Raw genomic sequence first — 253401 nt, forward strand, 5'->3', positions numbered from 1 at the left:
AAATCGGATGTCAACCAGATGTCTTCAAACGGGCACCAACTCACATCAACAAAACTCTCCAATCCATTCACATGGAACAATACCACCACAAACTCTCTCTCTTTCTCTTTCTCTCTCTCTCACACACACACACACACAATGTCTGATTTATGTGACAACGATTTACTATCTAATAATTCTGACTCAGTATCTCATTATTAGGACTTACTATCTCATAATTATGACTTACTGTCTCGTAACTCGTAGTCAGATTTGATTTTCTTGGTGGCAGGATACGGGCTTACATACGGTTAGACAAAGACAGACATGAAGAAATAGAAAGTGTGTTTAAGGGGACAGGGTAACGATATACCATTTGGAATTATTTTCAGAATATTAGGTATGAACTTACTGCTTGTATACATCGTGGGTACAATAGCACAGTAACAGGTGGCATGTAGGCCTAACAGGTGTGTATGTGAGGTTAACAATAACAGGGTGTGTTTCAAGCTGTGGTTAGGTATTGCTGGTAATAATTAGTCTACTGCTCAGGGGAGAAGCCAGTATAAGTAAAGCTAATTTAACAACGCCAAGGCCAGGACTCAATTCTAGGTAGAGGTCGGGAAATGATTAGAGCTCAGCAGGTTCAAAGCCCTGACAAGGCTTACGAGGAATGCATCAGCGGAGCTACAAAGAGGTCTGTTGCATTTAGGCCACAATATGTAGCCATTTTGCGACGATACCACTAATGCATTCCTTATAGACCTATGGTTTGTTATCTTGCACTGTCACATGCAATTAAAACTGCCTACTTAAATCATTTACTCGCTGTAAATATTTGAATATAGATATCTAAGTGAATAGGATTGTGAATCTACAGTATATTTTCTGTGTCATGATTTGGATATAGGTTACTACTGTATAGAAGGACACTGGCTCTGACCAAACGACTGTACTTGCTTCCTCTCATCGCTGTAGTATTTGGGCTGTTGCTGCCAAATCTCCCTCTCCTTTTCCCATGGTCCATGTTTCCTGGGCCCTGGTCACGGACCGCGATCTTAGCTCAGGGACCATTTGAAGAATACAGTTTGTTTGTTTACTGAAGTCCTCATTTTGGGAATTTTACATTACGGCGGAGACAATAAATCATGATCCCACAGCTTCTGTATTGGTGGAGTGCCAAGCATCAAAACCCAAAGTCACATCATGAATAGGTCATTGGGATAGTTCCTAAAATGCACGATCACTTTGGACTACTCGACTTCTTTGTTTTTCGAGCGTTTTATTGTGTACATGTCCAGCATGGATCGTTAACACACTCAACAGGAGGTGAACACACACCGCAAATGTATAAAATCTTCACGTTCTACAGCAAAACAAAATAAAAACACACACGGAATGTTATTCAAAGTACAAAAAAAAGAAATCCTACGAAGTTGAAAGAAGAATTCGGAGAAAAAACAGCACATAATTAAACAAACTGAATGAATATTCAAAATAATCATGATAATCACACAGACAAATTAACTTTTTTATTTTCATCCCATCAATGTTAATAGGCGTGGTGAGGTTTAAAATGATTTTTTTTTTTAACTACTCACTGAAGCATTACCCGGGTAGTAACTTTCACACAACATTGCTGTAACGTTTTTAAAACATTTGTGAGATGTAACGCTGCGCCTAGTAGGCTTTTAGTTGCCTGGTTTTCCAAGGACCTGGGAGGAGCAGTCTACCGTAAGTCAGTTGAGAGTTAATAGCGTGTAGTGGTTTCAGTTGTTCAAGCTCAGCTGAGTGAGTAAGGTGAGATGCACTCTGGGATAGGGATGCACACCCACTGAGTGTGTGTCTGGAGTCGAGACGTTGACGACTCAACTGAAGTGCAGCGATCATTTTCCCCGCCAACCTCTGGATCTTGACAGACATCAAACAGAGGATTGAGACATCGAACGCAGGGATCAAAATGAACCCCTTTCTCTTGACATCGTGTCATCTTTCTAACAGATCTCTCTTTTCCTCCACAAAGAGCAGTCTGGCATCCTGTGTGGTTGTTGATTGCAATGAATAACAAAACCATTTTGGTCAAGCTAGTGGTTAACCGCGAGACACGATATGAAGCAACTGTACAGGATGCCTGTGAAATGCACTGGCCACAAACAACAACTAACGGAATATATAGAACCAACATAGTCTGCTGGGTTCCTCTCTATCTTGGATATAAAACATCAGACCGCCTTGGCTGCTCTGCTCCCTCCCTGGCCATGACAGAGCTGCGGGGAGGGACAGAGTGGGATTGTGGGAGGAAGGAAGCATCCGGATCCTGGCCTAGGGCTCAGCCTGCCTTCCTGCTGGGCCGGAGCAATGACAGCATGGAGGACAATGCTGCACTTTGTGAGAGAGACCATTGTTACAGTCCCCCTGGGGCCAAGGCAGGGCCTAGACGGGCTGCAGAGTAGACCAGACGAGTGCAGAAGAGTAGAGTGGTGTTGAACAGAGAGAGAGAGCAAGTAGTGATACTGTAAGGCTAGAGTAAAGTTACTAGAGGCGACTACAGAGTAATAGCACTCGAAAAAACTCACACCAAACACATACACAGAGGGTGTTGATACCTCAATCAATCCCTAACATAATATTTCATAACTGTATTTTTCATTGCTGTATTTTTCATAACTGTATTTTTCTTAACTGTATTTTTCATTGCTGTATTTTTCGTTGCTGTATTTTTCATTGCTGTATTTTTCGTTGCTGTAGTGTTCTAAACAATTCTCATGAAAAACAAAAGAAAAAAGGAAAAAAAACAAAGCAGTCTTGGACTCAATCCCAGAGTGCTCTTATAAAGGCTCTAGTTGCCTTCAAGCAGGCAGTTCCTTTGTGAAATTTCCCACATTTCCGTTGCATCTGCTTGAGCTAGTTCTAAGGCAGGCATCGTTGGGGACTACAGTGTCTTATTGGGGAGACGTCTCAGACACACCGAGAAACAGTTGGAAACTAAATCCACACTAAGAGACAGACATACTAGGAACACAAACAGCCACAAAGGTCTGGGACTCGCAGTGATAGTCTACTCCATACAGGCACAAAGATACTAGCTATCCCAGATAAAGAGAGAGCAAGTAAGGCATGGACTGGGTCTCAGACAATGAATGAGCATTTTTTGAGTTTGTCCAGATACCTTCTAGGCCTGCTGATGGTGATTTTACCATTGATTTGGACAGGATGGGTGGGTGGATGGGGACGGGTGGGGTAGTCAGGGGGAGAAGAGAGAGGGAAGGCTTTTACCTCTGATTAACTCCCCTCTCAACCTCGCAGCACAATGAGAGGGCAATGGGCAGAGGCGGTCTCCTAGCAACCCCATCGAGCGGGATCCATCACTGACACAGGCAGGACCTCTCATGACAGTGATTCCTCTCCGCTGTCAATAATATTTCTAATAGCCCTTTTAACTGGCCTTCCCCCATCTCAGTGGTATTATTGAAGCATCTCACGCATCCTCAGTGCACCTACCCCGCCCCCGTCGATGTCTCAGACAGACATGTTCATCGCAACTACTGTTTGACGGATGGTAAACAGTGAAAGCTGTCAGGTATCTGAGTGTAAAATGACTTATCTCTTACCTTACAGCAAATACTTTCCCAGTATCTTTTGGGCTGCTAGTAAATCTACCAGGCGTATGCATACTGTACATGCGCCTTTTGGTCGAAGACAAGAGCATAGGGAACACATAACAATGTGAGAAATAAAGAAGTTACATACACTGCGTGCTACTATTTCCCTTTGGTATCAGAGAATAGACTCCACAGTTCCTTCTCTGGAGCTAGTGAATGTGGGTCATGGGATACAGTGCCAATAATAATCCTTACAGGAAGAGCCCTGCAGTGAGCTCCTCTCCCTCACTCCCCCTACTGCCTTACTCAGCTGTAGGAATGGACCTCTGGTCTCTCACTCAGCCTGCCTTGCAGCCTCCCCAACCCCCTCCAACAATCACCAACATCTGGGCAAAACAATCCAGGAACAGACTGTAAGCCTTCCCAAACACTTAACAGATAAGGTTTCTGTCTTTGAACTCCCTATGTAGATCTCTAGACTCTCATGCCCTCTCTCGTTCCCCTTCTCCCTCTCTGGTAAAGTCTGTCTCTCCGTTTGGACCTCTCAGAAAATGAAAAGAAGCCTGCTTTGGTACAGAGAAGGCCTAAGATTCTAGGCTGGAGGTTAACAGTATTTTAAAACACCTGCTATTTTAAATGAGAGGATGTGCTGACTTTTCTGAGTATGTTCAAAGGAATACTTCTCTAGACCAAGCTCAGAGCGAGCGAGCGAGAGAGAGAGAGAGAAAGCCCTCCAATCTATTTAAATCTAGGGGAGTAGGGTATTACAGAGAGAGGGCTCATTGTGTGGTGCATTACTTGAATTATATTTATTAAAACATTTCAGGAGGCTGAAGTATCGCTGGTTCCAAGTATTTCTCAGATGAAAAGTGTCAGTCAATCTCTTACCTACTGGGCACAGATGTTATTTCAAACTCTAGTTTGATTTAATTTTGGTTGAGTTGTCAACTAACTTCAATTCAACATGAAATCAACAAAACATTTCAGCATGTCATTCCCAGCTAGCACATAATGTTCTGAGAATCAGATTTCTTTGAGCTTGGTGAGAGCGTGGTTGTCCTCTGGTTATTTTGCATAAAACCTTCCCACAATGTTCTGGGAATGGTGCAGGGTACCCAGCTAGCTCATAAAGTTCTGAGAACCTTATATTTCTTAGGTTGGAATGTCAGTACTGTTTCCTATAGGTTTCATCATGGTTCTATTGAAAGTAATGTTCTCCAATTGTTCAGAGAACGTTAAGAAACAAAGTTCTTCTGTGGGAATTTCGGAGAACGTTAAGAAACAAAGTTCTTCTGTGGGAATTTCGGTACTTCAGAATAACTTTTTCTACAGGTTTTCTCATGGTTCTATTTAAAGCTATGTTCTCAGAACGTCCAGAGAACGTTAAGAAACAACGTTCTTCCGTGGGAATTTCAGTACTTCAGCATAAAGTTTTCTGCAGGTTTCCTCATGGTTCTATTTAAAGTCATCTTCTCACAAACATTAATAAAAGGTTCCATAAAACCCCACAATAAAACATTAGTAACGTTCAAAGAATGTTATTTGAAAACATACATTCCATTCTCAGCATCAATGGACTAATAAGTCCAAGGAGCGAGAGCAGAATATCTTAAGAAGGTGAATTTCCATGTGTCCTATCTGTGCTTGGAGTTCAAAACAGTTAACCTAAGATAGCAGTAGTATTAAAAGTCTTATTCCCAGAACTTTATTTAATTACCTTCAAATAACCTACAACCTCCACCTCAGGACATTAATAAAACCTCACAGGACAACTTTCAGGGAACCATAGTAAAACGTTCTCACAACATCCCTGCAACCTACAAATGAATGTTCCCAGAATAGGCAAAATGTTCACTTCCATTCTCAGAACGTTTAAAAGACATTCCGTTTTACTATTCAGGAAATGTTTGGCTTCTTTCCCAGAACCAATGGATAACCAAAAACGTCAGTTCCCACAACCTCAAAGGAACCAAATGTGCTAGCTGGGTTGAATTTAGGTTAAAAGTTTGGTGGAAAAATTTGATTCCCTTACGTGATGACTTTTTGCAAATCCAATCAGTTTTCCACCTTAATTCAACATCCTCACATTGAAATGATGTGAAAACAACATTGATTCAATTAGTTTTTGCCCAGTGGATATTCGTTCAATACCCCCTGTCTCTCTCCTACCTCAGCAACCCAACTGCTCCTCCAAGTCCCACACAGAGTCATTTCACAGTGAATTGCCTTTGTCTTAAAAAAATCAAATAAAACAGGAAAGAAGCACCTTTCTTTTCCAACCCTTCCCTAATCATAACAACTCAAACTCTCATTGCCGCCGTTAATAGGACCGAAACAAGGTTAGAAATGAAAAAATGCACCACGGGACCATGTTTGGTTGAATAAGCCAAACGTTTGTGAAAGTTGTCTATAAAGTATGGACAAGATTTCCAATATCATCCATGGTGCCCTTGAATTAAAAACAGATGAGAAAACCAAAAGTTCAGTTAGTGGCTGTACAACATGGAAGGTATCGTGACAAAAGGCATTGGGTGAGTTGCAGTTCAAAAAGTGACACTATTTACACTGATCTCTCTCCTGTTGGTACCTGACGTGCAGTAGGCCTGCTTCAGCTGTAGGAGTCCTGAGGGAGGGAGGAGGTGGGAGAGAGGAGTGGGATGGGGGGGCTCTCTGCTTTTCACAGAATCAAACTTCCTTCACTCCCTTCATTCTGTGCTGCAGTCTCTCTCTCTATCGCTCTGTTAAGTCTCTGTTTTCCTTTCGAAGGCTAATCCAAGAACCAGATGGAAGTTATCTCAGAGAAACCCACTGTAACGGGCAGAGAGAGAGAGAGAATAATGCAGACACTTCCTGGTTTAGAAAAAAAGACTCACACACACAATATGAACCAAACAAAAACAAAAAAACAATGTGCAAACGTTCTGATATAAATAGACTACAGTCAACTCATTGGGGAGAGCACCATGGGAGGGGAACGAGTTAGGTGTATGTGTTTATGTTTGCTGTGTGTGTGTGTGTGTGTGTGTGTGTGTGTGTGTGTGTGTGTGTGTGTGTGTGTGCGTCATGTGTGTGTATGTATTTGCACGTATGTCTCTACTACCATGTTTTGGATGAGAAGATAGAGGAATGAGGGTAGGGTTCAGGTTGTGGGGGGGGTTATTAAGTGGGTCAGAGGTCACACCCAGTCCTGCATGGAGCGTTTGCAGTGGACCAGAAGTTTGGGAGTTCCTTTCCTCTTCAGTGTGTTGATGATGGCGTAGATCAGTCCCAGGATGCACAGCACCAGGACCAGGGGTACTGTCACCATGATGATGTTCATAGTGCGCGTCTCGCTCTCGTCGATCTTCAGCACCACGTCCACCTCGTTGGTCTCCTCTTCTCTCTCGTCCTTATAGTCTACATCATTGGTACGGTCCTGATCTTTGTCCCGCTCCTTGTCCTTCTCCTTGTCCCGGCCTGCGTCAGGGTTGAAGGGCGGGCGATCCACTTCGGGGACCTTGCGGCCTGCGTCGGTGTCCCTGTCTCTGTCTGGGTCCAGGTCCACACTGCAGCCCATGAAGTCCCTCAGGATGGATTTAGGGTAGCCCGGCTCACTCTTCATCCTGTGGTTGTCAAACTTCCAGTATTTGGATCCCTTGTAGAAATATGTATAAGCTGGGAGGGGAAGACAGGGGCAGAATGTTGAGTACTAAATACACTATTATGATAATCAAATACTTATCCACGGCATTGATTGAGGCAGTAAACACAGTACGGTTCTGGGGAAAAGAAAGACAGCAAAAAAAACACCTTATTTTTCTTCATCCTTTCAAATTAATGTCACTTTTTCCCCCTACTCAGCACATCAACCCTACACTAAGCTCTCTTTCTCTCCATCCCTCTCTCCCCCTCTCGCTCTCTCTCTGATTGACCAGACCCACCCTTCTCCTTTGTTTAGAGTGTCCATTACTGGCATTCTCTTGGCCCCCCTCTCGCCTCTCTCACCTCCATCATCGCTGAGGAAAGCCCCCTTGGGAGAGGACGGGACCGCAGAGCCCCACACACTGATTGGCTTGGGGTAGTCCTTGTCTACCGCACGGGACTGTTCGTTAAAGCGCCAGTACCTAGAGACGAGAGGGAGAGAATAACAGTATGTTAAACCCCTATACAGCATGCATGTTAAATCAGAAAGCAGTCAGCACACGCCAAGAGATGATGTGATCGTAATCGTGCAAAAACATATTCCGTAGCCCAAAAAAATAGAAGACAATTTACAGTAGTGAATGCGTGATGGAAACTCCTTCGGTCAACATGGAAAAGGGCAACAATTCACAGATAACTGGGAGAGTCCCTTCCTTACCAGTCTCCTTTGAAGAAGTATGTGAAACCTGATGGTTCCCACCAGATGGCTGTCTCTATCTTGTCATAGGGGATGTCCCTGCCGTAGTCTGTCAGCTCCTGGGGGTAACCAGGCTCCAGGTTTGCCTCCCTGAACAACCAGTACTTATTCTCTACAGGTGGAGGAGAGGAAGGGGGAGGAGAGGAGAAGTACAGTGGTGTAGGACGGGTGGGGGGACAGATACGTCAGGAAAGGTAAGACAGATATTTTGTGGGACATAATAATTCAGGAGGGAGGGATGGATGGAGAGAAAGAGGGAGGGAGAAAGGCATTCATGGTTAACGGTCCTTTGTGGAGCATAGGGACTTTCCCTTTCCAACAACTACCACTCACAAACCTGGAGATCGCTATGGAAACTGTTAGCCCGCCATTACATTACAGTCTTGTTTATTTGCTGGCTAGCATGCACCAATAGTGGACATAATAGAGAGTGAAATTGTGTTTATGCACAGCTTTGGTTCGAGTGGAAATGTCGAGGACATGGCGAGTCATATTCTTTTATTGTTTTACAGTATGTTAGACACAGAGGCACCATCCGTATGCCCTGCTTTCTATTCTCCTGGCCCAGTTCAATATTGAAAACAAAACCTTTGCAGTCAGCATCTGGAGACAAACGGCTGATGCAACTCTCTCCCTCACATTTGCCAGATGTTGCAGGCCAACTTCTGGTCCCTTCGTTTCTTTGCTATGGCTGTCATCCAAATTTCAGAAGGCCTTGCCAATGACATCATTTGCCCTGAAGACTTTCTCAGGGAGAGCCAGCTGTCTTAAACAGCTACAGCTCAAATGTCTCCCCAAAAAGCATTTTCGCTATCTTCATCTGTCTTTCACTGTTTCTGGTTACAAAATTCATGGAACAAAGTGATGCCAGCGGGATCTATAATAACCTCTACAGACATATCATATTGAGTAGGTTCTCCTAAGGATATTATTACATTTGTGGTTTAACAATTGAGGAGGAGGTGGGGGGGAAATCAATAGAAAACCGCAATGAAGTCTGGGCGAAAAATCGTATAGCAGCAAAAGCACTTTTTATGTCAACCTAATGAGGGAAAATGATCTAAATGAAAGTTAAAACCTAAAGTGTTTGGGGGCATGGGACGGTTTCTATGGCAACTGCGCAGGGAGGAACAAGGTAGTTGTGACCGAATGAGGAGTCTGGGGAGGATTACAGCTTGAGCCAATGGGCATTCACTGCCACTAAGGAGATCTCATGTCTGGCCAAATCCGAATTGCATTGCAGCGCAAAACTCTAGGGATCTCCAGTCCTCGCATTTCAACTTGACGATGTCATTATCTTTTCCATTTAGACAAAAACATAATCTCTTCGATCAATCCAAAGACTGTTTGTCCGTAATATACTATTTGAGGTTACAATACATTTGGGGATCCATGCTAAAGTGAATGTGGAGATCAAGGAACACTTACTATCTGCAGAAATAGGTGTTAATGTGGAATTAGCAATGTTTACTCACTGCTCAACTGTAATTAAATTGTAATGTGGAAAACACTAACAGCTTTAGGTTTAATCTCCAATGCACACTAGCATAAAAAGAAAATGCACACACTTGCACACACAGAGGATTGAAACAATGTTTGTGAATCTATTTTAGTACCAGCAACAATGCTTCATTACAGTGTAACCAAAGCATTCAGTTGTTTTGTGATTGCTGCTACTTCAACACATTAACAACCACTATTCCAGGCCTCTGAGTTGGACTATTTCTCCTCTGTTTAACCCTAATTAAAAAAAAACAAAAACAATGACTGACTGTGTGTGTGCGCGCGTGTGTGTGTGTGTGTGTGTGTGCGCGCGTGCGTGTGTGTGTGTGTGTGTGTGTGTGTGTGTGTGTGTGCGCGCGCGCGTGCGTGTGTGTGTGTGTGTGCGCGCGCGTGTTCGTATGTATGCCTCCGCGCCTGCTTGTAGTCTTACGTGTGCGTGCACGTGGGATTAGGAGATTAGGAGAGTACAAATACCTTTAAAGAAGACAAATTTCCCATCGTGTCTCTCGTAGGCTGCATCGATGTCCCCAGGCAGTCCCCTCCAGAAGTGACCAATGGGCATTGGGTAGTTGTCCAGGACCCTGTTCCTCCGCACCCTCCAGAACCAGCGACCCTGTCAGAAAAGAGCGGGGAGAGCCGTTAGAGGGCACATCCACTGGAGCTCTACTGCTCAGCCTGACCTCTAACCTCTGCCCCTGCCTGCCTGTGACATGGCTCTCTGGAGCTGCAGACCTAGCTGGGAGCTGCTGCCTGCACACCAGAAATGGACGCAACACTGCGTATCAGCAGTTTAGTACCATCACGCAGTCAGTAAACTGCAGAAACATATGGGAGAGAGGAACAGAGAGTGCCAAACATGATGGGCCATGTGCCTGATCCTGTTCCTGAACCTCTCCTCTCTATCAGAGCCTGTTCAGCACATTGCCTGGAGGAGGAAGTCTTCACAGCCACGTTCAACAGTTTGGATCAATCAATAGGAGAAATACTTCAATAACGCATTCACTACATACACATCTGCGCACACATGCTCTCTCTCTCTCTCTCTCTCTCTCTCTCTCTCTCTCTCTCTCTCCCTCTGTCAGTGCGTCCTCAGTAAGTCCCTAGTCACATGGTGCGGTGGGCGTCCGAGCTTGACCTTCACATTCCCTCCATCTCGTTGGCTCAGGCCCAGAGCTTGAGATTACTTCAGATCTGTCTAATATAGAAACCAGACCCAGGAACGCAGCCAAGGGCCTCTAAATTAAAACCGTCTGTTCTAACACCCAGCCCCCACCCCTCCCTCCTCCTCTACATCCACTAACCCCACCCCTCTCCACGCCACACACTCCCCCCTTCCCTTTCACCACCATGGCATACTCTGCAGTGTCTAAAAGAGAGGGCAGGGTCCCGTCTATAGAAAGAGAAAGAGAGGGCACATTGAGTCCCATTTAAAAAGGTGGGGGAAACAGCTTCTAGCCCGCACTCTCTCTGTCACCTGACTTTAACACAGGCTCTGTTCCAGCAGCGTTTGGGGTTCGGGAGAAGCCTGCTGCCGGGTGGTCGGGCTCCCAAGCGCATCCGAAAGCCTGCACTACATGACAAGCCTGCCAGAACGGACAATGAAATAACTAAAGGCAATGCTAGAAGGCTATTAATACCCACGACCACAGCACTGAGCATATCGCGTGTGCCAATTACTGTTGGAACTGGCTTGGGCTTGCTGCATGTTGCACGAGGAGCATTTTACGAGTTGGACTTAAATAAAGTAGTTCAACTGGTTGAACTGCTCTGTTTGTTTAAAGTCAGCACAAAACACGTCTGAAACGGTACAAGAGGGGAAATCGCCCTCTCAGTGTAGGCCTAGGAGTGCTTTCCAAAAACGACCTCACAGATCTGCAAACTCATTCATTAGCGGTAAGTTAATAGCATTGGCTGTCAGCATTAATGGTAAAAGCTAAGAGTTGCATCCTCCTGGCAGCAGCTCTTGTCTTTGTCCTTCAAGCGGGGAAGCGCAGCCTGTTAGTGAACAGAGCATCATTTAAAGCAGACCTGCCCCGCATCTAATCTACTCCGACACGGAGAGAGGCGGGAAGAGAAGAGAGATGACAGAAGTGTAATTACGATTCTGAAGAAGAAAAAAACCACCCGCACTAGTCAGTGTGGAGCCTCACAGGCGCACAAGAGAAAAGAGAACAGACCAGATGCGACTTTCTGTGAACACTACTCAATGTCAGAGACATTCTGGGCTCGATGGTACCTTCCCTAAAAAAATAGGCCGGGGGCATCCGCAGAGAGACGGCTTTGTGAAGCTGCAGTCTGTCGTAAAGCTGATGTATACTACTTCAGATGAAGCGTGATGACGAAAGAGCGCAGCACAGTCAAAGATGACTCTTTTCCCCCCTGCTCTCATATCTACATAACCCTCCAACTCTTTGGTGTCTGTCATGTACACCTTCCTCTGCCCTCTCCCACAGAGACAGTTGGCCAGAAAGACAGATAACTGAAGTCAAGGCAAATGGCAGTTCTTCGGAAAAAAAAGAGACAACCAACTTATGTAGATACAGTCGAAAGAAAGAGGAGTGCAGTAGAGGGAACATGGCTCTTTTCAGTGCTAGACTTGGACTGAAACAGGTGCCTGCCCTGTTTATATTTATATGTAGGTGCTAGATACCTTTGAGCTAATATTCTAAATGAAGAGCAGGAGCTTAGGCAGTAAAACATTTTAGGTGCCGGTACTCGGCTCCGGTGAGCTCCCGTCCAAGTCAAGCACGGGCTCTTTTCATACAAAAGAGAAGAGTCGACCACATCAACTGAAGCATAAACAGTGAAATCCTCTCCAGCTGTCGGCAAATGGCCCAACAAATGGTTCAAACGAGAGCCATCTCCACAGCCCTGGACTGGTTGGTCCTGCAGTTGTTAAGGCACACCTGAGACCTAGAGAGAGCTGCTCCTCTCCTCTTTACGGGGCTCCAGGTCATAAAATAGAACGGCTCTGAGGTTTTACAGCCTGCTTAGGGCCCAATTGAACCCAGGCCCTGAACCAACTGCCCATAAGGCTCTCCAGATGATCCTAACCTGGGGAGAGCAGCTTTTACTGCACTACTGAGAGACACAGACAGACAGCATCATGGTTATCACGCCCACTGGCTGCAATAAGACCAGCCTTTGATCAAATGACCTGCGAGATCAAATCAAACCACATTTTATCGGTCACACAGTTAGCAGATGCTATTGCGTCTGCAGCGAAATTCTTGTGTTCCTCGCTCCAAAAGTGCAGTAATATCCAACAGTACACAACAATACACACAAATCTAAAAAGTTAAATTATGGAATTAAGAAATACAGAAATATTAGGACGAGCAATGTCGGGAGTCTGGAGTGTAAATATAAATACATATGTATATATGTGATGGGATGTATAGATCATAGACAGTATATGGACAGAATATGTAGTATATCTGAAGAATAGTATATGTTTATCAATAGTTAAATAGGATAGGCCTTGACTAGAATATAGTATATACATATGAAGTGGGTAAAACAGCATGTAATCATTATTAAAGTGACCTGTATTCCATGACTATGTACATAGGGCAGCAGCCTCTAAGGTGCACGGTAGAGTAACCGGGTGGTAGCCAGCTAGTGACAGTACTGTAAGTAGGTCATGCAGCCACCCAAGAGCAATCTGTTCTTTGCAGCCACGCTGAGACTGAACTCATCTCATATGTGTAGGAAGGCAGTCTGAGGTCCTCACCTTGAACACAAACATCTCTCCCCTGAGCATGGTGACCGTGTCGAAGTTTCCTTCACAGATGTTTGGGCCGTAGTGGTCTGGGCGGTCAGTCGTGCGGGGCTTGTCTGGCCTCCGGGGTGGGGCGTTGGGGGAGAGTTAGGGGAGATCTAGGGGGAGTGTTGGGAGGAGAGTTGGGGGTGACTTGGGGGAGAGTTGGGGGGTTTGGGGTCTGGCTGGGCTGGCCGGCGAGGAGTGACAGTGGGAAGAGCCTGGGTGGGTGTACCGTCTGGCTGACCTAAAGAAGATAAAGTGATAAACACATGAAATAAAAGCAGTTAGAAGCTACTCTCCACTCCAAAGTCCTAAAAGGAAATCAAGGGCTCAGAGATTTGTCCTCCAACTGATCTCATAATTGGTAGCTGTGTCCTGGTTTTGCCCAAGCTAGATAAGTGGATATGTGAGTCAGCAGGCTGATTTTCCACTTAGAGCTGTGGGGAGGAGGCATGTAGAGTGGAAACACAGACCTCAGACTATTCCAATTTCAATCAGGGTTCTAAACACAGGGGTGCCCAGGGCTGGAACTCCCCACTCATATGCAGTTATACTGCAGTGCCAAAAATCAGACTAAAACACTGAAAACCAAAGCTCTTACAGCCAACATTATCAGGTCCATATACCAGTAGTTTTGTCGCAGAGGGCCAACTCACCATAGATCTGTTGTATTCCCCTGAGGTCATCCTCGGGCAGTTGAAAGTCGTCCGTTTCCATCCACTGGTAGAAAGGAGCCATGATGGCCATTGGGTTGTTGGAGTGTTCCAGGCCCAGGGCATGGCCCAGCTCATGTACCGCAACAAGGAACAAATCATTACCTGGAGAGAAGAGAAGAGAGAGAGAGATATATAGAGAGAGACAGAGAGAGCGAGAGAGAGAGAAAGGAGGATAGTCATTATCATACTCAAGGCACTTAAGAAGTATACACCTCGTCACGACTAAACCTGAAATCGACAGCGAGTGAGTAAAGTGAGAAGTGCAACAACCTGAGCTGTGGCCACAAGCAGGAAGTGTTAACAGAGTTACTTGGATCACCCAGGAGGGAATGGCAGACAACAAGCGATACGGGCCATTCAGGTAGCATCTCACGCAACGTGTCTTTTTTCATCCTCTCTCTCCACACGCTAACTAACCGTGTGTTGATTCAGGAGCCAGAACACTTCATTAATTCATGCTACAGACATGTAAAGCAAAAAGGCACTGAAACCACGACAATCTAGTAGTGTAGCTTTAGGAACCGGAATGAAAGACAGAAATGTACTGTACATCGCTTCCAAAAGAATGGTTCTAAAATGGTTGGAGTGAAATGAAGGACAGCTATATTTGGCAAGTTTAGCAAATAGAGTTGACTTGGAGAGCTCGGGGCTTGGGTTGGGGCTGGAGCTGGGGCTAGGGTTGGACCTGGGACTAGGGTTGGACCTGGGACTAGGGTTGGACCTGGGGCTAGGGTTGAACATGGGGCTAGGGTTGGACCTGGGCTAGGGTTGGACCTGGGGCTGAACATGGGGTTGAACCTGGGACTGGGGGTTGGACCTGGGGCTAGGGTTGAACCTGGGACTAGGGTTGGACCTGGGGCTAGGGTTGAACATGGGGCTAGGGTTGAACATGGGGCTAGGGTTGAACATGGGGCTAGGTTTGGACCTGGGGCTAGGGTTGAACCTGGGACTAGGGTTGGACCTGGGGCTAGGGTTGAACATGGGAATAGGGTTGGACCTGGGGCTAGGGTTGAACCTGGGGCTAGGGTTGAAACTGGGACTAGGGTTGGACCTGGGGCTAGGGTTGGACCTGGGGCTAGGGTTGGACCTGGGGCTAGGGTTGAGGCTGGAGCTGTGGTTGGAGCTGGACCTGGGGCTAGGGTTGAATCTGGGGCTAGGTTTGGACCTGGGGCTAGGGTTGGACCTAGGGCTAGGGTTGGGGCTGGAGCTGTGGTTGGACCTGGGGCTAGGGTTGGACCTGGGGCTAGAGCTGTGGTTGGAGCTGGGGCTAGGGTTGGACCTGGGCCTGGGGTTGGAGCTTGGGTTGGAACTGGGGCTAGGGTTGGAGCTGGGGGTAGGATTGGACCTGGGGCTAGGGTTGGAACTGGGGCTAGGGTTGGGGCTGGAGCTGTGGTTGGAGCTGGGACTAGGGTTGGACCTGGGGCTGGGGTTGGAGCTTGGGTTGGAACTTGGGCTAGGGTTGGAGCTGTGGGTAGGGTTGGACCTGGAGCTTGGGTTGGAACTGGGGATAGGGTTGGAGCTGGGGGTAGACCTGGGTTTGGACCTGGGGCTAGGGTTGGGGTTGGAGCTTGGGGTAGACCTGGGGTTGGAACTGGGGCTAGGATTGGGGTTGGAGCTGGGGGTAGACCTGGGGTTGGACCTGGGGCTAGGGTTGGAGCTGGGGATTTGGGTTTTAGTTGGGGGTAGAGGGGGAGGTGGGGGTTGGGGGAAGTCAAGGGGTCTTCCCATTTTGACCATGGTTATTGTTTCCCAGAGCTGGCCAAGTGAGGAACACAGTAACGTCATTCTAACTGAGACTACATGGCGGTGGGGCAGTAGTCTGCACATTCAGACAGTAAGCACCTCCCATTGGGGTTATGAAGTCAAAGCAGAAAAATGTGCTTGTTCCGGGTTTTTAATGGTGTTAATGGTGCTCTCAGTAGATGAAGCGGTCAGTCTAATGTCTTCTGGTAAGCAACAAGACATGCAGTCCTCCTCGTACCCTGATCAAAGCCTGCCATTGTCCCAGACAGACTGACAGTGACGCATTGTCACAGCAACAGAGAACACATCTGTGACACAGTGACCGCAACTTCAACCGCCCTCCACAAAGAACATCCTGTGGACACCCTCAAAAAAAGTAGATGGAAATTGCCTTGAATTGACCTATCCTATAGGTTTGCCTTTTAAGTTTGTTCCAAGTAATGGCATGGTACTTTCCCAGCAAATGACACATTATTCCGTTCCAGTATTAATTGACATTTAACCTGATCTGTGGGCCATCCTGTCTGAAATGAAGGCTGAGGGTGGTTTGTGAGATGTCTGTAGGGAGCACTCTATTATACTGACAGACAGCATTATGTCATATGGCTTCTGTCATTTGAGGAAGTTGAGATGTTCAGGATTCCTCCTTTTGCCAGCTCCATGCTCTTATCCCCTCCCCTTCAAACTTCTCCTCCAACCACAACCTGTGGCTAGCTATCAGCACATCCAAGTTACTCTAAAAATATCCCACAGGAAACACACACAGAGACAGAGAGAGAGAGAGAGAGAGAGAGAGAGAGAGAGAGAGAGAGAGGGGGTCTCTGTAAGGTAACCCTGACAACCATGTGGCTTACAGACTTCAAACGTCTCAGGAGAAGAGCCAACTTATCTCTCTTCCTCCTCACTAAAATGAACACAGCAGCACATATCCCCATCTAAGAGCCTAATGAATAGACTTGCAGCTTTGTTGGATATCAGTGTGTAATAACCACAACACTTGTCAAGCGCGTTTAAGCTTTGCCAACAATGTCGTTAATGTGCCACGAAAACTTAGTTGACCTTTACTTTTAGAATTTCCGTGGTTTAAAAGACCGTTAAAAGTCATGTGTCAAGAGAGTTTTAAAGACCCAGGCTGCACGAGGATACAACAGTGTTAAAGACAGGGTCAACTCAAAAACCGGTCTCCCACTGTGGAATTACCTCAACACCCTCGCTGTGGCAGTTAGACTTCTCTCTGATCTGTCCAGTAACACCTCCTACTCTCTTGACCTCACCAAGCAGAGCCAGCCACCTGCCTCTGCTCTGACCTGGCTCAGGAAATGACAACGTTCACCTCCACAAGGCAGGGGAAAACCCTCAGTCCCTCACCAAGACCACTCTGGGCAACAGCAGTTTGGTTAATGATTGAAAGGATGAAAAGAGGGGGAGGGGGATTTAGAACAAAATAATTCTACCATTCCTTAAAACACGGCTTTGAGAGCCGGTGGAAGTTGCAAGAGCAGTATGATGTCATCCATCTAACTTTGAAGTTTAATGGAGGAGTGAAACTCGACAGATTCTCAACAAAACGAGTGACGATCTGGTTTGTTGTGGCAACTATGGTTGAACAAGTGGAAGGCGGGGACAAACCAGCTGAAGTAGGTGAGGAGAGAGGAAAGCAGGGACATTGCATTTTTCTCATAGGTATGTACAAGAAGTAGCGGTTCTGGTGTCGCACTAAAGAGACCGGTGTCCATCCACATCCATCACCTACCTTGTAAGTTCCCATTGCCGATGGTCCACGGCTCATCAGAGTCAAAGTGAGTATCACCACCCATACCAGGACCAGGGAAGTAGGCGTGGGCCAGGAACCCGCCCTCGCCGTCGAAGGGTGAGCTGTCTCCATGGAAACCCGAGGCAAAGAAGATCATGATGTCAGGCTCCTTCCTGCGGCCATATTTGATCTCCTGGTAGGGGATCTCATCGAAGGTCAACGGGGTCACCTTCTGCCACACCTTGAAGGCCCTACGGATGGCCTCATACGAGTTGTACTCCCCGATCTTTGGTGTGTAGTTCTGTATACTGCAAGGGAAGAGGAGGAATCCAAATGAAAACTCATTTGGAATTTGGTTATGGATGAAGATTGACCAAGGTGAAGTAAATCCTGTTATTTACCTGTAGGTGAGGTGGCTCTTGTTCCATTTGTGGCCAGTGAGTGCATAACGTTTGCGCCGAACGTTGGTCTTGATCTGACCCCCAAACTTGTCAGGGACTCCACAGCGCGGCCTCCGCATGGCTCTAGGAGAGGACGTCAGGGTTACACTCTCCACTCCTCTACACAGTGTCACACTGGGGTTTTATGAGATACACTGCCCGTGACACCAGCCCAGGTGCCATAGCATAGAAAGTGTTCATGCGTTTTATGTGCAGTAACAGATCTGTGGGTTCAAGACGGGGTGGCGGGTAGCCTAGCGATTAGAGCGTTGGGCCAGCAACCGAAAGTGTTGCTAGATCGAATCCCCGAGCTGACAACGTAAAAATCTGTCCTTCTGCCCCTGAACAAGGCAGTTAACACACTGTTCCTAGGCTGTCAATGTTAAAAAATAATTTGTTCTTAACTGACTTGCCTAGTTAAATAAAGGTTCAAAATAAAAAAATAAAGATTGCTCCCTGTTGGGGATTTGATATCTACACCCCAGACCGCCTCACACTCCAATTAAACTTATCAGTTATCGCACAAATCCTTCCGTCTCCCTCACACTGTACAAATCCACTACAAACTAGGGAATGAATCCATTGACATGATTGGACCCATAGGCATGAGAGAGAGAGAGAGAGAGGTCTGGTTCAGGAGAATGGCATTAGGATGGCAGAGATGACAAGAGCACAACAGGGAAGGAAGTGTGACATACGTCACCGTGCCGTGGTCCATGGCCCCGGTGACCGCCAGGCCGTAGAAACGCTGCATGTCGCTGACGGCGTTGGAAAGGATGTGAGCTGACCGCATGGTGGACATCTGTCTGCTGGCCTGAGGTAGGTAGCCATACATCCGCAGCCATGACTGAGAGGGACAGAGAGAAACTTAACACCATACAGAGTGTACACTTCGAAGGCTGCAATTCTGAACTTTTGGCCAATCACATCAGATCTTTTTCAGAGCTGATCTGTTTAAGTCAAAAGGCCAATTGGTGAAAAACTAGATCAGAATTGGGCTGCCTGTGTAAACGCAGCTTAATAGGCATACAGAAGAGCGTAACTAATTGGCTCCTTATAGGACACGTCACTGCACTCTATACTCTTCTGTGAACTGGTCATCTCTGTATACCCGTAGCAAGACGGTTGATGCATATTTATAAAACCCTCTTAGGCCTCACTCCCCTCTATCTGAGATATCTAGTGCTGCCCTCATTCTTCACATACAACACCCGTTCTTCCAGTCACGTTCTGTTAAAGGTCTTCAAAGCACACATCCCTGGGTCGCTACTCTTTTTCAGCTCGCTGCAGCTAGCGACTGGAACGAGCTGCAACAAACACTCAAACGGGACAGTTTTATCTCAGTCTCTTCATTCAAACACTCAATCATGGACACTCTTACTGAGAGTTGTGGCCGCTTTGTGTGATGTATTGTTGTCTCTACCTTCTTGACCTTTGTGCTGTTGACTTTGCACAATAATGTTTGTACCATGTTTTTGTGCTGCTACCTTGTTGTGTTGCTACTATGTCGTTGTCATGTTGTGTTGCTACCATGCTGTGTTGTCATGTGTTGCTGCCTTGTTATGTTGTTGTCTTAGGTCTCTCTTTATGTAGTGTTGTGTCTCTTTTGTTGTGATGTGTGTTTTGTCCTATATTTATATTCTATTTTTAAAAATATATGTTTTTTTGCCTTTTGCCTTTTGGTAGGCCGTCATTGTAAATAAGAATTTGTTCTTAACTGACTTGCCTAGTTAAATAAAGGTTAAATTTCAAAAAAGTTCAAAATACATTTTTAAAAACTGCCGTGTGGGGGAGGAAGACATGATGGGAGAAACCTGATACAATCACAGACTTCAGATTGATCGTTCCACCTGCTAAAGGGATATTTAATACCACCACAGGCTGTGCCAGAGTGTCACGGCAGATAGATCTACAGATGGAGACACTCAACAGGGTGGCCAAGGAACTCTATCAGCTAAACCATCGTGAAAGAGAGAGATCAGGAACTAACCAGCCTCACCAAAATGGCCACCCCTCATCCCTCAGCTGATGGGTAATGCCTGGGAGGCCGAGGATAAGGAGAGGTAGGGGTTGGCTTTTCTCTGAAGCCCATGCTACTGTATAGGAGGCTACTGATCTTTAATAATGTCATTAGCGCTAATTACGTAAGACGTCCCCCACACATATAGTGTAAAAAACACAACTAACCCTATACTGTGGTTGCTGAATCATCGCCCTGCCTGCTGTAACCAAGGTGGAGGCGATAACAGGGCTAGTGACTGAGAGCAGGGTTAACACAGCGGGTTAACTTTATGTATCTCCGAGTTCGATTACACACAGCTGCGCTGAGACACCATTTTGTTGACAGCCGTTTGTGTCCGAGAGATGATAAATCACAGCGTATGAACCAGAGGGAAAAAGCGATATTTTCACTGAAGAATAAAAAAGACACGGAAAACACGTGGCTTACATTTCCTCATCTCCCGAAGAGCCATTTAACATCCAGTGAGATGTTTTACCTCTCTGCCTTGAATCATTCTCAACCACTTCCAACTGTCAGAACATCTTTAGAAGCCTCGTGGAGGGAGACGTGAATGGGCACACTTTTGTTGATGCCACTCCCCTGATATTTGTACGTCTGACCCGTGTGACTGAGTGTGCGAAGCGGCCACATGATTAACACGAGAATAGTAACAACCTCTGGCCCTGTAACACAAGCAACCATGGACATCTTGAGAAACTCTTAAAGACACACCTCCTCCCAGAGCAGTAAATTTGTGAATTACCAGGGGGGGTTGGGTGATTAAAAGTGGACCTATCCTTACCATACTGAGCAGAGAGAGGGGGAGGAGTGCTATAATGGCCACTTCACTTCTAGCTAAGGACCAGGCCTGGGTAGCTGTTCCTAGTTGCATGGGGCTCCCTCTGGTTTCTGGCTGGCATGATCTCCCCCTTCCAACCCCCCTGCTCACAGAAGACACAGGCCTTTGTGGTCCCCTCCCTCTGCTGTTATGCAGGACTGAATAGCCGGCCCTGTTTCTGGGCACAGGCTGAATGTAAACCCCTCTTTCTCCGGGGCTCCAACTGGGGGCCCCCAGATCCCATGCTGCTGCTTCTGGAAACATGGTTGACGAGAGAGCCTTACAGAGAGCTGAAACACTGCTCTGTCTCTGCTCTTTCTCCGCCGGCACTCTCTCCAGCCGCTCTTACTCTCTTCCCCTTCTCTCTCTCTCTCTGATATCAACTTCCTCTCTCTTTCCTGTCACATTCTCAACCCCCTGCTGGCTGGCTACCTGTTTTCGCTTCCCTCATTCTACATTTTTCTCTCTCTCTTTCATACAAATTCAGGCAGATACTTGTCCTATATTTTCATTGGCTATGGGCGGAAGCGGAGAATGGCTGGTTTACAGCTGGTTTAGGTGGGACCCACCTTATCTTCCAGATAAGGGACGGATCACACAATCTGAGTCCGGGGTTCTGGAGGGTGTAGGAGATGAAGGGGAGTGTTCATACAATACGGAAAATATATGATCCCAGCATGTAAAATACACAACAACCAGGTTTCTTTTCTCTCTGGCATCGTTCGGGATGGTATATATTGAAGGGCGTTGGAACAAGAGAAATAGGCTGCACCACGTTCTAGATATATGAAAGCACCCTTTTAAAAAGTAAAGTGCTTCAGTCTGTACCCTAGCCTCTAAGAATCCTCTGTACTGAATACAAAGCAAGGCTATGGTTCCAGGGGGGAGTGAAGCATAGGACGTATTTTAGTCCAATCAGCCACCCTGTCAGCAGCTCCTTCAATAAGACCTTGAGCCTACCTGCCAAAACGAAGGCCTCCTGGATCCAGCAATTCACGAAGAATTGCAAAATGAGCCTCACTCGGTGTGTGTGTATGTATGTGTGTGTGCGTGCGTGTGTCTGTGTCCCGCACAATGTCAGCCAAGACACTAACAAATGGAGAATGCTTTCATTCCCTGGACTTGGTAGCCTGCCATCTTTTGGTCCTAACCTCCAGCAGAGAGAGAATAAAAACGAAGGCGAGAGACACAGGGGGAGGAAATAAAATACACACAGGCACTGTCCTACTCTGTAAAGGGAGTGTCTTGTGAGAGAGAGAGAGATGGACGCAGACAGAGAGAGCGCTAGAGACAGAGCGAAAGAGAGAGAGAAGAAAGAGCGAGAGAGCGAGAAACAGGGATCCAGAGAGATAAAAAAACAAAATAGAAAAAGAGAGAGAGATCCGGAGGGAAGACAGTCACCATTTGAGGTTAATGGCATTTCCCGTTCTCATCACTACCCATTACCTCTCGCCATGGAGATGAAACCTCGCTGTGCCCATGGCGACAGGCAACCTCAGGGGAACACAAAGGAACTGGTTGGAATACATGCAGTAGGCATGCTGCAGATTGCAAGGATAAGCAGAAATAGAGGGAGGCTGGCTCTGCCAATGTTAAGGGTTAAACTGGGGATAAAGATAAGGCTTCAGGAAGCAAACAGTCGGCCTCCTGTGTCCTGCAGACTTAATAAACCCTGGCACCTCCCCCTTCTCCACCTCTTCTCTATGCTGGTCTCTCTTTCTCCCCCGTTTCACTCTGAAACAGTCCACTCCAGACAAGAGCTCTCATTGTTGCTCCTCAGCTGCCTGGGAGTCCTGCAGGCCTAAATGTCTCTCCACTGTTTGTGTCCCAGTTGGAGAAAAAAGCTGTCACACTTACCCATCACATGCGGCACAGCTGAGCAAGCCGCCTAGTTCACTCGTTCTTTCTCTCCCTCTCTCTCTATCATTTCTCACTCCCTATCACTCCCACTCCATCTCTGTTCATCAGACCGTGTAGGTGTCCAGTCTCTTGTGATAGGTCAAGTGTAGGCTCAGGGAGGGAGCTGATGACCATATCGTCAGTGAGAAAGTTCAGTAAAAAATGCAAAAGGGAGAATCCATTCAAGACAGATCTCAGGTGAGCTTATATGCACATTGTTCATGCATGCTGATTAATCCCGTTACATTGAACTGAATGGAGAGAGAATATCAGATATAGGCTAAGTGTAACAGTTTAGTGAAGACACACACAAAGCGTGAAATTCTCAAGTGAACACCAACCCACACCTTGAGGACAGACGTTGGCAGATAGGCGTTAACTAACAGGCCGTCTGCTCTCGTCAGTCTCCACCCCGCCCTGTCTTTCTTTTAAACAATCCCTCAGTCAACAGGTCTCCCTGACTACACTTAAAGACCCCATTACCACCTAAACACTACAATGCTAATACTCTGCCAGGATGTGGCATGTCAGGACAAGAAAGTCCCCCCCCGGTCTTTTTGTCTGTTAAACAATGGCTGCAGGGTCAGCAGTAACTACCTGTGTTGTGAGCCTCATTCTTCATCGTAATCCTTCAGTCGAGCCAGTCACAAATCTGCCTCACTCAAGAGTGCACTCAACCAAAACGCAAACATAAACACAACTCCGGTAAGAATGCATGGGCACGCATTGGCCGACCCATCACTGATGTGATCCGTATTGACTAATTGAATGATGACAATATTGATTTTCCTCAGCACAGTGTTTCAATCTAAGAGTCTATTTTATATTCATTAGGGGGATGATTTCTTATGACACAATAATGTTTAATACTCCATTATGGGTTTGTCTTACATTTACATTGTCTCTCCTAAATATGCCATATTATAGTATTCTAATTGTATTATTAAGTTATAATATTGGTAATATACCTTGGGAGTCCCATAGGCCAAACACCATCATCATGGTCACTAGGGCTTTGAGAGTCTAGTGCCACATAAAATTACATGAATATATATATATATATTTGGCAGTGGAAAATCCAGGGTGAAAGTTGGGACAATAAAAAGTAGACCTCATCTGGCTGTCTGAAAAAAAGAAAAAAATGGTGTTTCCCATCCATGACGATGCAGGAGAACAACTCCTGATCTCTCACGGCACCGGAACCTTCCAGCAAGCACAAAGGTGCTACGGTATAGATGTTACATCTGCCACAGGCCCCACAGGTGGGAGAAATGTGTATACACATGTGTTGGCAAAGGAACCAGGCAGATTGTGGTGGTTCAGACTGCCTCACATGGCTACGTGTTAATACTATGATTTCAAAGTGGCTTAACAATTTCGATAGTCACAACACAACAACCGACCTCAACTGCAGTGGCCCGTGAGAGAGAAAGAAACAACGTGTGCATAACTGACCCCTTCATTAAGCCTCGACCTGACGGGAGAGGCTAAGCACTAAAGTCTACACCGCGTGGTTAAGTGGGTGCAGCTGGGACAAAGTCCACAAAAACACAGACCGATACAATAACAAAGGAGAAAGGGCATTACAAACATTCAATACTGCTCTGCTGGATTGAAACTGGCCCTCCACATTCAGTTGGTGTGTTGTAAAGAAAAACTAGAGGGGTATATTCTTCTCTACACATTTGTTGGGACATTTGATTCCCTCGAGCACACATGTTTACTGCTAAGCTCGCCGCCCCAAACATTAGCCTACATCTCAGCTCCCTCTCACCTATCTCCCCCCAAACATTAGCCTACATCTCAGCTCCCTCTCACCTATCTCGCCCCAAACATTAGCCTACATCTCAGCTCCCTCTCACCTATCTCGCCCCAAACATTAGCCTACATCTCAGCTCCCTCTCACCTATCTCGCCCCAAACATTAGCCTACATCTCAGCTCCCTCTCACCTATCTCGCCCCCAAACATTAGCCTACATCTCAGCTCCCTCTCACCTATCTCCCCCAAACATTAGCCTACATCTCAGCTCCCTCTCACCTATCTCGCCCCAAACATTAGCCTACATCTCAGCTCCCTCTCACCTAATCTCGCCCCAAACATTAGCCTACATCTCTGCTCCCTCTCACCTAATCTCGCCCCCAAACATTAGCCTACATCTCAGCTCCCTCTCACCTATCTCGCCCCAAACATTAGCCTACATCTCAGCTCCCTCTCACCTAATCTCGCCCCAAACATTATCCTACATCTCAGCTCCCTCTCACCTATCTCCCCCCAAACAGTAGCCTACATCTCAGCTCCCTCTCACCTATCTCACCCCAAACATTAGCCTACATCTCAGCTCCCTCTCACCTATCTGGAGCAGATCGGGAATCAATACTGCCTGCTGCTGAAGACAGAAAGTGTGATGGTCTGGAAATGAACTGCGAAAGCATTTTGCCTATTCCCCCCACATTTAATCATTCAGTGGATTCATACTGCACGTCCAAAGCAGGGGGCAACTAGTGAGATGAGCATGACTCGGTCAGTGACGCAGATACCTTTTCAGGTACTGTTGTAGTATTTCAAGAAAGCAAAACAACTCTACCTGTAGGAAGGGTAAAGTGGAGGACCAATACTATGGATATGCGCTTACAGAATGTGGTTATAACAGTGGGATGACTTAACCTGACCCAGATCTCCTCTAGGAACAGCAGCTTTCCACATATGGTGCTGCCTGCAAGAGTGTGTCAGTGTGTCAGTGAATTGAGTAAGATTTGTGTAGTTTGGCTAGCAGCATGGCCTTTTTGGGGAGAGGTTCCAGCGGAACACAGGGGATGGTCCTGTTAATATTGGAAGAGCTAGTCAAGAGCAGGATATGCAGCTTGGTGTGCTGGATCGGGTTCCTCAGACCGAATGGGCTGGGTCATTAAGTTCAAAGTGTGTGTGTGTAAAAGTGACCCATTTGCACTCATGAATGCCTCATGAATAAGCAACATGTATAATAATGAGCTGACTTTTTGTTTCAAGACTGGAACAGACTTGACCTAACAAATATTTTGGTTTTCTTAAAGGGTATCCAAAATTATTAGACCTGTCCCCAGCACACATACTTGTTATTTTGGCCAATTATTATTTTGAGTGCAAGGTTGTCAATGTTATATGTTGTCAATGGTATATGTTGTCAAGGTTATATCTCTATTGAAATACGGGCCGTCAAAATAGCAATGTCAGCAAAAGTTAACTGGAGTTTTGGTGAGAGTTTAAAAAAAAAAAATGTGTGTGTGTTTTGCAGCATATTATGATACATTAAAACTAGTGTTTGTATTAACACTACAGCATTGTTGTCACACAGGGATCTTTCTGAACATTGACAGTTTCAGTGAAGGTGATCCAATTACCTCTGCATTAAAAGCGTCATCCTCTCCTCCGTGTGTCCCGAGACAGGTGACCCAAAGCACGAGGAGAGAGGGAACTAAAGTCCGTCTCCAGAGTAAGCAAATCCAGTTTACCCATGAGGATGCCATAGCCTACTCTTGGCTTGCCAAAACCCCGGACAAGGAAATGGATACCTTGTCCAAGTGTCCACTGTGCCACTGGGTACAAAGACGTGCTTCAAGTTGTTAAGAATAGTTTATGTTGGTCACCTTCCAAGGAGTTCCTCAGAAATGCGATAAATGTTAAGAGGAACTATTTTTACATGTGCTACGGCGAGGACATCAACACAGACAATGGCATTCATCAACTCCGTCGGTATCGCTTCCAGAAAACAAGGTTCACTCGAGTAGCCAGAGGTGTTGCAGCTGTTCGAAAGGTTGTCCTTTTGACTGCCAAACTACAAGTCTGCTCCACAGTTGTGTTTGAATAGACCACAGTCCCAGGAGGGGGATCGGAGAAGTCTTGCACTTTTGCCAGGATTTCTAAAACGCGTAGGTTGCCTATTATTGCTTGCGGGCGTGTCCCAATTTTACTCACAATTCCGTATCAGGATTAGCCGCTAAAAAGTAATTTCCTAACAACCAGCTTTATGGTAAGTGGCATGTTGGTGTCACTGCACCAGAAGCCAGCTCACAAAGCACACATAGTGACTTTAATCGTAATATGTCAGTTATTTACTGGACTGCTTTGTGTAACAGGCTTAAAATTGACAGAATAAACGTGCAATAAACGCGCAAATGAGCCCAGAGAAACGGAAAACGGTTGAAGGTTAAATAACGGGTCCAAGTTTGTTGACAATTATTTACAGAACCCGACAAAGAAGTTGAAATCGGCTGCAGCTGTCCAACACTCGCGCAAATCTAGCGCGGGTGTCCCCGGAGCCTGTTTTGAATCGCGGAGCCTCTTGTGATTATTTAATATGATGGTTCTCTTCCCGTTAAAATCCAGAATTTTCTTCCAGTTTTCCTGGACTCTGTCCACTCTGTTCTGTTCCTCTCCCGGGTCGATTTAAGTGCGTTTTATGGAGCGGGGCAACTCGAAGCTGGACTGGCTGCTTCATCAGTGACTCTGTACCTTGTGCGTCGCGGTCAAAGTCGTTCCTCCAGCTATCAAATCAGTAAGGAGAGCGGATGTAGCCCCCCCCACCCCATTAGCGGATGTAGCCCCCCACCCCCTTGGATGCTATCGAGCTCGTATAGGCTACGAATTAGTATTTTGATGGCATTTACGTTTTCAGAGGTTTCACAAAACAGTCTATTTATATTGTTATTGGCTGAATTCATTCTGCTTCATAGTTGGAAGAAATAACAAATAGTCTAGCCCTGAAAATGATTATATTGTAGGTCTACTATCTTATGTATTGATAGTCTATCCCTCAGTAGAATGCCTCAGGAAAGGACTAGCAGCAGCCAGGCAGAGCACCCATGGTTGTCAACAACAAGCCAGTCGCAGAGGAAACATGTGCCAACAGCTGGAAAGAGACAGGTGAGTGTATAGCAGCCCTCTCATTAGTTCTGTCACATTCAGCCAACTCCTTTGTCTAACCTATGTCCTGTCCTGACACCTGCCTAATGGCAGCTGGGGACAGACATATCTGTAGGGTCAATGGAGCAGTCCCCTCCAAAGGAAGGGGATACACACCTCAGCAAGCAGCCTAATACCTCCTCTTGATGAGTAAGGGTGCTTTCCAACAAAAGAGGCACAATCTGATCAGGTAAATGGCTTTTGCATTTCGTTATCAAGTGAGATCAAAGGGGGGTGATTTTGAATCCCTGTACTATCAATCACTTGTCACCTTATGTGTCTATCATCTGTTCTACAGCCTCTGGCTGACTATATCCTCACCTGCCTAATAACAGGAAGTTCACCATTAGTGGATATTGCCTCAGCCTCACCGCAGAGTGTCATCGCATTTGAAGCACGGGATAGCTATAAAACAGCATACTTTTCTCTCTGCCCCATGGCAATGTGTGTAGGATCGTAGGAAGTTAGCAGTTTTCTCCCGAAAAACACTCCTACCGTGCGGGAGCTACGTATGTTACTGCTTTTTTTGGGGGGGATGAATGAACTAGTCTTGCAAATATTATTTGGGGAGAGATCTCAAGTAGGCTAGTCATTTTAAACCTGAGCAGATCGAGGACCTCTATGTCTTTGGTTTGCATATGCACCACCACCACCTGAGAATGTGGTCTCCTGTCCCATTGTTTTAATGTTGTATTTATTTATTTATTTTATTTCACCTTTCCTTTATTTTTAACCAGGTAGGCCAGTTGAGAACAAGTTCTCATTTACAACTGCGGCCATGTATCCAGCCAGCCGCTAAACAGGCTGATTGATAAAGCAGTGTCCAGAGTGGACTAAGTGACAGAAACAAATATGTGGCTGAAATGTATGTTAGATTGAATGGGCACAGCTTTGCCCTGGGTAATGTCTGGCTATTGGGTAGCACTAGGACCTGTGTTTCTGTAGGAGTGCTGATAGCGGTTCAGCTTAGCCCTTTAGATCGTTGTTTGTTTGATTATTATGGACAGAGACCACCTGATGCTAGATCAGCACTCCTACTCTGAGGCACTTGGTACATGGCGAGCCATGTAACTCTACCTTGAAACGGCTTCAGTGGAGTTGAGAGATATTTGATTATCTCTGGGTGCCCTCTACTGGCATTGATTTTAGTCAGATGTTATGTGTATGTATATATATATATATATATATATATATATATATATATATATTTTTTTTTTTAAACATGTTTTCTGTCAGATGTAACCTGCGCCATTGGAAGGTAGTATCCATGAGTGATGGCTCGGCGTCATCGGCGTTGGCTGTCTTGGTGTCATAGGTAGACGTGTTATGCATTGGAGAGGTTTTTGCTGGTTGGTTAGCAGTGTAAAATGAAGACTCTGTGGCTGTGACGGTGATGATGGCGATGCTCAAATTCATCGTCATAGAAGGATTTCTTTTCGTCCGCTCGTAAGTGAACGTTCACACTTACAAGTCAGCCAAAGCCTTTTGCAATGACCAATGAGAGCCAAAACGCATTACAGGATTTTGTAGTGAGCCTCAATAAAGGGAAATGGTATTTTTCTTGGAAAACATAATATCTCTCCAGTAGTTTAGTCCTCTAATCACTCTAACTAATTTCCATTAAAAAAAAAGAAGTTTGTTTGGTGTTTCCCGTGCCTCGTAGACCACATGACAGTGATGACACAATGTCAATGCACAGGCAAGTGTACAGCAAGGGTATAAGTTGAAACAACAGAGTCAAACTGTGTAATCCAGTATCATCCATATACTGCATGTACTTCCTCTGTAATTCTATTTGCACACACATTACTTCCTTAGAATGCATGTAACCGCTCTGACCTCCCCTGCACCTCTTTGAGTGCTGTCGTTAGGACCCAAGATCTGTTCTAGTAACATTTCAAATATTTTACCCTGAACCTTGACTTCCCAGGTTGATAGGTGAGTTCAACTTTGTACTTTGAGACATATTGTTATTACTACATCCATATACCTTATTTCTACAATAATCATAATTGTATTCATCTTTATCAATTTCAGCATATCCAACCAGTATTCAGTGGTGACAGGCACGTGAGTGGATGGGTTCTTTGCAAAATTATAGCAGCATTTCCTCTTTACTAGGTCACACAAAATATGCGTAGGCAACGAGATTGAATTTGGTTTTATTAAAATGAGTGTTTCTGATGTTAAAGGTAAAGAAACATTTTGTGACTGAGCATTTACGCTGCAGTATAGGTCCTTAAAACATTGGCTACTCTATTGGTGCAATACAGAGACAGTGTGAAGTTGTGTTAGAATATTTTGGGGATTGCAGCACCTGGATGATTGATTCAACAATTATGTGAAATCAGATAAATAGTCAGAATAAGGGAGTAAGGGATGTCTTTCCACCTCGTCTTTGACTTTTACCCCATTAGGATGAAGTCCAGGTTGTTTTACATCATGGTTCTGCTCACAGGACGTCTCGCTATGAACGAAGGAAACAAATATCCGTGCTCCAACTACACTCAAGGTAGATTAAAAAATATATATATAAAAAAAAATATGAGTTAACCTTCTGACTTAAAAAGATAAATTGTTATGAACTTGATTATTATCTTGCTGATATTCTGTTGCCTAGTTTTTTCACTTTGATTTCCTGAAATTGCATCAAATGTCCATTTTATTTTAAACAAATACAAGGACTCAGGTGTTTCATGAATCGTATTGTTCGTTTGTACAGTTCTGTCTTACGTTCCGTCTGTAGGCGATGTGGATAGTGCAAGATGCTGGATGGAATTTGTCAATGAGCAGTTTAAGACGGAGAACCTCAGCACTATTATTAAGTATGCATCAAATCATTTTGCAAGATGATATAGATGATATATCATACATTTCACACACTCCAAATGTGGTATTGACATTTGTACGTTTGCCAAACCTCAAGGAATATGTACTATGTTTGTCTGTGCTTTCCTTACAGATCTGTGGAGAAACTAGAAATGTTTCTTGAAAACATAGCTTTGAATGAGACAACTTCAATCATTGTTGAGAGGCTTGTGGCTCACATATTCAGGGCCGACGGCCACTTTACAGGGCTTAATATATCTGCCAGCCAAGAACGGGTAAGATGACAGTGACCTACGATGAAATGCTTGAGGAAGTTGATACACAGTCTTCTGTAAACCAAGTACAGTTTGGCATTTATTGGGAATGGGAATGAATCTTGTCGTGGAGGCAGATCTGCATAGTGGTCACTAGCTGCCCTAGCCACAAAGTCAAAACATTCTGATTTGAAACTTAACCCTAATCTTCACCCTAACCTTAACCACACTGCTAACCTTATGCCTAACCTTCATTTAAGCCAAACATTTTTTTGTTTGTTATCATGAAACATTTTACGATACAGACAATTTTGATTTTGAAACTGCTCAGCTCCACCTCCAGGACAAGATTCATCCCAGTAAACATCAAACCTGCGTCACATGCAAATAGATCATTTGAATGGAAATGCAAATGGAATATTTGAGGTATGACATTTGGGGTGGGTGATTTGAGATGGGGATGACATCATGACATCATTTTACAGCAATAGTGAGCTCTGCCCGATCATTATCCTTGTGTCATTGTCCCTGATGGTACTGTTACCTAGGTAACATCAGACAGTGACCATGTGGCCAACACTACCATCAAGGTCCACCTGCCCAAAGAGCTCTTGAAAACCAATGAGAACAATACCATTATCTTCTGCATGATTACCTCACCAGAAAAATATGGGGTAGGTGTGTGTGCGAGTGCATGTGTGCGTGTGTGTGTGTGGTGCGTGCGTGTGTGTTCATGTATGGGTCTTTAATACCTTGCTTAATTATTTCAGTTTAGCCGTATTTTGAAATGTTCCTCTAGCAATTGGGGATTCTTGATGGCCGAATAGTAGGTCTGGCTGTAAGCAAGAAGACAGTGTTAGGTCTGCAGGACAAGGTCAACTTCTCCATGCCTCTACAGCGCCCCACGCTGGAAAGTCAGGTGAGTGCAATATCAACTCTCTGCGACCTGCACCAGTTCCATGACTACGACAGTGGCAAGAATATAAACTCAAGACGCCTCGTTTGTGTTGTTGTTCACAGGCTGACAAACAACCATCTTGTCAATTCTTTAATTTTTCAACCAATCGTAAGTGCCAATATGAAATGTTATAATACCTGATTATAATACTGTCATGAAACTTTTAATACCCTTGAGGTATCAATTCATGGCTGTGTTTCCTCTGTACAAATGAACGTTTAGAGTTCTACCAGGATGGCTGCACCACCGAGTGGAAGAGAGACGAGGGCCGTGTGGTCTGCTCATGTGACCACCTCACATACTTTGCTGTGCTGATGGTAGACGACTTTACAACTAGCACAGTGCTTCCGTCGTTTCCTTATCACAGCATAGGCACACACTTTAGAAACGATTGAATGTCAAATGGAAGAGAATAAAAAACAAAGTTAAGTCAAATATACCCATCTACAAAAATACACTTGAGCATTAGTTGTATTTTCCTGTGTTTAGGTGTCTCCTTCCATCTCTGAAAGCGATCGGGAGATCCTAAGCTACATCACTCTGATTGGCTGCAGTCTGTCTCTGTTCTTCCTGGTGGTCACAATCGTTCTGTACGCCACTCAAAGGTTTGTCACTCTCTGGGCATCATGGTCAGCTCCTCACAGGAACCGCTGGTTTGTCATAAGTTTGACATCATCAGAAAGTGGCATCAAGATGTACATGAACTGGAGGGAGCAGATTCAATTAACATTTTATAGCAACTGACCTTGTTTTCACCATGCGCTTTCTCTCTATTCCATTGTTCAGAGGTACAGGCACAGACATCTCCCTGAAGGTGCATATCAACCTGTCTGTGGCCCTGATCCTCCTCAACCTGCACTTCCTTCCCAGCCAGCATGTAGCAGCATTATCCTCCTCTGGGCCATGTATCTATGTTGCTGTCCTTCTGCATTACTCTCTACTGGCCACCTTCACATGGACAGCAATCGAAGGCTTCCACCTTTACCTGTTGCTGGTCCGTGTCTTCAACATCTATGTCAGGAGATACCTGCTCAAACTGAGCCTGGTAGGATGGGGTGAGATTGCACTTCACAACCTGAAACTGGTCGTAAACAGTAAGCAAAACAAAACAAAATGGATCTTTTAAAAGAGGCATGGGTGGTGGGCCAACCTTCTGTCTGTCCTCTGTGAGCTTTGTTGATCCGAGCGGGCATACAGTATAATGGATAGCCTGATGTCTCATTTTGTTTCAGGATTCCCTGCGGTCATTGTCATCGTGATTGCTATCATTGACAAAGACACATACAGCCGTGTGACTCTTCAACCCTCTAAGACCAATGGCACAGCTGTGGAGATGTAAGACTGTTGTACCTCTTAAATGACTGTGGATGCTATGTTTAAACCCCAAAAACCTCGTCACATTTTATTATTAGAGTCTGTATTGAAATATGAGGACCCCCCATATAGAGGGTAAGAGATTTCTCTCTCTCTCTCTCTCTCTCTCTCTCGCTCTCTGTCTATCTGACTCTCTCTCTCTCTCTCTCTATATATATATATATATATATATATATATATATATCTTTGTATCTCTCTCTCTCTCTCTCTCTGTCTATCTGTCTATCTGACTCTCGCTCTCTGTCTATCTGACTCTCTCTCTCTCTCTCTCTCTCTCTCTCTATATATATATATATATATATATATATATATATATATATATATCTTTGTATCTCTCTCTCTCTCTGTCTATCTGTCTATCTGACTCTCGCTCTCTGGCTATCTGTCTATCTGACTCTCTCTCTCTATATCTCTTTTTATCTCTCTCGCTCTCTGTCTATCTGTCTATCTGACTCTCTCTATATCTCTTTGTATCTCTATCTCTCTCTCTCTCTCACTCCCTACCCCTTCTCTAACTCGCCTAACTAGGTGTTACCTCTCTAATGATGTGATGAAGCTGGTGACCACGGTGGGTCTGTTTGCCCTGGTGTTTGTGTTTAACCTCGGTATGCTGGCTGTGACTATGAGGCGCCTCAAGTCTCTGCGCACTGAACAGACGTCAAGGGAGAAGGGTAGGGCCAGGAGGGACACCTGCACTGTGCTGGGCATCACCTGTCTGCTGGGCATCACCTGGGGCATCATCTTCTTCTCCTTCGGCCAGCTTACCACGCCTGGCCTCTACCTTTTCTGTGTCCTCAACTCTCTACAAGGTAAGAGTCATTATCATGACTCTCATTTATAGAGGCAGGTCAAACTGACTGTGTTTATTATTTAGTAGTAACCTAATGGGACTTCCAAAAATGAACTTTACTGCCATTGTGTGTATGCAATCAGTGTGCTATGGAAGTGAAGGGTTAAACATAATGTTGTTTCCTTGTCTTAGGAACATAACAACTGTGCAGTAATGCAAGAATGACCAATAGGTCAACATACAGGATAAACTCCTCTATTTTTATTTAATTGAACCTTTATCTAACTAGGCAAGTCAGTTAAGAACAAATTCTTATTTACAATGACGGCCTACACCGGCCAAACCCGGACTACGCTGGGCCAATTGTGCGCCGCCCTATGGTACTACCAATCACAGCCGGTTGTGATACAGCCTGGATTCAAACCAGGGTGTCTGTAGTGACACCTCTAGCACTGAGATGCAGTGCCTAGGCTCCTGAGTGGCGCAGCGGTCTATCTTCACATCGACTTTCTCGATGCACTTTTTGCTCTCAGTGGAGACTTTCTCTTTATTTATTTATTTGACTGAAACAGTACACATCGATTAACGTTTCTATAAATGTGCCAAATTTAGCTGGCTAGTTTTTATCTGTAGTCCCTGGGCAGATAGAAAAAATCATTTAGCATCACAACATTCCACATATTTCTTATTTATTTCAGATCCAGTCCCTAGATGTGTCTTAAAGAGCGACTGCCTTTAAAAAGCAATGAATCCCTTTGAAAACAGTGGCATCGATATGAGTCAAAAACATTTATTCTAGTCTCAAAATTGACTACGAAGTTGTAAATAGGATCATTTTGGTCATAAAGTCAGTCTAATCTAAAACTGAGTTTGGAACATCTGTAAATGGGTAAATGATGATTGGGTTTGGATTTGATAATGTCCATTTGCCCACTAACATGGGGTGAACAGCTGCAGTGATTGCTCGATCCAGTAGCATAGACAGTGAGACAGACCTGCCCAGCAGCTCTGACATGCTTTTACTTGAGAAATACTGCACCAAACACCTTAGTTATATATAAAATTGCGCAACTAAAACATCCTCGGCAAAAGTGTCAAAATTAATTACGGATTTCTTGAGTTATCTTAGATTCATTCTGGGGATTTTGAGGAAGTGAAATAGGCTTCTGCATCTACAGTGTCTCATGGGGGACAAACATCATTAACCAAATGTGGAATCAGTTAGGAAACACCTCCAAGACTGAAATCTTGTTTTTTTAAATGAGCAACAGGACCAATCGGCGTGCTCAGTGGCTCTTTAAAATAATAGAAGTGAGAAGTAAAAAAAATAATAGCAATAAAAAAGTAGAATAGGCCTAATTGTGAAAAATAAAAATCACATCGTATAAAATACTAGCATAAAATACAAACAACCAAATTGAACAAACAGCAACAAAAAAGGTTCATACCCTGCTGTTCCAGGGTATGAACTTTTTTTGTGAACTCACCAACACTAACAACACATTTGAAACCTTCTGGAAGTTGTTTCCAGTGCTGAACAGCTTTTTACAGAAAATGCCAACTTTGAATAAGTATTGACATTTGGAATATATTGTGTGGGTTGTGAGAGGTTGAATGAATACTGTAATGAAATTCTGTCTCGAAGGGTAATATGTCTCATCTTCTTTTGTAGGTTTTTTCATCTTCCTCTGGTTTTGTGTGTTCAAATGGAAGACTGAGGACAGCCAACCTGGCAGTGACACTCACTATACCAATTCCAGATCTGCCTGAGGACAAAGTCTGTTGTCAACCAATCCAGCACTGTTGTTATCAATGTTCATTTCAAACTTTATTGCGATTTTTTTCTTTTGAGAATACGAGCCCTAAACTGTAGACATTCGAAAATGTCTACAAACCACCCACATGTTTTGTACCGATACAATATTGTTATTTTTTTCTTTTTGCGTTAGTTATGGAATGAAGAAAGGTGTTTTCAGAATTCCTTTCGTATGTGGTTTGTTCAATTCTAAATCATGTGAGCCAACAGGATGTGATGTAATGTGCTGAGATCCTATCCCTCACTAGTTGATTAACCTGCAACAGAAGATAAATAAGTTTGATCTAAGCAAAACTGTAGCCTATTCATTGATACTCCGCTCGAGCAAGCTGAAGTCCAGACTAGATTTGCATAAAACAAATGCAATGCCGCCATTTTCCTCCAAAGGTTACATATAGATATTCAAATGTTGCAGTTATAAAATTTGACTATGAACAGTCATGAAATAAAACAGCTCCAAACATTAGAATAGACGTTTGTTCAAGGCACAGTTGGAAATACAAATGGGATGGGAGTTTACTCTGTCCAATGATGTGATTATCTCTACAAAGCACACCGTGGTTTCACAGACCATTTGCTCACCCCACAAGGACATCAAATGTGAGTGAAATCGACTCCTAGCGTGTAAGTAAGTGTACGTGTTTGTGTGTGAAGGAATATGAATCCATCCTATTTTGTCATTGTCAAGTTCAGCTATTGTGTTGATAATGTTGTGTCATTGTCTTACCTGAGTGATGGCAGAATGATATGTCTGGGAATAAGCAGAGATCACCGTGTTGATTATCAGAACGCGTGGCTAGGTTTTGTTAGTGCTGAAGTTTTGTTGAAAACAAGCAGAATGTGTTAGGTATACCTTGTGGTATTAAGTAGTGTTAGCCTCGGTGTCCAGCTGAAATGTCATTCTCGGGTTGTATTGTGTACTTTACTGAGTGTGATGTTGAATAAGTGGCGAGGGCTATGGCAGTATGTTGAAAACAAGGATTACTTTGTAATGTTTGTTTTTGGTCATTCATGTTTTCTACTGTTCTACCCTTAAAACAGCCACAATGTTTCCTATGTGTCTACTTCTACTGATATCTGGAACACTGGCTATGAATTGCTCAAATTCAGGTACGAGCACATCTCAACTAACCGGTGCCCCACGCACACTGACTCTGTACCGGTACCCCCTGTATATAGCCTCGCCATTGTTATTTTACTGCTGCCCTTTACTTATTTGTTACTTTTATTTGTTATTCTTATTTTTTTTGTAGCTATTTTTTATTTATTTTTACTGCATTTTTGGTTAAGGGCTTGTAAGTAAGCATTTCACTGTAAGGTCTTACACCTGTTGTGTTCGGGCGGATGTGACAAATACAATTTGATTTGATTTGACTAATGAGCTCAAACTGTGTTTTGTTTGAATGCACTGTGGGACCAAATCAGTGGAGGCTGCTGTGGGGAGGACGGCTCATAATAATGGGTGGAACAGAGCAAATGGAATGGCATCAAACACATGGGAACCATGTGGTTGATGTATTTGCTACCATTCCACTCATTCCACTCCAGCCACTACCACGATGCCGTCCTCCCCAATTGATATGGAGGGCTTAAGTACACTTGATTTGGGTTGATATTGGTACAATTATTTTATGCTGTTGTAATAATTAGGCAAAAAGGTGTATATCACCCCATTCATGGTTGTTGTAACTCATAAATTGAATTGTGGGGTATCAACCAAATAATAATAACTTTATGCACGGTCGAGATGTTTATCTATTGTTATTTCATTTCCATAGATGATACCTTTTATTTAAACACCACAACTGGGGAGATTTCAATGACAATAAACCTGCCAAACAAGACTATCACCATCAACGATAAAGCCGAGGAGGATCTGAAATGCTTTTGGTTCATTGAAAGCTATGTTGAGTGCACCTCAATGAACTTGACCTCTATTAACCTCACTGAGTGTCAGACGGTGCAGATTTCTGTCGTCGAGAACTCAACCAGAAAGTTGATCTTCAACATATGTGAACCTACTTTTTTTTTTGTCTATTCGTAATCTCGAAAATTCTGAATGAAACGTGAAACTGTAGCTGTGATTCCTCTGTGATGTCAGAGGTGTTATATATTCATAACAAAATGACAGTAATAACCCTTACTGAACCGTAATGCTCTTTTTTTTGTCCCTCAGCTTCCTCCATGTGTGAGGTCACCAAGTGTACTGGGACAGCAATCACTGCCCTGATGAGAGAGATACAAGACCATCCCAGTGAGGGTCCAAAGGATCTTAAAAGGGTCCTGAACATGCGAAATATGTGTGCAGACCTGTTCAAAAATGATTGGACCATGAGGATGATGTTTATTGGGTAAGTGACCAGCCAACCTGTTTCCATTGACTTCTGAAAGAGACGTAACTTTGATGAGCTGCCCTGTCTCTGTGCTGTATTTGCAGCGTTGAACGGGGCCTGATACACAACATGATGAACATCTCAATCACCGGAGAGCCTGTGTACTACGACCTCAGGGATCTGGCTCTGACTGTGTTTAACCTGACCAACCTAACCAGTGTGGATGACAAGATGGTGAAAATAAAAGCCCCAGAGGTAGGGCTGCTGTTATCTGGGTTTGTGTTTAGGCATCTTGTCTCAGATTGAGGTCAGAGAGGCACCCATCCTATAGAACATGTGTAAGTTCCATATGTATACCATACCTTTCAAAAATTTGGGGTCACTTTGAAATGTCCTTGTTTTTGAAAGAAAAGCACATTTTGTTGTCCATTAAAATAACATCAAATTGATCAGAAATAAAGTGTAGAGATTGTTAATGTTGTAAATGATTATTGTAGCTGGAAACGACTGCTTTTTTATGGAATATCTACATAGGCGTACAGAGGCTCATTATCAGCAATCATCACTCCCGTGTTCCAATGGCACGTTGTGTTAGCTAAACCAAGTTTATCATTTTAAAAGGCTAATTGATCATTAGCAAACCCTTTTGGAATTATGTGAGCACAGCTGAAAACTGTTGTTCTGATTTATTTATTTTTACATTTTTTAAATGTACTTTTCTTTCAAAAACATGGACATTTCTAAGTGACCCCAAACTTTTGAACGGTAGTGTATGTCCTGAGTAAATATGTGGTCTGTGTATATTTTATTTACATATTGTAATACTCTGACTGCAGAAGGGGACCCTCTAATGATAATGAGTGTAGCGTGTCAGCTAGGTATTTTCCTTTCTCGCTGAAATGATTCAGCTCCTCCCTGAGAACAACTCTTACATTCCGGAAACATGGATCCCTATTGATGCACTCCAGAACATCCCGGAGGAAAATAGGAGAGTGGGCGTGGTCACCTATAAATCACCCAATCAGTTCTTGGTAGGACTTCTCATATTGAGCATCTATTCCATAATTTAATTCAATCATTCTTCCAATTCAGTAATTTCAAATAAATCAAACATTTTGTGGTTTGATGGACTGGGCTTTCATGAAATCGCAGCACTCATAATCCTCCATGTCATTATCACCCTCTTCTATCCAGTTTAAAGAGGAACTCGTGAGAACCATGGCCATACGGATCGAGTTGGATGGCGGCAGACGACTTGAGAACTTGATCACTCCACTCAAGATGAAGTTCAAATTGCTTGACCCTATAATACCAGTAAATTGTCGTCATAAGATTTAGGATGTTCCTGTAATTGCGACATACAAATGTTTTGAGATAGTGACAGATTCTTGGTTGTTTTGGCTCTGTACTCCAGGACTATGAGGTTAAAGTGCAGACTGTCAAGCCCACATTTTCGGGTATTTTCATCCATATCGGGTGAACTGTTTCGAAATTACAGCCCTTTTTGTACATAGTCTCTCCATTTTAGGGGACCAAATGTATTGGGACTCATTCATTTATATGTGTATTGAAGTAATCAAAAGTTTAGTATTTGGTCCCATATTCCCAGCACACAATTATTACATCAAGCTTGTGAATCTACAAACCTGTTGGATGCATTTGCTGTTTGTTTTGGTTGTGTTTCAGATTACTTTGTGCCCAATAGAAATGAATGGTAAATAATGTGTTGTTTCATTCTGGAGTCACTTTTATTGTAAATAACAATATAATATGTTTCTTAACACTTGAACACATTAATGTAGATGCTACCATGATTACGGATAGTCCTGAATGAATCGTGAATAATGTTGAGTGAGAAAGTTGCAGACGAACAAGTATCATTCCCCCCAACAAAAATGCAAACCTCCCCTGTTATTGTAATCGTGAGAGTTTAGCATGTCTTGGGGGTATGATATTTGTGCATCTGTAACTTTCTCACTCGTCATTAATTATTGTTATAAACGGTTCACCCGATATGGATGAAAAAACCCTCAAATGAAAGCGGACAGTCTGCATTTGAACCTCATAGTCATCACATCCAAAATACTGGAGTACAGAGCCAAAACAACAAAAAATGTGTTACTGTCCCAATAATTTTGTAGCTCACTGTAGTTCACAGTTGATTCTATTAGTGCATTACCGAATCAGTGATTTATTTTTCTCTACAGGTGAATTACAGCCTGTCGTGTCAATATTTCAATGAATATGGTGGGTTGATTTCTGTTACAGTATGTAGGCCTACAGTAACTGTGTTTACATAAAACTACAGTCCATTGCATACCACAGTCCTTTGCATAACATTCTGTTGTTGCCTCATATGGCAATAGAAGCTGTACACGTACTGACTGCATTTGAATGACTAAAAAAGGGTACTCTCTTCCACACAGGGAGCATAAGCCTCCCAGACACTGTCTTTTGGAAGACGGATGGATGCGTTACTAAGATCAACGACAGCGTGGTGGAGTGCCTCTGTAACCACGCTACGCCGTTCGCCGTGCTGCTGGTGAGCCATTTATATCTACCAATTCATCTACATCATCCTATCATAAATGTCACCTGGTGATAGTCGTCATGCCGTATCCGTTCTTATCCCTTCCAGATCGCCGACCTATCTATTGACGGTGTGCACTGGCAGGTCTTGTCTTACATCAGCTACATTGGCTGTGGCTTGTCGGCCTTCTTCACCGCCATATCCTTCCTCACCTACGTCATCACCACGTATGTGACCCCCACCTCACCAAAATGCCGCCTGCCCACTTTTCCCTTCGTTCTCCATTTTGAATTGGATCTCTTCCGCTGTATGTTTCATCCCGTGTCTATTTCCGCATGGCCCGTGTAGTCCCTGCGCCTGTATAGATGACTGCACCCGTACTAGTCATCTATCCACGCTGTTTTATCAGTTGTCTGATACGGTTGTGCCCTTGCTTTAGGAACTCCAGGGTGGACAACGCCAACAGCATCCACGTGTCACTGAGCGGGGCTTTGTTCCTGCTCAACACCTCTTTCCTGCTCAACGAGTGGGGGGCCAGTCTGGGCATCAGGGGCGTGTGTGTCTTCATTGCGGCGGCCATTCACTACAGCCTCCTCAGCTGTTTCACCTGGATGGCCATTGAAGCTGTCCACCTGTATCTCCTCCTGGTCAAGGTGTTCAACACCTACTACCGACACTATATGGCCAAGCTGTCTGCCATTGGCTGGGGTAAGTGAATCAGTTCTAAACATGCTCATTCAGGTGAGAGACACAGTGGAACAAGAGTTTGCGGACATGGAACCGTGGTCGGACATGTGAATACACTCATCCCGTGTGTGCACTGTTCAGGACTCCCTGGTATCGTTGTGGGAGTTTCATTGGCGGTCAAGGATATCAAACCGTTATATGGACCTACAGAAATGACTATGGCAGACACTAACCAGACAAATACAATGTGAGTAAATGTTATCTTTCTCTTTTTGAACGTTCACTTTTTATCAGTACAATTTCAGGGGTGGCCCAATGTACAGCATATAGATGTTCCTAATGAACGTTCTATGTGGAGAATGTTGAGGACAAGGTGAATATGATTATGTGTATTGGTAAAGGCCAGATGCAGTTTGTCCAGTAGAATCACAGTTTAATCACTGCGTCACTGCGTTTTAACCAGGGCTCTCTCCCCACCCCAGCTGCTGGATCACGGACATCCCCTTCTTCTACAGTATGAACCTGGCCTACTTCACCATCATCTTTGTCCTTAACTCTGGCATTCTGTTAACGGTGACCACCCGGATCTGCCAGCTGCAGCGCTATGGCAGTAAGGGCAAGCCTGGGAAGGCAAGCCTGGCCTGGAAGGACATCGGCACCGTCCTGGGTCTGACCTGCCTGCTGGGCATCACCTGGGGCCTGGCCTTCCTCAGCTACGGCTATGTCAACCTTCCCATCCTCTACCTGTTCAGCATTTTCAACTCCCTCCAAGGTGACCCAGGGAACATCACGAAAGACAGGGACAGAAAGAGATAGTAAAGCTGATGTTGAGGGGTGGAAGAGAAGAGAGTGGAGATCAAATAAGATTATGTACAAATTGAGAGGAGTGTCAGGTAGAGAAAATGTGGCCCTATGATCTTGAAAGCACCTATTATTGAGCGCCTATGTGGGTGGAGTCTGAGTGATGATCTGTCTGTGTTTCTCTCTCGAAGGATTCTTTATATTCCTATGGATCTGTGGCACTGCCAGGAAAGACAGGGAGCGGGCGGCGAATACCAAGAGCACATCAGCAGCTCTGAACACCTCTACAGCCAAACCCAAGGAGGAGATGTTCCCTGGCAACAACCCCTACCAGTAAACAATGTCTGTCTACAATGGAGATCACCCATATCTTCTTAGATGGCAAGGGGAGTTTTGGCTTTTGTGTCTAATGGCATATGCATTGTCTCTTTCTTTCTCTTTCAAATTGAGTTATGGTTTCTACACCGGTTGTGTGCGTGTGAGTACCTGTGCTGTGTGTTTTGGGCTTTTGTGGCCTTGTGGATGGAGCAGATGACTACGGGTCTCGTCCCGTGTGTTAACCATCGTGCGCGTTTGTTATTTATTCGAGGTACTCCTCACTCTTTTGTTTGGGTTTCAACCCTGTGTCTTTGTTACGTGTTTGTTTGGTCTTCGTCCCCGTGCCTTTACACGGCACGCCGTAATTTGGGGCTGAATATAAAAAACTATTACGCATTCCTGCGCCTGTCTCCCGAATCCATTTATACCAACGTGACATGCATTTTCTTCTGTATCATTCCAATGTATTTATTGGGAAAGTGCTTTGAGGGAATAATTTTACTTGAAGTGTACGTTGTTTATGATTATCAACCTTCATTAAATATCCGATCTCAAGTTGCGGAACTGACTGGTGCATAATTAGTCAGTGGCAAACCAAAGGATTTAGTTTCCTGCATACCATTTAGTTTCCTGCATACCATTTAGTTTCCTGCATACCATTTAGTTTCCTGCATAAACCTTTTCACACCGCCTCATCATTATTAGTTTCACAATCAATCACTTGATTTTCTAACTCAACTATGGAAAGTGTGTTGCAATCTGGTAATGTTTTCTACATTTGAACTAATATCACTTCTGCAGAAAGTGTCTCACTGGAAGCACTAGGTTCTCAAATGCACACACGATTGCCCATTTGCATATGATTGTGAAACAGAGACATCCTCTTTTCTAGCAATTTTCTGGTGAGTGTCAGAATGAGTCTTAGAGATGCTGAGAAATGCCACCATATAGGATTTTTTTTGTTGATGATTCTCACTGAAATGTTTTGATTATATTGATTTACCTAACATTAACCCCCCCACCCCCACCCAAAGGACTACAAAGGACATAAGCTTTCAAGCTTTATTGTGTTATTCTTGATTTTTTCTTAAATTGTATGTGGAGACGTCTTATGAACAGTATGTTTTTTAAATTTATATTGTCTAATAAATATAAGTGTTGTATTCATTACATGCTGTGTCTACAATAGCCTACTTTTATTCACCCAGTTTTGTAATGCCATAGCCTACAGTATACTCAATTAACTTCCTGCGCATACAAATATGTCCAACCCCCTCTCTAATTATAGTAATGATATAAAACCAGGAAACAACAACACACGAGCAAAGATCAACTAACAAGACAGACCATTAGCCCATCAGCAGTCACAGACTGAAAGAGGGAGAGAGGGATGAAGACCAGTTATTTCATTCTAATATTTATATGCATCCCTGCAACCCTGAGAACCAATGGTAAGCTCCTGTTTGTTTCTATGTGTCGAGCAAGTGTTAAAATGGATGACACGTGTGGATGAGTATAGGTCGAGGTTATGTAAACATTTTTGAACAAACATGGACATTAGTGAAAAGGGGTGGACCAGTTAATTGTATATCTGGGGTGGCCAATCCTGGCCTGGGGAACTATCATTTTCAAATAAGATACCTAATCAAGGTCTGTTAAAAAAATATACACGATTAGTTCAACCAGGTGTGTCTCAACAGGGCTGAAAAAAAGCATGCACTCACTGTGGCTCTCGAGGACCAGGGTATGCCACCCCGGATTGACGTGGTCCCCACTGAGTTTTTGTCATCATCATTGGCTTTAGTGCCGACAGTAGTTTTTCATCTGTTTGTTTTGATGTGTTTGTCTTGAGATGAAGCATTGGTACCTTGTATGGATTTTTGTCGTTTCCAGAGTGACATAAGGATTAACCTTGTCAATAACGTTTCCAGACAATCTTCCAAACTGTAAAGATGCTCTTCGAGATTGTCTTCGCCCCGAAGTGGTGTGGACCAGGTACTCCAATAAAAGTCCTTATCCCCTATTGTAATGGGATTTTAATGTGCCACGGATATTACAACAAAAAAAAGCCAGTACCTGTTTATTCTTTTAACTACACAGTTAAACATCTAGCTAGTCCATATGGGAATGTCCATTAAGTTGACATTTTAGTCATTTAGCGCTTTCATCCAGAGCACCTTATAGTAGTGAGTGGACACATATTTGTACTTTTACATACTTGTCCCCCGAGGGAAACAAACCCACAATCCTGACGTTGGAAGCACCATGCGCTACTAACTGAGCTATATGGGATTTGATAACCATTTGATATCCATTCATTACATTGATTCAGTTGAATATAAGAAAAAGGGCTCAAATCATGTAAGATGATGTGTGTTTTCGGTAGGTGTTACGAGGATAGAATTACAATATGCATTCTAATGACCAGAATGCCCATCCCAAACTTCTACAGATGGTCTGTCAACTCATCCAATAAGGTGAGATCATGAATTCATTGCTGTTGATCTCACAACCTTCTGGTTCAGCCATATATACCGGGGTGCAGCAACAAAGACTTTCAGACAGAGTCGAGTCTCTTGTTGATTTGTTTTTTATTGCTGCGTATTGCAATTTTCGGTATTTCCGATGGATATGTTGCACTTAAAACTGTAATGTCCATTAATTCCACCATAGGCAGAAAAGAGCACGAATTCTGGACACATAGTGCACATTCCTGCACATGTTCTCCAGAGAAGCAAGAGGAACGACTCTAATAGCACTGACTATGTGCAAATTACAATGGCTGTACTCAACAGCTCTCTATTCAAGGTTGGTAACTGACTCAAACAGTAGGCTATTCTTAGTTTTAGCTGAAACCAACCAATGGTAATGGACAAAATAGTACCACTATCCGTAATACAATTCAGCACTACAGTAAAACAATGAATATATTATTTAGTATCATGAAGTAATTTATTGAGGAAGGGTTTTATGAAAGGCACATAAGACCTCTCTGAATGACGTTTGCTCGTCTGCTGTTGCTTTCTGTTGCACTTCCCTCCAATGTTACCAACAGCTTGGTCCGGTTCGAGGCTCTAGATCAGGGGAAGTCCTGGGGCAGTCTGTGCTGGCTGTGAGGGTGGGGGACCACAGTGTGAGTGACCTTGACCAGCCTGTCCGAATCACCTTCAGAAACACAAATGTGGTGGGTGAATGGAGTCCACTTGAACGTTCGACACTTACTGGCGGAATGTGACTGTGCACCTACTGTATCTCTGAGGCAAATATTAGTCTAGTCTATACTTCAATGAACAGTGTGTGTTTTACATTGCCTTTGTTTCAGACTGAGAGAGGGACTTGTGTTTTCTGGAAGGACTCAGAAAATAAGAATGGCGAAGGTAGGGGCTATGGCTTGACTCATCTTTTAGTGGTGGAACCAATGCGGTGGACTAGCATGTTCTTTTCCTGTGTGGGCATTTGTGGGTGTGTGGGTGGGTGTTGAACTCTTGTACCTTCGTTATATGTGTGTGTGTGACTTTTGTGGCTTTTCTGTCTGCAGGGGACTGGAGCTCAGAGGGTTGTATTACCACCCTCATTCACGGAGAGTTTGTGTGCAGCTGTAACCATCTCAGCTTCTTTGCAGTGCTCGTGGTAAATACGTGCTACAGTTGTTGTATAGGTCATTACTTTAGTTATTTGAATAACTCTATACAAATCATAACTGTGTGCAAAGACTGATATAGAAGTCTTCAAAACACTCACTTTAAAGGGATAGTTCACTCAAATGACAAAATATCATATTGGTTTCCTTACTCTATAAGCAGTCCATCGACAAGGTATGACAGAAATTCATGCTTTGGTTTGTTTACCTGGCCATCGTTACCAAATGCTAATGTTTTGGCACAAATCCAATGCAAGGCAACGATACAGATATTAGCATATTTTGCGCTTCATGTCCAAATCATCTACAAGTAACTTAATTGCGCTACGCAATCAATTGTAGATACTTTAAGATAATTTGGACATGAAGTCCAAACAATGCTAATAGGTACCATTAACTTGCATTGGAAATGTTAACTTCTTAGGGCTGAGATCCCGCTAACGGAATCGATATGACAACAGCCAGTGAAAGTGCAGGGCGCCAAATTCAAAACAACAGAAATCCCATGATTAAAATTCCTCAAACATAGAAGTACTTCACACCATTTTAAAGTTACACTTCTTGTTAATCCCACCACAGTGTCCGATTTCAAATAGGCTTTACAGTGAAAGCATCACAAACGATTATGTTAGGTCAGAGCCAAGTCACAGAAAAACATAGCCATTTTTCCAGCCAAAGAGAGGAGTCACAAAAATCAGAAATAGAGATAGAATTCATCACTAACCTTTGATGATCTTCATCAGATGACACTCATAGGACTTCATGTTACACAATACATGTATGTTTTTTTCGATAAAGTTCATTTTTATATCAAAAAATCTCAGTATACATTGGCGCGTTATGTTCAGTAGTTCCAAAAACATCTGGTGATTTTGCAGAGAGCCACATCAAGTTACAGAAATTCTCATAATAAATGTTGATGACAATACAAGTGTCATGCATGGAACTTTAGGTACACTTCTCCTTAATGCAACCGCTGTGTCAGATTTCAAAAAAGCTTTACGGAAAAAGAAAACCATGTAATAATCTGAGTATGGCGCTCAGAGACCAAACAGGCCAAAAAGATATCCGCCATATTGTGCAGTCGTCAGAAGTCAGAAATAACATTATAAATATTCACTTACCTTTGATGATCTTCATCATAATGCACTCCCAGGAATCCCAATTCCACAATAAATATTTGTTTTGTTCGATAATGTCCATCATTTATGTCCATATAGCTACTTCTGTTAGCGCGTTTTGTAAACAAATCCAAACTCATGAAGCGCATTCACTTGGAGCTGTTCCGTTACAGTCCGTATAAACATGTGAAACGATGTATAGAATAAATCTTTAGGAAGTTTTTAACATAAGTCTTCAATAATGTTCCAACCGGAGAATTCCTTTGTCTTCAGAAATTCAATGGAACGTGAGAGAACTCTCACGTGAACAAGCGTCACGAGCTTGTGGCACTCTGCCAGACCACTGACTCAAAGAGCCCTTATGAGCCCCTCCTTTACAGTAGAAGCCTCAAACAAGTTTCCAAAGACTGTCGACCTCTAGTGGAAGCCTTAGGAAGTGCAACATGACCAATGTCCCACTGTATCTTCAATAGGGAATGAGTTGAAAAATGACCAACCTCAGATTTCCCACTTCCTGGTTGGATTTTGTCTCAGGTTTTTGCCTGCCATATGAGTTCTGTTATACTCACAGACATCATTCAAACAGTTTTAGAAACTTCAGAGGGTTTTCTATCCAAATATACTAATAATATGCATATATTAGCAAATTGGTCTGAGTATCAGGCAGTTTACTCTGGGCACCTTATTCATCCAAGCTACTCAATACTGCCCCCAGACATAATAAGTTTTAACTATCACTTTAATAATTACATCATTTTTTTGTATGGTAAGTCCTAGCTGGTAACATACTCTTGATTCCTTATCCTTTTTTCTCACTGACAGAACTCAAAGTTGTCGGTAGACCCTGTGAATGTGGCCAACCTCGGCTACATCTCCTACATTGGTTCATTATTCTCTGTGGTTTTCACCACAGTAACCCTTGTCATGTACACTTGTCTTAGGTAAGTATTCTCTCTTCATTGAAAATAAACAGAGTAGGTAAACCATTCACAATGCAGCTACACAATAGTACACATTCACAAATGTATGTGTCAAATATATTGAGCAATAAAATAGAGGTAAGCAAGAGACCTCACTTCAGCCCTTTAATCTGTACACAGACAAAGGCAGAAATATAGCATAAATGGTATACATCATGTAAACATCTCTGTGGGCCTGAGCCTCTTGTTTTCTGTCCCCATAGGAAGGGGCATTCTGAACAGTCAATATCTATTCATGTGCAGCTGACAGGAGCGCTCCTGTTTCTACACCTCTCCTACCTCTTGAGCGAGTGGTGGGTGTGGCGTGAGGCTGATGGGGCTGAGGGACATGTCTGTCTGGCCTTTGGGTTGCTACTGCACTGGGCTCTCCTGTCCACCTTCACCTGGCTGGCCATTGAAGGCTTCCATCTCTACATGCTGTTAGTCCGCGTCTTCAACATCTATGTCAGGAAATACCTGCTCAAACTGAGCCTGGTTGGATGGGGTGAGATCACAAGTTCCACTCATAAGTCTGTTTTTCTTTCTTTGACAGTTGAGCGATATTCTGCACCATACAATGTATAGTCTAAATGCAGTCCTTGATTCCAGGCATACCCACTGCAACTGTGACGGCCTGTCGTTTCTTAGGAGTCTACGGCATACACAGCTTCTACATGACAGGGGCCAATAACGGCTCATCAACAGACATGTGAGGTTCAATTCACAGTATTTTGTCATAGGAAGCTAATATTTAAATATACTGTATATGTAGCCATGAAAACAAGCAAAGGTTCAAATGGACTCTTGTCTAACTGCAGATGTTGGATAAGCAGTGCAACAGACAGCCCTGGAGTGGTGGTCAGCTACATCACAGTGAGTGGATACCTGGGCCTGGTCTTCCTCTTCAACACAGCCATGCTAGGTGTGGTGGTGGTGAAGCTGTGGGGGCAGAGAGGGGAGGGTAGAATGTGGAAGGATTGGGCCACGGTCCTGGGGCTCAGCTGTGTGCTAGGAGTACCATGGGGGCTGGCGTTCTGCACCTACGGCCCCCTTTCTCTCCCTGGGCTGTACCTCTTCAGTATATTCAACTGCTTCCAGGGTCAGTATCCTATCACACACAACCTCTCTAAGGAATGATATATGATTGACTGCTTTAAACCTGAGTGATCGCTGAGTGATTTGTTGCTTTTCAATCCCTCCAAAATGATTACTACTACAGGTGTCTTCTTGTTCCTGTGGTTTCTTGCCCTTTCACGTAAGGGCCGCCCAGAGCACTCCTCTGTGAAAGACTCTTCCAGTCAAAAGATGATGGAGACAAACTTCAACTGATACTGTGGGACTTGCAACACATTCCAGCATACCTTTTAATAGTGTTTGCAGACCAAGTCCTGAGTATAAAACAGCGGGGAAAGTATAATTCATTTCTTCCTGGTATGGACCTCTTTACCGAAAATAAATGTATGGGCCTAAATATAGAATTGCATATAGAATCCCTATCAATTCAATAGCATTTCTCTGGGCCTAGTGGTAAAGATTTGACATGAAACGTTTCAAATGTATGACCTTTTATTTTGGCATCAACAAAACCAGTCATGATGTTTTAATCAGCTTGTCAAACATCGGCCCTTTTACTAGGCTACCTGAGCACGTTTATCCACTCACAACATATTTCCAGCCCCCAAACAATGGTGAATTGAAAGAGACAGCTGTTACACAAAACACCAAAAAGTGTCATGACATTTGGCGTTTGTATTTAGGCCAGAATATATGTGTCCACTGCTGTCTGCATGCGTCTTGGTGTCGGCCACTGATCTCTGCCGTGGCATAATTTCAGTGTTTTTACATGACATTTTGGAGCATAGGCCTACCACCTGTTTTCATGTCCATTTGCAAAATGTTCATGCCTCTGCCAAGCGGTAATAATTTAAAAAAGTGGTGTAAAAGCCTACAGTTTTTAAAACATTTTGATTTCAATTATTGTGATATATTGTATTTTACCGGTACAGCAAACCCTCGCTATTTATTTTGTGGGGACACCGTACCAGACCGTACCAACTTACTTTCACCCCTGGTGTAAACATGACATTTATGATATGGGACATAAAGTGTGACACATGGAGCAAATAACCATAAGCACACAGACTATCTACTGAATAAAATGGTGCTTGGTGTTGTGGTGTTAATCAGATAATTGAATTATTTAATGCTTTCTTATTGTTTCATAAAAATAATCTACCAATGCTATTAGACCCATGATTCAGCCTTTTCCACAACGCGTTAATGATACATAATAGAATGTCACTTTGAACTTTATTAATATAATGTAATTTATTGGAAACAGGAGACAAAGGGCTGTGAGACAAAGGCTTAAGGGGCGGCAGGTAAACAAAGGGGCGGCAGGTAGCTGCAGGTAAACAAAGGGGCGGCAGGTAGCTGCATGTAAACAAAGGGGCCGCAGGTAGCGGCAGGTAAACAAAGGGGCGACAGGTAGCTGCAGGTAAACAAAGGGGCGGCAGGTAGCTGCAGGTAAACAAAGGGGCGTCAGGTAGCGGCAGGTAAACAAAGGGGCGTCAGGTAGCGGCAGGTAAACAAAGGGGCGGCAGGTAGCTGCAGGTAAACAAAGGGGCGGAAGGTAGCGGCAGGTAAACAAAGGGGCGGCAGGTAGCTGCAGGTAAACAAAGGGGCGGAAGGTAGCTGCAGGTAAACAAAGGGGCGGAAGGTAGCGGCAGGTAAACAAAGTGGCGGCAGGTAGCTGCAGGTAAACAAAGGGGCGGCAGGTAGCTGCAGCTAAACAAAGGGGCGGCAGGTAGCGGCAGGTAAACAAAGGGGCGGCAGGTAGCTGCAGGTAAACAAAGGGGCGGCAGGTAGCTGCAGGTAAACAAAGGGGCGGCAGGTAGCTGCAGGTAAACAAAGGGGCGGCAGGTAGCAAAGTGGTTAGATCGTTGGGCCAGGAACTTAAAGGTTGCTAGATTGAGTCCCTGAGCTGACAAGGTAGAAATCTGTCGTTCTGCCCCTGAACAAGGCAAGATGGCTTGTTCCTAGGCCGTCATTGTAAATAAGAATTAGTTCTTAACTGACTTGCCTAGTTAAATAAAAATATCCTAGACGCATGAAAAGGGGAATGTATGTGGACGGTATGGGTCAACAGAAGATGAACAGCAGAATATAGATGTTGTGGTGGCAGTTAGAGGACGTCCTCCGGAAGTTGTCACAATTACTGTGTAAGTCTATGGAAGGGGGTGAGAACCATGAGCCTCCCAGATTTTGTATTGAAGTCAGTGTACCCAGAGGACGACGGAAGCTAGCTTTCCTCCGGCTACACCATGGTGCTACCGTATAGAGTGCTGTTGAGGCTACTGTAGACCTTCATTGCAAAACAATGCGTTTTAATCAATTATTTGGTGACGTATATTTAGTATAGTTTTATTGAAATAAGACAACTTTTTAAATGGGGGGAGGGGGGTGTTGCGACTGAGCACTGCAGCAGGCAGCGGAGTCACTTGAGTGAGGGAAGACAGAACAGCATGCTTGCACGTTGTGACAACTTTTTACCAGTTGTTGGTAGGCTATGTAAATTGTCATTATGGAGACACATATTTCCAACTCTTTTTCCATAAAACATAGGCTAACATACTAGAACTGACATGCATCAAGAAATAACCGGAAGACAACAGGAAAACGACATTAGGCGCTCTAGATTGCATGAGATAAATTAGCTCTGAGGTAGTTTAAACTGCATTCTAATGTGGACTACTTATAGAAAAAAGGGTCTTACGCATGCTCATGTCTTGGGTCTCGAGCGCAGCACGAGTGAAAACTTGAAATGGAAGTTATAGAACTCCCTAGCATGCATCCATTCTAGGAAAAAGTCCACAATGAAACTGACATTAAATGTAGAGAATGATACATTTGCATCTTCAGGCTACTGAAGCCTACCATGTTATACAATAAATATGTTGAAATGACGATATCACTGGAGTCATTGCAAATCAATTTGTGCCACTTGTGTAGCCTACCTGGAGCTGACAAATGGATTTAATCAGTGGTGGAATAAGTAGGTTCCCCAAATGCCATACTTGAGTAAAAGTAAAGATACCTTAATAGAAAATGACTCAAGTAAAAGTGAAAGTTATCCAGTAAAATACTACTACAGTCAAAGTCTGAAAGTATTTGATTTTAAATTATAATATTTTTATTTATTTAACTAGGCAAGTCAGTTAAGAACATATTCTTATTTACAATGACGGCCTACCCCGGCAAAGCCCGGACGAAGCTGGGCCAAATGAACGCTGCCCTATGGGACTCCCAATCACAGCCGGATGTGATACAGCCTGGATCTGAACCAGGGACTGTAGTGACACCTCTTGAACTGAGATGCAGTGCCTTAAACCGCTGCGCTACTCGGGAGCCCTAAATCATAAATATACTTAAGTGTAAAAAATAAATGTAATTGCTAAAATATACTTAAGTGTCACGCCCTGATCTGTTTCACCTGTCCTTGTGCTTGTCTCCACCCTCTCCAAGTGTCGCTTATTTTCCCTGGTGTATTTATTCCTGTGTTTCCTGTCTCTCTGTGCCAGTTCGTCTTGTTTGTCAAGTCAACCAGCGTTTTCTTTCTCAGCTCCTGCTTTCCCAGTCTCTCTTTTCTCGCCCTCCTGGTTTTGACCCTTGCCTGTTCTGACTTTGAGCCTGCCTGCCTGACCACTCTGCCTGCCCCTGACCTCAAGTCTGCCTATCGTCTTGTACCATTTGGACTCTGACCTGGTTTTCTGAACCCCTTCCTGTCCTGACCTCGAGCCTGCCGAACAAATCATGCATTTATTGTCGAACTAGGATTCCTGGGAGTGCATTCTGATGAAGATCGTCAAAGTAATGTGATTTCTGATTTCTGTTGACTCCAACATGGCGGATAATTTTATTTATTTTCTGAGCGCCGTACTCAGATTATTGCATGGTTTGCATTTTTAAAAAAAATCTGACACAGCGGTTGCATTAAGAAGAGGTATATCTATATTTACATGTCTAACAATTGTATTTATCAACATTTATAATGAGTATTTCTGTAAAAGGATGTGGCTCTCTGCAATATCACCGGATGTTTTGGAACTAGTGAACGTAACGCTCCAATGTATACTGAGATTTTTTAAATATAAATATGAACTTTATCAAACAAAACATACATGTATTGTGTAACATGAAGTCCTATGAGTGTCATCTGATGAAGGTCATCAAAGTTTAGTGATTAATTCTATCTCTATTTGTGCTTTTTGTGACTCCTTACTTTGGCTAGAAAAATGGCTGGGTTTTTCTGTGAGTTGGTGGTCACCTAACATAATAGTTTGTGGTGCTTTCGCTGTAAAGCCTATTTGAAATCGGACACTGTGGTGGGATTAACAACAAGATTACCTTTAAAACGGTATAAAATACATGTATGTTTGACGAATTTTATATTATGAGATTTCTGTCGTTTTGAATTTGGCGCCCTGCACTTTCACTGGCTGTTGTCATATCATCCCATTAACGGGATTGCAGCCCTAAGAACTTTTTAAGTATCAAAAGTAAAAGTATAAATAATTTCAAATTCCTTGTATTAAGGAAATCAGACCGCACTACTTACTTTAAATTGTTTTTATTTATGGATAGCCAGGGGCACACTCCAACACTGAGACATCACTTACAAACAAAGCATTTATGTTTAGTGAGTCCGCCAGATTTTTTAATTTTTATTTTTAATATATTTTTTTACCTTTATTTTACTAGGCAAGTCAGTTAAGAACAAATTTTATTTTCAATGATGGCCTAGGAACAGTGGGTTAACTGCCTGTTCAGATCAGAGGCAATAGGGATGACCAGGGTTGTTCTCTTGATTATTGCGTGAATTGGACCATTTTCCTGTCCTGCTAAGCTTTTAAAATGTGTAATGAGTACTTTAGGGTGTCAGGGAAAATTTATGGAGTAAAAAGTACATTATTTTCTTTAGGAATGTAGTAAAAGTTGTCAAAAATAAAAATAGTAAAGTACAGGGGCTATAGGCTACCTGTATCTCGCTAACCATACCATGGCAAAGTATGATTACAATCATAAACTCAGATTTTAGTCAGTAAAACTAGCCTATGCCCATTGAAATGATAAGGCAATCTCGCAAATAGGCCATTTGTAATGGTTTGTAGTCTTAACGTCTGGCACATAACGGCACAATTGCCAGAAAATAGTCTAACATTCGTTTAATAAGGGCAAATTATATTTTCTCTTGCGACATTTTCAAATTCCTTTATTATTCACATTAGGTCATAATTATTATTTTGATGGAAAACCTCATTTTGCTTCTTATGTCGTTAGAAGTTAAGTCGGTATTCCTTTTAAATTCGATTGATAATGTTATTGAAAAAGTTTATTTGGCAACTTATTGTGGCAACTCCTCTCTTGCTGTGAAAAACTATTTGGGGCTAGTTTTCAGGCCTTGTGTGTGGGTTTTGAGTAGTCATTGAGGCTAGAAATGTAGCTAGACCAGGCAACCCTGCCTCCTGGAAGATCTTCTGACGTCCTTTCCCGAGAAGGAAGGAAAGATGGCAGAAGTGTTCAAATCAAAGAGCGCGTCGCACAATGTTGAATGTTCTGAATGGACAGCAGTAGTATCGAAAACTGGAACAAAAAGGAAATTGTCTAAAATTGTAGTGGAGGATATGTGTATGAATGATAATGAATCGCTCCTTGTTGGGATGCTTTTGTTGAGTAAGGATGCATATGTGGGAGACCTGTTTAAAACGGTGAAGTATGAGCTGGGAAAAGTGGAGTCTGTCAGCGTGACCAGGAGTGGTCTTATTTTGATGAATTGTATTTCTGAAAAACAGAGGAAGGTTGCAGTGAGCCACAAAAGAATCCGGACAACAGGAGTTTTGAACTTTGGAGGAGAGCGCCCGTCAAAGGAGTTCTCTCAGGGGTGACGACGAATGTTCAGGTTGAATACCTGAAGAGAATTCCTGGTGTGGTTGGTGCCCGACGTCTGACCCTTTATTTTTTTCAAAAAATAGAAAATACCTACGCATGTGAAGCTTGGTTATGTAAGATACGTCGTAAGAGCTCTCATCCCCAAACCATTGCAGTGTAAGAATTGTAAAGTATTTGGCCATGTTTCAAGTGTGTGCAGACAGACAGAGTATACTGAAGAACGGTGTGTAGAAGAACGACGGTGTTGCACTTGTGGTAGGGATCATGATCCCGAGTTCCTGGAGTGCCCTGTAAGGTTGAATGAGATTGAGGTGGCAAAGGTTAGAGCGGTCAATCGAATCTCCTATGCGAAGGTGATTAAAATAATTGAGAAAACAAGTGATGCTAGTAAAGATATGGTAGTGGACGCACGACTGCCTGTAGTTCTATACTATATGGCACAAGTCTCAAAGAAGTCTAAGAAACTGGACATTATTGTGGCTGTGGCAGAAAAGTTTTTGGGACTTAAAGGATTTTACATCTGAAGACCTGCAAGGGGTACTGGTGCCGAAAGACCTGCCCTCCCAGGTTCCCCTTGAGTCTGTGTAGGGATCAGATTATATATTTTGTGGTAGTTTGTTCAGTTTTCGGGGGAACCCTGTTTCCATCCCACACAGTAGGTGGCGGGATGCACATTCAATTGTGCTTTCGCCAATTTACCATAGAAGCAAGGATATTTGAGGAAAGATCCGTGAGAGGCTGTAGGGGGAGGAAGCGTCTGTGGTTGATGAATGGAACAGTGCACTTGTTTGAAATGGAAAAGCTTCTCGGTTGCTACTGACAAAGAAGAACATCAAGACGAAGCAGCTGCTTTACAAGTGGGATGCACTGTTGAGCTCTACATCCCGAGGGGTTCATGTTGATTGTACAGAGATTGTGACAAGCCGGTAAAATGGCGTCCCTTGAAAGGGCAAGAACAAGAAGTATGTCAGGAGAAGTGCAGTATTATCATAAGGAGATGTATACTTGGAATACGGAGAAGGAATTGAGGGAAAAAGAACGAGGAAGAGGGTGAGCTTGAGTCTGTTGAAAATGGCCGAAAAAAGAGAGATTGTTTGTTAAAGAAGAATGGAAGAGGTGTAAGCAGAGTGAGCTTTACGTTGGATCGAAGACGAGGAGAAATGGAAGTGAATGAGGGTGAAATATCGGAGGGAGTAGGTGTGGTGAAGTTCTCGGAGCCTGAGACTTGCACCAAGGGTCAGGATAAAGATGAGTCTGTGACAGTAGGAGTGACATTTTTTTTTTAAAGTGCACCCTTGCCCTTTGGCTGATCAATTTGTGGTTTCAGGGTGGGTGAAAACAGACTTGAGTGGTGTGGAATTGGTGAAGGTAACCAGAAGTGATCTTGTGTTAATTGTTTGTGATTCTGCTGGTCAGAGGGAGCAGGGGCTCCGCGTCAAATGAATGGGGACAAGATAAGTGAATTATTTTGCTCTCAAGGAAAGGGCATCACTGAGAGGAGTGATTACTGGGGTAGGGGTAAATGTGAAAGTTGACCAACTGAAGGGGAAGATTCCCAGTGTTTGTGATACTCATCATTTGTTGCGACACAGACAGGGTGGCGTGAGTGGTGAAACAAAAGAGTCTGTCCTTGAGTTTTGATGTTGAGTCTTTGCCCAACAAAGTGATGTTAGGATATATAAGTTATCCTGTACGAGGATTTGTGCTGAATACATTACATTGTTACAGGTGTCAAGCTTATGGGCATGTGGCAGCAGTGTGTAGGAGGGAGGTTCCGAGGTGTGAGAAGTGTGCAGGAGGGCATGAGACAAAGGAATGTGTAACATTGGGGAAATTAGTTGTATGTGTTAATTGTAGGGGTGCCCATGGGGCTGGGGTTCCGAAATATCCTGTGTGAGAGAGGCAGTTTGAGGTTTCCAGGGTTAGAGTAGTGCAGAAGTTGTGGTACGCTGAGGCGGTGAAGAAAGTAGAGGAAAATGGGTCAAGGGGGAGGCATCCTGAGAGGAGTGGTGTGAGTACTAGATCTGTACCAGTACAGAGGGATAGGCCAACAAGTGATATATGTTTCAGTGAGATTGGATTTTTATCATTTATAGCAATGGTTATCAACTGTACTACAGGGATGGAACATAAGTCACAGAATATTGGTGGCAGCTGCAAAGAGTTATTTGGGTCAGAAGAGTTACAAGGTGTTAATTGGTGGTGTCCCAACCTTTCAGGCTGTTGGCTTGAGGTAGGATTAAACATATGTATATAGTGGAGTAGGGTGGTGAGTGTAGGGTTAGATGGTAGGGTATGTGTTGATTTATGTATTTTATGATGATTTATTTTAAGTATAAGGAGTATACTCCAGTCTAGTAGGTGGCGGCAATGCAACATTTGTTGGACGCCAACCGCCGTAAAACCTAATCGAAGAAGATACCATAGTATTGGGAGAATCCTGTCTCCTCTTTCACAAGTGCGACTATAGCTAGCTAGTTACGGTAGCGCCAGCTGGAGCAGCCATGGATCCAAGCACCACTATTCTCCGGGTGAAAAGAAAGAGAGGAACTGACCCTGCCGATGCGTTGCTGCTTGCCTGTAAACGTATTCGGCCAGAGACCACATCCCAGACCGCTGGGGAAACTGTGCCTGAGCCCGATGATGCAGAGGTTGAGAATTCAGTCTTCAAACTCGTGGCAACCGTAGCGTCACAGGTATGGGCCGCTGTCAAACCACGGTTTCTCGTGGGCGCTGTACACAATCGGCTGGTGCTGTGCAAGACACTCAAGTCTGCTGTTTTAGTTTGACTAGCTAGCTACCTAATGTATTTGATGTTAAACTAACTGTAGTTAGCTTATCAGCTGGTTAACGTTAGCTATATACATTGTATTTTCTCTTCAGCTCAAGTCATCCTTACTTCGGTAACTGGCTAGTTCGCTTTGTGTTGATTAGCAAGCGAGCTAGCTGGCTAACAACACGGATAGCTTGTTAACTATCGTTCGCGAGCTAGCCTGCCAGCCTACGTTCTCGTTAACGTCACAGCACCAGTATCTGGTGTACCTGTCTCTTGCACATCTGCCATTTCAAGATCATGGGACAATTATGAATTTGTATATTTAGCTAGCTAGGAGGAGATAATCCTTCGCAACACCTGTTTGGCTCCCGAGAGGCGTAGCGGTCTAAGGCACTGCAGCTCAGTGCTGGAGGCGTCACTACAGACGCTGGTTCGATTCCAGGCTGTATCACAACCGGCCGTGATTGGGAGTACCATAGGGCGGCGCACAATTGACCCAGCGTCGACAGGGTTTTCCCGGGGTAGGCGTCATTGTAAATAAGAATTGGTACTTAACTGACTTGCCTAGTTAGTTAAATAAAAATATGAGTTGGCTGGTCATGGTCCAGAGTCAGTCATAGCTAGTTTCATAACCTATCGTTTTATTTTTAATGTAAAAGAGATCTTAATGTTTTCTTAGCACTCAGAAACAGTTCTTGGTAGCTAAGTTTAATTTAGTGAACCTTTCATGTAATGCACTGCCAGTCTTATTAGTCTCAACCGTCTTTGTTAGGATAACTGTTCCCTACATTGTCACTATTCTTAGGATGCCCCAGTCCAGACACAGGTTCGTGAAGCACTGGCCCGCCCCCGCATGGCCCATGCCCTGCGCCCCTCAGGCAGCTCCCAGAGGATTGTGGGAGATCTGCGGAGCGTAAAGTGGAGCACCAGGCGGGAGGAGCGATACAGGATCCTCTCCAGCCATCGAGCAGGGATGCCTGTAGAACAGTCCCCCTCAACGCAGCCAGAGCCCACAGAGGAGCCAGGCAAAAATGCCTGGAGCCTAGGTGAAGTTCAGGTGTTTGACATCATCCAGGAAGATGGGGACCAGGACAAAGCTCCTAGCAAGGTAGGTGTGAGCTGAGCTCCCCTAGCTAGAGCTGGGGAAACGTTCTATGTAAACATATCAGTGCCCAGTTCACATATGATGAATTCAGTGGATCCAGATTACAATCTGCCACTGACACATAGGCCTAGTATTTGGATGGCTTGAATTTGATGCTTATTGTGACTGTTTCCCAGTTGCTGACCCCTGACCCAGAGACTATCCTGTGTAACTCGATGAAGATGCTCCGTGAGAAGCTGAGTGTGTCTGGAGAGGGTGTGGGTGTTGAGCATCGTGAACGGGAGGACGACTACGTGTATGACCTTTACTACCAGGAAACAGTCGCTGCAGGCTGGATCCAGGACATCCTGTCCGTCAGGCCCTACTCAGACGAGGGAGAGTTGGTAAGGGTCAAAAGTGTATCTTAGAACTAGTTTTTACGAACTTTATGCCCAAACTCAATCAATTGGGCTTCTCAAAAATATGGTTGCTGTGTTTGAACTTAAAAATAAATAATCAAATACAGCTGTAAAAGGCTCTCTCATTTAGATTTTTCACCCACACCACTTTCAATTCAAGTCCCACCTTATTGCAGTGTTTCCAGACTCTATACACAGTAGCAATTGAGCATGGGACAAGGTTAGTATCTGAATAACATAAAATGATGCAGGATGAATAACCTTTTCTTGGATTTCCAGGTGCCTGACTTGGTGGTGAATGAGGAAGTGTATGAGGATGAGAATGAAGAGGGGAACTGGAGGAATGACTACCCAGATGAGGATGGCAGTGACAGAGAGGAGCGCTATGGAGGTAGGCTAGTACATTTATTTTTATTGTATGAAGTTCACAAAAGCTTCACGCAATGATTATCAAAGCTCCCATAGTAAGGATAGTTGCATTACTAGTTTCTCTCCGAAACCTAATTTTGCCGTTCTCATCCTGAAGGGTCCTGGGAAGAGCACTCGTACAGTCGGAGATCCTGGGACCAGTACCAGGGCGAGGTGATGCAGGAGTTAGATGATGATGATGATGGAGACAAGGATGACTCCGACTGATCTCCAACTTTGAGCATTGGTGGTTTTTGTCTTTTTTTTTTTTTTTTTTTTTTTTACTGTGCAAGTGTTGGTGTGAATGTGTGGTAGATGTGTTGCACATAACTATGGTGTGCTTCTGGTTTAACTTGTATGTTGGTGAGATGGTTTGGACTGCGTGTTTGCATGTTGTGCATGGTAGTACGTACGTGTAAGCGTATGGTAGTGATTGTGCATCTGAAAGTGTGATACTATGTGTGGGTCTACATTCCCTGTCACACGGGAGCCTGTACTCTTGATGTGTGATGAAAGTGACTCCAAATCCCTTCTGTAAATATGTAGATGTGTATAAAAATAAATGTAAGACTTCCCAAAGAAATTGTGCATTATTGCTGTAATGAATGAAATTATACTGCAATGAATGAAATTATACTGCAAACTGGTTAGGTTTTATGAATAAAACTTATCAACCAATCTTCCATGGAATTAGTATTCAGCAGGCAAACTGACAGAGCCAACTCATTCCTCATTTAACTTGTTCATGGGTAACCACGTCTTTCATATTCACTGAATAACTTATTATAGTGGCTTCGTTAAATATTGGCCCAGGAGATCCTTTGCATGGTTAACTTACAGGTACAATAAAGTTAATGTTCTGTTTAATTAACTACTGCTGCCCTAATAGGCCCATCAAGTGATCGACTGTTGGTAAAGCTGACATGGCCTCAGTCACCATGGTCTTTGGAGGGTTACATTTGCCGTTGCTGAGATGACAGTTGGCTATTGCACATTTTCAAAAGTAGTACAGAAGGTCTTTGTGGGTGGGATTCAGGTTTATGGATAAATAGTTTGCATACTACATTAACCTTACTAAGGTCAGTCAGCAGTTCACAGAAAAATGAGCATCTCATAACTGAAGTAACACCAGAAAGGAGGGCTGGGGGAAAAAACCCACTGAACAACCATGTAGCAGCAGACGTCGAGTCATTTGTTCCCTTTTTCCAATAAACCATCATCCATAACTCAAAAGCTCCAAGAGAACAAGACCGTAGCATCACCTTTAAGAAATACATTTTAATATTTATGAAAACCGGTCTGTTTGCATGTCCCTTCCGGATATACAGACATACACTGAGTGTACAAAACATTAGGAACGACTTCCTAATATTGAGTTTTTGCCCTCAGAACAGCCTCGATTTGTCTGGCTTGAACTCTACGTGTCGAAAGCATTCCACAGGGATGTTGACTCCAATGCTTCCCACAGTTGTCTCAAGCTGGATGGATGGCCTTTTGGTGTTGGACCATTCTTGATATGGGAAAACTTGAGTGTGAAAAACCCAGTAGAGTTGCAGTTGACACTCAAACCAGTGCGCCTGACAGCTACTACCATACCCCATTCAAGGACATTTATATATTTTGTCTTACCAGTTCACCCTCTGAATGGCACACATGCACAACCCATGTCTCAAGAATAAATAAAAAAATCCTTATTTAACCTTTCTCATAACCATCATCTACACTGATTGAAGTAGATTTAACAGGTGACATCAATAAGAGATCCTAGATTTCACCTGGACAGTCTCATGGAAAGAGCAGGTATTCCTAATGTTTTGTACACTCAGTGTATATGTATTTGACAGGCACAGCATTTAAAAAGTGCATACCTATACCCTCTGACATCAAAACAACCTCTATAGGTCATTCCATCACGAGATAAGAGATGTACTGCCATCTTACATAGATCTCCAGCCTCTGAGAAGGGAGAGAACAACTCCATATGCTCTGATGTGGATCTCACCCCATACACCAGGCAAGGGACAATGATATGTCAGGAGATGGGGAGAAGTGAAACTATGAGTAGTATAATGACATAAGGAGGAGGGGATGTCCTAGAGTACTGGCCAGACGACCATGGCTTTTCTTGGGATCTGTCCTGGTCCAATGCTTAACTTCACATGAACCATCAGGCACCAGGTTGGTGACAGTGGAAAGCAACTGGAGTCCCACACTGTCACCTCTCTATACCTGTCTGTGCTTGTAAACGTGTGCATAGTGTCCCAACTTGTAAACTTACAGACTAACATAGTAGTGAGACATTCTGGTAAAATTATTAAATATTCCCATGTCTTTGCAACAACAAAAAAAAAAAATAGGTGAAATTCCATAAGTTGGTCCCATGTGTCTGTTTGTGAATTGCAGAGGGTGGTGGGTAACATGGTGAGAGCTTTGTGTCATGGTTGGGAGTGAGGTTTACCCACTGATGTCCATCTCTGTGAGCACACAGAAACAGGTGAGCTGGGTAAAGCGTGTGAAAGAACCTAGCAAAAGTGAAAGAAAGAGGGTTAGCGCAATCATTAAATTACTAAAAATGAAAATACTGTTTCCACATCTTTCAATGGAAACATTTAACTATCATACAAGACACATATATATACACATATACATACATATACATATACATATATATAAATAAAAATCAGTCCTCATTTGGAAACAGGCTGAGGAAAGGGTCTTATTGAAAGAGGGTAACTCACGTAGTAACTTGGTAATGTAGGGTGGGCGTTTGGACTCGGGCAGGTGGATGCCCAGGAAGTAGACCGGCACTCCGGAGAGGGCAATGGCGATGCCAATGAGAGAGTTGACGGTGTCACTGTACAGTGGCACTGCCACGAGGAACACAGTGCAACAACAGAAGATGATGGGGTACAACAGGGTCAACTGCACACAGGAACACATAGGGGAGACAAGCACAGGCATAGAAGGAAGGAGAAAATAACATTCATTGTTGCCTTACATGTAACTATGAGTCTTCCAAGAGATTTGATCTTTAGTCTATTAATTGATAAAGTATGAACATATTAGTTCACAAGTGAGACAGTCAAGTTCTCACCTTGAGTGGTCTGGGTCTGTCTGGTTCCTTCCAGCGCAGGTAGATCTGCCCGGCGATAGACAGACCCATAAAGAACCAGTAGCTGAAGCTGTAGTAGTTGATCAGCTGGAAGACATCCTCTACAGTCAGGTAAACCAAGGCCATTGCACACTGTGGATACACAACAACAACAAAGAAGACACTGGTCAACAGAGGCAGGACGTATGACTCACCAGCAGGGAGAGACATGGCTCATCAGCATCATCCACACCAGATAGTTAGGAAGCTGCACTGGGCATGTCCATCCACCAGGTGTCAGCACAGACAGCAGCTTTGAGTCGATGTGGACAGTGGAGATGTTTCTACTTTGTTTGTTTAGCATAACAGTTGATGAAATGGTTCTAAAGTGTGCGATGTAAGTGATGTAAGGAAAGGGGGTGCTTACGTTGAAGAGCAGAGCAGGGACAGGAGTATACCTCTCCGCATGAATCATTGATAAGGCGTCCGGGAGGTGACCTTCACGAGCACCCACGAAGAACAGCCTGCCAACGGCAGAGGTATCACTTAGTGCTGAGCGATTAGTGGTTTTTTTTGTTGGTCGGTTCAGTTTCGTGTAGATTTTTAAAAAGATATTGATTTTTAAAAAACATTAAATGCACTATGCATTATGTGGGTTGAACAACACAGAATAAAACAATTAATACAAGTCCCATGATGGTAGTGACTGCCCATTACTGCTTATCAATTATTAAAATCAGTTATCCACATGATTTTACTTAATAAAATATTTCATTTGTTTTATTTGATTCCAAGTCATCTCAATCGAGCTGCTGCCTATGCAGTCTGACAAATAAAACCCCCACAATTTTAATAGTTCTTCTAAGTAAATAAGGGTTTACTTTTATGACTGCTAAATACCAACTATCAATCACTTTTGATAATGTATTTTCAGGTAGAGATACCGCGAAGCAACTGCTCTCTACCCCTTTCGATTGCGCCTCTTCTGTCTCTTCTCTCCCTCTCCGTGGTCATTGTAGTTAATTATCACGTTTTCTGCGCCAAACTATGTAGAACATTGGCCTACTGGTAACTACAACTCACTGCTACGTCACACAGTCCAGGCATGATCAGAAATGATGACTAGTGAAACTGCAGCCAATGTGTGCATTGAGCTCACAGGAAGAAGAAGAGAAAAAAAAGGGCAAAAAAAACAAACAAAATGGAATTCAAATAATTGAACAGATGTCGGTCAATTAGTTATTTTTCAAACAACTGACATTTCGGTTAATCACTCAGCACTAGCAGCCACTAGAGCATCTGGACAACATAATGGTAAATCTGTGGCACACAGCATACACTGTGGAATTGGCTATTTCAGCCACACCCATTGCTCACAGATGTATAAAATCGAGCACACAGCGATGCAATCTCCATAGACAAACATTGGCAGTAGAATGGCATTACTGAAGAGCTCAGTGACTTTCAACTTGCACCGTCATAAGATGCCATCTTTCCAACAAGTCAGTAGGTCAACTTTCTACCCTGCTAAAGCTGCCCCAGTCAACTGTAAGTGGTGTTATTGTGAAGTGAAAATGTCTAGGAGCAGCAACAGCTCAGCCGTCTGTCCTCAGTTGCAACACTTATTACTGAGTTCCAAACTGCTTCTGGAAGCAACATCAGCAAAATAACTGTTAGTCGGGAGCATCATGAAATGGGTTTCCATGGCCGAGCAGCCACACACAAGCCTAAGATCACCATACTCAATTCCAAGCGTCGGCTGGAGTGCTGTAAACCTCGGCGCCATTGGACTCTGGAGCAGTGGAAACGCGTTCTCTGGGGTGATGAATCACGCTTCACCAACTGGCAGTCCAACAGACAAATCTGGACTTTGCAGATGCCAGGAGAACACTACCTACCCAAATGCGTAGTGCCAACTAACATTTGGTGGAGGAGGAATAATGGTCTGGGGCTGTTTTTCATGGTTCAGGTTGGCCCCCTTAGTTCCAGTGAAGGGAAATCTTAATGCTACGGCATACAATGACATTCTAGACGATTCTGTGCTTCCAACATTGTGGCAACAGTTTCAAGAAGGCCCTTTCCTGTTTAAACATGACAATGCCCCCATGCACAAAGTGAGATCCATACAGAAATGGTTTCTCGAGATCGGTGTGGAAGAACTTGACTGACCTGCACAGAGCCCTGACCTCAACGAACACCTTTGAGATAAATTGAAACTCTGACTACGAGCCAGGCCTAACATCAGTGCCCAACATCACCAATGTTCTTGAGGCTGAATGGCTGTAAGTCCCCGCAGCAATGTTCCAACATCTAGTGGAAAGCCTTCCCAGAAGAGTGGAGGCTGTTATGGCAGGAAATGGGGGACCGACTCCATATTAATGCCCGTGATTTTGGAACGAGACGTTCGACGAGCAGGTGTCCACATACTTTGTGTACCTCCATAGCCATTACCAGAAAACAACTCCAGCTGGTGTTTATTATAGAAGGTTACTGTAAAAACCATCGGAGTACAACATAACCAGATGGAACATGAAATCGAGGCCTTAGACTGAACAGCAAGACCATAAAAGCTTAGGGCATTGTATGGGAGAGCGAGCGTGTCACAGGATTTACCTGGATGCGGCGATAATAGATGAGTTTAGCCCTCCGTAACAGGACAGAGCCACAGCGATGGGGATGGTCCAGCTCATCACTCCCAGAGTGTGGTCCGCAAACGTCTACAGAGGAGAAGATAAAACATATTTCACACAGGATATAAAAAATAAAAAAAACACACTTTTACACATGGCTAAAGAAAGATCCATATCTAAAACGGGAGTCTGTCGGACTCCAATTAAACATCCTGGACTGTCAACGGGCCAGGCGGCCCAGCCCTGACACAGTCGCCTGAGGTTGAGCAGGTGCTTATAGAAACAAAGACAAACAGGCCTAAGAACAGAACATCAACTCAATGTATACATTAAAACATTTTCAAAAAACAAGCAAGGGCATTAATCGCATGGTAATTACTTCAACGTGTGGCACGTGGGTCGGAACATTCCCGGAAATCAGAGCAGTAAGTAATCTGCCCTTCAACAGAGACCCATTGGCCCAATAAACTAAATAAAACCCATTCCATGATATAAAAGTGAGCGCTCTTAATTCTGAACTCACCACAGCCACAGCGTCACTGGCGAGGATGGCACTCATGTCCAGCACGGCATAGTAAGCCACGTTAGTCATGATATATATGATCGTGACGATGGGCATGGAGATGGCAATGGACAGGGGCAGGTTCCTATGGGAACAGGGTCAAGAGGTCAAACATGATCATTCACACAGTATACGTCTCTCTTTGCTTTGGCATATACTCTAGCCGGAGTTAACTTGCTTAAACAAAACAGTGCAACATGGTGGTAAGGTTACATGTCAATGGCGTTAAAGTGTGAACGTACATACGGTAGGTTCTACTTTGGAATAACACCCAGTTGCCAGCAATCACTATGGAACTCCATTATCTACCACTGCATTCACACATCCTTGTTACCAAAGCTTCCTCCAATTAGTAATGGAACCCAGTTACCGTTCTAGCACGGGAGCGGAGCAGTTTGTGCTTCAGCCGACCCCTCTGTTGGAGTCGTTGTCGGTCAGTCTAGTTAATGACGGACTATAGAGGCGGAAATCAAGCGTTATGTTTGGTACGTGTTGTCAGGACGTCATGAGTACCTCTCTGGGTCCTTGATCTCCTCGGTAACAAAGTTGAGTGTGTCCCAGCCCGAGTAGGAGAACAGGGCAGAGTACAGGGCCAAGGCAATGTCTCCTGGGTCTGTGGAAGAGCCCTGGAATGACGCCTCAAAGTTCACGGTGTATCCTGAGAGGAGGCAGACAATAATTACTATACAACCTCTCATGCAATGGGATAAAAACCGGATACGAAAATGAGTGTGTTGGCAGCAGTGTTACAGTGTCACTGACCTTGGCATAGTTTCACTACGCCTGTGATGATGATGACGATGAGGGCAAGAACTTTGGCGTAAGTGAAGACATCCTGCACCCTGGTGCCCCACTTCACGTAGGCTGAGTTGATGAATGTCAGCAAACCTAGGGCCAACCAAAGACACGAGTGTTCACACAACATCAGAAGACTAGTACTTAGCAGAGGACTGTTATAGATCAAAGACCAAATATTTTTACTGTGCTGTAAGAGTCTTTCAAATCACAGAGCACTCATTCAATTAGTTACGTTACAATTCACAGGTCACATGAAGAGAGGACTCGAAGCTTCTTAACTCAAGAGTAGTTCTGCCCTGTTCTGTTCTGTTCTGTTGGGCTGCTGTCTGTACAGATGCACAGCGCAGTGAGTGCACACGCATGCATGAAAACAGTACATTATGTACTAATTCTGCCTGTTGAAGTCACGTAGTGTTACTGAAATGGGTATGAGGTAGGGAGGTACTGGAAAACCTGAAGAGCAAGTCCTCCTAAGAGCAATTTGAGAGCGTTCTAAGTTACTCAACTGGAATTAAACGGTCTGCCAATGTCCTATTTGCATTTTCAGAGTGTCCTTTGATGCTTCGTTTGCCATTCGTGAGAGAAGGATAAAGTGAAGCAGAGAGTGCCTAAGCGCGTCATAAGGGTTTACTCACATATGCAGGCGGCTGCGATGAGGCGCGAAGCTGAGTAGGGTGGCTCACACGTGGGGAAGAGCGGCTGCACCAGGTAGTTAGCGAACGTTATGGCGATGACCGCCTGACTGGTGGGCTCAATGATGAGCAGTGATGTCCACAGGCGAATAAAGGCAATGAATGGACCAAAGGATTCCAGGATATAGGCATAGCTGGCCCCGGACTTGGTGATGGTGGTGCCCAGCTCTGCGTAACACAGAGCGCCGACCACTGAGAATATTCCACCGACGGCCCAGATGACCAGCGACAGGCCGTAGGAGGCGCTGTAGATGAGCACGCCCTTGGGAGACACGAAGATGCCCGAGCCAATCATGTTGCCTACGATGAGGCTGACTCCGTTGAGCAGGGAGATCTCCTTCTTCATCTGCATGCTTTCTTTAGCCTGCTCGGGGGCCATGGCGTCGGTGTCGTCGGGGGGCGAGGAGCTCTCGTTCAGCTTCCTGGACTCGTCCCGGTTCTCCATGCTGGGACTGTCTGGGGGCCTGGCTGGCTGGCTACTTCTGGGAAGAGGGTCCCCTCTGATTGGGTGCCACCTGCCTTAAGAGACAAGAAAAAGGGGAAGATGGAGAATTTGAGATTTGAAAGAGAGAGAGAGAGAAAGGAAAACTGGCGTAGCTAATGCCTCTGAAGCAGGCAGAGAGTGTGGAGTGGTCTAATCCAAATGTATTCCATCTACTCTCTAGACCCACTCCCCGGTGTAGCGAACACACCCACAGCTCTGTGGGCCAATGCGCCCATCATCTCACACCTGTCTAAATTGTATTACTTTTTTTGTTTAAATTTAAGAAATGATTTTGACAATAACCCAATTGCATCGTCTATGGCAATGTTTGACAGCCATTGTCGATGTTGACGACATTGCGATGTCACAAAACAACAGGTTTAGTCTATTTGAATGTGCATTTTATATAAAAGTCAACAGATACATTATTTAGCCTATAACAATCTTTAACACTTGAATGAATATTGATTTAGGCAACAAAAAAAAAGGCCTATTTTGCCTGTCAAACTGTAAAAATCCTTTCATAATAGGCCTACAAATTAGAGAATAAATAAAGTAGCCTAAACACAATAAGTACAAAAATAACCTAAATTAGTGCAAAGAAACCTAGTACAAATAAATCATTCAAGTTTTGACAGAATATTCCAGCCTATCCTATAGGCTGTCTTTCGCTTAAGATTAACCTGGATTTGAATGAAAAAAAATTAAATTTTAAAAAGTGCAATGAGGAACCATTTAGGTCGAGGTTTTTTTTTTTAACCATGTCTTAGGCCCCATAAAAGGTTTCTGGCGAGGAACACCAGCATGTCCACCCAGTGGCGAACTCAGCAGGATGACGGACTTGTAAATAGTTAGCCCAGAGTATTTTTTTATACAGGAGTAATAAAGGTCTAGTTCACTCATTTTGTGGGGGGACCCTCACAACCCTACTTCCCACAACTATGCTGATATGAGTATTTTTATGGACAATAGTACATGGTCCAACCAATTTGAAAATAAAGGCAGCCTAGACTAGATTTTTTTTTTAAATAACTAGGTTTAACACCGTTTAGGCCTAGCAATGTGTCCTTTACATATTTTGTTCTTCCTGCCAGTCAATTGACACCTCTGTGTGCACCCCCAAGAGAGAAAAAAAAAGATACGATTGAATCTCCACAATATTTGGACAGGAGGATGGGACGATGTGTCACTCCAGACATCTGCCAACCCTAAAGTGATGCGTTTGTGTTGTCCAGTCTACATGGGTAGTAGGTGAGTCAGAAAGATAATGTCAGGGCTCTCCACAAGATCTTTAAAAAAAAGAAAAGTTCCTTTTTCAGGACAATGTCTGTCTGTCAAAGATAATTCATAAAAATCCAAATAACTTCACAGATCTTCATTGTAAAAGGGTTTAAACACTGTTTCCCATGCTTGTTCAATGAACCATAAACAATTAATGAACATGCACCTGTGGAACAGTCGTTAAGACACTAACAGTTTACAGACGGTAGACAATGAAGGTCACAGTTATGAAAACTTAGGACACTAAAAGAGGCCTTCTACTGACTCTGAAAAACACCAAAAGAAAGATGCCCAGGGTCCCTGCTCATCTGCGTCAATGTGCCTTAGGTATGCTGCAAGGAGGCATGAGGACTGTAGCTGTGGCCAGGGCAATAAATTGCAATGTCCGTACTGTGAGACGCCTAAGACAGCGCTACAGGGAGGCAGTGGCAGACCACGTGTAACAACACCTGCCAGGATCGGTACAGCCGAACATCACACCTGCGGCTCAGCTACAGGATGGCAACAGCAACTACCAGAGTTACACCAGGAACGCACAATCCCTCCAGCAGTGCTCAGACTGTCCGCAATATGCTGAGAGAGGCTGGACTGATGGCTTGTAGGCATGTTGTAAGGCAGGTCCTTACCAGACATCACTGGCAACAACGTCACCTATGGGTACAAACCCACCGTTGCTGGACCAGCAAAAAGTGCTCTTCACTGACGAGTCGCGGTTGTGTCTTACCAGGGGTGATGGTCGGATTCATGTTTGTCATACACCGAAGCCTGTACTCTGGAGAGGGATCGATTTGGAGGTGGAGGGTCCGTCATGGTCTGGGGCAGTGTGTCACAGCATCATCGGACTGAGCTTGTTGTCATTGCTGTCAATCAACGCTGTGCGTTACAAGGAAGACATCCTCCTCCCTCATGTGGTTCCCTTCCTGCAGGCTCATCCTGACCTGACCCTCCAGCATAACAATGCCACCAGCCATACTGCTCGTTCTGTACGTGATTTCCTGCAAGACAGGAATGTCAGTGTTCTGCCATGGCCAGCGAAGAGCCCAGATCTCAATCCCATTGAGCACGTCAGGGACCTGTTGGATTGGAGGGTGAGGGCTAGGGCCATTCCCCCAAGAAATGTCCAGGAACTTGCAGGTGCCTTGGTGGAAGAGTGGGGTAACACCTCACAGCAAGAACTGGCAAATCTGGTGCAGTCCATGAGGATGAGATGCACTGCAATACTTAATGCAGCTGGTGGCCACACCAGATACTGACTGTTACTTTTGATTAATGTGTCCCTTTGTTCAGGGACACATTATTCCATTTCTGTTAGTCACATGTCTGTGGAACTGGTTCAGTTTATGTCTCAGTTGGTGAATCTTGTTATGTTCGTACAAATATTTACACATCTTAAGTTTGCTGAAAATAAACGCAGTTGACAGTGAGAGGACGTTTCTTTCTTTGCTGTTTATATACATTTTACGGACAAAGTATTCATCATCGTTATTTTTTAATCCCATCCTTTAATCCCATCAACCCCTTCCATCCATCTCTGAATCTGTAATGTTTGAATTTCCCACTTTAATTACATAACAATTAAAACATTATTACGGCCAGCCTGCATTCTAAATAGCAGCATTGCTATACCGTAGGCCTGTAACTACGTGAAACATAAACGTTAGGCTTAACATTAGAAAATGACGACCAATTAAATAAAATAAACAAAGCTATAGGCTACTTCAAGCCCTTGCACCACAAACTGATAGGCAGCAGCGTAGACGTCACAATGTCAGATCCATGGTGAGCGATCGGTAGTCTATACTTATACAAACTCTATACAAACTCTAACCTGAGAAACTGCGCTATGCCAGTGGGCCCACTCATGGGCTGCATTCCGAAACACTTAAAAAAGACACACCCTATTCCCTTAGGCCTCAAATTGAATTATGGGGGCGTTTCATGCCCTCGAAGTGAACATAATTGTACACTTGTAAACTCCGTTAAAAACGAGGGCTGAGGGGCTTACGTTAAAAACTGACGAAAAATACGGCCGCGGGAATTCCCCCAAGGGCATAGAACAGTGTGTTTAGGGCCGAAGGCGGTCTACTTTGAGTTGTTTGAAATGCAGTCATGGTATGTATGATAACATCACATCCTGGCTCTTAATGCCCTCTACAGTGCAGTCAGTGCTGGGGCAGGGCTGTACATTTCATGGGATGAATGTGTGAAATGCGTAAAAATAAAAATGTGCCTTAACTGATTGCGTCATTGAGGACAAATATCTCTGATATAACTGCACTCTGTCAATAACTAGGCATGACTTATTCTACGATTATACCATCTGCTTGTCAAGAGATTGACAATATGCTTGGCTTATCATGAGGGTGTTTGTGTGAGTTAGAAGTAACATTAGTGGAAAATGGCTAACCTTGGGTGTAGGCAGTTATAATGAGTTGTGGGAGACGCATACAGAACGTAGTGTAGAGAACAAACACTCTTTTGTTAGATAACAGGAGCCAGGTGTGTGATAACTGTAGAGAGTATGAGCGCATAGATATTCTACACAGCTACAATGCCTGACCGCTGAAGCGCCTAGGGGGCTGGGACCAGCTCGTGCACCAACACTCAACGATAGGCTGAGTGAGTTTAAACCACGCCCAGTCTCTACTCTGACAGGACAGCTCGGAAGCAGGAACTACTTCTGTGAGAGTATATTATAATAACTTTGTCAGGAACAAGTCAGTTCTCTGTTCTACCCTGTGTGGTGTTACAGCGGACCCGTGTATACGAAAATTGCATTTACCACTTATTGCTTAGCTAATAAAAAAGTACATAGTTTACAATCGGTGACTCAGTGTCATATTTATCCTGATACCAGATTCGATTGACGCAACCCTTAACAGTAACCAAAAGGTTGCAAGTTAAAATCCCCGAGCTGACAAGGTACAAATCTGTTGTTCTGCCCCTCAACAGGCAGTTAACCCACTGTTCCACTGTGCCGTCATTGAAAATAAGAATTTGTTCTTAACGGACTTGCTTAGTTAAATAAAAATATATTTTTTTAATGTATTTTTAAATTAAGCATCATTTCTTTTTACCATATCATTTTGATGAAGACAGGTGAGAGGTAAACAGACTTCTTTGAGTGAAATTAAATGTATGAATTGCTCAGAAAGGTGACGTGAGTGTAAGGGTGGGAGCCCCATGCAGCCCCATGTGCTGAAAGTGAGCGCCTTTAATTCCTGCCCTACTTTCTAGGAAACCTTCAAATACAGCGCCATGTAAAGTTCGCTCTTCCAGGAATAGAGTTGCCATATTTGCATGGGACGGTCTGCAATATTCCCTCTAAACTGCGCGGGCACGCAGCTCCCCTCAGACTGCCACGACAAAGAAATATCAGCACGAGATTGAATTTCACTCAACTCTTCCCCTTTGGTTAACACCGTCAACATATCGCTCAACTGAGATGATTGTGGACTTCAGGAAACAGCAGAGGGAACACCCCCCTATCCACATCGATGGAACAGTAGTAGAGAGGGTAGTAAGTTAAGTTCCTCGGCGTACACATCACAGACAAACTGAATTGGTCCACCCACACAGACAGCATCGTGAAGAAGGCGCAGCAGCGCCTCTAACCTCAGGAGGCTGAAGAAAGTCGGCTTGTCACCAAAAGCACTCAAACTTCTACAGATGCACAATCGAGAGCATCCTGTCGGGCTGTATCACCGCCTGGTACGGCAACTGCGCCGCCCACAACCGTAAGGCTCTCCAGAGGGTAGTGAGGTCTGCACAACGCATCACCGGGGGCAAACTACCTCCCCTCCAGGACACCTACACCACCCGATGTCACAGGAAGGCCATAAAGATCATCAAGGACAACAACCACCCGAGCCACTGCCTGTTCACCCCGTTATCATCCAGAAGGCGAGGTCAGTACAGGTGCATCAAAGCTGGGACCGAGAGACTGAAAAACAGCTTCTATCTCAAGGCCATCAGACTGTTAAACAGCCACCACTAACATTGAGTGGCTGCTGCCAACACACTGACTCAACTCCAGCCACTTTAATAATGGGAATTGATGGAAAATATATCACTAGCCACTTTAAACAATGCTACTTAATATAATGTTTACATACCCTACATTATTTCTCATATGTATACGTATATACTGTATATATCATCTACTGCATCTTTATGTAATACATGTATCACTAGCCACTTTAAACTATGCCACTTTGTTTACATACTCATCTCATATGTATATACTGTACTCGATACCATCTACTGCATCTTGCCTATGCCGCTCTGTACCATCACTCATTCATATATCATTATGTACATATTCTTTATCCCTTTACACTTGTGTGTGTATAAGGTAGTAGTTTTGGAATTGTTAGGTTAGATTACTCATTGGTTATTACTGCATTGTCGGAACTAGAAGCACAAGCATTTCGCTACACTCGCATTAACATCTGCTAATCATGTGTATGTGACAAATAAAATTTGATTTGATTTGAACTGTGGGAATTGCTCGAGTCAACCAATTAGCAACTTTCAATGTAACATACCGAAACTAAAATGAACTATGCAGGACTTAGTATGCAAATCTAACTGTGCAAAATATTTTCATATAGGTAGAGCGCATTAGAGTAGGAATCTATTGCATTGAAAGGCATGACTCAGTACTCTCACCATAACCAATCAGAGCTGTCGTAGGCCTATATGCAAATAGCCATTTATGGATCTGTGCCGTTCACTTTGAAATACCTGTTTACAGCATGAGCGGCTGAGAATAGATGAACTTGTTTTGAGATTATATAGCCACCTATGCACATTTGTTCATATGCTTTGCTAGTTCTTGAGTTGATTGCTCAGTTATAGCTCATTTCTAGTCAACAATGGGGTAGTGGTTGCTTCCTTCAAGAGCACAAAAATGTGTACATTGCTAGCTTTCTTTGAAAAGTTAGTCAGGTAAAGAGCTTTTTTGAATGTCTTAAAAGGGGCAGTGATGTATTGAGACTGGCTACTTAACTTATTCAAGACAAAAGGCTACTAGTTTACTCCAATTAGGAGAGGGGTGGTAGGGTTAGGGGAAAATAATAAAGGAACCATCGTTTGTATGATTCTCTGTAATGGGAATAATAATGCAATTTATTTTGTAAAGTGGTTTCTTGCATGAAAACAAGAACATTCAGTCACCTACTGTACTTGTCTGAAGGACAAGTGGATAAACATGTTAATGTCAAGCCCTGCATTATCCTCATGGAGTCTAGGCCTATACTGAATACCATCCATTTGCTGCTACTGTAGACAATGACAGAACGGCTATTTCCATGTTAAAGTGTTATGGGATTCATTTGTCTCCATTGTTTTTGAAGGTAGGCCACTCTGGTAGGCCTACATTAGGATCAAATAGCCAAAGTAGCCTACTTGGTCACTTAAAACTAACTTAAAGCGGGTACAGCTTCAGTGTTCACACGTGCCAGAAGTTGCACTGAATTTTCACAACATTCAAGTTTGCGCTCAGCAGAGCTGAAATTTCCTGTCCTGAAAAGAAATTGAGGGAACATGGACTGTCATTCCACTAAGATATGCACTATACATGCGGACTGTGAGAGAAAAAGTGGTGTCAATAGCCACATCCCACAGGTGGTTATTTGAACCTGGAACAAAACAGGGGTTGTGTTTCTGAACCGCCCTGTCTGGAAGGGGCTCTGCTTTTGTTTCTCCTCATGAAATAATGTACAGATTCTCACACCGATGAGGTGTATACAGTATCAATGACATATCAAACCCTAGTGCTATATAATGGAATGGTTTAATTTTGAGGTATACCAGCATGGATTTTTACAATTCAGTCTATAAGGTTATTTTGATACAGTGCTAAATAAATGAAAAGTTGGATAACTTCACTGCCATTTGTGTCCTATTTTGGTTGGTTTGGTTGAGTATAAAACAAATCAGAACGGAGAAAACACATTTAAACCACTTTGAATAAAATTACATCCTAGGGTCATGCAGTACTCTTGAAACATATTTAGAACTTTAATTATTCAGAAAAATGAAATACTGTCAAAAGTAAAATATTGTAGACATTACATGACCAAAAGTATGTAGACACCTGCTCGTGTCAAACATCTCATTCCAAAATCATAGGCATCAATATGGAATTGGTCCCCCCTTTGCTGCTATAACAGCCTCCACTCTTCTGAGAAGGCTTTCCACTAGATGTTGGAACATTGCTGCGGTGACTTGCACCCATTCAGCCACAAGAGCATAAGTGAAGTCGGGCACTGATGTTGGCCCGATAAGGCCTGGCTCGCAGTCGGCATTCTATTTCAATATGTTCAATGGGGGTTGGGCTCTGTACAGGCCAGTCAAGTTCTTTCAAACCATTTCTGTATGGACTTCACTTTCACTTTTTGCATGGGGGCATTGTCATGTTGAAACAGGAAAGGGCTTTCTTGAGACTGTTGCCACAAAGTTGGAAGCAAAGAATCGTCTAGAATGTCATTGTATGCTGTAGCGTTAACATTTCCCTTCACTGCAACTAAGGGGCCTAGCCAGAAGCATGAAAAACAGCCCCAGACCATTATTCCTCCTCCAAAAAGACTAAAATGTTGGCACTATGCAGTCGGGCAGGTAGTGTTCTCCTGGCATCCTCCAAACCCCAATTCATCTGTCAGAATGCCAGATGGTGAAGAGTGATTCATCACTCCAGAGAACGCGTTTCCACTGCTCCAGAGTCCAATGGCGGCAAGCTTTACATTACTCTAGCTGATGCTTGGCATTGCACATGGTGATCTTAGGCTGCTTGGCCATGGAAACCCATTTCATGAAGCTCCCGACAAACAGTTCTTGTGCTGATGTTGGAAGTCGGTAGTGAATGTTGCAACCGAGGACAGACGATTTTTACACGCTACGCACTTCAGCACTCGGTGGTCCCGTTCTGTGAGCTTGTTTGGCTTACCACTACATGGCTGAGCCGTTGTTACTCCTAGATGCTTCTACTTCACAATAACAGTACTTACAGTTACGGGGGCAGCTCTAGCAGGGCAGAAATTTGACGAACTGACTTGTTGGTAAGGTGGCATCCTATGACGGTGCCACGTTAAATGTCACTGAGCTCTTCAGTAATACCACTACTGTCAATGTTGGGCTGTGGAGATTGCATGACTGTGTGCTCGATTTTATACAGCTGTCAGCAACAGGTGTTGGTGAAATAGCAGAATCCACTAACTTGAAGGGGTGTCCACAGATACACAAAAGTAATGTATTTTGGCCATATCACCCAGCACTATGGGATGGTGTATCACTCTGGAAACACCATGCCACAGCAGTACAGCCCAGACACAACGGTGGTCGTCCTGATCACTGATGACGATGAGACGGCCTAAATGGAGGAAGTCAAGATACCTGGCCGTGTGGTGCCAGAACAACCTCTCCCTCAAAAGTCAGACAAAGGAGACAAAGGAGATGATCGTGGACAACAGAAAACAGAGGGTCGAGCATGCCCCTAATAACATCGACGGGGCTGTAGTGTAGACGGTCGAGAGCTTCAAGTTCCCTGGTGTCCACATCATTAAGGATCTATCATGGTCCAAACACACAAACACAGTCATGACGTGGGCACAACATCTCTTCCCCCACAGGAGGCTGAAAAGACTTTGCATGGGCCCTTAAATCCTAAGAAAGTTCTACAGCTGCACCATTGAGAGCATCCCTGACTGGCTGCATCACCGCTTGGTATGGCAAATGCTCGGCATCCAACCGCAAGGTGCTACAGAGGGTAGTGTGTACGCCCCAGTATGTCACTGGGGCCAGGCTCCCTGCCATCCAGAACTTCTATACCAGGCGGTGTAAGATGAAGGCCCTAAAAATGGTTGAAGACTCCAGCCACCCAAGTCAGTCTGTTCTCTCTGCTACCGCACAGGAAGCGGTATCGGAGTGCCAAGTCTGGGACTAAGTCTCCTGAACAGCTTCTACCCCAAAGCCATAAGACTGCTGAAGAGGTTAATTGAATGGCTACCCGGGCTCTCTGCTTTTCACCCCGTACATAGTACTTCAATCAGTCACCCCAACTACCCCAGTACCGGTACTCCTTGTATATAGCCTCGCTATTGTTATTTTATTACGTTTCTTTTTATCCATTTGTTAATTTTCATACTTTTTAACTGCATTGTTGGGAAAGGGATAGTAAGTAAGCATTTCACAGTAAAGTCTACATTTGTTGTATTTGGCGCATGTGACAAATACAATTTGATTTGACAGTGGCCATGACACTGAATAAGACATTAAGTCCTGTGTTGCTGAGCGGGTATGTCCGGTCTGTGAGTCATGTTCTTATGGCACAGGGCCAGCAGATCCTCTGTGCTTTGCGCTTTGAAATGGCTTCTGTACTGTTACTGCTACAGGATCTGATGGCTATTGTTTTGCTCTTGTTTTTGCAAAAAGGAGTGAGTTAGTGTTGCGAGTCAATGCCTGGATATGAGAGGTTTCATTTAGTCACCTTGATATAGGGCTTAGCGATATAGCCAAAATATCAAAGCACAATATTTGTCTTATCTTTGATGGTATTTGATGTTTCTGAATATTAAAAGCACAAAATATATGTTTCATGAGTAGTGCATGACAACCAATTAATTCTATGTGGTTTAATTGGGATTTATCCATTCTGATTGTCCTAGTTTGGTTGAGTATAAAACAAAGTTGACAGTGAACTAGTCCAATTTTTAATTTATTTAGCACTGTATCAAAATACCTTTATAGACAGTATTGCAAAAAAAAAAAAAAAATGATTGTACCAGTATGTGGAGCTGTACCGGTAGGCAGATCAATACCACTGTACCTTAAAATACTAACACACATACATACATACAAAAGTATTTAGTCAGCCACCAATTGTGCAAGTTCTCCCACTTAAAAAGATGAGAGGCCTGTAATTTTCATCATAGGTACACTTCAATTATGACTAACAAAATGAGAAAAAAAACGACACATGGCCCATTCATTCTTTCCTTTACACAGATCAGTCGTCCTAGTCCCTTTGCAGAAAATCAGCCCCAAAGCATGATGTTTCCACCCCCATGCTTCACAGTAAGTATGGTGTTCTTTGGATGCAACTCAGCATTCTTTGTCCTCCAAACACGACGAGTTGAGTTTTTACCAAAAAGTTATATTTTGGTTTCATCTGACATTCTCCCAATCTTCTTCTGGATCATCCAAATGCTCTCTAGCAAACTTCAGACGGGCCTGGACATGTACTGGCTTAAGCAGGGGGACATGTCTGGCACTGCAGGATTTGAGTCCCTGGCAGGGTAGTGTGTTACTGATAGTAGGCTTTGTTACTTTGGTCCCATCTATCTATCTATCTCTATCTATCTATCTATATATATATATATTGCCCAGCCTTACCACCATACTCACAAGGTCTATACACAAAGGAAAGTAATGACTATGGATCTACTATATTGTCAGCCTTTCTTTTCAGTAAAAGTATAATTCTGGGCTGAGGCTGACCTTAATCTCTCATGGACAGACTTTGTAAACATAAATGAAGCATCTCACCAATGTTCCCTCAATTTTTTCCCTGGCACATTTCAGGTCTGCTGAGCGCAAACTTCAACGTTGTGAAAAATTCTGTGCAACTTCTGGCACGCATTTACTGTGAACACTGAACCCGCTTTAAGTTACAGTTTCAACAGTGGCGAAGAAGGTTGTTGTGGCTATTTGATCATAATGTAGGCCTACCAGAGTGGCCTTCCATCAAAAACAATGGAGAAAAAGGCATCCCATAACACAAACATGGAAATAGCTGTTCTGTCATTCAGTCTACAGTGGCAGCAAATGTGTGGTGTTCAATGTAGGCCTACATTCCATGAGACCTTTTATAAGGTCTCATGGAAGGCTTATCATTAACCTGTTTATCCACTTGTCCTTCAGACAAGGAGATGACTGAAAATGTGTTTGATAAAATAAAATAAAATTCATTATCATTATTAGAGAGAAACAGACATATTATGCTACCCTCTGCCTATTGGCTACTTAGCTTATTCAAGACAGTCTCAAAAATACAACACTGCCCTTTTAAGACATAAAAAAAGCTCTTTACGTGACTCGCTTTTCAAAGAGGTCTAGAAATGCACACATTTTGTGCTCTTCTAGGAAGCAACCACTCTCCCATTATTGACTAGAAATTAGCTATAACTGGGATAATACCTCACTAACTAGCAAAGAATATGAACAAACGTGCACAGGTGGCTACATGCAGCTCTCGCTTTGTTATCAAAACAAGCGCATCTACTGGCAACCACTCATGCTATAAACAGTCCAGTTTAAAGTGAATGGCACAGATCCATATATCAAATCAAACTGTATTGGTCACATACACATGGTTAGAAGATGTTATTTTGAACTGTGGCACACCTTGATTGGATGTAAAATTATGCAGCACATCTAAAATGTTCCTAATTTATTTAGTGGTACTGACCTCCATCTCATCTGATCCATAATGCAATCTATTTTCTGTGACAATTTTAATGTAAATTGATTACATAGGGTTTATTTGAAATATTTTCCTCGTTTTGATAGTTCCTTACTCATGATGGTCAATTTGTGTATACCCCTTTAAGAGTGTCATGCCAGAAAGAAGAAAATGTAGCTCAGGTAAAATCGGTTTGGGCAACAAAATGACAAGGCCATGCTTAGTTTGTTTGTTTGGCAGGCGCTGTGGAATAGCTACAGTTAGCCCAGAGCCATATATTAAGAAATAAATAACTCTGGCTAAACCTAAATCAGATTTGCCCGTGGTAATGGTTTTCACAGACAAAGTAAAATTATACAAATTAAACAACAGCCTGAGCGCACTGGATACAGATGTAGCCATGTTCCTTTGAACGTATTATCGGACCAGCACTAGGGCGCTCAAGTCAAAATGACCTGTGCATTCCGCAAAAGTCTGCAGCACACCTGAGAGTTCCTCAAGCCACATCCGTGAACAGCGGCACACCGGTTGGAAACTAACGTACTGTTACTTTACTCAAATTAAACTCAACTGTACGGTACTCTCGCTACTGTAGTGCACTTTACTGAATTCAATTAATTTAACTGGACTGTGCTGTCCAAACTTGTGAAACAGGCTTTTCAACATCCGGAAAATAAGTCTTCTAGGTGTTTTTTCAACGTAATTTAGCGTACTGGGTACATTGTTACACTGTGGGGATGGTTGTCAGATTGTGACACCGCCATGCCAATTAGATGTTCGTTACCACATGGCTTGATCTACCACATTTTTATCTTGAAATTACTATATTAGCCAGCCCTGGATTTTGAGTAAACACTGTGACAACCAACCCCGGTTTCCCCTACAGGGAAATCGTGGATTTGAATTTGTAGCCTTAATGAGATTGTTTTAGAAACAGACCAAAATCAATATCGATATGTTTACTGTAATGTCCAGTAAACCCTATGGAAACGCAAAGGACCAGTTATCTTTTCCATCTTCTTGCCAGGAAATAACAACCCCCTTTGTCCTACATGGCAGGTAGGCTGTGAATCAGGCATTTACGCGGACTAGTGAAATTAGTAACAGCTACATTCGTATCGGCTATTTGTCTTACCTTTTTATTGTTTTCTGGTTATCGCACTAGACGACCTGCCAAGATGTGTGTGTGGTTGCGGCATCCTCACTGAACACACAGCAGACTAAATGATCATAGTCACGTGACGGCGGCAATAAATGATCACGTGAATGGATACAGTCGCTGTCAAATACAGTGTACTAGAACACTTGTCTATTTATTTTCTTCAAAAATAAGTTTTCAAATATACATATATATATATATATATATATATATATACACACACACGCAGACTTTGTGTTCACGGTGTATTTGTTTGATTTACAACTGCACTGGACCAAGAAACAAAAATGAAGAAAAACAAATGACCTATAATGAATTATTCAGATTTCAAATGAAACTCATTTGGTTGGAGGGAAGTGAACTGATTCTCATTTACTGTGTAATTTATCTCACCGGTGGTAATTTGCAGGTGCCGGCAGGGTGAAAATAGCCATTCAACCAGTTTTGAAATGAGAAAACACCCACTGGGCACAGATGAGTCGTATATTCTACATTGTTTCAACGTAATTTCATTGAAATTGTGTGGAAACATTATTGATACAACAAGTGCGTGTGTGCCCAGTGGGCAATATATTTGAGCGCAACAGTAATAGGCAACAATTCTACAAGTAGACCTACTTTACACCACTGGGTGGAAATTACAGCCTCTTTTAAACATCTTTCTTTGTTTCTGAGTGCATGAACTCCAAAACCAACAAGAAAAGACCTGCTTGAGTGTCAAGGAGGAGTCTTGATCTAATGTTGTTAGAGATTAATTTGCTTTATTATTCAACTCCAAATATTCAGATCATTAGGCTATTCACATACAGACAGTGCTTTGAGGAAATTACTGTCTTCTGCATGATGTTGAACAGACCAACAACAACACAAATATGTACACTATGGCCAAAACTTCACTGGGCCTCTCATTTGACAAGACCCCTTTTTTACCCTTTTAGTACATAAACGTCTTTAGACTGTACTTACAATGTGTGACAATTGGTACTGTGTGAAGACCAGACATGCAATTAGACATGTACTGACTGTTAAAAGGCGTGTTGCGCGAGAAGGGCAACAAAATCAAAAGGTACCCTGAGGGGAATGTGACAATGACCTACAGATTAAAGGATTGAACAGATATACAAACACAAACAACCTGCAAAAAAGGCATAAAATGAGACTTAAGTTCAGTTATTTTATCTGATAAACCAACAGATAATAATCTTGTTACAAGATACCAAGTCAGACACTGCTGAACAGGACAATCCAAACTATGTTGAACATATAGTTTTGTACAATATGTACTTTACAAACAGCCTGTCAAAAGACGAGCTACATTGTGGCACCACATAATAACCCACAGAGCAGAGAGAGGGCCAAAAGTCATGACACAACATAGAAAACGTAGCATCTAATATTGAACAAACTGTTTTCTGTGTGCTAAGCTCAGTAGTTATCACTCATTAATCGCTAGTGATGGGTCATAAACATGATCAAAGCAGATGAATCATCCACACAGCTATTCACTCTCATTGGTTTCTCTCCAACACTATTGTTTCTACCATTTGACTGTCACAGAATCTTCCTCTAATCAAACATTTATTTAACATCAACTTCAGAGGTAGCACCACTCTGATTGAAAACTCAAGAGTTATCAAAGGCATGGACAGGCGTGTCCCCAACATGGATCTCTATGGATATAGATGAGTCATTGCAGCTCTTCTGATGAAATTAGGAATCTCAGGTTCTCCAATGTATATTCACTCTGACTGACCGTGGTCTGTATTAGACTTGAGTGAGTATAGATTAGATTTGGTTAGGGTTCCTCAGCTCTTCACTCCAAGGCTCCAGTCTCAATTGACATTTGAGTCTCAATTGACATTTGATACATTTGGTTAGGGGCCTTTCACTACACAACCACCATTCTAATAACCATCCATCCACCTTCAGTGAGACATCTGTGAAGGGCCACGATTGGTGGCAATGGACATCATACCAAGGGTGGTAGCTACCAGGGAAGCTGCGTGTTCCCCTAAACAGGTACAGGTGTCCAGTAGGGAACGTGTGCGAGCGGTCAGTGTCAGAGAGGCAGAGATGACCTCATAGGCCTCCAGGGGAAGGGCCCGCCGTGAGATGAGCACATCCAGTAGGTTGTTGAGTCGTCCCTCCGTCATGCCTCGAATGATGCCCTCACGCCTCTCGCGCAGGATACGACAACAGCTCACCGCCATCGGAGTCGGAGACACACACCGTGCAGCTGCTGACAAGAAGGGAGGGTGAAGTTTCAGGGATGATACAAACACTAGGATATCACATCTCTCACACACACACTTATAAAACACAAATCATGTAGAGGGGACCTTGAGAAATATCAGTAGCTATCTGATATGAAAGACAGTAATACGTACAGGAGATTATTTCACTGAAGATTGAAATGTATAGCCCTACTAGACAAGTTACCCTCTTATTCAACACATTAATCACCATCAAAATGTCTAGTAGCCATGTATTGCTTTAAAAAATATATATATTTGGACTCCGAGCATTTACTGGGACAACAGACAACTTATAGAGAGAAACAAAGATCCTCAAGGGAGGAAACGCATTGGATAAAGATAAGACTGTGAAAGGATGGCCATCCAGGAAACCAGCAATCCCCAAAACTGCTTACTGTGCACATGCAAACACACAGAGGGAGGCACTGTTTGTAACGTCTACTCATTTTCATATGGCTTTACTTTGTCTTCACCTTTTTCAGCAACATTTAAGAAACATGCGAGAAAAAGATAAGTATATTCTAGATAGCTACAGTCTGGGACTGTACATAAGTTTGCAGACAAAACAGGGTAATAGGTGGGAGGTCTAAGCTTAAACACATTTCCTACCATGGGAGCTGGCAGTGGGCTGGTTGAGAGGGCTCTGTCTGAGGGCTTTTGAGGGGCTGGAGGAGAGTGGGGGTGGTGGGCTCTGTCTCTGGGCGACACCTCCTGTCCCTCTGGGATGCTCAGGACCCAGGCCACTGCTGGGACTGGTGGAAGACACCACACAGCCAGTCACACAGTCTGGGGAGAGACACGTTGCTGTTAGACTGTCCGCGATAAGGTATAAATGAATCATTATTTAATAAAGAAGATAAATAAGAGGATGGTTTCACTGACAACAAACTGAGCACATTCACAAACTGCTCTCATTATCGATCAGTTTTAAGTTCTTACCCTGACAGTGCCTCCTCTGGGATGCTTCCCCTGTATATATGGCTGTAGGGGGACTAGGGAGTGTTTCACTAGGGCAGGAAGTCTGTGGAAAGGACAGTGTCTTGTTGCCCATACATTTAGTGTCTCCGGGACCAGCGCAGGCCTAGTATGAGATATGTAAATATTGTTTTCAACGTAATAGACATCACAAGCATTAAGTACAATCAGAATATCAGAAAAATGTGAACCAATCTCACCTCTAGGTTGTTTATCTCAATGGGAACATCCTTCACAGGATGGATTTTAGAGTCATGTAGCGCCCTCTCCTGGTAAAGGGACAGAAATCACATACACATGTTCGCTGATGATTAGTGACAGGTCTATTTACTGTTTTCAGTAGTAACTGTTGACAGATTAAAAGCACATGAAACATATCCTGATTCCCTCAGTCAAAAATAAAACCTGATAGCAGATCAGGGTTGTGGACATGGAGAAAATCGGACTTCGGAGTGTAATAGAACTTATTAAATGAGGATGATCTGTACCTTGCTTTCCCTCACACTGAGGGTAGCCCTTGTCATTGCATCAGGATCAAAGGTTGCTATGGCGCTCCTCAATTCCAGTGCACAGTCTGTGGACAGAGAGCAAGAGAAAGAAGAGGACATGAGAAAGATGTCCTGCCAAGTAAACATCACATTGGCCATAAGGCACCAAAAGTTCACATTTTTTTAACACCCACATGACAGTCATAGGCAATGAAATACATGGATAGGGACTAACATCAGAAAATAAACAGGTACACACAATTTAGATGAGAAGATTCAAAGAGTCTCATTGACTAAGTGGCAGAAGTAGGGTATGGGATTGTATCTCTCAGTCTCGGCATATGGAACAGAGAGGAAGTGGGTGCTGCAAGTGGATCTGCCTGTCACCTGTCCTTAACAGGCAGGTAAGTAACCAGTCAAGGACGGGGGTCTTGTAGGGAGAGATCAAGGTCCAGGCACAGCTGCTCTCGTCACCATTGTATATCTATACTCTGATTCACCCTCACAAACAGACTTACCCTCTGCTGTTGGACGGCTGTGTGGGTTAGTGCTCCAGCAGCTGGTCATCAGCTGAGAGAGGGTATGGCAGTGGGGTACATTCTTGGGTAGCAGCTCACCCTCCAGGCCTGAACCAACCCCATCCTCACCTGAAAGCAGCTGGAGCAAATCTGCTTGGGTATAGACAATGACATGATGTGTTACAAATTCTAAACGTAATACAATATTGAGACTGTATGATACACGGCCAGGTATAGCCTAGTCTCCGCTGATAGAAACAAGAGCTGTTCTTTGAACAGACGGAAATAAATAGAGACACACCTCCACACGGTTGTCTTCTGTTCAAAGTCTCCCACAGCAGCACACCAAAGCTAAAGAGAGAATATGTTAATTGGGTAGCTGCATGTTCATTAGTAAAGGCATCTGTAGAAGTGGTAAACCCCTCCTTCCTCACCTGGTAAACTGAATTGGTGAATATGACTGTTTGAAGTGGCAGGATCGTGAAAGGTGACCTCACCTGTACATGTCTGCCTCCACAGAGGGTGTGGTCCCTGTCAGGGCCTCAGGAGACAGGTACACCAAGTCCCTGAAGCAGGGCCCTTCTCCAGCAGAGAGAGAGGAACCAACCCTCCACTCCCTGGGCAGGCCCCAGTCACTCAACTGGAAGTAGGAACATGAAGACCCACACACATGAACATAAACATCCACGCACAAACCGACAAAAACACCTGCTCTAACACAGACTCAAACCCACACATGTACACTGTAAAGCTTATACCTGTAACTGTTCACAATACACCATATCCCATGGATCATATACTATCAATCAAATGGAGTTCTTTCTCACATTAGTTTCACTACTCAGAGAGAAGGTTTTTGTTTCTGTCGTGCAGGACTGGGTCAGTTATCAGTCACTGTTCTCTACCTTGGCCCGGTACTGCTGGTCCAGGAGAACATTGGTGGGTTTCAGGGCCTGGTGGGGGAGTGGTATGCAGTGGAGGTGGCACAACCCCTCTGCCACATCTAATAGGATGCCAAGCATGAAACTCATGGGTAGACCTGGATACAGCTGGGTCTGGCAGGGACAACAAGAGTTACAATCATTCAACAGATTCAGCATGAACTCGATTCACTTCAGTAAAATGGATCATAAATAAATGGGAACTGAGAATGACTTGTGGGGGGGAAGCACATGACAACACAAAGTTGAAATTGTGAACTGAAAATGCTAAAGAATTCAACATGGTCACAACACAACTTACTGTATGTAAACACAGTTTAACCACAGACAGTCTAAGTCATGTGCAGTGGAATGAAGTCACACGTCTACTGTCTGAAGTTATGTTCCAGCCAGGGCACTTTCTCCTGAACCAGGAAAAGCTCTTTGTGTAAATAAGGCAGTGATAGTGCTGATGACAGAGAGATCTATTTTTGCAGCAGCCAGGGGCTTTCCAGACACAGTATGTGGGTGAAAGGACAGCACTGTTCTCCATGAAGACACAGGAATTGTAAATAAAGCAATCAAAAGAAGGGCTTTATTTGATTCACTTTATATGTGTCTATCGAAGCTCTGACCAGCAGTTTGTTGATATACACTGAGTGTACACAACTTTAAGAACACCTGCTCTTTCTATGACATAGACTGATCAGGTGAATCCAGGTGAAAGCTATGATCCCTTATTGATGTCAATTGTTAAATCCACTTCAATCAGTGTAGATGAAGGGGAGAAGACAGGTGAAAGAAGGATTTTTAAGCCTTTAGACAATTAAGACATGGATTGTGTATGTTTGCCATTCAGAGGGTGAATGGCCAAGACAAAATATTTAAGTGCCTTTGAACGGGGTTTGGTAGTAGGTGCCAGGCGAACCGGTTTGCCAAGAACTGTGACGCTGCTGGGTTTTTCCTGCTCAACAGTTTCCCGTGTTTATCAAGAATGGTCCACCACCCAAAAGGACATCCAGCCAACTTGACACAACTGTGGGAAGCATTGAAGTCAACATTGGCCAGCATTCCCTGTGTAACGTTTCCAGACACCTTGTAGAGTCCATGCCCTGACAAATTGAGGCTGTTCTGTAGGCCGCAACCAAGGGAAATATATTATATTATATATATTATATATTCATATATTATACTGACCTGGTATAGTAGAGAGTGTAGAGAGCCCTCGGGCATCCAGTCATACAGCAGGCCCATCAGACACCAGGCCTTGTACACACCCAGAGGAACCAAAACCCTCTCTGAATGGACTTTTCTGACCACAGCCACGTCTCCCATCCACTCAGTCCACTCACTGTTTAGAATATACACACACATATGCAGTAAACACATATAAAAACACACAAACCCTGAAAACGCACACGCATCAGAGAGAGAGGCCGCTCTAGCCTGTCTTCTCTGGAGAGCCAGGTCTGCCTATGTGCCTACTGCCCACAAAATGAAGTGGAAACTGAGATGCACTTCCTAACCTGTTGCCAAATGTATGACCATATTAGAGAGACATATTTCCCTCAGATTACACAGGCCCACAAAGATTTTGAAAACAAATCACATTTTGATAAACTCCCATATCTATTATGTTTAATACCACAGTGTGCCATCACAGCAGCAATATTTGTAACCTGATGCCACAAGAGAGCAACCAGTGAAGCATAAGCACATGGCTAGTAATAACACTTTTAAAATAAATGTCTATTATTTAGAAACATTTGTGAGTGTAATGTTTACTGTTCATTTCTGATTGTTTATTTCACTTTTGTTTATGATCTATTCCACTTACTTTGGCAATGTAAACATGTTTCCCATCCCAATAAAGCCATTTGACTTGAGAGAGAGAGAGAAGAGAGAGAGAGAGAGAGAGAGAGAGGAGAGGAGAGAGAGAGGAGAGAGAGGAGAGGAGAGGAGAGGAGAGGAGAGGAGAGGGAGAGGAGAGGAGAGAGAGAGAGAGAGAGAGAGAGAGAGAGAGAGAGAGACTTTGTCATTGCATTTGAGTTATACCAATTTTACCTTCGACTTGCAGTGCGAGACGACAGGAGCTTGATTGACACCTGTAGCTCTGTTCTCCGGTAAGTACCCCGAAGACACCCGCCTGCGCTGGTTCCGCACAAGATCACATTTAGCACGTCCTCTTCACGAACAGTTTCCACCGCCATCTGATAGGAACAGAAACCAGTCGACTCAATAATAATACAACTTAGTTTTATTTTATCTTGCTTGTTGCCCTGCCATGGGACTAATGTATTTGTCTTTCACTGCACTGACAAATTGAACAGCGACCAGCCGCGTGTGCTATAATGACAGTGTGTTTACATCTACACGATTGGCTGCTTTGTTCACGGAAATCCCCTGGCGAGCTACATAGGAAATACAAAATGAGGGATGAAGTCTTTCTTCTTCTTTTACTGTCGATGGTGTAACCACGGATAAAGGCGGCGGCATAACTTCAATTTGAGAGAGAGTAAGAGGGGGAATACAATACATCACACCAGATAGATCTACAGCTAACAGCTAGGCTATAAATAGGCTTGAACAACTCCTGATTCAACTACCCACTGGGCAAAAACTGGGTGAATCAACGTTGTTTCTACGTGATTTCAACCCCTCAAAATCTACATGGCAATGTTTAATCAACGTGGAAAACTAATTGGATTTCCAAAAAGTTATCAATATAAGGGCATTTCGTCATTTTTCACCCAACTTTTAACCTAAATGCAATGACATAGTGAATATTTCTGTTGATTTCACTCTGAATTCATGTTAGTTGACAACTCAACTAAATGTAAATCAAAACTGACCTCTGTCCCTAGTGGGTACTGAATCCTGAACAACTCATTCCGCTGATAATGTATGAAGTAAACTGGGAATTTCCCAACTCTGACCCCTAACAGCACTCAACAGGAGGCATGAGGAAATCCTTTTCAGTCCTTTCACTTTTACATATGTCAGTCAAGAATTAAGTAGTTTTGGGAACAAAGTATCCTTAAGGCAATTATTCCATGGTAACTGAATTACGCTGAGATGTCACTTTAAAATGTACACCAAACAAAACCCATTGATTTCAAAGTTTATGTTACGGATACAGGTATCCTGTGTGTGTGTATGTATCCTGTGTTCTTTTCTCTCCTTCTCCCCTTACAGGTGAAAATCATCACTCCCCAATCAGTCACCCATCAATCAGAAGACACACCTCCTCCTGTTTCCTACCCAATCACAGTTCCTTTCCCTTGGTTTAAAAACCCTGTCAGTTGTTTGCTCTGGAGCTCAATCTCTCTGTAAATGCCATATGTCTGTAGATCACGCTGGGTCACCCTCTACTACTATGTCTCTATCGCTCTTTATGTATTGAGCTATCTTTTGTTTGAGGACCTCCATATCACTTTGTCCTCACATGTGAATAATTGTTTTTGATTATGGTGTTTGTTTGTTTGCTGGTGGGAAAAGGGGGAACCAAGACAAGTCGCCCATGGGCATACACTACCCGTAGGTAAACTTTGTTAAAAACACTAGTTAGAACTGGGCGGACCACCCACTGTATTTTTGGTTAGTTAGCTGTTGTTGAAATAGGCTAGTCTAGTTTAGACCCCCCCCCCCATTACCGTGTGTTTTCTAATAAACCATGTGTTTGACGGTAATTTAGGGATCTGTGGTTATTTCGTTCTCACTTCTCCTGTTTCACTATTATAATTTGCATGAGTTATGTTACGGGTCTCGTTACCATCTCTCCTAGGCTGTCGGGCCAGAAGGGATTCGTAACAGTTTAACAAACCATAGAACTCTAAAGATACAAATTTGCTGAAAGGAATTGGAAAATATATAAGTTTCAGGGGACAGAAATGTTGACAGCATCGCCATACCGGTTGCAAAATAAATGCAAAGAGATTTTTGATGTACCGATTCCATGACACATGGTTTATGTATGCAAAAAATGTATATGTAAAATGTACAGTACCGGTCAAAAGTTTGGACACCTACTCATTCAAGTTATTTTATTTGTAGAATAATAGTGAAGACATAAACTATGAAATAACACGTATGGAATCGTGTAGTAACCAAAAAAGTGTTAAACAAATCAAAATATATGAGATTCTTCAAAGTAGCCACCCTTTGCCTTGACAGCTTTGCACAATCTTGCCAATCTCTCAACCAGCTTCATGAGGTGACCTAGAATGCATTTGAATTAACTTCTTGGCGACAGGGGGGCAGTATTGAGTAGCTTGGATGAATAAGGTGCCCAGAGTAAACTGCCTGCTACTCTGTCCCAGATGCTAATATATGCATATATTATTAGTAGTATTGGATAGAAAATACTCTGAAGTTTCTAAAACTGTTTGAATGATGTCTGAGTATAACAGAACTCATATGGCAGGTGAAAACCTAAGAAATCCAACCAGGAAGTGGGAAATGTATGTCAAATTTTGTATGGTTTTTAACTCTGCCCCTATTGTAGATACAGTGGGATATTGGTTGTTGCACTTCCTAAGGCTTCCACTGATGTCAAAGGTCTTTAGAACTTTGTTTGAGGATTCCACTGTGAAGTGGGACCGAATGAGAGAGGAATGAGCCAGGTAGGTGTCTGGCAGATTGCCACAGGCTCTGAGGCGCAGTCACAAGAGAGTTAGCTCTCGTTCCATTGCTTTTCTACAGACATGGGAATTCTCCGGTTGGGACATTATTGAAGATTTATGATGAAAACATCCTAAAGATTGATTCTATACTTAGTTTGACAAGGTTCTACGGGCTGTAGCGGAACTTTTTGTCCGACGTTCGGCTGGACCTGAACGCGCTTTTGTATTTGTTTACCAAACTCCCTAACAAAAGAAGCTATTTGGACATAAATGATGGACATTATCCTGGGAGTGCATTCTGATGAAGATCATCAAAGGTAAGTGAATATTTATAATGCTATTTCTGACCCAATGTCGACCACCCAACATGGCGGATATCTTTTTGGCTGCTTTGTTGTCTGAACGCTGTACTCAGATTATTGCATGGTTCACACAGCCGTTGCATTAAGGAGAAGTGTATCTCTAATTTCATATATAACAGTTGTATTTTCATCAACATTTACAATGAGTATACCTGTAAATAGATATGGCTCTCTGCACAATCTCCGCATGTTTTAGAACTACTGAACCTAACGCGCCAATGTAAAGTTTTTTTAAATATAAATATGCACTTTATTGAACAAAACACACATGTATAACATGTGCAACATGAAGTCCTAGGAGTGTCATCTGAAAGGTTAGTGATTAATTTTTACCTCTATCTGTGCTTTTTGTGACTCCTCTCTTTGGCTGGAAAAATGGCTGTGTTTTTCTGTGAGTTGGTGGTGACCTAACATAATTGTTTGTGGTGCTTTCGCTGTAAAGCATTTTTGAAATCAGACACTGTGGCTGGATTAACGAGAATGTTATCTTTAAAATGGTGTAAAATAATTGTATGCTTGAGGAATTTTAATTGAGATTTCTGTTTTGAATTTGGTGCCCTGCACTTTCACTGGCTGTTGGCGAGGTGGGACTACATATCCCAGAGGTTTTAACAGGTGTGCCTTGTTAAAAGTTCATTTGAGGATTTTCTTTCCTTAATGCATTTGAGCCAATCAGTTGTGTTGTGACAAGGTAGGGGTGGTATACAGAAGATAGCCCTATTTGGTAAAAGACCAAGTCCATATTATGGCAATAACAGCTAAAATAAGCAAAGAGAAATGACATGCCATCAATACATTAAGACATGGTCAGTCAATCCGGAACGTTGAAAGTTTCTTCAAGTGCAGTTGCAAAAACCATCAAGCGCTATGATGAAACTGGCTCTCATGAGGACCGCCACAGGAAAGGGAAGACCCAGAGTTACATCTGCTGCAGAGGATAAGTTCATTAGATTTACCAGCCTCAGGAATTGGCAATTAACCACCTCACAGAGTTCAAGTAAATGTGAATCAGGCTTTTATGGTCAAATTGCTGCATAGAAACTACCAAATGACACCAATAAGAACTTGTTTGGGCCAAGAAACACAAGCAATGGACATTAGAAATCTGTCCTTTGGTCTAATGATTTTTGGTTCCAACCGCCATGTCTTTGTGAGATGCAGAGTAGGTGAACAGATCTCCGCATGTGTGTTTTCCACTGTGAAGCATGGAAGAAGTGGTATGATGGTGCTGTGGTGCTTTGCTGTCTGATTTATTTAGAATTCAAGGGACACTAAACCGGCATGGCTACCACAGCATTCTGCAACAATAAGCCATCCCATCTGGTTTGCACTTAGTCCCACTATCATTTGTTTTTATACAGAACCATAACCCAACACACGTCCAGGCTGTGTAAGAGCTATTTGACTAAGAAGGAAAGTGATGGAGTGCTGCATCAGATGACCTGGCCTCCACAATCAAAATATATTTTGATTTAACACTTTTCTGGTTACTACATGATTCAAATCAAATCAAAATCAAATCAAATTTTATTTGTCACATACACATGGTTAGCAGATGTTAATGCGAGTGTAGCGAAATGCTTGTGCTTCTAGTTCCGACAATGCAGTAATAACGAGCAAGTAATCTAACTAACAATTCCAAAAAAACTACTGTCTTATACACAGTGTAAGGGGATAAGGAATATGTACATAAGGATATATGAATGAGTGATGGTACAGAGCAGCATAGGCAAGATACAGTAGATGATATTGAGTACAGTATATACATGAGATAAGTATGTAAACCAAGTGGCATAGTTAAAGTGGCTAGTGATACATGTATTACATAAGGATGCAGTCGATGATATAGAGTACAGTATCGACGTATGCATATGAGATGAACAATGTAGGGTAAGTAACATTATATAAGGTAGCATTGTTTAAAGTGGCTAGTGATATATTTACATCATTTCCCATCAATTCCCATGATTAAAGTGGCTGGAGTAGAGTCAGTGTCATTGACAGTGTGTTGGCAGTAGCCACTCAATGTTAGTGGTGGCTGTTTAACAGTCTGATGGCCTTGAGATAGAAGCTGTTTTTCAGTCTCTCGGTCCCAGCTTTGATGCACCTGTACTGACCTCGCCTTCTGGATGACAGCGGGGTGAACAGGCAGTGGCTCGGGTGGTTGATGTCCTTGATGATCTTTATGGCCTTCCTGTAGCATCGGGTGGTGTAGGTGTCCTGGAGGGCAGGTAGTTCGCCCCCGGTGATGCGTATGTGTTATTTAATAGTTTTGATGTCTTCACAATTATTCTACAATGAATGAAATAGTAAAAATAAAGAGAAACCCTTGAATGAGAAGGTGTCCAAACTTTTGACTGGTACTGTATATGTAGCAGAAAAGCTGTAAAAAAAACAAAAAACAAACAAGGTGGATGGGTTAATAAAAACAATACGAAATAAAGGACTACTTTTTCCACTGAACATTTTACAAAAACACATTTACAGGAAACCTGTGCAGATACAACGTTTGGCAACAGAATAAAACTAATTCTGTTACCAAACTTCATTTGGACAGTTTTTCCGGTCAATGTTTGTTTTACTGAGTAACTTGTTCAAAGTAGTCAGTGCATAGAGTTGTATGGTTTGTTAACATTTTAAATAAATGGTTTTTGTTTGGCCTACATTTAAGTGACAAAATGGAGTCAGTGTAATTCTGTTCCCATGGAATTGTTTTAGTTCACCTTTTATTTAACCAGGTAGACCAGTTGAGAACAAGTTCTCATTTACAACTGCGACCTGGCCAAGAAAGCAAAGCAGTGTGAGAAAAACAACAAACATACAGTCAATAACAATAGAAAAATCGATGTACTGTACAGTGTGCAAATGTAAGATTAGGGAGTCAATAAATAGGCCATATAGGTGAAATAAATACAATTTAGCATTAACACTGGAGTGATAGATGTGCAAGTAGAGATACTGGGGTGCAACAACAACAAAAAAGAACAATATGTGGATGAGGTAGTTGGGTGTGCTATTTACAGATGGTCTGTGTACAGTGATCAGTAAGCTGCTCTGACAGCTGATGCTTAAAGGTAGTGAGGAAGTTATAAGACTCCAGCTTCAGTGATTTTTGCAATTTGTTCCAGTCATTGGCAGCAGAGAACTGGAAGGAAAGGCATCCAAAGGAGGTGTTGGCTTTGGGGATGACCAGTGAAATACACCTGCTGGAACACGTGCTACGGGTGGGTGTTGCTATGGTGAGAAGGCGGTGCTTTACCTAGCAAAGACTTAGATGACCTGGAGCCAGTGGGTTTGGCGACGAATGAGTAGCGAGGGCCAGCCAACAAGAGCATATAGGTCGCAGTGGTGGGTAGTATATGGGGCTTTGGTGACAAAACGGATGGCACTGTGATAGACTACATCCAATTTGCCTAGTAGAGTGTTGGAGGCTATTTTGTAAATTACATCGCCTGAAGTCGAGGATCAGTAGGATAGTCAGTTTTACGAGGGTGTGTTTGGCAGCATGAGAGGAGGCTTTGTTGCGAAATAGGAAGCCGATTCTAGATTTAATTTTGTATTGGAGATGCTTAATGTGAGTCTGGAAGGAGAGTTTACAGTCTAGCCAGACACCTAGGTATTTGTAGTTGTCCACATATTCTAAGTCAGAACCATCCAGAGTAGTGATGCTAGTCGGGCGGGCAGCTATCGGTTGAAGAGCATGCATTTAGTTTTACTAGCATTTAAAAGCAGTTGGAGGCCACGGAAGGAGTGTTGTATGGCATTGAAGCTTGTTTGGAGGTTTGTTAATACAGTGTCTAAAGAAGGGTCAGATGTATACAGAATGAAGTCTTCTGTGTAGAGGTTGATCAGAGAATCACCAGCAGCAAGAGCGACTTAATTGATATATAGAGAAGAGTCAGCCCAAAAATTGAACCCTGTGGCACCCCAATAGAGACTGGCAGAGGTCCGGACAACAGGCCCTCCGATTTGACACACTGAACTCTATCTGAGAAGTAGTTGGTGAACCAGATGAGGCAGTCATTTGAGAAACCAAGGCTATCGAGTCTGCCGAAAAGAATGCGGTGATTGACAGTCGAAAGCCTTGGGCAGGTCGTTGAAGACTGCTGCGCAGTACTGTCTTATCGATGGCGGTTATGATATCGTTTAGGACCTTGAGCGTGGCTGAGGTGCACCCATGGCCAGCTCGAAAACCAGATTGCATAGTGGAGAAGGTATGGTGGGTTTCGAAATGGTCGGTGATCTGTTTAACTTGGCTTTCGAAGAATTTAAGGCAGGGCAGGATGCATATAGGTCTATAGCAGTTTGGGTCTAGAGTAGTTTGGGTCTAGAGTGTCTCCCCTTTGAAGAGGGGGATGACCGCGGCAGCTTTCCAATCTTCGGGGATCTCAGACGCTAAGAAAGAGGTTGAACAGGCTAGTAATAGGGGTTGCAACAATTTCAGCGGATCATTTTAGAAAGGGGATCCAGATTGTCTAGCCCAGATTTGTAGGGATCCAGATTTTACAGCTCTTTCAGAACATCAGCTGTCCTAGTCTCAGTGCAGTGAGCAGCTGGGAGGAGGTGCCCTTATTCTCCATGGACTTCAGTGTTCCAAAACTTTTTGGAATTAGTGCTACAGGATGCAAATTTCTGTTTGAAAAAGCTAGCCCTAGCTTTCCTAACTGACTGTGTATATTGGTTCCTGACTTCCCTGAAAAGTTGCATATCACGGGGGCTATTCGATGCTAATGCAGTACGCCACAGGATGTTTTTGTGCTGGTCAAGGGCAGTCAAGTCTGGGGTGAGCCAAGGGCCAAATCTGTTTTTAGTTCTACATTTTTTTGAATGGGGCATGCTTATTTAAGATGGTGAGGAAAGCACTTAATTTTTTTTATTTTTTGCCCCTAAATGAAAAGCTGATGGGACACTGTTTCAAGGTCAAGGGAGAGATTGGTATAGGTTAAGCCTACTAGACACAGGAGGCAAGATGTTTTCCAATAAGTGCAGTATTGATTGAATAAATGTGCCTAGAGTAATCATTGACTGCATTGGCATTCATGTGCTCAATACCAACATTTTTAAAAAAAGTTGACATAATATAAACCTAACATAGGCCTACTTTCCCCCTCCTTCCAAGCAGGAGGGCTGCAACCAACTGCCTTCTATACCATCTGTGTCAGGAAGCCTGTGCTAGTGGAATATACCATCTATCCTTATATAAACAGGGGGCTTCGGGAGAAGTAGTCCAATAGTCTACCCACTTTTCTCTTATACACTGTTCAGACAGAATTGACGCAAAACATTTTTTGGGGCCAATGTTTATATGAGCACCTTTCAAACAGTTCCATTTTTACCACATTCTTGCCAGCATAAGACTTTTATGCATCCTGTACGCATGCCGGCACCTATTGGTTATCAATGGGAGTATATACTGATGTGGGTGGGAGTCTATTTTAATAAATCTATTGAATATACACCATCACAAAGCAATCCATTATGAATTATTTTAGGTAGGTTCTAAGAAACATAAGACTAAGAAAAATAGAATAGCATATTTTGAGTTTAATGATGTTACTGGTCTGTGCAGCTTATTGGCTGCATGGCTGTGCCATGCAAATTCAAATCAATAGTTCATTATTTTGTTCATTAAACAGACACACATGCCGCTGCACTGATCAGTCAACACACATATTTTAAAGTAAGAAAATAATGGAATATAACAATCAACTTAAGTGTCACGGGAACAGAACCGCTGTCATAACAAAAGTGTGACATTTTTTGTTTGTAGGTCCCTGTAACTTAGAATCTGCTCCTTCCAATCATGTTAAGAAATCTGACCTGAATGAATTTCACACAGGCTCATCTGAAAAGGAGAGGTTGTGTGTAGCTGAAGAAGCTCATTCATATTAACCCATCATTTGTTGGGCCTAATAGGCTACTGCAGTAAATCGGTCTTCATCACCCGCTTTATTTCCTTTCAAACGCCCCACCAGTTATTTTGGCTGAAGACAGATTTGTAGTTTAAGTGAGAATGTATTTAAATAGAGAGATAAAATGCCTTAAAAATATCTTCTGTTAAGCTTTGTGATTTAACAGGGAAACGTTTGATGTCAGACAACTATAGAATGATCATGATTTAATGTGTGCCGAAAAGTTCCTGCCAGCCAGAATTGACTAGTGTGTGCCACAAAGTATTTGACTCTAGCCACAAAATTAAGGAAATTAGAAAATATTTGGTGGGGAGTTTGAAAGACATAAAGCGGACAATGGTGTGATAACATTGACTGGTGATGATCAATTTACTGCAGTAGCCTATTAGGCCCAATAATTAGCCAACAAATGATAGGATAATATGAATGAGCTTCAGCTACACAGCCTGACGATTCACCACGCATGCCATGTTATCTACTGTGATTGGTCAACAATGTAGAGCAGAAGCCAAAGGGCTGTGTTGGAGAGGATCAAAACAGCACGGTATCATGGGTAAATTGTGACCGACTTACAAAAAAATAATGAGTTGTTATTTATGATGCAAGGTAATTTGTTAATCCGTCAGTCGGCAGTCACTTTGATGCTCTCGAACACGGTCATTTTCCTGGGAATGAATATCACCACTGCCTAGGCTTCATTGAAAATGGAAGGGCCACCATGTCCGCCGAGCGCTTTATGGCAGCGCCTTAGAGAGCCAGCTTGAAGTTCTAACCTCTTGCTCCTTCAGCCATCCTATGGTGAAAATGAATGGGGAAAGAATAGGGTTTTGAGATGAATGTCAAAAATAGCTTGTGTCTACCTTAAACCCTAAGGAGATCGTATACATTTTGTTCTACTAGATAATATCAATAAGTTAACCTGACCGTTATGAATTATGAAGCCTTTGTGCTTTTCGGAATCACATATGCTACATAATTCACAAAATGCGACTAGCTGATGAAGATTCTCATAGAACAAAACGTATAAGCTCTCCACAACTTGTTGACCTCGTACCTTATATTTGGCGTTTATCACAAAAACATTAATTTCCACATAGGCTTTGTCCAACGAACCATGGCGGAGTTAGTGCCTACAAAAAAGACGCCATTGCTATTTCTCTCTGGATTCACTCACTTCTCAAACCCGCGCTCCTTACACTGTAAATTGCAGCGTGCCGCTTAGGCCGCCTAGAGTGGCTCGCTTGTGGGCGTGCTAGCAGTATATGGCAGCACGTTCGATTGTGCGTCAAGAATTCAGCATAGCAACTGGCTATGATAGCTGAGGTTCTTAGCTAGGTTCTGAACTAATGTGTATACCAAACATTTTACGGTCCATACACAGATTGGCTACATAGCTAGCTACACACTTTATGACAAAACCTGGCACTGTAGCTAGTTAGCTAATAATAGTTTTATAAATGTATTTACTTTAATAGGTTCTCCCAGCCATGTGGGCAGCAAAGTTTGTCACCTGAGTGTTTTTAGAGCATATTACCTGTGAATAAATTCATGAAATGGAGAATAGATTAAACTATTTACCCATTTAATAACCAGACCTTCATACAAATTTGCTATGCTGAATTCTTAACGTACGACCGAACATGCTGCCATATGCTGCCAGCACGCCCACAAGCGAGCCACTCTGGGCGGCCTAGTCGGATCGCAGCAATTTACCGCGTGTTAGTGTACACGAGCCGCTGCCTTGCCAATCTCCTTCTCCTTCGATGTGGTTTAACGGCAGTTGGCATCCAATGAATGTGGCATTACCGCCACAGATTGAAGTACAACTCCCTTATACTTTGCTTGAAAAAATAAATACGTAAACAAAAAGCCTACCATCCAACACAACACTCAAAATACATAAACAATAATCTAATAATAAAAAACAACACCACCCTACTCCACTATTTAAATCTATTTAGTGTTATGTTTGTTCCTTATATAATGACAAACTGGGGCGTAGGTTTAACTACTTTTAATGAACATATACTTCAGCTAGAAAACTCCATGTTTAGCCATGCATTCCTTAACCATCCGCATAGCCTGCTGGTAACGTAGTCTAAATGTTATTAACACATAACACATATTCTTTCCTGTAAAATAACTACTTTTCTATGTAACTATACATGTCACATCACATTTGTTTACTCAACCTGCATAACATGCTATTTTTAATAGCACACATTTCTTTCCCCAAATGTATTTTAATATAGTCTGTCCAACAATACTCTGTGGCTCTATTTTTTTTCTTCTCCACAATAACAAAACATTCAGTCCAGGTGCCCCTTTTTTAATATTTTTTTTAGCAATTCTCCATAAGCATTTCAGGGGCTCTGACAGTCCTTTTTGGTCGTTCTGCTGAAGTGCTTCCTGAAACAGTTGGACAGCATTCATTGTCAGTCAGGGTGTTCTGACTGAATTATCCATTTCTAAAGGCATTTGACGCTTCAGCAGTATCCTCCTGATGATCCTCAGTCCCTTGAGTGAATGGCTGCAGCCTTAAATCCACTCTGTTTCGTCTCAGTTGTGATCCATGCTCTGTTTGGATCTCATAGGATTGCGGTGCAACTTCTCTCTGCACACACCCTTGCTGCATCCAGGTTCCTGTAGTGATGCCGTACATGATCTCCAGGTTTCAGTTCAGGTAAGTGTCATGCACTTTTGTCGTGTTGCTGTTTTTGTTTGTCTTTCCATCGTGTGCTTTTTTCATCAGACCTTTGACAATTTTGTAGTAGGGTCTGTGGGTACTGGATGAGGTATTTGCGGCTCTGCTTGCTGCTTTGGCCTGTAGGTCAAACACAGTTCACATGAAGCAGTGGCCTGGCTGATTTCCTGGTTCATTCTTGGCCAGTACATTACTTCTCATGCTCGTCGTTTGCATTTTTCCTCACCCAAGTGGCCCTCGTGTATTTTCTGCAGCATTTCTTTGCGTAGTGTCATGGGAATGACAATCTTGTTGCCTTTGAACACTATGTCATCCACAACGGTGAGCTCTGCTCTGCACAGCAAGTAATCCTGTATTCTCCTTGGACAGTTGTTTTTCTGTGCAGGCCATCCTATCAGTGTTATTTCTTTCGACTCTGTCATTGTTCGGTCAGCTGCAGTCTCTCTTTTGATCTGCTCCACTCTCTCAGAAGACACAGGAAGTGATGCTACGATCATGTCGAGGTAGGCCTGAATCGCAGTGTTTTTCTGTGTGTCGAAGCTCTCCTTGTCGACTGCTCGAGAGTGTCGGCGGCGAACATGAACTTTCCCGGGGTATCGATCATCTTCACATCATACATTTGCAGTCTGATCAACATTCTCTGGATTCTCATTGGACAATCATTCAGTGGCTTAGACATGATTGACACCAATGGTTTGTGGTCGGTTTCTACTTCGAAGTCTCGTCCGTAGACGTATTGGTGAAACCGATGTGCTTGCCAGTAGTTCTTTCTCTATTCGTGCATACTTTTTCTCTGCGCCTTTCAAGGCTCTGGACGCATAATCGACGGGTTGCCATGTGTCATGCTGTTGCAAAAGAACTGCTCCCAGGCCAAACTGACGCGTCTGCAGAAATCCTTGTGCTTTTCTCTGGATCATAGAACCTGAGCACTGGCTCTTCTGTGATTGTCTTTAGGTTTTTGAAGCAGTTTTCCTGTTCCCGAAGACATCTGAGTGGAGCGGACTGTGCTGACAGTTGAGGTATGAACTTTGCAAGGTAGGTGATCATGCCCATGAAGCGTCTCACGACGTCCTTGTTCTTCGGACGTTCCATGTTGTTGATGGCTGATGTTTTCCTCTGGTCTGGTTTGACTCCATCCTCAGAGTACATCTCCCACGAAGGTAAGTGTTTTCACACCAAACTCTCATTTGTCCTTGTTTAGTTTTAGGTTGACTTTCCATGTCCCCCAGATGATGTGGACCCCCAGACGATGATGTCACCCATCATAGTCTCCACTCCTGGAATGTGCTCGAAGATCATGTGGATTGTCTTGTGGTAGACCTCTGGCGCTGAGAGAATCCCGTATGGTAGACGAAATCTGTACCTGCCCTCAGGTGTGTTGAATGTGCATAGCCTTGAGCTTGCATCATCTAGCTTAATTTGCCAGAATCCTGATGAGGCATCAAGCTTACTGAACCCCTTTGCTCCAGCAAACTGCAACATTATCTCTTCTCTGGTTGGCAACTTGAAATGCTCTCTCTTGATTGCTTTGTTGAGATCTCTTGGGTCTAGACATATCCTGAGATCGCCGTTCTTTTTCACCACAATAACCAGTGAGCTTACCCAGTCTGTAGGATCATCCATTTTTGTGATGACGTACGTCCGAGTTCCTCTTTGAGCTTTTTCCTCAGTGCAAAGGGAACTTTTCTGCATGCATGCACAACTGGCGTCATTTTGTCATCAGTACATATTTTGTGTTCTCCTGGTAAACATCCAAGAACCTCAAACACATCCTCATACTCAGCCAGTAGTGATTCTTGGTCATTTTCAGTCTGTCACTACATACTCTTTTCAACAAATGGAGCTTTTCACATGCATTGATTCCTAGAATAGGCTGTACACTCTTTTCCACAATCAGCTGCTGTGCTCTGAACTGTTTTCCTTTGTGCTGTAAAGTTACTATGCAGCTACCTTTGACTGGTACGTTCTCCCCAGTATAACCAGTAATCTTTCATTTTCACCGGGTGTATTTTGCTCTTCACCTTCAGTGTTTTGTAGTCATCCAGCGACAACAGGTTTACCTGTGCTCCAGTATCAAGCTTGAATGGTATTATAGTTTCATTCACCTTCAGTGTTTTGTAGTCATCCAGCGACAACAGGTTTACCTGTGCTCCAGTATCAAGCTTGAATGGTATTATAGTTTCATTCACCTTCAGTGTTTTGTAGCCATCCAGCGACAACAGGTTTACCTGTGCTCCAGTATCAAGCTTGAATGGTATTGTAGTTTCATTCACCTTCAATGGCACAATCCAATCAGCATTTACTGCATTGCATATTTCCACAGAATCAACTAAATTCTTCCATCTCCTCGACTGTGAACCTTTTTCTTTGTAGCCTCAGCTTTGCAGCATTTTGAGATTTTTTTTACCACAGTTGTTACATGATTTGCCATATGGAGGGCATTTTTTTGGCTTGTGGATAAAACCACATTTTCCACATGTAGTGTTTTGATTTCTCTCTTTTGCTTGTTTTTGTTTTGTAAGGTGTTGTGTGTTGTGTGTGTATTGCTCCTCTCTTTTTATTACATACACTGACGTCCCTGCACAGCTCTTTAGCTTGTGCTCTGGTGGTTTCAGCTGCTCGACACACATTCACTACTTTATCCAAAGTTAAATCTTGCTCACGCAGCAATCTCCCCTTGAGTCCATTATCAAGTATGCCACAGACTATCCTGTCTTTCACTAGTGAGTCTTTCAGATGTTCAAATTCACACGTTTTGCTCAGTGTGTTCAGCTCAGCCAAAATACTGGTCAAAACGGACTCCCTGTTTCTGATCATGAGAAACGTGTATCTCTCAAACGTGACGTCGTTCTGGCTTGGTACAAAGTACTCCTCAAATTTAGCCATTAGCACAGTCAATGTCAAGTTTGCCTCGTCTTGCTGAAAGCTATTGTAAATGTCCAATGCATCCTCTCCAATAACATGCAGAAAAATGGAAGCTTTCAATTTGCCTGTTAACTGCATAGGAGTAGGAGGACTAAGCCTATCCATGACGGAGAACAGGAACAGTGTCAATTTCTCTTACTTCAGTATGTTGCTCATCAACTTGCTCGTCAACAGATTCCAATGCAGCCTCCCTCTCGCTGCTGTCACTCTCGCTGCTGCGGCTCGTTGTCCTCGCTCTTGCAAGCTAGCATCTTCGACTACTCACGTCACTTGACTTGTGGTAGAATGTTCCATTTTCGTCGCGGAAATTTGCAGTTACTCCTTTCTTTTCTCTTTGTCATAGCGACAACCAATCTGACACCATGTTATGTTTGTTCCTTATATAATGACATACTGGGGCGTAGGTTTAACTACTTTTAATGAACATATACTTCAGCTAGAAAACTTCATGTTTAGCCATGCAAGGCATTCCTTAACCATCCGCATAGCCTGCTGGGTAACGTAGTCTAAATGTTTTTAACTCATAACAACACATTTCGTCCTACCTCATGCCAACAACCTGAAAGGATGGGACACCACCACTTAACCCACCCTGTAACTCTTCTGATGTCAAGTCTCACACACCCAAAATACCTCTCTGCAGCTGCCAGCACAATCTCAATTTTGTACAACTTACATTCTATTCCTGCAGTACAGTTGATAACCATTGCTATAAATGCAAAAAATCCAATCTTACTGAAACATATATCACTTGTTGGCCTATCTCTCCGTACTGGTACAGATCTAGTACTCACACCACTCCTCTCGGGATCACTCCCCCTTGACCCATCTTCCTCGACTTTCTTCACTGCTTCAGCATATGACAACTTCTGCACTACTCTAACCCTGGAAACCTCAACTTGCCTCTCTTACACGGGAGATTTCTGATTCCCAGCCCAATGGGCACCCCTACAATTAACATATACCACTACTTTCCCCAATGCTACACATTCCTATGTTTGTCTCATGCCCTTCTGCACACGTCTCACACCTAGGAACCTCCCTCCTGCCACATGCCCATAAGCTTGACACCTGTAACAAAGTAATGTATTCGGCACAAGCTCATACAGAATAAATTATATTCTAACATCACTTTGTTGGGGAAAGACTCAACATCAAAACTCAAAAGAACAAACAATGACTCTTCTGTTTCACCACTCACGCCACGCTGTCTGCGATGTACCACATGACGAGCATCACAAACACTGGGAATCTTCCCCTCCAGTTAGTCAACTTTTACATTTACTGCTACCCCAGTAATCATTACTTTATATGGTGCCCTTTTCTTGAGAGCAAAACAATTCACATTTCTTGCCCCCATTCGTTTTAGCCAATCTCCTGAGCTGAGTTCGAATACTCATACTAACCCTACTATTTGTGATGTAAATTGAGTATGTAGTATATATTCATTAAAAACCTCTACGGGATCTGTGTCCCTAAACCGGGACAGTTGTTGCTAACGTGCACTAATGTGACTAGAATGACTTTGTATACAACAGCCAACTTTCCGGGACACAAACATGTCTTATATGGGCAGAAAGCTTAAATTCACATTAATCTAACTGCAGTGTCCAAATAACAGCTATTACAGTGAAAAAAATACCATGCTATTGTTTGAGGAGAGTGCACAACAACAACTTTTATCACTGCAACTGGTTTGATACTTTCACCTCAGAAGATAAATAATGTACTTACATTCAGTAGTCTTGCTCTGATTTGTCATCCTGAGGGTCCCAGAGATAAAATGTAGCATAGTTTTGTTTTGACAAAATCAATGTTTATGTTCAAATGTAGGACCTGGTGTCTACAGTTTGACCCAACTGCTGTCTCTGGCTCCACAGCCACCCCGTCCCTGGGCCATCTAGATGTGTGAAAGTTGGTGAATAAACTAATGATTCATCATGTATGACATTCCTAGAGTGTAAACTACATTTTTTGTATGTTCTCTATAGTTATGTACCTGAATGTATCAATTGACCAATTTGGCACATTTTGAGCAAGCTCCTGGCAGACTTAATACAAAATATTGTGCAGTAATGTAATTCTTCACTGGATCAGTCTGAGACTTTGCACATGCACTGCGGCCATTGTTAAAATGTTATGATCCTTTTAGTATGTAGTATACAGTATGTTAGTGTAGTTATTTGAAAACAGCTCTGGTCTGGAGAACAGGGAAGTGGTAAAGCCTAAAATACGCAAAGGCAGATAAAATACTGACATTACTGTAATGAGCTACCTGGGAGTGGATATGGCTGAGACATGAATATGTTTCAGCCAATGTGTAGACATTCACTTTTACAATTTTTTTATAAGTCGGTATCTGACTGTCTTCAGCCAGGTGAGGAAGTTTGGGAAATGGCACGCTATAGTCACAATGCACATGGACGTGGTCATCTCTGGGCTCATCAGACACATCATCGATTTTGAATCTATCTGACTTGGATCATAATTGTGTCAATATGATGAGTTTATGACTGGCCTTGATGACTCAGACACAAAGGAAGTGATATGTGTCTCTTTATTCTTGTTTCCATTTACTTTAAGATGTGGTTAGGGTGTTATGCTATTTACAATGGGTAAGTTGAAATATTTGTGGGTATGAAAAGAGGACTGTGTCTTATTAAACACTATGTTTTACTCACACCCACCTTTTGTGCATTAAAAGCACAGGGATATAGTGTGGACACAATCGGTTTGCTGTATCTAAGTCTGGTAACACTAAATTCTAATGTAGGCTAAATATACTCAATCCTCTACCTAGGAATGGACATCTCATTGACAGCCTAAAAGAAGCATAATTATCAGTTTGATGGCTTACTTCCTCATTCACCCTCAGAATGAGGGAGAATGAGTGCATTTACTCTGCTCCCTGTCACTCTGAAGTAACCCAGTGTGTGGCCACGTAAAAACCCTGTTGTGCAAGTTTCCACACTGTCACTGTAACCATCCTGCAATTAAGCAATCATGATACACTCAGTGTTTTCCCTTTGAACCTCTGCAATTTACTGTAAACCAAAACTACAGCATCAACATACACTGAGTGTACAAATATTAGGAACCCCTTCCTAATATTCAGTTGCACCCTCTTTTGCCCTCAGAACAGCCTCAATTTGTCAGGCATGGACTACAAGGTGTCAAAAGTGTTCCAGAGGAATCCTGGCCCGTGTCGACTCCAATGCTTCGCTTCCCACAGTTGTGTCAAGTCGGCTGGATGTTCTTTGGGTGGTGGACCATTATTGATACACACAGGAAACTGTTGAGTGTTAAAAAAAACAGCAGCGTAGCATTACTCGACACACTCAAACCGGTGCGCCTGGCACCTACTACCATACTCTGTTCAAAGGCACTTCAATCGTTTGTCTTACCCGTTCACAATCCATGTCTCAAGGCTTAAAAATGATTCTTTTAACGTGTCTCCCTCGCTTCATCTGCACTGATTGAAGTGGATTTAACAGGTGACATCAATAAGGGATCATAGCTTTCACCTGGATTCAACTGGTCAGTCTGTCATTGTAGTTGTAATACAGTGCAGATATTTTACTTATGGATTATATAGACATCAATTATTACATATTTTTGTAGTTACACATTCAAACTAAGGTCCTGGTGTTCTTTTCTTGTACAGTAAACTTTTATTGAAGCAATACACATTTACATTCATACTAATATACAAATACAATACTACAATACGTTTTCAAAAGTTGCAAAATATATACACACAATGATGTGAGCGACACAACCAGTCATGTTTTCTAAAAAATAAATATCTGTACGAGTGAAAAAATAAAGTGCAAAAAACAGTCCAGTAACTATGATCTGAATGTACAGTGTGTCGGTCACAGAATAGAGCAAGTTGCCAACTTCAACCAAATGTCATAGGCCATCATCTGAAAGACACTCAGCAGACATTCTACAGAGTGATACTTCTATGAGTCCCTTTCTGAGTAAAGTAGATGGGGAAAAATCACTGAAACAGTACATAGTTTTAGAGACGTTGTAAATTACAAATCACCTACCGATTATCCACAATCTTAATTGGAATGTCTCCCATACAGCACATTTCAGTTTCATCTAACTTCTTCTAACATCCGTATGACTGATGTATGGGCTGCCATTCTCTTTAAAACTATGTATGAAAGTTTGTTACATATGGGATTTGACAACATGATGAATGGGTAAACAAAAACGATGAGGCTCAAGTTTGAAATGACTGATATCTATGAAATAATAAACGTACACATAATAAAACAACCATTTTAAGGGTCGCCCTGGGGCTTAAAGCTGGAATCCATAGCGATGAAACTGCAACGTCCGTTTGCAATATTACAACAACAAAGACGTTACTTCAAACAACAAACACCCGTTTTTTTTTTTTGCCTCTAACATCATCGCACATGCGATAGATCAGCAGAGTACTATATTATTTTACCACGATGCAGGATGCATCTCTGCCCCGTAAAAAAAAAAATTAACAAATGCGCCTGGGGCGACCAGTGGCGCTGTTTCACCTTATGCAGATTTTAGCTTTAAGCTTTCATTTTGACAGTAGTTTTTTACAGTCACTCCGATATGTGTATGGAAATGGCTTGTGCAGTACAATATTCTGAATCTCAACCCCAGAGTTGGAATGTTCTGAGTGACAGTGTTTGGTACATTGCTCCTCCTTTTACCCTACAAAAATATGGTATCCCATGTACCCCAGCTCAGCTCTACTCCTGTAGCATGTGTTGCCTGGTGGAAGATGCTGTGCTACTGCTACCATCCAAACTAGACCCCGATTGTTTCCGCATCCGATCAAGAATGTAGAATCGAAGCATCAGGAAGAAACCTATGGGACAGACCACAGAATGTTTCAGATTAGTTCTGTGATGGGCCAATAACACCTTACAGAAGCAAGAATCTATGCTCCAGAATTCGATTCCAGATTCTGATATCAAAACAGCCTATAACCAACATCATTCTAAGCTATTTGTAACAGCTAACCCCGTATTGAATGTCACTTATTTCAACAGTTGAGAAACAAATGACATGGAAACAAATCCATATAGGTATCTTAAAATGGTCACACCATAAAGTACAGCTTTATGGTGAACTTCTAGCAGACTGGTTGCAGGGAGGTTTTCTCCTGATACGCTGCTGAAACAGAACACTTTTACAGGGCATTGTTTCAAAGCAACACAATGGACGGTTGGCTCTGACAGCCTCCTTTGGTCATGTGACCATATGAACCTTTTGTTAGACTCAACAGAGGTGGACCTACCCTGTAGGGAGTTGAGGATGCAGAAAAGGAAGAGGATGAACTCAGAGAGCTGTCCAAAGTCCAGGAATTCCAGGCCCCATGAGGTCCCAAATAGGCAACTGAGACCCCAGATACTGATGAACGCCACCTTGTTCTTCCTCCACTCGTCTCGGTTCTGGATCTTTCTCTGGACCAGGAAGAGCATGATCAGACCAGAGAGGACCACTACAGCCAGGAAGGTCAGGTTGATGAAGTAATGGGCTAGTAGACCCACAGAGTCTGGAGAGACATCCATCCAGCACCTAGAAGACCATGGTGAAAAAGTATGAATCACTGGGCTGACTTACTCACCACCTCAGTCAAATGTCCAAACTTGAACTACTGTTCATCTTTCAGGTGCAGTAGATCCAAAGTGCACTCACATCAAGTAGGAGTTGTCGACATCATCACTGGACACAACCTCTATCACACCATAGACTTTTCCAATGGCAAGCAGTACAATGACCGGAACAGCTGGGACACCTGGACAGAGGATGAAAATGATGGTACAGTAACAGTCAACGGCTTAAAGTTGTAGTCAAGTCAATTGTATTCATCTACCAACAATGAGCAGTGGAATATAAACCAATTATTTGCGTATGTTTCCACTCACCAAAGCCAACCAGGTGCCAGATGTAAGTACTGGGGGAGGGGCTGAACACTACATAGACCAACCAAAAGGTGTGTAACCCTTCAATAGACATCCAGGAGAAGGAACTGAGTAGAGCATAGTGGAGAGCCGCCCCAAAAACACAGCATGCCTTGTTCCCTCCCATGTTGGCCACAATCCCTGTCAGGAAGAAGAGGAAGCTAAGAAGGAACAGAGCCATGGCCAGACCTCGATGGACCGCAGTGGACGGGTTCATCTCTCTCCTGCCACAGTGCAAAAAGAGGAGAGAACGTTAGGGAGAGAGAGGGAGGGTTGGAGAGGGGGAGGGAGAGTTGGAGGGGGGATGGAGGGAGAGAAATAAATAGACAAAGATAACTGTTATGAAACGAATATCACTCATATCTTGTTTTTTTTAAAGACATTTAGGAATTTCCCATGATCTCTGAGATATTTGCACAACATGATTAGGAAGTATTGTCACATGTTGAGGCCTGGTAGGAGATATTATGGGTAGGACGGGCTGCAGGGAGACAGACCCTTGTGCGTGAGGAGAAGTACCTCTGTTTGTTAAGGAAGATCATAAGGACAACACAGCTCAACGTAGAAGCGGCACAGCCCATTGATGTAATGACCGTTAGAGCCTTCAGATGGCGCACTGGTCGTGGTTCCAATTGCTGAGGTGAGTAGAAGACAAAACCAATTTTAGACCTACTGTTACAAATCTACTTGAGATTAGTTGTTATTGATTTATTCAAATGATTGCCCATGGAAATATTCCATGATAGAGGTTATAGCTCACCACTAGGATGGCGAAGTATGTGAGATGATTACAGCGGCATTCTGTGTCCTCTGCACCTTTCTGTATGGTCTCACAACCTTCCTTTTTCCATGTGACCTCTGCTGGATCTGCAACAATTAAACCAATACCAATAGCCTTAGCAAGACCTGGAAATGCTAACCCTGCATAATTAAGAATTAAGGCCCGAGGTGGTGTGGTATATAGCCAATCTACCACAGTTTAGGGCACGACGCAACGAGAAGTGCCTGGATACAGTCCTTAGCCATGCTATATTGACCATACACCACAAACCCCAGAGGTACCTTATTGCTATTATAAACTGGTTACCAACATAATTAGAACAGTAAACAAGTAATTTCGCATCATACCTGTAGTATATTGCCTGATATACCACGGCTTTCAGCCAATCAGCATCCAGGAGTCAAACTACCTGGTTTATAATTTCTCATTTACCACGGCTTTTAGCCAATCAGCATTCAGGACTCGAAAGACCTGGTTTCTAATAATTAATAAACATCCTCTATATTCAATACAAAAAATAATAATACAAATAAGTACGCTATTATTGCAACAAAGATTAAACATGTTTCTTTACAAACCTTTCTTTGTGTCCCAAGAAACACATTTTCTTGAGTGACTTGTCTGAAAAAGAAAAGTCACAAAAGGGAGGTGAGAGGCAAGTAGGGACTAACATATTTAATTCACCACTAGATGGTGACCTGGATACTGAACAACAACACATACCAAATACTGTATATCTGTCTGGCATGCAAGATGAGCTGCAATCATATTTTACAAGTGTTACTGTTGACCGACTCACATACTGAACAGAAAGGATCAAGTGTACAATGACCTGAATAAAACATTTTCAATTGAACTGATGCACCAGTATCATTCAAAATATCTAAAAGTGATAACACTAAGGGCCATGCTGAGATAAAGTCCAGAAACACTAAACACTACAACCATACAACAGAAAGTTAACTTTACTCTAACTGTACAACTGTTTAAGAATACAAATCTACTGTACTCAGAGGCAACACCTCTGTGATGTATAGTATTGAATAAAAAGCTACTTGCTACAGTACAATTGCTAGAGTGACTCATTCTGAGATGAGACTTTTTTTTTCTACAAATCTTCCACTTTTGTTTCCTTTCGCTTCTGAAAGGGGTTTGTGCTTGGAGAGTGAGACAGTAAAATACATCAAGGGGGAAATAAACGGCGGCACTTCAAGTCTAACTAAGACACACACATGCAGTCAGGCACACACACACGCACACACTTACTGGTATGACAGAATGATGGAAACCAATCCTGATTGGCTCTGTAAGGTTGGTGATGATCTCGTTCTCCACGGTGATTCCCACCACATCTTCTAGAATCCTGACGACATTGTGGTTTGCCTTAGAACGCCACTGTGAACACACAACAACCAGAATCACAACTACACTTCATAGTCTATGGACAACGATTAAACCCAGTCTCGGACTACGACTGTTTTGGTGCTTTAGTGTAAACTGTCATGTACAGCTTACGTAGACTAGGGTAGCAGCCAAGTGGAAAACCCCATTGGCTCTTACCTGGAAAAAGGTACTGTTTTTGAAGTAGGTGCAGACAACCTTGACCTTTTTCTTTTCTGGAGGTTTCAGACAAGAAGGCAGGTGAACTGATGGAATCATTTGAGGAGGAACTCCTCGAGGCGCCTGCACAATACCAACACACAAGTTATTTATACAAATCGTATAACGTGTGTGTGTGTGTGTGTGTGTGTGTGTGTGTGTGTGTGTGTGTGTGTGTGGTCTTACAGGCAGAGTGATATTGTAGCCCTGAAAGCCTTCCTTCATCTCCACCACAGTGCTCATGGCACAGGGCAGCACCACGTTCCCCAGCACCTTGGACCTCATCACTGTCTCCTCTATCCTACAGACCAATAGACACAGTATGTTTTAATCCAATCTATCTCATACAGGTTGTTTCTATGCATTACATATAGACATTACTTTTGGGCATGTGATGGTGATATAGAAACTGCTGTACAATAGATGGAGGTTTTGTGTACAAACCAGACCCCACCCATTATTCACACTGAGCTCAATTTTTTGGTTTGTGGCCTATGCTCTGCGGCTCACTCATAATAGATTGCGTCATACTTCACTACTGCCCTAAACATGTTTACAACAACATCTTGTCATGCTGGTTAGTCAACTCAAGAGGATATGCATAGCCATAGAGGATAAAGGAGTTTGAGAGATGACATGGAGGGGTGTAATTCAAAACAAAGAGGTACAACTTACATGTTCACTTTATCACCAGATCCCTTACTCGCCTCATCACAAAACTCCTTTTCTGAAAGGCAAAGAATCCATTCAGAAGCAGTCTAGTATTTATATTGTCAAGACTGTATAACACACCCAAAATGTAGTTAGATTAACAATAACTTATTGAAGTTGATTTCCACATCAGACAATATAACTGACAAGATAACTCAACGGCTTGCTTACTGCAGTTGATCATTCCGCCAAAAAACCCATAGGCTGGGTGTATTTGGTAACTTATGATATCATCCTGTTGTGTCGCGTTGAGTATCCCGTACATCGAATTCCCGTATTTTTTGCCTTGGGACAGGTCAGTGCAGCAGTTCCCCTGTAGACCAGACGACCAGCACAGAGTGTGGTTCTTTCCATTCACCTCTACCCAGACGTGGTCCAGAAGTGGCTCCCAGTACATACAGAAGGGTCTCTCTTTTGCCTCTGGACTCGGGCCCAGCTCGATGACAGAAGAGTTCTGACATTGGGCCGTTATCTGACCATGGATGGACAGGGAGCTCTCATTGGCTGAGATGGTGATTTTGCCACAGCCCCTTTTAAAATCGTGAGCCAGAGTTAATTTCCCGTTGCCATGGCGCCAGGTTCCACACATTTTGAAGTTCCTGTCGTTTTCCCCTGATCCTGTTTGGACAGTTTTTGAGAATGATTTATGTTTTACTTTTGGAATTTTAAAGAAACAGAATCCCTCTCAATTTATACAGTGTTTTGCTTTATTTGTAGACCATTGCAAATAAAATGTTCTCTTACCTGATGCAAAAAGGGTAAAGAGAAAGATCATCCACAGGGTCCCTCCAAACCCCTGGTTGGGCCCCATTGTTACTGTATGGTTTCACCTTTGACCTCTATAAAATGGCAAGAAGAACAACACACTTGTAAAACATGAGTACAACTCAACTTTAATTAGTGTTCCAGACACTTCTCTCCATGAAAAGCAGGATAGATCTGTCCAAGGGTGACTGCAGTCACTCTTTCAAACACATATCTGTACCATTCCTTCCAGGGGCAATTATCTCATTATTTATCCTGTATTCTCTAAACAACACATCTCCTAGATACCATTCCTTTTCTTAGATACACTTATTCTTTTTTTTTTTATAATGAACTATTTCCTTATCAATAAAAACATTTGTTCAGTCCTAAAAATACATTTGGTGTCCTTTCTTGAGTTCTTATCAATGAGAATACTGTTTTACTTCCATCAGTCATTCAGTGTGCCTTGTTTTCACTGTCTTCGATTACAAGTGTGTGTTCTGAGGGCTCACAGATGCAGACTTACCAATGAATGCAATGCTAATTCACTGTATTCACACTAATTCCCTGTCTGAGAACGAAAATATATCACATTAGCTATTCTGCAGAAGACGTGTACAACCCATGTGGCTGCTGCCATGGTGATCGAAGCATCTTCCCACAGACACATGCCACAGTCTTTCATTTCAATTCCAACTGAGCTGTAGTGGCAGACATGTGACCTACCTGTATACAATTTTAAGTGTTAGTGAAGCTTCTTTAAAAAAAAAGGGTTTCAAAAGGGTTCTTCAGCTGTCCCTAAAGGATAACTCTTTTTGGTTCCAGGTAGAACCCTTTTGGGTTCCATGTAGAACCCTCTGTATAAAAGGTTCTACATGGAATCCAGAAGGGTTCTACCTGCAACCAAAAAGGGTTCTTCAAAGGGTTCTCCTATGGGGACAGCCAAAGAACCCTTTAAGGTTCTAGAGAGCACCCTTTTTTTCCTAAGAGTGTATAGAAATGTCCCACTGGAAGAAATGAAGCTACACTAAAGCTACCCTGAAGAAAATGATAGTTTACTTATTTAAAGTTACTTGGGAAAAGTAGTTCACTACATCCAAACTACTTTGTGAAAAATTATTATATGTAAATCTGAAATGTCATAGACTACAAATTGCAAGAACAGATCACTTGGGTAAAATGTAACAGAATATTTAATTTGGCCTAATAAACACATGTTTTATGTAAGAATTATGCAGGTCTGATGGCGAAACATAAAGGAAATTCTTGCCTACTTCACCCATATTTTATTTTATGCTAAAAAAGTAGTGTGTATTTCCAGACGGTAACTGCACATGGAAGCTAGTTACGGGTGGATTCCGCTACATTGGTAGATCTATCTCTTTTCAACATCAGATTACAACTTTTCTGTTCACACTAGCCTCATATGTGGTTACTGCTTCCTGTGTGAGTGCAGCTATTAGCATACCGTAAATACCATAGTGTATAGACAAACAAAATAAGGAAATCCAATTCAAACTATACAGGAGCTTCTCATCTAAACCATATTGTGCATAGTGTTGCACACTTGATTAATGCAATGATATTATTCACAAATATTTGTGTGGATATTTTTAAAGCCTTTACTTTACAAATTGGCTAACAGAAAAAAATGCTGTCTACTGGTGTTAAGGTAATTCTTGCAGGGACATTATCTTTATGCTGTATGACTCAGAGGGGGGTATGTGGTGTAGATGTCTCCCACAGGACCTCAGTGTGGAAGACATCTCTTGAAGACAGATTTGAATCTAGATCTGTCTAGAGATATGTCTAAATATACAAAAGTATATTTCCTGGGACTAGTTTGCGTCGTCAAAGCAGTGTAGTGTAAAGAGGACTAAGATTGAGGGGACTGGACGGAATTTTGGCTAGCTAACGTTAACAATGCTAGCTATTTTTGATCAACTTTGCTAGCTGTACAACATACATCAGAAACCTGTCACCCGCAAATGCTACACACCAACAAGCACTGAGCTAAATGTTGACACAGAAAGGTTTCCTACGGATGTTCTCATGGACGCCAAAATGTATTTCTTATGGCATGAGCGTGAGCACCAGCACGAGTGAGACATCAATCGATCCCACAATTGGCCTCCTGTAAAAACAGCATCATATGATGATATCATATGAGAGATGTCACAAACAGAACAGTGAATGACGTGTTCTATATGTCTTGATTGTGGTCTCTGTATTTCCCCTATGTGGTGAGAGAGTCGCAACAAAAGTGTATTTTTAATAAGGCGTATCTTCCCCGACTTCCCCGTTTCAGGTGTTGAGGAACTTCTCCATTTCCACACACTTTTCTCCTCTGAGCGGAGTTTATAACCAAGTATTTACCTATCTTGCCTCCCTACACAATATTTGTCCTATGCTCAGAACATATCTCACACATAATCTAACACAATGGGGTCCGGTCACACAAGTCTGCAATACTACTCTTCTCCATTTCCAACCACTCGTTCTTCCTCTCTGAGCATGGCCCTCTTGGCAAACAGATCATACTACTGATAAGCTATACTACGGTTTTGTACTTTTCAAGTAGTGCATTGTGTAATTCCAGTTAGGAATTCGTTGGACTATACTTATAAGAAATGCACAGTCGTCCCCCCCACCGCATAATCAGACTTCACATAATCAACAAGTGCACACAAGGTGCTCAGTTCTCGTCTGTTTGAGAAGGGCGAACCCGACCTCCACCCAGTCTCTGCTCCCACCCCCTCTCCATTGTTCAAGCCGAGGGCTTCAACGCAGTGAAAGAATGTCCCTTTTCACTTCTCAACTTTGTGTGTGCGTGTTTGTGTGTGCGTGTTGACACAGTTCATACAGTTATAAATGCTCGAGGCCAAAGCATGTTGTATAGTAGCTAGCCACATAATGCATGAGCTTGGTGACAAGAATTAGACATACCATTGTGTAAGAAACTCAAATTTCCATTTTGATCATTCTGATGAGACGGGTAAATTCGCACACGCAATTTTTCACACTTCCCCACTCTTTTCACCTGTTAGTTTCAAAGATGCTGCATTTGTGACACTGTGGCTTCAATTGAAACTTGCCCTATCCAATGAACTCTGGTTCAAAATGTCTTTAAGCTGCAGTATTTTGATGTCGTCAACATCAGTGATTCACCCTGTCTGTCACCGAACGCATCTGTATACCACTTCAGAGTAGTATAGCTTGGAGTGGCAAAGCAGTCAAAGCAAGTGAGAGTCAGACAAACATGCAACAAGCTTTACTCCACCACCTTTTGTCTGAGAAGAGAAAACATAGCATAAGACTAGTCCGGATCGAGGGAAAGATGAACGGAGTGAAGAGAGATCCTTGATGAAAACCTGCTCCAGAGAGCTCAGGACCTCAGACTGTAATCGCTGTAATCGCTGCCAAAGGTGCTTCAATAAAGTACTGAGTAAGCGGTCTGAATACTTATGTAAATATAATATTTCCTGTTTTTATTTTTAATACATTTGCAAAAATTTATAAAAACCTCTTTTTGCTTTGTCATTATGGGGTATTCTTTTTTCATATTTTCTAAATTGTTTACTATTTTCTACATTGTAGAATAATAGTGAAGACATCACAAATATGAAATAACACATATGAAATCATGTAGTAACCAAAAAAGTGTTAAACAAATCAAAATATATGTTAAATTTGAGATTCTACAAAGTAGCCACCCTTTGCCTTGATGACAGCTTTGCACACTCTTGGCATTCTCTCAACCAGCTTCATAAGGTAGTCACCTGAAATTAATTTCAATTAACAAGTGTGCCTTGTTAAAAGTTAATTTGTGGAATTTCTTTCCTTTTTAATGCGTTTGAGACAATTGTGACAAGGAAGGGGTGGTACACAGAATATAGCCCTATTTGGTAAAATACCAAGTCCATATTATGGCAAGAACAGCTCAAATAACCCAAGAGAAATGACAATCCATCATTACTTTAAGACATGAATCAAGACATAAGACATCAGACATGAGTCAATCCGGAAAATGTCAAGAACTTTGAAAGTTTCTTCAAGAGCAGTCGCAAAAACCATTAAGCACTATGATGAAACTGGCGGCTTGAGGACCGCTACATGAAAGGAAGACACAGAGTTACCTCTGCTGCAAAGGATAAGATAATTATAGTTAACTGCACCTCAGATTGCAGCCCAAATAAATGCTTCACAGAGTTCAAGCAACATCAACTGTTCAGAGGAGACCGCGTGAATCAGGCCTTCATGGTCAAATTGCTGCAAAGAAACCACTACTAAAGGACAGCAACAAGAAGAAGAGACTTGCTTTGGCCAAGAAACACGAGCAATGTACATTAGACCGGTCCAAATTTGAGATTTTTGGTTTCAACCACCGTGTCTTTGTGAGACACAGAGTAGGTGAACGGATAATCTCCACATGTGTAGTTCCCACCGTGAAGCATGGAGGAGGAGGTATGATGGTGCTTTGCTGGTGACACTGTCTGTGATTTATATAGACTTCAAGCCACACTTAAACAGCATGGGTACCATGGCATTCTGCAGCGATACACCATCCCATCTGGTTTGTGCTTAGTGGGACTATCATTTGTTTTTCTACAGGACAATGACCCAACACCTCCAGGCTGTGTAATGGCTATTTGACCAAGAAGGAGAGTGATGGTGTGCTGCATCAGATGACCTGACCTCCACAAGCAACCAACCTCAACCCAATTGAGATGGTTTGGGATGAGTTGGACCGGAGAGGGAAGGAAAAGCAGGCAACAAGTGCTCAGTATATGTGGGAACTCCTTCAAGACTGTTGGAAAAGTATTCCAGGTGGAGCTGGTTGAGAGAATTGCAAGAGTGTGCAAAGCTGTCATCAAGGCAAAGGGTGGCTACCTTGAAGAATCTAAAATATATTTTGATTTGTTTAACACTTTTTTGTTTACTACATGATTCCACATGTGTTATTTCATAGTTTTGATGTCTTCACAATTATTCTACAATGTAGAAAATAGTAAATTAAAGAAAAACCCTTGAATGAGTAGGTGTGTCCAAACTTTTGACTGGTAATGTATATTAAGGGGAAAGGGGGAGACCTAGTCAGTTGTACAACTGAATGCCTTCAACTGAAATGTGTCTTCCCGCATTTAACCCAACCCCTCTGAATAAGAGAGGTGCGTATTAACCAATTTTAGAACAAGGCTGTAATGTAACAAAATGTGGAAAAAGTCAAGGGGTCTGTATACTTTCCGAATTAACTATATATATTTTCCCTGATGTTTCTCATATCTCTCAGATATAGGAGAGACACTTCAGAACAAACTTCCTTTAAATTTTTTGGGGGGGGACTATCTGTTGTTCCATGTAGTGAATCTGTTACTCAATACATTTGTATGGGCTAATGGCAGTAAGGCCAAATTTAATTTTTCATCAAATAATTTTAAACATTTTTTTTATACTTAAAATTCTAATTCAAATAGCTAAATGATCCTTGCTATGACCTTCTTAAAACAATTACATATAGCTTATTCTGAACTGTATTATTTTGCCAACCTGTCAAGGAAGTGGGCAAACATTAAACTGCACCAAAACCATCATCCAAGCATTGTTGAAAATACTAGCAGCACCTCATCCTTTGATTCTGCATTTCATAATAGTAATAAGTAATACCATTACAATTACGCCTACTAAAAGTAAGAACAGATACAATTCTGAAGAAATTTAGCCAAAATCAACTGTCACATACTTCAGAGCAATTTATTTTCGTCTACTGTATCGGTCAATCTGACAAAGAAATGAATAATGTTACCTTGACTTGATAACTATCAACAACACAAATGTAAGAACTGGTTTGTAACGGGTTGTAGCCTAATTTAGCACAATGTGAATCAGGCCAAATCTGAGGTTCAATATTAGACCTTTAAAACATAGAAACACCTGCCTCTGCTTTGTCAATACATCCATTGTCTCCACACTGAATGTATTAACCGGTAGGCTACACACACGTTATGGTGAAATTAGGAAAGAAATAGAATATCACAGATTAGTGCAGTAAAAAAAAGTTGTTTTTACCTTTACACATTCGGGAACCCGTCTGCTCCTCTGCTAAAAGTGTTGGTTATGGTTTTCCGTCGATGTCTAAAGATGTTTGTCTCCCTATGAACGGTGCTCTTCACAACTGCCCACGCGGACTATAGGCTTCGCTATACGATAGTGACAGAAACAGAAACGGTCTGTGTGAAGTGGAAGGCGAAAAGAAACCGGATTCTTCCCAGAAACTCAGACAGCCACAGCAGCGTGTGAAAGGGAGCTCAGACATACATGACTGGAAGTTTATCTTTCAAAGACTCGGCTATTTTTAAATGTCATTTTGGCAACTACCAGACACTTCAGCACATCTGACACTGCACCGGCACCCGGGCTACACAGTACAGCCACATAGAAACGGTTCCAGTGTTGTTTGAGCTGCCTAACCCTGTATATAACCCTTAGAGAATAGCTGTCAGCACTGACAAGGTGTGAGCGCCAGACTGCCTGTGGGTGTTTGGTAAGAGGAGGGGCAACTGTTGTGAGTTTTTTCTCTAGAAGAAGAATAGAAAATAGGCTATTCACTATACAATCTATTTTAGACTATAACGTGTTCCTAGCTCTGGCTTTCTGTACGTTTTCTTAAAGAACTTAATTATCTAGATGTACTTATTTCTTTTGTTATGCTCTGTTATTTCCCCAAGGTTATCAGCAGTAGGCTAGCCAACGGTGATATTGTGCCAAGTTAATGTTTAACCATGGGTAACAATTACCTGTAGACACTTTGACTTTGACATTTGTCATTTTGGCAAGTCACATTTCTCAATGAAAAACCTTTTCACAGGACGGAGAGAGAGAGAGAGAAGAGTCTTCAGAGTCTTCAGCTGTCCGCACAAGAGGATGTGCGCATGGGAAAACAAAAAGCCAACAAAGGGATACTTGTCTGATATGTGGAGTGGAAGAATTTGACCGTTTTATTTTATGGCTGTTGCCCTCAACGAGACTACCAGACACCTTGCCCTGGCTGGGTTTCTTCCTGAATGTTGTTGTCTGACGCAAACGAAACATCTCCCAGTCCACGTGGCAATGGAGTTTTAATGCGTGACAGCTCAGCGTAGTCTCGGTTCCAGTTGGAATAGCTGTCAGCACTGACAAGGTGTCTGACTGCCTGTTTTACAACTCTGTGAGTTTTTTCTCGGATAAGTCCCATTTCGCTGGTGATGAAAGGGGCCTGCTGATTCTCTGTGGCTTGTTTTTTTTTGTGGTTGGTATCGGGAATAGGACAATACAGAATACATATAGCCATAGGGGGCTACAGTTGAGGGTCACAACTGGCCGCCCGTCCAGCACTGCATGCACCCCGACACCCCAATAACTGTCTGGCCTACCCCAGGAGTTTAAAAAACGGAAGCAGAAATTTGTCACATCTCCATGAGAGACAAAGAGGAAGTTTAAACAGACAGTGGTTATGATGGTTGATGATGAGGTTTTTTCACTATTAACTATGCCAGTCAGTTAAGTAACAACTTCACAATGGTTCCTCGTTGCTCACACACAACAACTTCACAATGGTTCCTCGGCGTTCACACACAACAACTTCACAATGGTTCCTCGTTGCTCACACACAACAACTTCACAATGGTTCCTCGTCGCTCACACACAACAACTTCACAATGGTTCCTCGTTGCTCACACACAACAACTTCACAATGGTTCCTCGTTGCTCACACACAACAACTTCACAATGGTTCCTCGGCGCTCACACACAACAACTTCACAATGGTTCCTCGGCGCTCACACACAACAACTTCACAATGGTTCCTCGGCGCTCACACACAACAACTTCACAATGGTTCCTCGGCGCTCACACACAACAACTTCACAATGGTTCCTCGGTGCTCACACACAACAACTTCACAATGGTTCCTCGGCGCTCACACACAACAACTTCACAATGGTTCCTCAGCGCTCACACACAACAACTTCACAATGGTTCCTCGGCGCTCACACACAACAACTTCACAATGGTTCCTCGGCGCTCACACACAACAACTTCACAATGGTTCCTCAGCGCTCACACACACACACAAATGACTATCATCTGTTATAGAAGGTCTGTCATTTGTTTAAGAGTTGTAAAACAGTAATGGTCTTTGTGAAATGTTAAAATTGCATGTTGGTGTAGTTTTCATTGGGAGACCAATAGGTAATGATGAGTCAGCTCAGCTACAAGCCTTTATAGGTTTGGCGGCCTCTGTCTGGACTCCAACATCCTGCAATTCTGGTTTTCACCTTCAATCTTTCATTAAAAAAAATATCAAAACACAAATGTGCTTTGCTTTTACCCGCTTGTGAAAATATTGTCTGTCATTTCAAAAAAAAGAGGTGCAAATAAGATGTGAACTTGGTGTTGAAAGAAGCTACACTTTCTCAAACCATCCTTTGAACATCATGTCATTTGTAGGAGGTTACATTCCGTCGTTAATGCTCTGAAGCTCAAAGCTTAAAACATCCCGTATCACCTCAGAGAGTATCAGGTAGATTTCCTTCGTACACTTGCACACCCACAGCTATGGCTAAAATACAGCAGGTGCCTTGTGCTCCGAGATACTTTTGTTACACTCCTCACACCCTTTCTCCCTCCCTCACTCCTGGAATGCCATGGCGCCCCAAGGTAATAACACTGATACATTGTGCCTAGGGTTGCACGCACACACGCACACACAACAATGTGTCTTAGGTCTTACCCTATTAAAGATTTGATGGATGCAAACTAAGACACTTGGACTCCCCTCCTCTGAGACCTCCTCTTGTTATTGTCCAAGTCAATGGTTTCATAGCAATTTGGGTGATTTGGGGCCTCAACCACTAACTCCAGTCAATGGTTATAGCACCTAAAGCCACATTAAAGCCACATTCACAGCAAACAAAGATGTAACAGTATTTTGGACCTGTAATACTGAGTTCACTACACTTTGGTATCACATATTTTTGGCATCTCTTGAGTTTGTGTGCCCTCATTGTCCCCACAGCCCCAGTTATGACTACATATGTATGTATTGTAGTTGTTATTCCATTGAGACTGGCTGCCTGCCAATGAGGTGCCAGCAGACTTCTTAAAACCACTGCCTGTATACCTACTCCCACGCCTGTTTTGCCTAACTCCTCCCACCCACAGTGACTGTGGGGGAAATCCAGGTGGTTGCCTCAAAGGAGAGATAATATCTGTTTATGTGAGAGACTCCACACAGTTACAGGTCATATTGTAGTGTTTCCCAGACTGTAGCCTATGTTCTTCAAAATGTCATTGAGTGTGTACTGATTATTGGGGGTTGTTTGTACAGTTCCTTGCAGGTGGAGTTAAACAGTCAAATGCTGATAAGAATCTCTTATTTTAGATAGAAGGCAAACACTTCCCCTCTAGTCTACATGATCTGTGTGTAATTTATGATATGTGTCTGGTATGATGTAACATTTGAATAAAGAAAGACAATCCTAAATTCTGCTCCAACATGTTCCCAAGCATCGGTTTAAGAATTTTCAATGAAAGGTAATTTGATGTTTTCATTAGGTAGCTTACATTTTTTATCTTCCAATCTTCCGTCCCTGTTATCTTATTGAAAAAGCAGAATAACAAATGTTCTTCCCCCTTCCCCACCCTCTCCGGTTGAGAATTTCTGTCCTGAGGCGGTAGCTAGCATCTCATTTTCCATGTCTCCCTATCCGTCCTTTCTCCATTCTCTGGATATGCCTTGTCTTTCTCTTACACTCTCTCTCTCTCTCTCTCTCTCTCTCTCTCTCTCTCTCTCTCTCCCCCTCACTCTCTCTCCCCCCTCTATGTCTTTTTCTCTAGGTTCGTCTGTGTCTGCCCACAGAGGGAAGTAACATTGTAGCTGACTAACTGTCTGGTGTGGTTTGCCCCTTGTTGTGTGTTCAGTGGCATCGCTCACAATTACAACCCACTGTAGACAGATGGCAAGGGTTTTGCTTGGGCTGACAAAGACTTCCCCTGCATTATTAAAACGATTTTAACTGAACATAGGGACTCACTAGGACCCTGAACGACCCTGTGATTACATAAGGTTCTCATCTGCTGTGTCCTGTCACCAAGGTGACGGGTGGGTGCCCAGGGACTAGCTTGTCATTGTTGCTTCTCCCCCAGGCTCTCTCTCTGCAATCAGTCAGACACTGAGCTGCCTCATTACAGCCATTACCATATAGATAGAGTTTGTTTAGCCATTGAATGACTGTATCACTTATACTAGAGTACTGTATCATTTAAAAAAGACGAATCTCACAAAATAGTGATATTGATAGGATTTTACTTTGGTCCTTATGATAAAAGAGTAATTTCATCCCAATGCTATGGTTTATGGCTACTGAGTAGTGTGTATGTTTCAGAATCATCGGACCCGGAGGAAGATGTAAGAACGTGAGGAGACCAGGTCTGTTGCTAGTAAGAGAGTAAAGTCTACATGATTACAGAGTAAACATGCAAACGTTTCCATTATATCACTCCATACTTACTCACTCACTCACCAAACTAATTTCCTCATCTTTCCCAGCTGCCTCACTGTGGTGTGCTGTTTAGTTAGGTTATATGAAAAACATTCAATTCTGCGCTTAACTGATCAATTATCTGCGGTTTTCGATGGCCTTACTTGATAAGGATCCTGACACCCCTTACAAAACAAAAAAACTTGTAAAAAAAACATGTGGTTTTCGGACCTGTGTGAAGATTCATACGTACATTTTTCATTTGTTTTTTTCCTCATGTGAAAAATAAATTCCCCACGTGATTTTTTTCCAACACATTTATTTTTCATATGTTAATTTTTGACCAATTCCATCTACATCTGGTGTCCCATCTAGGGACGACCCTGCTTAGCTTCAGCGGCAAACCAGCAGTGGGATGCAGGGGGCTATGTTGCTGGAATTAATATGCCAGAAATAACTCCTGGAGAAAATGCAGTGAATGCAAAGGCCAGGGTAACATAACCAGAGATAGGGTTGATGGCATTTTCATTTTGAAAAATTCACTGAAAACATTTTTTTTTTCAATTACAATTAATTTGCTCTGGTGTTTAAAAATTATTTCCATGCAATATTTTTTTTGCTATCAATACTTATCTTTGAATTTCTTTCAATGTCATTATTTTTGTTTGCAATACTAATAACAATTTTGTTCTCGACTTCTGCTTGATATTAATGGCACAAAAGTAACTCAATCACAAGAGGATTGGAAAAATCCTTAATTTAAACATTAACACAGTTTTGGTAAAAAGCTGAGGGAGTGGGCTGGAGAAATACAACCACTCTCAAATCCATAGACTATGCTATGGATGCAAGAACTAACCATCCATGATATCAAAAGTATAGTATTGTGGAAAATCTCACTTCCACGTGGAATTGTAAGTTTATATGTGATAAACAAGCAGATGTGAAAATCAAATTTGTTTCAATTTGTTTCATATGTGAAAAACTTTTCATATTTAAAAAAAAAGGTTCACATGTGATTGATAGATTTTTACATGTGGAGTTTTCTTACATGTTAACCTGCAAATTCGATTTTTTTTAATGTGGAGTTGTTTTACATGTGAAATGGCAAATGTGATTTTCACATGTGCAACTATATCTTGGACTTCCTGTCGGGCCGCCCCCTGGTGGTGAGGGTATCCAACAACACATCTGCCACGCTGACTGTCAACACGGAGGCCCCACAGGGTTGTGTGCTTAGTCCCCTCCTGTACTGCCTGTTCACCCACGATTCCAACACCATCTATCAGGCTTCAGGTAGGACCCAGATGCAGACAGTGTCGAAAAAAACAAAAGTTTATTTCTAGTACAGGGGCAGGCAAACAACTAATTAAAGGCAGGCAGAGGTCAGTAATCCGGAGAGGGTGCAAAAGGTCCAGAATGGCAGGCAGTCTCAGGGTCAGGCAGGCAGGGGTCAATAATAAAATCAAATCATATCAAACTTTATTTGTCACATGTGCCAAGTACAACAAGTGTAGACTTTACCGTGCAATGCTTACTTACAAGCCCTTAACCGACAGTGCAGTTCAAGAAGAAGAAAATATTTATCAGGTAGACTAAAATAAAAAGTAATAAAGAAAGTAACACTAAGAATAACAATCATAAGGCTATGTACAGGGGGCACCAATACCGAGTCAGCGTGCAGGGGTACAGGCTCGTTGAGGTACTCTGTACATGTAGGTGGGGGCGAAGTGACTATGCATAGGTAACAAACAAATAGCGAGTAGCAGCAGTGTGCAAAAGGGGAGGGGGGAAATGCAAATTGTCTGGTGGCGATTTTATGAATTGTTCAGCAGTCTTATGGCTTGGGGTAGAAGCTGTTGAGGAGCCTTTTGGACCAAGACTTGGCGCTCCGGTACCGCTTGCCGTGTGGTAGCAGAGAAAACAGTCTATAACTTGGGTGACTGGAGTCTCTGAAAATTTTATAGGCTTTCATCTGACACCGCCTATTATGTAGCTCCTGGATGGCAGGAAGCTTGGCCCCAGTGAGGTACTGGTCTGTTCGCACTACCCTCTGTAGTGCCTTATGGTCAGATGCCGAGCAGTTGCCATACCAAGATGCAAGGTCAGGATGCTCTCGATGGTGCAGCTGTAGAACCCTTTTGAGGATCTGGGGACCCATGCCAAATCTTTTCTTTCTCCTGAGGGGGGAAATGTTTTGTTGTGCCCTCTTCATGACTGTCTTGGTATGTTTGGACCATGATAGTTAGATGGTGATGTGGACAGCAAGAAACTTGAAACTTTATACCCGCTCCACTACAACCCCGTCGATGTTAATGGGGGCCTGTTCAGCCCACCTTTTCCTGTAGTCCGCTGTCAGCTCCTTTGTCTTGCTCACATTGAGGGAGAGGTTGTTGTCCTGGCACCATACTGCCAGTTCTCTGACCTCCTCCCTATAGGCCGTCTCATCGTTGTCGGTAATCAGGGCTACCACTGTTATGTCGTCAGCAAACTTAATGATGGTGTTGGAGTCGTGTTCGGCCACGTAGTTGTGGGTGAACGGGGAATACAGGAGGGGACTAAGTACACACCCCTGAGGGGCCCCAGTGTTAAGGATCAGTGTGGCAGATGTGTTGTTGCCTACTCTTTCCACCTGGGGGCGGCCCGTCAGGAAGTTCAGGATCCATTTGCAGAGGGAGGTATTTAGTCCCAGAGTCCTTAGCTACGTGATGAGTTTCGAATGCACTATGGTGTTGAACGCTGAGCTGTGGTCAATGAACAGCATTCTCACATAGGTGTTCCTTTTGTCCAGGTGAGAAAGGGCAGTGGGGAGTGCAATTAAGATTGCGTCATCTGTGGATCTGTTGGAGCGGTATGTGAATTGGAGTGCATCTAGGGTGTCCGGGATGCTGTTGATGTGAGCCATGGCCAGCCTTTCAAAGCACTTCATGGCTACCAACGTGAGTGCCACGGTGCGGTAATCCTTTAGGCAGATTACCTTCACTTCCTTGGGCATAGGGACTATGGTGGTCTTCTTGAAACATGTAGGTATTATAGACTCTGTCAGGGAGAGGTTGAAAATGTCAGTGAAGAAACTTGACAGTTGGTCTGCGCATGCTTTGAGTACACATCCTGGTAAACCGTCTGGCCTAGCAGCTTTGTGAATGTTGACCTGTTTAAAGGTTTTGCTCACATCGGCTACCGAGAGCGTCACCACACAGTCATCCAGAACAGCTGATGCTCTCATGCATGCTTCAGTGTTGCTTGCCTCGAAGCGAGCATAAAAGGCATTTAGCTCATCTGATAGGCTCGCGTTACTGGGCAGCTCGCGTCTGGGTTTCGCTTCATAGTCCGTAATAGTTTTCAAGCCCTGCCACATCCGACAAGCGTCAGAGCTGGTGTAGTACGATTCAATCTTAATCCTGTATTGACTCTTTGCTTGTTTGATAGTTTGTCTGAGGGCATAGCGGGATTTCTTATAAGCATCCGGATTAGTCTCCCGCTCCTTGAAAGCAGCAGCACTAGCCTTTAGCTCAATGCGGATGTTGCCTGTAATCCATGGCTTCTGGTTGGGATATGTACGTACAGTCACTGTGGTGGGGCAAGGTATAGAATGGCAGGCATGCTCAGGGTCAGGCCAAGCAGAACGGTCAAAACCGGGAAGGACAAGAAAACAGGAGCAGGGGAACAAACCATGGTAGGTTTCACAAAACAAAACAAACTGGCTACAGACAAACAGAGAACACAGGTATAAATACACAGAGGATAATGGGGAAGATGAGCGACACCTGGAGGGGGTGGAGACAAGCACAAAGACAGGGGAAACAGATCAGGGTGTGACAGCATTATTAAGTTTGCAGATGACACGACGGTGGTAGGCCTGATCACCAATGACAATGAGACAGCCTATAGGGAGGAGGTACGAGACCATGGCAGTGTGGTGCCAGGACAACAAACGCTTCCTCAATGTCAGCAAGACAAAGGAGCTGAAAATGGACGGCCGGAGGGAAACGGAGGGCCGAGCACACCTCCATTCAGGAAATGGAGGGTTGAGCATGCCCCCATTCACATCCGAGAGGCTGTAATGGAGCGGGTCGAGCGCTTCAAGTTCTTCAGTGTCCACATCACTAAAGATCTATCATGGTCCACACACACCAATATAGTCAGCTTAGTGGTTACAGCATTGGACCAGTAACAGAAAGGTCGCTGGTTCGAATACCCGAGCCCACAAAGTGAAAAATCTGTCGATGTGCTCTTGAGCCAGGCACTTAACCCTAACTTTCTCAAGGGTGACCCTGTAAAACAACATATGCACCTATCTGGTGTATGTGACAATAAAAACTTTGGCATGGACCTTCAGAGTTCTACAGCTGCACCATTGAGAGCATCTTGACTGGCTGCATCACCTCTTGGTAAGGCAACTGCTTGGCATCCAAACGCAAGGCGCTACAGAGGGTAGTGCGTATGGCCCAGTACATCACTGGGGCCAAGATACACCCAATCTGCAACCAACATGACCCTGAACAGCTCCTACCCCCAAACCATATGACTGCTAAATAGTTTAAGTAGTTAACAAAATAGCTACTCAGACTATCTGCATTGACCATTTTTGACTCATCACATACACTGCTGCTACTGTTTATTATCTATCCTGTTGCCTTGTCACTTTATTCCTAGTTATATGTACATACTGTATCTTCCTCAATTACCTCTTACCCCTGCACTTTGACTTGGTACTGGTACCCCGTGTATATAGAAAAGTTATCATTACTCATTGTGTGTTTATTATTATTTCTGTTATTTCTATATTTTCTTTCTTTCTGCATTGTTGGGAAGGGCCCGTAAGTAAGCATTTCACTGTTAGTCTACACCTGTTAGACAGGTGCTCCTAGACCTTAGTGCTGCTTTTGATACCATTGATCACCACATTCTTTAGGAGAGATTGGAAACTCAAATTGGTCTACACGGACAAGTTCTGGCCTGGTTCAGCTCTCATCTGTTGGAAAGATATCAGTTTGTCTCTGTGGATGGTTTGTCCTCTGACAAATCAACTGTAAACTGTGGCTATGGAACCCTGACCTGTTCACCGGACGTGCTACCTGTCCCAGACCTGCTGTTTTCAACTTTCTAGAGACACCAGGAGCGGTAGAGATATTCTGAATGATTGGCTATGACAAGCCAACTGATATTTACTCCTGGGGTGCTGACATGTTGCACCCTTGACAACCACGGTGATTATTATTATTTGACCCTGCTGGTCATCTATGAACATCTGAACATCTTGGCCATGTTCTGTTTATAATCTCCACCCTGCACAGCCAGAGGACTGGCCACCCCTTATAGCCTGGTTCATCTCTAGGTTTCTTCCTAGGTTCTGGCCTTTCTAGGGAGTCTTTCCTAGCCACCATGCTTCTACACCTGCATTGCTTGCTGTTTGGTGTTTTAGGCTGGGTTTCTGTACAGCACTTTGAGATATCAGCTGATGTATGTCACGCCCTGGTCGAAGTATATTGTGTTTGTCTTTATTTATTTGGTCAGGCCGGGGTGTGACATGGGTTTATTGTGGTGTGTTTTGTCTTTGGGTTTTGTTAGGTATTGGGTGTGTGGCTTAGTAGGGGTATCTAGCAAAGTCTATGGCTGTCTGGAGTGGTTCTCAATCAGAGGCAGGTGTGTATCGTTGTCTCTGATTGGGAACCATATTTAGGCAGCCATATTCTTTGAGTGTTTTGTGGGTGATTGTTCCTGTCTTTGTGTTTGCACCAGATAGGGCTGTTTCGGTTTTCACATTTCATTATTTTGTAGTTTATTCTTGTATAGTTTTTTCCTTTATTAAAATATCATGAATCATCATCACGCTGCATTTTGGTCCGATCCTTGTTCCACCTCTTCGTCAGAGGAGGAGATAGAAGAGAACCGTTACAATGTAAGAAGGGCTTTAAAAATAGATGTGATTTGATTTGTTTACAAAGCATGTGATGAATACAATTTATTTGACATGTTATTCTCCTCAAATGTGGAAAATGTAATGCATATGAAAACATGGTTTCACATGTAAAATTTCAACGTGTCAAAACAGATATTTCACATGTGAAAAAGCAAATTCGACGTGTTTTTTGTAAGGGACATCAATTTTTCAGGAAGCCACATGGGGAAGAGGGGGATGGGGAGGCAGAATAATTTATCTAAATGTAAATTCTTTGTGCCTTAATAAAAGCGATTCTTTCTGACTCAGCTGGGATTTAATCTCTTTTTGGCCAGTGTGAATCACCTCTGACTTCCTCCCCTTGCATCCCCTCAGCATTTTCTCCCAATCATATCGGTGTGATCAGGCATGTGTCTGACTTTGATTATTTCCGTTCTCATATGATAGTGAAAGAGTAGAAATGTGTTTTGAATCATCATTATCAGTCTAATATATTGTATGTTTCAAGTTTAACTTGAACCCTAAATATGTAATGGGAGTAATGTTCCTCATTACAAACAAATCATTGTGACTCAGATGTTACTGGATATTGCTCATCATACTAGGTAGGGGCACTGAGTCATTTCATGGTTTTCTAATGTGAACACCAAAACCATTGAGAATGTTTCAGTACCAGATATGGCATATTCCTGGTTGGTTTTCAGACTTTCATACATTATAGACTTTAAAAGATTGCCTCAGATTAGAAACAGTATTGAGGTGTCGACTGTATGTCTACATCAGGCCTGGGCAATTATTTTCCATGGAGGGACACATTAGAATATATTTTTGGCCATCGTGGCCAGAATCATATTACAGGATTATACATCATGTGTATGACTGTGTTGACAGATATATCTACTGTAAATCACATCTAGATATGGTACTTCTTTGACTTTTTTAACAAGTACAGAAATAAACCACATCCATGTTTATTTTCATTATTAAACATGAACTACACGGAGGGAAAAGTACACTGTGCATTCAGCACCACGGACAGAACTCTTGTTAACGGGTATGCACAAAAACACAAAGAGAGAGAGCTCAACATTACATTTAAACTACTCAATCAGCATGAGGAGTGAAGTCTCTGATGGGCATTGACTAGAGCAGGGATGTCAGGTATAGTTTCTGACGTCGCTATGCACAGGATTTCTGAGAGGTGAGAGTCAGTAAGAGGTGATCTGTGCCTTGTTATATTTCATCACTGAAAATATCTGTTCACATACTGTACATAGGTTGACCCAAACAGTACAAACATCTTCTGAGCATGACTCCTAATCTTTGGAAAGTTTTGTTCATCGAGAGGTGCATAGAACCTCGTCAGTGACATTGTTTTGAATAGTTCTCCAATCACTGCATCAGACTGAAAACCGATATGCTCAAGTTGCAGGTCAGAGGGAGCGTTATCCACATAGAAGGTGAAAGGAGATGAAACCAACAACATGCCATTTTCCAACACTATGAAATCCTCCAAAATGACAAGAAAACTTACCGTTCAACGCATGCAGCATCGTTGTATTCTTCTCCCGCTGGTCATCTGATAGGGAACAGACTAGTAGTGTCGGAAGGTCATCTGATAGGGAACAGACTAGTAGTGTCGGAAGGTCATCTGATAGGGAACAGACTAGTAGTGTGGGAAGGTCATCTGATAGGGAACAGACTAGTAGTGTGGGAAGGTCATCTGATAGGGAACAGACTAGTAGTGTGGGAAGGTCATCTGATAGGGAACAGACTAGTAGTGTCGGAAGGTGGGTGAGATTGTTGTCATCTGATAGGGAACAGACTAGTAGTGTCGGAAGGTCATCTGATGGGGAGACTAGTAGTGTCGGAAGGTCATCTGATAGGGAACAGACTAGTAGTGTGGGAAGGTCATCTGATAGGGAACAGACTAGTAGTGGGAAGGTCATCTGATAGGGAACAGACTAGTAGTGTCGGAAGGTCATCTGATAGGGAACAGACTAGTAGTGTGGGAAGGTCATCTGATAGGGAACAGACTAGTAGTGTCGGAAGGTCATCTGATAGGGAACAGACTAGTAGTGTCGGAAGGTCATCTGATAGGGAACAGACTAGTAGTGTCGGAAGGTGGGTGAGATTTTTGGCTTCTACTTGGCGGGTCAGGAGGAGTCATTTTCCCTTGAAGGCTTTGACATGGCTGTACATCTGATGTGCAAAAAGGCCCTTCCCTTGTAGTTTGGAATTCAGTTCATTCATGAGGGCCATGATGTCCACGGTGTAGGCAAAATCAGCCAACCATTCTTTATCTTGCAGTTGAGGGAAATCCACATATTTTCCTTTCATTTGCAAATGCTCAGCAATCTGGTCCCACATCCTTTTAAGCACCTTCCCTAAACTCAGCCATCTCACGTTTGTGTGGTAGGGGAGATCTTCATGACCCGACTCTGTCTCAACTAACAGTGAGACAAACTGCCCGTGGTTTAAAGATGTTGCTCTTTTGAAGTGTACCACTTTAAATGACTGTATCCACAACATGTCTCATTTTCAGAACACATTGAAAGAGCACCTCCTGATGAATAATACAATGCAGGAAAATAATTTTCTCATCTCGGTTCAGCTGAGCTACTTGATCTTGTATCCTTTTCCAAAGGCCAACGTTTTTTCATGTTAAGTTTGGGCACCCGTCATTGGTCACGCTGGACAACTTTTCAAAACTCAGTCCCAGCTTTGCCACACAGTTATTAACCTCCTCCAATAAATATTTCCCTGTGGCTGTGCTCTTCATTGACTACACTGAAGCAAGCTCCTCTGTAATTTCAAAGTCTGGGGTTATGCCTCGTAAGAATATCAACAACTGCGCCGTGTCACGTGCATCACTGCTCTCATCCAGGGCCAAGGAGAAATAGGTGAAATCCTTTACCTTGTCTTTCAACTGACGTTCCATATTCTCTGTGATGTCCTCAACACGCCGTGTCACTGTTAGTCTTGACAGGTAAACATGATCTTTCTTGTCAGGGCAAAGGATTGCTGCAGAGTCAATTAAACATTCTTTAATGAATTCGCCCTCAGCGAATGGCTTGCCATGTTTAGCAATTTTGTGGGACAGTACATATCTAGCTCTTGCAATTCCGCCGTTTGCTGAATGCAGTTTTGTGAAAAGTTATTTGTGCTTTTGCAACTGAGAAAGCAACTCTTTCGATGCACTTGCCCTCTGCTCAGAAGACATATCCCTATATTTCTCTGCATGCTTCGTCTGGAAGTGTCGGGACAAGTTGTAGTCTTTCAAGACAGCGATGCTCTCTTTGCACACTAAGGGCACATACCACACCTGATACCTCAATAAAGAAATATTTCGATGTCCACTCTTGCTGGAACACCCTACATTATTTATACGTGCCTTCAAAATAAATGTCCCGCAAGTGGTGGGAGTGAAATCATCACACAAAGGCAAGTATTCATTGGGCTTTTAATTTGAATAGCAAATACGTTTTTCAAAATGTTACTATCGCAAATTATTTATGTGATCTGAGCATGATTCCTCAGGCCGTATTGAAACAGGTCGCCGGCCTCATACGGCCCCTGGGCCGGCCTTTGCCCAGGCCTGGTCTACACAGTGAATGAAGCAATTGCATTGAGGCTGCAGTGAACTTGAATATATATAGCGCCACGTTTGGTCAAAATGCATATTGCATGTAATTAACTAGGGAAAGCACAGAGATCAACATTCCACATAAGGCTTGTCTACTGTTATTTGATTGATATGTTTATATGGTCGTACCCTACAGTGTGTTTGTAGGTAAAGCACAGCTGACAGATGTGGTGTCCAGTGATACAGAGGAAGAGAGCAAAATTCCAGGTCCCATAGGATGGGAAAGAGTTGATTGTGCAGAAAGTGATTATCTTATTATCAGCAAAACCATATTCCTCCAGTTTCTCACATTCCAAACATGGCCTACATAAGAGAGCTCAGTCTCTCTGCACATTCAACATCCTCTTTGAAGTTAAAGCTGAGAGAGAGAGAGAGATTTTCCCCTGCAAGACAGAAGAAAGAGGGATGGTGTGAAACATTTGAGAACAGAGTAATTGTTGTGATAGCATATGCACACTCTGATACACTGACTCACAGTCAGATACTGGATAATGCTTGGCCAATTGGGCGCCACCCTATGGGACTCCCGGTCACAGCCCGCTGTGACACAGCCGGGGATCAAACCCAGGTCTGTAGTGACGCCAGTGCCTTAGACCGCTGCGCCACTCTGGAGGCCCAGTGACTTCCTATTTTATGCCCCAATTCTGCAATACTGGTATAAAGTGAACTTGTGTAGCACTGGGTGGGGAGCAGAATCTAAGTTTGTTAGCTAGCCCTGGAAAGTCCCTGTACTCTGCTGTAGATCTGTGTGTATTATTTTTGTGTGGTCTCTCAGAATCCTTGTTCAAAGTGTACATCACCCTCATGCTGATCCAAACAACTCAGAGGCTTGGCTTCTCTCTACGAGCTCTACTTTGAGATGTCCCCTCTACTTACACACTCTCTCTCTCTTACTCTCTCGCTCCATCTGCACCCTCTCTCTCCTTCTCTCCTCCGCATATCCCTCCTCCTCTTCTTGGATGTCTCCCTGCTGTGACTGGGCAGAGCTTCAGTGAAAGTTTCCTGGCTTTGAAAACAACTCCAGGGTTCCACAATGTGATGTAGCAATAATTTGTTTTCTTTGGAAGCGACCTGTGCATGCCTTTTTGCATTGACTTGTGTGTGCTTGTTTGTGTGGGTGTACTCCGAGGGTATGTTTTTCAAGCCATAAGATTGCTGAACAGCTAGACGAATCAAATGGCCACCCAGACTATTTACATTAACAGCTACTAGCTGTTTGTTATCTATGCATAGTCACTTTACAAATTACCTCGACTAACCTGTACCCCCGCACATTGGTACCGGTACCCCCTGTATATAGCCTTGTAATTGTTATGTACTTGTCTCTTTTTTGTTTATTTTTATTTTTAAACTTTAGTTTATTTAGTAAATATTTTTTTAAACTCTATTTCTTTATCTGCATTGTTGGTTAAGGGCTTGTAAGTAAGCATTTCGCCGTAAGGTCTACACCTGAGCATGTGACAAATAACATTTGATTTGATATGTTTGAGTAAGTAAGAGTGTGGGTGGAATATTCACTCATGTATACAGGATGATGACTCCTTCCGGGGTTTGTATGACCTCTCATGAACCAGATATACAGAAGACAAGGTGATCTTTCAACACAGCGAGCCCCAGAGACTAGCTGCTGGGCTGGGGAAGAACAGGAGGAGAACCCCCTGTCCCCATCTACCCTTCCCTCCCTCTCCGCCTAGCCCCATCCTGCTCCACACTGCATAAACTAGGCCCGTGCCGATGTGCTTGACTGAAAGTGCATTTGTATTACATGCATTTTCCCAAACATCTGAGAGAGCTGCTGGCTGTGCCGAGGTAGGTAGGGGAGAACAAGAAAGACTCTTTCTTCCTTTCTTGCTGTTCACAGGGTATACTAGTCTCTCTACCTGAAGAATCCCCTGCTTGATTTGTGTGGATGGTCTTCTCCCATCCCTGGTTCAAAGCTGATGACTGAATAGAAGTGACAGTGCAATTGTTTGTCCTGTTATGCTTTACATGTTGCTAATGTAAATAATGCACACACTTCCTGTACAGTCCAGCTGAGACTTGAAAAAAAAAGAAAAATCAGCCAGGCAAACAAAACGTAGGCAAATTGAGTAGCAATAAAAAAAGTTGGTTAGAAAAAGAAGGCACTCCCCCTTTCATAATTTCTATCAGTGTCCTAGTTTCAGAACTTTGAACAATGTGTTTCCCCTTGCCCATACCGTCTCAAAATCAAATCCTCAGTCCCCCCACCCAGACCACAGATATGTGAGTCTCCTGGCTGTGTGGAGTCTGAGAGGAAACCCCAAAGGACGTGACCTCATTATCAGCTATTACCAGTTATCCTGAGAGGGCCTGTGTGTGGGTGGGGGGCTGCTCGGCTCCCTAGGGAACATGAGAGAGAGTGCTGTGAGAGAGGAGTGCAGTCAGAGCGCCCACGACAGTGCACATGTCGTTCTGTCTTTGGCCTCCATATTGTTGAACTCGTCTCTGAAGTATTATTCGCCACCCCCTCTTCCCCCACAGGGTGAAGAAAAGCTGCAAAAGGTAACAGTTAGACAGGATTATACATAACACAATGAAATCGTTGATTTGAAAGGAAGTGCCTCTTTCAGTCACTCACCTTCTCACCTCCACCTCATCCTTGACCTCTAACCCCAGGTACGCTCAATACCACACCTTATAGGTAGAGTCAGGAGTTTTTCCTGAACACTTGACCCAACCAGGAACACCCCATACCAAAGACCATTAATCTGATATTCTAGTATAGTGTAATAGAGGCTAGCATCCTCTTTGCATTACTCATGGAATAGATTTCTGCAAAATATGAAACGCTCCTCTTAAATTAATACAATACTTTTCTGGCAGGGGTTTCATAGTCTCTCTCCTCAGTCCCTCTGGTTTCATTTACCCCCTCTCTGGCTCAATGGTTGTCTCCCTGGGAGGGGGTGCAGACCACTCCACACTGATGGACTGGCTCCCACAGACAATGATAGGCTAGGGAGAGAGTTACTTTGGCACCAGGCCCTGTCTCTGTGCTGTCTCTGTACTGTCTCTGTACTGTCTCTGTACTGCAGTCCACGCCTGCATTTAATCAATCAGCTGAAGCATTTTTATGTGGATTTAGCACCCTGGTAAGTGTTATCTCAATGGATACTCCCAATTTTGTGGGTAATTTAAGTTTGGTGGAGATATATGTTACATCCATTGAGAGAGTGCATAATAAGTAGAAATGTTAGCCTCACTTCGTGTGTTTGCCACAAATGTTCTGGAGAACGGAGATCACATACATCATTTATCAAAGGAAGATGTTTGAGTTCCAACAGTGCAGCTGATGTAACGGACTGAAAAACCAATTACTGGTGAGAAAGCACACACCCCATAGAGGTTTTACTCTGTGAAGTCGTAGCCTACATAAAGAGAGAAAGCTTGGATCCTCTTCCTTAAAAAAAAAAGTTGAAAGAAAAACACTTTTAATCTGCATTGTTTTCTTTGATTTGTAATTCAGTAAAACGTGTTACAGATACATTGGCTGTTTATTTAACCATGGATATGATGATATAATCAAGGCTATTCTTCCCATACTTCAAGGGTTAAGCTACACATATTTACAATTGGCTGCATTATGTCCTTACATCTTTTTTTGTTATTTCTCTCACAGTGTAACAAAGTATCCCTGACTCATAAGAACAATGTTGCAAAATGTGAGTGATACATTCACTCTGCTAATGAAAAAGGACGGAATTAAACGGTTTACAACCTTTTTGCACACGTTCGTGATACATGCCCGGTCAAAGTGGGAATGCCCAATTCGATTGGCCTTTTCAGCAACTTCTCAAACTGTCAGTAGGCTAGATGGATGGTTTCAAAAGCGCCGTCGTCGACACCGCCCTCATCTCCAAGTCCCACCCTTTTTCGCTTCCCCACTCCGCTAACGAACCTCCACTTCCCGAGGAAAAATTCCTGTAGGAAGAATGACGTGAAGACTATCGAAGAGAGAATAGCGACTTCTACCCGACACATATCGCATCAAGTGGCATTTAGAATAAGCTGAACTTGTGCCATTATAAAAGGTATGTGCATATATGTATTTTTATTCTGCTGTGGACAGCTAGGTTCACTGTGGGGTGTCAAATGACAGACAACACGGTCGAATTCCATGCAGGGGAAGCCCAGTCTGATCCCTTTCTGTCCTTGTGTGTGTGTGTGGATATTATTCAACATTCGTGAATAAATATAGTACAGACGTTTGTCTGTTTGTTGACTAACTTGACAATGTTTATACATTGTTGCAAACCCATTGTTGCTCGCTTTTACGACAGAATCACCACACCATGAAGTTGATATAATGGAATCATTTTTTTCCTTCCACCTAGCTTACTAATAGTATTGTAGCTGTCAGGAGTGAATTATTCTCTGTTTGAGTTGACCGTCATTTCCCCTGTGAAATGGCCTTGCTGATGAACTGCAATGTCGCACTTATAACTCGTTTATAACGAGGCGCGTGTGTAACAATCTCACAACAGAGTTGTGATGGATACTGTAGCTCTTATTGAAGAAACAATCATGCTACACTACAGTATTTGCTACGACACGTTTAGGGAACTGTTGAACGAGACCGCGGAGTGACACCGAATAATATAAGTTGGTGGAATGACACATTTTTGACATTCAGTGGCATCATTCTTGGTGAATCCATCTGCTGATAAGTATTGTGCCATCATTGATGTCGCAGCACTAGCTCTACTGTGTTAACATCAGCATGGAAGTTAGTTCTACAGGACTGGACATCTCTGCATGATCTTTTTCTAAATATAAATGTTTGTCTCGGCCTTCTTTGTTGAAAACTCCGTTGTTACACGGCTTGCGTGCAAATTTCCCCTTCTTTTTAGTTGTTTTTGTTTGTAATGAATGGGTGTATCCCAGAAGATGATGCCAGCTCTGTAGCCTACTTTTCCCTAAAATCTTATTTTAGGGTACTGCATTACATGTTTTTGTTATATTTTCGATAATACTGTGAAAGTCACATTGAATCAATGGGACATGCTTATTATGTTTTGTTTTCAAGTGAACTCTATTCCTCTTTCTATCTCCATGTATCTCTCTTTCATCCAGCTCAGCTGTCATTCCCTCATCTTTTCTCCCCTTCACAAACATACCGAGCGGTTTTGATTGAATAGACACAGCGTTTAGGTTTTTCAAAACATCATGTGGTTTCCCTCCAGGCTGGGTCTAGGTCTGTGCCATCTGCCTTGACACCCAGCTTTAAAAATAAACACCCTTGGCCTTCCACTTCAAAACGGTGTTAATGTGAGGGCAGACACGTTTCATGAAGTCCAGGTCACTCTCACATTTTCCACACTTGTTATAGCAACTCCAAGGCCGCAGCAAATGTTCTTCCACCATAAATCCCACCATTCTAAATTAGAATGGTAGGTTGTCATCTTTGCGTATTGCTTTCCGTTTTTAAAATAGTTACAATAGAGAGCAGTTAAATAATTATGTCTTGCTGAAAAGTGAACATGGATTCATAGGACAGCCGGGCCCTATACCTCTCACCACGTTCCCCTTTCTCCACCTCCACCTTTCTTCAAAATAATCTTGAGGCCTCTTGTCCCCTTTATTCTGCTTCTTTTCTCAATGCTCCTGGCTTGACTAACCAGGCTTGGGGCTGAGTGAGACATGCTCACTGAAACCGTGGCCGCTCTGGCTGTAGTCCACCCCCAGTGATGTCCCTGTTTAGCCTACTATAGTCTGCCTACCTACTGGATAAAGATGACAAGAATGAGGATGATGGGGATGAGTCCAACTGATCTTTTCTTTACAACCTTACTCCCCACATTCAGGCACATAACCCCCTGAATGAATGTCTGAATACTAACTGGGCTTGCTTTGGTAAGCTACTTAATGGCTACGTGATGTTTGGGTCAGCTAAACAGACAGACCCAAATACTGAGATAATTCACATCTCGAGTGGGTTTCTTCTCACACACACACACACATACACACATGCACACACGCAGATGGACAACTCCACCGTGTGTGGTTGTCACGGCAACGCCACATTTTTAGGATGGCAGAGACCCATCTGCTTGCCTGCCACATGCAGCACGCTGTGTGTCTGTGAACTGACATTCTGAATCTGTGTATGTGTGTGTAATAGCAATAACTACACAGGATTGATGTACCGCTTTTCTGAAAACCCAAAGACTCCACGCTACATGTAGAGTAGACTATGCCTTTGGCTTTGAAAATACCTCTCCTTTTTCTTATTTCCTGTGTGGAATATCAGCATCCTCCAATACCTCTACACCCATCTCAACACTTACATAAACAATGTCAGAATATAACAATGGCTCATAGAGTACTGGTGGTTAAGTGTAGCACGGCTACTCTTTTAGTGAATGTCCAGGATAAATACTGGAGGTTATACTGTGTTTATTTTTGGTGCAATCAAGAGCAATTGGTATGTAGCCTGCCTGCCAAATTGACAGTGTACCTACAATCATTCTCGCTAAATGCATTCCATTCCTCCACACCCAGCTCTTTAACCTCTCATAGTGTTTGCTCTCAAACCCCCTTCTCTATTCCCTTTGCTCTCTCTCTCTCTCTCACTCTCTCTCTCTCTCTCTCTCTCTCTCGCTCTCTCGCTCCCCCCTCTAACCTCTCTCTAATCCAGTTATTTGACTGACATGTCTTTGGGCTTTGAAGTCAAGTTGCTGTCAACAGGAGATCCATAAATATAGCTATTTATTCCCGACTGGAAGACGTCTCCAGAAGAAAAACAATTGACCAATCAGAGCTGACGTCAGTAGAACTCTGTGGCACTGGGTGTAATAAGTAATGACTGTTATTAACAGGAGCCATTTCCTCTATCAGCTCTGGGCTGGTAAGTTCATGGTCAGGGACAGAGACCCTAAGACCGATTTGATGTCTAGAAGCTCCTATTGCAGTGCTGTCTCAGCCCCATGACCATGCTTATTGTCATATCATCAGTCTTAGGATGGATATACAGTCTGAGGCTTGGCTTAATGACTGATCCAGAAGCTCATTAACGCTTTGACACTTACCAACACACTGGTGTGATCATTCTAAAGTGGCCCCTGCAGCGTATGCTCAAGCCGGTGTGATTAGAACGGCTATTTAGAATTTGCATAAACACAGTCTTTACAACATTATGTCCTGAATGTGACCAGTTTATTTTTGGATGCAATGTTCAGACATTCACAGAACACAATCGGTCATATTTAGCTAACATTCGGCTGACGGCAACCACAATATGAATGAGCTAATAGCAAATACTATTTACAATTCATCACATCACGGGTGAGCTCACCATTGATCAAAATAATTGAGTAAAAAACATTTGAAAAACAGAAAGTAATCCGCCGTAATCCGTAGTTTGTGCGCGCCGCCGTATTTGTTTTTTCCCCCCCGTACCAACCAAAGATAGGAAGAGAGGACTAGATGAGTTGGGTCTGTTTGCAGTATGCATGTTGAATGGGGTGTGTCGTCTACTATCATTCACTGCCCTTCATTCACTCCCGGAAGTTTACTCGAAAGATGCGTGAACTATCCCTTCGCCTCCTTTTGTTATAGCATCTTTGGCCTGACAGATGTGACCCCCAAAATGCATTGTATAATGTCAAGAAACATGGCGCGACAGATAGCTGGCAAATAGCTTAGCATAAGCTGATCATAATCAATGTAACCTTCAAAAAAGTATTTTACATACGTGTTCATTACAATCTACGCAAAATTTGAATGCATGATTTGTCACCAGCACTTGAAAACATGTGAATAAAACAGTAAATACATTATGCTCCATACATACGGTATGCTACAGTAGAAACTATAGCATGATATATAGAAAATAAGGCACTTACTTTGATAGGAACACACACATGTCCAAAGTTAATTGTAAGGAAAACAACAATAAAGTGCTTCTACACCTGCATTGCTTGCTGTTTGGGGTTTTAGGCTGGGTTTCTGTACAGCACTTTGAGATATCAGCTGATGTACGAAGGGCTATATAAATACATTTGATTTGATTTGATTTAAAGGCAATGCGAGTGCCAGCCAGAAAATGTGCCAGGAGAAAAAGTTTGTGCAAGATGTCTGCACACTTGATCTGGGGAAACACTGGGGGAAGTGCTTGGGCTCTCTTCAAAGAGAGAAGTTAATATAGCTGTAAAGCCTCAAACATAAATTGTCCGCAACAGTGAAGTGGGCTACTTCTATGTGAATTAATGAGGAGGCGGAACACACCTCAATTCAAACTGTTGTTAGAAAATATATATTTTTTGAAAATAATTAGAAATTGGATTAGAAACATAGCCTATAGATAATTAGAAACATAGCCTATAGATAATTAGCAGCCAGCGGGTCCCGTGGTTTGAGGGCAGCGTGGGTTAACTGGGGCGGCAGGGTAGCCTAGTGGTTAGAGTGTTGGACTAGTAACCGGAAGGTTGCAATTTCAAACCCCCGAGCTGACAAGGTACAAATCTGTCGTTCTGCCCCTGAACAGGCAGTTAACCCACTGTTCCTAGGCCGTCATTGAAAATAAGAATTTGTTCTTTAACTGACTTGCCTAGTTAAATAAAGGTAAAATAAAATAAAAATAAAAAACTGTCCGGTTACGTAACAATCACATTTTGGAACAGTGAGTGCATTCTGACATCTCACGCGTAAAGAAACTCACGCTGGGGCGACCGTTAGAGATATTTAGAACTCACACTTGAAAAGGTTAAGAGATAAGAGACAGTTTTTGTTTGCGTGATGGTATCCTAATCTCTCAATTGAATTATCCGCCTTCTGCAGAGCTAACTTGTGACACACCACTGTGATAACGAATGATATGGCTGACATCCAGAGATCTGCATAGTGTTCAGTATGGCACAGTCTCACAGATTTAGATATTATCTTGTATGTAGAGGATCATATATCAATAACCAGCATCCATCACTATTTTACTTGAGCTCTTGAGACAGTTAGGGTTGGTTCGCGTAATTTGCTTTTGGCTGTCCAGTCAGTCGTGTCTGTCCATGCTCTGAGCAGCTAGGTTGGTGAGCTGTTTACCCTTGCTTTAAGATTGAGACTTGTGGCTCTGATGAGGAGCTGTGATAAGACAGATGTTGATTTAGTGTTAGCATCTCTCTCTGTATTTCTCTCTCTGTCTGTCTTTCATTCTCTGTCTTTCTCTCTCTCTCTCTCTCTGTCTGTCTTTCTCTCTCTGTCTATCTGTCTTTCTCTCTCTCTGTCATTCTCTCTCTGTCTTTCTCTCCCTTTTTCTCTCTCTTTGTTGCTATCTGTCTCTCTCTTTGCATGTCTGCCTGTCTCTCTCTCTGTCTGCCTGTGTCTCTGTCAGCCTGTCTGCCTGTCTGTCTGTCTGTCTGTCTGTCTGTCTGTCTGTCTGTCTGTCTGTCTGTCTGTCTGTCTGTCTGTCTGTCTGTCTGTCTGTCTGTCTGTCTGTCTGTCTGTCTGTCTCTCTCTCTTGTAACCTGTCATCTTAATTGGGTGTTTGAACAGAATAAAAGCACCTTCTCAACACTTGTTGTTTGGCCTTGTCATTCTGTAGCTCTGGCCAAACCTGGGAGAACGGAGGGAAGAAAAGGCTCTGTATCAATAATGAGAGGATCTAGGAGGAATTTGCTGGCCTTTGCATAGTAATATATTTGTCCTATTTCACACATGTACAAGTGTGTATTATACGCATGTGTGAATTGGAAGTGTGTTTTTTGCATATCCCAAATCCCCAAAGACACACTCGGAGACTGCATATTTCACTGGAACACAGTGGAAGAATGACCTTGCTTGCAATGCATATGGACTCAGGGGCACATGGCTCCTCTGAACGTTTTGATGACTTAACATCAGCTGTTACAGATAGTAGTGGATTGTCTCAATAGTGCTCCGTTCTGAGTTTAAGCATTAAAAGGAATAGTGCATCACAACGGTTTAGAAAACGCTCTGATTCAGAGGCTATTGATGTGAACTCCGTACTGCCTGCAAGTCTTTCCATGTGAAGCTGACAGAATGCCTAACTTTAGCTTTATATAAGACATTGTAATTACTGTTTGGCAGTAATGTTACATTTGAGCAAGGCATGGAATGCCTTTGGTCTGGTCTGTCAATGGGGCATCACTATCGAGCAATCTTGCTGTGGTTGCTGCCGTTAAAGCAACCTTCTGTTTAACTCTAGCGTCCTTAACCCGAGAGTGTGTGTTGTGAGAGAGTGACTTTAACGTTGTTTTCAGAGATTGTTATGTTGTTGTCCAGAGACCACAGGAAGGAGATTTGGGTGGAGCAGACAGCATAGTTGGGGAATTGACTGACCACCACTGACAAACCCCCTATTCCCTTCCCTCTCCTTCCAACCTGGAAACAAGTTTGGCTGCTCTCTCTCCAGGGAGTGACCGTAAGTCATCCTGTAGCCTTTTGGGTGGGACAAACGGACTGACATCATTGGACGATCTGTGCCTCTCTAAGCAGTCTGCCAGATGCACCAGAAGCAGCTGCTAGTGGCTTTAGGTTGAGAGGGACTGTGGCATGCTATGCACTTCATTATTAGAGAAAGAGGCCCCTATTTACGTCCACAGAGTGCAGACATCAGACCTGGTTTGGTCCGTCAGTGGAACGAATGGTGAGGAGGACCAGGCCTCGGCTACATTAAAGAACCTAGCTCTGCTCTCCCTAATGTTATAGAGCCCAGATTCCATTGGGCGCTGTGTATTTATGAGTGTGTTTGGTGTCTATAAAAGACGCAAGTGTGTCATGCAAACCAAATGTAGGTACATGTCTGTAATAAAAGCACTGATGCAAAACAAGTCATAGGCAGTCTGTGTTTATGGATCGTTTATTGAAATTGAATTAATCTCTTTAACTTTTCATTGGTGGAGGCCAAGACTACCATCAGCCTTGACCAGACCAATAATATGAGCTCATGAATGCTGGTATGCCTTCTTTTATTGTCGTCCTGTTTCCTCTGTGCATGTTGATGAGAAGACCATGAGAGAGATTTATTTTGGGCTGGCGTCAGTTCGGCCTTTCATAGTGACGTGAGGGAGGACTATGTTCCTATGTTCCTCACATGAAGGTCTCTGAAGCCTCATCCAACTGCTGTGCAGCACTCAAAGCCAGTTACACAGAAATACCCACAGGTAGTCTGACCACACTGACCACACTGACTGAATGGGCTTTGTTGTGATGATCCGCCACCAACTGGGACAACATGTGAGTCTCAGACAATAACGTTTGTCAGCCTCTGTTGAGTTTCCTGGAGTTATTCGGTTTCCCTGTCTTGGCAGTTGGCGTCACAGTAAAACCATTCCTTCTGGGAGAGCCTATCATAATGTCTGATCCTGTGGTTTCTCTCCGTCCGCCCATGTGCAGACAGATTTAGAGAGCTTTAATGCTCAATTACTTCTGCCTTACAGCCGCCACCACTTACTCATGATGCCCGGCTAATAGGGTTGGGCCCCCTGTCAGGAACAGGACCCTCTGATGTAAAGTAAGAACAAGTAACTCTTCAAAAATCTCTGCACAGTTGCTCAGCACAACTCCAGGCATCTCTACCTATACAGTGTCTTGCGAAAGTATTCGGCCCCCTTGAACTTTGCGACCTTTTGCCACATTTCAGGCTTCAAACATAAAGATATAAAACTGTATTTTTTTGTGAAGAATCAACAACAAGTGGGACACAATCATGAAGTGGAACGACATTTATTGGATATTTCAAACTTTTTTAACAAATCAAAAACTGAAAAATTGGGCGACAGTTGACTGGTGTGTTTACAGACATATTCAATCTCTCCCTATCCCAGTCTGCTGTCCCCACATGCTTCAAGAGGGCCACCATTGTTCCTGTACCCAAGAAAGCAAAGGTAACTGAACTAAATTACTATCGTCCTGAAGCACTCACTTCTGTCATCATGAAGTGCTTTGAGAGACTAGTCAAGGATCGTATCACCTCCATCTTACCTGTCACCTTAGACCCACTATAATTTGCTTACCGCGCCAATAGGTCCATAGACGATGCAATTGCCATCACACTAAACACTGCCCTATCCCATCTGGACAAGTGGAATAGCTATGTAAGAATGATGTTATTTGACTATAGCTCAGCATTCAACACCATAGTGTTGTCTGAACCCCGCCCTGTGCAATTGGGTCCTGGACTTCCTGGCGGGCCGCCCCCAGGTGGTGAAGGTAGGAAACAACACCTCCACTTCGCTGATTCTCAACACTGGGGCCCCACAAGGGTGCATACTCAGCCCCCTCCTGTACTCCCTGTTCACACATGACTGCGTGGCCAAGCACGCTTCCAACTAAATCATCAGGTTTGCAGACACTAACACTATAACAACGACAAGACAACCTACCGGGAGGAGTTGAGGGCTCTGGGAGTGTGGTGCTAAGAAAATAACCTCTCACTCAACAAAACAAAAGAGATGATCGTGGACTTCTTGAAACAGCAGAGGGAGCGTCACCCATCCACATCGACGGGACAGCAGTGGAGAAGGTGGAAAGTTTTAAGTTCCTCGGCATACACATCACTGACAAGCTGAAAGGGTCCACCCACACAGACAGCGTGGTGAAGAAGGTGCAACAGCGCCTCTTCAACCTCAGGAGGCTGAAGAAATTAGGCTTGTCACCTAAAACCCTCACAAACTTTTACAGATGCACAATTGAGAGCCTCCAGTCAGGCTGTATCACCGCCTGGTACGGCAACTGCACTGCCCACAACCGCAGGGCTCTCCAGAGGGTGGTGCGGTCTGCACAACCCATCACTGGGGGAAAACTACCTGCCCTCCAGGACACATACAGCAGCTGATGTCACAGGAAGGCCAAAAAGATCATCAAGGTCAACAACCACCCGAGCCACTGCCTGTTCACCCTGCTATCATCCAGAAGGCATCAGTACAGGTGCCTCAAAGCTGGGACCGAGAGACTGAAAACAGCTTCTATCTCAAGGCCATCAGACTGTTAAATAGCCATCACTAGCACAGATAAACTACTGCCTATATACACAGACTTGAAATCATTGGCCACTTTAATAAATGGAACACTAATGTCACTTTAATAATGTTTACATATCTTGCATTACTCATCTTGTATGTACAGTATATACTGTATTCTCTACTAGTCTACTGTATCTTAGTCTATGCTGCTCTGACATTGCTCGTCCTTATATTTATATATTCTTAATTCCATTCCTTACTTAGATTTGTGTGTATTGGGTATATATGTTGTGAAATTGTTAGGTATTACTTGTTTCATACTGCTGCACTGTCGGAACTAGAAGCACAAGCATTTCGCTACACCTGCAATAACATCTGCTAAACACCTGTATGTGACCAATATAATTTGATTTGAAGGTGCTTTAATCCATACTTAACAGCACAGCCTGTATCCCTTTACTGCAACTTAACACCTACTACTAACTGGACTGAGGATCTGTCCCCACACCAGCGTTTGTGACTAACTCCTTTTACCCCACCCCACTGTGTTACAGAACTAGTATGGACTCAGTCCTGTGGTGAGGGTTTGGGCATATTGCACTTAGCGGCAACGCATAGCCAGGTGCCTGCTTGATGTTACGGCCACAGTATTTACCATCCCATTTCATTTTTTCCTTACTCCTTGACACTTGCCGCGAGTCAAACAAACTCACTGAGAGTCTCTATCGTGTTCTCTCTCTCTCTCGCTCTCCCTTACTCTCCTTGACACCTGTCTACCCAAACAATTTATTGACTTAACCTTTAAGTTGTGTGTAAATAATGGCTCTTTAGAGGCAGCTTGTACACTCATCCACTTGGCTGATGTGTTCATGAGCACACTTTACACTGAGAGTGAAGAAACACTGGGACCCATCCTAGGAGGTAAAGTCATCCCATGAAGTTCCTCAACAACATGTGATGTGGTACATTTCCAATTTTTATTCAACCGTGCAAGCTGAAATTGTGTTACTGCAAATTACTCCTGATTGTGGTGGCATGTTTATCGATACTATTTGAATGGAAAAGAAATGCTGTTTTGGGGACAGGAATGATTAAGGAAAGGGGAGCCGAGAGACAGGGGGACAGATGGGAGGGTGTGGTGGACTAGTGGTGTTTTCGTCTGATTGAAACAGCAGGACTCCTCACTGAGCTGACGGGCCCTGCAGAGAGGAGCAGCTCCACTGAGGAGGAGAGGAGAAGCAGGATTCACTCTGTCGCTCAGAATCTGCTCTAACCACCATAGCCCCAGTAGTGAGAGCAGAGAGGCAGGAGGAGGAAGGAGAAGATAGTGGGAAGAATAGAGGAGTGGTACCATTGGACAAGGAGAAGGAATGAGGTGATGGTAGAAGAGAGGATAAACTGACTAAACTGAGGGATAGTGGATATATTGGGATTGTTTATTTTGCACCTCCTGACAATCTACTGTGACGGGTGTCTTCTCCCTACACCCCCAGCTTCGTTCAAACAAATGTCCTAATCCTGCTGGGTCATTGCAGTGCATGCAGGAGATGCCTGTAAGGGGGGTTAAGTCGTCTCATCCCCCGGCCCACAGGACAGGTCTGAGCCTTGTGTCACTCTGCTCCAACAAGGAAATAACCTAACAACGGACCAGATGGCCTTTACAACCAACTTTATGTGTGTTTCTGTTGGAGTTTGTATGGGTGATTTGCCCCTCCCTCTCTACCCCCTAATCCCAGAAAGTTTGACCCCCCCTAATGCAGAGCGATAAATTGGGGTTTGTACTCCGTCCAAACCAGCCATGTCAGTATTCGACGTCCATCCATGTCTGAGGACGTCGGGAGATGATGTGGAAACTGGGCACTAGGTGCACCAGTGAGCACCGTTACCTTCAAGTAGGTTTCAGTTTTACTAGGGTGTTGTGGACGGGAATGGTGAAGCATAGGAACAGAAGGTTCCAAGTTCAAATCCAGTGATAGAAAGTTGTTTTTTAAATGTTTGTTTTAAGACAATCCTAAACATGAACCCTTACCTTAACCATTCCGAGTTAATGCCTAACCTTAAGGTAAGGGTTAAGGCTTGGGATAGGCTTAATACAAAAATATGTATATAGAAATATATATATATATATATTTTTTGTTGCTGAATTCAAACTTGCAACCTTTGGAATTAGAGACAGAATGCCTAACCTTAAGAAAAATAACAATTAATCCTATCCCAAACCTTAACCTTTACCTTAAATATTTAGAGTTAACCCTTACCTTAAGGTTAGGCATTAAGGCTTGGGATAGGCTTAATACAAACATTTAAAAACCTACTTTCTATTGCTGGATTCGAAATAGCAACCTTTGCATCAGAGGCAGAATGCCTAACCTTAAGATTTCGGGTGTTAATGCCTAAACTTAACACTAACCTTAAAGTTTATGCAGCAATAGCCCATCAAAATGAATTCATTTGTTTCACGCTTTGAAGCTCGTACCCTGCAGTCAGATGTGATCTACTCTTGGCTTAGGAGCTGTAACACAGGGCTGAAAGATATATAGTCTCACCAAGCTGCAGAGAGCAGGCAGTGAAACATGCAGTCAAACAGTATCTCTCCAGCCCTCCATCACTTCCTGGCCTGCCTGGGCTCTGTGCTGGCTGCTGAATAAATGATGGCTATTTGATACTGCACCACACTGTGATGCAGAGCTGCTTTAGACTCAGGACACTCAGTCAGCAATACACAGGGAGAGACAACTCTGAGACAGAGCAAGGTCACTATGCTGAACCCAGCACATCATTGCAACAACACCGGCACCAGGTAGCCTGGAGCGTTGGGCCAGTAACCGAAAGGTCACTATGCTGAACCCAGCACATCATTGCAACAACACCGGCACCAGGTAGCCTGGAGCGTTGGGCCAGTAACCGAAAGGTCGCTACCTCGAATCCATGAGCCGACAAGGTATAAAATATGTCGCTGTGCCCTGGAGCAAGGCATGTAGCCCTAATTGCTCCAGGGTGTGGCTGGCTGTGACTCCACTCTCCAAGGGTGTCTCAGGGGGAGTTGGGATACACAAAATACACATTTCCAATTCACACGTGTGTAATACACTCTTGTACATGTGTGAAATTAGACAAATAACTATACCAAATTATTATTACATATCAGTGAAGCCTTCAAGATATGTTCAATATGTGTGTTGTGTTGCGTGCATTTGTTTATGCAGACATGTACAGTCGTGGCCAAAAGTTTTGAGAATGACAAAAATATGAATTTACTCAAAGTTTGCTGCTTCACTGTCTAGATATTTGTGTCAGATTTGACTATGGAATACTGAAGCATTTACAAGCATTTCATAAGTGTCAAAGGCTTTTATTGACAATTACATGAAGTTGATGCAGAGTCAATATATGAAGTGTTGACCCTTCTTTTTCAAGACCTCTGCAATCCGCCCCGGCATGCTGTCAATTAACTTCTGGGCTACATCCTGACTGATGGCAGCCCATTCTTGCATAATCAATGCTTGGCGTTTGTCAGAATTTGTGGGTTTTTGTTTGTCCACCCGCCTCTTGAGGATTGACCACAAGTTCTCAATAGGATTCAGGTCTGGGGAGTTTCCTGGCCATGGACCCAAAATATTGATGTTTTGGTCCCCGAGCCACTTAGTCATCACTTTTGCCTTATGGCAAGGTGCTCCATAATGCTGGAAAAGGCATTGTTCGTCACCAAACTGTTCCTGGATGGTTGGGAGAAGTTGCTCTCAGAGGATGTGTTGGTACCATTCTGTATTCATGGCTGTGTTCTTATGCAAAATTGTGAGTGAGCCCACTCCCTTGGCTGAGAAGCAACCCCGCACATGAATGGTCTCAGGATGCTTTACTGTTGGCATGACACAGGACTGATGGTAGCGTTCACCTTGTCTTCTCCGGACAAGCTTTTTTCCAGATGCCCCAAACAATCGGAAAGGGGATTCATCAGAGAAAACGACTTTACCCCAGTCCTCAGCAGTCCAATCCCTGTACCTTTTGCTGAATATCAGTCTGTCCCTGATGTTTTTCCTGGAGAGAAGTGGCTTCTTTGCTGCCCTTCTTGACACCAGGCCATCCTCCAAAAGTCTTCGCCCTCACTGTGCGTGCAGATGCACTCACACCTGCCTGCTGCCATTCCTGAGAAAGCTCTGTACTGGTGGTGCCCCGATCCCGCAGCTGAATCAACTTTAGGAGACGGTCCTGGCGCTTACTGAACTTTCTTGGGCGCCCTGAAGCCTTCTTCACAACAATTGAACCGCTCTCCTTGAAGTTCTTGATGATCCGATAAATGGTTGATTTAAGTGCAATCTTACTGGCAGCAATATCCTTGCCTGTGAAGCCCTTTTTGTGCAAAGCAATGATGACGGCACGTGTTTCCTTCCAGGTGACCATGGTTGACAGAGGAAGAACAATGATTCCAAGCACCACCCTCCTTTTGAAGCTTCCAGTCTGTTATTCGAACTCAATCAGCATGACAAATCAAATCAAATGTATTTGTCACATACACATGGTTAGCAGATGTTAATGCGAGTGTAGCGAAATGCTTGTGCTTCTAGTTCCGACAATGCAGTAATAACCAACAAGTAATCTAACTAACAATTCCAAAACTACTGTCTTATGCACAGTGTAAGGGGATAAGAATATGTACATAGAGATATATGAATGAGTGATGGTACAGAGCAGCATAGGCAAGATACAGTAGATGGTATCGAGTACAGTATATACATATGAGATGAGTATGTAAACAAAGTGGCATAGTTAAAGTGGCTAGTGATACATGTAATTACATAAGGATGCAGTAGATGATATAGAGTACAGTATATACGTATACATATGAGATGAATAATGTAGGGTATGTAAACATTATATTAGGTAGCATTGTTTAAAGTGGCTAGTGATATATTTTACATAATTTCCCATCAATTCCCATTATTAAAGTGGCTGGAGTTGAGTCAGTGTGTTGGCAGCGGCCACTCAGTGTTAGTGGTTGCTGTTTAACAGTCTGATGGCCTTGAGATAGAAGCTGTTTTTCAGTCTCTCGGTCCCAGCTTTGATGCACCTGTACTGACCTCGCCTTCTGGATGATAGCGGGGTGAACAGGCAGTGGCTCAGGTGGTTGTTGTCCTTGATGATCTTTATGGCCTTCCTGTGACATTGGGTGGTGTAGGTGTCCTGGAGGGCAGGTAGTTTGCCCCCGGTGATACGTTGTGCAGACCTCACTACCCTCTGGAGAGCCTTACGGTTGTGGGCGGAGCAGTTGCCGTACCAGGCGGTGATACAGCACGCCAGGATGCTCTCGATTGTGCATCTGTAGAAGTTTGTGAGTGCTTTTGGTGACAAGCCGAATTTCTTCAACCTCCTGCGCTGCTGCGCCTTCTTCACGATGCTGTCTGTGTGAGTGGACCAATTCAGTTTGTCTGTGATGTGTATGCCGAGGAACTTAAAACTTACTACCCTCTCCACTACTGTTCCATCGATGTGGATAGGGGGGTGTTCCCTCTGCTGTTTCCTGAAGTCCACAATCATCTCCTTAGTTTTGTTGACTTTGAGTGTGAGGTTATTTTCCTGACACCACACTCCGAGGGCCCTCACCTCCTCCCTGTAGGCCGTCTCGTCGTTGTTAGTAATCAAGTCTACCACTGTTGTGTCGTCCGCAAACTTGATGATTGAGTTGGAGGCGTGCGTGGCCACGCAGTCATGGGTGAACAGGGAGTACAGGAGAGGGCTCAGAATGCACCCTTGTGGGGCCCCAGTGTTGAGGATCAGCGGGGTGGAGATGTTATTGCCTACCCTCACCACCTGGGGGTGGCCCGTCAGGAAGTCCAGTACCCAGTTGCACAGGGCGGGGTCGAGACCCAGGGTCTCGAGCTTGATGACGAGCTTGGAGGGTACTATGGTGTTAAATGCCGAGCTGTAGTCGATGAACAGCATTCTCACATAGGTATTCCTCTTGTCCAGATGGGTTAGGGCAGTGTGCAGTGTGGTTGAGATTGCATCGTCTGTGGACCTATTTGGGCGGTAAGCAAATTGGAGTGGGTCTAGGGTGTCAGTTAGGGTGGAGGTGATATGGTCCTTGACTAGTCTCTCAAAGCACTTCATGATGACGGAAGTGAGTGCTACGGGGCAGTAGTCGTTTAGCTCAGTTACCTTAGCTTTCTTGGGAACAGGAACAATGGTGGCCCTCTTGAAGCATGTGGGAACAGCAGACTGGTATAGGGATCGATTGAATATGTCCGTAAACACACCAGCCAGCTGGTCTGCGCATGCTCTGAGGGCGCGGCTGGGGATGCCGTCTGGGCCTGCAGCCTTGCGAGGGTTAACACGTTTAAATGTTTTACTCACCTCGGCTGCAGTGAAGGAGAGGCCGCATGTTTTCGTTGCAGGCCGTGTCAGTGGCACTGTGTTGTCCTCAAAGCGGGCCAAAAAGTTATTTAGTCTGCCTGGGAGCAAGACATCCTGGTACGTGACTGGGCTGGTTTTCTTCTTGTAGTCCGTAATTGACTGTAGACCCTGCCACATACCTCTTGTGTCTGAGCCGTTGAATTGAGATTCTACTTTGTCTCTATACTGACGCTTAGCTTGTTTGATAGCCTTGCGGAGGGAATAACTGCACTGTTTGTATTCAGTCATGTTACCAGTCACCTTGCCCTGATTAAAAGCAGTGGTTCGCGCTTTCAGTTTCATGCGAATGCTGCCATCAATCCACGGTTTCTGGTTAGGGAATGTTTTAATCGTTGCTATGGGAACGACATCTTCAACACACGTTCTAATGAACTCGCACACCGAATCAGCGTATTCGTCAATGTTGCTGTCTGACGCAATACGAAACATATCCCAGTCCACGTGATGGAAGCAGTCTTGGAGTGTGGAATCAGCTTGGTCGGACCAGCGTTGGACAGACCTCAGCGTGGGAGCTTCTTGTTTTAGCTTCTGTTTGTAGGCAGGGATCAGCAAAATGGAGTCGTGGTCAGCTTTTCCGAAAGGAGGGCGGGGCAGGGCCTTATATGCGTCGCGGAAGTTAGAGTAACAATGATCCAAGGTTTTTCCCGCCCTGGTTACGCAGTCGATATGCTGATACAATTTAGGGAGTCTTGTTTTCAGATTAGCCTTGTTAAAATCCCCAGCTACAATGAATGCAGCCTCAGGATGTATGGATTCCAGTTTGCAAAGAGTCAAACAAAGTTCGTTCAGAGCCATCGATGTGTCTGCTTGGGGGGGAATATATACGGCTGTGATTATAATCGAAGAGAATTCTCTTGGTAGATAATGCGGTCTACATTTGATTGTGAGGAATTCTAAATCAGGTGAACAGAAGGATGATCTCCAGCCTTGTCCTCATCAACACTCACACCTGTGTTAACGAGAGAATCACTGACATGATGTCAGCTGGTCCTTTTGTGGCTGGGCTGAAATGCTGTGGAAATGTTTTTTTGGTGATTCAGTTAATTTGCATGGCAAACAGGGACTTTGCAATGAATTGCAATTCATCTGATCACTCTTCATAACATTCTGGAGGCAGCAGACTTAGTGAAAATTAATATTTGTGTCATTCTCAAAACCTTTGGCCATGACTGTATACAGTATATGTGTGGTAACCAATCCTTAGCTGATAAAACGATTTACACGCTTCAATGAGGCAGAAGGCCGTGTGTTGTTGTTCTGGATGGCCAGATACCGAGCAACAATGACAAAAAACTGCCATGTGGGGAATCGTAAGTGGCTCATTTCAGTTAGTATTATCTTGTTCTTGATACCTTGAGGTGTTTTGACTCATGTCACGTCCATGCTTATGTGGCAAAAAAAACTGCTAGCTAGCTAACAAACAACTGTAACAATGTATTTGAGAGGCAACAAGTGCCCATTGTGCAACATTATTTATATTTTCAATAAACATTGGAGACGAAATGTAGTTAACATGTTGTTAACAATCTAAGCCAACCCTGTCTGTTTTGCTCCATAGCTCCTGGGTCTCTTTCATGGGTTACATGGCTGTGTCTTATTTCCCCTCTGCTGCTGCCCAAACCTCCCTCAGAACAAAAGAGCCACAGAGCCGTGGCCCACTGGTGAAAAACTTTTATAGTGTGTTTATTGGGATGCCAAACAAGCTTCATTTAGTTTCAGCAAAAGAGAGAAAGCGTCGGGTCATTCAACTACACACACACACAAACACACGCCTTACACCCAAATTTTGTACACACAAAAGGATTTTCATAAGAGCCCATAGTGTCAGAACGGGTAGTGAAAAGGAGTGAACATTCGCTCTGCACTCCAACCCGACACACGTTACCACAAGCGCTCACACGATGAGTCACACACTCATTCACACATTCTTCCATGGTACTTCCTCATACTTACACAGCCGTGACATCTCCTATTCATTCCCCTGCTCTCCTTTCACCTACCCTCCCATCTCTCATCTGCCTCTCCTCTCTAATGGGTAATGGGGCCGGTAGTAAATCACATGAGTGTGTTTGTGCCTGCATGGTGGATGGCGGAAGGGCAGGCTGACTCTGGGCTTTAAATAACCTGTATGTTTTTATATCCAGAGGGGGAACCCCATCAATAGAGGCCTCTACTCTCCCATCTGCTGCCCTCTGAAAAGCCTGTTATACCCCCCCAACTACGGCTGAGTCGGCTGCCCTGTCAAAGGCCTCCTCTCCTCCCTCCTCTTCTCCACCTCTCCCTCAGCTACTGCCTCACATGGTCTGCTCTGCTCCCTCCCTAATTATCTGACTGAAATGTCTCTCACTCACCACATCTTTCCCTATTCCTTATCAAGGCTGCCGCTTTTCTGTCACCCGGATCTCAGTAACCACATGGTCTATCCAGCCACTGAAGCTGTCCATTTCCTTCACAAGTCTCGGCGTGCTCGGCTTCACGGTCTGTGAATGTGAATACTGGCATTTCTACTTCTCTCCAGTTCTCCGTCTTTGTTTCTTTGCAAAATCCCTTTCCATAGCTCGAGGGAGTTAAGGCAATGCACATCGTTATTCACGTCATATATTATCCTTCACATATGTTTCCCATTGCGAGGCACTAGTGATTCATACTGTACAACATATTTAACATGGCAAGTCAACAATGATCCACGTGTCGCCATACAATCCATAGAAGCCGTTTAATCAAGCACATAGGGTTCAGCGTTTGCATTTTGCACTGACCCGTCACCCACGCTATTTTGACCTTCGGTCGAAGCTCTTCTTTAAGCTTTCCAGTCTTTTATTGCTTTACCATTGCCTCACTGTTTACCACCCCTCTTTTTCCTCAACCCTCTATCTTGCAGTCCAGTGTGTGTGTTTGTTAATGGTGCCCGATGTGACTGCTGGAAAGCTGCTGTAACTCTGTTAAAGCGGCGATGCCAGGTGTCCACAGGCCCTATGTCCTGTACAGTGACAGGATGATGAAGTGTAGTGAGGAAGATTCAGGACAGGGAAATGACCACCTGACCACAAACTGGAGCTCAGAATAACTCTGCCCTTCAGGAAGACAGCCCTGGTCATAGGGAGGAGAGAAATACGCGTGTAAGCAAATGATTGAAAGGGAAGGGGGCGATTACAGTTAGCATATTGCATATTGAGTTAAAGACAGCTCTGCTTCCCTTCATGAATTACTTGTCAGACTTGCTGGACGGGTGACAAAACTGCAAGATCAACGTAGCCTGAAGGCAGCTAGCTTCTCCCCCTCAGATCCTTGGTTATTGTTAGCAAAGGAGACAACGTGATGTAATCCCTGTAGGCGGTAGAGCAGAGCCCTGTTGCCAGGTGCTGTGGTGCTGTGTCATTAGCATGATCAGCTCCAGTGTTAATTAGCTGGCTGCTGCTGCTTAGTCATTCATGTATTCAGGCTAGCTGCAGGGTGGCACTGCACATCACCTCCTATTGCCCCCTAGTGTCAACCTGAAGTGAAACTTCCAAGACACAGCAGTTTTCCTGCAGATTAAGATTCCCTCTCTGGGTTTACCTTTGGCTGACACGTAAATGGTATGAACAGCTTTGGTGCAATTCTCTTGATTCTTCTTTTGGGGCTCCCGAGTGGCGCAGCTGGACTAAGGCACTGCATCTTAGTGCTAGAGGCGTCGCTACAGACCCTGGTTCGATCCTGGGCTGTATCACAACCGGCCGTGATTGGGAGTCCCATAGGGCGGTGCACAATTGACCCAGCATCGTTAGGATTTGGCCGGGGTAGGCCGTCATTGTAAATAAGAATGTGTTCTTAGCTTGCTTGCTTAGTTAAATAAATAAAACAAATATCCTCCAGGGTGACTGAGGTGCAACTGATTGGATTTTTAATGAATGGTGTATGACACGTCTTCTAACAAATTAAATATAAATCACATCAGATTAGACACATCAGAGGGAGACTGCAGGAAATTCCTGATGGCCATTAAATACTTAATTCTTAAACTCTCTCTACTGAGACTCATTATCGGCAAGGTCGGTACATTCTTAGCAAACAATACAGTGCCTTCGGAAAGTATTCAGACCCAGAATGACTTTCTACAGTGGAGTTTGTGTCCAGTGAAGGAAACACTATGTTGGGGTTCAGTTATTTACACCGGGAAGTTCTGCCGCACCTCCTAAACACCCACTTCCACATGGTTAGCACCATAAAAACAGAATTAGTCATATTTCTATGGTTAGCACCATGCACCTTGCCCTCTACTCACTGCCTACCTCCAGTCTGAGGGAAGGGGTTGGGGAGGGAATCCATTCAGCTCTCATATTGTTGTAATGAGTCGGAGCGGAAACCAAATAGTCTGTGGGCAGTGTCTCAAAAACTCACAGGCAGGGACAAAAGATGGGATTTTTTTCTGCCTAAACCCATCTTTGGGAGTGAGTACATGAACATAATGTATTTATGTGTCAATACATGTGTGAGAGAGTGAGTGTAAGCCACAGGTGGTTTGGTCTCTGGTTAGTATATTGTGTGTGTGTGTGTGTGTGTGTGTGTGTGTGTGTGTGTGTGTGTGTGTGTGTGTGTGTGTGTGTGTGTGTGTGTGTGTGTGTGCGCGTGTGTGTGTGTGTTAGAAATACGTCTCTGATACTTTTATGTCCCCTAGGGCCCCTGAAGGTCATGGTTCTTTATTTGATGGCTGATTCGTGTTGAAACATCCCCTCTCTGTGCCGTGTCCCTCTTGTGCTCTGACACCAGCTAACAGGATTAAAACGGCCAGCTTCTTCAGTCAGCCTCACACCTCTGTCAGCTTCTATTCTATCAGTTTCCCCCGCAGTCACCAGCCCCCTCCACACACACACACAGTCTTGTATAACAAACCTTGTGGGGACACACAATTCAGTCCCATTCAAAATCTTATTTTCCCTAACTAACCCTAACCTTAACTGTAACCTCAATCTCAACACCTAACCTCAACCCTAAAACTAACCCTAGCTCCTAACCCTAATTCTAACGTTAACCCTAACCCCCCCTAGATATAGCAGTTGACCTTATGGGGACTAATAAAATGTCACACTTTAGTGTTGACCTTTACGTCCTCAGTGAAAGCAAGCTTTAATTTGAGATGAACCCGGCAGACTCCCCTCTCTCTGCTGGTCAGCTATGCCCTGACCCTCTTATTGTCCCCTCTCATCCTGCTGGGTGGAAACCCTATTAAGAGCACAGTCACAGCCAGGGCAGGTTGTTCGGATCATTGGTATGTAGAAGATGGAGACTGCTATACCAGCTGTGTGATACTCCGATCCCAATTCCTGTCCCTCCCTCTCCATTATCCAGGCCCCCAACAGGAAACAAGCCCTAAAATCCATGGATTGTTGTTTTACTGTCTAGAATTTTGTGATTTGTTTTGCTTGCCAATGCAGTTAGGCACTACAGACTGAGAGATTTTAATGAGCTATGACACAGTGTGCAGTATTTGGACAAACTTCACTGAAAAAAACATTGATCAGATTTCATATGTTCTGCCATCTTGTTTCAGTCTCTAGTACTTACGTTTTGCAAAACGCTTCCCTCTGCTGTTGCTATCTGAAGTAGAGGTCGACCGATTAATCTGAATGGCCGATTAATTATGGCCGATTTCAAGTTTTCATAACAATCGGAAATCGGTATTTTTGGACGCCGATTTTGCCGATTTGTTTCTTCTTTTTTTTTACACCTTTATTTAACTAGGCAAGTCAGTTAAGAACACATTCTTATTTTCAATGACGGCCTTGGAAAGGTGGGTTAACTGCCTTGTTCAGGGGCAGAACGACAGATGTTTACCTTATCAGCTCAGGGATTCAATCTTGCAACCTTACGGTTAACTAGTCCAATGCTCTAACCACCTGCATCACGAGGAGCCTGCCTGTTACGCGAATGCAGTAAGAAGCCAAGGTAAGGCGCTACTTAGCATTAAACTTATCTTATTAAAATCAATCAATCAATCATAATTACTAGTTTTAAGTACACATGGTTGATGATATTACTAGTTTATCTAGCATGTGCTGTGTTGCATATAATCGATGCAGTGGGCATTCGTGAAAAAGGACTGTTGTTGCTCCAACGTATACCTAACCATAAACATCAATGCCTTTCTTAAAATCAATACACAGAAGTATATATTTTTAAACCTGCATATTTAGCTAAAAGAAATCCAGGTTAGCAGGCAATATTAACCAGGTGAAATTGTGTCACTTCTCTTGCGTTCATTGTACGCAGAGTCAGGGTATATGCAACAGTTTGGGCTGCCTGGCTTATTGTGAACTAATTTGCCAGAATTTTATGTAATTATGACATAACATTGAAGGTTGTGCAATTAACAGGAATATTTAGACTGATGGATGCCACCCGGTAGATAAAATATGGAACGGTTCCGTATTTCACTGAAAGAATAAATGTTTTGTTTTTGAGATGATAGTTTCCGGATTCGACCATATTATTGACCTAAGGCTCGTATTTCTGTGTGTTAGTATGTTATAATTAAGTCTATGTTTGATAGAGCAGTCTGACTGAGCTATGGTAGGCACCAGCAGGCTCGTAAGCATTAATTCAACCAGCCAGCAGCTCTGCTGTTTATGAATTCAAGCCTATCAACTCCCGAGATGAGGCTGGTGTAACCAATGTGAAATGGCTAGTTAGTTAGTGGGGTGCGCGATAATAGCGTTTCAAATGTCACTCGCTCTGAGACTTGGAGTAGTTGTTCCCTTTGCTCTGCATGGGTAACGCTGCTTCGAGGGTGGCTGTTGTCGATGTGTTCCTGGTTCGAGCCCAGGTAGCGGCGAGGAGAGGGATGGAAGCTATACTGTTACACTGGCAATACTAAGGTGCCTATAAGAACATCCATATAGAGAAATAGTCCTATAATTCCTATAATAACTACAACCTAAAACTTCTTAACTGGGAATATTGAAGACTCACGTTAAAAGGAACCACCAGCTTTCATATGTTCTCATGTTCTGAGCAAGGAACTTAAACGTTAACTTTCTTACATGGCACATATTGCACTTTTACTTTCTTCTCCAACACTTTGTTTTTGCATTATTTAAACCAAATTGAACACGTTTCATTATTTATTTGAGGCTAAATTGATTTTATTGATGTATTATATTAAGTTAAAATAAGTGTTCATTCAGTATTGTTGTAATTGTCATTATTACAAATACATGTTAAAAATCGTCCGGCTAATCGGTATCGGCTTTTTTGTCCTCCAATAATCGGTATCGGCATCGGCGTTGAAAAATCATAATCGGTCGACCTCTAGTCTGAAGATTTAATATCATGAGACCAAGATGACCAAATCATGACCCATTTTCCTGATTGCGTTGTATTTAACGTTAGCGAGCCCGAAATCACAGTACAATGATTTTCTCCATTGAATAACATGAGCTAGATTAAAATGAACCAGAAGTTCTGTCATCACCCCCTACATATATAGTCAGTGAGACTATTGTTCGGTACTTTTTAGGTCACTTGATGTAGTGAAGTGAACTGTTTCCTCTTATGCTGATTTACTGTAAGCGTTTGCCCCATAGTCTTGTCCCACCTACAGTAGCACCAATAACACAACATCTCAAAGCACTTAGAGAAAGTGATAGCGTCACTGTCTATGTTTACCACCTCAGATCTGCTCCTGTGGCTTTCTGCACTTTTAAGTAAAGAGATGCAGAGACAAGCACTCAGGTTAATAGCTACATGTTTGTTTTCAGATCAAAATGAATGGCGCAGTGACAAAGGAAAATGCTTTCCACTTCACCAAGATGGAAGAAAGATAGAAACACTGTGGTTGTAGACCCTAGGCTACACGTCAAGTTTGACTTCCTTCTTAACTTTGGCAGTTTCAGATCTAAAACCGCAAGGTGCTGGAGTGTAGCCAACTGGGATATGCACTTTCAGACATTGCACAATACAGTCTGTAACAACTAAAGCGGTTGTGCTTTTTATATAAGGGAGGGAGGGGGGGGTCCGTGACAGCATGTTTCCCACGTGGGTAGAATTCTCTGCCTGCATCCTCTAAATGGCCCTGGCAGTTCTGACAATCTCGTCCTCAATTTACGTCACAGTCTCCCCTCTACTTCTGATGGCAGAACACCGTCACTGTCTCCCCTCTACTTCTGATGGCAGAACACCGCTTTCTCACGTCAACACCGGGCTGTGTGTAGTGACAGCACTTTGTCCTTGTATTCCCTAACCATTTTACCCCACATAGATACACGTCTAGATGGAATAGAATTTGCATATACAGTAAATGTCATGGTTGTCTTACAGTATACATCGAATCCAACTTTATTTCAAGTGCATTTAAAATTGCAACACACTTTATAGTAAAACACATCTATTCACATTTGTTTCTGTTGCTTTGAGTGGTGGTTTGTACTCTACTCTCTCTTTCTGTGTTTCATTTCTCACTATCCTGCAGCTATCGGCTGGATTCCACACATCCCACATGAGCGTGGATCCTCCAGCTGGAACCAGTTCCCAAAGGAAGTTCCCCAGAGTAATCGGCTTGTTTATAGAGGCATTTCATTTTGGGATCGCTGACCCCTGATACCACTGTCTTGGAGCAGATTGTATTGAAATGCAAAAACTCAGCTCCAGCTTTTACTTTGTTCTTTTCTTTTGTGGTTTACAGTCTCTGTCCATCTCTTCTCTCCATCTGGAGTCTTTTTGAAACTAGCTCCCTCTTGCACAATTTCTTTCACTCCCCCGTTGTAGAGCCAACGTTGATTTGCCCCACTTTTTGTCTCTTGAAGTTCATTGACTAGACTTTTGTTTGTGTTTATTGTATCTGACTGCAGTAGTCACTCAGTATTAGGATCACTTCCCGGTCCAATACCTTGTTCACCTCTTTGACGTTTCCCTACAAGACTCAGATCAGTGAAGGTGAACAAATCCCCCTGGAGCCATAAGAGGGAGACAACAGATCCATTCAAACCAATGAGATAATGAATAGAACATCAGCTGACCTTCTAGGTCATGGATGGGTCCGAAGATCAACTTGAACTTTTGATTGGCATGTTGACAAGTGTTAGTCTGTCAGTCGGCTTTGGTATTGTTGAGATGGGTCTTTGAGCATTATGTAGCGAGACGCAACAGCCTAGCCAATTTTCTTAGCATCCATACACACTCTGCGATATTCCAGAAAGAGACACAAACACTCTTCATCCCTGACCTCTGAAATGGGGTGACAGGAAGAGCCTGCAGTCTCTACAGATAGAGTAATGTATCTGTTGTTTTTTTCAACTGCTCTCCATTTGAATCTATGCATGTTTCCTTTGTGTAACCACATTTAAGTGCAATGTCTGTCGCCTCATTCTCAAACATAGATAAACCATGCTGTCACTGCCTCTGGGAACCGGAAATTCATGATCTGAGTTTCGGTTACTGCTCTTACAAGAAACCAGCTATAACTGTCTCATCTAGCCCCCTCTCTCTTTCTCTAACGCTCTCTTTCTTTCTTAGGGCTCTTGAGTGGCGCAGTGCTCTAAAGCCCTACATCTCAGTGCTAGGGGCATCACTACAGACCCTGGTTCAATTCCAGGCTGTATCACAACTGGCTGTGATTGGGCGTTCCATAGGGTGGCACACAATTGACCCAGCATCGTTAGGGTTTAGCTGTGTAGGCTGTCATTGTAAACAATAATTTATTTGTCTGTCTGTCATGTCTACCCTCACTATCAGCAAATGCAAATGTATTCTTAATGTGGTTGACAATAGTCATGACCCTGCAAAAATGTCTCTACAGCTATAGTACTGTAGCTGTGGTGTTGTTAACTGCGCTCCATTTAAATGTATGCATGTTTGCTTTGTGAAACCAAATTTAGGTGCAATGTCTTGTCTGTCTGTTTGAAAGAAATGTATTTTAGCATACTGTTCAACCTCCATACTGTCTACTCAAAGGAGACAGTTGCTAAGTAGAACATTCCTACGCAGGAGTTCTAAATAATTTTCTTTGCAATCCTGATACTGAGGAGCAACTTAGTGCTTGATTAATTCATTGAAGCCATACGGTATTGCCCCCTCCATGTAGGCCTAGGTCTAAACTAGAGGCCGACCGATTAATCGGAATGGCCGATTAATTAGGGCCGATTTCAAGTTTTCATAACAATCGGAAATGGCTATTTTTGGGCGCCGATTTGCCGATTTTTAACATTTGTATTATTTATTTATTTAAAATATTTTTTATATACCTTTATTTAACTAGGCAAGTCAGTTAAGAACACATTCTTATTTTCAATGACGGCCTAGGAACGGTGGGTTAACCTCCTCGTTCAGGGGCAGAACGACAGATTTTCACCTTGTCAGCTCGGGGGATCCATTCTTGCAACCTTACAGTTAACTAGTCCAACGCAATAACGACCTGCCTCTCTCTCGTTGCACTCCACAAGGAGACTGCCTGTTACGCGAATGCAGTAAGCCAAGGTAACTTGCTAGCTAGCATTAAACTTATCTTATAAAAAACAATCAATCATAATCACTAGTTAACTACACATGGTTGATGATATTACTAGATATTATCTAGCGTGTCCTGCGTTGCATATAATCTGACTGAGCATACAAGTATCTAAGTATCTGACTGAGCGGTGGTAGGCAGAAGCAGGCGCGTAAACATGAATTCAAACAGCACTTCCGTGCGTTTTGCCAGCAGCTCTTCGTTGTGTGTCAATCATTGCACTGTTTATGACTTCAAGCCTATCAACTCCCGAGATGAGGCTGGTGTAACCGAGGTGAAATGGCTAGGTAGTTAGCACGCGCTAATAGCGTTTCAAACGTCACTCGCTCTGAGCCTTCTAGTAGTTGTTCTCCTTGCTCTGCATGGGTAACGCTGCTTCGATGGTGGCTGTTGTCGTTGTGTTGCTGGTTTGAGCCCAGGCAGGGGCGAGGAGAGGGACGGAAGCTATACTGTTACACTGGCAATACTAAAGTGCCTATAAGAACATCCAATAGTCAAAGGTTAATGAAATACAAATGGTATAGAGGGAAATAGTCCTATAATTCCTATAATAACTACAACCTAAAACTTCTTACCTGGGAATATTGAAGACTCATGTTAAAAGGAACCACCAACTTTCATATGTTCTCATGTTCTGAGCAAGGAACTTAAACATTAACTTTCTTACATTCCTATTAATCGGTCGACATCTAATACTTATATATATTCACTTTTTCTCTCCATAAAAGCATTCCCTTTCCATGCGGGGGGACAACAGAGATGGTTTGTGGTGCAGACGGAGCCGGTGTGTGTGTTTCTGTGTATGTTGCTCGTTGGCTGACATCCTTTTTGGAACCTTGACAGGTGATCTCCCCCTGACAGTTGCTCGTTGTCACATATCCCTGGCGGAGATATCGTACAAAGGCGACAGGGCCCAAACCATCTCCCTCTCTGTCTCTGTCTGCCTTATAGAGAGTACGAGACAAGACTCTCAGAGGATAGTGTTCAGTATCAGTGATAGGAAGTGGGAGGTTTATCTCCTTACTCTACTGGGCTGCCTCAGCTGACTCCAACCACCGTCTCTGAGCTGTAGCGTGAGCCCTGGTGGGGAGTGACAGAGTGAGTTAGTGAGAGAGGTGGGTGCCTACTAGGGGGGTTAGGCAGGGAGTTCATATGGAGGGGACATTCAAATGGCATGGCATAGTGAGATGTTAATGAATATGAAATGGAGAATATGTATCACAAGGATAATGCAGGCAGTGAAGGTGTTACATAGATACATGATACATCTCTGACAGCACTGCTCCCGGTCTTTCATATCATCTCCTTTGTGTTTGAGATTCCTCAAGATATCCACTTGTACAGAGACCAGGCAGAGAACAGGCAGAGACAGAGATGGTATTTTCGACAAGATCTTTGAGAGAAAGCATGGTGTACGAGCTTTCCTCATAAATGTGTTACTCACAGGAACTGGTGAGTTTGCTGCTCAGTGTTTGGGACTAATGTGTTGGCCTATAACTGCAGAATCATTGCTATGTTTATTCCGCTATTTGCATCTTTGTACGTTTGGCGTGCCACACACTAGTAGCCTACGGTGGGTGTATTTTTATATTTAGTCTCTCTCATCAGCATATAAACAGCTTCCCTTAAGCCAGAGCAAATAATTATGGCTCAGCCATGCAATTGATCCGTTAAAGGAGTCTCCCTCACACACGCTGTGTTATAGGTCTGGTGTGATTAAGTTGCAGTGAACATGTCAGATACAGGCCCTGAGGGTGATCAGCCGAGGGATTCTGTACTGGACTCCAAGCACATCTCGTGTTTTACACCCCAGAGAGTTTGTTTGGGGCGTTGATTTGAGAATTCATATCCTTTTACACCAAAGTCCTTCCAGACTCTTCAGTCGCCTCATTCTCAAACATATATAAACCATGCTGTCGGTGCCTCTGGAATCGGAAATTAATTATCTGAGATTCGGTTTCTGCCCTCACAAGAAACCAGCTCAAACGGTCTCATCCAGCCCCCTCTCTCTCTCTCTCTCTCTCTCTCACAGCGCTAGAGGCATCACTACAGACCCTGGTTTCATTCCAGGCTTTATCACAACTGGCTGTGATGGGGAGTCCCATAGGGTGGCGCACAATTGGCCAGCATCATTAGGGTTTGGCCGTGTAGGCCGTCGTTGTAAATAAGAATTTGTTCTTATTAAATGACCTGCCTAGTTAAATAAAAATTCAAATAAATTCACTATCCTCTCTTCTTTTTCTGTCTGTCACATCTACCCTCACTGTCAGCAAATGCAAATGTATTCTTGATGTGGTTGACAACGGTTTCCTGTAATTCTAAACATTTTTGCCACGGCATGCCATTCAAATGCTATCTGGGGGGCCCCCCACCTTCCGGGGACTGTTGGGTTGTGTAGAGTCTGTAGAGTATTTGTCTTTCTGCATACTTTCCTGGTAACCGGTTCATCGGAGTCTTTGGACTGCAAGTTGCCACGGTGTTAGGCCGAAGTCTGAATCTGGACATGCTTGAAGTCAATGGGTTTACTGGGTTGCCATGGTGCTAGTTGAAGCTTTTTTTTCTCATCATTAGCTGTTTACAAATGACCGTTGCAATTTTCTTCAAGATGTACTGGCTCTAGGTAATCTCCGACATGTGACCATTCATCTGTAACCTCCTGTTACTGGCACCAGAACAGTATGAAGAGGATGGCCTATTGTATCTCGCCTACTCAGACTGGTCCCAGAACATATTTCTGAACTCCACAGGGACATTGGACTTTATGTTACTTTTTTATCGACCAGACTGTTTTGCTGTGGCAATTGATGATCATAGGATAGGAGTAGACTAGAGCGTTGAATTCATTTCATCAGCTGGTGATTGTCAAACAAATAACTGTCGGTCTCACTGTAATTGACCGTTAATTAACATGAACACATTTAGCATCTCCTCGCTTCCACACAAAAGCCGAATACATCCATGTAATTTTTATTTATTTTTTATTTATTTCACCTTTATTTAACCAGGTAGGCAAGTTGAGAACAAGTTCTCATTTACAATTGCGACCTGGCCAAGATAAAGCAAAGCAGTTCGACACATACAACGACACAGAGTTACACATGGAGTAAAACAAACATACAGTCAATAATACAGTATAAACAAGTCTATATATGATGTGAGCAAATGAGGTGAGATAAGGGAGGTAAAGGCAAAAAAAGGCCATGGTGGCAAAGTAAATACAATATAGCAAGTAAAACACTGGAATGGTAGATTTGCAATGGAAGAATGTGCAAAGTAGAAATAAAAATAATGGGGTGCAAAGGAGCAAAATAAATAAATTAATTAAATACAGTAGGGAAAGAGGTAGTTGTTTGGGCTAAATTATAGGTGGGCTATGTACAGGTGCAGTAATCTGTGAGCTGCTCTGACAGTTGGTGCTTAAAGCTAGTGAGGGAGATAAGTGTTTCTCTGAAACTGTTTTTGTAGTTCGTTCCAGTCATAGGCAGCAGAGAACTGGAAGGAGAGGCGGCCAAAGAAAGAATTGGTTTTGGGGGTGACTAGAGAGATATACCTGCTGGAGCGTGTGCTACAGGTGGGAGATGCTATGGTGACCAGCAAGCTGAGATAAGGGGGGACTTTACCTAGCAGGGTCTTGTAGATGACATGGAGCCAGTGGGTTTGGCGACGAGTATGAAGCGAGGGCCAGCCAACGAGAGCGTACAGGTCGCAATGGTGGGTAGTATATGGGGCTTTGGTGACAAAACAGATTGCACTGTGATAGACTGCATCCAATTTGTTGAGTAGGGTATTGGAGGCTATTTTGTAAATGACATCGCCAAAGTCGAGGATTGGTAGGATGGTCAGTTTTACAAGGGTATGTTTGGCAGCATGAGTGAAGGATGCTTTGTTGCGAAATAGGAAGCCAATTCTAGATTTAACTTTGGATTGGAGATGTTTGATATGGGTCTGGAAGGAGAGTTTACAGTCTAACCAGACACCTAAGTATTTGTAGTTGTCCACGTATTCTAAGTCAGAGCCGTCCAGAGTAGTAATGTTGGACAGGCGGGCAGGTGCAGGTAGCGATCGGTTGAAGAGCATGCATTTAGTTTTACTTGTATTTAAGAGCAATTGGAGGCCACGGAAGGAGAGTTGTATGGCATTGAAGCTTGCCTGGAGGGTTGTTAACACAGTGTCCAAAGAAGGGCCAGAAGTATACAGAATGGTGTCGTCTGCGTAGAGGTGGATCAGAGACTCACCAGCAGCAAGAGCGACCTCATTGATGTATACAGAGAAGAGAGTCGGTCCAAGAATTGAACCCTGTGGCACCCCCATAGAGACTGCCAGAGGTCCGGACAGCAGACCCTCCGATTTGACACACTGAACTCTATCAGAGAAGTAGTTGGTGAACCAGGCGAGGCAATCATTTGAGAAACCAAGGCTGTCGAGTCTGCTGATGAGGATGTGGCGATTGACAGAGTCGAAAGCCTTGGCCAGATCAATGAATACGGCTGCACAGTAATGTTTCTTATCGATGGCGGTTAAGATATCGTTTAGGACCTTAAGCGTGGCTGAGGTGCACCCATGACCAGCTCTGAAACCAGATTGCATAGCAGAGAAGGTATGGTGAGATTCGAAATGGTCGGTAATCTGTTTGTTGACTTGGCTTTCGAAGACCTTAGAAAGGCATGGTAGGATAGATATAGGTCTGTAGCAGTTTGGGTCAAGAGTGTCCCCCCTTTGAAGAGGGGGATGACCGCAGCTGCTTTCCAATCTTTGGGAATCTCAGACGACACGAAAGAGAGGTTGAACAGGCTAGTAATAGGGGTGGCAACAATTTCGGCAGATAATTTTTAGAAAGAAAGGGTCCAGATTATCTAGCCCGGATGATTTGTAGGGGTCCAGATTTTGCAGCTCTTTCAGAACATCAGCTGAATGGATTTGGGAGAAGGAGAAATGGGGAAGGCTTGGGCGAGTTGCTGTGGAGGGTGCAGTGCTGTTGACCGGGGTAGGAGTAGCCAGGTGGAAAGCATGGCCAGCCGTAGAAAAATGCTTATTGAAATTCTCAATTATGGTGGATTTATCAGTGGTGACAGTGTTTCCTATCTTCAGTGCAGTGGGCAGCTGGGAGGAGGTGTTCTTATTCTCCATGGACTTTACAGTGTCCCAGAACTTTTTTGAGTTAGTGTTGCAGGAAGCAAATTTCTGCTTGAAAAAGCTAGCCTTAGCTTTTCTAACTGCCTGTGTATAATGGTTTCTAGCTTCCCTGAACAGCTGCATATCACGGGGGCTGTTCGATGCTAATGCAGAACGCCATAGGATGTTTTTGTGTTGGTTAATTAAGGGCAGTCAGGTCTGGGGAGAACCAAGGGCTATATCTGTTCCTGGTTCCTAAATTTCTTGAATGGGGCATGTTTATTTAAGATGGTTAGGAAGCCATTTAAAAAAAAAATCCAGGCATCCTCTACTGACGGGATGAGATCAATATCCTTCCAGGATACCCCGGCCAGGTCGATTAGAAAGGCCTGCTCGCTGAAGTGTTTCAGGGAGCGTTTGACAGTGATGAGTGGAGGTCGCTTGACCGCTGACCCATTACGGATGCAGGCAATGAGGCAGTGATCGCTGAGATCTTGGTTGAAGACAGCAGAGGTGTATTTAGAGGGCAAGTTGGTTAGGATGATATCTATGAGGGTGCCCGTGTTTAAGGCTTTGGGGAGGTACCTGGTAGGTTCATTGATAATTTGTGTGAGATTGAGGGCATCAAGTTTAGATTGTAGGATGGCTGGGGTGTTAAGCATGTTCCAGTTTAGGTCGCCTAGCAGCACGAGCTCTGAAGATAGATGGGGGGTAATCAGTTCACATATAGTGTCCAGAGGACAGCTGGGGGCAGAGGGTGGTCTATAGCAGGCGGCAACGGTGAGAGACTTGTTTTTAGAGAGGTGGATTTTTAAAAGTAGAAGTTCAAATTGTTTGGGTACAGACCTGGATAGTAGGACAGAACTCTGCAGGCTATCTTTGCAATAGATTGCAACACCGCCCCCTTTGGCAGTTCTATCTTGTCTGAAAATGTTGTAGTTTGGGATTAAAATTTCAGAATTTTTGGTGGTCTTCCTAAGCCAGGATTCAGACACAGCTAGAACATCCGGGTTGGCAGAGTGTGCTAAAGCAGTGAATAGAACAAACTTAGGGAGGAGGCTTCTAATGTTAACATGCATGAAACCAAGGCTATTACAGTTACAGAAGTCGTCAAAAGAGAGCGCCTGGGGAATAGGAGTGGAGCTAGGCACTGCAGGGCCTGGATTCATTCACCTCTACATCGCCAGAGGAACAGAGGAGGAGTAAAATAAGGGTACGGCTAAAAGCAATAAGAATTGGTCGTCTAGAACGTCTAGAACAGAGAGTAAAATGAGGTTTCTGGGGGCGATAAAATAGCATCAAGGTATAATGTACAGACAAAGGTATGGTAGGATGTGAATACAGTGGAGGTAAACCTAGGTATTGAGTGATGAAGATAGAGATATTGTCTCTAGAAACATCATTAAAACCAGGAGATGTCATTGCATGTGTGGGTGGTGGAACTAATAGGTTAGATAAGGTATAGTGAGCAGGACTAGAGGCTCTAAAGTGAAATAAGCCAATAAACACTAACCAGAACAGCAATGGACAAGGCATATTGACATTAAGGAGAGGCATGCTTAGTCGAGTGATCAAAAGGGTGCAGTGAGTAAAGAGGTTGGGGGTCACGGCGATTTAGACAGCTAGCCAGGCCATCGGTAGCAAGCTAGCATAGGATGGAGATCTGTTATTAGCCACCTCTTGCGTTCCGTCAGTAGATTAGAGGGGTTCCGTGTGGTAGAGGGGATTAATCCAAATCACACAACAACAAAAATATATATATATATATAATTATAGAGGCCCAGGAAGAAGAAAAATAAATAAATAATAATAATAAAATAAATAAATAAATTGTCCGATTGTCTATTCAGATAGCAGCCGATAAGACAGCTAACGGTTAGCGGGCCGCAGATGGGAGTTCAGGTAACGTCGCGACGGAGGAGCCAGCCGGATAACTCCTTCATCGACAGTCCAGTTGTGAAGGCCCGGTGGGGCTCCGCGTAGGCAGTAAAACGGATCCGGATAGGTGATTGTAGCCCAGGAGTGATTGATGGAACTCTTCAGCTGGCTAGCTCCGGAATAATTGATGTTTGCTCCGGAATCGACGAAAGCCGATAGTCACACGGATAGCAGCTAGCTAGCTGTGAGATCCAGGTATGAATGTCCAGAGTTAGCGGTTGAAATCCAGGGAGATGGAGAGAAAAATTGGTCCGGTGTGTTCGGTTCCGAGCCGCGCTGCGCCGTATAAAACTGGCGATAGATTTTCGAGCTAAAGGATAGCTGATGACCACAAACCGTGGTTAGCTAAATACTAATGATTAGCCAGTAAAGAAGCTAACTAGCTTCTGATTAGCTTCTGATTAGCTTCTGGATTAGCTTCTGGCTAGCCTCTGGCTAGCTTCTGGCTAGCTCCTGGCTAGCTTCTGGCTAGTTTCTGGCTAGCTTCTTGGAGGATTACAGATTTGAGGTAAATAATACTTTTTTATAAATATAAATTGGTGTGGCGGGTTGCAGGAGAGTGTTTTGAAGATGAGTTTATGGAAAATTAAAAAATATATATAAAAAGGTATGTGAAAAAAGTTGTAAATATATATACGGGACACGACAAGATGAGGACAAAAGACGTCTGAACTGCTATGCCATCTTGGAAAAGTAATATAGCCTACAACTTCACAAAAAGTCCATTGTTTATTTTAGACAAGTCTAAAGAAGCATGAAATGAAGGAAATGTAGTCCATTTCAGAAGAACAGAATAGCACACTCTGAGTTGTCTTTATGTTAGGTCCTGATGTGGCTATGCCTAATGGCTGTGGGCTACGCTAGTTCATTTAGCAGACAAGATTTGCTTATAATTCCGTGGCGTTATTTTATATTATTTTATAGTATTCAAAATACTATTTTGCGAAGGCTGTACACACTTCAATAGTCTCTCATTCACAATTTGACAGGCACTTCATAATTCCTCGAATTTCACGACAGCAATCCCCTTTGTGGCCGTAATGCACCCTAAAAAAATCCATGCCTTTTGCTGTCTGCGGGGCTGCATTGTGCCCTTCTCCGTGTGCGCTGTGCATTCCGAAGCGTCTCTCCCTCACACTGCTCTCTGTCACATGATCGGGTCTTTCTCACAGGCTACAAGTTAAGACAGACACGTCGGGGACGCAACTGCGCGCGTCCCAATCCAATTCCGAGGTGCATATTGAAGATGTTTTTTTTCGTCAGCCAACAAGATGAGTAGGCCTAACGAACAGCAAAAGCACTAGCCTATGTCAATGTACTATCCCCCACAGTACAAAAGTCGACCAATTCTATTCTGTGAGATAAATAAATATTCCAAACATAGTCTGGGACAGTTGTGGGATGCGATAGATCCCAAATGAATACAAACCTTTTTATGAAATGTGGCTGACTCAACAGATCAGAACGTTTAGCTTAAAATGTTGATAAACTAGGCTATTTCTTCACATTATAAGCGCAGCATTGCTCACATGGTAGTAGGCGAATGTTCCATTAGCGGAAAAAAGACCATAATCAAAAGTGGCCGCAAATGCGATTATGCATGTAATGCTTTTAATATAAAGGTGCATTATTGTGAAAATGATCTTCCCCAAACTTGAAACTCACACGCTGCTTATGTATGCCAGTTAGGCTCTACACCCCTTTTAATGCGGATTCATGTGTTTCATTTTAAGAAGTTATTTGCCCACTTTAGTTGTGATACAAAGCTTATTAAAACATATAGGCCTATGGGCTAGGCTGCATGAGGTGTGCGACTATGATTCGAACAAGCAAAAAAAAAGCCATTGTCTTACGCGGGGAAGAAATACTTGTCATCTATGCACTTAAATAGCGAATGGAGGACGCTTTTCCCCATGGTTTATTTTCATGCCAGCCAGGTTGGCTATACTCCTGTTGTAAATATAAGCAATATTAGGAGAGTTGAGAAATAAATATAGTAGGCCTAGCCTATAGAAAGCTGATCCTCCTTTTTTTAGTAGAGACCATCACTCTGTTTTCTCCCGCATTTGCATAGCCTATAGAAATGTTGCGCAACATGAGCTCATGGGCTCTCATGAAGTGTTTGATTAGATGTTCGATTCGATTTGCATTGATGTCAGAGTGATTAGAGGGACAATAGAGTGCTGAGTTCCAGGCAGTTAGCAAGTTTGGCAGGCTACTAATGACCAGCAGCAGCATCAGAGCTTGGAGAAGCCTAATTATAGTGACTAAACAGTCATGTGGAATTTGACTGCCTTCATGACTCGTGACCGCCGGTGTGGCGGTAATAGTCACCGCAACAGCCCTAGTACTGTCCAACTAACCAGTGTCTCTGTTTTGTGTTTGAATCTGCAGGTAGCCAACTGAGTAAAGATGACCATGCACTCCTGAGTGCACAGCATCGCTTGTGTTTCCTGCTTTTTCCTGGATCATCATCGGCTCAGTGATGAACCACACCCCTAGCCCCCACATGGCCGAGGCCGCTAAGTCCGGGGCGGGCCTGCTCTGTGGCCTGGGCCTGGGGCCGGACAGGGTCCGCTCTCCTGATAGCCTGACCCACACGCCCAGCCCCACGGGGGGCACCCCCAGCTCCAGCCCTCCTCTGCTGCTCTCCCCTGGCCTGGGCGAGTCTGGGGACTGGGAGAGCCGTGAGGAGCTGCGTCTGAGGGAGCTGGAGGAGGCCAGGGCACGAGCTGCCCAAATGGAGAAGACCATGCGCTGGTGGTCGGACTGCACAGCCAACTGGAGGGAGAAGTGGAGCAAGGTGCGCTCCGAGAGGAATCGGGCACGGGACGAGGTGCGGCAGCTCCGACAGAGGCTGGACGCCCTGACCAAGGAGCTGACAGGCGCAAGGCGGGAGCGGCAGGAACTGGCCTCCGAGAACGAGACACTCAGACAGGAAGCACTGCGTCTCCGAGCTGACCAGGCCTCACCATCCCACGCCCCCTCAGCACCACCTTCCTCCTCCTCCACCCCATCCTCCTCCTCCTCACAGCCCCTTGTGGACAGTAAGCAGGACAGGGTGGGCGAGGGGCACGGGTCACCAGAACAGGAACCAGTGAGAGATGTGGACACAGATAAACCTGACAGACAGAAGGTGAGAGAATGGTCACACACTCTAGACCCAAACAATGTCAGTAAGAGACACACTCCAGTACACCATAACCCAGAACAGTCAGAGAATAGGTTGCACAGGGGAAGGTTGGTCTGAGGTCTTGGTAGAAGATAGAGCATCAGTCACTTATTTAGGCCAGTGTTTCATCTTGTTAATGAAGAGCCAGCCAGCAGATATGTCTCAGAGCTTAACCTCCAGCATTGTGCTTCAGTGGGAGCTCTGCTGAAGTGTAGCTGTTGTTCTTAAAATAGAATCCCCCCCCCCCCTGCACAACCCTATCTTCTACCCAGGGGGCACAGATTGGGTACTGCAGCCTTGGAACCCAATTCCCTCTCTATGAGCCTCATATTTTCAGACATTTTGAAGGGAAGGAATAATTCCCTGTTAGACACAGGGAATGAAACAAGTTTCCTGTCACAGAAAAGCCTGTCATCTTGCATGATTGGAAGGCGTTGTAGCTGTTGGTGTCCTCAGATGTACCGTTGTCAACTAGACACACAGTCAAAATAGAAGGAGAAAAAAAACCTCCCTGAGCTGGCTCATCAGGTGTATTCAACTCTTTTAAAACTCGTCGTTGAGAGCTGGACAAGATGAGGTTTCTGTTTTTAGGGAAAATGTGAATCGTGGCACGGGGTGTTCAGCTGTATGCATCTCAAGCAGCAGTGAATACAGATCAGTGTCATTAGCAATCTGACTTGACCTTCAGCCAACTCACACATGGGGGGGGCTAGCCGTTTCCATGGAAACACTCGACAGACACACTTTCACACCCGTACAGAGCAGGAGGTTCACTTCAGGCATGAAAGGCAATGGTGATAACCGTGCTCATTTTCCCAGTCTGGAGCCAAAGGGAACACAGAAAATAAGTGAATAATGAGAAGACATACAACGCAACCTGGAGAAGAATGTCCAGTCAGATTCTTCCTCAGTGGCTCACCATGGGCCAACATACACACTGAGTTCTCCCTAGGCAAGCAGCTGGCCATTTGTAATAACTCACCGTTGGATAAACAGCAGCATGAAGCTGAGCTGGGCATTGTGGGGATGCACACATACAATCCCATTTCCTGCCCCTTCATTGTTCTCTCCCTCAGTTTTACACAGACACGCTGATTGCTTCCACATGTGGCGGGCTGAGTGAGAGGAGCGGCGCTACCCGCTCACCTCCACCTCATACGTTAACCTCTAGGTCCCCCTGCTGGCCACCACTGGTAACAGCCTGTGTTTTTCCCTCCCGTCTGATGGTTGTGCTCTTGTGCTCAGCTCTCCCAGTAACAGGAAGTTGGCAGAGGGTCCGGAGCCCTGTGTGGCTCCCAGAGACATGAAGAGACAGAAAGAAAAAGGCAGTGTTTGATTACTCAGTGAAGCGGCCCGGGAATTACATTTTTACAGACAGGAAATTGGGATAGGGGATAATATGATAGCTGCTGTACCGGTGCTGTTGAGCTAGGAAAAAACCTGGCTCCCTGGTGGGGTTTAATTAAGAAAAGTAAATATTTGAGTCTAGGAGTCAGCTTCGCTCTCCAGCCTTCTCGCTTGGAGTGGAGCTGTGATGGCTGACGTCGGGGTTTCAGAGTGGGGTGACTCCCCTGCATGGTTCATCTAATCAAATCAAATGTGATCTGTCACATGCTTCGTAAACAACAGGTGTCGACTAACAGTGAATGAAGTTGCATAGATCCCTCTTCCTCTTTCCTCTCTCCTTTCTGGTCATTCTCCCGGATTCTCCCATTTACTTATGCCCTCGGTCCCTCCCTCCCTTACTCCCTTCCACCTGTCATTCTGTTCTTTCTATCCCTCCCTTCCCCTAGGAGCTGGAGCTGTTGGAGTCCGTGCTAAGGTCCAAGGCGGAAGGTCCAGACTCGTGGGACGCCCGTAGTGCCAGCAGCCTGCGTTCTGCCCTGAGTCGTCAGGACCGCAGCCGGCTGCTCTGGGATGACATCGCTGCCATGGAGGAGGACCCCGGCAAGATCAACGCCCTCCAGCTCCGCCTTGACGAATCACAGAAGGTCCTGCTCAAGGAACGCGAGTAAGGAGAGGGGATCAAGGGAGTAGGAAGGAAGACCATGTTTAGAGAGGTTGAGGAATGTTCAAGTATGTGAAGGTGCTTTCCTCAGACAAACAGTGGGGCAAAAAAATATTTAGTCAAATCAAATCAAATCAAATTTTATTTGTCACATACACATGGTTAGCAGATGTTAATGCGAGTGTAGCGAAATGCTTGTGCTTCTAGTTCCGACAATGCAGTAATAACGAACAAGTAATCTAACTAACAATTCCAAAAAACTACTGTCTTATACACAGTGTAAGGGGATAAAGAATATGTACATAAGGATATATGAATGAGTGATGGTACAGAGCAGCATAGGCAAGATACAGTAGATGATATCGAGTACAGTATATACATATGAGATGAGTATGTAAACCAAGTGGCATAGTTAAAGTGGCTAGTGATACATGTATTACATAAGGATGCAGTCGATGATATAGAGTACAGTATATACGTATGCATATGAGATGAATAATGTAGGGTAAGTAACATTATATAAGGTAGCATTGTTTAAAGTGGCTAGTGATATATTTACATCATTTCCCATCAATTCCCGTTATTAAAGTGGCTGGAGTTGAGTCAGTGTCATTGACAGTGTGTTGGCAGCAGCCACTCAATATTAGTGGTGGCTGTTTAACAGTCTGATGGCCTTGAGATAGAAGCTGTTTTTCAGTCTCTCGGTCCCAGCTTTGATGCACCTGTACTGACCTCGCCTTCTGGATGACAGCGGGGTGAACAGGCAGTGGCTCGGGTGGTTGATGTCCTTGATGATCTTTATGGCCTTCCTGTAGCATCGGGTGGTGTAGGTGTCCTGGAGGGCAGGTAGTTTGCCCCCGGTGATGTGTTGTGCAGACCTCACTACCCTCTGGAGAGCCTTACGGTTGAGGGCGGTGCAGTTGCCATACCAGGCGGTGATACAGCCCGCCAGGATGCTCTCGATTGTGCATCTGTAGAAGTTTGTGAGTGCTTTTGGTGACAAGCCGAATTTCTTCAGCCTCCTGAGGTTGAAGAGGCGCTGCTGCGCCTTCTTCACGATGCTGTCTGTGTGAGTGGACCAATTCAGTTTGTCTGTGATGTGTATGCCGAGGAACTTAAAACTTGCTACCCTCTCCACTACTGTTCCATCGATGTGGATGGGGGGTGTTCCCTCTGCTGTTTCCTGAAGTCCACAATCATCTCCTTAGTTTTGTTGACGTTGAGTGTGAGGTTATTTTCCTGACACCACACTCCGTGGGCCCTCACCTCCTCCCTGTAGGCCGTCTCGTCGTTGTTGGTAATCAAGCCTACCACTGTTGTGTCGTCCGCAAACTTGATGATTGAGTTGGAGGCGTGCGTGGCCACGCAGTCGTGGGTGAACAGGGAGTACAGGAGAGGGCTCAGAACGCACCCGTGTGGGGCCCCAGTGTTGAGGATCAGCGGGGAGGAGATGTTGTTGCCTACCCTCACCGTCAGGAAGTCCAGTACCCAGTTGCTCAGGGCGGGGTCGAGACCCAGGGTCTCGAGCTTGATGACGAGCTTGGAGGGTACTATGGTGTTGAATGTCGAGCTGTAGTCGATGAACAGCATTCTCACATAGGTATTCCTCTTGTCCAGATGGGTTAGGGCAGTGTGCAGTGTGGTTGAGATTGCATCGTCTGTGGACCTATTTGGGCGGTAAGCAAATTGGAGTGGGTCTAGGGTGTCAGGTAGGGTGGAGGTGATATGGTCCTTGACTAGTCTCTCAAAGCACTTCATGATGACGGATGTGAGTGCTACGGGCGGTAGTCGTTTAGCTCAGTTACCTTAGCTTTCTTGGGAACAGGAACAATGGTGGCCCTCTTGAAGCATGTGGGAACAGCAGACTGGTATAGGGATTGATTGAATATGTCCGTAAACACACCGGCCAGCTGGTCTGCGCATGCTCTGAGGGCGCGGCTGGGGATGCCGTCTGGGCCTGCAGCCTTGCGAGGGTTAACACGTTTAAATGTCTTACTCACCTCGGCTGCAGTGAAGGAGAGGCCGCATGTTTTCGTTGCAGGCCGTGTCAGTGGCACTGTATTGTCCTCAAAGCGGGCAAAAAGTTATTTAGTCTGCCTGGGAGCAAGACATCCTGGTCCGTGACTGGGCTGGATTTCTTCCTGTAGTCCGTGATTGACTGTAGACCCTGCCACATGCCTCTTGTGTCTGAGCCGTTGAATTGAGATTCTACTTTGTCTCTGTACTGGCGCTTAGCTTGTTTGATAGCCTTGCGGAGGGAATAGCTGTACTGTTTGTATTCAGTCATGTTACCAGACACCTTGCCCTGATTAAAAGCAGTGGTTCGCGCTTTCAGTTTCACACGAATGCTGCCATCAATCCACGGTTTCTGGTTAGGGAATGTTTTAATCGTTGCTATGGGAACGACATCTTCAACGCACGTTCTAATGAACTCGCACACCGAATCAGCGTATTCGTCAATATTGTTATCTGACGCAATACGAAACATCTCCTAGTCCACGTGATGGAAGCAGTCTTGGAGTGTGGAGTCAGCTTGGTCGGACCAGCGTTGGATAGACCTCAGCGTGGGAGCCTCTTGTTTTAGTTTCTGTCTGTAGGCAGGGATCAACAAAATGGAGTCGTGGTCAGCTTTTCCGAAAGGGGGGCGGGGCAGGGCCTTATATGCGTCGCGGAAGTTAGAGTAACAATGATCCAGGGTCTTTCCACCCCTGGTTGCGCAATCGATATGCTGATAAAATTTAGGGAGTCTTGTTTTCAGATTAGCCTTGTTAAAATCCCCAGCTACAATGAATGCAGCCTCCGGATAAATCGTTTCCAGTTTGCAGAGAGTTAAATAAAGTTCGTTCAGAGCCATCGATGTGTCTGCTTGGGGGGGGATATATACGGCTGTGATTATAATCGAAGAGAATTCTCTTGGTAGATAATGCGGTCTACATTTGATTGTGAGCCACCAATTGTGCAAGTTCTCCCACTTAAAAAGATGAGAGAGGCCTGTAATTTTCATCATAGGTACACTTCAACTATGACAGACAAAAAATCCAGAAAATCACATTGTAGGATTTTTAATGAATTTATTTGCAAATTATGGTGGAAAATAAGTATTTGGTCACCTACAAACAAGCAAGATTTCTGGCTCTCACAGACCTGTAACTTCTTCTTTAAGAGGCTCCTCTGTCCTCCACTCGTTACCTGTATTAATGGCACCTGTTTGAACTTGTTATCAGTATAAAAGACACCTTTCCACAACCTCCAACAGTCACACTCCAAACTCCACTATGGCCAAGACCAAAGAGCTGTCAAAGGACACCAGAAACAAAATTGTAGACCTGCACCAGGCTGGGAAGTCTAAATCTGCAATAGGTAAGCAGCTTGGTTTGAAGAAATCAACTGTGGGAGCAATTATTAGGAAATGGAAGACATACAAGACCACTGATAATCTCCCTCGATCTGGGGCTCCACGCAAGATCTCACCCCGTGGGGTCAAAATGATCGCAAGAACGGTGAGCAAAAATCCCAGAACCACACGGGGGGACCTAGTGAATGACCTGTAGAGAGCTGGGACCAAAGTAACAAAGCCTACCATCATTAACACACTACGCCAGGGACTCAAATCCTGCAGTGCCAGACGTGTCCCCCTGCTTAAGCCAGTACATGATTGGGAGAATGTCATATGGTCAGATGAAACCAAAATATAACTTTTTGGTAAAAACTCAACTCGTCCTGTTTGGAGGACAAAGAATGCTGAGTTGGATCCAAAGAACACCATACCTACTGTGAAGCATGGGGGTGGAAACATCATGCTTTGGGGCTGTTTTTCTGCAAAGGGACCAGGACGACTGATCCGTGTAAAGGAAAGAATGAATGGGGTCATGTATCGTGAGATTTTGAGTGAAAACCTCCTTCCATCAGCAAGGGCATTGAAGATGAAACGTGGCTGGGACTTTCAGTATGACAATGATCCCAAACACACCGCCCGGGCAACGAAGGAGTGGCTTCGTAAGACGCATTTCAAGGTCCTGGAGTGGCCTAGCCAGTCTCCAGATCTCAACCCCATAGAAAATCTTTGGAGGGAGTTGAAAGTCCGTGTTGCCCAGCAACAGCCCCAAAACATCACTGCTCTAGAGGAGATCTGCATGGAGGAATGTGCCAAAATACCAGCAACAGTGTGTGAAAACCTTGTGAAGACTTACAGAAAACGTTTGACCTCTGTCATTGCCAACAAAGGGTATATAACAAATTATTGAGAAACTTTTGTTATTGACCAAATACTTATTTTCCACCATAATTTGCAAATAAATTCATTAATAATCTTACAATGTGATTTCTGGATTTTTTTTTCTCATTTTGTCTGTCATAGTTGAAGTGTACCTATGATGAAAATTACAGGCATCTCTCATCTTTTTAAGTGGGAGAACTTGCACAATTTGTGGCTGACTAAATACTTTTTTGCCCCACTGTATTATAGCTCGTATGGAATTTGGAGCCATGCGAGACACCTTTCACAATGCATCCGTCCATCATATTTCATGATCAAATTTGCGTTAATGTTGAGTGTATGGAAAGTGTAGACTCGTAACTGCTCTGTCTCTTCTCTGTTCCACCCTGGCTGAGATGCCAGTCTCATAATTTACAAGCAGAGCTTCCTGTTTTTTTGGCCTGAGCTCGGCTCTGGCACCGCTGCAGCTTCCCGCTCTCGCCAACACTACCATCAGCCCCATGATCTTTTCCATTAGAATCATAACTGTTGTCTGAGCTCTCTGGAGGCTGCTGATTTCCCCGCTAGTGATTGGTCTGCATCTCAGGTCCACCAATCTGGCAGAGCCCGTCTGTCTGTAAGACTGGTTTCTGTAGGGCTATTCTGCAACATTCTGGACCATTCATTCTGTCAGTGCCATAGGCACCCTGCTGACCTCAGGAGAAGACATTTATATTCGCCCAGAAAGTTGAAGTCAGCTGTCACTTTTAGCCAGCCACGACATCTATCCAACTCGGTGTGGATGGCATCATGGTTACATAGGATTTTGGGGACACCGGTTCTGTCAAGTCTCTTCCTTCAAAAAACATATTGAATAGGCACAGCTATTTTCCTGTATTAAATATTCAGAACTAATAGTGTGTATGTTTTCGATGGTTCTCTGAAGGTTTGGGATCTATCTCTGTTGAATAGTCATCACCTATGTTGCTCGAGCAGTATTTAACCAACTTCTCTTCTCTCCCCAGGGATAAGCATGCACTCAGCAAGAGCATAGAAAAGCTGGAAACAGAGCTGAACCAATGGAAACTCAAATACGAGGAGCAGAACAAGACCAAGCAGGAGGCCATGAAACAGGTGAGATTGAGGGTCACTTCTACCTTCCGATCCCTCCAACACCCGTCCAGGGGACGTATACATCAAACGGGGTAAAGGCATCAAACGTCAGCCCTTTGATCCTGGTGGCCTTAGAAGTGTTGACATCATATTGGCCATACCCCCCCCATACCTACGTCAATACAGCCTGGCAGACTGGCACACATCCACCTCACACAGACACACCTGCTGAGACAGCAGCTTCAAAGAGCCAGAGCCGCCGGCTCAGGGTGTGTTTACAAGAGACTGCCACTAGGAGGCACTCTGTGCTCAGAGCAGACAAGCTCTGTGTGTGTGTGTGTGTGTGTGTGTGTGTGTGTGTGTGTGTGTGTGTGTGTGTGTGTGTGTGTGTGTGTGTGTGTGTGTGTGTGTTGTGTGTGTCTTTCGATGTTATTAGAAAACCATGAATGGACTGGCAGGGTAGTCAGTGAAGACTGAAGAATCTCTCCGGATATCATCAAGGGAGGAGAGGAGAAGAGGTGGTAGAGGAGATGAGAAGAGGAGAGGAGAGATAAGAGGGATGAGAACAGTGAGAGCGGGAATTATTATTTGATGAGAAGGAGAGCGCAGAGAAGGAGAGGTGAAGGTTGAGCTGTGGCAGGTGCGCATTATGTGCCTGGACCACGGTGGGATCTCCGGGGTTAAAGGGAGAAAACACTGTAGCCTCCATAGCTGAGTGAGAACGTCATGTTGTATGGGAGCGTATCAACCTTGAAGGCGTCTCAGTTTATAGGAGGAGAGCGAACTAACACTAAGACCATGGATGCCAATATTTTTACCAAGGAGCTTAACACCTGTAGATGTTCTTGCTGTCTGGCTGTATCCATCTCTCTCTCTCTTTTCTCTCTCTCTTTTCTCTCTCTCTCTCTCTCTCTCTCTCTCTCTCTCTCTCTCTCTCTCTCTCTCTCCTCTTTCCTCTCTCTCTCTCTCTCTCAGCTCAACATGTTGAAGGAGGTACACCAGGATGAGTTGGGTCGTATGTCTGAGGACCTGGAGGATGAGCTGGGAGCACGCACTAGTATGGACAAGAAACTGGCCGAGCTACGAGCAGAGGTGAGGCTTAAGAACACAGCCAGTTGGCTTTTAAGCATCTATAATGGGTTGTAATGGATCTCAAATCCCTTTACACTTAATGGGGGTAATTCAGTCCATTCAACATCAATTGAACTCAAATTGACACTTGTCTCTAACTGTGACCCACTAGTTGACATGGTGGAAGTGGGAGCTGGCTGGGTGGTCAGTGTGTCCCTCACGTACTAAGTTGTCATTTTTGGAGAGTATATTTCACTCCTGTGGCTTATGGTGGAGTGGAACGAGTCCTCTCCTTTGAAGTGTTCTTTTAGAGCGCCTTCCTCCCATCGCCTGTCCCCCCTCAGAGGAGCTGCCCCCGGGGGCCCGACACCAGTCCACTGTCAGCCCCACGTGCCTCACGCCTCTCCTCTCTTTTCTCTCCCTCTCCTGTATTCTTCCTCATTGCCCCAGCAGCAACATCCTCCCGGCTCAACGCCGCTCAAATATCAGCCGTGAGAATACACCCTGAGCATGTTTAATGGCTCTGCTCTGATGGCTGGCAGGCCCGGGCTGAAGGAAAGGAGAGTATGATAAAAATTCTAATGGAGAGCCCCTTCACTTGTCGAGCGTTTACAAAGGGCTTTACTGTCACGACCTGGACACTGGTGCTCTGACTGACTGACTGCATATTCCCCTCTGGTACAGCGATTGGTTGATTCAACGTTCCCTCTGACCTCGTTCCTCTCCCTCTGATTTGACATGGTTTCCCCTCCCACTCCTCCTCAGATGGAGCGGCTGCAGGTGGAGAACGCTGCCGAGTGGGGCCGGCGGGAGCGCCTGGAGACCGAGAAGCTGGCGCTTGAGAGGGACAACAAGAAGCTGCGGGCGCAGACGGAGGACCTGGAGGAACAGCTGGCCCGTAAACGGCGGCAGGCGGCCAGTGCCCTGGACACTGACCTCAAGACCATCCAGACTGAGCTGTTTGAGAGGAACAAGGTGAGCGCAGAGAGAAGGAACCCCCTGCACCTCTGACTCCCCCTTCTGTGCACCTCTGACTAAGGCACATATGGGAGGTTCACTAGTGTGGTCTACCCAGGAGTGGTTTCATACACCCCCCGGCGTTTACCCAAGCACCTACGATTTCATGTAGCTGACTAAACTCCACTTCAAGGTGAATGGAGTTTCTGATGAACTCCACCAAGGGAGTGCCGCAAGAGACCAGGCTTTGTGGAATTCAGCCTACATCGATTCGCCCAATGTCAATAATTCCAAAAATGTAAATGATGAAACGCTAACCTTGTACCTATGTTTGCCCTCTAGTTGTGTGCTTTTTCTTTGTTTGATGAAATCCATACTTTCAATAAAGGTGAATCAAATACAACCACAGGCTGTTTCCTTGTTGAGATTCAATTGGCACATGTGCAATTGCACTGTGTTGCCATCTTACAGCAACAGCAATGAGCAAACAGTCGGTGGTTGTATTTGATTAACGTTTCTTGAAAACTAAACGACGGAACAGCACCCCAAAGAAAAGCAAAGCTTAAAAGGTGTGTTTTAAGATCTCTTTAAAATATGTCCACAGTGTTGTCCCCCCTCAGGGTCTCTGGCAGGCTATTCCAGAGGCTGGGGGCATAATAGCTAAATGCTGCCTCTAGGTCCTAGACTCATGAAACAATATCATATAGATTTTTTATTTAACTAGGCAAGTCAGTTAAGAACAAATTCTTATTTTCAATGACAGCCTAGTGGGAAAACTGCCTTGTTCAGAAGCAGAACAACAGAGTTTTACCTTGTCAGCTCAGGTATTCTATCTCACAACCTCTCGGTTACTAGTCCAACGCTCTAACCACTAGGCTACCCTGCCGCCCCTGATATTTGACACCAGGTATCAATTTGTAAATAAAAAAAATATATATAAAAATGTGTCAGAACAGCCTCAATTTGTCAGGGCATGGACTGACTACAAGGTGTCAAAGGCATTCCGTAGAGATGCTGGCCAATGTTGACTCCAATACGTCCCACGGTTGTGTCAAGTTGCCTGGATGTCCTTTGGGTGGTGGACCATTCTTGATACACACAGGAAACTGATGAATGTGGAAAACCCAGCACCGTTGAAGTTCTTGACACACTCAAACCGGTGCACCTGCCACCTACTACCATACCCCGGTCAAAGGCATTGAAATACTTTGTCTTACCCATTCACCCTCTGAATGGCACACATACACAATCCATGTCTCGGTTGTCTCAAGGCTTCAAAATCCTTCTTTAACCTGACTCCTCCCCTTCATCTACACTGGTTGAAGTGGATTTAACAGGTGACATCAATAAGGGATCAGGGCTTTCACCTGGATTCACCTGGTCAGTCTGTGTCATGGAAAGAGCAGGTGTTCCTACTGTTTTTGTACACTCGGGGTGCAACATGTTCAGAACATCAAATCGCCTCAGCGTCATGATAATATCATAAGGTCTGTGGCAATCCTCCGCCCTACCTGTGACTAGGACATTTACATGCGAGTCATTTAGCAAACACTCTTATCCCAAATGAAATACAGGAGTAACGGCACATCAACAGCTTTTTGTTGTTCTGTGTATTTCGTCGGCTCAGGGATTCCAACCAGAGACGGTTCGCTTGCTGGCACAACACACTTAACCTCTAGGCTGTAGGATTAACACACGTCATGCCTTCCACCCCGAGGGATACTTATCTGCAAATAGTCTCACATGAACTGGGAGACAGAGAGAGGAGTGGAAAGGAAAGTGAATGTGGAGCACACAGACCGGCAGATGGAGATGGGGGGGGACCTTGAAATCTTCAATTCAAATCTGTCCCCGCCATGCACAGTGCTACACTGCCACAGGACCCAATTATCCCGTGCTGTCCATAAATTCTGCCCATGTCACAGAGATTAAGGACCCTTATCCGTCAAGAGCAGGTGGCCTGTTCCGACTGGGTAGTGTCCTTGTGCACTAGATGACATGAATGCATCATGTTGGATTGGGCTCAGTGCACTGCATGGCATGTAGCCATCCCACCAGTGCTTTTACGCATTACACGCTGTCTCTGCCTGGTTGTTGGACACGTAGGAAATATGCCTCTCATCGGGCACGTACGAAGCATGTGTTCATCAGACAGGGTCTCTAGCTGGCTGCTGTGGAATGAGAGCGCCGCACTCTGTGGCAACTGATCATGGGCGACACCTCGGGTCACCACTGAGAGAGAATAGAGGAGACGAGAGGATATGCTGCTCTCCCTCCATCTGTCCCTCCCTCCCTCCCGCCATTCTTCCCTCTCGATCTATCTCTGTCTGGGTGTAATCTCTGGGTCCAGCTGTGCCCTGTTTGAGGAATCTATGGCGGAATAAAAACATTCGGTGTTGGCTCGTTATGAGCACCGTCCGTCTCTCTCCAGGATTCCCAGATTTATAGACTGGGCCTAAAGCACCCTGCATCACTCTCTCTCTCTCTCTCTCTCTCTCTCTCTCTCCCGCACTCTCACTCAACACTCACTCTCCTTTAGCAACTTATTTACTCGCTCTTCCGCCCACTTGCTCACTCGCTTGCTCACTCGCTTGCTCACTCACTCACTCACTCACTCACTCACTCACTCACTCACTCACTCACTCACTCACTCACTCACTCACTCACTCACTCACTCACTCACTCACTCGTTCTCTCACCTGCCCACTCACCTACTCACTCTCTCTCGCGCGCGCGCGCTCTCACCCACCCACTCACTCATTCATTCTCTCTCTCTCATCCAGTCATTCTCACACACTCTCTGTCAGCCAGGGTGGGGTGGCGAGAGGGAGGAGGAGCAAAAAGATGGATGGATGAAGGATGGTAGCGAAAGAAAGAGGACAACAGGGAGTAAGTGAGAGTGTGGAGAGTAGAAGACCTGAAAAGAAGAGGCCAAGCACCAAGTATATCAAACCCAGATAAGGAATAGGATGTGTGTGTGTCTCCAGTATACAAATAGGCCAGGCCTGGAGACACTAAGACTGTGTGGCTGATGGATGTCCTTCCCTGTGTGTTGTTGAGGCAGGGTATCGATCGAGACAGGGGTAGAGAAACACGCAGAGCGATTAAGACACTGTGGTGACACCGACAAAGAACAAAGTGTGATTGATACCAAAATCATACCCATCCCCAGCCCAGGCTTTCTGAACAACTCACGGCCAGCTAGGAGATTGATGTCCTCTGTCGCGGTGCAATTCAAATGGCCTGAGGAGAGAGAGGGGGAATGGGACTGTGTTTGTGTGTGTTCCTGTGTGTTGTCATCCGTCTGGGTGTGTAGGCTAGTGTGGGTTTGTTCCCCCTGTGTGTGTGTGTGTGTGTGTGTGTGTGTGTGTGTGTGTGTGTGTGTGTGTGTGTGTGTGTGTGTGTGTGTGTGTGTGTGTGTGTGTGTGTGTGTGTGTAATGGTTCCATTGGTCACATTGAAGACAAGTTAAACTGCAGCCTATTGATGAAGAAAGTAAAGTGCAGAGAGAGAGAGAGGTAAAGAGAGGTTTGATACATGTATTTAATCAGAGCTGAGAGCCACAGTGCCGGTCACATCCTGTAGAGCAGGCCCGTGGTTTATCAGTGTGCTGTCTAAGCTGCCTGACACACACTACCCCTGTGTTCCCTACAGTCTATCTCTACTCTTCCTCCTCCCAGATGTCTCGTACAAGGCCAAGCCCTGTCTCCCCCTGTCTGTCTGTCTGTCTGTCTGTCTGTCTGTCTGTCTGTCTGTCTGTCTGTCTGTCTGTCTGTCTGTCTGTCTGTCTGCCTGCCTGCCTGCCTGCCTGCCTGCCTGTCTGCCTGCCTGCCTGCCTGTCTGTCTGTCTGTCTGTCTGTCTGTCTGTCTGTCTGTCTGTCTGTCTGTCTGTCTGTCTGCCTGCCTGTCTGCCTGCCTGCCTGCCTGCCTGCCTGCCTCTGTCTGTCTGTCTGTCTGTCTGTCTGTCTGTCTGTCTGTCTGTCTGTCTGTCTGTCTGTCTGTCTGTGAGCCTATCAGCAGTACTAACTCTACAGCATCCTTTAAACTGGAATTGTCCTGGTACTGTAGGTTGTCTTTGTTGAAGAAGTGGTTGTGGACTGTTTGTTGGTTGTTGTTGACTTTGATCCATGTTATTTTCTAGGAGGTGAGTCCCTTCTTCGTAGTGCCAGTCTGTAACAATGGGCCGTCAATGGGCCGTCCCTCTAGCCAACTGTGGCCCAGCCAAGAAGCATACACCCTTTACCGTCGCCAGCATCCCCACTGAGATCTGGCTTACCCTACCGTCTCACCATCTGCGTGTGTGTGTGCTCATGCATATGTGTCTGTCTGTGCGTGTGCCTGCGTGTGTGTGAGTGTGTGTGTGTGTCTGCGTTGCAGGTAGTTAATCATGAAGCCTCTGTAGATGATTATAGACTGCTACATATGCTGAAGGTGACAAGGAGAACTGCTCGGCTATATATTAGAATATTATACACCGGGCTTCATCTTTGATGCTCGATGAATAAGATGAATCCCACTAGGTGCAGAGACAAGCCCCTGCCCTCACTGACACACACACACACACACACAGACACACACACATGTACAGTTTAACCCCGATCTCTGTCTCTCACACACAAGGACTTACACTTACTCACACGTTTCTCTAATTTTCTCTGCCAACACTGCGTTCCTCCACATTATGAAGCCCTAGTAAACGATGTGACACATGTTCAGATGCCAGTACAGAAATGATATTTAATATAGAGCGCAGCGGGATTCTGTTGCAGCTTCATACACAGATCCAGACATCAGTGCGTAAACAAATCTTAGGTTAAAGATGAATGTGGAAGCACAGTTCCTAGTACTGTGTGAAGCGGCTGTGTGGGAGACAGAACAGGCAGAGAGAGAGAGAGAGAGAGAGAGAGAGAGAGAGAGGAGATCACCAAGTCAACCAGAGGAGGCTAGTGGGAGGAGCTATAGGAGGATGGGCTCATTGTAATGGCTGGAATGGAATCAAATGAAATGGTACCAAACACATGGAAACAACGTGTTTGACTCCGTTCCATTGATCCAATTCCAGCCATCAGTGTGAGCCCGTCCTCCCATAGTTCCTTCCACCAGCCTCCCCTGAGGTCAACCCTGTACAAGCTACAGAATTCAAACATCAGCTGTTTGAAACATCAAAGAAAGACAGAGTAAGGAGCTCAAGCTAACGCACTCACTCTGTTCTTTCTCTCCCCCATCTCTCTCTCTCTCTCTCCCCATCTCTCTCTTGCTCCCTCCCTCTTGCGCTCTCTTGCTCTCCATTTCTCTGTCCCCCTCTCTCTCTCTCTTTCTCTCTCTCTCGCTCTCTCTCGCCCTCTCTCTATCTGCCTCTTTCTCTCCTTCCTTCCTTCCTCTCTCTATCTCTCTTGCCCTCTCTCTGTGTTGCTCTCCCTCTCCTTCCTCTCTCTCTCTCTTTCTCTCCCCCCCTCTCTCTCTCTCCCACTCTTGCTTCCTATCTCTACAGCCTCTGTCTCCCCCTCTACTCCATCTGGATATGCCCACCGGTAAAATAAAGAGAGCTTTGTTTAATGACAAGCCTCCCAGTCTCTCACCAAGGACCGGAACCTTGGCCGTGAGGAGCCTCTCACCTCTCTGAGTGGGTTTGTGTCAGACCCAGCCAGATAACAGAAATCCTTGTGTAACAGTGAATAGAACATCATGTTTGGTGAGAAAAAGGTGTTGGAGTTGTTTTTTTCTGAAGCGTACAGGATTTTCTCTCTCTCTCTCTCTTTTTCTCTCTCTCTCTCTCTCTTTCTCTCTCTCTTTTTTTCTCTCTCTCTATCTCTCTCTCTCAATTCAATTCAAAGGGTTTTATTAGCATGGGAAACATATGTTTACATTGACAAAACAGCTGAAATAGATAATAAACAAAAGTTAAATAAACAATTAAAAATGAACAGTAAATATTAGGAATAGAGACATTTCAAAGGTCAGATTATGGCTACAGTATATACAGTCTCTCTCACTCTCTCTCGCTCTCTCCCGCTCTCTCTCTCTCTCTCTCTCTCTCTCTCTCTCTCAAACACAAGTAAACCCAACCAAACCTCTCCACCCCCTCCTCCATGCAATACAGCTGCAGCCTATAGGGCCAATATATCACCCCCACCTTCCTGAAACAGCTGCCCCTGCTCTACCCCCCCCCCAGGACCCTCCCATCTCCAGGAATAAAACCTGACTGCTCACCAATCACACTGATTAATGAGCCCATACACACTGCTCATCTGCTCTGCCTGAAAAATGGACTGACTCTCTCATACTGTTGATGCTGGTTAACAGGTTACACTAGTTAGTTAGCTTCATTGTCATCACAACATCTGTTGCATGGGTTTGCAATGTGTGCGTTTCATTGAGGGTGATACACTTAAATTGCGTTTGTGGCAGTGTGTGTGTGTACCTGTATCCACGTTCATTGTTTTGTTGTCCTTCTCTGCGCGCATGTGCGTGTGTATGTAAATGAGCTCTCCTGGCGTCTGGTAATAACATCTGGGGTTAATTAGTGTGAAATGATTTGTCTTGTTCCTCAGATTCAGGGTCTCCTGTCTCAGTACTTCTCCATTTGGACCTGCTGTGCCTTCCGTGAGGGCGTCTCCTCTTTCATATCCCCGTCGCTCTCGCCGCCTCCCCCTCCCCCCTTCCTCTCTCTCCCCCTCCCTCTGATACGCCATGAATGCTCTTTGTTCATCCGCAGCGTGCACAGCCTTGCATGACAAGGACGTCTGAATGTTGAACGTGCTGTCGCGCGCTATGTGACGGAGGGGAAGGAATCGTGCCACCGCCCACAGGACGTAACCGTCTCCCGTGTGTCAGAGTAGAACCAGTGGACTTCAGTCAGTGTGACGCAGCTCTTCCCCTGAAGTCCATTCAGCCTAAACAGGCCTGTTCATTGCAGGTAGGCCATGTGGCTTGTGCTCAGTGTAAAAGACTCCATTACTGCTTGCCTGAATGGCTTATTTATGAGTCTGGTCGCTAATGCAGCAGTTCGCAGGCAGCCCAGAGTTGTCATTAAGACTGACAGAGAGGGCTGGAGTGGCACGGAGTCCGACAAGGGACAGAGAGCAGGTACAGGAGATTGTAGGGGGGGTTGTCTCTGTGTGTTATGTGTTCCTGTGTGTGTGAAGGGTGAAAATAACTGCTATACTATAAATGTGTGGCAGGAGAAGCAGAGAGGAAGGCTTTTACTGATACCATGCAGAAACTGAGGTAATTTGAGGGAACATGCTTTTCAGGCTGGAGGACTGAGATAAATGTGTCTCTGTGTGTGTGTGTGACCGAGAGGGAGAGAGAGAGAGCAAAAGAGAGAGAAAGGCGAAAATCTGCCCTGATGTGTGCTCTGACAGGACAGACCCAGCTTCCTTCCCTCTCTCTCTCCAAGGAGCGGCTTTTCAACCTGACATTTATTCTCGGCTATGAGGAGAGAGGTACGTTACAGGGTGAGGGTCAGCAAAATATCTTTATGAGAAAGGGGGGAGGGGAACAGGACTAGAGGGAAAGGAGAGGTGTAAGGAAGGTTAGAGGAAAAAGGTATGGGTTTATATGGAAGGGGGTAGTCGTAGTGGTATGGATGTGGAAGAGAACAGAGCAGAGCAGTGGCATTTGTAGAGAAGTTAAACACTCGCTTTGAGGATGGCGAGCAAGAGCACCAGTATTGAAGTGAGAAGCCGGAGAGAAAGATGAGGTTAGGCCAAGGAGCGGGCGGCAGGGGCAGGTGTCGTAGGGCCGGGGCGTGGCCAGGGTAATGAGTTTGCTCCGTTGTCAGGTGCGTGGGGAGATGAACTCCAGCAGTTGCAGTTGGTGACCCCAATGCCATGCACCTGCTCCGTCAATTACTGCAGTTGGGCACTGCTATCCTACACAGGGGCAACCCGGGTCGGGGCCAGGTCTACTTGGAGGTGTCTGTGTGTGTTTATTATCGCCTATAGGGAGTCTCTACATCCTAGGCAGAGGGAGAGCTTTAGCTCTATTATGACGAAGTGTTTGCTTTGAAAATATTACAGATATTTAATTATGGATATTGCAGCCTGCAAACTGAATTTTAGACTGTGGTCGGTATGGTCCAGGGCAGACTGGTTGAGCCTTTAAGACCGTATTCAACCAGCCCAGTTGGATCCGTCTGTAGAATGGCAGGTATAGACAGTACCCAAGGACACGTTCAATTGCCAAACATTGTCGACGGTTCCAAAATGTTGTGTCTTGCTGAACACACCCCGGGGGAACTGTGTGAGCAGGCTGTCTGGCGGAGGTGTAGCCTGGGGGGGATAGGTGCTCCCCCTGGCAGCTCTTTGGTTCCTCTAGGGGGCCTCTGTGAATCACACACCTAGCTCAGTAGAGATGGGCTTATGGAGCCGTTAGCTGACTGTGGAACCATTACCACCCCAGTGCCCCCAGTTTCCCATTGATGAATCACTCTGGCACTATCTTCTCTCTCCCTCCCCCTCTCCCATTTACATAGACTTGATCTAATCCTGACCAATCGTGCTGGAGCATAGCAATAGGCTCCGTTCCCTCAGGCAGCCTCATAATCAACCCAATTCTACTATCCAGGGTATGTGTGTGTGTGTGTGTGTGTGTGTGTGTGTCTGTGTCTGTGTCTGTGTCTGCGTCTGTGGGTGGGCGTGCAGTGTGTAGGTCTAAATGAATACTATATTCCGTTTTATAATACCTGTAAGGGAATGTGGAGTGTGTAAGCGAGATTCCTGAACAATCATTGATGTCTGTGTATCTCTGTCTTGAATATGCATCTGTGTGTGTGTGCATGTGCTGCATGCATGGCCACAGTATGTGTGGGTCTCAATATACATGTATGAAAATATGCTAATGGGAGAGGATGAGGGGAAACGTTGTGGGTGGAGTGGGTGGAATGGGTGGAGTGGGTGGAGTGGGTGGAAGATATCATGTGTGAGTAATGTCTGTGTTGCATAAAGCTTTTTAGTCTTTCTCCATCTTGGCTTTAATTTAAAAAATATTTTTCGAACCTTTATTTCACTAGGCAAGTCAGTTAAGAACAAATTCTTATTTACAATGACGGCCTACCACGGCCGAACCCGGACGACGCTGGGCCAATTGTGCGCCGCCCCGTGGGACTCCCAATCGCGGCTGGATGTGATACAGCCTGGAATCGAACCAGGCTGTATCTGTTTGGCTGTTCAGTATGTGTTGGTAATTTTGTGTGTTGTGTCTTCGTGTTAATGTCAGTGTGTTTGTGGTTACTTTGACCGGAGTGTGTAGTGTATTGTGTCTAGTGTGTGTCTTTGTTTCAGTGCCAGCCGATGTTACGGCAGATTTCAGGGTCTTGGAGCCAGTCAAGGAGAAACATTTAACAGCAAGCCTTCAGTGACACCCTCCTTTATCTAGCTCCCTCCAACCAATCTCCCTCTCTTTATTTATTGACTAATTGGCTATGGGGCCGGGTTGTCTTACTGCTCGTGTGTGTTTCTGTCAACCTTGGTGTGAAAAGTGTATCTGTAAGGGTGTTTCCTACATGTGTCATTCCATGGCTCTTCATCTGTGTGTTACATTTGATGTGCTTTTTGGACAGATTACTTCCAGTGTGTGTGCGTGTGTGTGCGCACACACGCACTCCCAGCAGTGTGTCTGTGAATCAGTTTGAGTGCGAAATCTCCATCTCTCACCTCATCTCCAGTGAGTATCTTCATCATCATAGATCATTCATTAGTCTCTCCCTCGTGTTTTATGGAGACTCAGCTCTTAGCCCGGCAACTCTCCCTCCTCTCTCTATCGAAGCGGTCCCTTCACGGAGGACACTCAGACCCACATTACAGCTGAGTGAAACTTTTGATCCAGCAGTAGAGAATGCTGTCTGACTCTGCGGCGTCTCGCTGGCTTCCAAGATCCAAACTCTGAAGCGGTTCTTTGTCAGATGATGTGATGCAGTCACGCGTTTCTGAGTGCACTCTCTTTTCTTCTCTTGGATTTTTCTCTCGGTCATCTTTGCCTTCTTCTAGATCTTTCTCCCCCTTTTCTATTTTTCATGTCACTTTTTCTTCCGGGAAATTCCCTTTGTTCTTAGTCTTCACCTCTGCCCTGTTTATTCCTGCTCGCAGCCCCTCCCTTACCGCTCTCCTCCCTCTCATTCCCCCCCGTGTCTCCCCCTCCCTCTCTCCCTTTGTCTAAACTAGGCACTCGATGAGGGCATTCTCCCTGTCTGTCCTTGAGTGTCTCTATGCACATAGTATCAATACGACCCCCTTCCACTTAACCCCTATCACAATCACAATCTCACATCAATCAACCAAACAATTATCTGCACGAGGTCATACGTGACCGGGGATTTCCTGCTCAAAAGTACTGCTGATGTTAGTTTGATAAAAAGATACAAGGATGATAGTTGTATTAGTATTTAGGCTACAGTACACCAAATGGCAGTTTTGTGGATCAGGGTTCTGTGGTTACATTGTTCATTTCGAACGTTTTTGAAAACCTTGGTATTGTATCGTAAATCATCTTCCCCTTTTACAGTGGGCTCCTCCACTATCACCACACACACGGTCTCCGGGCCAGGTCTCCGGGCCAGATCTCCGGGCCAGATTGTTCTGTTCTATGTGCTGTACGATAGTAATCCATTTCACTGTCAAATTGCTTTATCAGCACGAGAGAAGAATTATTGCCAAAACGCACTTTGGAAATGGAATGATTGATTAACAATATTGGCATCCTAAAAAAATTTTTCATCAAGATTGTCAACGCAACGACATTCAGTAAAAACAACAATCAAGGATGTGGTTGTGTTACAAATGAAAAGCGGCAAAAAACATTAATCAACATACGATGGACAGTAGCGAGTCATCCTCGAGTCATGCATTGGTAGTCATGCACCAGGGTTAACTGTATTTTATACTGGGACTCCCATACGAGCCTCTAGAAGTAGGCCATGTCCTCGAATTGATGTGACCTAGAAACAAAGAGTCAAGGAACATTTTCTCTCCAGGTGGTCTGGGGAATCAAGTTTTTAAAATATTTTTTTTACAGGAGTTTGTGCGCGTGTGTTCTTATGTGTGTGTGTGTGTGTGTATCCCCTCATCCAGTCCTAGTCTTGGCAGTACTGGGAGTTGTGGGAGCCACATCATGCATGTGTTTTCACACAGTCTGGACACTTGATTATCACATTGAATTGTTCATGAACCATGTGCTCCCTCTAATCTCTCTCTCTCTCTCTCTCTCTCTCTCTCTCTCTCTCTCTCTCTCTCTCTCTCTCCCCCTCCCTCCCTCCCTCTCTCTCTCTCTCCCCCTCCCTCCCTCCCCTCCTCTCTCTCTCTCTCTCTCTCTCTCTCTCTCTCTCTCTCTCTCTCTCTCTCTCTCACTCTATTTCTCTCTTTCTCTCCCTTTCTCTCTCTTCTCCTGTACACAGCACTTTAGCTTCTCTGCTGTCACTCTAACCTAGCTGTGTGTTATTTAAAGTGTCTCTGTGTGTGAGCTAGTGTACCGGGCAGGGGGCAGTCACTGTGGGAGCCATATCCAGCCTGACAGAACACACGAAAGCCGCAGAAACACATCAATAATTCACCTTTAATCAAGGACTCAATCGGCCCGCTGAGACCAGTGGCAATGGATGCATTTCCCCTGTTGTGTGTCCATGGCCTCCCGGACTATTCCTCCCATCTTCCACTTCTCTGGTTCTACCTATGTGAGTTGTCTGTGACAGTATGGTTAGAGAGTAGGGCAGACCCCATTTAGTCGACTGGTCTAATGTTTAGTCGATAGACTGTTGGTCGACCTAGGTTGCTTTAGTCAAGCATTAGCAACAAAAAAAGGCACCTGTCTGATTTTTCCACAACTTCTATCTCGAAGGCCATCAAACTGCTAAACAGCAATCACTAACTCAGAGAGGCGGCTACCTACATTGAGACCCAATCACTGGACACTTTAATAAATGGATCACTAATCACTTTGAACAATGCCACTTTAAATAATGCCACTTTAATAATGTTTACATATCTTACATTACTCATATCACATGTATATACTGTATTTTATACCATCTACTGCACCTTGCCAATGCCGCTCGGCCATCACTCACCCATATCCTTATATGTACATATTCTCATTCACCCCTTTAGATTTGTGTGTATTAGGTAGTTGTTGGGGAATTTTTAGATTACTTGTTAGATTTGTGTGTATTAGGTGGTGGTTGGGGAATTGTTAGATTAAATCAAATCAAATAAATCAAATCAAATTTTATTTGTCACATACACATGGTTAGCAGATGTTAATGCGAGTGTAGCGAAATGCTTGTGCTTCTAGTTCCGACATTGCAGTAATAACCAACGAGTAATCTAACTAACAATTCCAAAAGAAAAAAAACTACTGTCTTATACACAGTGTAAGGGGATAAAGAATATGTACATAAAGATATATGAATGAGTGATGGTACAGAGCAGCTTAGGCAAGATACAGTAGATGGTATCGAGTACAGTATCTACATATGAGATGAGTATGTAAACAAAGTGGCATAGTTAAAGTGGCTAGTGATACATGTATTACATAAGGATGCAGTAGATGATATAGAGTACAGTATATACGTATACATATGAGATGAATAATGTAGGGTATGTAAACATTATATTAGGTAGCATTGTTTAAAGTGGCTAGTGATATATTTTACATCATTTCCCATCAATTCCCATTATTAAAGTGGCTGGAGTTGAGTCAGTGTGTTGGCAGCAGCCACTCAATGTTAGTGGTGGCTGTTTAACAGTCTGATGGCCTTGAGATAGAAGCTGTTTTTCAGTCTCTTGGTCCCAGCTTTGATGCACCTGTACTGACCTCGCCTTCTGGATGATAGCGGGGTGAACAGGCAGTGGCTCGGGTGGTTGTTGTCCTTGATGATCTTTATGGCCTTCCTGTAACATCGGGTGGTGTAGGTGTCCTGGAGGGCAGGTAGTTTGCCCCCAGTGATGCGTTGTGCAGACCTCACTACCCTCTGGAGAGCCTTACGGTTGTGGGCGGTGCAGTTGCCGTACCAGGCGGTGATACAGCCCGCCAGGATGCTCTCGATTGTGCATCTGTAGAAGTTTGTGAGTGCTTTTGGTGACAAGCCGAATTTCTTCAGCCTCCTGAGGTTGAAGAGGCGCTGCTGCGCCTTCTTCACGATGCTGTCTGTGTGAGTGGACCAATTCAGTTTGTCTGTGATGTATATGCCGAGGAACTTAAAACTTACTACCCTCTCCACTACTGTTCCATCGATGTGGATAGGGGGTGTTCCCTCTGCTGTTTCCTGAAGTCCACAATCATCTCCTTAGTTTTGTTGACGTTGAGTGTGAGGTTATTTTCCTGACACCACACTCCGAGGGCCCTCACCTCCTCCCTGTAGGCTGTCTCGTCGTTGTTGGTAATCAAGCCTACCACTGTTGTGTTGTCCGCAAACTTGATGATTGAGTTGGAGGCGTGCGTGGCCACGCAGTCGTGGGTGAACAGGGAGTACAGTGAAGGAGAGTTCGCATGTTTTCGTTGCAGGCCGTGTCAGTGGCACTGAATTGTCCTCAAAGCGGGCAAAAAAGTTATTTAGTCTGCCTGGGAGCAAGACATCCTGGTCCGTGACTGGGCTGGTTTTCTTCTTGTAGTCCGTGATTGACTGTAGACCCTGCCACATACCTCTTGCGTCTGAGCCGTTGAATTGAGATTCTACTTTGTCTCTATACTGACGCTTAGCTTGTTTGATAGCCTTGCGGAGGGAATAGCTGCACTGTTTGTATTCGGTCATGTTACCAGTCACCTTGCCCTGATTAAAAGCAGTGGTTCGCGCTTTCAGTTTCATGCGAATGCTGCCATCAATCCACGGTTTCTGGTTAGGGAATGTTTTAATCGTTGCTATGGGAACGACATCTTCAACGCACGTTCTAATGAACTCGCACACCGAATCAGCGTATTCGTCAATGTTGTTATCTGACGCAATACGAAACATAACCCAGTCCACGTGATGGAAGCAGTCTTGGAGTGTGGAATCAGCTTGGTCGGACCAGCGTTGGACAGACCTCAGCGTGGAGCTTCTTGTTTTAGTTTCTGTCTGTAGGCAGGGATCAGCAAAATGGAGTCGTGGTCAGCTTTTCCGAAAGGAGGGCGGGGCAGGGCCTTATATGCGTCGCGGAAGTTACAGTAACAATGATCCAAGGTTTTTTCAGCCCTAGTTGCGCAATCGATATGCTGATACAATTTAGGGAGTCTTGTTTTCAGATTAGCCTTGTTAAAATCCCCAGCTACAATGAATGCAGCCTCAGGATGTAGAGATTCCAGTTTGCAAAGAGTCAAATAAAGTTCGTTCAGAGCCATCGATGTGTCTGCTTGGGGGGGAATATATACGGCTGTGATTATAATCGAAGAGAATTCTCTTGGTAGATAATGCGGTCGACATTTGATTGTGAGGAATTCTAAATCAGGTGAACAGAAGGATTTGACTTCCTGTATATTTCTGTGATCACACCACGTCTCGTTAGCCATAAGGCATACGCCCCCGCCCCTCTTCTTACCAGAAAGATGTTTGTTTCTGTCGGTGCGATGTGTGGAGAAACCCGCTGGCTGCACCGCCTCCGATAGCGTCTCTCCAGTGAGCCATGTTTCCGTGAAGCAAAGAACGTTACAGCCTCTGATGTCCCTCTGGAATGCTACCCTTGCTCGGATTTCATCAACCTTTTTGTCAAGAGACTGGACATTGGCAAGAAGAATGCTAGGGAGTGGTGCACGATGTGCCCGTCTCCGGGGTCTGACCAGAAGACCGCCTCGTTTCCCTCTTTTACGGCGTCGTTTTTTTGGGTCGCCGGCTGGGATCCATTCCGTTGTCCTGGTTGAAAGGCAGAACACAGGATCCGCTTCGTGAAAATCATATTCTTGGTCGTACTGATGGTGAGTTGACGCTGATCTTATATTCATTACTTGTTAGATTTGTGTGTATTAGGTGGTGGTTGGGGAATTGTTAGATTACTTGTTAGATATTACTGCACTGTTGGAACCAGAAGCAAAAGCATTTCGCTACACTCACATTAACATCTGCTACCCATGTGTATGTGACCAATACAGTTTGATTTGATTTGAACTAGTCAAATGTATTCCACACATCTGACTTCCCCTTTGCTTCCCGAGCAACCAAACATTCCCCCGTTTCGAGTTCATTTGTCACGTTTGTTGTCACATGAACGCGTTAAGATTTTTTACTAACCAATTTATTAATATGATTATTATGATATGCTATAGGTCTTATTGGTCACATGCATGCAATGCATTTAACTTTTATTTTTTAAACAACACATTTATGAATGTGCCGGTGAAGGATTGTCATTTTGATTTAAAGGCGTCAATGATTCTTGGCGTAGGAAAGAATACGTTTGGGAAAGTTATTTTCTGACTTGGCCCCACATGGATTGGGCATATGTAGTAGGCATATCACACTGCCAGTGACGGACTGAGGCATTGCTTACGCAGTTTATCACCTCAACCGCAAACTTCAACTTCCTCCCTATGTTGTTTTATTTCAGTTGTGTTTTGTCCCTTTCTGTTAAGTGGAGGGCTGGAGCACTGAATCGATACCCGTGGCTCGTCTGTTTCAATAGGGACAGCTCATCTAGCCAGGGCTGCTCGAATACTTTGATATGCAGCTAGGGAATACTCTCTCTCTTTCTCTCTCTCTCTCTCTTTCTCTCTCTCCCTCTCTCTCTCTCTCTCTCTCTCTCCTTCCTTCCTTCCTTCACTCCCTCACTCTCTCCCCTCTGATTCTTTCTCCTTACTTCTCTCCCTCCCTTCCTCCTTCCCACTTTCCCCCACGTTCTTGTGTCCCCTCCCTGTTTGATTTCTCTGGCCTTATGAAACAGTAGTACAAGCTGTTCTGCCCTGATCATACAGGAGAGTCCTCAGGAGAACTCAATTGATGTTAACGATGACAGTGATGATTACATCGAGGTTGCACTGCTCAATGCAAAGCAGAGAAATGGGGAACATGCTCAACTCATCTGAGATCTGTGAACATGGTTTTCTTTGTGGCTGTCTTTTCTTTTTCAAGTTTCAAGTTTTTATTAGTCTGATGTGCAGGATACACGTTGTTACTTGCAGGTTTCTTTTCAACAATGCAACAACAATAAGAAGTAGTAACAGGTAAGAATACGAACATAAAGTAAATGGCTCAATATAATAGACATTTTAGCATACGTATAATACAGGAAGGCACAATTTATAGTCCAATATTGACATATTTTGGGGAAGCGGGGATTGGGGGGCAAGTGTTTAAACTGTCCAGTATTTAGCAATCATAATAAGAGTCTGGTAGCATCCATTTGATGTGTAGCATGAATGTACAGTTGAAGTCGGAAGTTTATATACTATTAGGTTGGAGTCATTAAAACTAATTTTTTAACCATTCCACAAATTTCTTGTTAACAAACTATAGTTTTGGCAAGTCGGTTAGGACATCTACTTTGTGCATGACACAAGTACTTTTTCCAACAATTGTTTACAGACAGATTATTTCACTTATAATTCACTGTGTAATAATTCCAGGTTGTGGGGGTGCTTTGCTGCAGGAGGGACAGGTGCACTTCACAAAATAGATGGCATCATGTGGAAGGAAAATTATGTGGATATATTGAAGCAACATCTCAAGACATCAGTCAGGAAGTTAGATCTTGGTCGCAAATGGGTCTTCCAAATGGTCAATGACCCCAAGCATACTTCCAAAGTTGTGCCAAAATGGCTAAAGGACAACAAAGTCAAGGTATTGGGGGGGCATCACAAAGCCCTGACCTCAATCCTATAGACAATTTGTGGGCAGAACTGAAAAACTGAAAAAGTTCTACAAACCCGATTCAGTTACACCAGCTCTGTCTGAAGGAATGGGACAAAATTCACCCAACTTATTGTGGGAAGCTTGTGGAAGGCTACCTAAAACGTTTGACCCAAGTTAAACAATTTAAAGGCAATGCTACCAAATACTAATTGAGTGTATGTAAACGTCTGACCCACTGGGAATGTGATGAAAGAAATAAAAGCTGAAATTAATCATTCTCTCTACTATTATTCTGACATTTCACATTCTTAAATATAGTGGTGATCCTAACTGACCTAAGCCAGGGAATTTTTTACTAGGATTAAATGTCAGCAATTGTGAAAAACTGAGTTTAAATGTATTTGGCTAAGGTGTACGTAAACTTCCGACTTCAACTGTGTGTGTGTGTGGGTGGGTGTGGATGTGCGCGTGAGTGAGTGCATCTGTGCTGTGGCATGAAGAGTCAAGTGCAGGTGGTCAGTACAGGTGGTCAGTCCAGATCAAGTGGTTCAAGGTTTTCTTTATGTTTTCTTTATTCTCACCGTATGGGTAATGGTTTGTAAGCTCTCAGCTCGGCACAAGCGTTTCCTGGTATAGTATGTTTACTTCCAATGGGAGTCTGTGCTTCTCTATTGTGGGAATGTGTTAAAAGTGCTCTTAACGAAGCGCTTCCATTATTGATCAGATCCTCAATGCTCCAACGAACAGTAGCGGTGATGTCTAGCCGAACAAAGACCAGAGTAACTCACTCAACTCACAAGGAATCTCTTGGAGGATCTGCTACTAGGGAATGTACGCTAATTTGACCCAACGGCATCCGACACCCATCCGACATGCTTGTAACTGAAATTGACATATAAGCGCCGGTACTTAACTGGCCCGAGGCCCGATTTTAAATCCACTCTAACAGACTAGCAGACTGACCCCGACCCCTCTGCTCCTCAGGAGTTGGCAGACATGCGCCACATCCACTCCAAGGTGAAGAAGCAGTACCAGGACAAGATGGCCGAGCTGGCCCACGCCAACCGGCGGGTGGAGCAGCACGAGACAGAGGTGAAAAAGCTGAGGCTGAGGGTGGAGGAGCTGAAGAAAGAACTGGGTCAGGCGGAGGACGAGGTGGGCACCAACACACAACACATTCACTTATACATGGATACATATACAGTTGCCTGCGTAATTATTGGGAGCATTTTTTGTTCTTTCGGGTCTGTACTTCAAAACGTTGGAGTTTACATCAAACAACCACGTTGAGGTTAAAGGTCAGACTGTCAGCTTTAATTTGAGGGTATTTTCACCCATATCCGTTGAACCGTTTAGAAATTACAGCACTTTTTCTACATAGTCCCCCCATTTTAGGGGACCAAAAGTATTGGGACCAATATATTATTTATCATTCATTTTGTATTGGCACAAAATAATCTAAAACACAACCAAAACAAACATCATTTGTAGAGACACGAGCTTGATGTAGTCAGTGCGTGCTATGAATATGGGACCAAATACTTCACTTTTTGCTACTTTAATAAAAATATAAGTGAATTTGTCCCAATACTTTTGCACCCCTTAAATTGGGGGAATATGTACAAAAAGTGTCTGTAATTTCAAAGCGGTTCACCTGATATGACTGGAAATACCCTCAATGTAATGGCCGTTGGTGGAAGAAGGTGAGGACCAAGGTGCAGCGTGGTACATGTTCATCTTTTATTAGTTGAACTGAACACTGAATAGCAAAACAATAAAGAGAACAACCGAAACAGTTCTGTCTGGTGCAGACACAAAAACAGAAAGCAACTACCCACAAAACTCAGATGGGAAAAGGCTACCTAAGTATGGTTCTCAATCAGAGACAACGATAGACAGCTGCCTCTGATTGACAACCACACCCGGCAAAACAACAAAGAAAAACAAAACATAGAAAATGAACATAGAATGCCCACCCTAGTCACACCCTGGCCTAACCAAAATAGAGAATAAAAGCCTCTCTATGGCCAGGGCGTGACACTCAAATTACACTGACAGAAGATTAACGATGTCTTTTGGGTGATAAAACCTAAAGAGACCGCATTCCATAGCATGAGTTAATGTTTCTATAAAATACCTTTGTATCTTTGTCTCGGGGCTCTCAACGAATCATCTGAGGGCGATTCGTCGACCAGCCATCATTAACGTAGAGCACTCAATCGGTTCACTTTATATATGTGTGTGTTGTATTGACCTGCTCCCTTTTAATAAGTGAATAAAGATTTAGTTGAAGTATAACTCGCACTTGTGTAATAAGTTTGTCTCTCCTCAGTTGATAGTAAGAAAATGAACCACCACAAGAGCCAAAGAAGAAGAAATGCTTCACTGTCCCAACAATTACAGAGGGCAGTGTAGATACAGTACATACTGTCAGTGTTGGGTATTTAGGATTTTGATCCAAAGTATTCAATGCAGAATACTGATTCTGGGATTTGTAGTCCGGTGTGACTGATTTGCAATGACCGATTTCTCTCTCACACATTCTCCTCCCCCCCACTCCCTCCCTCCCAGCTGGATGAGGCCCATAATCAGACCAGGAAGCTACAGCGGTCTCTGGATGAGCAGGTGGAGCAGTCAGAGAACCTCCAGGTTCAACTGGAACATCTCCAGTCTCGGTACGACTGATTCTCTCACACACACACACACACACACACACACACACACACACACACACACACACAGTAGCCTACACACCAAGACGTGCAGGAGAAGCACGCGTCCACATGTCCAATTTCCTACACTTCTCAGCGGTCTTTGGTGGTGCATGATATTTAATCAGACAGTGTACTATATGGCTGCCATGCTCCTGTTATGAACTAGTTCTCTCAGATATCTTAGCTGGAGGAGATTAGCCCACTGTGAGACTTGTGTCTTAGTTTGTCAGGCAGGCAGCCCTGCTCACACTAGGCCAGTCTTTATGTCCCCCTCTCTCTCTCTCCTTCCTTTCTCTTTCTCTCACCCTCCTATGCTCTCTCTCTCTCTCTCTCTCTCTCTCTCGCTCTACCTTATCATTCCACCCGCGTCCCAGCTCATCCACACCGACAGCCAATCGCGGGGCCGCCCAGCCATGGTTTACCGTAGTAACATGGAGCCTGCGTGCAGCATAGCGGTGCTGGCCCCCTGTAGCTTAGCAGAGGAGTGACAGGTGTGTTGGCATGGAAACGCCTTTGAGGAACACACACACACACGGCCTCATGGAGCCCTGACAGACCTGGAACAGTGAGGGAGTCAGGCCCCATCAGGCTCCTAGTATAACACTGTACTGTACTTGGATGAACTCGCTCTAACCACATTAACCCTGATGCACGGGTCGTAGCTGGATAGGAGTGGGAATATTAATGCTTCTAAAAAATGTAATATTCATGGATAATGGATTTTGAGATTTAGTGGTTGTCCGCTACCTCTCCCAAGAGTATTTTACTATCCTATCACTCCTCTCTCTCTTTCTGTCATTTCTTTTTCTCCCATCTTTTCCAACCAAATGCCATGTTTTCTTTGATCGCGCTCTCACACTCTCTCTCCCCTTGGTTCGCTAAAGGGATAGTGTGACATTTTTGGCAATAAAGCCCTTTTTTCTCCTCACCCAGAGTCAGATGAACTAGCATGCTAGCTGTTCCTATGTGCTTCCAGTGATTGCGCCAACACTAGTTACCAATGGCTCCAGAAATGACCTGCACCTTCCTTCAAACTGCACACGGAGACATAAAATAGTATCCATGAGTTCATCTGACTCTAGGGAAGTAGAAAAAGGAATTGCTAAAATGTCGCACTATCCCTTTAACCAGGGGAATAGTTCCCACCACATCCCAGCCTGTCTGTCTGAGATATAAATAGTCTAGTGGTCTCCCAGCTCCAGCCCAGTCTATGATCATAAAGCTAATATCTAAATCAATGCAGCAAACCAGGCCAGGTGATCCGGGAAAACCTCGCATTCTGGGACAGCCAGTACTGTGTGTGTGTGTGTGTGTGTGTTTGCGTGTGTTTGCGTGTGTGCGTGTGTGTGGTGGGAGAGGAGTGGTTAGGGGCCCAGCTTACCACATGCTTGTTTTACTGTAGCTTGTTAAAAGTCCATCCTTCACATTGATTTATCAATCAATTCTCTGTGGATCATCTAATCCTGTGCACACACGCTCAATGCCACTCACACACACACACACACACACACACACAGACACACACACACACACAAACATATTCCACATAGTCCATACACACATGACCTTTGGCCCCCGGGTTTGTTAACAGGCCTATGGTCAGGGCTGAGATGCAGACGGCGGGGTGCTGAAGCGTGTGGCTATAATGGCCTGGGAGACATGGGGAGGGAGATAAGAGATGAACACAACAGAGAGAAATACAGGCAGACATACAGACAAAACTAGCCACCATGAGAAAGGTCTCTAACAATGGGGGGGTGTTATTGTAACCCTGTCGCCATGACGCTGTCAGAACATTGTTAAAACAGAAAGGTCCTGATCCGGAGTTGTAGTGATTTCATGTGAGGCTTTGTGATACTGTGCCACTCCAATCGGTCTCTAACAATGGGGGTGGGGGGGGCATAAACAACTAGCCACTACTAAGGCTGAGGTGTAGGCCTATTCTACAAAGCAGAAGTAATGAGTTAGCCAGCTAACTTGCCTTAATATTCTGAAATAACTTTTTTCTTCTTCTGGAAAATAAGCTTTAAATGGGCATGGTCTACAATTGACTCAACAACCAAAAACACATGTCTAAGTTTAGCTTTCTTGATTAACCATAGTTGTTCATGGTTGTTTTCGAAGTTAGCCGGCTAACTCATTGCTCCTGCTTTGTAGTATACCTCTTTGGTCTGAAGACTGACAGCTTAATGGTCCACAAGAAACTGTTCGGGAACATGTGTGCATGTGATGGTAATGCATGTGCATGTGGTAAGAAGGGGTGTTTATCTTTCTGTGTGTTGTGGCATTTCTGGTGGACCGGCTAGACGTTCAGACCGCTCTTAAATAGCCGGGCTCTCTGAAGGCAGGTAGAAAGTGGATTAAATGAAGCATGTTCTTTTCGATTGATTTCCTGTCACTGTAGCAGGCTTGTCTGTTCAGCTCAATCAGGGGGCCAAAGCCGGACTTCAAAATGGGACGCAGGTTGTGAAGCAACAGCGTTATTAGCACAACTCTGGCTGAACAGTGAGAGGCTAAACACGCACAGCCTCCAACAATTTGAAGCTACGGATGTTGACCACAGGTTGTGTGCGCTGCCATTTCAGGTTCTCCTCCTCCCAGCTTGTGTGTTTTCCTGAGGAGCCGCGCCAGTGGGTTTGACATGATCTGAGAGGTAGATTTTTACATCGCAGAAGAGATGGAGGATTAGAAAAGAGAGGGAAAGCGAGGGAGGGGAAAAAAATGTTTGGTTTAATCTATAGATTTAAAGGGCTTAGAATTTTATTGACATTATTGAGATCTTTCTAACCCTGGCTTCTCTCTCCTTTCAGTCTATCATATAGCCTTCATACTGTATATTCCCACGGAGTGTGTCACATTGCTATTTGATATTGGACCAGCTGTGAACAGACAGAAATAACAAATTAGCCAGTTTCATAAGGCTGTTGGCTTTGATAGATTAGATTGATTTGCATTAGTGCGTTTGTTGCGGAGGTTTTGTTGTCGGAAATGTTGTGGAAAGAAATTGGGACCGAGTTTGATCAATTAATTATAGTAGCAGCATGAAAATATAGACTACCCACTGGGCACAGACATAATTTAATGGTCTAGTTTTGATTTTATTTCGGTTGAGTTGCCAGCTACAGTGAATTCAACGTGAAATCAACAAAACCTTTCAAGCCATTGGATTTAAGTTCAAAGTTGTGTGAAAAAAGACGAAATTCCCTTACGTTGACGACTTTTTGCCCAGTTGGTATCGTTTCTCTATCCCCCCACCATACCCCTCTCAATTCAATTCAATTCAATTTAAGGGCTTAATTGGCATGGGAAACATATGTTAACATTGCCAAAGCAAGTGAAGTAGATAAACAAAAGTGAGATAAACAATAAAAATGTGCAATAAACATTACACTCACAGAGGTTCAAAAAGAATAGAGACATTTCAAATGTCATATTATGTCTATATACAGTGTTCTAACAATGTGCAAATTGTTTAAGTACAAAAGGGAAAATTAAATAAACATAAATATGGGTTGTATTAACAATGTTATTCACTGGTTGCCCTTGTGGCAACAGGTCACAAATCTTGCTGCTGTGATGGCACAATGTGATATTTCACCCAGTAGATATGGGAGTTCATCAAAATTCGGTTTCTTTTCAAATGATTTGTGGATCTGTGTAATCTGAGGGAAATATGTGTCTCTAATATGGTCATACATTTGGCCAGAGCTCAGTTTCCACCTCATTTTGTGGGCAGTGTGCACATAGCCTGTCTTCTCTTGAGAGCCAGGTCTGCCTACGGCGGCCTCTCTCTCTCTCTCTCTCTCTCTCTCTCTTCTTCCTCCTCCTCCTCCTCCTCCAGATGTACTGTCTCACACCTTAACATGGCCTTGCTAAGTGTTTGGGCAATGGAAAAGCTTTTAGTCATTTAGTGGTTGACTGTTGTTCAAAACACTATTATGTGTAATTTAGCGCCATTAAAAGGATCTCTGTTCCTGTCAGTGAGTCCCCCAGTAGAGTAACGTGGCATGGGGAACAGAGAGGGTCCACCCAGGCCTCTGGCACCATCATACTAGCCTGATTCCACATCTGTTGGCGTTGTCTTGCTAACTCCTGTATATGGTCAATGACCACAGACATTGACAGGACAGCACAAACAGACCTGGAACCAGGCTAGCATGACACCACAGAGGATGAGAACAGAGAGCAGTAAATGGGGAGGCAGCACTAACACAGATTCAGCTTCTTGGAAATAACATAGTATATTCTGCAGTAGTTTTCCCCTGTAGCGAACATACCGGAGAGGCTGACTCTCTCTCTACCTGGGTGAATAACCGAATTTGACGGAGAGTGATCTCTGGCTGTGTGGGAGGCTGTGTTCTTTCTCTTTCTAAACTGAGGCTCAGTTCACCCTGGAGCCATTCTAGCCGTGCGTCATCACAACACACACGGCAGCGCACACTACTGCAGGTCCACTTCGCACAGGCCCGCCCATCTATCCTGGACATTTCTAGAAATAGTTCAACTAGCGCATGTTTGCTTTGCTGTTTGAGCTGCAGCTCAAACCCGGGGTCCTCCATAGTTGAAGAGGGAGTGGATTCATTATGTGAGGCTGTGTTGGATCTTTTGACGTGTAGAGTGAGGCGCTGAAGCCAGCGGGTGAGGGATCAGAGGTTTCCCCGCAGAGCCACCGTGTCACGTACGTGTCACTTTGTCTTCCAAAAGGGATGCTGCATGGGGCACAGCTCAACACTCACCCAACTCATATTGAACCTACTGAACAAACACTGAACACTCAAACTGAACAAACAAAGCTCAAAGCTCACTAAACACACACTAAACACACTCTGAACACACTAAACACACACGGAACACACTGAACACTCACACTGAACACACAGAGAACTCACACTGAACACACACTGAATGCTCACTAAACACACACTAAACACATTGAACACACACTGAACACTCACACTGAGCACTCACTTTAAACGCTCACTAAACACACACTGAACGCTCATTAAACACTCACTGAACACACACTGAACACTCACTAAACACACACTGAACACACACTGATCTTACACTGAACACACACAGAACACTCACTAAACACATACTGAACACACACTGAACACACGCTGAATACTCAATCAACACACACACACTAAACACACACGGAACTCACATTGAACACACTGAACACACACTGAACACACAGGGAATGCTCACTAAACCCACAGTAAACACACACTGAACACACACTAAACACTCACATTGAACAAACACTGAACACATTGAACAAATGCTGAACACTCAGACTGAACACACACTGAACGTTCACTAAACACACACTGAACACACGCTGAACTCACACTGAACACTCACTAAACACACGCTGAACACTCACTGAACACACTCACCCCTCTATTGCTGGTATTGTTGCACACTTGAATAATGTCACCGACCTTCTAGCATGTAGAAGTTGAGAACATTTCATTTTCTTTTTTTAAATCACAAGACAGACGGGGCACGTCAGACATGCTGCCTTTATCATCTCAAGGTCTTCTTCTGACGATGGTCAATAGTCTCTGTATCACAAATATGTCCATTCTCATTCTCTTATAGGACATAAACGTGTAGAAAACACATTTTCACATTATAAAACAGTAAAGAAGTGAAACTATGGACACATTCACATATCCTCGAGGTTACAGGTGGCTAATTTCATATCTCACTACGACGCACCACCTTGCCAGTTGGCTAGCTAGGCACTCGGTTAGTAACACGGTAGGTGTTTTTCTCTGTGCCTGGAGAACTTTAAAACAAGCATCACGTATCTCCCTGATACCTTTACTTGTTTATACATTCACTTAACATGTATAGTAACACTTTCATGCACTTAAGGCCATCTTTGCTCACCTGAAATCACAAAACATGCACGGAACATTTGACATGTATCATCACTAGATGATGATACATGTCTATTGATACTGCCTGTATCATCACTAGAGCTGTGTTCGAATACCCATATTAACATACTGTATACTACATACTTAATGAAAATATACTACATACTATATACTATTAGTTGATTTTAGTATACTGTAAACAAACGGTATCCTTTCAGTTGAGCATACTAGCGCTACACCTGTCTACCGGAAGTTGATGCTGTTGCTATGCAACCTCGTGCTAGCTTGTTAGCATAACAAATTACTAGCTAGACACTTCAGGTGTGTTCGTAAATTCAATCTGGAGTGCCAGGGTGCGCTCTGGGCGTTCGTAAATTCAGAGCGTTGCCAGATTGTCCATTTGTAAATTCAGAGCGCTTTCCTCTCGGAGCGTTCAGAGGGCACACTGGACGCTCAGGCCGAGGAGTAGGTGGTTGATCCGAGCGTTCTGACCGTCACAACGGCAGTCAAGCACGCAAGCTAACCGGCTAACGTTAGCTACATCCAAACACAAATGAGAGAACACCTCACTCTGACCATTTTACTCGCCCTAGCAGAGCTGGTTAGGCTGTTTTCATGTTTTCCAGAGCGTTGGTGACTGCAACTATGCCGCTGACATTGAGCATTACTTAGTGATAACCACAATAACCATCTTATATCCTAAAATACTAGTCTGCTTTACAGTACCATGTGAATGAGCCACATGTCTAAAGATATTACCCATAATAATAATATGAAAAGGGGGGGTGTCTATTTGTTATGCCTAGTATTACTATGGGTCCCACAGTATCATTCATTACTGACTGATTAGCGCCACCAGCTCACATTGCTTACTCATGAACCTGGACAGCTCATAATGTAAATCTCACTATCTGTACATTTCCAGCCCGCTCACTCACCCTCACACATTCCCTGCTCTCCAGTATGAGTCAAGTGAGTCAGCCAGTCAGTGAGTCAGCCATTCAGTGAGTCAGCCACTGAGTCAGCCACTGAGTCTGTCGGTGAGTCTGTCGGTGAGTCTGTCGGTGAGTCAGTCAGTGAGTTAGTCAGTGAGTCTGTCAGTGAACTCAAGTCATTTTGTTCACCTGACCTACAATTCCTTACAATCAAATGCCGACCACATTACCTACCAAGAGAATTCTCTTTGATTTTAGTCACAGCCGTGTATATCCCCCCCAAGCAGACACCTCGACAACCCTGAAATAACTTCATTGGACTTCATGTAAACTGGAAACCACATATCCTGAGGCTGCATTTATTGTAGCTGGGGATTTTAATTCTGGATCATTGATACTATAACTTCCACTACGCATACAAAGCCCTCCCTCCCTCTCCCTCCTTTTGGCAAATCTGACCACTACTCCATTTTGTTGCTCCCAGCCTATAGACAGAAACTAAAACAGGAAACGCCCGTGCTCAGGTCTGTTCAACGCTGGTCCGACCAATCTGATTCCACCCTTCAAGATTGCTTCGATCACGTGGACTGGGATATGTTTTGGATAGCATCGGACAACAACATTGATGTATACGCTGACTCGGTGAGCGAGTTTATTAGCAAGTGCATCGGTGATGTTGTACCCACGGTGACTATTTAAACCTTCTCCAACCAGAAACCGTGGATTGATGGCAGCATTCGCGCAAAACTGAAAGCGCTAACCACTTCTTTTATCATGGCAAGGCGACCGGAATCATGACTGAATACAAACAGTGTAGCTATTCCCTCCGCAAGGCAATAAAACAAGCTAAGCATAAGTATAGAGACAAAGTGGAGTCGCAATTCAACAGCTTAGACACAATATGTATGTGGCAGGGTCTACAGTCAATCACGGATTACATAAAGAAAACCAGCCCCGTCGCGGACACCGATGTCTAAACAACTTCTTTGCTCACCAAAACCTGTTGGTTCTACTTCACCGCAGCCAACGTGAGTAAAACATTTAAACAATTTAACCCAGGCAAGGCTGCCGGTCCAGACGGCATCCCTAGCCGTGTCCTCGGAGCATGCGCAGACCAGCTGGCTGGTATGTTTACGGACATATTCAATCAAACCCTATTTTCAATCAATCCCTATGCTTCAAGAGTGCCACCATTGTTCTTGTTCTAAAGTAAGCTAAGCTAACTGAACTAAACAACTATCACCCCATAACACTCACTTCCGTCATCATGAAGTGCTTTGAGAGACTAGTCAAGGATCATATCACCTCCACCCTACCTGACACACTAGACCCACTCCAATTTACTTACCTCCCCAATAGGTCCACCGGCGACTTAATCACAACCACACTGCACACTGCCCTAACCCATCTGGACAAGAGGAATACCTATGTAAGAATGCTGTTCATCGATTACAGCTCAGCATTTAACACCATGGGTCTCAACCCCGTCCTGTGCAACTGGGTCCTGGACTTTCTGACGGGCCACCCCCAGGTGGTGAGGGTAGGAAACAACATTTCCACCCTGCTGATCCTCAACACTGGGGCCCCACAAGGGTGCGTTCTCAGCCCTCTCCTGCACTCCCTGTTCACCCATGACTGCGTGGCCATGCACACCTCCAACTCAGTCATCAAGTTTACAGACGACAGTGGTAGGCTTGATTACCAACAACAACAAGAAGGCCTACAGGGAGGAGGTGAGGGCCCTCGGAATGTGGTGTCAGGAAAATAACTTCACGCTCAACGTCAACAAAACAAAGGAGATGATCGTGGACTTCAGGAAACAGCAGAGGGAGCACCCCCCTATCCACATCAATACAGTAGTGGAGAAGGTTCCTCGGCGTACACATCACGGACAACTGAAATGGTCCCCCCACACAGACAGTGTGGTGAAGAAGGTGCAACAGCGCCTCTTCAACCTCAGGAGGCTGAAGAAATGTGGCTTGTCACAGAAAACACTCACAAACTTTTACAGATGCACAATCAAGAGCATCCTGTCGAGCTGTATCACCGCCTGTTACGGAAACTGCTCCACCCACAACCGCAAGGCTCTCCAGAGGGTATTCCGGTTTGCACAATGCATCACCTGGGGCAAACTACCAGCCCTCCAGGAAACCTACACCACCCGATGTCACAGGAAGGCCAAAAAGATAATCAAGGACATCAACCACCCGAGCCACTGCCTGTTCACCCCGCTATCATCCAGAAGGCGAGGTCAGTACAGGTGCATCAAAGCTGGGTCCGAGAGACTGAAAAACAGCTTCTATCTCAAGGCCATCAGACTGTTAAACAGCCATCACTAGTGGCTGCTGCCAACATACTGACTCAAATCTCTAGCCACTTTAATAATTCAAAATTGGATGTAATAAATGTATCACTAGTCACTTTAAACAATGCCACTTTATATATTTTGTACCCTACATTACTCATCTCATATGTATATACTGTACTCTATACCATCTACTGCATCTTGCCTATGCCGTTCAGCCATCGCTCATCCATATATTTATATGTACATATTCTTATCCATTCCTTTACACTTATGTGTAAAAGGTAGTTGTTGTGAGATCGTTCGATTATTTGTTAGATATTACTGCACGGTCAGAACTAGAAGCACAAGTATTTCACTACACTCGCATTAACATCTGCTAACCATGTGTATGTGACCAATACAATACAATTTGATTTGATTTTGAGTCTGTCAGTGACTCAGTCAGTGACTCAGTCAGTCAGTCCCAGGCAGACAGTGGTGGCTGGCCCAGGGTTGTTAGCTACCGTAGGTTCGTAAGTGCTACTGTCTAGAAACTCTAGTTGTTCAGCAGTGTAACTGCACGGCCCGGGCACTGGTCTGGTCTGGCGGCTTAGCTGGGCTCCTCCTCTCATCGCTAATAAATCCTCTATTTACCTGGACAGCCGGTCCGTTTACCCAGGCCAGACTCCGACGACAGGCATTGTCTGAAACACAAGTTTCCTGACGGTTAAGCTGTAGTGTCCTAATAAAGCGTGACAGCAGATCGACGGAGCCTGCTGTGACACAGAGGAAGGAAGGAGTTGGAGAAAGTAGAAGAGAGAGAAGGAGATAGCGGGAGAAGGTAAAGAGAGAGCGAGACAGACAGCAAATAGAGCGTTTGTTGCTTTAAGGAATTAACTGGGTCTGCTTTTCTCTTGTACCTGTTTGTCTTTGTCATTATGGCGCAGACTGAGCTGACTGCAAACATGCAGGTATGATTTTAGGCCCAAGTTAAGACGATGAATCATCTCAAAATGATGATCAATTCGGCAAACGGCTGGCTGATAAATAATGTAAGCTTTTCTCTGAGCCGCAGAGGGATTCATTAGAGCTAGGTCCGATGGGAACCTTCTGCTGAATTTCAAAAAAATGTACCTGGGTTGTAGAGAGAAGACCCTCCCTTTTTCGCTTTCTTTCTTTCTTTCTTTCTTTCTTTCTTTCTTTCTTTCTTTCTTTCTTTCTCTGTCTTTCTTTCTCTCTCTCTCTCTCTCCTTCTCTCTCTCATTCTCTCTCTCATTCTCTCACTCTCTCTCTCTCTCTTTCTCTCTCTCCTTCTCTCTCTCCTTCTCTCTCTCTCTCGCCCTGTCTCTTCCTCTCCCCCCGCGCTACCTCTGTAGAGACGATATTAGTATTTCACTGTTGTCCAGGTGATATGATCACCAGTATGGCAGCCGTGGCTCAGTAACTGGTCATTGCTGGCTAACTGAGTGTTACCTGGCAACGGAAGCAGCTCCGTTGCCCTGGGTTTTTAGGCAATGGTGAATTATGCAATGTGTGTTTAGCCCGACGCAGTCCTGAAATATGCCTTTGTTTACTCGTTCACTGCTAAGAACTCCACAGAGATTTTCTGCAAGAGCTATACCTTAGTTGTTGAGGGAATAATCAGAATTTTCAGGAAAAACTGAATTTTGACAGCACAGGGCCTTTAAGTGCCAGTTGTGAAAAATCGAGATCAAAACCTGAAGTAGCCTTCTCACTCAAGTCCACTCACTCTTCCTCTCCTCTGTGTTCCTCTGTTCTAGACTGCGGCGGCAGAAGAGCCCGGGCCTGTTTGGGAAGATGAGGTCAGCTCGGTTCAGCCCGGAGAACCCAGACGGACCGCCCAGCGACCCAGACGAAGAGGAGGAGGAGCTACAGATCCAGATCCCATGAACAAAGGAAGGACACACGGACTCTGACTTAGGGCCTCTTCATTTCCCACCGTGTGAGTCCCGTAGACAGACAGACTGATAGTTGGACGGCTGTGATCTTGACGCCTACTCATCACCATTGACCTGGCTCATCCTGGTAGAGACAAACACTGGCACATGGTTGCCATGGACACCTGTCACCCCCTGTACCTGTGAACTACAGCGCTACCAGCAGGGGCCCAGAGGGAGCCTACACGACGACTGACAATACACTACACTACCACACTCCAGTACAACCCACAATGCACTGCGGTTACAAGCCACCACGGCCTGAGCCTACAGTCCTCTAGCTCCCTACACCTCAACCGCCATTACCGTCGCTCCCATATCTTCAACACCCACGGTGTTGAGAAACGCTCTCTCAATCGCACTCCTCAGGCGATTGCTCACGCCTCCTATTTCACCCTTCCGTCCCTTTCTCTTTGCGTCCCGAGTTCCTTCACCCAGCGAATGTTGTACAGTATCCGTCCTGATGTATAAAAATGTAAAAACCACTCCAGAAAGGGGCTGTGACCTAGCTGTGACGTTCCAGCAGTGTTCTGGTAATGTTATGTAATGCGTTTGGATTTGTGTCGTTAGCTGTACATACAGTTCAGTACAGGTAGGGCGTTTGGCCCTCGGGTCACTGTGCTATGGGTGTGTGTTCGGCGCCTGGCACCTGGGGTCGTCATTACTTCATCAGTGTTTTGGGCTCAGCCTCAGACAGCTAAATCCTTCCAGTGTTCTTGGGAGAGACTGGGACTGGATATGAAGGACCTTCACTGCTATGTCCCCTTGTCCCCTCACCATAACCACGAAGGGTACTTGTGTAGAGGACGGGTCCGTTAGACCTACAGTATTAACTTCTCGACATAGTGGGTTGTTCATTCTGAAAGAGAAGTTTGTGGTCAACACACACATCCTTAAAAAAAGCGTAGGTGCCGGGCTGATTAAGTATATTATAGAAAACAACAGAAAAGGGCCTGCACACTGCACGGCTTTGATCCAGAAGGATCTTCGTCAGGCCAAGGCCCTTGTGGATCGAAACGTTGTCAATGATGTGGTAATTGGGAGCATATTCAGTGTGCAGGCCTTTCTGTTCAGTTCATTCTGAAAGCAATAAGACAGCGGCTATCACTCCCACTTACTCATCTGCTACTGCGGGGACCAAGTTATTTGTAACGGTCATGCAAATTATTTATGTTGATGTTTTTGATAATTGATCTGTACTGTGAACCACAGTGTTTTTTTGTATTTAGCTCTATAAATGTTAGTGTACGTATAAACCTTGCGTTGTTTGTCTCTCTTCGTGAGCATTGTCTCAGATGTGTGTGTGTGTGTGTGTGTGCGTGTGTGTACGTGTGTGTACGTGTAAGACTGCATAATATCTTGACAGAGGGTCATTTGAACATCAGAGCCATCATGAACTCAACGTGTGTGTAGGGGGGAGGGAGGGGGGGTGTAAGCATTTGAATGCTTATTGTGCCATGAAAGAAGCTCAGTATTTCCTTCAGGCCAAGGTGGAGGTGAATCATGAAATGAAAGACAGACCGATGTGTTTTCTCTCAAAAACAAGGCACGTCCATCTCCGAATGTAATACCTTCCCTCGTCTCGGGGTAGAAGAGAAACTCCATTGACGCTGTTTACTTCCTTGTGTTTATTCAGTGGGAATCTGGTCAACAGACGCGGTGTTGTCCAGCCTACTGCAGGGGCGTTTCCCGTAGTTCTATCAGACGTACGACACCGAGCCTCTTAAAGGTCTGGATCTAATGGATCTCCCTGCCCTCTGTCAGCAGCGTAGTATCGGACAGGAAGCTCCCCGAACAGGAGCTGTTCTTCCCTCCAATGGTCTTGTCGTCCTCCTCAGGCCTCTCGTGTTCTCCCACATTAAACTTTAAAGCCTGTTTTTATCTCCTTCCTTTCCTCTCCCTCTAGGTGATGAATAATGATGCAGTACAGTCACTGTGGGAGATTTGCCAGGCTTTGGTAACGTAATACCTCTCTTCAGAGACCAAAACAAGCCACCAGTGCTTCAGGAGGGTTAGACTCTCAACTCTACTCCAACACACACAGACAACGTGTCGCTACCGTACGACAGTGCAACATGGCGTATATTTTGTGTCATTGTTCTATTTGTGCCAGTGGATTGACTTGAACATCCCTTGGCTTTTGTACTGCGACATAAAGTGACATTCACCCAAACTCTGTAATTAGTCATATAATAGGATTGTACACTGAGTGAACAAACCATTATGAACACCTGCTATTTCCATGGCATGGACTGGCCAGGTGAATCCAGGTGAAAGCTATGATCCGTTATTGATGTCACCTGTTAAATCCACTTCAATCAGTTTAGATGAAGGGGAGGAGACAGGTTAAAGAGTTAAGCCTTGAGACATGGATTCTGATTGTGTGCCATTCAGACGGTGAATAGGCAAGACCAAAGATTGAAGTGCCTTTGAACGGGATATGGTAGTAGGTGTCATGCACACCTGTTTGAGTGTGTCAAGAACTGCAACGCTGCTGGGTTTTTCACGCTCAACAGTTTTCTGTGTGTATCGAGTATGGTCCACCACCCAAAGAACATCCAGCCAACTTGCCAAAACTGTGGGAAGCATTTGAGTCAACATCGGCCAGCGTCCCCGTGGAACGCTTTTGACACCTTGCTGAGGCCATGCCCCAGCAAATTGAGGCTGTTCTGAGGGCAAAAGGGGGTTCAACTCAATATTAGGAAGGTGTTCCTAATGTTTTGTACAATCAGTGTATATTCACCGCTTCCTCAGACCTGTATGGTTGTTCATGTTTTGATGTCTGACACTGGGGTATTGACAGGGCAGACCTCAGGTTCTCTCTGCTTTGGCTTTTTCACTCTGTTCTCTCCTCTGTGCCCTCTCCTCTGTTCTCTCTTCTCTCTGTCTTCTCTCTGCCCTCTCCTCTGTCCTCTCTTCTCTCTCTGTCTTCTCTCTGGCCTCTTCTCTCTGGCCTCTTCTCTCTGGCCTATCCTCTCTGGCCTATCCTCTCTGCCCTCTCTCATGTGACTGGGCTCTGGGATGGCTCTCTGATGTCCAGTGTACTGAAGACAATTCATTACAGCTCATTAAGCCCAGTGCATAAGGACAGAGAGAGAGAGAGAGAGAGAGCAATAGAAGCAAACAGACTGAAAAGGATGAGAGGGGGAGGGTTCTGTCTGACAGCTTTGATCAGATCATTGGAATTAGGCTTCAGACTGTTCATCAATACCAACCATTTGTAGGTTGGGCATTGGTGTCAGTTAGTAAGCAGAACAGGGATTGTTTTGTTTCTGTCTAATTCTATGCCCAGTCTATGGTGTATACATTTGTGTGGTCATATTCATGCGAGTGTAATTGTATGGGTTTGAGTCTGTGTGTTGTGTTGTGTTCTCTCTAAGCACACTGGGTGTTTCTGGGGCTGTCTGAGCTTCATGCTGCGTCAGGTTCTGTTCAGGCCCATTGGTTGCTGGGCCATTATTGAGGAGGCCCCAGTCACTCAGTCCCTGTGTCAGTCAGAGTCCCAGCTCTGCTATTCTCTGCTCTGCTCTACTCTGCTGTGTGGCTTCCCTCCCGGTCAGAGACCATTAGCATCAACGACAGCAGGAGGAGGACCCAGATTACACTGCAGAGAGAGAGAGAGAGACAACGCTCCTCTTTCCTCCTCCTCTGTCCCTCTCTCTTTGTTGAAGTCTCCTCTCTTTCCCTGCTCTCGCTGCACCATGCCTGCTTGAGTGTTACCAAAGCTGACGCTGGGTTCTGTCTTTCCCTGTTCAACTGAAGCAAGACCTGCACGTCCTTTTTCAGGGGCTTTACCGGCGCGCACTAATAATTCAGTATTCTGCATTACTGCTTGACTTGTACTGTAAGGATATTCTAAGAATACTGTAAGAAATAATGTAGGCCTAAATCCATGTTATTCCAATCCCTATATGTATTCTATAGGAATCTGTATTTGTACCGTGCACGTGCACTCTCTGTATCTCCCTCCCTCTCTCTCTCTCTCTCTCTCTCTCTCTCTCTCTCTCCCTCTCTCTCTCTCTTTCCTACACACTCACTCATGCTTGGGTGAATTGCTCCACTGGCTCTCTAGTGTTCAGTGGCAACTTAAACGAGATGGAGATAGACCAATGGTAACTCTGCCTGACTTTTAGCCCTGAGCCAACAATACTAGGCTATGGTGTGCTCTGGCTCTCCTCTGACAGACATGATAGTAATTATAGTGTGTGATATGAACCCCCTTAGACAGGGAAGCTTCATGAATATTTTATACTACTCTGATTAAGCTCCATGTAGGTTAAAGAACTAAACCATAGATCAGCCTCAAATACCATTTCCCTCCTTTTGATGGAGCCTGGAAGGCTATTTGTTGCGTTAGTCCCTATGTGTGTGTGTGCGTGTGTGTGTGTAGCAAGTGTGTGCCAGTGTGTATGAAGAATGAAAGAGAGGGAGTGCGTGCATTCGTATGTGTGGGTGCGCGTGCGCCGCTGTTTATGTCAAATGGAAACTGTACCGAATGTGCCTGTTGATATGCTGCATTGTTATTCCCGAGAGCGGCCTCGCTGTTCCCTCCACTGGGATGACTGGCACGGTACAGTACCACGCCATTGTGGGTCGCTCTGACTGCATCTGTCTCTGGGACTCACTCTTCTTTCCCTTCTCTCTTCTCTCACGCCGTCTTTGTTCAGCAAGACGCTCTCGACACCCTCGAGTACAGCGTGCTTCGCAGAAGTGTCAAACAGGTACAGTGCGGCGGGATAGACTGACACGGCATCCGTGCCCTGCCTGTGGTTCGACTGTTCTTCGGTATTACGACATTGCGAGAGCATCACCAGGTGATGCTTATCAACTGGTACCAGGCTGCGTGACTAGAGAGTGTTCACAGACGGAACGTTCTTTGTGGCTTCAAGCAGATCTCTGATTCTCAAGTCTTCAGGCTACTCACTCAACCAATGTGTCCAAGCCACTGTTTCTCCTCCTACCTATCCACTGCTGCATGCTACTGACGCCCATCTGGTTATAGATTAACCCTTCTGCTCCCACACCAGTCCCTGGTCTGCTCCCACACCAGTCCCTGGGCTGCTCCCACACCAGTCCCTGGTCTGCTCCCACACCAGTCCCTGGTCTGCTCCCACACCAGTCCCTGGTCTGCTCCCACACCAGGCCCTGGTCTGCTCCCACACCCAGCCCTGGTCTGCTCCCACACCAGTCCCTGGTCTGCTCCCACACCAGTCCCTGGTCTGCTCCCACACCAGTCCCTGGTCTGCTCCCACACCAGTCCCTGGTCTGCTCCCACACCAGTCCCTGGTCTGCGCCCACACCAGGCCCTGGTCTGCGCCCACACCAGGCCCTGGTCTGCTCCCACACCAGGCCCTGGTCTGCGCCCACACCAGGCCCTGGTCTGCTCCCAACGGCAAAATATCACTCCGTCACGTATGAGTGCACCGCGTTCTTCCTCCTATTGACGTGCTGTTCACTTCAGTTGGTTGCACCAAAATGTGATTGGACACTGGGTTGAAAAACGCGACGGGATCTCTTCTTCCTCGCGTCTATTCCCACCTCATTCCAACATACGCCGAGGGTACAAAACATTAGGAACACCGGCTCTTTCCATGACATGGACCGACCAGGTGGAAGCTGCGATGCCTTATTGATGGCACTTGTTCAATCCACTTCGATCAGTGTAGATGAAGGGGGAGGAGGCGGGTTAAAGGATTTGTAAGCCTTGAGACATGGATTGTGGGTTGGACTGCAACGTTGCTGGGTTTTTCACGCTCAACCGTTTCCTGTGTGAATGTTCCGCTGTGCAAATGGTCCAAATTGTCCACCATCCATCCGACTTGACGCGACTGTGGGAAGCATTGGAGTCAACATGGGTCAGTATCCCTGTGGAAAACGTTCGAACACCTTGTCCGAGTCCTGACGAATTGAGGCTGTTCTGGGGGAGGAGGTGCAACTCAATATTAGGAAGGTGTTCCTAATGTTTGGCATACTCAGTGTACTTTATACACATGTAATATAACTATGGAAAGGTGTAATGACAGATAGGCACATCCACATAGTTTCACATACAACACACCCACGCACACAATCTGCTAACAACAGGTAATCGAATGTGCGAACTCAGCTCGCTCCCATGGGTGTTTGTCAGTGGAGGAGGAAAGTAGTAGCTGTGTACAGTGAGCATGGATGCTACAACCATATAATACTGTACTGTGAGTTTATCCACATTTTGTTGTGTTACAGCCTGAATTGAAAATGTATTCAATTGAGATTTTTTTGGTCACTGGCCTACACATATTACCCCATAATGTTAAAAATGTATTACAAATGAAAAGCTGAAATGTCTTGAGTTAATAAGTGTTCAGGAGTAAGTTCAGGAGTAAACATTTGTTTAACAAGTCACATAATAAGTTGCATGGAAACACTGTGTGCAATAATAGTGTTTAACATGATTTTTGAATGTCTAAGTTACAGTTTTGACTTAAATCTGCTGGAAAATCTATGGCAAAGACCTGAAAATAGCAACGATCAACAACCAATTTGACAGAGCTTCAAGAATGTCGAAAAGAATAATGGGCAAATGTCACACAATCCAGGTGTGGAAAGCTCTTAAAGACTTACCCAGAAAGACTTGCAGCTGTAATCGCTGACAATGTTAAATCTAACATGTATTATCTCAGGGGGCTGAATACTTATGTAATGAAGATATACAGGGCCTTGCCGAAGTATTCACCCCCCCTTGGCGTTTTTACTATTTTGTTGCATTACAACCTGTAATTTAAATAGATTTTTATTTGGATTTCATGTAATGGACACACACAAAATAGTCCAAATTGGTGAAGTGAAATTAAAAAAATAACTTATTTAATAACTTAAAATAATAATAAAATTAAAAAACGGAAAAGTGGTGCGTGCATGTGTATTCACCCCCTTTGATATGAAGCCCCTAAATAAGATCTGGTGCAACCAATTACTTTCAGGAGTCACATAATTAGTTCAATAAAGTCCACCTGTGTGCAATCTAAGTGTCACATGATCTGTCACATTATCTCAGTATATATACACCTTTTCTGAAAGGCCCCAGAGTCTGCAATGCCCCCCCTCTCTCTCTCTGCCTGTCTGTCTGTCTGTCTCTCTCTCCCTCTCTCCCTCCTTGTCTTGGTATTTCACAATAGGCCTGGGTATTCTGTACAGTGTGTATTGGCCCCCCTCTCCACAGACCTGTGCTGTGTGTCATCGCGGAGCTGTCAGTGTTTGTAGCCCAGACCATAGTTAGTTTTGTTCCTTTAGTCCATTGTGTAATCACTCAGCCTTTCTCATTATGAAGCTAATGGGTTTGAGGCAGGGAAGGAGTAGATTAAATTGATCGGAGCATAATTATGCTTGGGGACCAGCGGATATTCACTTTAATCTCTGGATGTGTGAGAGCACACGCTTTTGTCTGGGGATGTGTGTGTGTGTGTGTGTGTGTGTGTGTGTGTGTGTGTGTGTGTGTGTGTGTGTGTGTGTGTGTGTGTGTGTGTGTGTGTGTGTGTGTGTGTGTGTGTGTGTGTGTGTGAAGGACATTATGTGCGGCATATGTACAGTATAGTATATTATGTGTTTGTACATTTAGCTATTCTGCTCCAAGCCATGTGCACAAACATGAATATTTAATCGTTTTTATTTTTCCTTACTGTGTGAGAATGTTTGACTTTCAATGTTTAAATAGCCTGTGTCATTCACAAGGCCTTTAGGTGCATTATTTTCTCTTTTACGTGTTCTTTTCCTCCCTGTTCTATTTTCACTGTTTCATTATGTTTTTAACAGGTTGTTACATGTGAATCATAGGTGTGGGACTAGCAGCCATCCCACTACATCACAGCACAGCTACTCTGTGTCAGCCGTGTTCTGATAGGGTGATGATATTACAGCTGGAGCTACACTCCTCCAGGTGACATCCAGAGGCCCACTGGTAGGGGCACACACACACACACACGTGCACGCACACACACAATCCAGTATTTTGACTCTTGCAGGGCTGGTACTTGCCATTGAGACGATGAGACTGACAGGTGAGATCAACATACTGTGTCCTCAACACACGTTGTTGGAGTTGGCTGGTGGCCAGAAGTTTGTTTCATAACTTGGATGTGATTGAAAGGTAATTTGTAATTTAGACATTGTCGACAGGGAAGTTGTTTCTCTTGGATTTGATGAATGAATAATGAAACTGAGAGGTTAGATTTTTTTTTTAATTGTGTCTTCTTTAATCTTTTTTTCCCCACTTGTTAGAGACTCACACACCCACACAAATGGCAATTTGGCTGTGCGAAGGAGATGGAGCTAATCCAGAGTTCAGGCCTCTTAAAAATATTGCCTTTACTGCTGGATGAAAAATGTCAGATGTTGTAAAATGAGAGAGTTTGACGCTGGTGTAGATGCGCTGTGAGATCTGCCCGTGCATCTGTGAGAGAATATACATCTCAGGTACTGTTGAGAACAGGGAGCTACTTAGGGGTCAAGAGGGGTAAAACAGTATAAGGATTGGTTGAGGTGATTTTGAACAGGATTTTTTATCAATACTTCAAAGCTGTGATGATGCTGTTCGTAATGTGTTATCATCACAAGGCATAGAGCATAGGCATGGAGAAAACATCAATTGATCTTCTTCATCCCAACTTTCATTTGATAGCTTGAAATTCTAATCTTCAATTCTAATAAAACCGGGTCAATCTGGTGAGGGTAAATATTTTCATTTCTTATTCCAATTTTGTGAGAGATCTGTCCCCACAGAGTGAGGAGGCAGCTAGGAAATGGTGACAGGACAATCAGTTGGGATTTCTAAAGAAAGGAACAAGAAAACAAAAATAAAAAGTCCTCACTGCTGTCAGAGTGGGAAAAAAAAGAGTGTGCTGGATTCCAGAAAGTAACAGACAGCAAATAGAGGAATAATAGACATTATTGCCTCACTGGCAACAAAGAACTCCATCCCTTTTCCTTTCATAAAAAAATGTTACTTTGCCTCTAATGTGCTTGTCGTACATCAAAGTCCCACCGCGTTTTTCTCCTCATGTTCTTGGCTTCCCTTCCAAGCATCACAAAGCTCTGTCTCAGCACACAGCAGACAGAAAGACATTCCATCTGGGATTTCTCACAGAGCAGATTTCATTTCTCCACGTGTCTTTTTGCTTTCTCTCAGATACTGTGTCACATGGCCCTCATGCCATGTACTGTATATCCCAACGACCACACCTCCCCCAAAATAGGGATTATTAAAACACCCATGAAATGAATAGCTCTATTTTCTGCTGAAGTACTGAGTACTTGGCACTTTACTAGCACTAGTAGTAGGGGTAACAACAATTTTCTAAAAATATTTCTGGTAGAATCTGTAACCTTATCAACTGTCATAACAATCTGATAAATGTGTAGTGTTGATACATTATGGTTGACAGGAAACTATGTACATTACCACTTTCAGGGCTCAACCTGCCTTTAGACTGACTGGCGCTGGGTTCCTTACCTCTGGGTAAGAGACACAAATCAATTGTGCTTGCTCTGTGTCACATAGTATTTCTGTCAACAAGCGGCTATTTGTGTTCAAATAAAAAAACGAGCCTTCTGGTCTACAGTTTTCTCTGTTAAACAAAAACGGTCGATGCTGAGTCTCCTGTATCCAGTGCACAGTGAGTCCTGGGCCCATATCCACAAAGCGTCTCAGAGTACGACTGCTGATCTAGGATCTGTCCATACATTCCTTTTCATTATGATTTCAAAGTCAAAACTGATGCTAGATTCGCACTCCAACTCTGAGATGCTTTGTGGATACGGGCTTTGTGAGACTATCTTAGGTCTGTCTCTTTGGTTTATAGCATCAAGGCCAGCGCATGACGGAGAGGCACTTAGGGTGGCTACAGTCACCTGATTAAGATTTGCAGACTTCCACTACACTCTGAGAAAAATAAGTGCTACATAAAACCATAATGGGTTCTTCCATTCTCCCCCTTGGCGACCCCTCTGAAAATAACTATTTTTTGGTTCCAAGACGTAACTCTTTCTCTAATACAATGTTCTATGTGTAGCCCTTTCACCACAAAAAAAGGTTCAACGTATAACCTTTTTCACCACCAAAGGGTTCTACCTGGAACCAAAAAGGGTTATCCTACAGGGACAAAGAGTGTACTTCACACAATACTTGAAAATACTTGCAATACTAAGTCCTTTCTCATGGTGACCCAGTTTGGTCAAACCTAGAGCTGTGTTAGGAGGATTAAGGGCCACAAAGCATTTCTCTCTCCTGCCCCTTTGGCACTCCTCTCCCCTGGGACACTGGCGGGCAGACTGGCTACACCTCCGTGAGTCATGTGACGACAGAGAGCATGTGAGAGGAGAGCGCTCAGCTGCTTTTTGTTCTCCCGGAGAGAGGAGACGAAGACAGAGTGTCTGGTCTCAGGGACAGTAATTACAGGTCCTGTCACCTGACTCCATTCTACCCCTCCATTAGAGACGACACAGGCTGTCATAGCCTACACCCAACACCCCCCTCCTCACCCCTCCCCATCCCCCCACCCTCCTCTCCTCCTATTGATTGAGAGTTCAGAAGCGATGTGTGGTAATGGAGTTGATGTGAGTTCAGTTTCCACTGAACAAAAGGTGCCGGTACAGTGTAATGCGGTCGGTCACAACTTGTTGAAGGGCCTGTCAAGGTTCAGGTTAGATGACTTATTGTGTCTCCCTGTCTAAGTGGCTTACAAACAGGTTGCTGTGTCCAGACTGTCTGCTTGTACTGTGGCCTGGTGTTCTTCTTCCTCCACACCAGGACTGCAGGTAAAGTTCAGACGGCATGCTCTGTTGGAGTTCAGTGATAGACACGCACAGTCCAAGCTCCACTATTTGTTGTGTAGTGGTGTGTGTTTCTTGATGTATGGAGTTGACTGTTCTTGTCTCTTGGTCTACTCTACAGACCCTCGTCCTCTTATTCCTCCTCCTCTCCTTTCAGTTGTGTGCGCACACTCAAAAAAATAGCGTGACCAGGTGTTGGGGTGAGCACTTCTACAGAGCACAGATCAACTTTATTATCCCACCAGGGGGAAATTAATTTGATCATGTGCTTAAAAATACAGTACATAAAACAGAATAATACACAATAAAAATTCATTTGAAAGTGCAATAGCCTACATATTTACAGTGAAAGTGTAATATGCTGTACACTTAACCTCTCCTGGATCGGTGTCCCCCCCCGCAGGATGGTTGAGCTAACGTAGGCTAATGCGATTAGCATGAGGTTGTAAGTAACAAGAACATTTCCCAGGACATAGACATATCTGATATTGGCAGAAAGCTTAAATTCTTGTTAATCTATCTGCACTGTCCCATTTACAGTAGCTACTACAGTGAAATAATACCACGCTATTGTTTGAAGATAGTGCAGAGTTATGAACTTGAAAATGTATTAATAAACATTATTAGGCACATTTGGACAGTCTTGATACAATGTTTTGAACAGAAATGCAATGGTTCATTGAATCAGTCTAAACCTTTGCACATACGCTGCTGCCATCGGGTGGCCAAAATCTAAATTGCGCCTAGATTCCTAAGTTATATATTTCTCTTGTATTTCAAAGATGATAAAAAAAAAAGAAAACATGTTTTTTCTTTGTATTGTCTTTTACCAAATGTAATGTGTTATATTTTCCTACATTAATTTCACATTTCTACAAACTTCAAAGTGTTTTCTTTCAGATGGTATCAAGAATATGCATATCCTTGCTTCAGGTCCTGAGCTACAGGCAGTTAGATTTGGGTATGTCATTTTTGGTGAAAATTGGGGGGAAAAAAGGGTCCAATCCTTAAGTTAAGGGACCAATAGACTATCCACTGTACATCCTAATGGCCATTGGAATAAAAGAGTCCCTCATCCCCGTTCTGATCTTCTTTTGAAGATGTCTGTGTTTTGAGTGAAGGGGATGGGTACTGTCTTGAATTTTTTGGTACCTACTTTACTGGAGATATCTTTTTTGTCTACACCCATTCAGCACCGTTCACACCCTTTTAAGCTTTAGCCCCACCCATCTCTTTAAGGATTCACATGTGTCTATGTACTAATCAACCAAATATTTCAAGACTAGAGGCTGGTTTATACTACGGGTGTGTTCGTAAATTTATTTCACTTTGTTTGCCAAAGTTTACTGACACTGGCCGTATTCAACGGGTGTTGAGCATTTGTAAATAAGTCAGTTATTTTGCGCTCTGGCACGCTCAGACAAGAGTGCTCTGAAATTGGAGTAGATAGCCAGAGCGAATACCAGCTACATCCATTGACAGTTGTTGCAGTGAAAACTATTCTATTGAAATAGTTACTTGCATAGTGGAGTCTTTTGTATAGATATGTACCTAGCTAACTAAACAATGACCCATAATCCCAACTCATAACATTACTACCCTGCATGAATGTAGCTAACCAACCAGGTTCAATGTTAGCTAACATTACACTATAACTAGCAAATAGCTCTGAAATGTGAATCATTTTACTACACAGATCATACATGTAACGTTAACTAGCTAGCCAGCCAGCCAGCTAGCGTTTACTAGCTAACAGTTAACTTGAACTTGTCAGCATATGCGCTACTGGTGTTGAAGTCAGGTGCAGGAGAGCAGAGAGTTGTGATCAGGCGCACACTTTATTCGGCAGAAGAAAACAACAGACGGACACAACAGTGTCCAACAAACCTCCAGCCAAAGGCAAAAGTGCAAAACGCGACAAAGTCACACATAGGCAAAAATGTTTAACAATTAAACATACTTTGAAGAATTTAAGGTTGAAACATAGTACCTGGGGAAAAAACAGCTAGGCGCGTCAATACAAAACACGTAACAAACCAATTCCACACAAAGACATGGGGGGAACAGAGGAATATATATACATATATGCAGTTGATTAGGGAATGTAAACCAGGTGTGCGGGGAACAAGACAAAACAAATGGAACAATGAAAAATGGAGCGGCGATGACTAGAAGACCGGTGACGTCGACCGCCGAACGCCGCCCGAACAAGGAGGGGAGCCGACTTCAGCGGAAGTCGTGACAGGACTTGAAATGAAAACAACTTTCTGACAATTAGAAACATGTATTATCTGAAAATTTAGCTAGCTAGACTCTCTTACCTGTACACATGGATGGATGCTTCTCCCTCTCTGTCACGGATGCCATGGTTGCCCTTAGTTTGAAGATGTAATCCGGAGGCTTCTGTGTGTTCTCTTTTTGACTCAATCTGCATATTTGCAATCAAACGCCAGAATGTTCTCCATCTCCTTAGCTATCATACTCTAATTCCACTGATTTCAAAATGTGGTCCTCCAGAAAATGGAGAGCAACACTTATGCAGTTCTACTACGCAACATCTTTTTTTTAAAAACACGTTAGAAAGGATTACCTACACATACTGACCAGCTCATATTATAGACCGAAGCGTGTTACATGGCAGACCAATCCAAACTCATCTCTCGGCATGTCCAGCCCACTCATTACCTCAGCCAATCATGGCTAGCAGGACAGTTGCTCCCTTTTTCCATGGCTAAACCATCTAGGCTCGTAATTTAACAATTTATTCATATTTTATTCATATTTACAGATGGCATACAAGTTTGTTATTAAGGCACATGAAAGTTCACATGTTCCAGAAGGCATTTCTGGCCAAAAATGCATTTTGATAAAAATGTGAAGTGGTGATACGCAACATAAGCCCAGTTTCCTGAAACGAGTCACTTTTTTGGAGGATGAGTTTTGTGCTTCTTGGTCTCTACCAATTGTCCTTCCCGTAGTCTTGATCAAGCACTGAATCACTTGCACTTGCTTAAAAGGCCAATCAGTTCAGTAGTGCAGTTAAGTGGAGTGGTCTCCATATTTGTCAGGGAAATATCCTTTATGATTGGCTCGTATCTACAGGAGAGGGGTTTCTTACCTTTCCTGGAAGGTAACAGACAAAAGCAGACTCTCATGGTGCGTACTAATCCAAAACCTGAATTGGTCCATGGGTTGTCACAATTGAAATGTACTGTGTCATCCTTCCAAATCTCGTCTTGTTGATTTGAGGCTATGTTCACGGTAAAGTACTGAATGTGCAGGAACACATTGTTTGGGTAATGTTACTGATGCTATGCTCCTGATTTTGTGGAATGGCAGATGATGTGTGCCAAGAAGTGACAGATGCGTTTGTTATCACTCAATTGGGAAATATTAGTTGCTATGAGATGATATGAAATTTTAGAGAGAGAGCTGTGGAAGAGGTAGAGAGCACCTGGTTTGTATTTGAGAGAGCCAAATTCTGCATGAAACAAAGGTTGAGAATGTATCTCATAGGAGTGTTTAACGGGAGACGTCTTTGAGCTGGAAGGCACAAGTATATTCTCCATCCGAGCTTGAAGAAATGATGCTGTTTTGCCATCTGTTATGTGAAATACACAGTTCGGATTTGAAAAACTTCACTTTTATTGCCCCCGATGCATGTAAAATAGCATTTGTTTCTGTGCTTACTCTTAATTTGCACATTTAATGGCCTGCCGAATGGGAGCTCCATGCTAATGAAGCTGTGCCATTCTGTCTGTCTCTCCACCGCAGCAGTGTATTTCACAGCAGGGGTGATTTCCCTTTGCTTTATGTCATTATGAATTAATACATTTTGCATTATGGTACTAATTTCCCTGTTCACTGCCTCCTCTTTTACTTGCTTGTTTTGATAGTTAACTGTGTGTGAATGTGCGTGTGCAGACCCGTGTGTGCATACGTACGTGCATTCTCTTTGTCTACAGGTATGACATGCAGATAACATAATAAGTTCTGGAGTATCAGGAATATGTTCTGTTTCTGCAACTGATCTGCAGACTACACTCCTATGAGTAAGCCTGTCTCTTAGGGCAGTGGTTCTCAAACGATGGGTCTGGAAACACTTCTGAACTCTGGGTCGCTGCAGGGGGCCAGGTGTGTCCCTGGATTACATTTTTTGTGCATTGCAAAACATTTAATATAAATATATATATATATAAAGAAAGAAAATGTAATCCAGCGACACACCTGGACCCCTGCAGCGACCCAGAGTTCAGGAGTGTTTCCATATACAGTGGGGAGGACAAATATTTGATACACTGCCGATTTTGCAGGTTTTCCTACTTACAAAGCATGTAGAGGTCTGTAGTTTTTTTTATCATAGGTACACTTCAACTGTGAGAGACGGTATCTGAAACAAAAATCCAGAAAATCACATTGTATGAGTTTTAAGTAATTAATTTAGCTACAGTTCATTGAGGGAACCATAAATGCCAACATGTACTGTGACATACTGAAGCAGAGCATGATCCCCTCCCTTCGGAGACTGGGCCGCAGGGCGGTATTCTAACATGATAACGATCCCAAACACACCTCCAAGACGACCACTGCCTTGCTAAAGAAGCTGAGGGTAAAGGTGATGGACTGGCCAAGCATGTCTCCAGACCTAAACCCTATTGAGCATCTGTGGGGCATCCTCAAACGGAAGGTGGAGGAGTGCAAGGTCTCTAACATCCACCAGCTCCGTGATGTCTTCATGGAGGAGTGGAAGAGGACTCCAGTGGCAACCTGTGAAGCTCTGGTGAACTCCATGCCCAAGAGGGTTAAGGCAGTGCTGGAAAATGATGGTGGCCACACAAAATATTGACACTTTGGGCATGGTTTGGGATGAGTTGGACCGTGGAGTGAAAGAAAAGCAGCCAACAAGTGCTCAGCATATGTGGGAACTCCTTCAAGACTGTTGTAAAAACATTCCTCATGAAGCTGGTTGAGAGAATGCAAATAGTGTGTCATGACGTTGCCCTCTTTGGGTACAGCGAGCACCAACCCCCTCTCTCTGCACTATCCCCCTCTCTCTCTCTCTCTCTCGCTCTCCTACACCCAGGCTGCTGTTAAGCAGGTCATAAATTCCTTCCTCATGGCCAGACAGTTTTCATAGAGAGAACGAAGGAACTTCTTCCACCTCACAGAACTTGAGAACTGAACAATAGGCATGTTCTGGAGGATGTATAAACGGTCGGTGAAATAGCCAGCTACGAACTGGTCCATTTGGTACAATTTTGTGAAACTCATGAGAGACAATACAGCCACATTACCATAACCCTGTTTATACAAGAGTCTCCGTTGTGAGGCTTGCATCTAATTGTTGTATAAAATGAATGAGTAAAGATTAAACTATTTGTGAAATTGTGTAATGTGATTTTAAACTGTTTAATGAAGGAAACTCCAATTCCCTTTAGAATTGAACTAAATCATAGGACAGACATTGATCTGGCGTCATGGGACAGCCCCTTTCTGCTCTTCCGAATATAACCCCCACCTTGGGAATTTATCTTCAGACCATGCTTCTCTCAATTACGAGAGGGCTAAGGTTTGAGTAGATACCAAGCTTACCTCAGTTACGAGAGGGCTAAGTTTTGAGCCCATTGCTGAATTCTTAACCATACCACGTGGTTAAACTCTGAGACTATCGAATCGACAGAATAAGAACAAATCTTTGATACTAATTACTCGTCTGCAGCTAGGAATTAGGTAACATTGAACGCGAAAACCGACAATCGCCGAAAAATCTATTCTGTAACAACATTACTGAATGTTACTCTGAACTATCCATTCTAACCACGGCACAGAGAGAGAGGGTGGACAAACTCTCCAACAGAAACTAACTTTCCAACAGAGATCCCACTGAGTGTAAATATATATATAATATATATATATATATATATATATATATATATATATATATTGATTGCAATTATTCCCGAATGAGTGAGTGTTCATGTACAAAGGATTAGCATTTCAATTGTTATAATTATCAACTTTGTAGTGTCTTTTATCTTTCGCGCCCTCCTCAGTCCCTTTGTCTAGCTAGCCGCCATGCCGGTTTAGCCCACTAGGGCACATTCCCCTATAATTTCCTTGTAACTATATCAACTGTTTGTGCATTTCTGTGATTATTTGGTTAGTAAATAAATGATTTAAGACAATTGATGTATGGATGACTCATAGTGAAGACTGGGTTCGTGCAGATAACCAACCATTTACGACGTTTGGAATGAGGCTAACGTGAGGTAAAGAACTAAGAAGACTAATTGATCAGATATTAAAATATCTGAAAGTTATATTAGGAAAAGTATAACTTTGTTCTGAATATTTTCCTTGGTCCCCCGTCTTCCTAGTTAATCTACCTGATTAACTAATCACGTAATAATAATTACAGAAAATGTATTTGATATACTAAAAATAAGTCTTCAGTTTAATGATGCCAAAGACACGACAAGTGTGTAAAGCTGTCATCAAGGCAAGGGGTGGCAACTTTGAAGAATCTAAAATATGAAATTATATTTGCATTTGTTTAACACTGTTTTTGGTTACGACATGATTCCATATGTCTTATCTAATAGGTTTGTTGTATTCACAACTTTTCTACAATGTAGAAAATAGTAAAACTAAAGAAAAACCCTTGAATGAGTATGTGTGACTTGTACTGTGTATTTGGGGGGGGTGATGGAAAGACGCTATCAGTGTAAACTTAAATTACTAAAACCAAATAGAAAGTGTGTAGAAAAGATAACGGACCTATATATATTTTTCTAATAGCCTATAATCTTTGAGAATTTAGAATAAACAAGTTAAAAGCGAGACAATCAGACCCCCATTGATGTTCTTATAATGGTTGAGCAAAATAACACAGCATTAGTCATGTCAAAATGTGTAGAATTACAGTGAATTAGCTTAAAAACTTGATAAAAGTTTGCTTTAAAACGGCAACATTATATTTCAGCTCTATGGCAAAATATTTAGAATTGCAGGAAATTAGATTGAAAACTGCAACATTCTCTCTGCTGCCAAGATTATATTTTCTTACTTATTCTTTGGTCTGTGTTTGTTTTTTCACCACTCAACCCTTATGGTGGGCCTCGCCTCATGAGAGACCCCAATTGCTGGGTCACGGAGTAAAAAAGTCTGGCAACTCCTGTCTTAGGGAGAACTCTGTGTTCAAGGTAAATGTTATGAAATGTGACTGGGGAGATTCTAAAAAGGCAACTGTAGACAGGCAAAGGCAAGGAGAGAGCAGACAGTAAGACAGGGATGGATGGATGGATGGATGGATGGAAGGATGAATGGAGGGAAAAAGGGAGGGGAAGGATGCTCATCTGGAAATCAAGCCAATTATTTCTCAGCCCAAGGGCCTACAAAAGGCTCATGGTCCAGAAGGCTCGGCAGGCCACAACGTCACTCAATATTTCAGAAGTGGGTCTAGGGGGAACAGTGTGGGTGTGGACCCTATGATTCATATAGGCCATACAACCTACTCTCCCTGCACAATGTACACTACCGTTCAAAAGCTTAGGTTCTTGGAAATGTCCTTGTTTTTGAAAGAAAAGTCCATTTTTTGTCCATTAAAATACCATCAAATTGATCAGAAATACTGTGTAGACATTGTTAAGACATTGTTAAATTACTATTTTAGCTGGAAAATGCAGATTTTTTATGGAATATCTACGTAGGCGTAGAGGCCCATTGTCAACAACCATTACTCCTGTGTACTCCAGTTTATCATTTTAAAAGATTAATTCAACATTAGAAAACCCTTTTGCAATTATGTTAGCAGAGTTGAAAATTGTTGTTCTGATTAAAGAAGCAATAAAACTGGCCTTCTTTAGACTAGTTGAGTATCTGGAGCATTAGCTTTTGTGGGTTCAATTACAGGCTCAAAATGGCCAGAAACAAAGCCCTTTCTTCTGAAACTCGTCAGTCTATTCTCGTTCTGAGAAATGAAGGATATTCCATGTGAGAAATTGCCAAGAAACTGAATATCTCATACAACTCTGTGTACTACTCCCTTCACAGAACAGCGCAAACTGTCTCTAACCAGAATAGAAAGAGTAGTGGGAGGCCCTGGTGCACAACTGAGCAAGAGGACAAGTACATTAGAGAGTCTAGTTTGAGAAACAGAAGCCTCACAAGTCCTCAACTGGCAATTTCATTAAATAGTACCTGCAAAATACCAGTCTCAACGTCAACAGTGAAGAGGCGACTCAGGGATGCTGGCTTTCTTGGTAACGTTACAAAGAAAAAGCCGTATATCAGACTGGCCAATAAAAGAAAAGATTAAGATGTGCAAAAGAACACAGACACTGGACAGAAGAACTCTGCCTAGAAGGCCAGCATCCCGGAGTCGCCTCTTCACTGTTGACGTTGAGACTGGTGTTTTGCGGGTTATATTTTTAAAATGATTAACTTGGATTAGCTAACACAGCGTGCCATTGGAACACATGTGTGATGGTTGCTGATAATGGGCCTCTGTACGCCTATGTAGATATTCCATTAAAAAATCTACCGTTTCCAGCAACAATGGTCATTTACAACATTAACAATGTCTCCACTGTATTTCTGATCAATTTGATGTAATTTTAATGGAGAGAAAATGTACTTTTCTTTCAAAAGCAAGGACATTTCTAAGTGACCCCAAACTTTTGAACAGTAGTGTATGTCTGCATGGTAACAATGAACCTCACTCTTTCCTCCTCATTATATCTCCATCACTTTCCCAGCCACTAGCTCCCCACCCTCCAGCCCCAAGCCCAGGCACCTCTACACTGTCCACTTTCCTAGTCCCAGCACCCCAGCCCAGAGGCAGGGACAGCCTGCTGCATAATTATGTCCTGCCATGTCCTTATTTCAACTTCTTTCTGTTTTTTTAGGCAATGTAAGTGTTTTCTCCTACTTAGATTTATTCCCACCCCAGCTTGTTTTACTCTTGCTTCACTTCCCCTCCCTCTCCCTCTCCCTCTCGCTCTCTCCCTCTCCCTCTCTTGCTCTCTCTCTTGCTTAGGAAGAATAGTATGCAGACTTAGCCCACTCACACTATAGGCTGGGGGAAAATGGGTTAGGCTGTTTCGTTTGCCCATGTCAGTGCCCTTCATGCATGTACTGTACATAAATGCATAAATATACAAGTGATCTCAGCGCTTATCCATTGGGGAATGTAACTCTAAGCCTTGATATCAGGTCCCATGGACAGGAAGGCAGGAGACTCAAGGTCCTGTTGGGATGAAGGACACCTACTGTACAAGCATGCTTTACTGTACACTTCAAGGCCTCTCTGGCTTAAGGCAAATTGGAACTGGTTTGTATTCATGGCACTTGATCATAAGGCTATGGTCCAATTATAATTGTGATTTAGCAGGAAACTGAAATGACAGATGGAGTGACTTAACTCCCCTTTCTGTGTAAACGTTAAAATACACTGAGTGTATAAAACTTGCTCTTTCCATGACAGAATGAGCAAGTGAATCCAGGTGAAAGCTATGATCCCTTATTGATGTCATCTGTTAAATCCACTTCAATCAGGATAGATGAAGGGGAGTAGACAGGTTAAATAAGGATTTTTATGCCTTGAGACAATTGACACATTCTTTTTGTATGTGTGCCATTCAGGGGGTAAGACAAAAGATTTAAGTGCCTTTAAACAAGCTTTGGTAGTACAGTGGGGCAAAAAAGTATTTAGTCAGCCACCAATTGTGCAAGTTCTCCCACTTAAAAAGATGAGAGAGGCCTGTAATTTTCATCATAGGTACACTTCAACTATGACAGACAAAATGAGAAAACAAATCCAGAAAATCACATTGAAGGATTTTTAATGAATTTATTTGCAAATTATGGTGGAAAATAAGTATTTGGTCAATAACAAAAGTTTATCTCAATACTTTGTTATATACCCTTTGTTGGCAATGACAGAGGTCAAACATTTTCTGTAAGTCTTCACAAGATTTTCACACACTGTTGCTGGTATTTTGGTCCATTCCTCCATGCAGATTTCCTCTAGAGCAGTGATGTTTTGGGGCTGTTGCTGAGCAACACAGACTTTCAACTCCCTCCAAAGATTTTCTATGGGGTTGAGATCTGGAGACTGGCTAGGCCACTCCAGGACCTTGAAATGCTTCTTACAAAGCCACTCCTTCATTGCCCGGGCGGTGTTTTTGGGATCATTGTCATGCCGAAAGACCCAGCCACATTTCATCTTCAATGCCCTTGCTGATGGTAGACTTTTTACTTTGGTCCCAGCTCTCTGCAGGTCATTCACTAGGTCCCCCCGTGTGGTTCTGGGATTTTTGCTCACCGTTCTTGTGATCATTTTGACCCCATGGGGTGAGATCTTGCGTGGGGCCCCAGATCGAGGGAGATTATCAGTGGTCTTGTATGTCTTCCATTTCCTAATAATTGCTCCCACAGTTGATCTCTTCCAACCAAGCTGCTTACCTATTGCAGATTCAGTCATCCCAGCCTGGTGCAGGTCTACAATTTTGTTTCTGGTGTCCTTTGACAGCTCTTTGGTCTTGGCCAAAGTGGAGTTTGGAGTGTGACTGTTTGAGGTTGTGGACAGGTGTCTTTTATACTGATAACAAGTTCAAACAGGTGCCATTAATACAGGTAACGAGTGGAGGACAGAGGAGCCTCTTAAAGAAAAAGTTACAGGTCTGAGAGAGCCAGAAATCTTGCTTGTTTGTAGGTGACCAAATACTTATTTTCCACCATAATTTGCAAATAAATTCATTAAAAATCCTACAATGTGATTTTCTGGATTTTTTCCCCTCATTTTGTCTGTCATAGTTGAATTGTACCTGAATTGTACCTATGATGAAAATCATACTGTCCCTATACTCCACCTTCCACAGTGTGGTTGTGTGCTTGTAGCCTCGACGACAACCAGACATCCTTAAAATGGGGAAGTTCATGAAAGAAAAATACTAAATTAAGGTGGAGACCCGGTGTAAATCAGCGACACCTCACAACATGTCAAACCAATCAAATGCTTTGCTTGGGTTGAGCTCCAAAAGTGCTCACTAGATTAGTGTCATAGGTGCAACAGTGGGTGAGAATGTCCGGGAAACACTACGTGTCAAAAGTTTGGGCACACCTCATTCAAGGGTTTATCTTTTTTTTTTTTTTACTATTTACTACATTGTAGAATAATAGTGAAGACATCAAAACTATGAAATAACACATTTGGAATCATGTAGTAACCAAATAATTGTCAAACAAATCAAAATATATTCTTCAAAGTAGACATTCTTTTCCTTGATTACAGCTTTGCACACTCTTGGCATTCTCTCAACCAGCTTCATGAGGTAGTCACCTGAAATGCATTTCAATTAACAGGTGTGATGTTAAAAGTTCATTTGTGGGATTTTTTTGCTTTTTCATGCGTTTGAGACAATCAGTTGTGTTGTGACAAGGTAGGGGTGGTATACAGAAGATAGCCCTATTTGGTAAAAGACCAAGTCCATATTATGGCAATAACAGCTCAAATAAGCAAAAAGAAATGACAGTCCATCATTACTTTAAGACATGAAGGTCAGTCAATCCGGGAGAATTTCAAGAACTTTGAACATTTTTTCAAGTGCAGTCGCAAAAACCATCAAGTGGCATGATGAAACTGGCTCTCATGAGGACCGCCACAGGAAAAGAAGACCCAGAGTTACCTCTACTGCAGAAGTTAAGTTCTTTAGAGTTACCAGCCTCAGAAATTGCAGCCCAAATAAATGCTTCACAGAGTTCAAGTAACAGACACATCTCAACATCAACTGTTCAGAGGAGACTGTATGAATCAGGCCTTCATGGTCTAATTGCTGCAAAGTAACCACTACTAAAAGAGGCAAATAAGAAGGCGAGACTTGATTGGGCCAGGAAACACATGCAATGGACTTTAGACCGGTGGAAATCTGTCCTTTGATCTGATGAGTTCAAATCTGAGACTTTTGGTTCCAACCACCATGTCTTTGTGAGATGCAGAGTAGGTGAACGTATGATCTCCGCATTTCTGTGTTTCCCACCGTGAAGCATGGAGGAGGAGGTGTGATGGGGTGGGGGTGCTTTGCTGGTGACACTGTCTGTGATTTATTTAGAATTCAAGGCACACCTAACCAACATGGCTACCACAGCATTCTTCAGTGATACGCCATCCTATCTGGTTTGTGCTTAGTGGGACTATCATTTGTTTTTCAACAGGACAATGAACCAACACACCTCCAGGCTGTGTAAGGGCTATTTGACCAAGAAGGAGAGTGATGAGATGTTTTGGGATGAGTTGGAAAATGCCGCCAGCAAGTGCTAAACATATGTGGGAACTCCTTCAAGACTGTTGAAAAAGCATTCCAGGTGAAGCTGGTTGAGAGAATGCAAAGAGTGTGCAAAGCTGTGTCGTCACTTGACTTATAACATTAACCTGAAGACTGGTCTTTATCTAATCAACTAACTATGTTTAATTGTTACCCGATTAAATTAATCATGTAACAATTAACTTATTATGATCGGGAGCACCACGAGAGCGGTTCTTTAAAGAGTTCCATCTCCCAAATTAAAATCTGAAGGTCTTTACCTATCACATCTATAACCAACTTACTAATCATAACCTCATATAATATCATCATTCTGAACAGTCGTAGCCTCCTTGCATCTGCAAAAACCTGAGCCTTACTTATGATTCAGTACTACACAAATTGGTTTAATTATTTATTAACTAGCTAACTAAATGGTAACACAGGATAAACATACACACTTAATACCTTAAAAACATGTCCCTAGCGGACTGACAACAACATGGCTGCTTGTTACAAAAGACATGGAGAGGGCGAGAGAGAGAGGGGGACAGAGACACTTAACGCTGGTACATTTAGAAACTACTCTCGCTTATGGTACTCCTATACTTTGCACACGAACCACCGCCTGGTGGGAGAAAGAAATCATGCATGAATTTACTTGAAAGGCAGTATCTCTCTCTCAGAACCGGGCCACCTTGGAAAGGGGGTTGAGTCTTTTTGCGGCACGCTTATAAGGCTCGGATTATCCAAAATGGTTCCGACAAGTCTCATACTGTTGTCCTTCTTTGTAGTTGTCCGGTATCCAGTGACTTGTTGTGTAGTCCTGAACAGAACTACAGAGTTGATTTTCCTTCCTTTCGCTCCTGAAAGATGCTCCTTTGAAGATAAGCTAGCCAGCCGTGTCGATGGTTCCCAGTGGGGTGATTAGAGTAGCATAATACGATGGTTTGAAAAGAGTAGTAGAATAGTCCCACTTAAATTCGCTTTTCTAGATACATAACTTAGAACAGTTAATCAGCTGTACCAGTGATTGTTCAGGAGGTGAGTTTATCGTCTCTATCTTGTGTTGAGATTCAGAGTTCAAACCACTTTAAACATGAGCTGCAGCTCTACGTCTCTCTGGCCTTATATGTTACTTCTTAACCCATCATTTATATAGTTTGTTAGAAAGCGGCGGTTCTGTCAGGCTGACATGCTCTCTGACCTCACTCAAGGGGGCGGTGACTTCTTAATGTGCACAATTATAGATACAATTGGTCACAGGATGGACACTTCATATATGTAGTGGGTATACTTTCCAAGTTACAGTATTTCCTTTATAACATTTTTAATGACATCACAAAATAACAAATACAATGTTATTAGTGTTCTTTAGATCACCTCCGAACATTCTCCACGTTCTATGTTAGAAATATTGTTCCATTAGTTTGCTTTAGAACGTGTTAGAGTTTAGGTGGGAAGTCTGTGAAACAAAGACACATTTTTTGTGGTGTCATTGGTGAGGGAGACCTGAATATTCTCTCCTTGATTTACAACAGGGTGTACGTTGTTAACCCCCACCAGTCCCCCCTTTGCAAACCTGATCTGACCTATTTGGATCATCACAGGATAGTCATGACACCTGTCATCAAGGCAAAGGGTGGCTACTTTGAAGAATCTAAAATATATTTTGATTTGTTTAACATTTTTTTGGAACCTAAATGATTCCATATGTGTTATTTCATAGTTTGGATGTCTTCACTATTATTCTACAACATAGAAAATAGTAAAAATAAAGAAAAACCCTTGAATGAGTAGGTGTGTCCAAACTCTTGATTGGTACTGTATATCAATTTTGTGTATACAGCACACTTCTGGCAAAGCACAATTCAGTTTTTCCTCCAGTTTTTCTTACATTTTCTGCAATGTTGCAAACTAGTATACGGAACAACTGTCTGCAAAATGTGTCCTACCCGGTCTAAAATTTGGGACATAACACGTAGCACCAATGGGCATATGAGGGCCCTACTCCATCTCTACATACTGAGTACCATGCCACATAGTATTGATACGGGGAGTCAAGGAGTGGGCTATGTAGTGTCTTAGTGGTGTGGTGCTGGTGCAGATTCTACATGCATGGAGGATCCAACAGTACAGTAGCATTGACACACGGGAACAGTTCAATACCCAGCCACATGAGTCACATCTAACATCAGTCTGACAATACACTGAGCGAAATACAGTACATTCATGTACAGTATCTCCCACTCTCATCACCGCTTTATCTTAGATATGAGCAGAGTCCAGCCCAAACATGGAGTCCAGCCTAAACATAGCCGGGTTGAAAATGGTGGTAGGAGTAGGAGGAGATGATTGGCTGGCCGGCCCAGGGTTTCATGGGAGGTTCTCAGGTCATGAATCAGGGCTGTCAGCGTTCTCACGGCCCCTCAACACCGCTCTCGGGAAAAAAAATCAATGAGTGATGAAATATACGTCTTGCGTCTTTTGAAAGGCCGAAAGGTTTACTGGCAAGGAGATTTCTCCAAAATACAAAAAAAGTATTGGACAGAGCAGAGAATCACAAAACAGACAGACGCACAGACAGACAGACAGACAGACAGACAGACAGACAGAGACAGGCAGACAGACTGACTGACAGAGACAAACAGATAGACAGACAGACAGAGACAGACACAAACAAAGACACAGACAAACACAGACAGACAGACGCAACAGACAGACAGACTGACTGACTGACAGAGACAAACAGATAGACTGACTGAGACAGACAGACAGACAGACAGACTGACTGACTGAGACAGACAGACGCACAGACAGACAGACAGACGCACAGACAGACAGACAGACTGACTGAGACACAGACAGACAGACAGACAGACAGACAGACAGACAGACAGACAGACAGACAGACAGACAGACAGACAGACAGACAGACAGACAGACAGACAGACAGACAGACAGAGCCAGTGACAGACAGAGACAGACAGACGCACAGACAGACAGACAGACTGACTGACTGACAGAGACAAACAGATAGACTGACTGACTGACTGAGACAGACAGACAGACGCACAGACAGCCAGACAGACTGACTGAGACAGACAGACAGACACAGGCAGGCAGGCAGACAGACAGACTGAGACAGACAGACAGACTGTCTGTCTGTCTGTCTCAGTCAGACAGACACAGGCAGGCAGGCAAGCAGACAGACAGACAGACAGACTGTTTGTTATGGAAATAAAAACATTACCACCACACCGTGTCCAGAGATAAAAATGCATTTTAAGTGTGCTTTGAGGTCGCTTGCTCCCTGGCACTGTGCTGACAGGCTGGAGGAAGCGAGTGGACGGTGAGTTACAGCCTCAAAGCAGTTATACACTGGGAAAGTAAAGACAAATACAGACTTACAGGAAAGGCAAAGACCGCAGGAACGTAATGGAGAATGTAATATTAAAGATTGAGTTGATGTTGTTGACAGCAGAACAGGTATTACTGTTACCTCTGTTCCCTATGAACACCTCTGGCTACCGTTAGATGGCACTTTCATGTCTCTGAAGACTTCCTGTGGGAAATGCTTACATATTTGCTGTCTGGAAGGTTGGGGAGTTTATTGATATTCGTTCCGTGTCGCGGCGGAGCAGGGAGGCGTGTGTGCCACTTCCATTTAAGCCTGTGCCCTATGTCCCCCCGGGCCCTCACTCACCCGCACACACTGCCAGGCTGTACTTTTTCCATTTAGCCAAGGAAACTTTCTCCAGCGGATTATGGAAGGGAAGAAAGTGGTCACAAACGTGCTGATGAGCTAAAACAAATCTGCACACAGAAAAAGGCAAACTTTCCTATTTTGTCCGTTTAAACGGACTCTTAGGTTAAATACCACTGCAGCGTCCCACTTCTCTCCTCTTTCTCTCCCCCACACACAGAGCCGCTGTCCATTTGTCCATAACTTTGTTAGCGTAGGGAATGATTTTTCCTTATTTTTTTGTTGCCATCCACAACTTCCATACACTTGGAGACTGAGAGAGATAGATGTAGTGGGCACAGTGAATTTCTTTTTGGATTTCACATGGCTGCTGCTGCTGTGGATGGTTTACCTTTTCTCCCTGTCAGTCATTGTGTGTGTGTGTGTGTAGGCAGTAGTACACACACACACACACACACACACACACACACACACACACACACACACACACACACACAAGGTTTGTGGGAGATTGCCTTGTCTTCCTTGGCGAAGCCCGCAGGCTGTGGCAGGTCCCTGGCTATTCTACGATGGCGTTCACCCCTGGTTATTCTCAAACCCTCTCTCGCTTTCTGTCCCTCCCTATTTCACGTCCCTTGTCTGTTTTCTTTTCCTCTCCCTGTCTTTCCTTCCTCTCCCTCCTGTCCTCTGCAATGTCTCGGTGGTTTCAGGCTGTCCAGCCATGGTCTTCCCTTTGCCCCAGAGCCTGGACATATGTGATCCCTCAGTCTGGTCTGTCATTTATCTGTTGTTTCTCTGGCTCATCTTCTCAAAGCACAACAACAACAACAACAACACTGCCAGACCGCCACTGTTGCATGAATTCAGTATGCCTCTGAGCAGTGCACTGAAATCTCTTTTGGCTTCCTTGTTCTCTCCCGCTGATAAACGGAACGCTTCTGCAATATGAATACGTGATGTGTCGATCAAGGTGTTTGTTCCAGCGCTGGGAGAGGATTTGATCTTTCTTGGGGTTCAAGATTCATACAGACTCAAACACACCCTCTGGTACTATAGCATCTCGAAGGAGGAGCATCTTCTTCTGTCACTGCTAATGTGATGTTTGTGGTCCTGTGCACTTTTCAGTTGGTAGAGTTTGGCACTTGCAATGCCAGGTAACGTGGGTTTATTTCCCGCTGGAGCCACTCGTACGAGAAATGAACGCAGACATGTCTGTAAGTCGCTTCGGGTAAAAGTGTCTGCTAAATGGCGTATGTTACGAATACATCTTTCTTCACACCTCTCTTCACTCTCATCTTCATTCCACAAGTCACTAATCAAACACCTGTCCTTTCTCCCTGTGACTATAATAAAAAAGACAATATATGTCAAAGAAAAGGTCTGTGCCATTCTTGCCTTCAACAAGTGCTGGAGTTAACTCTCGCCATGTGCCACTCTTTCTCCTTCACACCGGTATTCTCTCACTTATTCTCCTCTCCTCTCCTCTCCTCTCCCTCTCCTCTCCTCTCCTCTCCTCTCCCTCTCCTCCTCTCCTCCTCCCTCTCCTCCTCTCCCTCTCCTCTCCCTCCTCTCCTCTCCCTCCTCTCTCCTCCTCTCCTCTCTCCTCTCCTCTCCTCTCCTCTCCTCTCCTCTCCCTCCCTGCCGTGTCCTTCCCCCCCAGCCAGCCCAGCTCAGAGTGATCATTAACAGTGAGAAGAGAATAGTATGACCGTTGCAGAGTTGAGCCTATTAAATATTCAATGCCTCCTTCATGCTAAAACTCCCTCTAATCGAAAACGAGGAAACCAATCCCACCTCAGCCGTTTCTGGGGCGCAGAGATGAAGCACGCTACTTTATTCAATTTTTATTCTATGGTTGAGGAGGAAAGGAGGGATAGTTGATATCTCATATGTCTTGCAGCATCTGAATGTTTTACCAGCAGTGGCTGGGTGCATGTACTGAATGCCAGGAGTGAATAAGCAGGCAATGGCCAGTTGAGTCATATAGTGGAATGGCATGTAACAGGGAGTTTAAAAATTGCAATACACCACTCGCCAAAACATTTAGGGATTTCATGGTCCCCTTTCCTTCTTATAAATCTCCATGTCAACCGAGAGGATTTCAGAGAGTAATCTGCTTACATACCGTACACCCAAACCAGCCTGAGGCAAGCTGAACATCACAGAGAACATTCACCGTATCATTTTTGTCCTCTGTGGCCTCTGTGTTTCTGAGCTTGGCGTCTGTTTACATTTGCCTTTGTTGTGAGGAGGTCCATTCACACACTGCTGTGTGTATGTGTCAATGCAGTTCTTGTGTGTGTGTGTGTGTGTGTGTGTGTGTGTGTGTGTGTGTGTGTGTGTGTGTGTGTGTGTGTGTGTGTGTGTGTGTGTGCATGTGTGTGTGTGTGTGTGTGTGTGTGTGTGTGTGTGTGTGTGTGTGTATGTGTCAATGCAGTTCTTGTGTGTGTGTGTGTGTGTGTGTGTGTGTGTGTGTGTGTGTGTGTGTGTGTGTGTGTGTGTGTGTGTGTGTGTGTGTGTGTGTGTGTGTGTGTGTGTGTGTGTGTGTGTGTGTGTGTGTGTGCATGTGTGTGCACTCACATGCATGTGACAGAGAAATGAAACCTCCTCTAAATCAAATCAATTGTTCTTCGTCATTCTTCGTAAACAACAGGTGTGGACTAACAGTGAAATGCTGACCTACGGGTCCTTTCCCACAATGCAGAGAAAGAACATAGATCAATTCTAGGAAAGGGAAACGCGTAATAACAAAAGTGTTAAAAGATACAGCGACATCAGTACAAGCTGTAATGATGTCGCTGTCAGTCTGCGGTTGCCCCTGACGACTGTTCCCGTGGTCTCTGCGCTGGGTTTGTGTTTTGACATTCTGGACTCTGTGGGACCTGTTAGCCAATCCAAATATCAGACTGATGTTTGCGAAGGCCAAAAGAGCTACTCCTGATTCAGATTAATCACTTCACCTGCGCCTGGGGCACTGCCATTTGACACACACACACACACATGCACGCACATACGCACACACACACACAAAAGCACACACGCTCCTGCTGCCCATAACCAGACTTCCATATGTCCCTGACTCTGCTTGTCAATCAGAACATCACTTCTCACCACACAGAAGAGACGAGAGAGGGTCGGGGGGGGATGATGAACTATTGCGCTCCCGATTCCCTCTCCTGACTTACAGGAGAAACGTTTGGCCTGAATTATAATACGAAATAATGAGTAACCGTCATACAGCCAAACGTAATAGTGAAGGTCAGAAGATGGGCAGTGGAACAGGCCAGTGAGGACGTGAATAGTATCACAAAGTTCTCTTTTCTCTGCCGAAAAGAGTAGGGAGGCAACACAGAACATCAAGATGGGTAGTCGTCAGTGGGGCTGTTTTCAGAGAGGGAAAAAAGGGTGCAGAGCTCGAAGAGGCTTTAGGGGGTGTCAAACAGGGACACAGCAGGGGTAAGAGGACACAGCGGGGGTAAGAGGACACAGCGGGGGTAAGAGGACACAGCGGGGGTAAGAGGACACAGCGGGGGTAAGAGGACACAGCGGGGGTAAGAGGACACAGCGGGGGTAAGAGGAGCGGAGAGGAGAGGAGGAGATATGCTTGGAACAGGCTGTCATCTCAGGTAGAGAGGATGACACACTGAAGCTGCTCTGTTTGGCTGGTGGGGACATCCAGCTGGGATAGAATGTCCCTTTCTTCTGCTCTGTTTCTCCCCCCTCTCTCTCTCTTTCTCTCTGTTTCTCCCCCCCTCTCTCTCTCTCTCCCTCTCTCTTCTCTCTCTCTCTGGGTGTGTATTGACCCCTCACCATGTGTGTTGTTTCAGGGCGTAAGCTGATTTCTCAGATGTTTATCTGCCGTGTTGTGGTCACAGTCCTGATCTCAGAACAGACCGGTTCACTGACCCTATTACTGTTATCACAACTAATGAATGCTGGGGCGCCTGCCGTGCTGTTGGCCATTCAGCTTCTCATAGAAGCTATATAATAACATTGGGTTTATTGGGTTAGATTATGTTGCCCGACCTGCTATAGCTTTTAGCATACCATACTCTCACTTGTGCACTTGACTGTTGTGCCCTTCCAATATCAAACATATGGATGAAACGTTTTGCTGCAGGTTTAAACATGAATTTTGAACACACACTCTTCAGTTACCCTCAGGGCTGCCTGGGATTAAAGGCGCCAGTGGGAGAATAGTTGTTGATAATTAGAACGACAATTACCCACAACCTGTTTTAGTGACAGGGGTATTATTCACAGTGTTATTGCTATCAACCAACCAGTTAACCATTCTTATAACGACGTCTTTGAACAGTGTGCGCGGCCTGCCCACACTGTTCAAAGCCAATGACTACTAGGATGTGTGAATGTATCTCCGCATGATCATTTTTCGAACAGTGCAGAATAGCGGTTTGCTTTTCGGAGAGGTGATGGGGGAGAGAGAGAGCGAGAGAAAGACAGAGCGATAGAGTCAGTGCCAGAAAGCGAATCTTGCTCTGCAGCCAAAAGCACTTTGATTCATAATGCTGCAGGAGTTGCTTTCCTCCTCTCTGCCATCCATCATGCCACACAGATAATAGATGTGGTTATTATCACAAAACAAGACTCCCATTGTTTATACAAGTTTACCAACAAAAAAGATAACGGCATTCCACAAAGGTAAGCAAAATACTTAGTACTTCTTTGGCGAGCCGGCTTCCATTTTCATCGAGTGACCTGATAAGTGCAATGGCAGAATTGACCATCTGGCCAAGAGGAGAAACCAGACCATAAAGAAAACATGGCAACGAGGCGAGAGAGAGATCCATTTTCTCAGTATTGATCAGATCCCTACGCCCATTTGCAGTGATGCAGCGTCAGTGAGTAGGGGATATTGGGAAACTCCCTCTCGGCCACTCTCACAGAATTGTACACACCTTTTTTCATAAATGCTATCTTTTCCCTACCTAGACGGCAAACTAAAATGGTAATAACAATTCCAGTTAGTGCTCGTGAACCTAAAGCAGGCTTCACAGTCCTTCACCTAACCGTGTACATATGGTAGGCTGATCATGAGTGGCGATCCCATGATGTGTTTCACACTTTTGGCTTAAATGTCCTCACATAGTTGAGTTAGAGGATCGTGGAACTACTGATGTCACTTAGCCAGGATAGCGACAGGAGCATAAAACAGTTATTACAGAGCTGTGCCACGGGAATGATTTCTTTATAGATTTGAATGGACGCGTCAACGTCACTTATGAGACTATCTGTGTATAGGAAAGAATGACCGTGTCCACCTCGTCCTCAGTAAGTCAACAGTGTTTTCAGTACTGTTGCTAGCCACTAAAACACAGACATTAACACACCAGTGCGTCCTGATCTACGTGTTAATCACACACACGCGGCACACACACAGACAGACACACACACGCGCATGACACTCTAAACACATGAAAACGTGACCTGGCACCCTCATTTCCCATGCCGAGAGAGTAGTCTGTGAAGATGAGGACTGTTGGTAACGATGGACGAGAGGAACGAAAAAGAAATGAGAGGATGTCTAGGGTAGTGAGTCATGAATACCTCTCGTCGCACTTTGTTCCGCGTGCATGTGCTGGTGTACACGCCGGCGTACACGCGCGCAGGCTGTCTACTGCTTTTCAACACGAGTGACTGTGGGGTCTGTTTATTTCTTTATCTGTATCTGTTTGCAATTGATTCACACCCCCCTCACGGTCCACTGTGTCCCCTCTCTGGCACTCTACAACATCTCTCTAACACACAGGCTTACATATAGTACATACTGTACTACAAACTCTACCAGGCTACAGATATGACATATTAGCAATTTCATAGTCCTTCAGCTCAGGAATTAAGACTTGCATCAGCAACTTGGACTTGAACTCTACTGAATTGGTGCACAATGTCATAAAATGTTCTGAAAAAGAAGTCATTGCCTAAACGAGAATATTCCCATTGTGAACAATTCAATTTTTTGAAGAGTTAAATCTGCCATTCCCGGGGTAGTTTAGTTCTTTCACATCAAGCTGCATTGTCATGGCAACATGACATGCAGCTCTGGCTCTGCAACAGAATGAGCTAAAGGAGGAGAGAGAGACCTGACACACCAGTCACTGATGACTTGACTGATACTCACTTGAGACTCATCCTATTGAGACTTGATTTGGACTTTGTTAAATGTGACTCCTTGACAAGTCGCTCTCACCCAGACACCCACCCTTATAACATAGATCCAAGATCAATCACTTCTCCAATTCCACATACCATCAACCACTTCAAATCAATGATTCAGTCCTTCATCCAAACAAACAGTCCATTAACTCATCAAAACAGAAGAACTATGGTGACCCAGTCTTCTACTCTGCCTACTTAGCAAGCCACCACCATGTTACTGGTGGCTCTGAAAACACAAATTACCAAGGCAAGGCTGGCTTTAAACACTTGGCTGATGTTCTCTCTTGCTTCACTGCAGGTTGTTAATCAGTATTTAAAAAGGGGAGGAGGAGGAAGAGGAGAGACGGAGGAGGAGGGATGGCTTAAGGAATAACTGGGAGGAGTGGTGGTAAAATAAAGGCTTTTGGAGCACTGTCTCTCGTGGGAACGTTCTTCTCCAGAGGTGATTAACTACTGTAGGTCTAGTGAGCCCAAGAGAGATACACACACAGCCAGAGGGAGAGGGGGAGAGATGGAGGGAGGGAGGGGAAGAGGGACAGTTAAAGGAGGAAAATGATGCAACGGTTGGTTGCGTGTGTGGGAGTAGGAATTGATCATGTGAACAAATATCAGATATACAATACAATATTTTTTTTGACTAAATGAGCACTGCACTGTTGGAGTACACAGTATTAATATCCGACAGTGAGTGTGGAATCGATACTTTTCTCCATTACACTTACAAAACGTTATTCTATAGCCTCCTGAAGAATTAAGGCAGCCCTTTACGTAAAGCTGTAGCATTTAATGTGACAATATGAAGGGCAAGGGACTGTTTGATTTATAGTTCCAAGGAGAGTCCGCCTCCCATTCCTCCCCGAGTCATACTGGAATACTCCTGGACATAAAACATGTAGTATGTGTATTTGACCTGCATTGAAATCCAATATGTATTTTGAAGCATAGAGGTGCGAAAGAGCAGATCTTGAACACTCCAGACACTGGCCCCCTCTGAGCCTTTGCAGAAGCGGTGTGATTGTGAGAGAGGAGAGAGAGGAAAGCTCCAGAGTTACAATCAGATGACATGACATTACATTGCTGCTGTTGTAGGGCCTCGTGCTGATCGGGTGCTTTTGTTCCCGACGGGAGATGAAATAAATCATTATTTTGTGAAAATAGCCTTCCTAATGAGATGGCAGATTTGAATGAGGTCACAAATTGTCTGCCATTTTGGTTTATTATTTTAATCTTGTGTGCGCGTTCAATTTGCTCTTATTTTCTTCTCGGTAGAGTTGGACGTCGGAGGGAGAACACAATGAAGGACTACACACACACACACACACACATACACACATACACACAGGGACATTGCAATATCAGCCGTGTGGTCTGTGGACCGGGCACTGGGTGGGGTATTCTTTGATAGTGTAACAGACAGAAGGATTTGTATAAAATATCTGGGGATGTTGTTTCTGTATTTTGCTGACATGTTTATACTCCACACCAGTCATCAATACAAGTGACATTTGCCCCCGCACACCATACTGCCGAATCAAGGAGCAGCCTTCTCATATTCCATAACAATAACATGCATGCAATAACCTGATGAGGTTCCCAGACACAGTGGAGAAAAAAACAAATGACATTATGAAAGAAAAAAAGATTTGCAACCATGGTGTTCTTCTCTATAAAATCAGAACTATGTCTTCTTCTCTCTCACCCCCCCTCTCTCTCTCTCTCTCTCTCTCACTCTCTGTGTGAAATAAACAGTTGTGTGTTTCACTGCCTGGCTGTAGCTTGGATGTTTAAATTAACATAAACATCACGCACTCAGCCTCTGTCGGGAAAATAGCGTCTTTAACCCCGTAGGGGATGGAGTTGGTGATGGGGGCGTGTGATAATGCAGTGGCGTGTGAAATGTGGAGCAGCGAGTCATATTTCTCCCAGACACTCAGCACTAGCTCTCAAATGCTGCCATATGGCCCCGATTAAACTCATTTATGAAAGTCCCCCCACACACACACTGGATGCTTAGTCTGCTGCTGCGTCTCCAAAGTGTTTGTCCTCTGCACTCAATTAGAAGAGTGTGTGTGTGTGTGTGTGTGTGTGCGCGCACGTTTTCCTCTTTAAAGGTTACCAAAGGGAGACACATGTACTAGTACCCTGAGGTTGTCTATGATGTTGCTGTTGCTAATATAGATGAAAGAATGGGCCGTCCCACTCACTCTCTTTAAACAGAGCCTGAGCTGTCCTCTCTAGACCACTAGAAGGAGAAGGCAGAACCAGCTGTGGTTCTGTCAGTATCAGACATAGCTGAAGGCTTCCTACAACAGACTGGGATGAAGATTAATGAACACAAACAGAAATGAAATAACGCTTCACATGAGGTACACTTCAAGGCCCATTTTAAAGGCTGGCGTGAAAAAGCTTGTTTGTTGGTGGCAAATCAAATCAAATGTTATTAGTCACATGCAACAGGTGTAGACCTTACAGTGAAATGCTTACTAACGAGCCCTAACCAACAATGCAGTACAAATAAGAATAAGAAATAAAAGTAGCAAGTAATTAAAGAGCAGCAGTAAAATAACAATAGCGAGACTATGTACAGGCAGGTACCGGTACAGAGTCAATGTGCGGGGGCACCAGTTAGTCGAGGTAATTGAGGTAATATGTACATGTAGGTAGTGTTAAGTGACTATGCATAGATGATAACAACAGAGAGTGGCAGGGGTGTAAAAGAGGGGGGGGGGGTGCATTTAGCCATTTGATTAGATGTTCAGGAGTCTTATGGCTTGGGGGTAGAAGCTGTTTAGGAGCCTCTTGGACCTAGACTCGGCGCTCCTGTATCCTTGCCATGTGGTAGCAGAGAGAACAGTCTATGACTAGGGTGGCTGGAGTCTTTGACAATTTTTAGGGCCTTCCTCTGACACCGCCTGGTATAGAGGTCCTGGATGGCAGGAAGCTTTGCCCCAGTGATGTATTGGGCCGTTAGCACTACCCTTTCTAGTGCCTTGCGGTCTTAGGCCGAGCAGTTACCATACCAGGCAGTGATGCAACCAGTCAGGTTGCTCTCGATGGTGCAGCTGTAGAACCTTTTGAGGATCTGAGGACCCATGCCAAATCTTTTCAGTCTCCTGAGTGGGAATGGGTTTTGTCTTGCCCTCTTCACAACTGTCTTGGTGTGCTTGGACCATTCTAGTTTGTTGGTGATGTGGACACCAAGGAACTTGAAGCTCTCAACCTGCTCCACTACAGCCCCATCAATGAGAGTGGGGGCGTGCTCGGTCCTCTTTTTCCTGTAGTCCACAATCATCTCCTTTATCTTGATCACGTTGAGGGAGAGGTTGTTATCCTGGCACCACACGGCCAGGTCTCTGACCTCCTCCCTATAGGCTGACTCGTCGTTGTCGGTGATCAGGCCTACCACTGTTGTGTCATCTGCAAACTTAATGATGGTGTTGGAGTCATGCCTGGCCGTGCAGTCATGAGGGAACAGGGAGTACAGGAGTGGACTAAGCACACACCCCTGAGGGGCCCCTGTGTTGAGGATCAAAGTACTTCATGGCTACAGATGTGAGTGCTACAGGTCAGTAGTCATTTAGGCAGGTTACCTTAGTGTCCTTGGGCACAGGAAACTGTGGGGGTCTGCTTAAAACATGTTGGTATTACAGACTTGGACAGGGAGAGGTTGAAAATGTCAGTGAAGACACTTGCCAGTTGGTCAGCGCATGCTCGCAGTATACAACCTGTTTAAAGGTCTTGCTCACATTGGCTACTGAGAGCGTTAACACACAGTCATCCAGAATAGCTGGTGCTCTCGTGCATGCTTCAGTGTTGCTTGCCTCGAATCTAGCATAAAAGGCATGTAGCTCATCTGGTAGGTACGCGTCACTGGGCAGCTCGCGTCTGGGTTTCCCTTTGTAGTCCGTAATGCTTTTCAAGCACAGCCACATCCGACGAGCGTCAGAGCCAGTGTAGTAGGATGCAATCTTAATCCTGTATTGATGCTTTGCTAGTTTGATGGTTCGTCGGAGGGCATAGTGGGATTTCTTCGGCACTGTCTGTGTGTTTGTTTTTGTGCTGTTTGTGTGTGTGTGTGTATGTGTGTGCGTGCACGTGTCTGCCTGCATGCATGCTTGTGTGTGTGAGCAGACAGATGCCTGTCAGTGCATGCCCTGGTGTCTGTCTTTTGTCCCCTGTCAGCATTATCACAGACGCTTATCAACTCAGCGGCACCAGTCTCTCTCTGGACAGATTCCTTTCTGAACACCCACTCATCCTCCGTCCAACCCCTCCCCAGGCCTCCCCTTCCCTCCCCTGCCTCCGCCAGCGCCACCACGTGATAGCACTCAGGGGCATCTTTTAAAGAATGTAAGCAGAGATGTATTGTGGGAGAACAGATCCATTATAGTGCAATGCATTTACGCTGAAGGATGTAAATGTGCGTACTCTTTTGTATGCCTAATGACTACATGTCTTTGAAATCTACCTGAGCCTGACTGAGAAGGGTGTTACCCTATAATTATAACAGGGAGGTTGAAATTCTCCATTCTCAATCTCAATGCAAAGTACAGTACCAGTCAAAAGTTTGGACATACTTACTCATTCAAGGGGTTTTCTTTATTAGTACAATATTCTACATTGTAGAATAATAGTGGACATCAAAACTGTGAAATAACACATATGGAATCATATAGTAACCAAAAAAGTGTTAAACAAACCAAAATATACACTGCTCAAAAAAATAAAGGGAACACTTAAACAACACAATGTAACTCCAAGTCAATCACACTTCTGTGAAATCAAACTGTCCACTTAGGAAGCAACACTGATTGACAATACATTTCACATGCTGTTGTGCAAATGGAACAGACAACAGGTGGAAATTATAAGCAATTAGCAAGACACTCCCAATAAAGGAGTGGTTTTGCAGGTGGTGACCACAGACCACTTCTCAGTTCCTGTGCTTCCTGGCTGATGTTTTGGTCACTTTTGAATACTGGCGGTGCTTTCACTCTAGTGGTAGCATGAGACGGAGTCTACAACCCACACAAGTGGCTAGGGTAGTGCAGCTCATCCAGGATGGCACATCAATGCAAGCTGTGGCAAGAAGGTTTGCTGTGTCTGTCAGCGTAGTGTCCAGAGCATGGAGGCGCTACACGGAGACAAGCCAGTACATCAGGAGACATGGAGGAGGCTGTAGGAGGGCAACAACCCAGCAGCAGGACCGCTACCTCCGCCTTTGTGCAATGAGGAGCAGGAGGAGCACTGCCAGAGCCCTGCAAAATGACCTCCAGCAGGCCACAAATGTGCATGTGTCTGCTCAAACGGTCAGAAACAGACTCCATGAGTTATTTTAGTGTTCCCTTTATTTTTTGAGCAGTGTATTTTATATTTGAGATTCTTCAAAGTAGCCACCCTTTGCCTTGATGACAGCTTTGCACACTCTTGCCATTCTCCCAACCAGCTTCACTTGGAATGCTTTTCAAACAGTCTTGAAGGAGTTCCCACATATGTTGAGCACTTGTTGGCTGCTTTTCCTTCACTCTGAGATCCTACTCATCCCAAACCATCTCAATTGGGTTGAGGTAGGGTGATTGTGGAGGCCAGGTCATCTGATGCAGCATCACTCTCCTTCTTGGTCAATTCGCCCTTACACAGCCTGGAGGTATGCTGGGTCATTGTCCTGTTGAAAAACAAATGATAGTTCCACTAAGTGCAAACCAGATGGGATGGTGTATCGATGTAGAATGCTGTGGTAGCCATGCTGGTTAAGTGTGCCTTGAATTCTAAATAAATCACAGACAGTGTCACCAGCAAAGCACCCCATACCATCACACCTCCTCCTCCATGCTTCACGGTGGGAACCACACATGCTGAGATAATCTGTTCGCGTACTCTGCGTCTCACAAAGACACAGTAGTTGGAACAAAAAATCTCAAATTTGGACTCATCAGACCAAAGGACAGATTTCCACCAGTCTAATATCCATTGAGATGTGTCTGTTACTTGAACTCTTTGAAGCATTTGGGCTGCAATTTCTGAGGCTGGTAACACTATTCTTTTTTTTACCCGCTTTTCTCCCCAATTGGTAGTAGTTACTGTCTTGTCTCATCGCTGCAACTCCCGTACGGACTCAGGAGAGGCAAAGGTCGAGAGCCATGAGTCCTCCGAAACACAACCCAACCAAGCCACACTGCATCTTGACACAACACACATCCAACCCAGAAGCTAGCTGCACCAATGTGTCGGAGGAAACACCATACACCTAGCGACCTGGTCAGCGTGCACTGCGCCCAGCCCACCACAGGAGTCACTAGTGCACAATGAGACAAGGATATCCCTGCTGGCCAAACCCTCCCTAACCCGGACGACGCTGGGCCAATTGTGGGCCAAACGTTTTTTTGTTTCAACATGATTCCATGTGTTATTTCATAGTTTTGATGTCTTCATTACTATTCTACAATGTAGAAACTAGTCAAAAATAAAGAAAATCCCTTGAATGAGTAGGTGTGTCCAAACTTTTGGCTGGTACTGTATGTCAGGCTGAAAACAACAGACTTGGACTGTTTGATCAAGCAATGTTGCATACATCTCTTTTGTTGTTGTTCTGGATGAACGAGCCCTGAGCTCTAATAGGCACGGTGTTGGTAGTTTGGCACAGAAATATGCACATAATACCACTTTTTTTTGTTCGTGTTGAAATCTTCCCTGACTGCATTTAGGCCTCTGAAAATCAATGCAGAGGAGCCACTTAAAACTGTTGAGACACTACTCTAGTAAGAGAAACCACCATTATGTAAGACACTCAACAGAGCGAGACTAAGAGGTTGAGTCCACAATGGGAAATGTGTTCAAGAGGTCACCAGAGGACACCGTTCAGTGTGTTCGGGACAGGACAGGATGGGTATGGGGGGGGGGTCATTCCATCACCAGCAGTGAGGCCTGTTTCCTCTGAGCTTGTGAGACTCTGCTGCTTTGTTGCACATCACTTCCTGCTCCTCTCTGTTGTCAGGGTGGACGCCAGGCAGGAGGAGGGGTGGGGGGTTAAAGTTTCCAGTGTCATCACTTTTCTGTTGCGCTCTAACCCTGGTTCCCTTAACACCTACAAAAAGTCAGGAACCCCCTCCTCAAACCAAGCAAACTATTTCTACCCCCCTCTTCCTCCTCCTATTTCCCCGTACCTCTATTACAGGAACAGACCTTTCACAGATAAACTGTGGTCTGACACAGTATGATGCACGGACAAACACAAGTGTTAAATTGCCTGCACCACAAGCCTGGTTTCTTTGTTTAACTGTATGTTCTAGTGAGTCAGATGTTTGTCTTTGACTGGAGAGGTATCATCTATATCTGTTTATCCTTACTGTCTGTAATGGATATGAATCACCAGCATCTTCCTGTGTTTATCAGCACTCTGCTCCTCTCTCATTTGTCTCTGCCTATCTCTACTTTCAGTCTGTCCATCCGACTGCAGCTGTTCAGCTCCAATCACCCCTGTTCAGTCTCCTGCAAGAGCAGAAAGCCACGTTCTGTGCAGCTTGACCGTCCTTAGCGTGCATACAAGTATGTGAATCTCTATGGTTTGTTTGGGTGTGCAGCCTACATGTAATTCACCTGAAATATCCTTGCTGCCCACAAAGGACTATGCCCAGTGAAACAGCTCAATTGTACCTGTCTTGACGACCTGTCAGTATCCTATAATTATTTTGCATTTCTATGATAATATTCTCACCTGATTCACCAAGAGATTGATTACCCTTCATAGTGACTGATGAGGATCTCCTCGGCTGGTACAGTGCAGTGGAGCATTGCCAGCATGAGCATTTACAATACAGTAGCAACACCAGCGAGCTGGTCCAACAATAATCCATCACTTCCGTCATAAGTGGTACAGCCCCCCTGGGTCTCCCCGGGTTGACCCCTTTAAAACTTTCTTGTAGTGCCCCGGCGAAGTGGGGAGTTAAAGGCTGCCGGTCACAATTACACACTAGCGGCGGTCACACCCACATTGTCTTCTGTGATGATATTTGAGTAAGGATACGACGTGTGATAGATGATGAAACAGTCAGCCTTTGGACTACATAGGCAGGTAGCCTAGTGGTTAGAGCATTGGACTAGTGACCGGAAGGTTGCAAGATCGAATCCCTGAGCCGACAAGGTAAAAATATTTTGTTCTATCATTGAGCA

The 253401-nt window shown here is 44.0% G+C and overlaps 8 protein-coding genes and 1 long non-coding RNA gene across 29 annotated transcripts; 4 read left to right on the forward strand and 5 right to left on the reverse strand.

Annotated features, from left to right (window-relative positions):
* Positions 1-6152: 6152 nt before the first annotated feature.
* Positions 6153-26133, reverse strand: LOC112249045 (matrix metalloproteinase-15-like). The gene is given in 11 exon segments (XM_024418646.2): positions 6153-7235; positions 7566-7684; positions 7921-8071; positions 9937-10075; positions 13196-13303; positions 13306-13469; positions 13882-14043; positions 17438-17745; positions 17839-17961; positions 18576-18724; positions 25995-26133. Coding segments are annotated over 11 exon segments (2028 nt in total). The 5' UTR covers positions 26121-26133; the 3' UTR covers positions 6153-6756.
* A 275-nt stretch (positions 26134-26408) lies between these two features.
* Positions 26409-43415, forward strand: LOC112249047 (adhesion G-protein coupled receptor G5). 17 transcript variants are annotated; one of them, XR_006083259.1, is made up of 17 exons: positions 26409-26522; positions 27399-27516; positions 27610-27745; positions 29593-29625; positions 29973-30067; positions 30278-30380; positions 30518-30659; positions 31187-31312; positions 31438-31557; positions 31659-31704; positions 31819-31913; positions 32086-32201; positions 32383-32651; positions 32829-32931; positions 33499-33779; positions 35433-36686; positions 37355-37415. XR_006083259.1 is itself a non-coding variant. In XM_024418649.2 (16 exons), the coding sequence occupies exons 3-16, from the start codon at positions 27702-27704 to the stop codon at positions 35528-35530; spliced, it is 1671 nt and encodes a 556-aa protein (XP_024274417.1). In that variant the 5' UTR covers positions 26552-26623; positions 27414-27516; positions 27610-27701; the 3' UTR covers positions 35531-36746. The 17 variants fall into 17 exon arrangements, 5 of the variants coding, with proteins under 5 accessions (XP_024274417.1, XP_042176843.1, XP_042176842.1 ...); XR_006083258.1 differs by having other exon boundaries at positions 26436-26522; positions 27414-27516; XR_006083260.1 differs by having other exon boundaries at positions 26452-26522; positions 27411-27516.
* A 145-nt stretch (positions 43416-43560) lies between these two features.
* Positions 43561-50923, forward strand: LOC112249049 (adhesion G-protein coupled receptor G1). 3 transcript variants are annotated; one of them, XR_006083269.1, is made up of 13 exons: positions 43561-43696; positions 44177-44240; positions 44632-44722; positions 44919-45053; positions 45301-45429; positions 45568-45622; positions 45784-45875; positions 47829-47947; positions 48190-48470; positions 48575-48674; positions 48784-49064; positions 49185-50771; positions 50888-50923. XR_006083269.1 is itself a non-coding variant. In XM_024418660.2 (12 exons), exons 1-12 carry the CDS (start codon positions 43636-43638, stop codon positions 49292-49294), a joined length of 1518 nt encoding a protein of 505 aa, XP_024274428.1. In that variant the 5' UTR covers positions 43561-43635; the 3' UTR covers positions 49295-50825. The 3 variants fall into 3 exon arrangements, 2 of the variants coding, with proteins under 2 accessions (XP_024274428.1, XP_042176845.1); XM_024418660.2 differs by lacking the exon at positions 50888-50923 and having other exon boundaries at positions 49185-50825; XM_042320911.1 differs by lacking the exon at positions 50888-50923 and having other exon boundaries at positions 43584-43696; positions 44139-44240; positions 49185-50825.
* A 6349-nt stretch (positions 50924-57272) lies between these two features.
* On the forward strand, positions 57273-60183 carry LOC112249051 (probable RNA polymerase II nuclear localization protein SLC7A6OS). Its single transcript, XM_024418664.2, has 5 exons — positions 57273-57609; positions 58495-58797; positions 58971-59177; positions 59472-59583; positions 59719-60183. Exons 1-5 carry the CDS (start codon positions 57418-57420, stop codon positions 59826-59828), a joined length of 924 nt encoding a protein of 307 aa, XP_024274432.1. The 5' UTR covers positions 57273-57417; the 3' UTR covers positions 59829-60183.
* Positions 60184-61413: 1230 nt separating this feature from the next.
* LOC112249050 (Y+L amino acid transporter 2) lies at positions 61414-80843 on the reverse strand. Of its 2 annotated transcripts, none has more exons than XM_024418662.2 (10): positions 80736-80843; positions 67317-67892; positions 66646-66771; positions 66397-66541; positions 65845-65968; positions 65305-65408; positions 63119-63215; positions 62695-62844; positions 62339-62467; positions 61414-62122 (listed from the first exon to the last, which is right to left on the reverse strand). In XM_024418662.2, exons 2-10 carry the CDS (start codon positions 67816-67818, stop codon positions 62036-62038), a joined length of 1464 nt encoding a protein of 487 aa, XP_024274430.1. In that variant the 5' UTR covers positions 67819-67892; positions 80736-80843; the 3' UTR covers positions 61414-62035. The 2 variants fall into 2 exon arrangements, with proteins under 2 accessions (XP_024274430.1, XP_024274429.1); XM_024418661.2 differs by having other exon boundaries at positions 62339-62522.
* A 660-nt stretch (positions 80844-81503) lies between these two features.
* On the reverse strand, positions 81504-88300 carry LOC112249052 (receptor-interacting serine/threonine-protein kinase 2). The gene is made up of 12 exons (XM_024418666.2): positions 88283-88300; positions 87980-88125; positions 87113-87266; positions 85901-86050; positions 85493-85635; positions 85297-85346; positions 84996-85145; positions 84478-84563; positions 84190-84258; positions 83954-84095; positions 83624-83800; positions 81504-82998 (listed from the first exon to the last, which is right to left on the reverse strand). The coding sequence occupies exons 2-12, from the start codon at positions 88123-88125 to the stop codon at positions 82685-82687; spliced, it is 1581 nt and encodes a 526-aa protein (XP_024274434.2). The 5' UTR covers positions 88283-88300; the 3' UTR covers positions 81504-82684.
* Positions 88301-93242: 4942 nt separating this feature from the next.
* LOC112249053 lies at positions 93243-103151 on the reverse strand. Its single transcript, XR_002953304.2, has 3 exons — positions 102580-103151; positions 97385-97604; positions 93243-93282 (listed from the first exon to the last, which is right to left on the reverse strand). It is a non-coding gene; the product is annotated as an uncharacterized LOC112249053 (long non-coding RNA).
* Positions 103152-106088: 2937 nt separating this feature from the next.
* On the reverse strand, positions 106089-118753 carry LOC112249054 (adhesion G-protein coupled receptor G5). The gene is made up of 14 exons (XM_024418669.2): positions 118311-118753; positions 112242-112336; positions 111669-112115; positions 111462-111513; positions 110973-111087; positions 110748-110870; positions 110454-110582; positions 109766-109808; positions 109167-109273; positions 108926-109041; positions 108371-108630; positions 108141-108240; positions 107740-108020; positions 106089-107307 (listed from the first exon to the last, which is right to left on the reverse strand). Exons 2-14 carry the CDS (start codon positions 112306-112308, stop codon positions 107189-107191), a joined length of 1959 nt encoding a protein of 652 aa, XP_024274437.1. The 5' UTR covers positions 112309-112336; positions 118311-118753; the 3' UTR covers positions 106089-107188.
* A 17444-nt stretch (positions 118754-136197) lies between these two features.
* Positions 136198-213494, forward strand: LOC112249055 (coiled-coil domain-containing protein 102A). 2 transcript variants are annotated; one of them, XM_042320913.1, is made up of 10 exons: positions 136198-136358; positions 144108-144167; positions 171580-172321; positions 174151-174368; positions 179586-179694; positions 180649-180765; positions 181510-181719; positions 199435-199605; positions 201022-201125; positions 212062-213494. In XM_042320913.1, the coding sequence occupies exons 3-10, from the start codon at positions 171671-171673 to the stop codon at positions 212189-212191; spliced, it is 1710 nt and encodes a 569-aa protein (XP_042176847.1). In that variant the 5' UTR covers positions 136198-136358; positions 144108-144167; positions 171580-171670; the 3' UTR covers positions 212192-213494. The 2 variants fall into 2 exon arrangements, with proteins under 2 accessions (XP_042176847.1, XP_042176846.1); XM_042320912.1 differs by lacking the exon at positions 144108-144167.
* Positions 213495-253401: the final 39907 nt, after the last annotated feature.

The sequence above is a fragment of the Oncorhynchus tshawytscha genome, linkage group LG04, assembly GCF_018296145.1.
Source record: "Oncorhynchus tshawytscha isolate Ot180627B linkage group LG04, Otsh_v2.0, whole genome shotgun sequence".
NCBI classification, from domain to species: domain Eukaryota; kingdom Metazoa; phylum Chordata; class Actinopteri; order Salmoniformes; family Salmonidae; genus Oncorhynchus; species Oncorhynchus tshawytscha.

Coding starts and splice junctions, on each gene's coding strand:
- LOC112249047 (XM_042320906.1), top strand. CDS start 36,623: ATGTTTCCTATGTGTCTACTTCTACTGATATCTGGAACACTGGCTATG. Junction 38,165..38,817: donor TGAAAATAAAAGCCCCAGAG/GTAGGGCTGCTG, acceptor GAAATGATTCAG/CTCCTCCCTGAGAACAACTC. Junction 38,941..39,103: donor AATCACCCAATCAGTTCTTG/GTAGGACTTCTC, acceptor TCTTCTATCCAG/TTTAAAGAGGAACTCGTGAG.
- LOC112249049 (XM_024418660.2), top strand. CDS start 43,636: ATGAAGACCAGTTATTTCATTCTAATATTTATATGCATCCCTGCAACC. Junction 44,723..44,918: donor CTGTCAACTCATCCAATAAG/GTGAGATCATGA, acceptor ATTCCACCATAG/GCAGAAAAGAGCACGAATTC. Junction 45,054..45,300: donor TCAACAGCTCTCTATTCAAG/GTTGGTAACTGA, acceptor TGTTACCAACAG/CTTGGTCCGGTTCGAGGCTC.
- LOC112249051 (XM_024418664.2), top strand. CDS start 57,418: ATGGATCCAAGCACCACTATTCTCCGGGTGAAAAGAAAGAGAGGAACT. Junction 59,178..59,471: donor ACTCAGACGAGGGAGAGTTG/GTAAGGGTCAAA, acceptor TTGGATTTCCAG/GTGCCTGACTTGGTGGTGAA. Junction 59,584..59,718: donor CAGAGAGGAGCGCTATGGAG/GTAGGCTAGTAC, acceptor CTCATCCTGAAG/GGTCCTGGGAAGAGCACTCG.
- LOC112249050 (XM_024418661.2), bottom strand. CDS start 67,818: ATGGAGAACCGGGACGAGTCCAGGAAGCTGAACGAGAGCTCCTCGCCC. Junction 66,772..67,316: donor CATCGCAGCCGCCTGCATAT/GTGAGTAAACCC, acceptor GGTTGGCCCTAG/GTTTGCTGACATTCATCAAC. Junction 65,409..65,844: donor CCAGTGACGCTGTGGCTGTG/GTGAGTTCAGAA, acceptor TCTCCTCTGTAG/ACGTTTGCGGACCACACTCT.
- LOC112249052 (XM_024418666.2), bottom strand. CDS start 88,125: ATGGCGGTGGAAACTGTTCGTGAAGAGGACGTGCTAAATGTGATCTTG. Junction 87,267..87,979: donor TCTCGCACTGCAAGTCGAAG/GTAAAATTGGTA, acceptor TATTCTAAACAG/TGAGTGGACTGAGTGGATGG. Junction 84,564..84,995: donor CAGCCGTCCAACAGCAGAGG/GTAAGTCTGTTT, acceptor CTCTGTCCACAG/ACTGTGCACTGGAATTGAGG.
- LOC112249054 (XM_024418669.2), bottom strand. CDS start 112,308: ATGGGGCCCAACCAGGGGTTTGGAGGGACCCTGTGGATGATCTTTCTC. Junction 111,514..111,668: donor TGGCGGAATGATCAACTGCA/GTAAGCAAGCCG, acceptor TTTGCCTTTCAG/AAAAGGAGTTTTGTGATGAG. Junction 109,274..109,765: donor TTCTTGGGACACAAAGAAAG/GTTTGTAAAGAA, acceptor TAATTGTTGCAG/ATCCAGCAGAGGTCACATGG.
- LOC112249055 (XM_042320913.1), top strand. CDS start 171,671: ATGAACCACACCCCTAGCCCCCACATGGCCGAGGCCGCTAAGTCCGGG. Junction 174,369..179,585: donor GTCCTGCTCAAGGAACGCGA/GTAAGGAGAGGG, acceptor TTCTCTCCCCAG/GGATAAGCATGCACTCAGCA. Junction 199,606..201,021: donor TGGGTCAGGCGGAGGACGAG/GTGGGCACCAAC, acceptor CCTCCCTCCCAG/CTGGATGAGGCCCATAATCA.